Below are 288,358 nucleotides of genomic sequence, written 5' to 3'. Positions count from 1 at the left end.
AGGGTACCAAAAAAATGAACTGCGGTGAGATCTCACAATGGAATATTAGATGATAGTGAAAATAAATAACATCTCCACGATTCCACACAGATACCTCTCAAAAAGAGTGAGTAAGACAAACAAGCAGCCTAGGGATACATACAGTATGATGCCATTTATGCAATATTTTAAAACACGTAACAATACTCCATAATATTGGTCAATGCATGTATACAAAGTAAAAGCATAAACATGGGACAATGAAGACACAGATCAATGTTAGGAAAGTGAGAGGAGATGGGGAACTAGGGCTGGCTGCCCGGGTGTGTCACCTGTACAGTAGCATTGAGATCTGTACTCGGAAGGGCTCTATGCTTGGTTTAATGCTCTGCTGTTGCTGTCTTTAAATTCATAATGATTTTTGAATAATGCATTTTCATTTTGCACTGGGCCCTGAAAATTATATAGTCCATCCTGGGGTGGACTTAAGTACATCATGCAGAAGAAAGCTCCAACTGTACCTGTAAATATATCTTTATTTTTTTTAAGAGACAGGGTCTCGCTATGTTGCCCAGAATGGAAAGTCATAGCTATTCACAGATGCCATTCCTCAACTAATCAGCATGGGAAGTTTGACCTGCTCCATTTCCAGCCCGGGCTGGTTCACCCCACATTAGACAACCTGGTGGTCCCTTGCTCCCAGGAGGTCATCATATTGATCCCAAACTTAGTGCAGATGCCTAACCAGCATAGCACACCACAGCCTAAAATTCCTGGGCTCAAGCGATCCTCCCACCTCAGCCTCCCAAGTGAGTAGCTGGAACTATAGGCACACACCACTATGCCAAGCTTAGAAATATTTTTTAAATATCAATATTTGTTAAATATGTGTGGTATATTGTTCCTTGAGATTTTCTGTATGATTAAAATATTTCATGATACAAAAACTATGAAGGTGTAGTGGTTTACTTACTTGACGAAATACTCTGCAGAAGGTAGAAAGCTATATAAAAGAAATGTGTAACATTGTCTTCTGAATTCAGCTCCTTAAAAATAAAAAAAAACATTGAGTGAAAAAAGATGATAAAATATATATAAAAAGGTTACAGCTGTATGCATAAATGTACACATAAAGTGTGTATGTTAGAATGACATTAAGCAATGTGAACAAATGAGACATGATTAGGGTGGCAGAAAGAATTTCTTTTATTAATAATATTTTCATTTGTGCTGTTACAATTTTGTTTTTATAATAAATAAAATATAACTTACTAGCTTCTTTCTAAATAAAAACCAACCCCTCTGATAACTATGTTGCAAATGTGTTATTTAAGTAACAGATATATATGGGAACAGGGACATTTTGGAGACCCAAGCAAGGGGTAACTACGATGGTGGAACTTCAGGACTCCGCACCAAAATGAGCTCTGAACTGGGAGTCAGGGTGGAGTTCCACTCTGGCTGGCACTGAACCCACAGTTGGATGGATCTTCTGTCCACTCTGAGGCTCACAATCCCACTCTGCACAGTGATGGACTTGAACTGGATCATTTGTCCCAAATCTCTTGCAGATGGGCATCTCCCCAGGGCCTCTGCTCTGACTATGAAAAGCTCTGATTCCCTCTCCCATTTGTGGAAGAAGTCACCTGGGCCATGTGTAGTTTGGCAGCAGAGGTGGTTGGGGTCAGGATGTTGAGAGGAGAATCCAGGTCAGTAGGCCACCCCGGGAGCATTTTACATGGGGTAGAATCTCCTTGGCTTCTAGAGCAGCCAGGAGGACTGCAGAATCCCAGGGAGTGGGCATGGCGTCACAGGCATGGAAAGGTACAGAGAGCATGACATGGCATCATGGGCACAGCATCATGGATGCAGCAGAGCATCATGGGCACAGATCTTAGGTATAGCAGAATATCACAGTCACAGCCCTGGTTTCCTCAGCTTCCCCAGGAATCCTGACAGACACCTGAGGGGGAAAAACATAAAAGGAATATTCTCCCTTCTGTCAGAGTTGTTTTATTATTTCATTTTAATATTAGAAATTATTTTAAATTACACAAGTAACACAACTATTTTATCCTTGTATAAAAATTGGAAACAACAGAGAAAGGACAAGGCTCTGTGACCATTCCCTTGCTAGAGGTACCCACTATGAGTGTTTCATGAGTGGACTTCTAGAACTTTTTATTGATTTACACTCATTTATGTTCATAGAGAAACTCAAGGTTTTGTTTGGGAGATTTTGTTTTTGTGAGAACAGCATCTTTTTTTTTTTTTTTTTTGAGATGGAGTTTCACTCTTGTTGCCCAGGCTGGAGTGCAATGGCATAATCTGGGCTCACTGCAACCTCTGCCTCCTGGGTTCAAGCCATTCTCCTGCCTCAGCCTCCCTAGTAGCTGGGATTACAGGCACCTGCCACCACACCCAACTAACTTTTTATATTTTTATAGAGATGGGGTTTCACTATGTTGGCCAGGCTGGTCTCGAACTCCTGACCTCAGGCGATCCACCCACCTCGGCCTCCCAAAGTGCTGGGATTACAGGCATGAGCCACCACGCTCAGCCGAGAACGGCATCTTCATGTGATTACTATTTTGTAATTTCCTTCTTAGAGTGTCTTGGAAGTCTTCCCATATCAGTACATATAGATCTACCTTCTTCCTTTACATTGCTGCGTGGTTTTCCCAGTGTGAGTGTGCCACAAACTTGATTTGTAGCTATTATTAGTCCATCGTGATTCTAGACTTGCATTCTCCATTTGGTTGTGTGGTCCTGATTGGATCGCTAAAGAATGTGCAAAGCTGGGGATAGTTTGTTAATCAAATGATGACAATGGATGAGTTCTTTCATTCATTTAAACAATAAAAGCCTATGGAATGCTTACTTTGAGTCTTCATCTTTTAATACACAATTGAGCCAGATCTACCTATATGAGTTCAGTGAATAACATTAATCATGTTGCTACATTGTTTGAAATTCATTCATCATTCCTTCATGGGCAACCTACTTTGGGGCAGGCATTCTGCCAAGCTTTCTGGGACTATACTAGTTGTGACTCCTTTGGTTGCAATGAACAGAAAACCCTACTCAAACCGGCTTTAACAGATAATATATGGGCTTACATAATTAACACACTAAAGGGAGGGATGTCGGAAAGATGTGGATGTTCATTTCTCAGCTCTGCTTTCCTCTGTGTTGGTTTGATTCTGAGTCAGGTTCTTTCCTGGTGACAGCAAGGTGACATGTTGCAGGCTAAACCCAAACCTCTTAGCAAGCCCTGCAGAAGAAATTCTCCCAGTTGTCCAGCAAAAGTCCTGGATTAATTCTGTTTTCTTTTTCTTTCTTTCTCTTTCTTTCTTTCTTTCTTTCTTTCTTTCTTTCTTTCTTTCTTTCTTTCTTCCTTCCTTCCTTCCTCCTTCCTTCCTTCCTTCCTTCCTTCCTTCCTTCCTTCCTTCCTCTTTCTTTCTTTCTTTCTTTCTTTCTTTTCTTTCTTTTTTCTTTTTTTTTTTTGAGATGGAATCTTGCTCTGTCGCCAGGCTGGAGTGCAGTGGCACGATGTTGGCTCACTGCAACCTCTGCCTCCTATGTTCAAGCGATTCTCCTGCCTCAGCCTACAAAGTAGCTGGGACTACAGGCTCATGCTACCATGCCCAGCTAATTTATGTGTTTTTAGTAGAGACAGGGTTTTACCACGTTGGCCAGGATGGTCTCAATCTCTTGACTTCGTGATTCTCCTGCCTTGGCCTCCCAAAGTGCTGGGATTAAAGGCGTGAGCCACCATGTCAGGCCCAATTCTGATTTCATCCGTTTGATTCAAAACTCTTATCCAATTCCTACTCTGATTGACCAGTATTGGGTTACATGGCTACCTCTGAATCCAGGAGTCAAGCAGTTTGATATAAACCCCCCAAACCAGGGCTTCTTAGTAAGGAACCATTAATTTGGGTGAGAGAGAAAAAAAAAATCTCTCTTTTCACTAATCTCTAACTGAAATTTAGCTTTTTTTTTTTTTTTTTTTTCCTGTTATAAATGTAGCCAACGAATCATGGTAGTATTAAAATTACCAGCCTGGCAACATAGTAAGACTTCATCTCTACAGAAAAAATAAATTAGCCAGGCATAGAAGTCCCAGCTACGCAGGAGGCTGTGGTGGGAGAATGGCTTGAGCCCAGGAGGTTGAGGCTCCAGTGAGCCACAATCACACCTGCACTCCAGCCTGGGCAACAGAGCAATAGTTTGTGTAAAAATAATTACCTATAACTTTATCACTAATAGGGATCACAGATATTTCATATCACATTATAATTGTCACAGGTATCTTAAAACATCACTTATGTTCAGCACTAGTTAGAAATTATTCTAGTTATTAGGCCAAGTAGTGCTTGTTTGTTATTGTGCTAATCAAGAAGTACAAATATCTCTATGTGAAAAATCTGTTTTCCTAATAATTTCATAACTATTTCAATATAATTGGCTTCCTTTATACCATATGTAGTATATGTCATACCATTTAAAAAATCAATCTGAAGCCGGGCATGGTGGCTCACACCTGTAATCCCAGCACTTTGGGAGGCCGAGGCAGGCAGATCACCTGAGGTCAGTAATTCAAGACCAGCCTGAGCAACATGGTGAAACCCTGTCTCTACTAAAAATACAAAACTTAGCTGGGCATGGTAGCGCACGCCTGTAGTCCCAGCTACTTGGGCGGCTGAGGCAGGAGAATCACTTGAACCTGGGAGATGGAGACTGCGGTGAGCCAAGATCACACCACTGCACTCCAGCCTAGGTGACAGAGTGAGACCCTGTCTCAAAAAAAATTAAAATAAAATAAAATAAAAATAAGATATCAATCTGAGGAGGGATCCATGGTCTTCTGTGGGCTGCCAGAGGGGTCCCTGGCACAAAAAAAGTTTGAATAGAAGGTGAGGAATGGATGTCTCCCCAAAGGGAAAGCAGGTGCCTTACCAAAGGGAAAGGAGAGTGCTGAGCAGGCAGAAACAACAGATGTCCAATCCAAAGGGACACAGAGATGAGTCTGACATGAGCCTGTCCCCCAAGCTAGTTTGACTAGGAGACCCCTGGAGATGCTGTGGTCAGCCTCTTCATTTTACAGACAGACAACAACTAAGACTCAAGAGAGGCAGGGACTCACCAGAGGTCACCTACTGAGTGGCAGTGTCAGGACCAGGCCAAGGCTTTCTGACTCTAGGCCTGATTATTTTACTCCAGCCTCTTCAGGGTGAGTGGGGAGGGGACAATGAGACCCTATAGTCCAAAAGTTAAACATTAGTATACATGACAGAGGGAAATTTAGAATGTTAAATGCCTATATTAAAAAAGAAGAAAGATCTAGAATCAGTAATCTAACCCTCTACCCAGACACTGGAAAAAGCAAGCAGAAAAGAAGAAATAATAAAAATTTGAACAAAAACCAACAAAATAGAGACTAGAAAAACAATAGAGAAAAATCAACAAAACCAATAATCGGTCCTTTGAAAGATCAACAAAATAAATTAAGAGAACTTTAGTTAGATTGCCCAAGAAAAAAAGAGAGATGACGCATATTACTAAAATAAGAAATAACGCCGGGCGTGGTGGCTCATGCCTGTAATCCTAACACTTTGGGAGGCTGATGCAGGCCGATCACCTGACGTCAGGAGTTTGAGACCAGCCTGACCAACATGGTAAAACCCCGTCTCTACCAAAAATACAAAAATTAGCTCGGTGTGGTGGTGGACGCCTGTAGTCCCAGCTACTCAGGAGGCTGGGCCAGGAGAATTGCTTGAACCCAGGAGGCAGAGGTTGCAGTGAGCTGAGATTGTGCCACTGCACTCCAGCCTGGGTGACAGAGCAAGACTACACCTCCAAAAAAAAAAAAAAAGAAAGAAATAAAAAAATAAAAGAGGGGTCACTTACAGAAATAAAAAGGATTGTGAGAGAAACTATGAACAACTGAATGGCAATAAATTAGAAAACACAAATAAAACGAACAAACTCCTAGAAAGGTGCAAACTATTAAAACTGATTCAAGAAGAAATAGAAGTAAAGAGATCAAATTAGAAATAAAAAATTATCCACAAAGAAAAGACCAGACCCAGATGTCTCCACTGGTGAATTCTATCAAATATTTGAAGAAGGACTAACACAATTCTTACAACATCTTCCAAAAAAACAGAAGAGGAGGGAACACTTCCCACCTTGGTCTGTGAGGCCAGTACTACTTTGATACTAAAACCAGACAAAGTCATCACAAGAAAGCTACAGATCAGTATCTTTTATGAATATAGATGCCAAAGCAGTACACATGATTACTTAACTACCAAATTAAATATCACAATGGGAAGATGTGCCTAAAGATATCTCTGATTTCTGAAAGATTCCTATCATCAAAAGCAATAAAAAATCATGGAGATACATCCGATTAAATCTAAGCATGGAAATATAGTGGGTCCATTTTGGAAAAATATGCAAAGATAACTCATGAGGATTTTTTGTTCTGTAAAGCAGGATTAATAATACATCTTTGGCCAGGCGCAGTGGCTCACGCCTGTAATCCCAGCACTTTGGGAGGCTGAGGCAGGCAGATCACTACGTCAGGAGTTCGAGACCAGCCTAACCAACATGGTAAATCCTTGTCTCTACTAAAAATATGAAAATTAGCTGGGCATGGTGGCATGCACCTGTAACCCCAGCTACTTGGGAGGCTGAGGCAGGAGAATCGCTTGAACCTGGGAGGTGGAGGTTCAGCGTGAGATCTCGCCACTGCACTCCAGCCTGGGAGACAGAGTGAGACTCATTCTCAAAAAATAATAACAATAATAATAATAATACATCTTTGAGTCAGGCACTGTGGCTCATGCATGTAATTCCAGCACTTAAGGAGGCTGAGGAAAGAGGATAGCTTGAGCTTAGGAATTCAAGACTAGCCTGGGCAACACAGCAAAACCTCATCTCTAATTAGAATTTTAAAATTAAAATTAGGCTGGGTGCAGTGGTTCACACCTGTAATCCCAGCACTTTGGGAGGCCGAGGCAGGTGGATCACCTGAGGTCAGGAGTTCTAGACCAGTCTGACCAACATGGTGAAACCCCGTCTCTACTAAGAATACAAAAATTAGCCAGGCGTGGCCGGGTGTCGTGGCTCAAGCCTGTAATCTCAGCACTTTGGGAGGCTGAGGTGGGTGGATCACCTGAGGTCAGGAGTTCAAGACCAGCCTGGCCAACATAGTGAAATCCCATCTTCACTAAAAATACAAAAAATTAGCTGGGCATGGTGGCAGGTGCCTGCAATCCCAGCTACTAGGGAGGCTGAGGCAGGAGAATCGCTTGAACTCAGGAGGCAGAGGTTGCAGTGAGCCGAGATTGTGCCACTGCACTCCAGCCTGGTGACAGAGTGAGGCTCCATCTCAAACAACAAAAAAATTAGTTGGGTGTGGTGGCACACACCTGTGGTGCCAGCTACTCAGGGGGCTGAGGCTCAAGAATTGCTTGAACCTGGGAGGCAGAGGTTGCAGTGAGCAGAGATTGTGCCACTGCACTCCAGCCTGGGCAACAGAGCAAGACTCCGTCTAAAAAAAAAAAAAAAAAAAAAAAAAAAAAAAAAAAAAAATTAAAATTAAAAGGAAAAAAAAAACTCTGCCCTGCCTTTTCGGAGTTATTTTGAGGATCATTTCAGATAAAGGATGGGAGAGTATTTTAAAATCCTCTAGGAGGAAAATAACTGCTGGGGCTCTTCGCAGTTTATAGAACACGACCTGCACCTGAGCTCCATTCTGTTCCCTTTGGCCAATTATCTCTTTCCCCGTGGCCTTTGCACTGCTGTTCCCTTAACTGGCATGTTCTTCCCTCAGCTCTCTTTGTGGCCCACTCTCATTCCTCATCCCTTATCTCAAATTCCACCTCCTCAGAGAGGCCCTTCCTGACTTCCTAATATAAATCAAATTTCTGAAATTATCTTGCTTATTTACTAGGAGAGCAGGAACCTCATTTTGTCATCCCCTGGATCCTCCAGAGTCCAAGAGAGTTTCTGCCACATGGAAGGATGCTATTAAGTGAAAAGTGATCCACATTTCTATGAAATAGGTAGCCAGGCCCACTGTACAGATGAGGAAACTGAGACTCAGGGAGGAGAAATGTCTTGCCCCAGCTCCTGCGGCAGGTAGTGTGATCATATAATCTATTGTCCAAATTGGAAAACTTTTGCCCTGAACAAATACTGAACTGGACAGGACACGTGACAACAGGCGTAAACTGAGACAGCAAACAAAGACGCACACGGTTACTCTTCAGAAGGAGAGCTAAACTCGGGCAAGTCTAAGCCATGTTCTTTTCATGACATCCCAAGTTCTGTGAAAAGTCAAGGTCAGCCAGTGAGTTTCCCTGCATGCCCCGATCCACAGGGAACACCATCCTGCATGGCTCAGGAGCAGGCGAATGTCATGGCTGTTTGCTGACTTTGTTGTTGCCTGGAAGTCCTGAGGAGCGTCTCCATAGCAGGAAACAAGATTTCCTCCGTCAAAGTAGGTGAAACAATAGAATGAACAAAATTAAACCTGGATCTCCTTTGTGAAGAAAAAGGAGGTGGGGGAAAAAAGTTTTTAGTCACATTCTTAACGAGAAGCTCATGAGATGACTTTGTTATGCAAATGTTGATTTATCTCAGCATAGAGCTCAACATTGTCTGCCCTTTGACCAAATCTCCCTGTCCTTGGGAATTTACCCTAAAAATGAGTGAAAGGAAGAGAAAAAGCTAGCCGGCCAAAAACATTCACTGAAGGGGTTTGGGGGCGGGAGCTGAGTTTGGAGCCTGGAGGAAGACAGGCCTGTGTTTGAAGCCCTGCTCTGTCACTGTAAAGATGATGGCTAACGGTCCAGCCCATCCCCATGTACACTATGCCTCCAAGCATGAAGGGTAGGGTCTGTTTCCCTCTCGTTGACTTTGGGCTGGCCTTGTGACTTGTTTTGACCAAGAGAATGTAACAGAAATGACACTGTGCCATTTCTGGGGCTAGTTCTTAAGACACCTGGGAGCTTCTGTTTTTGCCCCCTTGGAAGCCAGCCATCATGGAAAGAAGCCCAGCTAATCTGCTGGACAGACCACGTGGAGAGAAAGAAAGAGGCCCTGGAAGATGAGAGACCACAAAGGGAGAGAAACCCAACCAGCCCCCAGCCATTTCAGCCTCCTCAGCTGAGACACCAGGCGCCTGAATGAACTCATCTTGGATCCTCCAGTCCCATTGAAACCACTCTCGCCAGTACCACATGGACCAAAGATGAACCAGCCCCACCAAGCCCTGCCCAAATTGCAGAATTAAGAACAAATAAATGGATGTTGTTGCTTTAAGCCACTACATCTTGAGGCAATTTGTTATAGGAACACTAGACATTAGCTGCATGAATTTTAGCAACTTATTAAAATAACCTGAGCCTCAGTTTCCTAATCTGTAAAATGGAATTGGTTAGTGCTTACAGGATTGTGACGATGCTCAAAGGCTACATAGTAAACATTTAGTGATTTTGTGGAATATATAAGATGACGTGATAATATAACATAATTTCCTGCAAGAGTTGAGTTTCCATGTTACTGGCTAGATTCTACTGAGTAGAATTATAAGGAACCATAAGAAATCATAAGCATAAGGTTTACATATGAACTTAATTCATTAAATAATCTGAAATAAAATTAAATAAAGAAAAAAGTTTTTTAAAGAATGACAATGAGAACCATTCTGATTCCAACAATATAAAAGAAACTCTGGATAAATGTTGGAAAGAAATGTGGACAATTAAAACTGTTAGTACATTTGAGTGGTGGACTTAATATAAAAATTTGCTCTTGGGCTTTCCTTAATGTTGGTGTCAGATTCTTAATAATAAATCATTTTGCTTCAATTCCCAAATGGGGATAAAGTTTTGAAAAAATCTGGAGAGATAAAAACAGTGTCTTTGAATTTAGATTTGAGTAAAAATGTTCTCTATTCAAATTTCCTTTAATTTGATCTTCATAAAAAATAATTTTAGTGCAATTATTAAATAGAAAAGCTGGTCATTGTGTAATTTATCGAGTGCTATTATAGGCCCAGCAGGGAGCTAAGTGTTTGCATTCCTTTACCTATTCAAAATCCAGAGCTCAAGGGGAGGGCTTCCTGCGCATTTCTTCTTTGATACCTTCCAGCAGCTTTAAGATGTCAGTGCTGTTATTAGCCCCATTTCACAGGCCAGGAAGCTGAGACTCAGAAAAGTTAAGCTGAGGCTGGATGTGGTGGCTCATGCCTGTAATCCTAGCACTTTGGGAGGCTGAAGCGGACAGATACTTGAACCCAGGAGTTCGAGACCACCATCCTGGGCAATATGACGAAACTCCATCTCTACAAAAAAATACAAAAATTAGCCCGGTGTGGTGGCATGTGCCTGTGGCACTAGCTATTTGACAGGCTGAGATGGGAGGATTGCTCTAGCCTCGAAGGTGGAGGTTGCAGTGAGCTGAGATTGCACCACTGCACTCCAGCCTGGGCAACACAGTGAGACCCGGTGAAAAAAAAGAAAGAGAGAAAGAAAGAAAGAAAGAAGAAAGAAAGAAAGAAAGAAAGAAAGAAAGAGAAAGGAAGAAAGGAAGGAAGGAAGGAAGGAAGGAAGGAAGGGAGGGAGGGAGGGAGGGAGGGAGGGAAAGAGAGAAAGAGAGAGAGAAAGAAAGGAAAGAAAAAAAGTTAAGTTACTTGCCCAATCATTCAGCTTAAGACCAGCAGAGCTGAGATTTGAACCCGGGTCTATGTAGTCTCTCTTCCCACCGTTCCTCACTTTTTTGCCTACAGCGGCACATCTGCTCCAAATGCCTGTGGACTAAATAAACAGGAGTGATCATGCAAATTAGCACTGAGAGGTAGCACTCTCACAAGGCAACAGCATGAAGTCAGGAGGCCTGGACTTGGATTGTGACTCTATGTGGCTATTCCCACTGGACCCCCGTATCCTCATAGGCTAAATGGGGGATTTGGATAGATATTTGGAAAGTAACACAAACCATAATCCCTTGGACCTTAATTTTAATTAGTAATTTTACAGTTAGTACTTGAGTCCTCAAATTGTACTAAAAATATGCCAACGGTACAGATATTATTCAAAGTAGCATTTGAACTTAAAGTCCCAAGATTTCACTTCAAAGACTGGTTCTACTTTTGAGTGACTTTGGGCCAGTATTTTTAGCTCTCTGACTCTCAGTTTCAGACAGTAGCAATCCTAACCTCTCTCGTTGATCATGTAGACCCAGTGAGATAACCCACGTGAAGGAGCTGAGCACCGAATAAATACCTATGTCTTAAATAAAAGACATTACAATGAATCATCCCTGTAAAATTATCTAACATACAATTAGCATAAATCTGTTTTTGTGTTTTCTAATCACTTAGCAATTCTTTGATAGGTAGTGTATATATATATATATGGATGGATATGTATGTGCATATATACATATATGTATATATGTAAATATATATTATATATTATATATATGTAGTTAGATAAGTAGTTTTTTTTAATATAAGTTTCCACAAGGAAAGGAAATGAACTTTTGTTCTCACTTGGTAAGATCCTTGAGACAGGGACAATGTCTGTCTGGTTTATAGCCATCCTCCCCAGGCCAGCACAGCATCTGGTCCACGTTAGGTGCTCACTGAGTATGTGATGAATGAATGACAACATGTCTGTACCTCTGTGATGCCACAGTTCAGAGCCAGGGTGGACGTTCCCATGAACATTCCTCACACCCTACCACCTGCCAGCACCGTTGACTAGGTAGAGTACTCTTCCTCATTTTTTCCCTGTATCCTGGGCTTACCTCTATGAATATACTAACACCTTTAAAGAGAAATGTTTCTCTTTTAAGTATGTTTCCCCCCATGAGACTCTAAATAAATCAAGATCAAGGATGGATCTTAATCGTCTTGGGCTCATCAGACCTCATAGTAAATGACATAGAGTAAGTCATCTGTAAATATTTGTTAAACTGAATTGAATCAATAGACAGAGTTTGGAGATTTCTAACAGCAGAAAGTATGGCCTTGAAGTTACACCTATTTTATAGGAATAGCAAATAAGCACATGGAAAATGCTCTATATCATTAGTCCTTGAGGGAATATATGAGAAAATCACAATATGAAAGCACTACACGTTCCCTATGGTGACTAAAATGTTAAAAATGACAATACCAAGTGTTTGCGATGTTGTGGAACAACTGGAACTCTCATACCATATTGCCAGGAATGCAAACTGGTATAACCACTTTGGAAAATAGTTGGGCAGTTTTTTCTTAATAAAATTAAACATATATCTTCCGTATTAACCAGAAATCCCATTCTAGGTATTTATATAAGATAAATGAAAAAAAAATATGTCCACTCAAGGATGTATATGTGAATTTTCACAGTAGCTCAGTTAACAATAGCCAAAACTGGAAACCACACAAATGTCCTTCAACTGGTGAATGAATAAGCAAATTGTGATATGTCCATTTATTGGAATACTACTCAGCAATAAAAAGGAATAAACTACTGATACAACAGCGTAGATGAATCTCAAATACATTATACTAAGTAAACTATTCCCAATTCAAGACCACATAGTACATGATTCCATTCAAATGAAGTTTTAGAAAATGCAAAATTACAAGGACGGAAAGTAGAGACCAGGAGTCGGGAGAAGAGACAAACTGCAAGGGAATACAAACAAACTTTGTGGCAAAATGGAAATGTTAGACAGGGTCTTGCTCTGTTGCCCAGGCTGGAGGGCAGTGACACAATCATAGCTCACTGTAGCCTCTGACTCCTGGGTCCAAGCAGTCCTCAGCCTCCTGAGTAGCTGAGATTACAGGTGCAAACTATCATGCTCAGCTCTATGATGGAAATACGCTAAAATGGCATAGTGGTGGTAGTTACAGGACTGTATATGTTTGTCAAACTCATTGAACTTTATAGTTAAATGAGTGTATGTAAGTTATACTTCAATAAAGCTGATTTTAAAAATATATGTTTACTCTTTTGTTTAAATGACTTTTTGAGGTAGTGAATATTCTGTCCCTGGAGAATTTCGAAGACAAGCTGAACGGGTTTCTATCAAGCATGTTGTAGAGGGCATTCCTGAGTTGGGCGCAAGACCAGAATAGATGGCCTTTAGAGGTTATGGAATTTAGAGTTTTGGAATTTAGGCTTAAAATCAGTATTATGCACAGTAGAAAGAACAATAGTCCAGGAGTCAAGAGTCATTCATTCATTTACTTGTTCATTGTTTACTAAACCCCTACCGTGTGCCTGACATGGCTCAATGATGTTGAGTTAAGTTGATTTGAGATGGGTTTCTTTTTTCTTTTCTTTTTTTTTTTTTTTGAGACGGAGTCTTGAGCTGTCGCCCAGGCTGTAGTGCAGTGGCGATCTCAGCTCACTGCAAGCTCCGCCTCCCAGGTTTACGCCATTCTCCTGCCTCAGCCTCCCGACTAGCTGGGACTACAGGCACCTGCCACCTCGCCTGGCTAGTTTTTTTTTTTTTTGTATTTTTTAGTAGAGACGGGGTTTCACTGTGTTAGCCAGGATGGTCTTGATCTCCTGACCTCGTGATCCGCCCGTCTCGGCCTCCCAAAGAGCTGGGATTACAGGCTTGAGCCACCACGCCTGGCCGAGATGGGTTTCTATGCAATCACATCTAAAAAATCCTAACCAATATAAGCCCAGAACTAGGTATTAAATTGCGGGATACTGACTATAAGCACCTAAAGAGGAGGTCGATGAGAGGCTTGAGGAGTCGGGGAGACTACCCACTTACCTCCACTGCCACAGTCTTGGTCCAGGCTGTCGCCTCCTCTCACCTGGACAGTTACAGCAGCCTTCTCACTGCTCTCCCTGAGTCTACTTAACTGCCTTGGGTGCATTCTATACACAGAAACCAGAGAATTTCAGTAGCCACCTGAAATCCAGATATGACCCCATTGCCTTCCTGCCTAAAAATTCTTCCATGGTGTCTCACTGCTCCAGATTTAAGTCCAGATTCCTCAACATAGGTGAAAGAACCTTTAGTGACATAGCTCTGGATTGAAAGGAGATCAGCTAGGGAAGTGCTGTGGCATCCCTGCAGGCCAGAGTGGGGAGAAGGAGTGGGAAAGGATGAAATGGAGAGATGTTTAGGAAGTAAAACCATCTCATTCTGGCCCTGGCTGTACAACCCAAGCCTGTTTCCCAGATCATCCAGTCACGAGTTAGGTGATGTCAAAGGTCTCTTTCAGTTCCACGTTATACATTTATGCTTTTTGATATGTTACCTGGGCTGCCCCTCTGTCTCTTGTCTCTCTGTGTGTTCCCATCACTCAACAAACACCTTTAAGAAAATTACTATCTGCAGATATGAGTCACAGATTATAACTGGCTTAATTTGCAGGAGGCTTCACAGCCCATCCTGCTAACATGATCCTCTGCCCAGAGGATCCCAAGGGTCATGTTACTGACCTGACATACAAAAGAGAACCTAGTGAGTGTCCTTTGAAATGGAGAAGAGGGAATATACTTATAACCATTGATAGTCTTCTGGACAATGATCGTCCTCTGGAATCTAGCAAAATGGAGGCAGCGGAAGAAGGAATGGCTCAGTCTTTCAGATCTTTCAGATGCTGGGGGTCCAAGGCACTGAAAACACTACTTGTTACCTTCTAATCAAGTAGAAAGGTCACTGAACTGGCCATACATTGATGGGCCACTCAGTCTTGGCTTGACCTTGACAATGCCACTTGACCTCTAGCTCAATTTATTTACCAATCAGTCAAATGCAATAAGGACAGCTCAAGCTCATTCAACAGTTCACATTATTTTCAAGTTCACAAGTGGTACATATTGATTAAAGAAAAGTATAAAGCGTGAATACACAAAAAGGAAAAAATATTTCTTCATCTCACCATCCAGACATGAGCAGATGTTTTTCTATTTTAACCAAAATGGGATGCAATTACACATCCCCTTCTGTACCCAATTATTTTCTTTAACAATATATTGTGAGCATCTTTCCACGTCATTAAACTTTCTTCTACATTATCATACTCAGATGTGACTGGATGCCCATGGTATTCTCCAATTGAGGCCAGTCTTCTGTATTTCATTTCACCCCCTGAAACACACATGCAATTCCAAAAACACTGCCAGACACTGTATATTTTACTGAAGACTTTGTGGGCCATGGAGGAGAGAGTCATATGGCCCAGCACCCAACAAACACCCTCAAACGTCCTACTTGACAGCTCTTGATAGTTTAACTTTCTTGCTCTCTCATTAGTCTCTCAACCCTAGCTCTTCTAGTCTGCTTTTCTACCCCATGCACCAAAACAACAGCCAGGTGGATGCCTCTTGGTGGTTGATTTTTCTTTGCTCATTCATTTGTTTCTTTGATAAATACTGAGCACCTACCATATGATGAGCATTGTTTTGGGTGCTGAGGGGTTCATCATTCAACAAAAGGAGAAAACCTTGGCTTTCATGGACCTAATTCTTCACTGCTTGTGATTCCATTGAAGGAAGTTTCATAATTTATTTAATAGTCTCCTGTTTTGGGATGTCTATCGATATTTTTTCCATTTCCCTACATCTCCATGATAAACAATACTGAGGTGAACATCTTTGTGGCTTAGGCTTGCAAGTTACAATTTTCAAATATATTTTCCCTTGACAGATCTTGCTTTTTATTGTTTTTGAGACTGAGTCTCACTCTGTTGCCCAGGCTGGAGTACAGTGGTGCAATCTCGACTCACTGTAACCTCTGCCTCCCGGGTTCAAGCAATCCTCGTGCCTCAGACTCCCAAGTAACTGGGACTACAGGTGTGGGACATCACGCCCAGCTAATTTTTGTATTTTTAGTAGAGATGGGGTTTCACCATGTTGGCCAGGCTGGTCTAGACCTCCTGACCTCAGGTGATCCACCTGCCTTGGCCTCCCAAAGTGCTGGGATTACAGGCATGAGCCACCGTGCCCAGCCAGAGCTTGCTTTTCTCATGATGATCTTGAGAGATTTTACTGGAAAAAAAAAAAAAAAAGGCAAGGGCTGAGAAAAAACAAGTAATTTCCCCAAGATTACATATTTGGTAGCAGATAAAAAGCACCTTTTCAGGAGGAAAACATGAATCCATACCACCTGGAGCCAGATGACCTTTGAGCTCCTTTCTCATGAACAGTGGCAGCTGGCATTGACAGAGCATTCACCGTGTGCCACCAACCCCAACCTGTACCATCCCATTTAATCCTCTTATACTGTCATCCCCATTCCACAGATGAGCACATGGACAGCAAGTGACAGCAGGGCTTGGAGTCAGGTGGGTCTAATACCAAAACCCACACTCTGAAGTACTCCTCTACCCTGCCTCACTACTCTCTGAATGTCTAATTCCACCCACAGCACATTTGTCTTACAGTCTTAAAAACTGCATAGGAATTTGTTAATGCTTCTAACAAATACCTTTTCTTTTTTTTTTTTTTTTTGAGACAGAGTCTCACTCTGTCACCCAAGCTGGAGTGCACTGGCCAGATCTCAGCTCACTGCAAGCTCTGCCTCCCGGGTTCACACCATTCTCCTGCCTCAGCCTCCCGAGTAGCTGGGACTACAGGCGCCCGCCACCTCGCCCGGCTAGTTTTTTGTATTTTTTAGTAGAGACGGGGTTTCACCGTGTTAGCCAGGATGGTCTCGATCTCCTGACCTTGTGATCCACCCGCCTCGGCCTCCCAAAGTGCTGGGATTACAGGCTTGAGCCACCGCGCCCGGCCATAACAAATACCTTTTCTATGCCGGCCAGTTGTTATTACTTTAAGTGGTTTTTAACATAAGTCTCAACAATAAATGTCACTCCCTCTCTGTGACATTTTTACATTTTATAATCTCATGTGCTATTACATTTGATTCTCACATAAATGCTCATACTTCAAGGCTCAACCAAACACCTATTTCTGCAAGAAAACCTCTCCAACTGCCCCCTGGAAGTTCCTATTCCTCAGCCTTAGAGGCCGTCATACTGCAGTTTTTCCAGGCTGTACTGTTATTCTCTGTCCCTGGGAGTAGCAACTAGACCTTACTCATTCCCAATGCGAGGAATTCTGTCTGGCTCACAACAGGTATTTTATCAAAGTTTGCCAGTGAAGCAGCACCATTAGGCACTTTGTAGATTCCTGGAAGGAAAATGAGAACTAGAAATCAGGGGCCTTCACCCCAGCACCACCACCACATCTACTTTGAGCTCAGCTATTTCAGGTAGCTTGAGTCCTGTCTGGTGCTTTATTGCTAAAAATGGATGGATGACTGGATAGATGGGAGGAAGGGAGGGGGAGTGGAAAGAAATGAAGGAAGGCAGTGAGAGAAGAGAGGAGATAAGGGAAGGTGAACAGATAGACGGAAGTAAAGAAGGACAGATAGATGAAAGGATGGAGAACAGGATGAATAATTGAATTAAAAAAGGAAGGAGGAAAAGAAGGAAGGAAGAAGGGAAGAAAGGAAAGAAGGAAGGAAGAAGGAAAGCACAGTTGAATGGATATGAAGGAAGAAAAGTATAAATAAATGATTGGATGGAAAAAAGATAGTAAAAGTATGGGAAGGAGGGAAGAAGAGAGAAGAAAGAAGGAGGAAACAAGGAGAAATGGAGAGAAGGAAGAAAACATCAGCTTGGTTGAACAGGAGATTCAGGGCTGATTTATCTAGAACCACACTTCGAGAATCACGTGCTCCTAAGAGGATCAGGTAAGAAAATCCTTCTTCACCAAGATTTTACATTCCAAGCTTTAACCAATATTTCATATGTTAGATTCATCCAGAGCTCAGAAAAGTACAGAGTTTGTTCTTACAAGAAGGATTAAATTTGTCTAGATAGTCAAACTTGATAGTTAGGACTCCAAAACTAAACCTCTAAGGAACAAGAAAATTAATCTGTAAAGATACATTGGCTGGGCACAGTGGCTCACACTTGTAATCCCAGCATTTGGGGAGGCCCAGAGAGGTGGATCACTTTGAGCCCAGGCATTTGAGACCAGCCTGGGCAACATAGTGATACCCCCCAATTTTTATAAAAATAAATAAACAAACAAGAAAGGAGCATTTGTTTTCTAATGCATTGAAGAGACAAAATTATGAGGCACAGAAGTTCAACAAGGAAACAGAAGTTCTGAACACCACTATAAACCTGCTAGACCTCAAAAACATCTACAGACCACTTCAATCAACAAAAGTATAGTATACATTCTCATTTAATGTACATGAAACATTCTCTAGGATAGACCATATACCAGGTCATAAAACAAATTTGAATAAATTTAAAAGGATTGAAATCATATATAGTATGTTCTCTGATAACAATGGTGTGAAATTAGAGATCAATGACAGAATTAAATTTGGGAAATTCACAAATATATGGAAATTTAAAAACACACTCCTAAAAAACCATTGCATTAAAAAAATTCCAAGGCAAATTAGGAAAATCTTTTCAATAATAAAAATGAAGACAAAATATATCAAAATACTTGGGATACAGCCAAATCAGTGCTTAGAGGGAAATTCACACCTACACTACAAAAAAAAAAAAAGAAAGATATCTAATCAATAATCTTAAGACTAGAAAAAAAGCAGAGTAACCTAAACCTAGAGCAAGCAGAAGAAATGAAATAATAAAATTTAGAGCCAAAATTAATGAAATAGATGATAGAAAAATATCAAGGAAATCAAGGAAATTAAAAGTTGGTTCTTCAACAAGATTAACAAAATTGACAAACCTTAATCTAGATGGATCAAGAAAAAAAGAGAAAAGATTCAAATTGTTAAAATCAGGAATGAAAAGAGGGGCATTATTACAGATCATATATAAATAAAATGGATTATAAAGGATTACTATGAACAACTGTATGCCAACAAGTTAGATAATTTACATGAAATGGACAAATTCCTGGAAAGCCTTAAAATAGCAAAACTGTTTCAGGAAGAAATAGAACATCTGACTAGACTTGAAACAAGTAAAAAGATGGAATTACTAATCAAAAAACTACCCACAGAGAAAAGCCCAGGACCAGAATTCACTAGTACATTCTACCAAATTTTGGAAGAATTCTTCACAAACTTCCAAAAAATAGAAGAGGAAGAAACACTTCCCACCTCATCCTATGAAAGCCAGTATTACTATGATACAAAAATCAGACCAAAACATCACACAAAAACCATAGACCAATATCGTTTATGAATGTAGACAGAAAAATCTCAACAAAATACTAGTAAGCAGAACACAGCAATTTATCAGAAGAATTAGACACCATGACCAACTGGTAAATGTCCCAGGAATGCAAGATTAACATCTGAAATGTCAATTAATGTAATACCTTTGTCAATACAATAAAGGACAAAAACCACGTGATCATTTCAATAGATGCAGAAAAAGCATTTGACAAAATTCAACACTTCTTCATAATAATAATAAAAAAAAACCTCAACAAAATAGGAATAGAAGGGAATATCCTTAACTTAATAGAGGGCATCTATAAAAAACCCACAGCTAAATCACACTCAGTGGTGAAAGACCAACTGCTTCCCCCAAGACCAGGAACAAGATGAGGATACCTATTCCCCCTACTTATATTCAACATTGTACTTGAGGTTCCTGCCAGGGCAATTAGGCAAGAAAACAAAATAAAAGGCACCCAGAATGGAAAGGAAGAGATAAAGCTATCTCTACTTAATTCACGTTTCTGACCAATATCTCCTTGTCATGGTGGACACGAATTAATTCATTACAGCACACTTACTAATTGCCTTAAGAGATGTCAAGTTTTGCACTGCGGACATAGAGATGAACCAACCAGTTGTGTGGCCTGCCCTTAAGCAGCTTCTAGACAGCTTGGGGAGATGAGACCAGCCAACATCTATAAAATAAGGTGGAAAGTGACCAGAGTTACATGCGGGCACAGATGAAGAGAGTCTATTGGAGCTCAGAGGAAAGTTGAGGGGGTCACTTCTAGCTGGGGCTAGATCAAGGGAGCCTTCTAGAGTTGGAGCATCAGGGCTGGGCTTTAAATGTTGGAGAGGATTTCATTAAGTTAACAGCATAATAAGAGCAAGGTTGCTCTTCCTAAAGGCCTACAGCATATTCAAGCACCAGGAACCCCAGAGTAGCTGCAGTGGGTAGTGAGTGAGGGAGAGCTAGGAGATGGTCTGTACAAGTGAACTGAAACCTAGAATACCACACTAAGAGCTGAGGCTTCAGGCTGAACTGAGGAAGCTTTGGATGGTGTTTGAGCACAGAGGAGACCTGGGCAGACACCATTGGGATAGGCAGAGTCCTATGCTTCCTTCAAAAACTTGCTAGACGATAACATCTTCTGGAAAGCTTGATAAAATGGAGATCCCAGGCTCGGGTACAGGAAATGTCGATTGAGTCATTCTGGGAAGTGGTGTTGAGTGGCTGGGTGATGATAGCAGAGGGACAAGTCTGGTTTTGATCTGTGTTTCTCATATCAGGGCTGACCAAGCCTCACCTCATTCAGTCTAAGTCCTCTGTCTACTATGCATGAAAACTTACGTCCTTCTGCTGTGTCAGGGGAGGGGTGGGAGATAAACAGAGCACGGGGATATTTCTGTGGTGTGATGCATGGGAGGGTCAATGGGGAAATGGCTCCTACCCTTGGTGACCCTAACCCCAGTGAACCCAGCCCAACACTCATGAGACTGTGGCCATTCCCTCTCTCCCTCAAGCCTTGTGGGTGCTGGAAAGAGGTGGCCTGGCCAACTGGGATGAACTTTGGCTTAGTGTTATCACTTATCCTGAGAAACCCAAAGTGGCCAAGTAATTCAAAGGTCTTTTATGACCAGGAGAACAAAAGTCAGTCCCAGCCATTAGCTATTGATTACTTTTTGCCACACCTTGAGCAAGATCTTTGACCAGATTTTACAGAGAGTGAAACTGAGGTCTCGGGGTTATTCCAACAGGCAGCTGTATGATGCCAAGATGTCTTATCAAACTTTTAGGTGGGTGTGTTCTGAGAGAGAAGCCATCAGAATTCACATCCACTAAAGTTGTGTGTGCTGGAGTCAGGGAGAGAGACTCAGTATCCTGTACTCAGAAGACAGAGTTACACTTAACACCAGGAGTCTTCCTCTCCTGGCAGAAGTGTCGATGACAATCTATATCAAGAACTTTAGAAAGGCCTGGGACCAGTAACATGGCTCTCACCTGTAATCCCAGCACTTTGGGAGGGCAAGGTGTGGGGACCACTAGAGACCACCCTGGAGAGCTTAGTGAGACCATCTGTCTACAAAAAAAAAATAAAAATAAAAAAGGCCGGGCGTGGTGGCTCATGCCTATAATCCCAGCACTTTGTGGGGCTGAGGTAGGCAGATCACTTGAGGTCAGGAGTTCAGGACCAGCCTGGCCAACATGGTGAAACCCCACCTCTACTAAAAATACAAAATCAGCTGGGTGCAGTGGCAGGTGCCTGTAGTCCCAGCTACTCAGGAGGCTGAGGCAGGAGAATCACTTGAACCCAGGAAGCGGAGGCTGTAGTGAGCCGGATCGCACCATTGCACTCTAGCCTAGGTGACAAAGGAAGACTGTCTTAGAAAAAAAAGAAAGAAAGAAAGAAAGAAAGAAAGAAAGAAAGAAAGAAAGAAGAAAGAAAGAAAGAAAAAGAAAAAAAGATCTATACCCTTTAGTTCGGCAACTCCATGTCCAGGAATCTCTGAAAAGAAAGTAATCCTCTCTGTGGATGAGGTTCTAGATACAGAGGTGTTCAATGTAAGATTATTCACCCCAGCTGAAAAGCAAAATTCAACTTCGTCCACGCTAGCAATAGATGAATTGCTAATATTTGTTGAATCTGGCTGTTGGCAAAGCATTTTCCCTGCACTATCTCATTAAATCCTTACAGGAGCTCAGTAGGATAGATACTGGTATTGTCCTCATTTTGCAGATAAGAAAACTGGGGCACAGAGAGATTAACACACCCCAAATTACAGAGCTAGTAGCACATCAGAGCCAGCACTTAATAGCAGCATTAAAAAAAAAAAAGCTTATAGTTGGGCATGGTGGCTCACACCTGTAATCCCAGCACTTTGGGAGGCAGAAGTGGGCAGATCACTTGAGGTCAGGAGTTCGAGACCAGCCTGAGCAACATGGCAAAACCCTGTCTCTACAAAAAAGTACAAAAATTCTGAGTGTGGTGGCATGCACCTGTGGTCCCAGCTACTCAGGAGGCTGAGGTGGGAGGATCACCTGAGCCTGGGAGGAAGAGGTTGCAGTGAGCAGAAATCGTGCAATCCAGCCTGGGCAATGGAAGTAAAATCCTGTCTCAGAAAAAAAAAAAAAAAAAAGCTTCTGTTGATGATATTAAGCAATAATAACAAAAATGACTCTGATATTTATTTTTAAAGACTTCAAAGAAATACTCCAAACTACTAGAGACCCTCTCAAGGTACGGGGTGTATGAGTGTTTTGTGACATTTTTGGTGGCAGAGAAGGAGGGTTTGTTTCTACTTTTTGCTACTTTTCACAGTGATACATTTTCATAATTTAGGGGAGAAAATGAACTTATGGTGTTTATAAAAACACAAATTAAAAATAAGATGGTTCTTAAATGGTTATATTTCAGGTAATAGGGTAGCTATTGGGGACAGTAAGAACCTTGGTGGAACTGTCCCCGCAGACCTTGGAAATGTTTCTGACTGGCCCACTTTAATCGGACTTAGCATCACCTCAGACGTGTGCGGGGACAGCAGAGTAGAGAAGCCAGGACAGGGAAAGGCTCAGAAAATGAGCCCCAGGAGAAAAGCTCCAAACCCTTAGTCCTACATCATGTGAGTGGCCCCGGGGGGGAGGGGGGTTTCCAATGGCATATCTGGGCCCAAGGCAGATGGGAGAGCCTGTGTCTCCCTCTTTCCTCTGCAGAGCGGAGATGGGCAGATGAACATCAATGTCCCTCCAATGATGGCCACACCAGTGGGGACAGGGAGAGTAGTCCAGGGGCTGGCCCACTTCTCAATTTCCATGAGGTTCCCCGAGCACCTGCTCCTCACTTCTTGAAAATGGACAAGTAATGTTTGTTCAATCTAATGTAAAAGCATGAAGAAAAAATTCTTTTAAAACTTTATTTGTCTACCATATGCTATCAAAGTTTGCTTATAGGGCACACATAGCTTCAAAACAGCCCCCATGCCCCTCCTGGAAAAATATCCAGAAACATCCTGCCCCCCGTCCCGTCCTAGCTCTCCACAGGGAGTCCTGTGGGTTGGTGGCTTGGCAGGCTGTGCAGGCCACGTGAGGACAGCAGGACTGGCAGGGCCTAGGGTCTGGGCCAAGGAGGCTGCAGAGATCAGGGCCAGAGGCGAAGGGTCCAGGGCTCTACGGAGGTCAAGGTCAGGCCAACACTGCTTCACCAGCTGCCTAAAACCCATGGCTTTATGTTTAAAGACTCAGCTAATTACAGACCTTTTCCAACATGAAATAATAGCATTGTAGACAATTTAGGGGAAAGGAAACCAACGGAAAAGTTTTTCTAAAAAAAGATCATTTTTCTAATACCTTTATTTCATTTAAAAATACATTTAATTATAAATGTATTTTCCTTTTGAAAGCAAACTGGAAGGGGAATGTTCTGTTTTTGCTTTAAACATTTCTGTCTTACTTAAATGTGTTAAGTAATATCTGCCTTTTATACCATATTAAATTATGTCTGTTGTTATAAAAATTTGGTAAATACAAAAATAGGGCAGAAACCAAAAAAAGTATTATATTTTACCTAAATATCTTTATGTTTTGGAAATTTTGTTTTTGTGACGTAAAGAAAGTGCTCAGGGGCAAAAAATGTCTGTCTTTGAAAGTATATACATACAACTGGGCACAGCGGCTCACGCCTGTAATACCAGCACTTTGGGAGGCTGAGGTGGGCAGATTGCTTGAGCTCAGGAGTTAGAGACCAGCCTGGGCAACATGGTGAAACTCCATCTTCACTAAAAATACAAAAATTAGCCTGGTGTGGTGGCATGCACCTGTAATCCCATCTACTCTGGAGGCTGAGGCAGGAGATTTGCTTGAACCTGGGAGGTAGAGGTTGCAGTGAGCCAAGATTGTGCCACTGCGCTCCAGCCTGGGCAACAGAGGGGACTCCATCTTAAAAAAAAAAAAGTATATACATACTACCAAATACAAAAGATACAGAGATTGGGTATATACAGTGAAATGTCTGTTTCCTTCCCTTTCTCTCCTGTCTAATCACCCAGTTGCCCTCCCTGGGGAAAACCATTCTTGCTATTTTTCAGCCATTTTGGTAGAGGGTATCTTTACATTTGCAAATGTATATGCATACACACTTTTTGGGAGGGAGAGACAGGATCCTGTTCTATCACCCAGGCTGGAGTGCAGTGGCGTGATCATGGCTTACTGCAGCCTAGACCTCCTGGGTTCAAATGATCCTCCTGCCTCTTCCCCGCAAGCAGCTAGGACTACAGGTATGCACCACCACAGTCTGCTAGTTTTATATTTTTATTTTTTGTAGAGGCAGAGTCTTGCTATGTAGCCCAGGTTAGTTTAGAACTCCTAGCCTCAAGCAATCCTCTTTCCTTGACCTCTCAAAGTGGTAAGATTACAGGCGTGAGCCACCAAGCCTGGCCAGCATGCACTCTTTAGTAATTATGACTGTATGTGCAGGAGCATGTGTGTGTGAATGTGTTTGAGTGTATCATTACACTAATTGTCACACTCTGTCCTAAATCTTGCTCTTTATACAATATATCTTAGGGATCTTCCCATAGGATATGTAAAGAGTTCTGTTGGTTGCTGACCTCGATCCTATTAACCTAAAAGGTCCTTCTTGGTGTCTAACCAGAAACCCATACAACCCCCAGCCTGACACTAGCAAGGCCTGCACCTCCAAAGTAATGAGAGAGATGAGGGAGTTGGGGGGATGGGTTCAAGGACTCCCTGTTTTTCTTCCTTCTGCTCCCTCCTTCCCTCCCCTTCCTTCCCTCCCCTTCCTTCCTTCCCCTCCCTCCCTCCCTCCCTCTTTCCTTCCTTTCTTCCTTCTTTCCTTCCTTCCTTCCGTCTTTTCTTCCTCCCTTCCTTCTTGCTTCTTGCCTTCTAAAATGAAAACAGTTCACTATGGTTTTTATTCACTCTGATTACTAATGCAAAACATGCTTCTCATAAAGTATTCAAATAGTATAAAAAGAAAAATAGGAGAGTGAAAGTCACTCCTACTGTTACCCAGAAATAATCACTGTTGACATTTTATTGTTCATCCTTCCAATTGTTTTTCTGGAATACCCACACCAATTTTTCACCATTTTAACCATTCTGAAGTATACAGTTCAGTGGCGTTTAGTGCATTCTGAATGCTGAACATCTATCAGCACTATATAATTTCAGAATAATTTCATCACCCCAGAAGGAAATCCTATCTCCACGGAAGAGTCACTCTCCATTCCCCTCTCCCGACAGCCCCTGGCAACCATGAACCTGCTTTCTAGCTCCATGGATCTGCGTATGCTGGATATTTCACATCAGTGGAACCATACAATATGTGATCTTTTGTGTCTCACTTCTCTCACTCAGCATAATTTTTTTTTGTTTTTTGTTTTTTTATGGAGACAGAGTCTCGCTCTGTTGCCCAGGCTGGAGTGCAGTGGTGTGATCTAGGCTCACTGCAACCCCCGCCTCCCGGGTTCAAATGAATTCTCCTGCCTCAGCCTCCTGAGTAGCTGGGACTACAGGCATGTGCCACTAAGCCCGGCTAATTTTCGTATTTTTAGTAGAGGTGGGGTTTCACCATGTCGGCGAGGCTGGTCTCCAGCTCCTGGCTTCAAGCGATCCTCCCACCTTGGCCTCCCAAAGTGCTGGGATTATAGCATAGCCAGTGTGCTCAGCCAGGCATAATGTTTTCAAGGTTTTTAAAAATGTTTTTTCTTTTTCTCTTTTTTATTTTAGAGACAGGGTCTCTCTTTGTCACTCAGGCTGGAGTACAGTGAAATGATCATACATCACTGCAGCCTCAACCTCTTTGGCTTAGGTGATCCTCCCACCTCAGCCTCCAAAATATCTGGGACTACAGGTATAAACTCACCTAATTAAAAAAAATTGTAAAGACAGAGTCTCACTATGTTGCCCAGGTTGGTCTTGAACTCTTGGCCTCAAGTGATTCACCCCCTCAGCCTCCCAAAGTGTTGGGATTATAGGTGTGAGCCACCAGGTCCAGTCTGTTTTCAAGGTTCATCCATGCTGTAGCATGCATCAGTACTTCATTCCTTTTCATAGCCAAGTAACATTCCATTGCATGGATGTGCTATATATTGTTTATCTATTCACCAGCTGAGGGACATTTGGGCTATTTCCACCTTTGTCTGTTGTGAATAGTGCTTCTATGAACATGTAAGTTTTTATTTGAATACCTGTTTTCAGTTCTTTTGACTATATACTTGAGAGTGGGACTACTACATCAAAGGGTCATTCTATCTTTAACTTATTGAAGAAATACCAAAGCGATTTCCACAGTGGCTACATTTCCACCAGCAATGTATGAGGGTTCCAATTTCTCTACATTCATACCCAAACCTGTCATTTTCCTTCTGTTTGTTTTGTTTTGTTTTATTATAACCAACCTAGTGGGTATGAAATGCTATCTCACACCTACATTTTTGTGGTTTTGAATTGCATTTCCCTAATGACTAATGATGTTAAACATCTTTTCACGTGCTTGTTGACCATTTGTATATCTTCCTTGGAGAGATATCTTTTCAAGGCCTTTGCCTTTTTTTTTTTTTTTTTACACTTAGGGGGTACATGTGCAGATTTGTTACATGGGTATATTGTGTGATGCTGAAGTTTGGGTTTCTATTGATCCCATCAACCAAATAGTGAACACAGTACCCAATAGGTAGTTTTTTAACCCTTGCCCTCCCACCCCTCCTCCCCGCTTTTGGAGCCCCCAATGTCTATTGTTCCTATATTTGTGTCCGTGCGTACCCCATGTTTAGCTCCCACTTACAAGCGAGAACATGCGACATTTGGTTTTCTGTTTCTGTGTTAATTTACTTAGGATAATGGCCTTCAGCTGCATCCATGTTGCTGCAAAGGACATGATTTTGTTCTTTTTTATGTCTTTGTCCATTTTAAAAATTGAGTAGTTTGTGTTTTTCTTGTTGAGTTGTACAAGTTCCTTCTATATTCTGGATATAAGATTCTTATCAGATATGTGATTTGCACATTTCTTCCATTCCGTGGGTTTTCTTTTGCATTCCTGGTAACGTTCTTTCATGCACAAAAGTTTTTTATTTTGATGAAGTCCAACTTATCTATTTTTCATTTGTTCCTTTTGTTTTTGGTCTAAGAAACTGTTGCCAAACCCAAGGTTATAAAGCTGTTCTTTTCTTAGACTTTTATAGCTTTAGCTCTTATATATAGGATTTTATTCATTTTGAGTTAATTTTTGTACATGGTGTGTGGTAAGGTCCAACTTCATTCTTTTGCATGTGGATATTCAGTTGGCCTAGCACCATTTGTTGAAGAAACCCTTCTTTTCCCTCATTGAATGGTCTTGGCACCCTTGTTGAAAATCAATTGACCATAGTTACATAGGTTTATTTATTAACTATGTGACCATAGTTACATAGTTACATAGGATTGTCAATTCTATTCCATTGATCTATACGCATGACTATCCTTATGCCGGTAGCACATGATTTTGATTACTGTAGCTTTGTAGTAAGTTTTGAAATTGGAAAATGTGAGTCTTAACACCTTGTTCTTCTTTTTGCAAGATTGTTTTGACTATTTGGGATCCCTTGCAATTCTATATACATTTCAGAGTCAGTTTTTCTACTTCAGCAAAATGGAATTTGTGGGATTTGGGGACTTTGATAGGGATTGCATTGAATCTGCATATTGCTTTGGGGAATATTGTTGTCTTAACAAAATCAAGACTCTACTTTCAGGGCTCATTTCTATCATTCAATACTATAGAAGTTTCTCTGAATGTTTAGAGCACTGGAAACCAAACGGAGGAGGCAGGCATTCTTTCCTGAGCATGTAGCCAGCTCATAGGGTTGTTTTGTTGCTGCTGCCACTTGCCATTGATGATCCTTCTTCTCTTCCTTAAGGGGAGTAAGAAGGAGAGGATGCAGTCTTAGTGGTTCCCATAAAAATAAATACATTAATCACAGAAATTAAAATTGAATTTAAAAAGTGAGTCTTCTAACCCATAAGCAAAGAATGTCTGTATATTTAGGTCTTCTTTCATCTCTTTTAGCAGTGTTTTAAAGTTTCCGTAAACAAGTCTTGCTCCTTCTTTGGTAAATTTATTCTTACATACTCTGCTTTTTTTGGTACTGTCCCACACAATTTGTTGAACCAATTTTTTTTAACTTATCATATCATGAACATCTTTCTAGGTTAATGGTATAAAAGGCAAAAATTATTTTATGGCACTTTATAGATATACTGCAATTTTTTATTTTTTATTTGAGACAGGGTCTTACTATGTTGCCCAGGCTGAACTCCAATTCCTGGGCTCAAGGGATCTTTCTGCCATATCCGGGACTATAGACATGTGCTACCAGTCCAGCTAAATTACAATTTGCTTCAACAATCCCTTATTATTGACTATCTTGGTTATTTCAAATTTTTAATTGTTATAAATAAGGATTCAGTGAGTTTCTTTACAATGTACGTCTTTGTACACTTATCCAATTATTTCCTTTGGATAAGCTCCCAGAAATGAACGTATTAGGTCAAAGGAGAGGAATACTTGCAAAGCTTTGATGAATGTTGCCAAATTTTCCTCCAAAAATATCAGACCAACACCCACTCTGAATAGCAGTGGATGGGGCTCTCTTCCTCACTCAGGATCCAAGTTGCTTTTACCCAATGTCACTTCCAGAAGGAGAAAACAGGAGCCCTGACATGCTCCTTCACTGGGCAGAAACTTTGAACAAGACGGTGACCATCCCAATCAATAGAGATGTCTTCCTCTTAGGCCTAAAAGGGCCCTTTATTGGAATTTTTATTGCAAAGACAACTTGTCCGGATTTTTTTTTTTTTGTCTTTATTTGTCTTTTTCTCCCTCTAGTCTGCAAGCTGCATTTGGCCAAAGACTATATCTGGCTTGTTCACTGTGTATGTCGAATGTCTTGTAAGTGCCTGGCATAAGAAAGTTCTCAGAAGATGTAAGTTATCTTTAAGCTGAGGCACAAGACAGCTTACAAGCTAAAATTCCATGAGGGAAGAAATAGCATCTATCCTTCCCTTTTGTGTCTCCAGTGCTAGGACAGTCTCTGGCACACAATAGACTCAGTAAGTATTCGTTGAATGAATAAATGAAAGTGACTGACTCCAGAAAGTCAATGGTGGTAGCAGATCTGAAGACTCCTAGTTCAGTGCTCTTTCTGCCTGCTGCACACTCTTTCTCATTTTTATTCTAATGTTTGCACTGCATTTCTGTGCTTATGGTCCCTTGGTTTCTCTGCTTCAGCAAAACAGCCATATATATGCGGCCAAACAGAGACACACAGGAGATTACCTGGCAGCAGCTCCAAGACCCGGCTAACACCCTCAAGCGATTTTCCAATGGCAAGGACCAGGAGGGGAATTTCCCCATGCATGCCCAGCTCTGGTGCATCTGTGCCCCCTTGACTTGGATGCTATTTTGTGGGCTGGAGTCAGCATGAAAGCTATTTTTGACTAAGTGGCTACCTAATCTTACATAACCCTGAGCGATTCAGGCCAAGGTCATTCAGCTTAGTGCATGAAAGACACTTCCGAGACCAGTGATTCCCCTTCCCCAGAGTCCCTCCAGAGAAGCAGAGCTGGGAAAGTTGTTTCCATGATCATGGCTCTGGGCCTCCACAGCAAAGCCCAGCTAGGACTTTGTGAGCACGGCCCTGCCTCTGCAACTTCTAAAAGAATTCCCCAAGTGTCTCATTCCCCAATATCCCTGAAACACGGGTAGAATATGAACCCAGGAAGCAGAGAGTGTGGATACCTACCTCTGCCACACACACACACCCAGTCCTGCTTCCTTCTTTAACGTGGAGATGCAGGAGCTGAAGATACTTAAGAGGGCCCATGTATGAAGAAGACAGGTGTCTCTCCTATGAAAGAAGTGGTAAGCCCACATTTTCATCTCAATTTTGTTTTATTGGAAAGGAGATAGAATAGCATTCAAGGCCCTCTGGACTCTAATCTCAAATGCCCTTCCTATTTCATCAGCAGGCCCTTAGTCAAAAGCCTGACATATGCTAGATGTTCACTACCTGCTCAGTGAAAGAAATTCATTGCCTGCTCCCTCATAACTCCTACTACACCTCACCACCAACTCCAGGTCCTACTGGTGAGCTCTCTGCACTTTTGCATGTGCTGTCTTCCCCATCTGATAAGCCTTCACAGCATGCTGTACATTTGCAGCCCAACTCAAAGTCCAATGCCCCAAGACCACCTTTACAGATCCGTCTAAACAGAACCAGTTGTCCTCTGGTCTATATTTCTCTAGCACATTGCTCACACTTCTGTTTTGAGCTTCTTGTAACGTAACTGGTTATGTACTCATCACAATCTATGTTCCACCAGACTGTGAGCTCCTTGGAGGCAGGGTCTAGCCCTTAGTGGTCATTGTATCTCCAGCACATTTTGCTGCCTGGCACTTACTGGGGCCCCTGTCAACTTCCATTTGTTGGATGGATGGATGCCTGGAGACACTAATGAGATCTGCAGTTCACAAAATCACTTGCATTTCAAATCCAGCGTGGGCTGGCTGAAGGAGACAGATATGAGGAGAACCACTTGAGTGGTTGTTCCACATACTCATGGAGTCAATATAGCTTTTCTCTCTTAACAGATTTTTGGGCCAGGCATGGTGGCTCATGCCTGCAATCCTAGCACTTTGGGAGGCCAAGGCGGCTGAATCACCTGAGGTCAGGACCAGCCTGACCAATGTGGCAAAACCCCATCTCTACTAAAAATACAAAAATTAGCTGGGTGTGGTAGCGGGCACCTGTAATCCCAGCTACTAGGGAGGATGAGGCAGGAGAATCACTTGAACCGGAGGCAGAGGTTGCAGTGAGCCGAGATCGCACCATTGAACTCCAGCCTGGGCAACAAGAGCTAAAATCCGTCTCAAAAAAAAAAAATTGTTTTGATCTCACAAATAGTTGGTGTTCATTGTAGAAACACAGCACAGCTGCAAGAAAACAACTCTGAACATTTTAGAATGTCTTTTCAGACTTTATTTCCACTATGCACTGCCCTTCCTCCATTTCTTTACAGAAATGAGAGCTCACCTCGGATGAGTAGGGTGGGGCTCAGCCTGTTCAGGGAATGCAGAAGCCCTCCTGAGCTGAGGCTTGAAGGATGCATAATGGTAAGTACAATGAAGAGTGAACAATATTTCAGTAACAAAACTGGAATGTCATTTTGTTAACCATCTCACTCAAAAATAGGTAGAGGATAACCCAGATTATCCGCCCTGTACCCTTTCCCAGAATTGCTCTTCCCTCCTTCTCTATTTAGTTCAAGAACTCCCACGTTAGGTCAAAGAGACCCCGCCCCCTGGTCTTAATTGTTTGGTCCAGAGGCAGGTCTTGATTCAAACTGGGCCAATCACAGTGTGTGGCTACCCTGTCTACAGTTGACAGGTTCAGATTTGGGTAATTGAACTAAGGTGGCCAATCTATTCCTTGCTTGGGAGTTCTGGATTGAGGGCTAAAGACAGCTTCAGGTGTATGCTTTCTTTCATATGTCTCAAAACTTATTCCCCACTATCTGGTCTGCAATGAGAAAATGAGGCTGACACACAGGGAGAGGCAAACACAGCAGGTGGAGAGAAGGTCCTGGAGCTGCCTGAGCCCCAGACCCCAGGTGTTCTTTGGGCCTGGCCACACTGTGGTCCTTCCGAACTGTGTTGTCCAACTCTCCTCTAGATTACATGAGCTAACAACAAATCCTCCCTTGTGCTTTTCCCATTTTGAGGTGGATTTCTATCACTTGCCACTGAACAGCTTCTGACCCACACACACCATGTGTCATGGGGGTGACTCTATGTTGATAAAATACACACACAACATCACGTTTAATGGCAGCAGGATGTTTTCTGTGTCTCCCCTTTTAAACAGTCTCCTATTGTTGCGTATCTCGGTTTTTCCAATGTTTCGCTGTGATGAGCAATGCTGTGGGAAACAGCCTCATAAATTCATCCTTGCTCCCATGCATTATTTTATCAGAGTGAATTCCTAGAGGTGAAATTGCTGCAGCAAAGGATGTTCATATTTTTAAGGTCTGTGACATGGTTTTTAACGATGCCCTGTGGCTGTTCTTTTTTCGGTGTCACTGCCCACACAGTCACTGGACACCTTCATGGGATTAGGTTATTTCAGACTGAATTGGCCTTGGTGAGTTGACCCTCACTGGTCCTTTGGTGGGAGGAGGGGTGTCCAGGTTTTTTTTTTTTTTTTTTTTTTGAGACAGAGTCTCACTGTCTTGCCCAGGCTGGAGCACAGTGGTATGATATTGGCTCACTGCAACCTCCACCTCCCAGATTCAAGCAACTTTCATTCCTTAGCCTCCTGAGTAACTGGGATTACAGGCGCCTGCCACCACATCTGGCTGGCTAATTTTTGTGTTTTTTAGTAGAGACAGAGGTTTCACCATGTTGGCTAAGCTGGTCTTGAACTCCTGACCTCAGGTGATTCGCCCTCCTTGGCCTCCCAAAGTGCTGGGATTACAGGGGTGGGCCACAGCACCCAGCCCCAGGTTTTGGTTCTAATCTGCCTAAAAACTGTGCCCAAGTATTCTGTTGAAAAAGTAGGTGTGGGCCGGGCGCGGTGGCTCAAGCCTGTAATCCCAGCACTTTGGGAGGCCGAGACGGGCGGATCACGAGGTCAGGAGATCGAGACCATCCTGGCTAACACGGTGAAACCCCGTCTCTACTAAAAAATACAAAAAAAAAACTAGCCGGGCGACGTGGCGGCGCTGTAGTCCCAGCTACTCGGGAGGCTGAGGCAGGAGAATGGCGTGAACCCGGGAGGCGGAGCTTGCAGTGAGCTGAGATCCGGCCACTGCACTCCAGCCCGGGCGACAGAGCGAGACTTCGTCTCAAAAAAAAAAAAAAAAAAAGAAAAAGTAGGTGTGGAGTCAGTTATGGTCATGAGCATTTTCAGGGGATTTTGCAAATCCACACACAAGCCCCTGAGTGCACAGTGAACGCTGAGTCTCACTGGGGCCTGGGGATGTGGACAAAGGGATGCCCAGATTCAAGGTTATCAGTTTAGCCCAGAGGGCAAGAAAAGCACATGGCTGTGAGGACATGTTTAGTACCCGATGCTAGGGAGTAGGAGACAGGCTGACTGTGACAAGGCAGACACAGTACCCTCTGCCCTGGAGCTCGCAGTCTGGTGGGGAAGACAGATGCTGAAAGAGGAGTAGGGCTCAGATCAAGGGCAGTGCTGGATGACCTGAGTGAGTAGGGCAGGGCTCAGGCTGTTTAGGGAATGCAGAAGCCTTCCTGAAGAAAATGGTTTTGACCTGAGACTTGAAGGATGCATACAGGTAAGTACAAAGACGAGTGACCAAGTATCCCAGGCACAGAAAAAAGCCTACAAGAAGACCTGGAGATTAGGAAGAATGCAGCACGTTCAACAGACAGAAAGAAAGCCCTGCATGGCTTGAACAGAAAGAACCCATAAAATGAGTAAAATATGAGGCTGCAGAGATGCAAAGCCTCCTCGTGGCCAGAACTGAGGATTCTTTCCTGGGAACAATGGGAAGCCTTGGAAGAGGTAAGCAGGGGAGAAGTGTGATCCGTATTCTTCAGGGGAAGGCAGGGATAGGGACTGAATCTCCAGCAATTGTGCCTTGTCCCCAGGGTCCCAAGGCTGTCTAAAAGCATCTCTGCCCACTACATTTGGGTCTTAGACCACTTGGCTCAGCCCCACTGCAGTGAAAGCCAAACTCCCAGAGCCCCAATCAGCCTTCTCATCACGGCTGATGCCCTCCACGGGTTAGCTCAGGCTCCCATCCCAGGCCTGCTCTCTTTTAATGGATAAATATAGCATGTTCCAGTAACAGCACACACATGAATATCTCTCTAATTTCTACATAAAGACATCACATTCCCCTCACCCCACCCACACCTCAAAGACAAGAATCTTTGTCATGAAATTAAATAGAATGAGATAATGGAATTGAAAGTGCTTTGTAAAAGACAAAACTGCCAGAATGGTGGCAACTTTTTTCAAACTTTATTTTTCTCTTAAGCAGCAGAATCTTTTTTTGTTTTTTAAAATGAAATCTCACCAGACACCTATCTGTTCCCATGATGTCATCTTTTGGAGACATTTCAAATTTTACATGTCCAAAATGAAGGTCTTGGGTTCTGTTATCCTCTTCAAAACTGCTCCTCCTTCACCTTCTCCATCTTAGTTCTGACACCTCCCAGGTGCTCATGCCAGAAGTGGAGAGGCAGTGCTGATACCCTCACCAGCTTTTCTCCAACACGTGTCCCTGCTCTGTCCTCAGGTCTCCCTGGCCCCCACCATCCCTCTAGCCAGCCATCATTCACCTGAATTCTTCAACAGCCCCTACCTCATCTCCCCAAGGCTGCATGAGCCCCCTTTCTAGTTCAACACTCACATACTGGCCAGAAAGGAACATACGGAGAGACTCGTGCACAGATCATAAATATTCAACTTGATGGGTTCGTCTAAATGGAACACACCCACGTAACCAGCACCCAAATGAAGAATAGAGTATTACCAGAAGCCCACCCCATGCCTCTTCCTTGTCACTTCCGTGTCTCTCCCCGGGCTACCATTATCCTGACTTCTAACACTGTAGATTAGTTTCAGCTCTATTTTTGAACTTTATATACATGGATTCATATCATGTATACTGTTTGATGTCTGCCTTAACTCATTTACCTTTGCGAGATCCATCTATACCATTATGTGGCTATAATTTATTCATTTTCATTGCTGTGTGGTGTTTCATTGTGTGACTATATAATCCTTTATTCAGTCAAGCACTGAGAGGCATTTGAGTGGCTTGTGGTTTGGGGTTATTACAAAGAGGGCAGTTGTTAAAATTCTGGTCTTTGGTGCACATAGTGTGCATTTTTGTTGGGTACCTACCTGCCTGGGAGTAGAATTGCTGTAACGTATGAACATGTTCACAAAGTGATATTTTTAAAGTACAGCCAGATTCCAGCATTCTCTTTCTAAAACCCTCCATGGCTTCCTGCTGCATTTATAATAAAGTTCAAACTTTCACCTACGCCCACAAGGGGCTTGTATGCCCTGGCATCTACTGCCCTCACATATACTGCTTGCCCGCCATATTGACCTTCTTTCCATTCTTGGAGACTGCCAAGCTCTTTCTCCGCCAGAGAGCCACCCATTTGATATGCTGCGGTTTCGAATTGGCCTTCCCTACTCATCCTTTATGTCTCAGCTCAAACAGAATTCTGTTAGAAAGGCCTCTCCTGATTCCCCAGCTTGAAATCACAATTGGTATGATTATCTCTCATTACACAGTGCACAATGACACCCACAATTTGCAATTGTCTAATTGTCGATCACTGCCTCACCCACTAGACCGTAAGCATCAAGAAAAGGAGACTGTCAGATTCTCTGCTGTCTCCTCAGCACCTAGCACTGGACTGGAGCATAGTAGGTGCTCAAGGAATATCAATGTGGTAAGGAGAGAGGACGAAAAAACAACCAAGGTCTTAAAGGCGTACAGAAACCAGGGTGTAAATCTTGGCTTCATCACTTACTACCTTTGTCCCCTTAGGTAAGTTACCTAGGCTTTCTGGGCCTAAGTTTCCTCCTCTGTAAAATAAGAATAATCCTACTGGCCTCTCAGGCAGATAGGGAGCTGTGAGGAATGACTGACTGAGAATATATGTATGTATATTGCCTAGCACAGTGTTGGGCACAAGGTAAGTGAAGAGGTGGCTTTCCATGGGTCAACTCACTGAAGCCTCACCACAATTCTAGGGGCAGGCACTATTCTAAACCCCCAGTTTATAGACTGAGAAACTAAAAAACTAAGCCTAGAAAGGTTAGGTGCCTTGCCCAAGAATTCTGGCTCCGGAGCCCAGGCTCTCCTCCACTATAGCATTAGCGGTAGCATGTAAAGGATCAATAAAAAACAGAGGAAGGGGAAATGGTGAGTTCCTGACAGCCAGCAGCTCCATTCACCCCCACCCTCTTGACATCCATTCATCCCCACGGAACCCTAAGGTTAGGAAACACAGTATGAAAACCACTGGGTTACACAAACATCCGTGGTTATTAATAGCCGTAAAGAAAAAAATAGAGAGATCTGATTGCATAAAAATTTTAAACTTCTGTATAACAGAAGACACCACAAACAAGGTCAAGAGATAAATGAGAGTCCAGGATAAAACATTTAAACTTCGTATGACAAAGGCTTACTGTCCCCGGCATGAACACATTCCTACAAGTTAACTGGGGGGAAAAATGAATAACCCTATGGAAAACTTGGCAAATAATGTGAACAGTATACAGAAGAGGAAATGAAAATGGCCAATAAGCATATGTATAAGTAGGGAAATAAAAATTAAATAGTGAGTTCCCATATGTCTCCTAATATTGGCAGAAACAAAAAGATTGGTAACGTTTATAGCTGATGGCAGAGTAAGAAAACCAACTCAATCATACCCATTGTTGGTTGTAAAAAATTACAGTCTTGTAGGAAAATTTTTCCAAAATATTATGACAAAAAATACGAGACAACTTTCAGAAATGAAAGTAATAACACATAAACTCCCTAGCTAGCTAGATACAAGAATATTCATTGCAACATCTTTGTAACAACAAGAAACTTGAAATAGCTTGCTCCCATCAATACAATTGCATATTATGTAACTCCTTTTTTTTTTTTTTGAGATGGAGTCTGGCTCTGTCGCCCAGGCTGGAATGCAGTGGCGCTATCTCTGCTCACTGCAAGCTCCGCCTCCCAGGTTCACGCCATTCTCCTGCCTCAGCCTCCCGAGTAGCTGGGACTACAGGTGCTGGGACTACAGGCGCCCCCACCACACCTGGCTAATTTTTTGTATTTTTAATAGAGATGGGGTTTCACCATGTTAGCCAGGATGGTCTTGATCTCCTGACCTTGTGATCCACCCGCCTCAGCCTCCCAAAGTGCTGGGATTACAGGTGTGAGCCACTGTGCCCGGCCATTATGTAACTCTTAAAACAAATGAAGTAGCTCCATGTGTATCAACTTAAAATTATCTCCAAAATGTGGAGTGAAAAAAGATGTTAAAGAATAGTGTTGGCTAGGTGCAGTGGCTCACACCTGTAATCCCAGCATTTTGGGAGGCCAGCCAGGGAGGATCCCTTGAGTCCAGGAGTTCGAGACAAGCCTGGGCAACAAAGTTCTCACTTTGCTGCCTCTGGGAAAAAAAAAAAAAAAAAAAATCAATCATTTAAATTAGAAAAAATTAGCTGGTCATGGTGGTGGCGTGCATTTGTAGTCTCAGCTACCTGGGAGGCTGAAGTGAGGCTCACTTGAGCCCAGGAGATAGAGGCTGCAGGGAGTTATGATTGTGCCATTGCACTCCAGCCTGGACAACAGAGAGAGGTCTTGTCTCAAAAAACAGAAAACAAAAAAGAATAATGTTTATGGTTTGGTACCATTTTTATAGAAAACAAACAATAAATATACCCAAATGACACGGAATACTTTATCAAATAAAAGTAGGAAAATCAAATTTCTGATTACAGTATGTCAAAAGAGTTGGATTGGAAGGTGTTAGTTTTGCTTCAGATACATCTTTAAGTTTGAATTGTTGCAGTGAGCATGTATTATATTCCAAATATTAATAAGCATTGCTCATTAGTAATGACTTAATAAATGTTGCCTGTCCATTTAGCCTTGCAAAACCTTTTCTGCATTAAGATTGACCTTGCCTCAGTTCCTACAAAGAAGCTGCTGGTTGGAGAGGTGTTAATTATCTTCTAAACAACTTCCTCTGATTAACCTCTTGGCTTGTTCTGATGCCAGCCTCCCAGGGAGAGAAATCTTATATCATTATTATTGTTAAAAGAAATATAAGCTCTGAATATGCAACACATGCCCAGGGTAGCAAGATGAATAGAAGGTTACATAGTGAAAAGTGAGTCTCATTCTCATCCTAATATTGTAGCCAATATCTTAGTCCATCTCTACCCCAAGAAGGCAGTCAGCACACCAGCTTCTTTTGTATCCTTCCAGAGATAGACTATGCATATATTAGAATAGACATGTATTACAATATTCTATTTTTTAAACACAAATGTCGTACATAATGTTTATATACACAAATATGTTCATATGGAAGATGCCTTTCCATTCTTTCCAGCTAGGACCTGATTAATTCCAAGGCGGCAGCTTCTTCCTGCTCAAGCAGCCAGGTTTCCCCAACTGAGGCAACTTATCCATCCATTCATCTATTCAATTATCCATCCACTAACAGTGCTAGCAAATATTTGCTGAGCATTCACTCTGTGCCAGGCACAGAAGCTGGAGATGAGGAGGTGAAAGATAAGGTCCTTGCTCTCACTCAGCTGACCTTAAGTGGGGAAGGAAGAAATTATGTAGAAGAAAACAAGTTGTAGAATAAAACTAGCAAATTGTAGGTAATGAAAAGTGCCAAAGGCCAGGCGCGGTGGCACAAGACTGTAATCCCAGCATTTTGGGAGGCCGAGATGGGCAGATCACGAGGTCAGGAGATCGAGACCATCCTGGCTAACACGGTGAAACCCTGTCTCTACTAAAAAATGCAAAAAACTAGCCGGGCGAGGTGGCGGGTGCCTGTAGTCCCAGCTACTCGGGAGGCTGAGGCAGGAGAATGGCGTGAACCCGGGAGGCGGAGCTTACAGTGAGCTGAGATCCGGCCACTGCACTCCAGCCTGGGCGACAGAGCAAGACTCCGTCTCAAAAAAAAAAAGAAAAGAAAAGAAAAGAAAAGTGCCATGGAGAGACTCATGCTCAATTAAGAAGGGAAAGAAAGGGGGAAAGAGAGGGCGAGGTGAAAACGGAGGGGAGGGGAAGAGAGGGCCTATTTTAGATGGGGTAGCTAGGGACGCTCTCCCTGTGGAGGTGACGTTTAAGCTAAGACCCAAATGACAAGATGCAGCAAATGTTCCTTGCCCTGCTGGCTTTCCAGTAAGGGTTTCTATGGGCAGCGTGTCAACCTGATCCTAGTGGTGACAAGGCTGGGCCCTGACGTCTTGGAGCATGCGATTGAACCCCAGCTCTGCCAGTGAATGTTGTGTGAGTCCTAGGAAAATTATTAAGCTCTCTGTGCCTCAGTTTCCTCATCTGTATTATGAGGTTATATAAGAATAGTACTAACAATATAGGATTGTAGTGAAGATTAAATGATTATGCAGTGTGGGCTGGCACAAAGAAAGTGATCAGAAATGATAATATGAGGCGAAGAGTTCTTACATGTGACACCAAAAGTATGATCTATGAAATTTAAAAATTGATTAAAATTTTCTTCATCAAAACTAGAAATGTTTGCTCTATGACAAAGACCACTGAGAATAGGAACAGACAAGTTGTAGTCTGGGGGAAAAATATTTGCAAATCACATATGTCACAAAAGACTAGTATCCAGAATATAAGAAGAACCCTCAAAACTCAATGTAAGAAAAGAAACTGAGCAATGGCCCAAAGACTTGATCAGAGAGCTCACCAGAGAGGATACAAATAAGTACATGATAAGATATTCCACAGCATTGGCCGGGCGCCGTGGCTCAAGCCTGTAATCCCAGCACTTTTGGAGACCGAGACGGGCGGATCACGAGGTCAGGAGATCGAGACCATCCTGGCTAACACGGTGAAACCCCGTCTCTACTAAAAATACAAAAAACTAGCCGGGCGAGGTGGCGCGGGCGCCTGTAGTCCCAGCTACTCAGGAGGCTGAGGCAGGAGAATGGCGTAAACCCTGGAGGCGGAGCTTGCAGTGAGCTGAGATCTGGCCACTGCACTCCAGCCCGGGCGACAGAGCAAGACTCCGTCTCAAAAAAAAAAAAAAAAAAAAAAAAGATATTCCACAACATTAGCCATTAGGGAAATGTAAAACAAAACCTGATGAGATACCACCGCATACCTATCAGAATGGCTTAAAAAAGAAACAAAAAAACCCCCAAAACTCTGACAACAAATGCTGGCAGGATGAAGATTGACAACCCTCATACATTGCTAGTAGGATTGCAGAATGCTGCAGCCTCCCTGAAAACAGTTTGGCAGTTTCTTATAAAGTGAAACTTTTATTTAACATATAATTCAGCCATTCCATTCCTAGGTAATTTCCCTAGAGGAATGAAAACTTACAGGCACACAAAAACCTGTACACAAATGTTGATAGCAACTCTATTCACAATCACTAAAAACTAGAAGCAACTCAAATGTTGCTCAACGGGTAAATAAACTGTGGTTTGCCTACTAGTCCACCACTAGAAACCTACTCAGCAGTAAAATGGTACGCACCACTGATGCACGCAACAAATGAGTGAAAGAAGCCAGTCTCAAAAGGTTATGTGTTATATGATTCCATTTACACAGCATTCTTGAAAGACAAAGCTAGGGTGATGGAGAGCAGATCAGTGGTTGCCAGGAGTCAGGGCTGGGAGAAGGGTGTGACTACCAATGGCAACTCAAGCTAGTTTTTTGGACTGATGGAACTGATTTATATCCTAATTGCAATGGTGGTTACACAAATCTACGTATATGTTAACATTTGTAGAACTGTCTGGGCACAGCAACTCATACCTCTAATACCAGCACTTTGTGAGGCCAAGGTGGGTGGATCACTTGAGCCCAGGAGTTTGAAACTAGCCTGGACAACATAGTGAGACCCTATCTCTATAAAATGTGCAAAAATTACCTGGGCATGGTGGTGATCACCTGGAATCTCAGCTACTCGAGAGGCTGAGGTGGGAGGATCGCTTGAGCCCAGGAGGCAAAGCTTGCACTGAGCTAAGATGGCACCACTGCAGCAAGGCTCTTAAAAAAAAAAAAAATTGTAGCACACACACAAGACAATTTTACTGCATGTTAATTGTCAAAATAAGAAAAACAAGTCATCAGTGGTATTGTCATTCTGACTTAGCCACTCACTCCCAGCCTCTCTTTCCTCCCTTTTCCTCATTTTCTGCAACCAGAAATTCCTTAAAGAATAGGCACTTCTACCCCCCAAATATTTGAAGACATCCTAATAACTTGACTTGGCTACTTTTTTTTTTTGAGACAGAGTCTCACTCTGTTGCCCAGGCTGGAGTGCAGTGGCACAATGCACGATCTCAGCTCACTGCAAGCTCCAATTTCAAGTGATTCTCCTGACTCAGCCTCCTGCGTAGCTGCGATTACAGGCATGCACCACCATGCCCGGTTAATTTTTGTATTTTTAGTAGAGACAGGGTTTCACCATGGTCAGGCTGGTCTCGAACTCCTGACCTCGTGATCTGCCCACCCCGGCCTCCCAAAAGTGCTGGGATTACAGGCGTGAGCCACCACGCCTGGCCGGTTTTGTTACTCTTAATACAAAGATAATATATGTTTGTTGGGAAGAAATAAAGGGAGCGAGAAATCATTACAGAAATCTGTGATTAGAAAGCGAACACCCTCAGGAATCCCAGCCCCAGAATGAGCTGCTTTGGAACAGCTTCCACCATGACCATTTCAAAGCGATTTTATGCAGCTCTTTCCTCACAAGGTTTAGAACTCACAGGGTAGGATTTACTCCGATAGATTCTTCAGGTAAACGTTCTTCAGGTAAACGAGGAGGGCCTGGGGGACCATGACCTAAAGGGTTGACATCTGGGACGCCAGCCCATCCTCACATCAAGGCACAGTGTTTCAAAGTTGGATGGAGTCTTAGGGTGATCTAGTTCATCACAGGCCACCCAGTTCCTTCCTCTATCTCTCCGTCACCGCCCCCGGGGAGGCACTGTCTCTCATGGTAGCATCTTCCCCACAGCCTCCATCCTGCTCTGCGCAACGGCTGCTACATCCCATCAGCCAAATGCATTTGAGATTACTGGTTCAATCATTTAGTCAATCTTTGACCAATCATTCATTCACTCATTTGTTCCTTCCTTCCTTCGTTCAAAAGTACTTACTGAACACTTACTATGTGCCAGGCACTGGGCTAAGTTGCAGGAATACCTCCATGAACAAGATAGACACGGTTCCTGCTTACATTCCCTTCAGAGATAAATACCACAAATTCTAACACACATTTCCATAACAACTGTGCTAGAGCCTGTAAGACAGAATGGCATGGCATGGTGGGACTGAATCTGGCCAAGTCAGGCTTCTCTGAGGAAAGAGCTGTTAAGCTGGGCAGGAGTTGGCCGAGTTCAGAGCAGAGGGAAGGGCATTTGAGGCAGATGGAACTGCATATGCAAGGGCCTGAGAGGTCAGGGTGGCTCGACCTCTGACCGAGCCGTTGCTACTGGGATTGCAGAATGCAATTGTGGGGACACAGCAGTGGACAGGGCGCAGTGAAAGCTCTCCAGGGAAATGTTCTGGGAACTCTTGCCACTGGCCTTGTAGCCTTTCTTTCCCGTTCCCTGGTGGGTCCTTCATCGGAAACAGAACATTTTCTATAGAGGCTCCGAGTACAGGATCTGGAGTCAGGCGGATGTAAACCATCTCACCTGGGCTCCATCACTATGTGTGTGCAAATGGCAGCAACTTAATCTCCCTGGGTCTCATTTTTCCTACCTATAAAATGGGTATGAAACGATAACATGGGTTGTTGTGAGGATTAAGGGAGATAATCCACATAAAGTCATGACCACAATGCCTGGTACATCAGCCGTGCTCCGTGCATTATAGCTAGTGTTGTTATTATTGTTCTTATTAATATTTTCAGAGGCATCAGGGTCCCTGTCCCTGGAGGTGCAGTCTCTTTATGGCTAAATATGGAGTTAACACAGAGCCAGGGAGGGTCTCCCAGGCCCTGGATTCCTAGAGACAAAAGTCTGGGCAATGACTCAGTTGGAATATTCCATGAATCCATCAAGTAAGTTTTGGAAGTGGACTTGTGTTTGTCAGTGACACAGACAGAAGAATGGGACAGCTAAGACCCAACAAGGTTTCTTAGATGACAGATGTGTGCTGCTAGTTGACATCGGCCCCCACTCCCCACCCTGCCTTCCACCCCAAAAATTGGACTCTCTTCCAAAGGATTCCAGTGATGCTTTCGGTAAGGAGAACCCCACTAAGTCCTCTCTGGGCTGAGGAGTCACGGGTTCTGCCTTCCCAGAAAGGCACCTTTGCTCCACTGGGAGAATGCCTTTGGACTGATAAAGACTCTCTGAGTCCAGTTATGGGTAGGAATACTGCAAGGAGGTGAAGCTATTTTTTGCCACATGCTCTATCTCTCCAGCAGGCACAGTGACATTGCCCAGGATCCAAATAGCCCCAGCTGTAGAAGGTCATGGAGCTGAAGGCTAGAAGGCTTGGCTCTTCCAGAGCCAGGGTGGGGGACAGGGGTACTATTTGCATCACAACTTGAGGGGGTCCTAAGACCTTTAGCTGTCCCCTTGCCCCAGCCCCAACCCACAGTCCGCAATACTCCTGTGGAACCCATTCCCCTCTGGGCCCAGAGTCTGGTGGCAACTGTTTATTTTTAGCCTTTGATTCCCAGAGAATGCAAGAGTGGGTGCTTGTGGAGCAGGGGAGGGAGGAGGGAGGAGGAAGAGGAACTTCAGGGCTTGGACGGCCAAGGAGGACACAGCCCAGCCCAAGCCCAATTTCAGCCCTGTGACAGCCTGTGGCGGGGTCAGGGCCAAGTCGTCTCCCTTCTTGGCCCACTCAGCTCAGGACCAGGTTGGGCTCATGCCCCCCTGTTCCCCGTCTCTTCTTCCCTGAAAGCCCTAGAGATTCATGGGCTTTCCGTTCCTCTTTCGAGCCACCCCCAAGCTCTCAGTCCTTTGGTGTTCTCATTCTCAGACACAATGGGTGCATCACAGGACTCCTCCACACCTCTCTTCCTCCTGCCTCTGAAAAGACATCCTCCCAGCCCATCTCCTTGTGCCTGCCTGGCACTGTAATAGGTACTTAATACATACAGGCAGACAGAGGCTGTGTTTCACTGCTTCTTCCTATAGGCAGAAGGCCTGAATAATGGAAGAACCAATAAGAGGAAGTCACAAAGGTTTAGAAACTCTTACCAAACCCTTAAGTCTTTGTCCCTGATTGCCTGTTTCCTGAGAAGTTCCCTGGCACCCCCAGGGCTCATCTTTGCCTGGGTGATCCTGAGGGAGATGCATTTATTCTTCCTTCCTCTTCCATTCTACCTTCAGCCTTTCCTTGACCCTTCTCTCCAGGATACCTAGGCCCTCCCCACAGCCTGCATGAGAGTCTGCCAAAAGGGAAATGGGCAGGTTGTGCTGGCTGAAATCCTGGCTCCAAGACACACGAGTTGCGTGACCTAGGGCAAGCTGTCCTGGCCCCTGCAAGAGATCATACAGCTCTCTTGGGGGTTGCTGTGAGGTCTTGCAAGAATGTGTGTAAAACGGCCGGCAAACAGTAGGTGCACAATAAGTGGTTGTTGTTATTATCATATAATAAAGAGTGCAGAAAAATAAGCCTTCTTTTTTAACATCTACTTTCACTCTATATCTGATCATTCTTCATATTGGTATCGTGCCTTAATATTTTACAAAGCACTTTCTCCTCCATTAGCTCAGCTGATCTCCACACAACCCCTTGAGAAGGGCCAAGTCATTATTGTGGGATTTTTGTCCCCACTATACAGATAAAGATATTCAGGCTCCAGGGAGATGTAGAACTGTCTTGCTCATCATCGTGTCGACAGCACCTAATGCAGCGCCTGGTCCACAGAAGGTGCTCAAAACAGAACCAAGCAAAATCCTGTTGAAGAAATGGCCTATATGATGTCACCCTACAGCCACCCACCCTTTCCTCATCAGTAAAATGGGAATTAACACTGCAGGACATACAAAGCAAGTTACGATTCTAGAATTCAACTACATGTTAACAGGTGGCAGGGAATGAGGCATGCGTATCCATACCCTTTCCCCTTCTTCCCAGAAGGGAGACTGCCTGGGTCTTTCAGGAGAATAATTGGGAAATGCCTTTGACAGGAAGATGGATGTAGCTTATTCCCTGAAGATCCCGAGAACAGATCATCCCTGTCCTTGCATACTGGGACTTTGGTTTCTCGAGCTGGGAGCTGAACTTAAGAGAGAGGAGAGGGACCTAAGTGTGTGCAGCCATGGGAAGCAAATTCCAAGGAAGAGGGAAGGGTTCCAGAGTAGAAATTATGATTCCCTCTAATATTGACACCTTGAGGAAAAAGATTCTGTTGCATTTGGAAGAGATGGGGTGGGGTGAATGAAAATTTCAGGGAAAGTTAAACTATGTGCAATCCCTTTTTAGGTCAAAAATAATTTCAGTAATTTAGGGACATAAAAATCCATTATGTATAAGTTGATTTTCTCTGCAAATTATCACAATCAGTATATTACATTTCAAAGTATAATATTTCAGGCAATAATTATAAATCTGTGGTTTACTGTTAATTTGGTGATAAAAAAAACAAATGGAGCTATAGCTATTAAATTTTAGGGAGTCTTTTCAGTTTGCCTGTTGATTAAAAACAGAGGTCACCCACACTTGACTTCAGTAAAACCTCTAACATTTTGAGTGCTTGGGGTTTATAAACAGAGATCACACATCTTTAGGAAAGTTGCTGAAACTGTAGGAGGGAAAACCCCCAACTCACTGATAACATTTGTCTCTTGGAATTTACATCATCCTTCCAAATGTACACTTTATTTGTTAGAGACTGTAAATCATATTTTCCCTTAAACTAATTTGCAATGCTTTTATATTCTTGGAATTGGTCTCATTATATTAGAGAAAGAGAAAATGGAAGAAATAATGATTAAAGCTGATATTTTTTGAGCACCTACTATGGACAGGATACTGTTTTAAGGACTTTACATGCATGCATTTATTTAATTCTTAAAACAGTTCCCCAGCTCCTCATAACATAGGAACCATGATTATCCCCATTAGAGGAAGTGATGTGACTTGCCTAATGTCCTATGGCTACTAAGGGAAGAATCAGGATTTGAGTTCCCATTGAAAGCAAAGTGGTGGTGAGCTGGGGTGAGCATTAGGCACTGGTCAGCCCTACTCATTTAGTCACGTTACCTCTCCAGAGTGAACTGGGGCAAACCACCCTCCTGCTGCCTCGCTGTCCCATGAAACCACCTGGAACCCTCTTGTTCCCTGGATCCAGCCCCAAAGGGAACATTTTTGTGACTTAGGCAACTAATGAAAGCATACCAGTGCGCCTTAAATATTGCTTCAGATTTTTGAACTCAGAGCAATTTTAAATGCCGTAAACTCTCATTTTAAAAGGATTCAGTCCTTAATACTTTTTTTAGATTGAGAGGTCACAGGGGCAAGAAAAAGCCAATTTCCAATTCACTCCCAATTCTGTATTTCGCAGTCATGCTCTAAGGAGTCTGTCCGGAGCCTTGTGAGGAAGCTGAACATTAAGATTACATTTTGGTCCTTCCCATTGATTTGCTTCTTCAACCATCCTTATTAAGCGCAAGACATTGCAAAAGGTATTAGGAACACCAGTGAGAACAAGGCTCTGTCCTCATTCAGCTTACCTTCCAGGAGTAGGTGACGACTGACAGTAAGAAGTAAACAAACAGAGGGATTCAGCTGTGGTGACTGCAGAAATGCTGAAGGAAATCCCCTGTTTCACAGTCTGCCAGTGCCCATGCTGGTCAAGCTCGCCACCACTGGGGCCTGGGGAGTGAAGTGGGCAGGAACACACCCACTAACATCAAGATGGAAAGTTTGTAAGAGGAAGCCCCCAGGATCGGGAGCACCGAGTTCTCAGTCTTGCAACAATAGCAACTCCCTGGGCCACAGAGAGGTCACTTCCCCTTGGTGACCAATGCCAGACTGCCCTGCTCCTGGTGCTCAGGAACTGTACTGAGTACCAAACTGACACCAACAACAGCCTCATGTTCTAAACCTTCCTGTGGCTTGAGTTTTAGACACCACTTCAGGAGAGCAAAGTATACCTAACAGTGTTTGGACAACTTATGTTTTCTTATGTTTGTTTGGTTGGTTGGTTGGTTGGTTTTTTTTTTTTTTTGGAGACAGAGTCTCGCTGTGTCACCCAGGCTGGAGTGCAGTGGCACAATTTCAGCTCACTGCAACCTCCGCCTCCCGGGTTCAAGTGATTCTCCTGCCTCAGCCTCCCAAGTAGCTGGGACTACAGGTGCCCGCCACCACACCCAGCTAATTTTTGTATTTTTAATAGAGATGGGGTTTCACCATGTTGGTCAGGCTGGTCTTGAACTATTGACCTCAGGCAATCCACCCACCTCGGCCTCTCAAAGTGCTGGGATTATAGCCATGAGCCACCGTGCCCAGCCTTGAATATTTTATCTTTGGGGAGATTTGCTTTTCGGGCTTAATTTCTTTGATGAACCAAAAAAGTTACTAGAATGAAGTGGACACTAACCTTACTCCCACACTGCTAACTCCCACCTTCACGCCCAGGACCCAGTGGGAGGATCAGGGTGGAGACTGCCTCCTATTGTTATCCTGACAATAAGGAATGTCCCAAGAGGCCTCAGGGTTCCTGGAGCCCTTTCCCATCCATGATGTCAACGAGTCCCCACGGCGACTGGGAGGAGGAGGACAGTGCTTACACACAGTTTCAGGACACCAGACCCAGTGCCCTTTTTACTATCCAAGTTTTTCCCAACCTTCTGTCATCTGAGTCCTCCCCTCCTGTTTTTTGCCATAGCTCTAGACCACCCGTACCATTATTTACTTGATATATCTTTAAAGGTGGCCTATTTTCCCCCTTAGCTTAAATGCCTTTATGAGAAATGAAACTTGATATCACTGCCATGATTGGAAACTTGATATGACTGACCATAAATGGAAGGCAGTCATACAAATACATGCAACGAAATGTTATCAAATCCCAGCTAGACACTGTTGCCTCCTGAAGGCTCTGAGACTGAGACTTGCTCTCTCTTTATAGAAAAGGGAGGTTAGTAAATGTCAGAGAGGTATTGAAGAGTCTAGCACCCATTCAGGCTTTCTCCTTGAAGAACTGAAGGGGAATTGAGAAAGGGATGAACTTTTCTGCCAGGTGAGTCAACGCTGTCATGCCCATCTTGGATACTGCCCACCAGTAGCCCTTGTCTCGTCCTTGGGACAACCTATGGTGCCGCACTCCTTGGAGAGCAGAGGATTCATCCTTGGTGACTCAGGTTTCATCCAGTTGGTTCCCCCAAGCAGGAGCCCTGTAACCACCCTGACCTGTCTCAGAGGCTGCCCTTTTGCAAGTCCTCTCGTCTCTGCCTTCTCCTCTGTGAGGTCCCAGGTTCCATCCCTGCCTACTCTTGTTTTTGCACCGGTCTCTCCTCTAATCCACAACCTGTAAGGTGTCAGAGTTCTGCTGCACCACTGCAATCCCCTCCCAAAATGGGCCCTCTGCTTTCCATTTTTCTCCATTCAGCATATTCTCCAGGCCCAGCCCAGGTGCCTTTTGAAAGCCCAGTTCTGATTATGTAGCTTCGCTGCTAAAAAAAAAAAAAACCCCTCAGCCTCTCCTGCTCTCAGGATTACATGGCTTCCTCCTTCTGGGGCCTCCGAGGCCCCACCTGCCGTGCACACACCCGCCCTGCATATACCTGCCCTGCACACACCTGCCCTGCACCTGCCCCTCCCAGCCTCATTCCTCACTTCACTCCTCCAGCTCTTGCATCTCACAAGGTCGGACTTCCTCCATGTCCTCATCAAGCTCCCTCGACTTGGGAATTTCGTAAACAATGCTGCCTCTGCTTGAAGCACAGCTTCTCACCATCACCCACACATTCTTCCTGTCTTGGCTGAAATGTCACTCTCTCCTGGCAGCCTCTCTCAGTCTCCTTGAAGCAGCACCTCTCTCCCCATGAACTGTGTTTCTCCCATGCCTCCCCTCTATTGGAACTGCCTGTGTCCATTTGCCAGTCTCTAGCACAGTGCCTAGCCCGTGGCCAAGATTGCGTGGAGCCGCAGCAATGCTTGTTGATTGAATGGAAGGTTTTCATTCCCTGCACCTACCAGTCTATACTCCTACTTTCTACCTGCCCTGCTCTTTTTCTTGACTGAACTAAATTCTACCCCTTCCCTCCCATGATTTTCCAACTCAATTCCCACCCCTCCCACGAAGCCACCTTGGATCACTCCAGCCCACAGGCTCTACCTTCCACTGAGTTCCATAGCATCTGTTTGTTTATTGAATGAATGAATGGGATGGTGCACATAACAAATGGGGCAAAGTCAGAAAATAATGTCATTTCAAACTCAAACTCACTGCAACAGCTTCTGCTTTCTAAGAGGGAAGGCATAATTCCAATAGGTGGAAAAACAAATCTCCATACTATCTCCTTCTTTGAAGAGGCTGATAGGAGAAGGAGATAAAATGGATTAAAATTACAAAGGATTTTTGTTTTTTCTTTCCAGTAAAAGGTGAGATCCTAAGAAGAAAGTCTCTTTCAGAAAAGTATTTGGCTCTTTGAGAATAAATAATAGCTGCACATGGTACAAAATTCAAAAGGCAGATGGCCCTTCCTTAGCACATCACGTTAATGAGTCTTGGAATGTGCAAGGATTTCTTTGGAAATGGGAATGGAAAATCCATTGCTCCAAATGATACCTTGAGGGAAACTGCATTCCTGGGGATGGACCTCGAACATGGACTCTAAGGGCCAGGAGACCAGGCTGGATCCAAATGGAGAGGTAGGGGCCAGGTATGGTGGCCCACACCTGTAATCCCGGCACTTTGGGAGGTTGAGGCGGGAGGATCTTTTGAGCCCAGGAGGTCGAGGCTTCAGTGATCTATGATCGTATGATCACTCCACTGCACTCCTTCACGGGCGACGGAGTGAAACTCTGTCTCTATAAACAAAACCAAAACCAAACAAAAACAAATGGAGAGCTGAGGTCTGTGAAGAGAGGTGGCCAGAGGACTTGGTGGCATAAGGGCCTCCAGGCCCAGGGCTGCCCAGGATTCAGGTTATCAGTGCTTGCGTTATTGACCACACCAGACCACTGGCAGAGCTGGCTACACACAAAACCTCTGGAGGGAGAGTTTTAGAGGAAAACAAGGAAAGACAGTTCCCATTACCCTGGAATTGAAACAGCCTCATGGAAGGAAGGAACCCAAGGTCTGGGGACATGGGAAAGAGAGAGGCCCCTAGGAACATGCAGAAACCTTTGGAGGGCATTAGACCGCCCACATGAGGAGGAATAGGGCACTAGCCAATTATTTTTAATCTCTGAGGACATGTGACTTGAGCTAACACTGGAGTTACAAGGAGCCTTGCTTCCTACCAGTGTCCTCTTGGTTGATTTTCACTCTGCGTTCCTAACAAGACCAGAGGCTAAGACCAGAGGCTAAGGCCAGGGACTGGGTCTCATTTCTTCTTGTTCCATCCTGTCAACACCACCTACCCACCCACCCACCCAATAACAGTGGGCTCAACACTGAATCCATTTGTTAGAACTTTTTTTATTTTGTAAAATACACATAACATAAAAATTATAGTCATAACCATTTTTAACTGTACAGTCCAATGGTGATAAACACGTTCATAATATCCATCACCACCATCTCCATGGACTCTTCCCATCCTATAAAACCGAAGATCGGTGCCCAGTGAACAATATCCTCCCTAATTCTCCCCTACTCCTAGCCCTTGGCAACCGCCTTTCTATCTTTTTTTTCTTTTGGTGGGGGGGACAGGGTCTTGCTCTGTCGCCCAGGCTGGAGTGCAGTGGCGTAATCACTGCTCACTGCAGCATCAACCTCCTGGGCTCAAGCAAGCCTCCCATGTCAACCCCGAGAAGCTGGGATTACAAGCATGTGCCACCATGCCCGGCTGATTTTTAAAATTTTTTGTAGAGATGAGGTCTCACTATGTTGCCCTGGCTGGTCTCCAACTCCTGGACTCAAGTGACCCATCCTCCTCGACCTCCCAAAGTGCTGGGGTTACAGACGTGAGCCACCTCGCCTAGCCCATTCTACTTTCTGACTTAAAGATTTTGGCTACTCTGAGTACCTCACATAAGTGGAATCATACAGTGTTTGTCTTTTTTTTTTTTTTATTTTTTTCCCCTGAGATGGAATCTTGCTTTGTCACCCAGGCTGGAGTGCAGTGGTGCGATCTAGGCTTACTGCAAATTCTGCCCCCTTGGTTCAAGCGATTCTCCTGCCTCAACCTCCGGAGTAGCTGGGACTACAAGCGCACCACCACGCCCAGCTAATTTTTGTATTAGCTACCAAAAAAGTAGAGACGGGGTTTCACCATGTTGGCCAGGCTGGTCTTGAACTCCTGACCTCGTAATCTGCCCTCCTTGGCCTCCCAAAGTGCTGGGATTACAGGCATAAGCCACTGTGCCCGGCCCAGTGTTTGTCTTTTTGTGACTGGCTCAGCATGATGTCCTCAAGGTACATCTATATTACAGCATGTGTTAGAACATCCTTCCTTTTTAAGGCTGAAAACTATTCCATTGTATGTACATGCCACATGAATGGCATGGTGTGTACATGCCATTCATCCATCAGTGGGTACTTGGGTTCCTTCCATGTTTTCACTATTGTGAATACTGCTACTAGAAACCTGGGTGTACAAGTGTCTCTTTGAGACTGCTTTTTACTCTTTTGAGTATACACCCATAAGTGGAACTGCTGGATCCTATGGCAATTTTATTTTTAACTTTTTGAGGAACTTCCATATTGTTCCACAGGAGCTACACCATTCTATTTTCCTATCAACAGTGTACAAGGGGTTCTAATTTCTCCACATCCTTGACAACACTATTTTATGGAGGTTTTGTTTCTCTGTTTTATAGTAGCCATACTAATGGGTGCGAGGTGTATCTTATTGTGGTTTTGATTTGCATTGCCCTAATGATTAGTGATGTTGAGCTTCTTCTCATGTGTTTATTGGCAATGGGTGTATCTTTTTTGGAAAAATGTCTATTTAGACCCCTTGCACACTTTTTTTTTTTTTTGAGACTGAGTCTCACTCTGTTGCCCAGGCTGGAGTGCACTTGCATGATCTTGGCTCACTGCAGCCTCCGCCTCCCAGGTTCAAGTGATTCTCCTGCCTCAGTCTCCCAAGCAGCTGGGACTACAGGTACACACCACCACACCCAGCTAATTTTTTTGTATTTTTAGTAGAGATGGGATTTCTTCATGTTGGCCAGGCTGGTCTCAAACTCCTGGCCTCAAGTGATCCACCCGCCTCGGTCTCCCAACGTTCTAGGATTACAGGTGTGAGTCACTGCGCCTGGCTCCTTTGCTCATTTTTAAATTGGGCTGTTTTTTTCTTCCTTGTTAAGTTTTAGGAGTTCTCTATATACTCTAGATAATAATCCCTTATCAAATAGGTGATTTACAAATATTTTCTCCTAATCTGTGGGTTGCCTTCTTATCTGCTGATAGTGTCTTTTGGTGCACAAAATTTAAAGATTTTCATGTAGTCCGATTTGTATATTTTTTCTTTTGTTACAGAGCCTTTAGTGTCATATCCAAGAAATCACTGCCAAATCTAGTGTCATGAAGCTTAGTACTGAACCCATTTTGGTGGCCATCCACAACATCCTTGTTGAGAGAAGGACTTTGGCTGAATGACTAATAACTACTCCCTCTATCCAACACACATACACACACACACAGCTCTTGGAAATAGCCTACAGGAGGGAGAGTGTACTATCTGGGTTGCCAAGAGCCCTGGGTGCTAACCTGTCCCCCATGACCAGTGTACCACTTTGGGCAACCTTGGGGCAAAGCCCTTGACTAATCCAATTTCTGTTTCCCTCCACACCCTTCAATCAACAGCTCAAGGAACGACAAAGCAATCTTTATGGCTGTCATATTGGCTGGATTGTAGGACTACAAATAAGGCCGTTTCTAAATAATTCCCAAACTGTTCAGATATGAAGGCTGTAATGGGCAGAGACTGGCATTGGCTGGGGAGCCGGACAAAGCAAGATTGCCTGAGGCCTTTGTAACTGCCTATGGTGGCTATACGGACCTGGAACCAGTGCCAAGTCAAATATATGTACAAAGAGGAGGCTCAAATTCCCCTTCTCAGGCCAGCCCTGGCAGGCTTGCTGCCTCCACTGGAGAGATAGAAAGCAAAGGCACAGAGAGGTTAATGTAGCCACGTGAGCATCTATAGGGTAATCAAGAATTAACCCCATTAGGGCAACACCTAATTCCTAACTTCTTACAGGCTCCAAGTTACTGAATTTCTGCCAAATTGAGGTTTTTATTACTTTCCACAGAAAAATAATTCTCCAAATGATATCATTATTATAATAATAGTGTGGGACTGTTGGGGCTTCTAGGAAACTAGCTAGCCATCAGCTTGCTACCTTAGATTCTTGGCATTGTTCAATTGAAGTGTTTGGTTTTAATTATTTGTGAGCAAACCAGAATGTTCATGGCATATATTAGTCATTTCGCTGGGTCCAGATTTAAATCATGGCACTGGGAAGCTGGTGTGCCGGGAAGAATAACACCAGTCTGTAAGCCTAGCCTGCTGCCCAGCAGGTACAGGTCAACACTTGTCACCTATCCTGACATTCTCCAGGGATAACTAAAAAAAAAAAAAAAAAAAAAAAAAAAAATTGGCTTTTATAAGATGAGTTCGTTGAAAAATAAGCCAACTTGTGTTGGTGATAAAAGGGAAGAGGAAGACAAGTCTAAGTGTGTGTTAGTTCTTAAGCCAAAAAACAGAAGTTTCAGATCAACTGAAGAGTGGAAGATTGGACTCACTGGTGGCTCAGATCCTAAAAGTGACAGACTCCACCTAATTCCTAAAGGGTAATAAGAAAAAGCAGTCTATAAAACCATTTCAAGCAATCAACAGCAACACCAATAACAGAAAACATCTCTTTGGTAAGCGAGAGAAGAAACTTCAGAGACATCAAAAAGTGTTTAATGTGTAGCATGAAGACGTAACCCTTAATGGAAATGGGGTTCTGGGGTAAGGCAATTACCTGAACAAAGATTTCCACACATACAAATTTAAGGATCACAAAGGTCTCCAGCTGTCAGTCTGGAGAAGATCAGAGGCCCACCGGCCTCCTTCCATCAACCTGCTAATCAATTTCACGCCCCTCTCCCAGCCCATCTCAATTGGGACGTCATAGTCGTGTGCCATCTAGTGGTCAATGTGATTACTGCATGTAACTGCCTGGGGCTTTCTGTTTTGGTTTTACTAAGCTTTCATTCACTCATTGTTGTAATGTATCTGGTGCTGAGAATATAATAGAGAACACGACAGACATGGTTCTTCCTTTAGGAACCTCACCGTATAGCAGGGTGAATTAAACACATAAAATACAATATAAGAGGTACAATCAAGACATATTAAGGGAGGTAAGGGAGCCCTGAGGAAGGATATCTAATCTAGATTTGGTGATTGGAGGAGGCTTCCCAGAGGGAGTGCCATTAATGCTGGCACCTTAAGGATAAGCGGAAGTTTGTTAAGTATGCCTAAAAGCCAGGTGTCAAGAGAGCACAACCAGCTCATGTTGGGTGCAAAGCTTTGTTAAGAACTTTGAACTTGGCAGGGTGCGGTGGCTCATGCCTGTAATCCCAGCATGTTGGGAGGCTGAGGCAGGTGGATCACCTCAGGTCAGGAGTTTTAGACCAGCCTGGCCAACGTGGTGAAACCCTGTCTCTACTAAAAAAAAAAAAAAAAGCTAGATGTGGTGGCAGGTGCCTGTAGTCCCAGCTACTTGGGAGGATGAGGCAGGAGAATTGCTTGAACCTGGGAGGCAGAGGTTGCAGTGAGCTGAGATTGCACCATTGCACTCCAGCCTGAGCGACAGAGTGAGACTCTGTCTAAAAAAATAATAATAATAACTTTGAACTTCATTCTTGGGACCGTGAGAGCCATTTCTTTTCAGGGACAAATGAAGAAAGCCTATAGAATTTGAATTTCTCCCGGGCCCTGGCTTACACCTCTTACCTCTTAGAGTCCAGACCCTCACAACCCACCCCCTGAAGAGTGGAATGATGTTATTCTTTAATTTTTTGTTTTCTTCCCAGGCATGAGTTGCTTATCCACATGCCCTTGATCTCTCCTTTCCCTGTGTCAGCAAAGAAGATTGTCTAGTGTTGTCATCATTTCTAACCTAGGGCAGAGCTTCAGCTTCTGCAAGAATAGATCTGGCAATGCCAAGCTCCTTTCTAGGGCCAAAGTCCTTAATGGGGGAGATAGTGGCTGCTGTCTGTGTAAGGTCCTGGGGACCCATGCTTCAGTATCCCCTGGGGCATTTAATGAAGCAGCTTCCCAGACCTTCCCATCCTCACTCAGAGGAGGTGGGTCCCTGGAATGGGCTCCTGTGCCCCAGTGATCCTGGGGCTCGCTCGGGTTAGAAGCGCTGGTGCGGTGGTTGGAGCACAGGCCCTGGGGTCAGTTCCCTCTTACAACTCTGTCTAGCCCTGCCTCCCACTGTGTGTGACTCAGCTGTTTGGTCTCAGGCCAGTTACTTAATCTCCCTAAGCCACTGGTTTCTATTCTTGAACAGGGAAATAATAATCATAAAACCTACCCAACAGTATTATTGAGAAGATTCGATGAGATTGTGCATGTAATGAGGCTGGCACAGAGTCTGGCAAATAGGAAGTACTCATCAAAGCTCAAAGAACATCAACAGTTGTGTCTGGGACACATTTCAGTCATAAAGAGAATGGGGGTTAACACCAGGCCATGGGCCTGGATCCTCAGGGGCTGGAATTCAGAGGAGTAGGTTGCCAAGGGGAGGAGAGAAGACCTAGGGGATCGGACATCTCACTCAGAGAGGAGTTGAGAGCCAGCAAGCCAGAGAGGCAGACTGCCCCTGGACAGCTGGGAGCAGAGGGTTGTAAGTGCACAGCAGAGTGGGTGGAAATGAAATCTTCATGAAATGCTCAGAGAATCTGACAGGAAGCTTCCCTCTGCTAACATTGCTTTTCAGTGACTCTTATCGACACAAACCAGCCAAAGCAAAAGAGGGAATTTTGAGTTTGTTTAACTGAAAAGGCCAAGGGTAGATATGAATCTGGTGTAAACATTGCCATCAGGAACCAGTCTCCAATTCTCAGCTCTACTTCTGCCCATCTTAGCTTTGTTCTCAGGCTGGCCTTGCTCTATGTATTGACAAAAGTCAACCATCAGCTCTAAGTGTAGTGCTGCAGGTAACAAGCCCAGCCCAGAGACAGCACCTCTCTCCTGATAGCATCAGCAAAAATCCTGAGGCTGACGTTCATTGGCTTAACTTTGGATCACATGCCCATCTCTGAACCAATCACTGTGACCAGAAAAATAGAATTTTCTGATTGGCCAGGTCTGTTTCTTGTGTTCAATCTTGTATCCAGGGTTGGTTCAGCCCCACCCAAATTACATGGAGTGAGCATGAAGAGTTCCCCAAATAAAAATAAGGGTCCTGTTTCTGCGAGAAGAGATGGAGGACAAACCAAACAAAACTGAGGCATCCTCAATTTGCCCATGTGTGAGACACCCTCTTGCCATTGGTCCCTGGAGTTAAGCTGTTCTTGGGCGCCTGAACATCCGTGTTCAGTTTTGCTGCAGCCCCCACAGGCTTGCCCCTTGGGAAGGGGATTCTTCCAGCACTGGGTAGCAGGCAGGAGTCGTCTCCCCCACAGACAGCAGTGACACCACAGATGGTGCTTGCTGAAAAGGCAGTTCTAGGGAGTAGCAGGCACAGGTGGTGCTGCACAAGCCCCTAGCTAGATTCCCCTAATGCCCTTCAGGAGAGGCTGTAAAAGGAGAAAAAATCAGAGACTTTATGAGAGTAGGGGAATGAGGACAGGCTAAAAGACTAGGACTCCTCAACCATGGCGGCTGCCGACCCAGGGGAGCTGATGGCCCTGGGCTAGGAGGCGTTGGGGATTATGTCCCTGCTCTGCCACTCTGGCCCTCCCTTTACCCCAGGCCATGCCACTGCACCCCAGCCCAGTCTGAACTGTGCATTCCTGTGAGGGCACTCCCTCACTCCCTCACTCTTGACACACACACTCTTGACACACACCCGGCCCTCGCACTCATTCAACCAGCTTAGGGTCTACAGAGGGCCATGCTCCATGCCAGGAGCTACCGTGGGTCCCCAGGAAGAGCCTACCTCATGGAACCTCACAGAACACACAACTCAAGAAAGTGCCATGAGGGCCATGTTTTATGAATGCACTCTATTTTTATTGCATTAAGTCATACATTAAGTGATTCTCCTTGTAAACTATTCCAATCATACATTTACTACTGAAGCTACTTAACTCCCCTCTCCCCAGCCAGGCCCCTCCCTCAAAGTAAGTAACCTGTTATCCATTTGATGGATAGCTGTTGAAATATTTGTCTACATATTTACATCCTAATATGTTCACATGCAGGAATATATAGCTTTAGTTTTGTTGACATCTTTTGAATAGGTCTGAAAGGGTACCCAGTGAAAAGTCTCCCTCTTACCTCATCCCTCAGCTGTCCCTTCCTCTCCCAGAGCAGCTGGCCAGGTCACCAGTTTCCAGTGTTTCCTTCCAGCTACGCTAGGCCAGGAGTCAGCAAACTTTGTCTGTAAAGGGCCAGGTCGTAAATACTTTAGGCTTTGCAGGCTTATGGTCTCTGCCCCAACTGCTTAACTCTGCCATTGTATTGCAAAGGCAGCCATAGACAATATATAAATGAATGAATGGGGCTGTGTGCCAATAAAACTTTATTCATAGACACAGAAATTTGAACATCATATCATTTTCAAGTGTCAGGAAATCTTCTTCTTTAGTTTTCCAACTACTTAAAAATCTAAGCACCATTCTTACCTCCCTGCTGTACCAAGACAGGTGGCAGACTGGATTTGACATGTGAACTGGAGCTTGCCAACCCCGGGTCTGTGCATATGAAAATCAAGTATGGATGGATGTTCTTTCCTCTCTTTTTCACATGAGGGGAACATGCTATGCTAAAGTGCTTTTCTCACTTTGCAATATATCTCAGAGATCATGCCGCATGAGTTCGTACAAAAGGTCGTCGTTTTTGCCTCTGGCATAACATTACATTATATTCCACACTAGTATATTTTACTATAATTTCCTTAGCCAATCACTTATTTATGGGTGTTAGGCTATTTCCTTCTGCTACTTAAAACAATGTTTCATTGAAAGCATTGTACATATTTGTACTTTTTTTGTTGAGACATAGTTAATGTACCACGTATTCACACCTTTTGAGTGTACATGTCAATGGTTTTTAGTGTATTTAGAGAGTTGTACAACCAATTTCACAATAAATTTTAAAACATTTTTTTTTTTTTTTTTTTTTTGAGACGGATCTCGCTCTGTCGCCCAGGCTGGAGTGCAGTGGCCGATCTCAGCTCACTGCAAGCTCCGCCTCCGGGTTCCCGCCATTCTCCTCCTCAGCCTCCCGAGTAGCTGGACTACAGGCGCCCGCCACCTCGCCCGGCTAGTTTTTTTGTATTTTTAGTAGAGACGGGGTTTCACCATGTTAGCCAGGATGGTCTCGATCTCCTGACCTCGTGATCCGCCCGTCTCGGCTCCCAAAGTGCTGGATTACAGGCTTGAGCCACCGCGCCCGGCCAATAAATTTTAAAACATTTTAATTACTTCAGAAAGAAATTCCACACCCCTTAGCTCTCATCTTTCAGTCCCGTCCACACTTCCAGCTCAAGACAACCACTATTTTCTGTCTCTATGGATTTGCTTATTTTAGACATTCATATAAATGGAATCATACAATCCATGGTATTTTGTGAATGGCTTCGTTGATTTTGCATAAACTTGTTCAGACTTACCCATGTTGTAGCATGTGACAGTACTTCATTCCTTTTGATTGCAGAATAATGTTCCATTGGACGGCTATACAGTATTTTATTTATCCATGCACCAGTTCTTGGGTTGTCATTATAATAATGCTGCTATGAACATTCATGTATGAATTTTTGTATGAAAACGTGTTTTTATTTCTGTTGGTTACATACCTAGGAGTGGAATTGCTGGATCACATGATCATTCTATGTGAGGAACTGTCAGATTATTTTCCAAGTGGTTGCACCATCTTACATTCCCGTTTGCAGCATATGAAGGTTCCAATTTCTCCACATCCTCACCAACATTTGTCTTTACATTTTGTTTTGGTTTTTTTAGACAGAGTCTTGCTCTGTCACGCAGGCTGGAATGCAGAGATGCGATCACAGCTCACTGCAGCTTTGATCGCCCAGGCTCAAGAGATCCTCCTGCTTCAGCCTGCCTAGTAGCTGGGACTACAGGTGTGTGCCTTATGTTGCCCAGGCTGGTCTCAACCTCCTGAGCTCAAGTGATCCTCCCACCTTGGCCTCCCAAAGTGTTGGGATTACAGGTGTGGGCCACTGAGCCTGGCCTCTTTTTTTAAAAAAATTATTATTATACGTATTCCAATGGGTAAGAAGCAGTATTTCATAGTGGTATGGGGAGGATGTGGTGGGGTTGGGTGGGTAGGGGTGTGTGTGTGTGGTTTAACCAAATATATTCTTTTTTGTTTTCTTTTTTTGAGGTGGAGTTTCATTCTCGTTGCCCCGGTTGGAGTGCAATGGCATGATCTTGGCTCACTGTAACCTCTACTTCCCGGGTTTAAGCAATTCTCCTGCCTCAGCCTCCCAAGTAGCTGAGATCACAGGCATGCACCACACGCCCGGGTAATTTTGTATTTTTAGTAGACACAGGGTTTCTCCATGTTGGTCAGGCTGGTCTTGAACTCCTGACCTCAGGTGATCTGCCTGCCTCAGCCTCCCAAAATTCTGGGATTACAGGCATGAGTCACCGTGCCAGGTGTTTTTTTTTTTTTTGACAGAGTCTCACTCTGTCACCCAGGTTGGAGTGCAGTGGTGTGATCCTCGGCTCACTGCAACCTCCGCCTCCCAGGTTCAAGTGATTCTCATGCCTCAGCCTCCTGAGTAGCTGGGATTACAGGCACACACCACCACGCCTGGCTAATTTTTTTGTATTTTTTTTTTAGTAGAGACGGGGTTTCACCATGTTGCCCAGGCTGGTCTCAAACTCCTGAGCTCAGACAATCTGCCTGCCTTGGTCTCCCAAAGTGCTAGGATTACAAGTGTGAGTCACCGTGCCTGACCTAACCAAATATATTCTAAGAGTTGCTTTTTAAAATGTATATATCTTGGAAATTTGTTTGTGTCATTATCTGGGGATCTTCTTTGTGCTTGTTAAATGCTGCAAAGTGCCGGAGCATGAATATAGCCCAGTTTAGCCATTCCCTAATGAATGCTATCTTGGCTATCTCCAAAAAATACATACAACACACAACACAGCAATGGACATTCTTATTTTGCCTTCTTGTGCATAGAGCAAGCATTTCTTGAAGACAGTCTTAGAAGCGGAATTGCTGGATTAAAGGGTTATGTACTTAAAATTTTTGGAGATATTATAATCTATCCTCTGAAAAAGCTGTGCCAGTTTACACTCTACCAGTAGTATACGAAAACGCTCACTTCACTACATCTTCGCCAGCCCTGGATATTAACCCTTTCATTGGTGGCAAAAAGCATTTTGTCTTAATTTGCATTTCCCTGATCAATGTGAGGCTGAGTATAGGGCCATGCCCCGACCCATGGCACTCCTTCTTGGCGCTGGGGTGCTGCCCCTTCACCTGCCCCTTCACTTCTGTGTCTTCCATGGTCCCCAGCACAAAGCTGAATGTAGTAGGCACTGATCAATATTGATGGAGTCGGGGCACTGTGATTTTTGCATCCTATCTGATGAAAATATGGTCTGAGACTCTACAAAATTCTGCAGTGTCTTGTTAGTCTTCCAAGATTTAATTGCAACTGTTAGACCTTCTGTCTGAGCTGTATTGTCTTCTAAGCCTTGAAAAAAAAAAATTACGAACCCGCAACTGGTCTAAGGAGTAGTTCTTTAGTAATCAGTAGACTGATTATGACACCTGGTCAGGATGGACCATGGGAGCATTTCAAAATAGGTCCTAGGATCCCAGAAAGCAGAACTGCTGGAAACTTCCTGATAACGTTATTCAGATGGATGATCCCGAAGTGAAAAAGACCTTAGGGGGTCACTTAAAGCCATCCCATTGTACAGAAAGGAAGACTGAGGCCCCAGCTAGAGAAATGACTTGCTCCAGGTCATGTAGCTAAGCAGGAGTAGGGCTGGGAGTGCAGCCCAGGTTCTGATCTCAGGCTGGTGCTCTTTCTTCAAAATGTGTGGAATCGGAGGAGTCACCTCTGAACTCCTCCTCAAGCCCCTCAGCTCCTTACTAGAGAGCATGACTTTTCCCAGAAGGCAACACAGAGCAGGAATAAAGGTTTTCAAAACAGCCCAGGATTCAAATCCTAGCTCAGCCACCAGGGTCTAGTTACTGTACCCTCTGATCCTCGGTGTCTTCCTCTTTCATATTTAATATTACCTACTTCACAGGATTATATTCCTATTTAAGATTACCTACCTTCCAGGGTCATGTTGGTGTAAATGAGATAAATACATTGTCTGACATACACTTGTAGTAAGCACTCAGTTGTGGCTATTATTTTTTTCCTCTAGTTCTGTTCTTGGCTGAATCAGCTGTGTGGGTATGAAGATTAATTTGTCATAGGGTAGGAAATTCCAGGTTCAAATTCCACAAAGTTCAGCGGATTACATGTCCCTGGCTTTGTCTTTTCATTTGACTTGGCTTAAGTTGCTATCTTCCAAGTCGTTCCTTTAGTAAACCGTCATTCTCAGCAGAAGGACCATCCACTTCCTTGTTTATCGCCACTTCATAAGTTAGAAATAGTTGAGAACAAGAGTTTGGTTGAGCTCAGTTGTTCTTTCAAGCTGGGCTTCCATCAGAATCACTGGGGCAACATTTTTAAAAGCATCAGGTCAGCGTGATGGCTCACGCCTGTAATCTCGGTGCCTTAGGAGGCCAGGGCAGGAGGATTGCTTGAAGCAGGGGTTTGAGACTAGCCCAGGTGGTCTACAAAAAAAAAAAAAAAAATTAGCCTGGCTTGGTGGCATGTACCTGTGGTCCCAGCTGCTCAGGAGGCTGAGGTGGGAGGATCACTTGAGCCCAGGAGTTTGAGCTATCATTGCTCGACTGCACTCCAGCCTGGGCGATAGAGTGAGACTGTCTCAAAAAACAAAACAAAACAAAACAAAACAAAACAACACTAATGACTGGACCTGGTCCCCTCCCTTTTCCTGATAAAATTCGTTGAGTGAGGCCCACTCTCTACCCAGGTGTTCTGATGGAAACAGGGGCAAGATGCACTGGTTTCCCCCAGTGTTTTTCAAACTTGAGCATGATCAGAATTGCCTGTTGGGCTGAACCTGTGAATTTGCATTTCTAACAAGCTCCCACATGATGATAGTGATGAGGCTGCTGCCAATCTGAGGAACACACTTCGCTGACACAGATGGACATGAGTGGACTTCTATGGGCTCTTTCCTTCCCAACATCCTGTCCCCAGCTGGTAGCAGCTCCTGACATGCCTTTGGAGAACTGTCCCTCCTTAACCCTTAGACCAAAACATGTAAGTGACACTCACCCACCTCCCAACTTCAGAGGCAGGCACAGGGGCTAGGTCTGGCCTATCAATAAAATCTATACCCCAGCTCCACCGAGTGATCAGGTCAGCGATGGGCATGTCACTTAATACAGTCCAGCGAGAGTCAACACTGGGACTTCCGCTGGAGCCCTGGGGAAGAGGTGTTAATTTGGCAAGGTGTGAACCTGACGCTGCTGGTGGCCACATTGCCTTTGTCCAGGAAGAGCCTGCCTGAAGAGGAAACAGTCAAAGGAAAACAGAAGAGACTAAGAGAGACCGAGTCTGGATGACAGCCTTTAATTCCCAGGGTCCAGCCAAGCCTGAGTCTAGATCTAAATTTTTCAGGTACATGAGCGAATAGATTCCTTTTTTACTTAAGCCAGTTTAAGGTGGGTTTTTGTCATATGCAGCTCAGAGAGCGCTGACAATGTGGACATCTCCAGTGCCTTTTCACCCAGAGATGTGATTCCAGCTTCTCCCCTGGATGCTGCTTCCATCGGGCAGTGACCTTCAACAAGGCCCCAGAACTGAGCAGCAGAACTCTGAAAGGTCACTTAATCCCATTCCCTCCTTGTTTATATGGGAAGACCCGGGGCCCAAGAGAGGCAAGAACTTGCCTGGAGTCATGCATGCAAAAAAGCCAACCGTGATATCAGCCCTGGCTCTGTCAATAAATACACCCATACCAGAGGGGTGATAACAGCAGAGGCCGTACCAGAATGCCAGTCAAGTCTCCTTCTCAAGGACAGTCCCTGCAGGGACAGGGCCTCACTTCTTTAGCATGAAAAAGGGTCTTATTGACCTTTTCTCAATATCTCTGTTTCTCTAATTACAATTAAAGAAACACACTTGTAAATGTTGTTACTCTTAATCATAAACAGAGTGTATAGACATGGCAAAAAAAAAAAAAAGTTCAGGGGACACAGATGAGCAAGAAGGGAAAATAAAACCTCCAATAATCTCAGCATCCTGGCTAACACTGCTAACATTTTGGAATTTTGCATACTCTCTCTCTCTCTCTCTGTGTGTGTGTGTGTGTGTGTGTGTGTGTGTGTGTGTAGATTTGCCTTGGGGGAAGGACCCAAACTATCCTCCCGAAGAATGAATTGGGGCACATCGTTTTTTATTTTTTGAGACAGAGTCTCTCTGTCACCCAGGCTGGAGTGCAGTGGCACTCCACTCACTGCAACCTCCTCCTCCTGGGTTCAAGCCATTCTCCTGCCTCAGCCTCCTGAGTAGCTGGGATTACAGGCATGCGCCACCATGCCCAGCTAATCTTTTATATTTTTAGTAGAGATGGGTTTCACCATGTTGGCCAGGCTGCTCTTGAACTCCTGACCTCAAGTAATCCACCTGCCTCAGTGTCTCAAAGTGCTGGGATTACAGGCATGAGCCACCAAGACCAGCCCAAAAGGTACATCTTGAAGGTGAGAAAGGGAGAGACCTCTTTGATTCTCTGGGGTTTGTCAGACAGGTTCTGCAAGCACCAGAAACTAAAGGGAAGGGATGTTGTTTTTGTTTGAAGACCAATGGAAATTTACAAAATTGATGAAAGACTAGAAGAGCAGATGTAGGTTAGCAGAAATTAAGGAAACTCTGAAGGGCCAAGAAGCAGGAAGCAGGAAAAGCAGTCACTGCCTTGAACAGGGACATAGGTCAGGATGCTGTAAATGGCCCCTCCACAAATGCTATTGCTACAAAGACAATGGCCAGAAACCATTCCCCTCTCCTTGCAGAGTCAGAGTCCTGGGAAATAGCATTTTAAATAATGCATTTCCCACTGATTTGCCCAGGAGGTGAGGAGAGGAAGGATCTGACTCCTTTGCCTTCAATTGGAGGAGGCTAGCGGTGGGAGGCAGGAGCCAAGAATGACCCCTTTCCCAAGGCCGTGGAGAGAGGAGACACTTTCCGTTAATGGAACTGGGGTGTTTACTGGAGAAGGAACGGGTGCTGTACAGCACCAAACCAAGAACTGCCCACTAGTGCAGCCTAGAAAGAACAAGAGCTTGGGAGGCTGCTGCTTCTAGGAAGCGTTTGTAACTGAGCCTGGAAACTGGTCCCAACCTAGCTACCCTAGCACACTGTTGGTAAATGCATAAACAATTGTATTTGAGCGTCTATATAAATAAACAAAGAGCTGTAACACTAGATGTTCAGTGTGTAACGGAGTGACCATAGCTATGTGGGAGATGTCTTTTCCCTTTCCCAAAGCCCCGGGAGTAACAAATGCAGAGCCAGCCAAATGGAACATGCCTGGATCAATAAAGTGGTTTCTATAGCGGGTACAGGCTGCACCTGGGCCTGGGCCTGCAGGTGCTAGCTTCCAGGCTCCTGCAGATGTGGTCGCAGAGGACTGCCTCTAGGCAACAGAGTGGCTTCTTTTCAACAGTGCCCTCATGTGGCAGTGCCAGAAACTGCAGGGTGCCTAATGAGGCTTCCTAGGTTTTTGTCCTTCAGGATATGGGAACTAGCAGTGCCCCTTTGGACTAAGTAACTACCCTAGACTTATCCTAAGAGGGAGTGTCCCAACTAGGGTAGAGAGTCGTTTTCAGAAAAGGTGGGCCGGATATGGCGGGTCAAGCCTGTAATCCCACCAACTCAGGAGGCTGTGCTGGGAGGGAGGCTGAGGCGGGAGGATCACTTGAGACCAGGAGTTCAAGACCAGCCTGGGCAACATAGTAAGTCTCTCATCTCCAATAAATAAATAATAATAATTAAAGTAAAGAAGAGGTGGGAGAGAAGCTCAAGTCATTAAATTTTAGTAATAAAAAATCATGGGGCAAAGCAACCTTCCATGTGAAAACCAATTCACCAAAATCATCTGGGTGCCAATCTTCTACTGACGGCCCTTGAATCCACCTCACAGTTTTCCATCATGCTTGACCATGGGCATATCATGCACCTGCTTGTCCACTGCCTTGCTCAAGTTCAAATATACTAGGTCACTGTTACTTGCTTGTTAAAGAGGAGTTTAGGGACTCAGTAACTGAAGGGAAGAGGGTGAACAAAACCCCTGCCCTTCAGCATCCACTTTGATCCTGGACATGATTTGTAGGAGACTCCCACTGCACTGGAAGTCCGGAGTCTCGATCCTTGGTCCCAACTCGGCCATTAACCTGCTGTGCAATCTTGAGCAAGTTGCTGCAGCTCTCTGAGCTCCTCATCCCTCCTCATGCAAAGAACCTCTGCATTGCCTGCACCAGGGGCCTGCTTTGAATGAAGTTAAGGCTGTAAAAACCTAGAAAAGACAAAATAGATAAATATTAACAATAAATAATGTGGGGAGATATTTTTACTGCAATAATGGCTTTTCTGTGTCTGCAGAGTTGGAGAATGAAATACAGTTCCGGGTCAGAAAAAAACAGCTCTTAAAGGATCTCTTGGCTGGGCGCGGTGGCTCAAGCCTGTAATCCCAGCACTTTGGGAGGCCAAGACGGGCGGATCACGAGGTCAGGAGATCGAGACCATTCTGGCTAACGCGGTGAAACCCCGTCTCTACTAAAAAATATCAAAAAAACAAAAAACAAAAAAAAGGATCTCTTTCTGTGTGTGTGGTGTGCATGGTGTGTGTGTGGTGTGTGGTATGTGTGGTGTGTGTGTGTGTGTGATATGTGTGGTGTGTGTGTGTGTGGTGTGTGTGTGGTGTGTGGTATGTGTGTGGTGTGTGTGTGTGGTGTCTGTGTGCGGTGTGTGTGGTGTGTGTGTGTTATGTGTGTGGTGTGTGGTGTGTGTGTGTGGTGCGCATGGTGTGTGTGTGGTGTGTGGTGTGTGTGGTGTGTGGTGTGGTGTGTGTGTGTGTGATGTGTGTGTGCGGTGTGTGTGTTGTGTGTTGTGTGTGGTGTGTGGGGTGTGTGCGGTGTGGTGTGTGTGTGTGGCGTAGGTGTGTGGTGTGTGTGGTTTGTGTGTGTGTGTGCATGGTGTGTGGTGTGTGTGTGGTGTGTGGTGTGTGTGGTGTGTGTGGTGTGTGTTGTGTGTGTGGCGTGTGTGTGGCGTGCATGTGTGGTGTGTGTGGTGCAGTGTGTGTGGTGTGTATGGTATGTGTGGTGTGGTGTGTGTGTGGTGTGTGGTGTGGTGTGTGTGTGTGGTGTGGTGTGTGTGTGTGGTGTGTGGTGTGTGTGTGGTGAGTGGTGGGTGTGTGTGGTGTGTGTGTGGTGTGTGTGGTGTGTGTGTGGTGGGTGGTGTGGTGTGTGTGTGGTGTGTGGTGTTGTGTGGTGGTGTGGTGTGTGTGTGGTGTGTGTGTGGTGTGTGGTGTGTGTGGTGTGTGTGTGGTGTGTGTATGGTGTTGTGTGTGGGGGTGTGTGTGTGTGGTGTGTGTGCGCTCAAGTGTGTCTACATCTCTCTCCCTCCACGCTTCCGTCTCTCTGTCACTGTCTCTTCTGCTTGTTCTCTCTCTTTTCTCTCTCCCCTTCTGTTTCTCTGTCTCTTCCCCGCCCTCACTTTTCCCAACCTTTTCCCAGTCTTGGCCTAACCAGAGTTGAAGTGTTTTCACCGGTGGCAGCTCAGAGCCCTTTTAAACCAGGTCTTCCCTTCCTTAATGACTGTGGCTGGCAAGAATGGACCAAGTCAAGATGGCCTCTGGGTTTTTCTGGGGCTCTGGTTCCTTGCTTGGAAAGCAGAGCGTTTCAGCTGCTTGCAAATCCCAGGAGGATGTGAAAATCGGACCACAGTGGCGGAACAGAGCAGAGAGGCCCTGGGTTACTGCACTCAGTTCTCGGGGTTGCAGGGGGCAGGGGGAGGAGAGCGGAAGGGAGGGGAGGTTCTTTCCCATGCTGTTCTTGTGATAGTGAGTAAGTCTCACGAGATCTGACTGTTTTAAAAACGGTAGTTTTTCTGCTCTCTTTTGCCTGCCGCCATCCACGTAAGATGTGGCTTGCTCCTCCTTGCCTTCCGCCATGATTGTGAGGCCTCCCCAGCCATGTGGAACTGTAAGTCCAATTAAACCTCTTTCTTTTGTAAATTGCCCAGTCTCAGGTATGTCATTATCAGCAGCGTGAAAATGGACTAATACAGTGCCCTTGAACACATTCATTCTTCTTGCTAAGCCTCAGTTTCTCCATCTGTAAAATGGGAAGAATAACCTGCACTTCGTCAGGCTGCTGTGAGGATTGAGTCCATGTGTATTAGTCTGTTCTGGTATTGCCATAAAGAAATACTTGAGTCTGGGTTGTTTATTTATTTATGTATTTATTTATTTGTTTATTTTATTTAGTTTTTGAGACTGAGTCTCACTCTGTCACGGCTGGAGTCCAGTGGCATGATCTCAGCTCACTGCAACCTCCGCCTTCCGGGTTCACACCATTCTCCCGCCTCAGCCTCCCAAGTAGCTGGGACTACAGGCACCTGCCACCACACCCAGCTGATTTTTATATTTTTAGTGGAGATGGGATTTCACCATGTTAGCCAAAATGGTCTCGATCTCCTGACCTCATGATCCGCCCACCTCAGCCTCCCAAAGTACTGGAATTAAAGATGTGAGCCACTGCTTCCGGCCAAGACCGGGTAATTTACAAAGAAACGAGGTTTAATTGGCTCATGGTTCTGCAGACTGTACAAGAAGCATAGCGACTTCTGCTTCTGGGGAGGCCTCAGGAAACTTGCAATTATGGCAGAAGGCAAAGGAGAAGCAGGCACATTTTACAGGGTTGGAGCCGGGGGAAGAGAGCAAGGAGGGAGGTACTATGTACTTTTAAACAAACAGATCTCACAAGAACTCACTCACTGTCATAAGGACAGCATCAGGGGATGGTGCTAAGCCATTCATGAGAAACCACCCCAATGATCCAGTCGCCTCCCAGCAGGTCCCACCTCCAGCACTGGAGATTACAATTCAACATGAGATTTGGGCAGAGACGCAGATTCAAACCATATCACTGTGTGTAGGGCATCTGACCTGCAATTACAGTATCATAATGGCCATTTACAGAAGGATCACTTTTATCATAATGACCATTTACAGAAGGATCACTTTTATCTGTGCTTCATTAGACCAGGATCTCAGTGATGCCCAAACAATGCTGATGAAGGGGTGAAACTTCATCAGCATTTTCTGAGAAACTTTTTGAGAAATATAGATTCTCAGATCCATCCATGGAGATCACAATTAAATAGATCTGAGAAAGGTTCTGTGTATTAGCCAGGACTCTTACAGTGGCAAGTAGCAGAAACACCCGTCAGGTAAAACTGGGTGAAGCAAAAAACAAAACAAAAATCAATTTATTGGCTCATGTACCTGAATAAACTAGGGGTATACACTTCAGGCATGGCTGAATCCAGGTGCTCATAACGTGACACCAGATGTGTCTGTCTGCCTCTGTCTTTTTTAGCCTCTCTCTCTCTCTCTTTCTCGATCTCTCTCTCTCGATCTCTCCCTCCCCCCTCTCATCTTTTGTCATGGTTTGCCTCTTTGTTGGCTTCATTCTTAGCCACCAGTTCCAAGATGACAGCCACCGGCCAAAAGCCTAAAGTCTCTGAGAAAAGAGAACCTCTCTTCCTTTACAGCGTTGACAAAATTCTGGGGGCTGCCACTCCAGCCTCTGGACTGATCACTCTGTCTGTGACTGGTCAGGCCTAGGGAAATGCTTGTGCCTGGAGTTTGAAGGGACCAAGCAGGGTCTTCACTCACACCACATGGTTGATGTGTGGAAGCTATCCTTGGGGGAAGAGGAAATAGGTTCTAAGCAGACAAAAATACTACGGGGCTCAGCATCGGCATTCCTCACCAAGTCATGCAGTTAATCCTGATTCCCAGGCAAGGTTGGGAATGACTGCTGGATAGAGCGCTGGTTTTAGGCCTCACTGGGGCTGTAGACTCTCCTTCCTCCTAGGAAATCTTAAACTAGGGAATAAACAAAACAGACTAAAAAAAGGCCCTGTCCTGGTAGAAACAGGGCCTTGGGGGCCTCCTATCATCTCCCAAGTAGCCCTTAAGACACCTCAGGGTCTCCCTGAGCTACCTTTGCAAAGCTCCGACTCTCTGATTGCATTGCTTTCTCAAACCCCTTTGGCTCTGATTCTTCAGCCCTGCTTTTGGTACAACGGGCCAGGGTGAGGCTCAAAGAGCTCACCCAATGCTGTCACCCACTGCAGCCCCCACCAACATCTCAGAAGTCGGTGAGCCAGTGCCAGAGGAGTAAATAGGAACAAAAAGAGCCAGTGGCTGGCTTAGAAGGTGCGTCAGACATGCCACGTCGGATGCTTCTGGCTTTGAAAGCCTATATTGGCCTGAGGCCAAATGACTTCCTGGGCTCTGCAGAGTCACTAGGCCCTGGGGCTGCGTGGGTGGTAATGACCCGTCCGCCTGCCAGTGACGGAGGGGATGGCGACAGTGCTGCATCAGTTGTAGCAGAGGGAGATGCTACAGGGATATGCTGGCTAGGGAGATGTGGCAGAGGATAAAGTCAATTTCACACTTTATTAGTCAGTTCAAGGCCAATTGAGGCCATCCAGAAACTGGGCTGAGGCCCCAACTCTCCCTCCTCCCTTCACCAGCAAGCAAAACCTCTTTCGCCTGAAATTCTTCTTGTCAAAGGAGGAGTATTTCTTTCTACTCAAAACCCCACAGCATTCAAACAAGGAGTTGCAATCCCTTTTATTCTGCAAGAGATGCTGTACTTGAGAGAGGCCTGCAAGCTAGGAATTGGGCAAATGGTGGTGGCGTGTGGAGGTTGAACCATGTTTTTAATTCATTTCTTCATTCCTCCATCATCCATTCAGCATATGTGTCTGGGAGCCTACTACATGCCAGCAAACTGAGCTTGATGCTGAATGTGAATAATTAATAATAATAATGGAATCCTCATTTCTGTACTTGTTCATTTATTCAACAGCTTTTCACTGAGTGCCAACCACGTAGTAGACGTGGTGCCAGGCTCTGGGGATGAAGTGTGAACAAGACAGACATGGACCCTACCCTCATGAAGCTGACTCAGTGGGAGAGACCCTCAAGTGAAACAGTAAAACAGCAACCTCAACAGAGAGGGAGAAGGACCTGAGTAGAAGGCTATACAGAAAGAGCACCTAAACCAAGCAAGGAGGACTTCCTGGAGGAAGTGACATGTCACTGAGATTTGAAGGATAGTTTAGCAGGGGTGAAGGAGAGTGGGGAATATGAAAGAGCACGTGCCAGAGAGAGCAATAGAGAAACTTCAGCTCAGCCAGGGCAGAGAGTTCAAGTGGGGGTTGGAGGAGACTAATAAAGAGAGGTTGGACCATAAAGCCTTGGAAGGAGTGACACAGTGAAATCTGTGCTTCTGAAAGCTGGCCCTGGTGGTGACCTTTCGAACAGGGGAGGCAGGAGGAACTGGCTGGAGATGCATTGAGAGGCTATTGTAGGATAGGAGATGCACACTCATGGACCCCGATGTGGGGCATTCGTTGTCTGTGGGGATGATGAAAAGTGGGTGCTTTGGGGAGGTCTGAGGGATGTCATGCTCTGCTGGGGCTCCCTGTAGTTCAAACAGTTGGGTACAGTGGACAGAGACTAGACAGTCAGATGAAGCTGAGTTCAGAACCTGCTCTGTTCTTAATTCCTGTGTTGCCCTCGGCAAGTCCCTGGGCCTTTGGGCCTCCGTCATAGGATGGGACTCGTTATACCCATCTAGTGAGATGGCAGTGCATTCAAAAGTGTGCACACAAGGCATCTGGAAGGGACATGAAGAGAATGGTAAGCAGTTAAAACTCAGCCTAGGCGGGCAGTAGTGGCTCATGCCTATAATCCCAGCAGAGGCGGGGGCATCTTTTGAGGCCAGAAGTTTGAGACCAGCCTGGGCAGCAAAGTGAGGCTCCTTCTCTACAAAAAATAAAAAATTAGCTGGGTGTGGTGGTGCACCTGTTGTCCTAGCTACTTGGGATGCTGAAGCAGGAGGATCCCTGAGCCCAGGAGTTCGAGGTTGCAGTGAGCTAAGATCATCCCACTGTACTCCAGCCTGGGCAACAGAGTGAAACTCTATCTCACACACACACACACACACACATACACACACACACACGAAGAAAGAAAAAAAGAGAAAACCTCAACCCATGGGAAAACATCTCAGTGCAATCCATCCACTTCTCCACTGCATTAAAGCAAACATAGTCACTGAGCTGGTGTCCTTTCCTTAGGGACTGGGGTTGAGATCTTAGCTCTGGATTTCTCTCTGTGGCCTTTCTGGTCAATTGATGTCATGGGACTTCAGTTTTCTCATCTGTAGAATGGGGATAACAATAACTACATTGACAGGGCTGTTGCAGAGATTGACAAAAATGCCTGTAAGGTGCTTAGCACAATGCCTGGTATGTAGTAGCTATTGAATAAATGATCGTCAGGATTCTCATTAATATTCTCCAGTCTCATCATCACCCATCAAGGTAACCTAAGCACTGGCTTTATGCCAGATCCTGTGCTGGGTGTCAGAGATGAACAGAAGATCATGAAAATACCTGTATTTTTAAATGTTTACTTGATGTAACTGCTGTGGTGTCTCAGTCAGTCTTAGCCTACATATCAATCAACCCTAGGGCATAGCTACTGTTGATATCAGCTCCATTTTATAGAATAGGAAGTTGAGGCTCCAAGAAGTAAAGAACTTTCTCAACATCATGCCAATCTGCCTCTCGAGGGTCTGGGGTCGGCATCCCAATGTCAGCCAGCCTCTCTGCTGAATCGGCTCTACCCAACTGCCACTCAGGACCTCCTTAGTTGCAACTGACAACGATCCCATGTGGCGGTCAAATGCTCTGGCAACTCACTGCGTGGGTTTGAATCCAAGCTCTGCTGCCTAGCATCTCTGTAACCTTGGGCATGTTATTTCAAGAACTGTTCCTCAGTTCTTTCTCTGCAGAGGGAATCACACGGGATCGTTGTGAGGGGACAGCATAAAGGAGGCAGTCATCCGAAGCACCTGGCCCCAGCCTGGCATGCACAAAAGTTCAAGAGATGTTGGCTATTACTCTTAAGCAAAAGGGGAGTCTATCGGTGCCTGTAAACAAACTACAGAAAAAGCAGCGGGGAGTTGAGCTTGGGTCACTGAACTATGGGACTTGCACACTACCAGAAGGGTCTGTTGGTGTCTCTGTGCCTCTCTCTCTTGGTCTTTCTCTGCCTCTCACAATTTCTCTCTCTGTCTCTCTGACCCTGTCTTATTCTATTACTCTTTCTTGTTTTTCTCTGTTTCTGTCCCTCATTCTCTCTCAGCATCAGTTTTACTCAATCCCGCTCATTCTCTATGCTGTCTCCTTCTCTCTCTCTCTGACACTCTGTCTTCCTTGTGTCCTCTCTGTCTCTCTCCACTAAGGTATTTTCTCTCTTCTCTCCTCTTCACATGCCAGCTTCATTGTCTTGGGCCCATGTCCCCAAGATGTGAGACCGCGGGCCTCAAGTAGAGTTGCCAGATAAAATGCCGGGCAACTAGTAAAATGTGAATTTCAGACAAACAGTGAATAATTTTTTAGTATAAGTATGGTCCCAAAATGTTGCATTGACTAAGAAGGATACAGACCCTGCCTTTGAGGAGCTTATTTTCTCGTGAGTGAGTCAGACAATAAACAAATACACAAACAAGAAAACAAGGAGTGATCTGTTCTGTAACGAAAACAAGGATCATGCACGGTGGCTCACACCTATAATCCCAGCACTTTGGGAGGCCAAGGTGAGCAGACTGCTTGAGCCCAGGAGCTTGAGACCAGCTTGGCCAATACGATGAAACCCCATCTCTACAAAAAATACAAAAATTAGCTGGGCATGGTGGTACAGCTGTTTGGGAGGCTGAGGTGGGAGAATCACTTAAGCCCAGAAGGCAGAGGTTGCAGTGAACTGAAATTGCACCACTGCACTCCAGCCTGGGTGAGAGAGCGAAGCCCTGTCTCAAAAAAAAAGAAAGGTTTTATTTTAATAAAAAAAGAAAGTAAGACAGTGTGATGCAACAGTGAGTGGTGAGGAGTGAAATGGGGAGGGCTGGAGGCCACTAGATTGAGTGGTCAGCAAAGGTGTCACGCAGGAGCTGACATTGACGCTGAGACCTTCATGGCAAGGAAAACTGGCCACGGGCAGATCTAGCGGAAGAGCATTCCAGGGAAGGGAATAGGCAGAGGCAGTGCAGTGCAAAGGCCCAGAGTCAGGGATAAGCTTAGTTAAGAATCACTGAGAAATAGCAAGTGTGGCCCTCATATGGTGACCAAGGGGAGGGTTGTGCAAGGTGAGTGGGACAGTTAGGGCCTCTTAGTTCAGAGTAAGGAGTTAGGGTTTTGGTACAGTTTTCAGCAGAGAACTGACATTCTCCAATTTCCTGTTTTGAAGAATCACTTTGCTACTCTATGGAGAGTGGGTTGTGGGTAAAGGCCGAAGTGGGAGCAGAGACCGTCAGGAGTCCAGACTAGAGATGATAGGTGAAGTGGTGGAGAGGGTGGAGGTGGAGCAGAAGTGGACCAATTTCAGATAGGGTTAGGAGGGAAAATGAAAGGATTGAATGTAAAGGGCTGAGAGGAAGAGAGGAATCAGGGATGAGGCCCATGTTTCTGGCGGGAACAATTGTGTGTGACCCCAAAGCCTCTCTTCCCATAGTCTTTCCCTCTAAGTAAATTGTAGGTTAGGTGTTTGCAAGCTGCAAGTTGCAGGGCAGGTGTTTGTTGTTGATGTCGTACCTTACAGGGGGCTAAAGAAATGTGACTGAAATTTGGGGGAGGATTATATAATTTAAACTTCATATCCAGTTTTATTAAAAATAATGTATTACATGCATATTGTTATCCATTAAGAAAAACAAAAAAGAAAAATCATACCCACAGCATAAACCACAGAAAGTAAGTCTGGACAAAGTGCTTTTGGCTGGTAGCTGTGATTCTCAAGGTGGAGGTGGGGGCACATTGCTCCTAAGGGGAATTCCACACCCTGGAATCTCTGGTGTGGGAGGTGGGATAGAGGGGTGTAAAAAGAAGGGGATGAATGTTGAGATTTTTCCAATTGTGTGTGTGTGTGTGTGTGTGTGTGCGCATGAATGTGTTTGTATTTTTTTTCTCACTCTGTCACCCAAACTGGAGTGCAGTGGTGAGATCTGAGCTCACTGCAGCCTCAGCAGGCTCAAGTGATTCTCCCGCCTCAGCCTCCCGAGTAACTGTTACCACAGGCATGCACCACCATGCCCAGCTAATTTTTGTATTTTTTTGTAGAGACGGGGTTTCACCATGTTGCCCAGGCTGGTCTCGAACTCCTGGACTCAAGCAATCCTCCTGCCTCGGCCTCTCAAAGTGCTGAGACTTTAGGTCTGAACCATCACACCTGGTCTGTGTTTGTATTTTTATTTTATGGTTGCTCTTCTGACTCATGACATTTTTTGGGAGCAGGGAGGATAAAAAATGGAAATAAAAGCATTTAGAAAGTTGATTTAAAAATTACAAAACAAAAAAGTAGGGGGAAGTCGCACTCTCACACGCCGGCCAATCAAGTAGGTCGGCTGCAACGGCACCATGGCAGACCAGGGAGGCGCCAGGAGACTGCAGTAACTCAAGATGGCCGACCGGTCGCCAGAGAGCATTTGAGGACACGGTCACAGTTACGTTCCCAGGGGAACAACCTTTGGCCTCTTAAGACATCTACTTGCTTTCAGTTTTGAAAGAACTCACGCAGCCATGGGGTATTTTTCAGAATTCCCGACGGTGAAGGGTCAGAGCCATGGGCATGAGGGAGAAAGCTGAAGGCACAGCGGGTGTGAGCGTGGGGCTGCTGCCTGCAACACTTGGAAGAAATACCGGGAAGGGGGTGGGAGGGATCAAAACTGGCTTGTGTGGCCAAGGATCAATTTGTTATTAAGCACTTTTATGTGCCAGATAGAGTGCCAAAGTCTCCCATGATATATCCTGTGTCAACATCCCTACAACTCTGTAGCAGGACTCTTTCCTGATTTGCCCACATGGAGGAAAGTGAGGTTTCAGAGAGATTAAGCAACTCGTTTGAAAGAGGCCACACAGCTGGTAAATGTGCGGACAGGATTTGAACGAGAGCATTTTGCATGGGAAGTCTGGCCTTCTGTATACTACCACCACCTCTTCATCCTGAGACCCTCTCCCAAGTCTGGCCCCACATGGCTCCCTAAGACCATCCTGTCTTTAAATGAGAGAGTTTTAAGCAGCTCTAGAGCAGCCACCAGAGCCCAGTACGAAGTCCCCTGCACTGACAGTCATCCTCTAACCCTGTGCCCAGTTCTCAATGCTGCCTCCTGCTGTGATCTCTGTATCTTTCATCGGCCTGATCTGTCCTTCCCCAGAGCTTAGTGGTTGAACCTCAACCAAAGATTGAAACCCTGCTGCCCGCAGTCTGACCTGGCTCTGACCTCTGACCTGCCTGGACACTAGGAGATGCCCATTCCCAAGTGTCCCACAACGGCTCCAACTGCCTGCTGGACACCTGCTGCCTCCCCTGCATCTCTGGGGAGTGTGTCCCAGGATCACCATGCCCTCCCAACTCCTGGGATCCTTCACCTGACTCGGCCCTCTTCTAGCTGGATCTGTGTCCCCAGCTCCAGCCCTGCCCCAGGGGAGAGGCCTGGGACTCCATCCGGACCACGAGTCTCATGACAGCCCAACAGCGTGAGGCCCATGGCAGCTGGCTGCTGTTGAGATTAGTGTTTGGTCTTTCAGCTTGCAGCTCTTGAGAGCTTCCCATGTGCCAGGCATTGAATTAGTCCTGTCAAGTGGATTCCCTCGTTTAACCTCAAACAGCACTGTGAGTAGTGAATAGAGGCTGCAGTTACTGCTATTAATGTGCTGCTCTATTCCCACGCCAGAGGCTCTACTGATGTGCCCAGGAGCCCTGAGACCCCAAGACCAGCCGGCCTCTGCCCTGGCCAGAAGCCCCATCCCACTTCCCATCTCCCAAACCTGGGGCTCACTGCCCCTTCTGAGTTGAGGCCAGACACATGCTGCTGAGGCATCATGACTGGAAAACTGTGTTTCCTCCTCCCCTCCCCCAGGGCTGTAGGGCCTGGCCCTTCCCCAAAGCCTGGCTCTGCACTGACACAGTGCCTTTGGATTTCCTCTGTGTTTGTCTGCTCTGGGCTTGGCAGTAATGGTCTCAGCCAGCCAAGACTGGGGAAGCTCAGCAGACTACCACAGCCACTGATCCTGGAGCATGACCAGCTCAGCTCTTCTGGGACCGAAGACATTCCAAGAGCTCCATGTAGGAAGGTCTGACAGCCCCCTGAACCAGGGAAGGTGCAGACAGACCTAGAGATGGCTGCCATTGTTCCCCAAGGGCTGGGCTGCCTGAGGGACCAGGTGCCAGGGAGGTACCAGGGATCCCATAGCCCCAAGACTCAGCCCTTCCCTAAAGCCCTGGTTCCTGAGTGGTATTTTGCTGTCCAGTCAGAAAGCAGAAACCACTCTATGCATTGGAACAGAAGGAATTTGGGCTGAGTGCGGTGGCTAACACCTGTAATCCTAGCACTTTGGGAGGCCTAGGTGGTTGGATCACCTGAGGTCAGGAATTCGAGACCAACCTGGCCAACATGGCAAAACTCTGTCTCTACTGAAAATAAAAAAATTAGCCTGGAGTGGCAGTGGGCGCCTGTAATCCCAGCTACTCAGGAGGCTGAGGCAGGAGAATTGCTCGAACCTAGGAGCTGGAGGTTGCAGTAAGCCAAGATCAAGCCACTGCACTCCAGCCTGGGTGATAGAGCGAGACTCCATCTAAAAAATTTTAAAAAAGAACAAAAGGAATTCATTATAGGGAGTAGGTTACACAGGTGAAAGATCTGAAAAGCACTCCAGAGATGAACAGTAGCAAAAAGATATTACAACCCCTCCACTGGAGGGATGCAGGAAAGATCCTAGTGTCTAGGATCTGGTGTCACCAGACAGAAACTGGAAGCACAGCCAGGCCTGTCTGATGGGACCTGGGACTACGAGGGAGGGGCTGTCCAGTGGGAGCTGGGACCACGGAAGAGACCGGCCACTGGCAGAGATGCTACCTGAAGCAGAGAGGGGGGAAACTGCGGCATTTCTCCCACCTGCCAGTGCCTCCCATGGGCCAAACCTACCAGGCAGCCAGAGGGGAGGGGAGCCGGGGAAATGGAGTTCCCTGAAGCACAGAGCAGAGCAAGGCAGGGAACAAACATGATGGTAAGCAAGCCAACAACCCACCTCTGGAGACAGGAGCTGCTCAGGATGGGAGGGCACCACTCCTGGGTTTCCCCCGGCCCAGCCTGCCTAAGGGTCAGGGCTGTCCCAAACTGGCAGCCACTGCTTACAACTCAGTTTCCACTCACAGGCCCTGAGGATATCCAGACCCTGGAGGACCAATGACAGGCAGACAGGCCCAAGATGGGGAACCCAGAAGCACCCTGAGATGTCCTGCCTGAGACCTCCAGGATTAACTGAACACCAGCAGCTAGTGCTCCTAAGCCCAGCCATAAGTGACAGTCTATGAGGACAAACCAGGGACAAACCTGGTCCCCACTTCTTTTCAACTGGAGCCTCCAGCAGACTCTTGCTGGAGTCTGCCTCAAAGCTGCTGCATCCCCTGGAAACACCTGAAAGGATGCTCCTGGCTGCAAAGTGCCCTGAGCCTACGACCAGAGGAAGTGCTCCATCAGTATCCCGTGTGCCTGCTTAATGCCTGATTACCTGCCCGGCTTGTCCTTGTGCAGACGCAGTGGATGCCAGAATACCCTATGGCTGGAGAGAGGCGGGGACACCCTGGGGTGCTTGTGCCCACGAGCACTACCCCAGCCTGGCAGCACCAGGGATGGCAGAGGAAGGAAAGCCCCAGGAATGCCTGTGGGGTGTGACGGCAGCCTCTGAGTGAAGAGCTGTGCTCAACCCCAGCTAAGCCCTCAGGACCCAGGATAAGGGGCCTTCTTCTACATAGGTGAGTGGGCTCATCAGCATCCCACATAGAGGGAGGCAGACAAGCCCTGCAAATCTTCCTCTAAACTTCATGCATCTCCTCGGAAGTCCCTATAATAATGACAAGTAAGTTTATTGAGCACTAATGAGCTGGGTGCTTGGCTAAGGGGTTTATGTCAGCATCTCATTTAATTCTCCAAAGAACCTTGTATGCTAAGTATTATGGGGAGCCTGTCTAGTGGGTCAGAAACTATGACCAACAATAAAACTTTGAAGACAATAACAACGATAATAACATTAACAAAGGAAATGATGTTTCCTGGAAATCTAAGGAAGGGAAATTAATGTCTGATGAAGGGATGATTAAAGTGAGGACACAGAAAGGGATTTCAAAGGAAATACAAAGATGTGAAAGTCATTCTTCAGAGAAGATCTCCACCAAGAACACTCAACCCACATTCAGGCAGAATATGCAAGGAGGCAAACTGTTGTGGACCACATGATCTCCACATGGAAGATGTCACATGAAAAAATAAAAACAGGCCGAGCGCAGTGGCTCACGCCTGTATTCCCAGCACTTTGTGAGGCCGAAGCGAGTGGATCACCTGAGGTCAGGAGTTTGAGACCAGCCTGGCTAACATGATGAAACCCCATCTCTGCTAAAAATACAAAATTAGCCAGGTGTGGTGGCACACGTCTGCAATCCCAGCTACTCGGGAGGCTGAGACAGGAGAATTGCTTGAACTGGGAGATGGAGGCTGCAGTGAGCCAAGATCGTGCCACTGCACTGCAGCCTGAATAAGACAGAGTGAGACTCTGTCTCTAATAATAATAATAATAATAATAATAATAATAACAAACAAACAAACAAAAACTCTGGTTCCTGGCGGCTTCTCTTGAAATATCAGAATGGTACCACAGCGCCCTCCTTGTGATGTGGGAACAGTTGGTTGGAGCCAAGAAGCTATAGCTCTTTAGACCGAGTGTGGATGCTCTGGTCAACACAGCCCCTATCATCCCCTAATACCTTTTACTTGGCCCTTCCTCTCATCTCCACTAACTGCCTGGCACCATGGGCATTTCAGATTGGTCCCAAAGGCGCTTCCCAGCCGTCCCTTAGCTGATCAGAAAAGCCCTGCTGCCACCTGGTGGTCCTAGTTTTCTCTTGTGTCATCGATGCATGTCGGTGATATTCCTCATATATCTACCACCAGACACACTGATTGTCTCTCATTTAATCCTTTTACCAACCCTGAGACAACAGGAATTATTGTATCCATTTTACAGATGAGAAAACAGAAAAGGTAAGTTGGGAAATTATAGGTAAGAAAAAAACAAATGAGCAAGGTTAAGTGAATAAATCGTTCAGGATCCCAGCTTCCATGATATTGCCAGGAGCGGAATCCGGCTCTTTCCTTCGCCCCAGCCCGGGGTATTTTAGGCTCTTTTCTGCCACAAGAGGCCTTAAAATGACTCTTTCATGTTAGAAGTTAAGTCCTGGTGGAGGGGGCCAGGGATCCCTTGAGACGGGCCAGAACTCTGCAGTGAGTACTTTTGAGTCTGAGTGGAGAGGACAGAGCAGCCTGGGAGCCATTAGCAGATGTCTTCATACATAGAAACCACTGTCCATCCATAGTCAAGGCATTTGCTGCTTGCCTATGGCCAAGTAGGTCTTGGACTTGGACTAAGATTTTTTTCTTTTTCTTACTTTTTTTTTTTTTTTTTTTTGAGACAGAGTCTCGCTCTGTCCCCCAGGCTGGAGTGCAGTGGCACGATCTTGGCTCACTGCAAGCTCCGCTTCCAGGGTTCATGCCTCAGCCTCCTGAGTAGCTGGGACTACAGGTGCCCGCCACCACGCCCGGCTAATTTTTTGTGTTTTTAGTAGAGACAGGGTTTCACCGTGTTAGCCAGGATGGTCTCAATCTCTTGACCTTGTGATCCACCCGCCTCGGCCTCCCAAAGTGCTGGGATTACAGCCTCAAGGAGCATGCAGTTGCCTGTGGGCACAAAGGCACACAGCCAGAGCTTAGTGATCTTCCCAAAGTACAACCTAAGCACATCACTCCTCTGCTTCAAACCCTTTCATGCCTCCCCTACTGCCCCCAGAATAAAATCCAAGGCTCCTTGCCATGTTTGCTGCGCCTCTGGGCCTCCAAATGTGCTCTGTCTGCCATCTTCACCTAACCACCCACTGGGCCTCAGCTTGGATTTCACCTCTTCCAGGAAGCCTTCCTTGGCCGCCAAGTCTGAGTCAGAGGCAGGCCCCTTCCCTGGCTTGTGTGGCACCTGCCATTACTTCATCCTGACACTTACACAGCGTTTAATTGATGGTTGCCTCATCTGCCTCCCTTAGAGACTGGGATCTGGAAGACAGGACCTCATCTGTCTAATTTATTTCTGTATCCCCCAGCAGCTCAGGCCAGCTCCCTGAGGCATGAAGGGTGTCCATTAAATGGATACTTGAGCAAACAAGATGTCATTTTTATATACAGCAAGTGTCTAGCAAACAAATGGCACAGCAGGGTATCTGGCTACCCAGTGGTTAGAGTCACACAAATTCCAGAGACTTTCCATCTTTGAAGTCCTTTATTCCCGGCAGTTCACATCAGTTACTCGTTGAGCTGGTGCTCGTCATATTAACCAAGCATTCATTCATCTTTCTTTTGATATTGTAATCTTGTCCTCATGTCCACAACTGAATTGGGGCCTGAGGGGTTTAAGAGTTCTCACTCCATCATGGGAGGCAAGGGGTACCCTTGTGAATCAGACTTCAACTCCTGGAAGTCTTGTTCAGTTCATAGGCAAATATCTTTGCAAGTTTAGTATGTGACAGCCCAGCAGTGAAATAAATAAGACACAGTGCCGTGGTTCTAGGCATTTGGAGAGGGAAAAGGCATATTACACAGATTCCCCTGGAGAAAATACAGGCCATTCTCATCTTCTCAATATGCATTTTCCCACTCTTCAGTGACTTTTAATCTTATCCCCTGGTCTATGAGAAACCATAACCCACATGCTACTGAATGCATTTTTATTTTCCCTTCATGACATAGACTTGGTTGCAAGTATATTTTATTTTCCTCCCTTTTGCCTACAAGACATCCAATTTTGTTCAGGTCCCTTTTAATGGCACTTAATAAATATACATTCTGAGACCTGACAGAACAGGCTGTCCCCTTTCATACTGCCTTTAAAGCGCCTGTTTGAACTAGCTAGTGCAGAGCTCAGTTGGGGCACATCCTAGCTTACAGCTCATGGCCATCTCTGGTCCCAGGTCTATCTGTCCAATACTTTGTGTCTAGGGTAGAGGTCCTTAAGCCTGGCTGCACATTAGAAGCACCTGGGAAGTTTTCTGAATTCCTGAGGCCCAACCACACCCTAAAACCAATTTCATCAGAACCTCTGGGTGGGAGGGAGCATGGATTCTGCCAGTTGAAACCTGCCATGGTAACTTCAGTGAGCAGCTACATTGAGAACCTCTGAGCTACAATTCTAGCACACAGTAGGCCCTTGGTAGGTAGCTCTGGAACCCACGAGTGGGTTTCCTATTGCATTATCTGTTCCCCTATGCTTTTTATTTTTATCAGAAATCTGAGCAGGAAAGAACAGGGAGAATGAGTCAAGAGCATCCTCTAAAGTGAATTCGCTGTTGAGAAAGGAACTGTAGGGGCTGCATTTCTCTTGTATCATGCAGTCTTCATGCTTTAACAGGTCCAGAGGAGGCAAGTTATAGACTGTCTGACACAGACATGTATATATTTCTTAAAAGCCCTTCAAAAACCAGAGCTCACTGCTTAGGCACTATGGTTATAACATAGACACGTTCTTGGAAATATATCTAAACTACCTCCTGTTTGACACACATTCTATCTTGGGTTGGTTACAAACTTTGTCAGTTGTATAAGATCACACTTGGTCACCTTTTCCCATCTCTGTGAATCTTGCAGTTTATCTTTGCCCAGAGCAATAGCCTAGATATGACAACCCCAAGCAGTGACTGCACTGTAGCCAACATTGCCCCAGCGGGTCAGTCCTCCTTGAACAGGAACTGTTTTTGAGAAGCTCCAATTTCCAGGTTCTAGAATGGAGTGGCTCACTTACCAAGTTGAAGAGGCTGGCTACGTAGAATGCAGTACTGAGAAGGCCCCCAAGCTAGATCCCGGGTTATAGGAAAGAAAGCCATACTGATGAACAAGGTTTGCTGCCACGGGCATGGGCATGAGGGAGGGCTGCCAGGTGGGGGCCACCCTGAGATCACTGCTGCCATTTACATTTGTATCACACTTCACAGTTTACAGGGAGCTCTGCATGCTTAGTCTCATGTCATTCTCAGCACAACCCTGTGAGTTAGGTCTTTCTGGATGGAACACTGAAGTTGTGTCCTACATCTAAGGTCCCACAGGCAATTGCATCACATCCACGGCTGCCTCCAGGACTTCCGGGGCCACCCAAAACCACCGGGGGTTCCCCCTGGCTCCCCTGCTATCCAGAAACAGGAAAGCAAGCCATTCCCTAACCTCCCCATGCACCAGGACTTATCACCACCTTCCCAGAGTTTCCTCTACGATTTGCATACTCCTTTGTTCCCTAGTCCAGAGAACACAGCAGCAGCTGTTCACCTGCTGCCAACAGCCTCACACACCCCACCTAACACAGCGTCAAAATCCCCTCTTCCCTGGAACAGCCTCTGAATTTGCCTACACACATTCCAGAACTGTGACTTCATCAGACCCACTCCCAGGACCAGTCAAGAGTCTTGGGAACCTCTCTGCCACACCGATGAATCCACGGCTTCCCCACTTGAGAGGGCTCCCAGTGGGTCACTGCCCAAGATCAACTCAGCTTCCAGCATAGAGAAATAAAAGCTGACTCGTTGGTTATGATGTCTCCTGATACCATGTGTAGGAAATGAACTGTCTGACCAGGCAGTTCTGGACTCCTCCAGAACCCGCTTCCTGCAACCACACAGCACGCAGGTAACATTCTCCTGTGTGGCCCATGCCCACAGGCAGGCCTGGATGGAGGCACAGCTAAGACAGGCCATAAGCTATGGAGAGTCCTGGCCAATCAGCTGTGACCTGCTGTCCAAGTGCATTGTGACCCCAGGTCGGAATGAATTCTTTATGCAGACATAATGAGCAGTCCTGGCTGGAGCCTCCTGTGCCCCCGCCACACCAAGCACTCTGCGAGGCCCGCCCACGTCTTCTGGTTGCCTCCTGAGTGTGCTTCCCCCACCCTGGCCTGGTCTTCCCTTCCACCTCCACCTTTCCTTTGCTTCTTTTCCCTCCAGAGTCAGAGCCTCTAAGCCTCTCCCATCACTTGGCAAGGTGGGCTCCTCGGAGGGTACCCTAAGAGGGCAGACTCCAGCCCCACAAAACTGGGCTTGGGGCCCTGGCCAGGAAGCCAGAAGGCACATAACCCCTCTGTTCATTCACTTCCACCAGGCTCCACTCTGGGTTCCCCTTCTTGTCCTGGGCCTCCAGGATGGTCACGGGCTGGCCTGCCTGCAGACTCACTTCATGGCTGCTTCTGGCCACAAAAGGGTACACGGCTATGACCTGAAACACATGGGGAGTGACACAGAAATGGTCAGGGTGAGAAGGTGGACACACTCAATCCAGACAGGCTGCTTATCCTGTTCCCAGCCACCTGGCTCTCATCCCCATTGCTGGATGCTCATCACCTCCCAAGTACATCTTTTGTGCTAAAGGCAATGACTGCATCTGCTAGTACCACAGCCCATACTATGTGACTGGCACTGTCCTGGCACTCTATTGGGCTTGGGTTTTCACGATAATTCTATCATTCTATTTGCTCCATTTTTCAGATAAGAAAAATGAGGATCAGAGAAGTCAAGGAACTTACTCAAAATTGCCCAGCAGTGAATCTAGGCCTATCTGACCTCCAAACAGATTTTTGATCCACTGTTGCCACATCACTGAGCAGACTCAGCACCCTCTCCCTCTCCAGATCTAACGGTTTGAGCTGCCCAGGCCAGTTTGCCAGCTGAAAGTGGAGACAAGGATTTGGATAACTTGTTTACTTTTTACAGAAAAGTATAGAACTGGGCCAAGTGCGGTGGCTCACGTCTGTAATCCCAGCACTTTGGGAGTCAGAGGGGGGCGGATGACCTGAGATCAGGAGTTTGAGACCAACCTGGCCAACATGGTGAAACCCTGTCTCTACTACAAATACAAAAATCAGCCGGGCATGGTGGCACACACCTGTAATCCCAGCTACTCAGGAGGCTGAGGTGGGAGGATTGCTTGAACCCGGGAAGTTGAGGCTGCAGTAAGCCCAGATCATGCCACTGTACTCCAGCCCGGGCCACAGAGCCAGACCCTAACTCAAAAAAATTTAAAAAAAGGAAGAAGAAGAAGAAAGAGAAAAAGAAAGAAAGAAAGAAAGAAAGAAGAAAGAGAAAGAAAGAAAGAAAGAAAGAAAGAAGAAAGAAAGAGAAAGAGAGAGAAAGAGAGAAATTGAACTAGAGAAAACAGCTGGCGAGGATGGCATTTATTAGGCTAATATTTAACCTCTCTGAGCCTGTTTTACCATCTGCAAAATGGAGGGAATGGTCCCATCCCCTTCAGGTAATTGAGAGAATTTCATGAAGGAATATATGTATAGGGCTTTATGCAGGCTGCTTCGGTTTTTTTTTGTTTGTTTGTTTTTTGTTTTCACAATTATTGTTATTACTGATGGTCAGGCCTCAGGAACATTAAGCACCATGGAAGGGCTGGGATGATAAGTCCCATAAAATCCCAGAGGAAGCAGTTGATATGCTTGTGTAGATAGACAGCTGAGCTCACCCAAATGAGCCCCTGGATGGGGATTCCCTGAGACACCACCCACATTGACTGGAGCTGGGCGGCAGGGGCAACCTCATTCCTTTCCCCAGAGTCACTGGGGCAGAAGCTGAGCTGGGTAGTCAGGCCCTCCAGTGGGGCTCTGGTGGGTCCTTTGTAGCCCCTGGTGCTTTACTTCTGGCTACTGCTGGAGGATGCTGGTCTGACAGCCTTCCCGGTGTGTGGCACAAGCTCTAGAGCAGAGGGTCCCCAGACACCAATGCAGCACTCACAGCCTGCTGCAGGCTCCTCCAGCCACCCTGGCCCAAGGCATCCGAGTCTGTCCAGACCCTTTCTGTAGCTCCTGCTTCCTCTGCGGTGCACCCCCCACCACCCTCAACTGCCAATCACTGTGAGAGCAGCCACCATTGAGGGAGGTTCACAATACACGCAGCCCAGCTTTACTGTCTCATCCCATCCTTCCAACATCCCACTGAACTTCTTCCCCGCTCATGGACTCCATCCCTGCAAAGCCAAATCGTTTAATGGCTTCCAAACACTTTATTTTTCAGATATAATTCGCATTCTATAATACCCTTTTAAAGTGTACAATTCAGAGGTGTTTAGTATATTTACAGATACATGCAACTATCCCCACTATCTAATTTCAGAACATTTTCATCACCCCCAAAAAGAAATCTCACACCAGTTAGCAGTCCCCGTTCCCCACCTCCCACCCCCAGCTCCTGCCAAACATTCATTCAGCTTCTATCTCTATGGATTTGCCCATTCTGGACAACCACATAATGGAATCCTATGTGGCCTTTTGCATCTGACTTTGTTCACTTGGCAGCATGTGTTCAAGGCTTGTCTGTGCTGCAGCACGTACTGGTGCTTCATTCCTCTCTATGGCTGAATAATATTCCATTGTACAAAGAGCTCGCGTTGTGTTTATCCACTGATGTTGATGGGCCTGTGGGTTGTTTCTACTTTTTGGCTGCAATGAATAATGCCACCATGAACATGCATACACATGCTGCCCATTGCTCTTCAGAGAAAGACTGAGACTGACACCCTCGCCAAGGCCACAAGGCCCTGCTGGCCTGTCCCTGCCCACCTCTCCAGCAGGATGACATCCCAGTCTGTCCCCTTTCTTCTCCGGCCCCACGGGCTTCATTTGGTTCCTCATGCACCTCCTACCCTCTCCTGTCACCGGGCCTTTTCTGCTGAGCTCTCTCCGTCTGCACCCCAGTACACCCTCTTTATCCAATTAATTCCCTTTCTCCCTTCCTGTTTGAGAAAAAGCACCATTCTTCTTAGCAAAACCTTTCCTGGACCTCTTTACACCTAGGGCTCTGGTACTTCTCTCTACTATTAACTTTAACTTCAGTTAGTCATGCAATTATTTTATTAATCACTGTTTCCCCTACTCTCAGATTAGAAGTTTGAGGGAAGCATAGACCATGATTTCATCTTGCTCCTCATTGTATCTCTCATCTAGTACAGTGCCTGGCAAATATTGAATGCAGGAATGAATGAATGAATGAATCTCACTTGCCCTGCTAATGGGGAATGAGGAGTTAGTTCTCTGTGGTTGCTGTGGTAGGGGCTGGAGGCCCCTTTCTTCAGGTCCCACTCCTGGCTGGGACACTGGTATGGCCACTGATCAAGGCCTTGGTCTCACAGAGTGGCAGCTCCACCAGATAGGAGGGGCATAGACTTTGAGAGAGAAGGAAAATCCAAGCCACAGTCCAGATGGCCAAGGGGAGAGAAGCCCCTAGCCCTCTCCCATACTCACCTGGTTCACCGTGGGAATAGAGGGCGCTGGAGCTGGGCTGGGCTCCGGTGTTAGACATCGGGGATCTTTGTTCAGCCCCACCTGCCTTCTGAGCTCCTCTGCACTGGGGACCACATGGTACAGTTGCAGTTTCCCAGCTGGCACATACCCACGATGTCCTAGGGAGCATGCAGAAGGTTAGCGGACTGCAGGCCACCTTCCCATCTCTTTAATGGGGAAGAAAATCAATGGATGTAAATGTCTCCAACACAGCTTCTCAACACCCAAGAGAACCTGAAAAGGTCATCTAGGAACCCTGAACCCCCCTGCCCCACACTCACTGTTTCTGGTTTCTGCTTACACACCCCAGTGATGGGGGGCTCGTTCCCTACTGGACAGCCCACTCCATTTGATCAACTATGATAAAGATTAAAATTTTGTCCCTGGACTGGCATGAAAACTGCTCTCCTGATGAGCCGCCAGCTCCCATGCGCCTCTGGTGTCTGCCCAGAGCAAGAGCTGCTTCCTCTCCCCAGGACTGCCTTTCCCAGGAGGCAGACTGCCTTTCTTCTCTCCATGTGACCTCAGTTCCTTCGTGTGTAGCAACTAGTCCAGTGCTGTTCTGATTGATGTCGTTATGAATGGCTATCACTTCCTGAGGGCGTGCCAAACTACAGAGCCAGCATTTGATTACATAGTCTTCACATCAACTCTTTTGAGAGCAGCCAGTAATATCATCTCCATTTTACATTGAACCAGGCAAGCTCAGACAGGCTGCACGACTTCCCTGAGATCACACGGTCAGCAAAGTGGTGGAGCTGGAATCCAAATCCAGTCCTCTTGGCCTCGGGGGCCTTGCTTAATACCCGTTCTATTGTTCCCACCTTAAGTCATGGAAGTGCTGTTTCATGATTTCTGTCTGATTTGTACTTCTTTCTTAATTTTTTAATTGATTCGCTTTTTAAAACTTCATCTTGTACTATATAATAATATGATTATAATCATAGAATTATGGACTACTTATCTTTTTTCTAATACACATTAAAATGCTTCAGTAACAATTTTAATACACTGTCTGAAGGGGAAAAAACTGTCTGTGGATCCCCTGACAATAATCTCATGCACCCCTCATCTTGCGGGTCACACACCCCTCTTCGGAAGATGCTCTCCTGGGCCCTCTCACCTGGATTCATGGTGCCACTTCCCTCCAGCCCAGTTCCCAGTTGCAGTGGGGCACCCAGACCTCAGCAGCACTCCCCGAGGCCATGACCAGTACTGAGTGCGCAGGATGACCGCTCCCCTCATTCTGCACATCAGACTTCCGGCAGTGCAGCCAGGGTCCGAGCATTCTACCTCTGTGCCCATTTCCATCTTTCAGGGTGGTCCTGGAGTTCTCTCCATATAGCCCTGTTGACCCCAGTTGTCTGCAAGGTCCTCCAGGCAGGGCCTTGTCTCATAAGCTCAGCACCCAGCACACCATAGGTGCTTCATGATAGACTCTGCAATGAATGCCTGAATTTCTCTTGTTGGCTTTTCATGCCCCACGGAGTCACTCGAAGCTAACTGTGCCCTGAGCCCTGTGTGTATCACTTGTGCCTACTCCCATCCTGGAATGCACAGCCAGACTTTGGCCCACAAGAGTGCCCGAGTCTCTGCACTGGCTTCTGTGGGGTGGTTTTCCCAGAAGGAGAAGAAAGGCTCACAAAGGCCCACGTACCCCCGGTGTCCACCAGCCAGCGGCTGCTGTTGCCTTTGGTGTCCTTGTTTTGAAGGAGGGCCACAATTTGGCCCCGAGGCAGAGTCAGGTCCAGAGTCCCAGTCCCACTGATGTTGCTTGTCACCTGGTACAGCTTCCCGGGGCCATACCTGCTCAGGAGAGCCTGCACCTGGCGTTCAGACCCTGGAAGGAGCGGCTGGGAGAGGAGGAGCAGAGACAGACACAAGTTCTTGAATAAACCTGTCAAAGCTGGCACCAACATTTGCTCACATTTTGAGAGCCAGGAGTACTGGGCCTGATCCTAACTCTGCCACTGAAGGGCCCACGCTGAGTAGGGCAACAGGGCCCTCACTAGCAGATGGCTGGCTCTTAGCTGCCAATGGCATGTTGAAAGAAACTTTTAATTTCTGGGATTCTCTAAAATTCTAATTCAAGTTCTGAAATCTCTCAGTTACTGAACTCCTAGGATTGGGCCCTAAATTCTGCCCATACCATCAGGCTAAGTTATCCCACGGCAAAATGCCTTGGACAGGTCTTTCAATTCCATCAGAATGTGAGTTTCGTGTGGGCACCAGACCTTATTCATCTGGTTTCTTAAATAGCCAGCCAGGGCCAGCACATGGCGGATTTCACATACACACGAATGAGGGCATGTAACCTTTATTCCATGGGTTTTCAGTCCACAGGCATTTATGGAGCACCTGCCATTTACAGGGCACTGTGGAAAACTTGGTGAATGGTGTAGTAGAAACACGGGAGAGAGTTTTACCTAGATGAAAATTGCCATCTAGCTGAAAAGAATGATTCATTGGCACTTCCAGTTTATCCAAAAATCTCCTGGCATTTTCTGTTTTTCCATTCCATGATACTGCTTCCAGAAGAGTATCAACAAGGAGAGACTCAGGGATGCTTGTCCCCTTTTTGTAAAATCAATAAGAAACTAAATATGCTAAATACATATTTACTTTCTGTCTTAAGAGAGGTGTGTGTGTGTGTGTGTGTGTCTGTGTGTGTGTGTGTGTGTTCACCATGCTCTATGTGGTTACTTCTTGGGAGGTGTTGGGTGTGGGGAGGCAGGCAGAGATGCCCTTCAGGAACATTTGGCCACAGACTCTGCCACATCCTTGCCCCAAAGGGGATGCTGTCGCAGGATTTAGAACCAGGAGGTCCCAGTGTTTCTATAACAGGTCCTTAAACAGGAGTGTAGAGACGAGGTAGTTTTCTTTGAGAACAGTGGTGTTGTGGTCATTTCTTTTAGAACAGTGGTATGCATGTGAGTATAAGAGCCAGTGGTGTCACAAACGCTGGGCTTCTTTCTCAAGGCTGACCGGCCTTCCCCACGCAGAGAACAGCGTCACCCCCAAGGGTGGGAGGGCCCCCAAGGAGGGCTTGCAAAGATCCCATGAGGGCTGCTCCTGTCCGGGGAGACCACGTCACTTGCGCTGGATTCTATACCTTCAGTCAGATACATCAGGAATGTGCAGGAGGTTTGTGTGTGTGTGTGTGTGTGTGTGTGTGTGTAGAGGTGGGAGGGTGGGAAGGAGTGACTCCTCCTACCAATGTGCAACACATACTGGGATTCTGGATGTTTCCATTTGTTTCTTGTTTGTTTGTTTTTCTGTGTCTTTTAACTTTTCCACAATAAGTATGGATTGCTTTCCCAATAAGAAACATGTCATTGTAATTTGTTTTGAGTAAAAAGAGAGAAGAGGTTCCCATGACACGTTCAAGTGGCTACTTTGCTGTTTATCCTCTGCACCCATGCTCTCTCCCCAAGTCTCGGGGCCCACAGCACGCCCCTAGTCAGTGAGGCCTCTGCTGGGCAAAGCTCTCCATGTAGGGTAGGCGGAGGGACAGGTGGGGCCAACGAGGAGTCAACCTACAGCCTCGTGGTGGACATCAGGCTGTGATGGTCTCTCTGCTTGCGGCCAGGTGTGGGCCACTTTTATCTGTCCTGTTCTGCTGGGCTCCTGTTCTTGTTTCTCTGTGTTCCTGGGGCCCCATTCTCCCCCTGGGGAATCTCAGGGCTGTCTCCTGACTCTTCAGTTCACATGATGCATGTGAAGGGACAGTTTGAGTTTCTCAGATCCAGGTCTTGCCACAGTCTGAGGAGACCCTTCTCCCTACAGCTACTTCAGTTACTTTTAAAACACGGACCGCCTGGGTACACTTTTCAAGTGACTAGAACAGATAACCTCTCCTTATATTTTAAAGGAAAATACATTTGTTAAAAAAGCATTTGGGGCCAGCCGTGGTGGTTCACACCTGTAATCTCAGTACTTTGGGAGGCCGAGGTGGGCGGATCACTTGAGGTCAGAGGGCAGGAGTTCGAGACCAGCCTGGCCAACATGGTGAAATCCTGTCTCTACTAAAAATACAAAAATTAGCCAGGCGTAGTGGTGGGCGCCTGTAATCTCAGCTACTCGGGAGGCTGAGGCAGGAGAACTGCTTGAACCTGAGAGGTGGAGGTTGCAATAAGCTAAGATCACACCACTGTAATCTACCCTGGGCGACAGTGTGAAACTCCATCTCAAAAAAACAAAAACAGAAACAAAAGCATTTGGTCAGCCAAAGCTTTGTAAACCATCGTGCAGCTGAAATACTGTTCTTTACAGTAAAAAATACCACAGCAATAGGAAATTTAAATGACATATCCAAAATTTTTATTTATGTTGAATGCTCATGTTGAAGCTGGCGTAAGAAGGCAGGGAAGCAAAAGAACACCTTTGCTCGGCTCACTGCAACCTCCGCCTCCCAGGCTCAAGCAATTCTTCTGCCTCAGCCTCCCAAGTAGCTGGAATTACAGGTGCACACCACCACACTCAGCTAATTTTTGTATTTTTAATAGAGACAGAGTTTTCCCATGTTGGCCAGGCTGGTCTTGAACTCTTGGCCTCAAGTGATCCACCCACCTCAGCCTCCCAAAGTGCTGGGATTACAGGTGTGAGCTACCATGCCCAGACAAGGATACCTTTTGATGACAATCTGAAGAAGTTCTAGGTTTTTGGATGTCAATGCCAGTTGCCCATCATTATGTCTAACTTCACTTAATACTAAAATGTTTGGGTTTTCTTTTTCTTGACTCAGAAGTTCTGTGCTGTTCTTCTACTTCTTGGATGTAAAGAGTATGTATGTATCTGGGTGTGCCCCCGACCCCCAGCTCAAAGAGAAAGGAGAGAGAACATATTTTCATGGATAACAAGAAACGTTGGGGGACAAAAAAGGAAAGGAAAGAGGGGATGGATGGAGCCTCACCCTACAGGCCAGTGAAGAACTGGACAGTCTTTGGGGTGGAGGAAGGATGCTTACCTGTGTGGTGGGAGGTGGCAGCACTTTCTCAAAGGTCTCTTGAAAGGAGCGAAGCTGGTTATTCGTCCGGCCCAGTGCGTCCTCCACCAGCTTCCTGAAGGCAGGCTCTGGGACGTGGTGGTGGGGCAGCTAAGTGGGGACAGACACTGTCAACAGAGCTGGACAAGAGGGGACAAGGAGATCCCTGGCTTGGTTTGGGTTTATGTTACTTTCAACCCACGGAGTTCTGAGTGATACTCTGTCCTGAGACCTTGACCCTGTGCAGGATCACTTGCATTTTCATCAGACAACCTAGGAGTGAGTGAGACCCCACAGCTTGTCACCAAACTCACAGCTTGTCACCAAACTCACTGCTCTCAGTGCTGACCTAGAGCCTTCCTCCCACCAGGATGCAGAGAGATTGAGGTTTCTGGCTGCAGCCTTTCCCAGGCTCCACATGGACAGGCCAGGTGCATGGACCACAGGACACAGATAAGGCAGGCTGGCAGCTGTCACCAGCAGACTCTGACAGGCCAATCAGGAAGCACCCTTACTTTCTGCTTTTATAAATATGACCACCTCTCTACTGGCATCCCCAAACACTCCTCAGCTCTGCACATCCCAGCTTTAATGCAAGGGGCTGGGGCAGCTCAGGAGAGAAAACCTCTAGGCTACAGGACAAGGAAAAGATCACCTCATCAGATTTGCTCTTCTGCCCTCAAGGAAGAGAAACACTTCTTTTACTGATGGTTCAGGCCTAATTCAATTTGCAGAGTGTCTGGGACAGAACTCTGTGAGGTCCAAAAAGAGGAAAAGCTTGCAGTCCCAGTACCCCTGCTTGAGGAGAAACACATTCATGGATCCCTGCAGCAAAAGGCAGGCTCTGGAAAGTACTGGGCACAGTTCCATCCACAAGGCTGCTGGAGTACAGAGAATAAGGAGATGACTTCTCCCTCCCAGGAGATGGGGAGCTCTGAGAGCTTCATGGAGAGACTCATTCATCTGCTACCGTTTGGGGAGCTCCTACTCTATGCCAGACAGTGAAAGTGCTGAGGGACAATGGAGAGCAGCATTCTAAGCTGAGGCAGGCATCTGTGCAGAGTGGCCACATTCAGCACCTGTGTGCTGGAGGGGAGGGCTGTGGGCTGGAAAGGAGACGGGGTGGGGAAGGCAAATCTTAGTAGAATTTTCATGCAAAGAATTGAACGGGGAAAGCTGAGCTGGAAATCGTGACACATAGGAAACAGCGTGTGATAGGAGGAGTATTGAAATTGCTCCCTGGCCAGGCGTGGTGCCTCATGCCTGTAATCCCAGCACTTTGGGAGGCCAAGGCGGGCGAATCATGAGGTCAGGAGACTGAGGCCATCCTGGCTAATGCAGTGAAACCCCGTCTCTACTAAAAATACAAAAAATTTGCTGGGCGTAGTGGCGGGCACCTGTAGTCCCAGCTACTTGGGAGGCTGAGGCAGGAGAATGGTGTGAACCCGGGAGGTGGAGCTTGCAGTGAGCCGAGATTGTGCCACTGCACCCCAGTCTGGGCGACAGAGCAAGACTCTGTCTCAAAAAAAAAAAAAAAAAGAAAAGAAATTGCTGCCAAGGTTGGACCCAACAGCAATTCAGCTCTGATGTTGACATCTTAGAGCAAGATCCGGAAACAGTTGGGTATTCCTTCCTATATCAACTCCAGTCTTCCAAATTCTAAAATCAAAGTGTGCATTTGGAGGTTTATCCAAACCTCTGTGGAACCTATTTATGCTTTCAGCCGGTAGCTCCTTTTACAGGCTCTTAAATGTTGTGGTTGAGCGTCCAGGCCCTGGAGCTGAACTATCAGAGTTCAAAGCTTGCTATTAGCCATGTGGACCTAGACAAGCTACTTAACCTCTCTGTGCCTTGGCTTCTTTATTTTTAAGATGAGGATCATTATTCCTCCTCTGTAGGGCTGTTGTGAGGATTGGATGAGATCACGCATGGAGAGTGCTCCAAACAGGTACATCCTAAGTACTCATGAGAAGATGGCTGCTAGAAGTCATAATAATAACACTGGCTTCAGACATTTACTCCTTACTGTGTAGAAATGACCTTCTGTCTCTGTCATCAACTTCTAGTACACTCCAGAGATCAATCCCAAGATCTGCTATTGTACCAGCAAAGCTTATTCTGCTTCTGAGTCGTAGGACTTGGGAATGGTCTGGAATCTCAGTCCTATCCTTGCTTTCATGGTCTGACTTCACTAATAGAGGGAGACTGGGCATGAGAGAGATCTGGAAGGTTCCCACCACTTCCTCCTACGTGCCTGATGCCCTGTTTTCAGGCCCATCCTCCCTCCATCCTAGCCCCTACACACAGCTGGCTGATGGGGCTACAGGGCCTTGCCTGGCTACTTCCCACAGGTGTCCCAGTCCCAGAGGCCTCACCTGGGCCATGCTGCCCTCTGCCCTCTGCAGCACTTGCTTTGCAAGGTCCCTCTGGAGGGTCATGAATGTGCGCAGGATCTGGCCCAGCCACTGCACGACCAGCTGGTTAAACTGTGGGAGCTCAGCCACTAGGAGGGAGTTGAGTGCCTGGTACGTGTGCCGGGCGGCCTCCTCCTGGTAGGTCACGCTGCCCACCTCCAGCAGTTTCTCTTCCAGCCGCTCAAAGTCCAGTAGCTTGTCCAGACGCTTCTTGATCAGGTTCTGAGGGCCAAGCAGGGCTTTGGCCAGGCTGCACAGTGGCTGCCACACCAGGCCTTCTAGCCGTTGCTTCTGTGGGGAGAGGTGAGCGTGGGAGTCAGGAAAGGAAGTGGCAAAGGGCAGGGGCTGTGAGAAGGGACTTTGGAAGCTTGCAGGCCCGGGTTCCAGTCTAATCCCCACTGATTAGCTGGGACCTTTAGCATGTTATCTAACTTCTCTGGGCCTCAATCTGCCCATCTGAAAAATGGGGACGATGCATGTAATGAGCTTAACAGAGTGCCTAGCACAGAGTAGGCATTCAATCTTATATAGCTTTTATAATAATGACTTTGAGTCATTATTATGCAAAGATCTTGAAAAACATTTTTTTTTTTTTTTGAGACAGGGTCTCACTCTGTCTCCCAGGCTGCAGTGCAGCGACGCAATCACAGTTCACTGCAGCCTACCTGTCAGGCTCAAGCGATCCTCCCACCTTAGCACATGCCACCACACCCAGCTAATTTTATGATTATTATTTTTTGTAGAGACAGGGTCTATGTTGCCCATGCTGGTCTCAAACAACTGGGCTCAAGCAATCTTCCTGCCTTGGCCTCCCAAAGTGCTGGGATTATAGGCATAAGCCACCTTGCCCAGCCTTAGAAAAGATTTTGTATAGAGTGGTGGTCAAGAGTCTTTGGGGCTCAGATCCCAGCTACCACTGACCATCTGTATAAATGACCCAGGAGGTCACCCCCTCTGAGCCTCAAGGTCTCATCTGCAGAATGGGGCTATTCATAGTAGCCACTCCGAAAACCATATGGTGAGGATTAAATGATGTAAGGAATATAAAGGGCTTAGCACAGAGCCTCGCAGATAGTGAATGAGGCTCAGTAAATGCTAGTGGGGGCTATTTTTATCAGTAAAGGGCACTAATAATAATCACTATGCTGCTGCCACTCATGAAGATTACAGATGTGGCAATTGTGTGAAGTGCCTGATTTCTTTTTTTTTTCCTTTCCTTTTTTTGAGATGGAGTCTCACTCTGTCTCCAGGCTGGAGTGCAGTGGCATGATCTTGGCTCACTGCAACCTCCACCTCCCGAGTTCAAGCAATTCTCCTGCCTCAGCCTCCCGAGTAGTTGGGACTACAGGCGCACGCTGCCACGCCCGGCTAATTTTTTATATTTTTAGTAGAGACGAGGTTTCACCGTGTTGCCCAGGCTGGTCTTGAACTCCTGACCTCAGGTGATCCACCTGCCTCGGCCTCCCAAAGTGCTGGGATTACAGGCGTGAGCCACCGCGCCTGGCCAAAGTGCCTGGTTTCTAAATAGTATTCTTGTAAGCTCTACCACCTGCCTAACAAAGAAAGGAGAAAGGAAACGTTCCACTCACAAACGTCAGGAAGGCCTCGAGCTGAAGGTCTCTTGCCAAATTGCAATACTGCACTGCAGGCCCCTCGGGGATGTCCAGACTGTATTCGTGCGTCCTGAAGTGGAGGAAAGTCTGGACCCAGTACCAAGGAGAAACATTGAATCATGGCCGGTCGTGGCCATCGTACGCTGGAATCCCCTTCCACCACACCTCCTTGAAGAGGTTTTCCAGGCTCTCTACACACCCGCAGTGAGAGGGACAGACAGAGCTGATCCTGTCCTCACACAGCTTAAGCGATCAGAAAGTTCTGCCTTAGACTGAGCCAATATCTTTCTCCTCATTCCAGTGCTTCTTGAATTTCACACATTTACAAGCCACTTTTGTGGGGTCTTTTCTTTTCTTTTTTCTTTTTTTTTTTTTTGAGACACGGTCTTACTCTGTCACCTAGGCTGGTGTGCAGTGGCACGATCTTGGCTCACTGCAATCTCCACCTCCCAGGTTCAAGCGATTCTCCCGCCTCAGTCTCCTGAGTAGCTGGGACTACAGGCACGTGACACCATGCCCGGCTAAATTTTTCCGTATTTTTAGTAGAGATGAGGTTTCACCATATTGGCCAGGCTGGTCTCGAACTCCTGACCTTAAGTGATCTGCCCACCTCAGCCTCCCAAAGTACTGGGATTACAGGTGTAAGCCACTGCACCCAGTCCATATTCCACATGTTCTATTAATATTTTTCTCTAAATCAGCTAACTTTTCCTATTTACATCAATGCAGTAAAAATAAACATGCCTTCATGGCATTTAAATCTTCGTTTAATTAGTTGCTCACATTGACACATCAGGAGATGTCATCAAAAATCTGAAAAATACCTGAATTTCCAGGTATGTTTCTCTTAAAGTCAGAAGAACTGGGCCCATATTCTCACCCAGCAACAATCCCACAGAGCTGAGAAATAGCTGCTCCTTTAGATTTGATTCATGTATTCATTCATTCGGCCCTTCAAATTCCAAATATTATTTTATATTTAAGTCCACTGAAAAGCCTCATAAACAGCCTGTTAGACACTAGGCTCCTATTGCATTGGATTGCCTATTACCTGCACACTTCACTCAGTAGCATTACCTGCCTGGCCCCTTTAGGCACCTGCGTTTGTCTCCCCTGTTCTAGGTGCTGGTCTGGCAGGGTTGCTCTGGAGGGCTCTGGTTCCAGTGAATTTTGGCCCTATGTGGTAGGAACTCCAATGGGCTCAGAGCTGCCCCCAGTATAATGACCTGGGGCTGAGGAGTGCTGGCCAGCATTCTTCTGGAGGCAGCCAGAGACAGGATGACCTCATCTGGTTGGTTTCTGAGGCTGGTGCCTTTCCCAGCTTGCAGGCTGGGCCCTGCAAGCCTCCTGCCAGGGGAACCCAGCCCAGACTCGCCCCTTATGAACCCTGCAAGGTCCTCACCTGCAGATTGTCCAGGTAAGCAGCCACGTTGTTCTTCAGCTCAGTCACACACAGAGACACCCACTGGAACCTCTCTTCTAAATCATCAAATTCCTTGTCTTCTGTCTGAAAGTAATGTGTGTGAGGGCTGAGAATATCCACATGGGGGCAGTGTACACCTGCTCCAGTGTCCCAAGTCCTCCCTGGGACAACCTTTCCACAGACTCGCCCACCAGAGCCAGTTCTCGCAACCCCAAAGCTGAGTGGGCAGTGTAGCTCAGTGGCTTTACATTCAAAGCATGGAATCGGATACACAAGCATGAACCCCAGTTCATTGGCTTCCTAGCCGTGTGACCCTGGACAGGTGTTTTACCCTCTCTGAGCTTCTGTTTTCTCGTGGGGATAGTGGGAACACCTATTTCATTGTGTGAGCATGCTTGGTTCAGAGCAGGCACAGCACCAACCTGCTGAGCTGCTAGAAGCAGCTATTTAGGGCTGGTTCTTTGCCCAAACCCAGAGACCAGCTCTCCTATCTGTGTAAACAGGCCCCAAAGAGAGTGGCCCAAGACACTGGAGAAACCCCTCCACTGGCTCTTTGGAATCAAGTGGGGTGCCACCTCTGCCTCTTCCCAGCACCTCACTCTCTCAGCCTCCGTGTCCTCAGTTCTGAAAGGAGCCTAAGCCCCCTGTCTACCACTGTGCAGGGCCTGGCCTTGGGAGTGGCTGGGTGTGACTCTTCCTCCCAGGCCCACGCTCACCCTGGGGATCAGCCCCGCCTCCTGCTTCAGCATCTGGCTCAGCCGGGTGGTCTTCTTGGAGAGGGTGTGCGTGTTGATGCGGGCCAGCCGCTCCAGGAGGGTCAGCTGCTCTACCTTGGTGTACTTGGAGGCTGCAATGACACAGAAGGGGGGAAGCACGGTGATCAAGCCGACTCAGGAAAGCAAGTGTCATGGACATGCCTGGCTGGGCACCTGCTTGGGCCCTCTGCTCCATCAGGGTCACATTCATCAGGTTGACGAGTTACGCAGGAAAAGCACAGGGTCCTGTATCCGAGGTGTGAGCCCTAGCTGTAGAGCTTCCTGCCTGCTTGACTTTGGAAAGTCACCACTCCTTGGGGCCTCAGTTTCCTCATCTGTAAAATGGGACCAGCCACCTTGCAGGATTGCTGGGAGAGTCACCTAAGACAGAGGGTCTGAATGAACTTTCTAAAGAAGAACCCAGGGAGAAGAGATTTGCCTGGGGTCCCTCAGCCACTTTGAGCCAGGCCATCTGGGAGCCACGCTTCCCGGTCCTGACTCAGTGCTTCCTACTGATCTGTCGTAGGATGGAGAAGCAGGTGGGGAGGAAATCCAAAGCTGCTAAATATAGTGTAGCATGGCGGTGAAGACTCCAGGCCTGAGTGTGAAACCTGGTTCTGTCCCTTACCAGTTCGGTGATAGAGCAAGTGATGTATGCTCTCAAAGACCAAATGTGATGTTGAAGGAAAAAGCACGGCACAGCCAGCCCTTAGTAAATATTAGCTGAATTGCCATTTGTATATTGTCTCAGGCACGTAATTGAGTTTCTCTTCACTTGGGACACTGCTTCATTTTCCAAACCTTTCTGTTTTAATAACCTGAGGGGCAGGGGTTCCTCTCTCCCCAGATATATGCACAGCTCTTTACCTCCCCAGTATTGGTTTCTCCTCCACAGTGTGGCAGTCATGTGGTTTGGATGAGATTGATCTCACTTTAGCTCAAGGGGTGGGTTGCTGACTGACACAAGCCAATTTATATAATTCCAACCCCCTGGCAACAGTGATCGATTCAAAGAAGGGCACATATCCTAGGCCTAAGTCAATCAGTTCACAACGCCCTAACTATGATGATTAGTTCAGGGTAAGTACATGACCCAGGTGGGTCCTAATCAAAGAGAAGCTTTGATTTAATTTTTGTGGCTAAGGGGGAAAAATCCTGCCTTACCCTGGTAAGTATGGTGTGCAGCTGTGAGTCTTGGAACAGCCACAACTTACTATTATGAGGCAAGCCAGCCTGAAGATGAAGCTGATACAGAGTAAAGAGCAGAGACAAGGGAGTTACAGGGAAATGGAGCTAGCACCCTGATCGAACCCTACCTAAAGCTTGCCTTACCTCTGGATTTATAGTCACATAAGCCACTACATTCTCTTTATGGGTGAAGCCGATTTTAGATAAATTTTCTGTAACTGGAAGCATTCCCACTAATATGTCCTCTTAAATGCCCAAGTCCTTACCCACTTCCTTGCGCATCTTGTACTCATTGATATTGGTGTTCACGTCCTGGAGGGCAGAGACAGCTCTCTGAAGGACAGGGTAGGCACTGGCATCAGGGACTGTGTTCTCCAGGATTTTCTGCAGCAGCAATGGGTACCTGGTGATCCTCTGCAGAGGAATTACCAGCAAGAAACTAAGGCCTGAAGATCCAGCTTGCGGCCTGAAGGAGAAGGCTGGTATTAGGCAGGTAAAGCCCACCCTTTGGAGGACCAGGGGGCCTGGGCTCTAGTCCTCACTCTACCATTTAGCTCACTGTGTGATCTCAGGCAAGTCACCCTCCCTCTGTGGTCCTCCAGTTCCTCACCTGTAACTTGTGAGTTCTAGATGTTAGGCAGGCAGTGACAGTTCTGGGCCTTGGTTTCCCATCTGTCCCAAATCGAGCGTTCAAGCTCTCTGCCCTCAGCTTGCTCGGCCTCTCCACAGCAGACACGACTGACACCCTTGCTCTTGAAACACTTTCTTCTTCTGGCCCCAGAGACACCCTCTGTCCTGCTTCTCCTCATACTCTGCAGGCAGCTCTCTCAGCCTCCTTTGTTGGTCTCTCTCCAATGCCGGAGTGTCCTGGGTGTCTTCTCCTCCCTCTCTCCACTTTTTCTTAGTGACCTCATTTGGTCCTATGGCTTTAAACACATCCCAAGCCCAGATCTCCACCTCCAATTTCTGTTCCAGAGCTCCAGACTGACACATACAACTGGATCCTTGACATCTCTGCTCAGATATGTCCCGAGGCCAACTCAACTGTGTTGGGTATCCACATGATAACTTATTTAATAGAATCGTCTGCTGCCTTAAAGAAATGTTCTTGTTTTTGTTTGTTTGTTTTTGTTTTGTTTTTTGAGATGGAGTCTCACTCTGTCACCAGGCTGGAATGTAGTGGTGCGATCTCAGTTCACTGCAACCTCCGCCTCCCGGGTTCAAGTGGTTCTCCTGCCTCAGCCTCCTGAGTAGCTGGGATTACAGGTGCACACCACCATGCCCAGCTAATTTTTTTTGTATTTTTAGTAGAGACAGGGTTTCACCATGTTGGCCAGGATGGTTTCAATCTCTTGACCTCATGATTTGCCCGCCTTGGCCTCCCAAAGTGCTGGGATTACAGGCATGAGCCACCGTACCCGGCCAAAAAAAGTTCTTAAAAATCACAGGAACTTAATTTTTAGAGATGTATTTAAAGTATTTAGGGGTAAAAAGTCATAATATCTACAATTTCCTTCAAATTGGCATAAAAATAGATAAAGCAAACAGCAAAATGTTAACACTTGTTAACACTTGTTAATTTTAGGTGGTGGGTATGTATCTATTACATTATACTATTTTCTATAGTTTGAAACTTTTTATGAAAAAAAGTTAAAAAAAATGATTGCTTGAGGCCAGGAGTTCAAGACCAGCCTGGGCAACATAGCATGACCTCTGTCTCAAAAAAAAAAAAGAAAAAGAAATTCACCAGGCATGGTGGCTACTCAGGAGGTTAACACAGGAGGATTGCCTAAGCCCAGGAGTATGAGAATACACTGACCTGTGATCATGCTACTGTACTCCAGCCTGGGCAACAAAGCAAGACCTCATCTTGAAAAAAAAAAAAAAAAAAAAAACAGTGAAAACAAAACAAAACTCTGGAACTAATGGTGCCAAGGTCCCTTCCAGATACACCATTGATGCATGGATGACTAGTTATAGTCTCCTTCTTAAGGATGTCTGGAATTTCATCAAGAGTCCCCAAGTGAATGGCATCTGGAAAGGGGCTCCACAGTCTTTTTTTTTTTTTTTTTTTTTTTTTTTTTGAGGCAGAGTCTCGCTCTGTCGCCCAGACTGGAGTGCAGTGGCGCAATCTCGGCTCACTGCAAGCTCCACCTCCCGGGTTCACGCCATTCTCCTGCCTCAGCCTCCCGAGTAGCTGGGACTACAGGCGCCCGCCACCTCGCCCGGCTAGTTTTTTGTATTTTTAGTAGAGACGGGGTTTCACCATGTTAGCCAGGATGGTCTCGATCTCCTGACCTCGTGATCCGCCCGTCTCGGCCTCCCAAAGTGCTGGGATTACAGGCTTGAGCCACCGCGCCCGGCCCCCACAGTCTTTTTGTGATCATGACCAGTAGCCCCTAGGCCCAGCTTGGAGAAAATCATGAAGGTTTCAAACATCAGCCATCTAAGTGTACCTTCTCCTTGAAGACTCAACCAGTGCTGCTCAGGACCTTTCTCTGGGCCCTCCCTGATAATACTTGTGCCTCTGGCTCTCCCTCCTTAGGAAAATCTCCAGACCAAATGTCCAGGAAAGATCAGCCATGAAGCTAAGAACAGGCAGAGCAGGTGGGAGCCCCTCAGAAGCTGCAGGGGGCGGGATTACCCATCAGGAGACGCCTACGCTGGCCATCTGCTCTCACCAAGGGTGTCCAGGGGCTTGGCTGACTGTGGGCAGGGAGGGTGGAAACCACTGCCAGGTATTTGCAAAACTCCATCCTCTGGGCTTCCTTTCCATGGGAAAGAGCCAACTGTCTCCCAGGGACAACTGTCAACTCACAAATTAGAGTGCAAGCCGTCCTGAAAGAGATGATCGCGTATTTTCCTCACAACCATGAAGGGATTACCAAAGAATGAGAGCATCCGCTCACATTTACAGACTTTCTAAGGTAATTTGGACAATACTTTTTTATGCAGCTTTTCAGATAGGCAACAGAAATTGAAAGATGATACACAGAGCTGGGTGAGGGTGGAAAAACAGGCCTTCATACATTCTCTTGGTGGGAGTAGCAACTGGCAAGATCTTGGAGAGGCAGAGGAGTTTGGCAATTTGTAAAGGGTACAAATCCTTTCTTTTTTTTTTTTTTTTTTTTGAGACGGAGTCTCGCTCTGTCGCCCAGGCTGGAGTGCAGTGGCCGGATCTCAGCTCACTGCAAGCTCCGCCTCCCGGGTTCACGCCATTCTCCTGCCTCAGCCTCCTGAGTAGCTGGGACTACAGGCGCCCACCACCTCGCCCGGCTAGTTTTTTGTATTTTTTAGTAGTGACGGGGTTTCACAGTATTAGCCAAGATGGTCTCGATCTCCTGACCTCGTGATCCACCCGTCTCGGCCTCCCAAAGTGCTGGAATTACAGGCTTGAGCCACCGCGCCCGGCCCACAAACCCTTTCTTCCATCAATCCCATCCTAGAAATAGACCCACAGAAATCCAAACTCAAGTGAGCAAAGATAAAGGTACAAGTTGTTCAGCGACTCTATTTGAGTTAGTGAATAATTGGAAACAACCCAAATATCCTTCAATAGAGGAATGGCCAAATAAGCCATAGTTTAAGAGCAATCCAGGAAAGAAACTCTGCAGCCATTAAAAAAACACTGTGCTGGGCACAGTGGCTCATGCCTATAATCCTAGCACTTTGGGAAGCCAAGGTGGGCAGATTGCTTGAGTCCAAGAGTTTGAGACCAGCCTGGGCAACACAGTGAAACTCCGTCTCTACAAAAATGAGTCAGGTGTGATGGCACACACCTGTAGTCCAAATTATTCAGGAGATTGAGGTAGGAGGATCACCTGAGCCTAGGAGGTCAACGCTCCAGTGAGCTGAGATCACTGTTCTCCAGCCTGGGTGTACAGCCACTGTACTCCAGCCTGGGTGACAGAGTGAGACCGTCTCAAAAAAAAGAAAAAAAGAAAGAAAGAAAAGAACACTGTAGAAATATCCATGCTATCCTGAAAAGATATTCATTACTATGGTTAAACATAAATGTAAGTTCTAGAACAGCATGTATAGAAGAAGCCTCATAAAAATTCTATCTGTCAGATGGGAGCTGTGGCTCACGCCTGTAATCCCAGCACTTTGGGAGGTCAAGAATGGCAGATCACGAGGTCAAGAAATCGAGACAATCCTGGCTGACATGGTGAAACCCTGTCTCCACTAAAAATACAAAAATTAGCCAGGCGTGGTGGTGCACTCCTATAGTCCCAGCTACTTGGGAGGCTGAGGCAGGAGAACCGCTTGAACCCGGGAGACAGAGGTTGCAGTGAGCTTAGATTGCACCACTGCACTCCAGCCTGGGAGACAGAGCAAAACTCTGTCTCAAAAAAAAAAAAAAAAAATTACATCTATCTATCTAATCATCTATCTGTCTGTTCATCTATCTCTCTCTCTATCTATAAATATACAGTAGAAAATTTGGATGGAAAACATTGCTAGGGGAATGGACTTTTATGTTTTTACTTTATATACTTGTGTGTTGTTGGAACTTTCCTTTTGTTCAATAAGCATATGTTGCTTTTATATTTAAAACAAACACATCTAGCTGATAAAAGAAAGCAAAGAAGATTATTTGCCTTCTCCAAACTCTGCTGTCTCAGCCATCATTCTGGAACTGCAGTGCTTTGCGCTGGACAGGTCCATCTCTGCAAGGCTGCCTTTTCCACCCTGACAGCTCTACCATTAGGGCAGTCCTACCTAGGGCAGAGCTTCCTGCCCACTGCCAAGGCGAGTTTTTTATTCCCTTGGCTCTTGGATGGGAAGAGTTGCCTTAAAAGACAGAATGAATATCCCACCCAAATAAAGGGTGGGGTCAGCGTGCATTTTGGAATCCCAAGGAATCTAATAACCTGGTGCCATCCTAGCAGACTGAGAAAGAACTAGTTACGGCTGGCGTGGCGATTCTTATTGGCCAGGCTCTGGAAAGTAACGTCTGGCATTTAATGGGCAGGGACCAGGTCCACTGGATGTCTTGCAAGGACAGTCCTGAACTACAGAGAATTGTTCCATGTCTCACATGTCCCCCTGAACATTCAGAGGCTGAACAAAGGCCCTGCAATGTGCTACACTTCTTTTTTTTTTTTGAGACGGAGTCTCACTCTGTCGCCCGGGCTGGAGTGCAGTGGCCGGATCTCAGCTCACTGCAAGCTCCGCCTCCCAGGTTCACACCATTCTTCTGCCTCAGCCTCCCGAGTAGCTGGGACTACAGGTGCCCGCCACCTCGCCCGGCTAGTTTTTTCTATATTTTAGTAGAGACGGGGTTTCACCGTGTTAGCCAGGATGGTCTCGATCTCCTGACCTCGTGATCCGCCCGTCTCGGCGTCCCAAAGTGCTGGGATTACAGGCTTGAGCCACCGCGCCCGGCCAATGTGCTACACTTCTAAAAACCTAAATATGTTTATCACTCTTGGACTCTATCCAGTCATATATCATAACACTGGGAATTACTATGACACTACCTTTTATAAATCCCATTTCAACGATATTATTTCATTCTTTCTCTTATCATAAACAAGGAAGTCAGGTTTATTGTCACTGTCATTCTATGCTCTTTCTTTTTTTGTACTTTTGTACAGAACAGCTTCAGATATCTCTTTCTTTAAATCCAGACTTATTTATTATAAGTAGCTGCAAGCATCTGATGGCTTCCTTATATCTTTTAGTAGTGGTGTCCAAGGATATGCACACTGAACTATATAGTATTTTATTGGAATGATTTTCCTTTTATTTCTCCTTTATATTGAAGTCATTATATTGATTTTTTTCAGTTACATATATAGGTAGGAGAGATTTATTTATACATATATTTCAGGATATGTCTCAGGATAGTAAATTTATGTAATATTTGTTATAACAAGGGAACATGGCGCTGATAAAATTGAGAACGACAGGGTGGTCTCAGAGAAAATAGAATCCCTGCCTAGCCGAGATAACTATAATACGTGGGATTCATTGAGTGTCACTTATGTGCAATAAATCAATGCCCCATGCAGGGCTGTTATTCCTCCCACCCTACACATAAGGAAACTAGGTCTTGAGACATAAATGGCTCTCTCATGTCCAGGGGCCAAGCCACATCCACCACCATGTAGCCCGGCTCCAGAGCCCATGGGCAAAACCCAGCTGGCCTGGCTAGAAAAGACCAAAGCGCAGAGGATGTAGTAAACAGCAGCTTCTGAGCAACCAGGGCTCCCACACACCATGTTTATTACATGTCTGAGCTAGATGCCAGCGCTGAACTCTTGAGAGATGTCACATCTCAGTATCTGGCGTCTCTCAAAAAATCAGAGGCTCTGGCCACAATAGACCCTCATTTCTATATGGCAACTGCATTCTACATGCAAAAAAATCACTGCAACTATTCCTCTCCTAATCTCTACAAGCTTTTGTCACTTTGAAGCTCCTGCTACCAAGAAATGGAGTTTATTTCCCCACCCCTTAAGTATGGGCTGGCCTTAGGACTTCATTTGAATGACGATGTGCCAGTTCCCAGCTAAGACCTCTAGATGCCAAGCCCTCCCCACTGCCCTTAGAACCTTAGACCACGATGTGAATAAGCTAGCCTGCAGGAAGAGGAGAGACCATGCAACCACTGGTGAGGCAGCTCTTGTGTCCCAGATACATGAAGAAACCCAGCCAGGATCAGCAAAGCTGACCTGCAGGTGACTGCAGATATTTGAGGGTGCTAATGATTCCAGGAGAATCATTTACTGAGTACACCTACATTGCTAATATGCAGAAGTGTGAGCTAAATCAATGTTTATTTTAAGCCACTACATTTTGGGGGTGGTTTGTTATCTAGCAAAAGCCACTTGATAGAGCAACAATCAGCTAAGCTGTGCTGCAGCTGCACGCTACCTGGGGTCTGTTGCCTCTAGTTTGCGCAGCCTCCACTTCTCCCTTTTGTCTCATCTCTGGCACCTGCTTCCCTTTATATCTGTAAACTATAGAAATATATTTAGTGACCTTTGCAGAAGTCTGTTTGTAAGACCCATGAAGGATGCATAAAAGGGGGAAATAAGTACAGTTTTTTTGGAAGCAGAGAGGGACTAGGACATGGGTTCTTGAAAAGGAGACTTTAGGCGTGAGCCACCACGCCCAGCCAGATATTTTTTACTGTAAAAATGTTGATGTTTTAAAGTTTTTGAATCATGTAATCATGTTACCCATTCAAAAATTTTAATTTGAAGACACACTCTCTACATTTTTCTACCTGGGGCTTCTACCCACTGGTGTTAATTCTAGGTTATGAGTCCACCAGGGACTGGTGATTCTGTCCCTTTTCCATGTGGTAGGATGTCAGTCACTGGTAGAGAGGGATCCTCAGGTGACACACACCTGCTTCTCATCACTATGGGAACACATGGGACCCTCATCTCACTGCCCTTTCCTGTGCTAGTTATGAGCACTGCTCCCAAATGTTTCCGCTTCTCCAACTCTGGACATGTGGTAGGATGGCATGCCCTGCCTCCTGGTTGTTGAATGAAGCTATGATGAGTCCTGGCCAATGAATTACAAGAAGTGATTAATATTATTTCTGGCCCAGAGCATTCAATTGCCAGCGTTAGACTCTCCAGAGCTCTTTTTTCTTAAGCCACAGTTACTGGCAACATTCCAGACAGTGGCTGCTGTGAGTGTGGGTCCCGAAGTGAGGATGACAAAGAGCAGAACCCCAAGTCAGCCTTCAATGGAGCAAAAGGAAGACATAAACCTTTGTTGTTTGAAACCACTGAGATGTGGGAGCTGTTTGTCTCTGCAGCACAGCCTGCCCTATCCTGACTAACACAGGTGCTGACAGAGCAACACTCCTGAAGCAGCATGAATGGCATGAAAAAGGGATGAGACTGTAGCTACCCCTGACCTGGGTCAGTGGGGCAGGAACGAGTGCTCACTGGCTGTTCTACTCACACCACCGCCTCAATGATGCCCTGGATGTGCCGCTGTAGCTCCGGCTCCTTCCTGTACGTGTCCACCAGTAGCAAGGCCTGGTCATAGCTGGCACAGTAGACCTTATAGACTTGCTCCAACTCCTCTTGGAATTCCAGAAATAAGTTACCTGAGGGTGAAGACAAGGAATCATCAAGGGCATGTCTGTGTGTTCCCTAGCTTGGAACATGGAGGCAGTAAGTAAACCCCTCCAGCTCTCCAGTGAGATTGCTGGGTTTATCAGCGTGTTACCATGGGTAAATGACCTCATCTTCCTGACTTTCTGGTTTTTTTCATCTTTTCACAAGGTTGTTCTGAGGATTGAGTGACAGAATGATATACATCTTAGGCTGGGACCCTGTGAGCACTTACTAAATGGTAGCTATAGACATACCAGGAATATTAATAATGCTCACATTTGGACAGTGCTTTATAGTACAGAAAGCACACTCATAACCATTAGCTCTTTTTTTTTTTTTTTTTTTTGAGACGGAGTCTTGCTCTTGTCGCCCAGGTTGGAGTGCAGTGGCGCAATCTTGACTCACAGCAACCTCCGCCTCCTGGGTTCAAGCAATTCTCCTGCCTCAGCCTCCTGAGTAGCTGGGGTTACAGGCGTATGTTACCATGCCCGGCTAAGTTTTGTATTTTTAGTGGAGACGGGGTTTTACCATGTTGACCAGGCTGGTCTTGAATTCCTGACCTCAGGTGATCCACTTCCCTTGGCCTGCCAAAGTGCTGGGATTACAGGTGTGAGCCACTACGCCCGGCCGCTCATTTTATATTTACAATTAAAGACAAAATGTGTGACAAGCACAACGATAAATCCCCAATTTACAAAGACATGCTGCAGCATAACACAACTGGTTACGGTGTGGGCTTGGATTCGAGGGAACTAGGGCCAGATCTCCAGCAACCCTTTCCCAGTTGTGTAACCTGAGGCAAGTGTTTCACTCCGTGGCTCTCTATTTTCTCATCTATGGAATGCAAATAGAAACAGTACTTATGGCCGGGTGTGGTGGGTCACGCCTACAATTCCAGCACTTTGGGAGGTCAAGACGGGTGGATCACGAGGTCAGGAGTTCCAGACCAGCCTGGCCCACATGGTAAAACCCTGTCTCTACTGAAAATACAAAAATTAGCCAGGTATGATGGTGTGTTCCTGTAGTCCCAGCTACTCTTGGGAGGCTGAGGGAGGAGAATTGCTTGAACCTGGGAAGCGGAGGTTGCAGTAAGCCGAGATCACGCCACTGCACTCCAGCCTGCACAACAGAGCAAGATTCCATCTCAAAACAAAACAAAACAAAATTGTTTGCGTATTTGTTATTTTTAATCCCCATCCTCATATGTCATATTACATATGTAATATATTTATTATATACATATGATAAGTGCCATGAATTAAAACGAAGCCAAATAAAGAGTTAGAAAATGGTGGGGGATGTACTTGGGGAAGGCCTCTCACAAGATGTAAATGTCTGCCAGAGAGGCAGAGGTAACCAGCCCTGGGAACAAGCAAGGGAAGAGCAGCACCCAGTATTAGGGAAGGACACCTGCAGAGGCCCTGAGGCAGGCAAGTGCTGGCCACAAGCGCAACAGCAACAAGGCAAGTGTGGCTGGAGTGGGTGAACAAGGGCATAAAGTAGAGGAAATTAATCTCCAGGTGGATAGTGTCAAAAAATAAAATAGGTTGGGTGCTGTGGCTCGCGCCTGAAATCCCAGCATTCTGGGAAGCCAAGGCGGGTGGATCACTCGAGGCCAGGAGTTTGAGACCAGCCTGGCCAACATAGCAAAACCCCGTCTCTACTAAAAAAAACACAAAAGTTAGCCAGGCGTGGTGGCAGGCGCCTTTAATCCCAGCTACTCAGGAGACTGAGGCAGGAGAACTGCTTGAACTCTGGAGGTGGAGGTTGCAGTGAGCTGAGATTGTGCCACTGCACTCCAGCCTGGGTGACAGAGCAAGATTGTCTCAAAAAATAAATTAATTAATTTTAAAAAATAAAAATAAAGTAGAGGAAATAAGCAGGCAACAGAAGCCAGATCATGCAGGGTCTCAAAGTAAGTGAAGTGCAGTAAGGGATTCAGGTTTTATTCTAATGGTGGCAGGAAGCAACGGGAGGGCTTTGAGCAGCGGTGACGGGATCTGATTTCTGCTTAAAAGGATCACGCTGGTGCTCAATTTCAGCATCATATACACTAAAATTGGACCAATATAGAGATTAGCATGGCGCCTCTGCAAAAATGACATGCAAATTTGCGAAGCATTCCATATTTTCAAAACAGAAACTGATGAGAGATTAGTGACCTAGAGAAGGTGGACGGACTTGAGAGGAAGTGGTGAGGGTGAAGAAAAATATATTAACCACAAGAAGGCAGGTGGGGAACCAGGGACCACAGGAAGCCCAGCTGACCCTACTGCCTGCCAAAGCCATGGGCTAGACCTGTGACCTAGACAAGGTCTGTGTTGGGACACATCAGTTGGTGGCCAGAGGTGCAAGTTCTCACCAAAGATCCCCATGGGGACATCGCCGTCCCTGGGCCTACCCTTTCCCAGTGTCGGTTCAGCTGATGCCTAGCAAGAACTCCCAGGAGAAGCCCCTAGAGCCGGACAGAACATGACCACCTGAAACTGCAGCCAGGAAGAAGCTGTGTGAGAGAGAGATCAGCCAACTGCAGAGACGGCCCTGCTAGGAGATAGCTTGGGTGTGGCCCAAGTTCCCACACTCTCCTCAACATGGGTGTGTCCTCAGGAATGAGACAGACATGCCAAGGAAACTGTCATACCAGTGTGGCCAGGGGCAAGGGTGTTTCAGTAACTAAAGGACGGAGGAAAGTGAACTCCCAGAGAACAGAGTGGTCCAAAGAGGCAAGAATGCCAATTACACCAAAGGAAAGGCTTGTTTCCTCTCTGCTTGTCCTTCTTCAGTCACAGATTAGCAAACAATTTATTCCTAGCGTCAAAGGGGGCACTTTATCTCTAGCTGGGATTAGTTGGAAAGGAGAGAAAGGGAAGCAGCATGGTCAAGACCTAGGGCTCTAGAAGAGCTGGGTTCAAATACTAACTGCCTGGTCAAGCTGTGTGACCTTGGGAAAGTTACTTAGCCTCTCTGAGCCTCAGAGATGTCTTTGGTAAAATGGAGGTTATTAATAATAATCAACAAGTAATGATGTTATGAGAATTCAGAGAGCTTCAGGTTAAGTACTTGGCATCATTTTTGGCACAGAGATGGATACTGTTTTCAAGCTCATTTTAAGGTGGCAGTAACTGGGACTTAGAAAGGAAAGAGCTTGTGGGTGGCAGGACCTTGTTAGTCAGATTCCAAAGCTTCTGCTATAACCACTAGACCTGCAGTGCTCAAATACAGTAGTCACCAGCCACACGTGGCTATTGGGCACTTGAAATATGGTGAACCCCAAATGCGATGTGCTGTCAGTGTAAAAGATACTGGATTTCAAAGACTTCATATAAAACAAAAGTAATGAATTTTGAATGTTTATACTGATTACATGTTGAAATATTATTTTGGATCTATTGAGTTAAATAAAAGATATCATTAAAATTAATTTCAGTTGTTTCTTTAATTTTCTTAATGTAGCTACTTGAAAATTTTAAATATTTGTAGCTAACATTATATTTCTCTCTTTTTTTTTTTTTGAGATGCAGTCTTGCTCTGTTGCCCAGGCTGGAGTGCAGTGGCACAATCTCGGCTCACTGCAACCTCCACCTCCTGGATTCAAGCAATTCTCCTGCCACAGCCTCCCAAGTAGCTGGGATTACAGGTGCCCACCAACATGCCCAACTAATTTTTGTATTTTTAGTAGAGATGGGGTATCACTGTGTTGGCCAGGCTGGTCTCGAACTCCTGACCTCAGGTGATTTATCTGCCTCAGTCTCCCAAAGTGCTGGGATTGTAGGCGTGAACCACCATGCCCAGCCTCCCAAAAATCTTTCAAAATGCTGTTGCTAGGCCAAGAGTTTGCAACCAGGCTGACCAACATGGCGAAACCCAGTCTCTACTGAAAATACAAAAATTAGCTGGGCGTGGTGGCACACGCCTGTAATCCCAGCTACCTGGTAGGCTGAGACATGAGAATCGCTTGAACCCGGAAAGCAGAGGTTGCAACGAGCCAAGATCACGCCACTGTACTTTAGGCTGGGCGACAGAGAGAGACTCTGTCTCAAAAAAAAAAAAAAAAAAAAATGCTGTTGCTGCCCTACTGGGGAAAGGGCTCTCCTTGCATAGCAAGGCCTAGGGGCTAGAGGGGGAATAGAGAGACAGTGGGTAGGAACCAGAGCGGCCTGACCTGGCACAGAGTTGCACTGAGGAGAAGAAAAACCATGTGGGTTATTTGGGTGTCTTTTTGGCAACCACAAGAGACAAGGGATGAGAAGGGTATTTTCTGCAGACTCTGTGAAGGCCAGGGAAGAGGACTGCCAAATTTGCAGGGGAGAGAGGAATACAGGATGCTCTGTTAAATTTGAATGTTAGATAAACAATGAATAATTTTTTAGCATAAGCATGTCCCATATTTTAACTGGAAACCCTACAGTGAAGCAGTGAGGACAGCTCATGGACATGTCACCAGGTGTGATCAGGAGACAAGTAGCCTTTTGGCTCTGTGGGTCCAGCAGGAAGGCAGACTGAGAAATGAAGGCCTTTACAAGGAACCTCACCAAATCTCAAACATGTAGCTATAGAAGAGCCTGAGCTCAAAGTCCTTAGACCTTAGAATGTTTTCAGCCTGGGGCTGTATCAATTTCCATTCAAATAAGTGTTCATTAGTAACAGAAATAATGATCAAATGATAAAAGAGAAAGTACCTATAAGAACATCTATAGGTACTTTTTAAATTTTTTTATTTTTGAGACAGAGTCTCACTCTGTCACCCAGGCTGGAGTGCACTGGCAGGATCTCAGCTCCCTGCAACCTCCGCCTCCCGGGTTCAAGCAATTCTTGTGCCTCAGCCTCTCACGTAGCTGGGATTACCAGTGTGTGCCACCACACCTGGCTAATTTTTGTATTTTTAGTAGAGATGGGGTTTCACCATGTTGGCCAGGGTGGTCTCGAACTCTTGACCTCAGGTGATTCATCCGCCTTAGCTTCCCAAAGTGCTGGGATTATAGGTATGAGTTACCATGCCTAGCCTACAGATACTTTTAAAAATCTCGTTCTTTAATTTTGCATTTCTTTATCATTTATAGGGAATAGTAACTCACTCACATTGCTATTTTAGTAAAGAACTATATTTTCAAAGGAATGATAAACACACAATACACAGGCTTTAGTCTCACCTTCTACCATGCAGAAGCAATTCAGTGTAGCAGTTGAGGGCTCTGACTCTCAGGGCCAACTACCTGCATTCAAATTCTGGCTCTGCCCCTAGCTGCGTGACTAAGCAGGTTATTGCCTCTCTCTGTGCCAAAGATTCCTCAACTGTAAAATGAGATAATGGTATCTACATTTCAGGGTTATTTTGAGATGAAGTGAATTAATATATGTACATAAGAACAGTGCTTAGCATTTTGTAAACACTCAGAAAGTAGGTTTTTAAGATTTGTTTGTGTGTTTAGGCCAGGCACGGTGGCTCACGCCTGTAATCCCAGCACTTTGGGAGGTCAAGGCGGGCAGATCACCTGAGGTCAGGAGCTCGAGACTAGTCTGGCCAACATGGTGAAACCCCATCTCTACTAAAAATACAAAAATTAACCGAGTGTGGTGGTGCGCGCCTGTAATCCCAGCTACTCAGGAGGCTGAGGCAGGAGAATCGCTTGAACCTGGGAGGCAGAGGTTGCAGTAAGCCGAGATCATGCCATTGCACTCCAGCCTGGGTGACAGAGCGAGACTCCATCTCAAAAAAAACAAACAAAAAACAACAAAAAAACCCCACAAAGCTTTTTTTGCATGTTTGTTGTTTTTAATCCCCATCCTCATTATTCATGTTCGGGAAAGGTTAGAAGATTGGTGGTATAAAAGCCAGGGGCACTTGGGTGGCCACAGCACTGGGTACCTTTATCTCCTCCTCCTTTCTGCCACTCTAGTGAATCTGGCACCCACCCATTCCCCTATATCTCCTGACTCCACTAGGAAACCCCTCACCATGGGAATCCTGGCAGCAGATGGGATGAGACAGAAGGAGACAGTATGAGGTTTGCGCCCACTCCTCCTTTCTTTCTGCCGTGGTCATCCTAATCATTTCAGAATAAGAAGACCATCCTCCTCAGGAGGCTGAGGCAGGAGGATCCTTGAGGCTGGAAGGTGGAGGCTGTAAGTGAGTCATGATTGCTCCATTGCACTCTAGCCTAGGCAATAGAGTGAGATCCCATCTCAAAAAAAAAAAAAAATTAAACCAAAGGAGACTATCCTCATTTCTCATCTGGGCCACAACTGATCTCACTGCTTCCACTCTCACCACCCCCTCATAATCCATTGTCCACAACAGCCAAAGAGATCTTTGAAAAACATAAATCAGCCGGGTGTGGTGGCTCATGCCCGTAATCCCGGCACTTTGGGAGGCCAAGGCAGGCAGATCAAGAGGTCAGGAGTTCAAGACCAGCCTGACCAATATGGTGAAACCCTGTCTCTACTAACAATACAAAAAGTAGCCAGGCATGGTGGCAGGCACCTGTAGTCCCAGCTACTTGCGAGGCTGAGGCAGGAGAATCGCTTCAACCCAGGAGGCAGAGGTTGCAGTGAGCCAAGATTGCGCCACTGCACTCCAGCCTGGGCGACAGAGCAAGACTCTGTTTCAAAAAAAAAGGAAAAGAAAAACATAAATCAAACCATGTCACTTCCCCACTCAAAACTGTCCAATGGCTCCCCATCACAGTTAGAATAAACTCCAAACTCCTTGCCATGACCTATAACACTGTGCATGATCTGGTCCTTGTGTGCCTCTTCTATCTTATCCCCTGACAGTCTCCCCTCACTAATTTCCCTGGAGCCACATCAACCTTCCATCTGTCCTTTAAACGTTATGGACTCATCCTTGCCTCAGGGCCTTTGCACAACTATACTCTCTACTCTCCCTTCAGATATTCTCAAGGCCAGCTCCTTCCTGACACTCAGATCTCAGTTCATATGTTCCCTCCTCCAGAGGCCTTCCCTCACACCCAGAAGTTACCACAACTATTTATTGCCTTCAAATTACAAATTATCACCTACAATTCTGTTGTTTGTCTGTTTATCTTCTGTCTCTGTCACTAACTTGTCAACTCCATGAGAATAGAAGCTCAGACTCTCTTGTTGATGCTTTGCCTGCACACTGCAGATGCTCAGTAAATAACTGTTGGATGAATGAATATGAAAGAGACACAGACTAAACATTTAGCTGCATCACTAACAATTCTGTGACTGTGAGGATGTTCCTCTCTGTCTCTGGGGCTCAGTCTCTGTAAAGCAATGGGACTGGACTAGTTGTTATTTGAGGACCCTGCTGGCTCTGATAGGTTGTGTTTTGGAGATCCCCAAAACAGACTGCCATTCAGCTACATTTCCCTGGAACTCTGGAGACAGTTAAGCAGTGACCACTCGCTGAGAACAACTGCACAAGAATCTAAGGTTTTTTGCTTACCAACTAGCTGCACTTGTTCCTCTTTCTTGGAGACTGTCTCCTGTAGATCATGAAGGAATCTGCTGTTCACCTTGATGATATCATCAATGTTTGAGAACAGGACATCCAGATCTCCCTGTGGCAACTGGAAGGAACAAAGAAGCCATGGGAGGTGGTTAAGAGTTCCATAGAGTGTATTTGCAGACTTTCGAGGTTAGGACAGAACACTCACACCATTCCCATCACTCTTGAGAAGACTGGCTGCCCCAGTGAAATTCTGCAAGGATTCTGAAACGTTAAAAATTGAGTATTTTCATTACTTTACAAGAAGAGAGGAACAGATGGAGTACTCAGTGTGGAAGGAAAGCTGAACCGGGGTTTTCGCCTAGGTCTGCTGCCAGCTGTCTTCTCTCAGTTTCCCCATCTGTCATCGAAGGGTGAGAAGTTAGACTTCTTTCCAGCTCTGACATACTTGGCACCTACCACCATCACCTCAAGATGCATTCTCTGGACCCTATTAACCAAGCTATACCGCTGTTTAAAAAGATGCAGGACATCTATACAAATGCACAAGCAGTGAAGGATGTGCTGGACACACACTCAAGTGGGAAAGCTAACTGCGGAACAATATCTAGAGTCTGCTCTTGTTTTTGTTAAAATAAATAACAGTCATGCACTGCATAATAACATTTTAATCAAAGATGGATTGTATATACCAGGGTGATCTCATATAATTATAATATCATATTTTTACTGTACCTTTTCTGTGTTTAGATACATAAATACTATTGTCTTGAAGTTGCCTGTAGTATTCAGGACAGTGACATGCTGAACAGATTTATAGCCTAGGAACAACAGGCCATACCGTCCAGTCTATGTGTGTAGCAGGCTATCCCATCTAGGTTTGTATAAGTGCATTCTATGGTGTTCGCACATGATGAAATTGCCTAACTATGCATTTCTCAAAACATATCCCTGGTGTTAAGTGACACATGACTGTATTTGCTTGTTTAACGTCTACAGAGAAAAATCCTAATTTCTGGAGGGTAAAATAAAAGAAGCACTTCACTTTCTACATTATCTACTTTGGTATTTCATTCAATGAAGAAAGACTATTTTTAAGTTCAGTATTTATGTGTCAAGACTGGGATATACTCAACTAAACAAAATCTTTGCCCTTATGGACCTCAAATGCGAGGGGATGCTTGAAATGTAGCAAGCAAGAGCCTGCATTATTTCTGAAACCAGAAAAAGAAAATGTAAAAAATAAGCACTATAATAGTAACTCTCACAGTGATAATTTCTCCACGTCACCACCCTGCAAATGAGACAGTTAGAATGTAGGTCATGACTGGGTGTGGTGGCACGAGCTTGTAATCCTAGCTAATCAGGAGGCTGACTTGGGAGGGTGAGATGGGAAGATCACTTGAGCCTGGGAGTTTGAGACCAGTCTGGGCAATGTAGTGAGACCCTGTCTCTTAAAAAAAAAAAAAAAAAGTTTGCCTTGGACTTTCCTGGGTGATCCGAGCCCGAGTCTTGCTCTGGCCTTTTGGGTTCCCCTGCCTGAGGGCCTGCAGGGGCTGTGGTTGGAGACCTGAGGAGGGGACAGAGCCCAGCCCCTCTCCTGTGGCTGAGCAGACCTTTGTGTCCATGACACCTGCCTTCAGGGGACCTGGGGGCTGTGGGTAGGAGTCAGTCCCCTAGAGGCCTATTAGGGAATCCTTTTGTATCTACACTTTGGGTTTTAGCTTCAAAGCTCCATCAGGTACAGTTCGCATTTCAGGATGGGTGGAAAGCTTGAGTGAGGGCTCCCCTGGTTTATCATAGCTCCACCCTCCTTAGAGGGAGAGGGCTGTTGCAGACCCCCATCCATGCCGCACCAGCTCAGCACTGCCCATCTCAAGGTGATTCCCAAGATTGTTGGTGCCTCCTGGCCTTCCTGCACCAGGCCAAGAGGTACCTCAGAGGTACGCTGGATTCTTTGCCTCTTCTTGGTTGAAGGATCTCTCTATATATGAATGTGTATATATAAATATAAATATAAATATAAATGAGAGATCTATTGTCTTCCGGAATTCTGTTAGAGAAGTAAAGAAAAAGCAAATGCTATTGATTTATCTCAGGGTGCCCAAAGAGGCTGTAGTCAATTTTTGGTACTAGGAAAGGCACTAAATGCATTTCCTGACTTTTAAGCATTTCCTTGTTGGAAGCCATAGAGGGCCAGGCCAAGTTGCTGACAGTGACTTTGCAGATCGAATAAAGAGACCCTTGAAGGGGAAGCAGGAAAAAAAAAAAAAGAAGAAGAAGAAGAATATAGGTCAGTTTAAGCAATCTATTCCAAACTTGAAAAGGGCTTGTTCATTAGCTCCCATAGTTCTCCAGGTGATTATTCCGCTCCCCAGTTAGCCAAGGAATACACTAAGATTCTAAGCCATGCAAGACCTTGCTGAAGGTTGCACGGCCAATAAATGGAAGCACTGGGGCTTACATCCAGGTCTGTCAGAATTCACATCCACCATGCTTCCTTTCTATCAAGCTTGCCCCAGGAATGGATGGGAAATCTCAGAAGCTGGGACCCACATTTGCCCCCACAAAGACAGGTTGTACGTGACCCCACCCAAGTACCTGCTGGAGGCGGCTCCTGATGTCAGAGGCACAGAGCTGGAGCATGTGCAAGTAGGAGACCTCAGTGTCGATGAGCTCCTGGACAGCCAACCTCTGATGAAGCAGCGATCTGTCCTCGGAGTTCCTACCTTCCCCATCCAGACTCCCTGACCTGCAGGACGGCTCGTCGGCTCCATGCTTGGCCATGTCAGCAGGTTCTGGGAAAAGCAAAACCATCCCCACTCACTTTTGGGAAGAACTATTGGGACATGCTGTCTCTAATTCAATGACAATTTCTCATTAAGAGGCCTAAAAACATCTTAAGCTGCAAACAGAGTCCAGATGAACTGTTTATTAGCATTTGTAGGCAGTACCTGCACAATATTGAAAGGTAGGTAACAGCTCTGATAATTCTTGACATTTTAGGCGGTGGCTCACACCCGTCATCCCAGCACTTTGGGAGGCCAAGGCGGGCAGATCACCTGAGGTCAGGAGTTCAAGACCAGCCAGGCCAACATGGTGAAAGCCCGTCCCTATTAAAAATATAAAACTTAACCAGGTGTGGTGGCAGGCGTGCCTGTAGTCCCAGCTACTCAGATACGCTGAGGCAGGAGAATCACTTGAACCTGGGAGGCAGAGGTTGCAGTGAGCCGAGATCATACCACTGCACTCTAGCCTGGGCAACAAGGCAAAACTCTGTTTCAAAAAAAAAGTTTCAAAATAGATAATTCTTGACATTTTAAATTCATTTCCCAGGACTCAGACAATGTGCTTGCCTGGCTTTTCTTCTATTTCCAATTCAGCTCTTGACCTAGATTTCTTTATCGGGTGCAGTTGAATCTCTTTCACTCTCTCCCAGTGGTCCCGCCACACCCCATCCTACCGGCTACCCCATTCAGGCCTTACTACCCATCGCCTGGGCTATTTCTACAGTCCCCAGAGTCATCCTTCCTAATCCACACTCCCCTCCTGCCACCACCACACCCATTCTTTCTGGACATGCTTCCAGGTTAAACTCCCTGAAACAACGCGTGTGAACATGGTGTGCCCTGCTGTAAGACTTTAGTAGCTTCCTGCTTGCTGCTCAGTGGTCTGATTCCAACCTCATTTCCCCTTCACAGACTGCACTCCAGGCTCTAACTATATTTCCTCTTCACAGGTGGTACTGCAGTGGAAAGACAGTTGAGCGCTCTTCTCCATACTTGCATTGGCATTTCCTGCTTTTGTACCTGCCATGCTCCCTCCTGTGTTCCTATCCCCCAATATTTACTTCTCTAAAGCCACTCTTGATCCTCCCCTCATTTCTCACTCCCACCAGCTGCACTTTTCTTCTCTGAAACTCCTACGGTCCTTTATCTCTAACTTTTAAAGTATCAAGGGCCAAGGTGCAGTGGCTCATGCCTGTAATCCCAGCACTTTGGGAGGCCAACGTGGGCAAATCACCTGAGGTTGGGAGTTCGAGACCAGCTGGGCCAACATGGTAAAAATGCATCTCTACTCAAAATACAAAAATTAGCCGGGTGTGGTGGTGCACACCTGTAATCCCAGCTACTTGGGAGGCTGAGGCAAGAGAATCACTTGAACCCAGGAGGTGGAGGTTGCAGTGAGCCGAGATTGCACCACTGCACTCCAGCCTGGGTGACAGAGCAAGGACTCCATCTCAAAATAATAATAATAATAATAATAAAGTGTTAAGGGTAATACCATGGACAAGATGATCTGAAAAACTTTCCTACCACAAAACACTTAGGAATGCTAGATCAGCTATAATAAACTTTTTTTTTTTTTTTTTTTTTTTTTTTTTTGGAGACAGAGTCTAGCTCTGTCGCCCAGGCTGGAGTGCAGTGGCCGGATCTCAGCTCACTGCAAGCTCTGCCTCCCAGGTTCACGCCATTCTCCTGCCTCAGCCTCCCGAATAGCTGGGACTACAGACACCCACCACCTCGCCTGGCTAGTTTTTTGTATTTTTTTAGTAGAGACGGAGTTTCACCGGGTTTGCCAGGATGGTCTCGATCTCCTGACCTCGTGATCCGCCCGCCTTGGCCTCCCAAAGTGCTGGGATTACAGGCTTGAGCCACCGCGCCCGGCCTAAACTTTTAAATAAACTTTTTAACTGCATGACAGATCATGTAAGAGAGGAAAAGAAATCACTAGGGCCCTCAAACAGGGAGCTGAAAACCAGGATGGGGAGCAGCTGACCTGATGCAGCTGTGGCCCAAAGTAGAGGGGTGGGTAGGGAAGACACCATTTGAAACCCAGTGAACCAGAGACTTGGGCATTAGTGCCAGGTAGGAACAAGAGACAAGCTCCTTCACAGAACTGAGACCCCCTACCACAAGGACTTCTGTGAAATGGTGGAGCAGGAAAAAAAAAAAAAAAAAGAAACATGCAGCCATCCACACAGAAGATGACAAAGATAGTTCATCCCAGTTCTGGGTGAGGAATTGGATTCTGGGTGAGGAGAAAAAGTCTCCATAACATAAATTCATAACAACACACCTGCCTTCACTGGGTTTAAGTCCAAATCAATGGTATACGTGTGGTCCAGGTGGCCCAAAGCTAAGAAATTTATACAAAAAGAAATCCTGGATTCTGAGTGGCCATAACAAAATAAAATGTTTCCAGAAGGACACGTCTTTAACCTAGGCCACAGCTAACCATGTCCTGAAGATGAGTTTACAATAAAAAATTGTAAGAATGCCCCTGTGACTGAGAACCAGCAGAAAGAACAGGAGCAGGAGTAGACCCCAAGAGTGTCAAATAACCAACCAGTCAGACACAGGCCAAAACAGAAATGGGGAAAGAGGAAAGACACTAGGACAAAAAATAGAGACCTGTATAATGTTTTACCAGTACCAAATATGCCTGGGTACAGTGGCTCATGTCTGTAATCCCAGAACTTTGGGAGGCCAAGGCGAGAGGCTTATTTGAGCCCAGGAGTTCAAGACCAGTCTGGGCAACATAGTGAGACTTCATCTAACAAAAAAAAAAATTTTTTTTTCATTAGGCAGGCATGGTGGTACATGTCTGTGGTCCCAGCTACTCAGGAGGCCGAGGTAACAGGATTGCTTGAGCCCAGGAGGTGGAAGTTGCAGTGAGCCAAGATTGCCCCACTGCCCTCTAGCTTGGGTGACAGAGCGAGACCCTGTCTCAAAAAAACAAAAAACAAAAAACTGTGGATACAGTAAGATACACAATTGTTACACAACGTCCCTCATGTTGCCTTTTCACCTAATTCGCTCCAGTCCCCATCGAATCCTCACCCTTGGCAACCACGAATCTGTTCTCCATTTCTATAATTGTGTCCTTTCCCGAAATGCATGTAAATGGAATCACACAATATGTAATCTTTTAGGATTGGCTTTATTCAATCAGCATAATTCCCTGGAGATTCACATATATTTGTGGGTATCAATAGTTGTAGTTCCTTTTTATTGCTGAGTAGCTGAGATACTTTATTTGTTTAAAAAAAAAGTACAAAGGAAACATGGCAAAAATGTTAAAGCTAGGAGGTAAGTACGTGGGTATTTGTTGTTTTGTGCTTTGTTATTTTCTGGATGGTTAAAATACTTCATAATATTTAAAATGGCACAGATCCTGTGTAACCTTGTATTCAGGGTGCTCATTTTCCCGGCTAGACACTAAGCTCTTGGAGGCAAGATGAGCACCTATTCATCTTGTATTCTCCTCTGTGCCTCACCAGGCCAATGATTAACACTATTTGCTACATAAAAGTTTCCTGTGGCTGTATTAGTAGTTGTCAAAGTTTCTGTCTTAGGCCGAAAGCATTGTCCCATGGATCGGAGAGTACATAAATGAGTGTTTGGGGAGGGTAGGGATGTGCAGAGAGCAAAAGCCCAGAAAGATCCTGGAACAAATCTGTCTGACGCACAGCTCTATTCTAGCTCCTGAACACACCCCGTGATCTGCTGATTTGTCCCTGGCCTGAACTGCAACATTCACTACCTGTGCAGCTTCTCTAGAAAGATCCCCATAGAATTTCAGGAAAGCTATTCAGGTGCCACAACTCAAAACTGTTGCTAAATAAATAAAATCATGAGAAATACTTTACAGAGAACTACTAAAGACTTAAAATAGCATTAATTTGCACTTAGGTTAATTGTAATCTAGACCTCCTAGCAGGCCTGGCAAAACCTCTCTGTAGCAGCATGTGTTATCCCTTAGATTATAGCTTGTGTAATGGAAAAAACCACATTGTTATTTCTTTAAAAACATCATACCCTTATTTGATCATTACACATTGTATACAGGTATCAAAATATCACGTATACTCCCCAACTATTATATATCCATTTAAAATAGCATGAAAAATAAATTAATAATTGTTTAAAGGAAAAATATCTATATTATTCAGCAATAAAAGAAATGAAGTACAATCGACCCTTGAACAGCATGGGTTTGACCGCATGGATCCACTTATACACAGAATTTCTCCTGCCTCTGCCAACCCTGAGACAGCAAGGCCCACCCCTTCTCCTCCTCAGCCTACTCAACACAAAGCCCACAAGGATGAAAACCTTTATGATGATGCGCTTCCACTCAGTGAATAGTAAACATATTTTCTCTTCTCCATGATTTTTTAAATAACATTTTCTTTTCTCTAGCTTACTTTAAGAATATAGTAAATAGGCCGGGCGCGGTGGCTCAAGCCTGTAATCCCAGCACTTTGGGAGGCCGAGACGGGCGGATCATGAGGTCAGGAGATCGAGACCATCCTGGCTAACACGGTGAAACCCCGTCTCTACTAAAAAAACACACAAAAAAAAAAACTAGCCGGGCGAGGTGGCGGGCGCCTGTAGTCCCAGCTACTCGGGAGGCTGAGGCAGGAGAATGGCGTGAACCCGGGAGGCGGAGCTTGCAGTGAGCTGAGATCCGGCCACAGCACTCCAGCCTGGGCGACAGAGCAAGACCGCGTCTCAAAAAAAAAAAAAAAGAATATAGTAAATAATACATATAACATATAAAATATGTGTTAATCAACTGTTTGTATTATCAGTAAGGCTTCCAGTGAACAGTGGGCCATCAGTGGTTAAGTTTTTGGTGAGTCAGAAGTTATAGGTGGATTTTCCACTGCACAGGTTGGTGCCCCAACGCCCATGTTGCTCAAGGATCAACTGTATTTATATGTCCTACAACATAAATGAATCTTAAAAACATTATGGTTAGTGAAAAAAGGCAATCACAAAGGGCCAAGTATTTTATTATTGCATTTATATGAAATGACCAGAATAAGCAAATCTATAGAAACAGATAGAAAGATTGGCAATTGCCTAAGGCTGAGGGGATGGAGAATTGGGAGTTTGGAGCTGAAGGGTGCAAGGTTTTCTGGGGAAATGATGAAAATGTTCTAAACTGATTGTGGTGATGGTTGCACAAGTCTGTGAATATACTAGAAACCACTGATTTGTACACTTGATTTAAATGGGCAAACCATATGATATGAATTATAGCTCAGTAAAGCTGTTACCAAAACAATTTTATAGAATATCAAATGCTGGCAAGAATGTGGAGAAATTGGACCTCTTATACACTGCTGGTGAAAATATAAAATGCCTGGGTACAGTGGCTCATGCCTGTAATCCGAGCACTTTGGAAGGCTGAGGTGGGTGGATCCCTTGAGGTCAGCAGTTTGAGACCAGCCTGACCAACATGGCAAAACCCCGTCTCTACTAAAAACATAAAAATTAGCCAGGCTTGGTGGTAGGCACCTGTAATCCCAGCTACTCAGGAGGCTGAGACAGGAGAATTGCTTGAACCCGGGAGGCAGAGGTTGTGGTAAGCTGAGATTGTGCCACTACACTCCAGCCTGGATGACAGAGCGAGACTCCATCTCAAAAAAACAAAAAGAAAAACAAACAAACAAAAAAACCAAGAAAATGTAAAATGGTACAGCCACTCTGGAAAACAGTTTGTCAGTTTCTTCAAAAATAAAACACACTTTCTGTACAACTCAGCAATTGCACGTCTGGACAGCTAACCCACAGCAAGAGAACTTATGTACAAAAACCTGTATATAAGTGTTCACAGAAACTTTATTTGTAATTTCCAAAAACTGGAAACAACCAAAATTTCATTTAATAGATGATGGTTAAACAAAGAGTGGTACATGCAGGCCACTGAATACTCAGAAATGAAAAGGAACGAACTGCTGATACAGCAACAACTTGGATGGCTCTAGAGGGCATGACACTACGTGAAAAAAAGCCAATCTTCAAAGGTCACATACTGTGTGATTCTATTTAGTAACAAAGAAAATTGTACAGATAGAGAACAGATTCGTGGCTGTCTGGTTAGAGAAGCTGACGGACAGCAGGTGGGTGTGAGTATAAAAGAATAGCAACAGAGAGAACTTTGTGGTGACAGTGCTATTGCCTACAGCAGAATATTCTGTAATTTAATTTGAGGTGGTGACTACACAAATCTACACATGATAAAATGGAATAGAACAATCAAACACAAACACACATATTTTACCAATGCCCATTTCCTGGTTTTGATGTTGTGCTATATTTAAATAAGATGTAACCATTGAGGAAACATGGGTGAACAGTATGAACAGTACAGAGGACCTCCCTGTGCTATTGTTGCAACCTCACCTTGATCTATAATTATTTCAAAATAAAAATTTAAAAGCAAAATATTATACAGATGCTCTTCAACTTACAATGAGGTTATGTCCTGATAAACCCATTATAAGTTGAAAATTGTATAAGTAAAAAATGCATATAATATACCTGATGCCTAGTGAACATCATAGCTTAGCCTAGATTACTTCAAACGTGCTTAGAACACTTACATTAGCCTACAGTTGCCCAAAATCATCTAACACAAAAATCTGTTTTATAACAAAGTGTTCAATATCTAGAGTAATTAATTGAATACAGTATTGAAAGTGAAAAATAGAATAGTTGCATGGGTACTCAAAGTACGGTTTCTATTGAATGTGTATCACTTTTGCACCATTTTACAGTCAAAAATTCATAAAGTTGAATCATCATAAGTCAGGGACTGCCTGTATAGCTTAAGTTATCCACTATCTTAGAAATACTCTCAGGACAAATGCAGCTTAAAAGCCTGGGAGAAGCCAGGCAAATGGTCTCACAACTATCACCCCAGCTACTCAGGAAGCTGAGGAGGGAGGATCACTTGAGTCCAGGAGTTCAAGGCTGCAATGAGCTATGAAGGCACTAATGCACTCCAGCCTGGGCAAGAGAGAGAGACCCCATCTCTTAAAAAAAAGACAAAGGCCGGCCGAGCACGGTGGCTCACGCCTGTAATGCTCACACTTTGGGATGCCAAGGTGGGCGGACTGACTGAGCTCAGGAGTTTGAGACCCCTGGGCAGAAGCAGTAGCTTGCTGCAGAAGTATTAACTCTAGAACATTCAACTTTTTTTTTTTTTTTTTTTTTGACATGGAGTACAAAGGTCCTAGCTCCTCAGGAGGCTGAGGCAAGAGGATTGTTTTGAGCCCAGGAGGATGAGGCCACTGAAAGCCATGCATGGCATGGCCATGATTGTGCCACTGCAGCCTGGGCATCAGAGAGAGACACTGTCTCAAAAAAGAAAAAAAGAACTAAAAGAGGTCTTCTGTACTATTCACCCATGTTTCCCTAGTGGTTATATCTTATTTAAATATAGCACAACATCAAAACCAGGAAATGGGCATTGGTATAACACACGTTTGTATTTGATTGTTCTATTCCATTTTATTACGAGTAGATTTGTGTAGCCACCACCTCAATTAAATTACAGAACACAACTATAATCCCAGAACTTTGTGAGGATGAGGCGGGAGGATCACTTTAGCTCAGAAGTTTGAGACCATACTGGGTAACATGGAGAAACCCCACCTCTACAAAAAATACAAAAAAAAAAATTAGCCGGGTGGGGTGGTATACATCTGTAGTCCCAGCTACTCTGGAGTCTGAGGTGGGAGCCATTCTCCACCTGGGAGGTAGAGGCTGCAGTAAGCCAAGAGCCAAGATAACACCACTGCACTCCAACCTGGGCAACAAGAATAAAATAGCCAGGCCAGACGTGGTGGCTTACACGGGTAATCCCAACACTTTGGGAGGCCAAGGTGGGCGGATCATGAGGTCAGGAGTTCGAGACCAGCCTGACCAACATGGTGAAACCCCATGTCTACTAAAAACACAAAAATTAGCCAAGCATGGTGCTATAATCCCAGCTACTCAGGAGGCTGAGGTAGGATAATTACTTGAACCTGGGAGGTGGAGGTTGCTGTGAGTGAAGATTGTGTCACTGCACTCCAGCCTGGGCGACAGAGTGAGACTCCATCTCAAAAAAAAAAAAAAAAAGTTGAATGATCTGCAGTTAATACTTCTGCAGCAAGCTGCTGCTTCTGACTCTAGAATAGAATAAAACTGAGTTAATTCTCTTCTCTCTCTTCTCTTCTGTTCACACTGGCACAGAGGGATTTGAGCATTCACACATTCATTCAACAAGTATTTGGAGCAGCTACTACATGACAAGCATTTTGCAGGATTCCAGAAATACAAAGATCAGGAAAAAGTGAGTCTACAATTAGGATACAGTATTTAAAATATCTGGTTATTTGTTCCAGGTTTCACTCCACTAAAAGCAGAGGAACTATTTAAATTAAAACATGATGTAGGTTGGGCACAGTGGATCACACCTGTAATCCCAACAGTTTGTGAGGCTAAGGTGGGAGGACTGCTTGAGCTCAGGAGGTAGAGACCAGCCTGGGAAACACAGTGAGACCCCATCTCCACTAAAAAAAAAAAAAAATTAAACTAGCCAGGCGGCCGGGCGTGGTGGCTCACACCTGTAATCCCAGCACTTTGGGAGGCCAAGATGGGAGCATCACCCAAGGTCAGGAGTTTGAGACCAGCCTGGCCAACATGGTGAAACTCCATCTCTACTAAAAATACAAAAATTAGTCGGGCGTGATGGTGGGTTCCTGTAATCCCAGCTACTTGGGAGGCTGAAGTAGGAGAATCACTTGAACCTGGGAGGTAGAGGTTGCAGCGAGCTGAGATCTCGCCACTGCACTCCAGCCTGGGCAGCAAGAGGGAAACTCTGTCTCAAAAAAAAAAAAAAAAGAAAACGAAAAAGAAAAGTAGCCAGGCATGGTGGTGCATGCCTGTAGTCCCAGCTACTTGGGATGCTGAGGTGGGAAGATCGCTTGAACTCCAGAAGTTGAGGCTATGGTGAGCAGTAATCGTACCACTGCGTCGTTCCAGCCTGGACAAGAGAGCGAAACCCTGTCTTATAAATTAATTAATTAATTAATAAAACATTATATGTCAATTAAAAACATAATAAAACTTTAAAAAAATGATATGGACATCCTGATTATTTAATCCCTTTCTTTTTTTTTTTTTTTTTTTTGAGACGGAGTCTTGCTCTGCCACCCAGGCTGGAGTGCAGTGGCCAGATCTCAGCTCACTGCAAGCTCCGCCTCCCGGGTTCACGCCATTCTCCTGCCTCAGCCTCCCGAGTAGCTGGGACTACAGGCACCAGCCACCTCGCCCGGCTAGTTTTTTGTATTTTTAGTAGAGACGGGGTTTCACCGTGTTAGCCAGGATGGTCTCGATCTCCTGACCTCGTGATCCGCCCATCTCAGCCTCCCAAAGTGCTGGGATTACAGGCTTGAGCCACCGCGCCCGGCCTTAATCCCTTTCAAGAGAGAAGAAGTAACAAGAGGAAACGATACTCCAAACCTTTTTTTTAAGAGACAGGATCTCACTCTGTCACCCAGGGCTGGAGTACAGTGATGCAATTCTGGGCTCAAGCAATCCTCCCAGGTAGCTGGGACTACAGACACGTGCCACCATGCCCAGCTAATTTTCTAATTTCTTGTAGAGACAGGGTCTCACTTGTTTCTAAGGCTGGTCTCTTCCTAGACTCAAGTGATCCTCTCATCTTGGCCTCCCAATGCACTAGGATAACAGGCACTAGCCACTGAGCCTGACCTAGTTTTGACCAATTGGAGGAACTGAATGGAAAAATGGAACATAGCAGATCGCTGGGGAAAGTGAAACTATCATTTGAAAGTTCTTTCAGAAGATAAAATGTCAGGGCAGGGAAAGTTGAGGATCCATCAGCTGTCTACCCAAGGCTTTAAAGGGGAGCCATTTTATATTTAAAAAAATTTTTTTTGGCCGGGCACGGGGGCTCACGCCTGTAATCCCAGCACTTTGGGAGGCCGAGACGGGCGGATCACGAGGTCAGGAGATCGAGACCATCCTGGCTAACACGGTGAAACCCCGTCTCTACTAAAAAATACAAAAAACTAGCCTAGCCGGGCGAGGTGGCGGGCCCCTGTAGTTCCAGCTACTCGGGAGGCTGAGGCAGGAGAATGGCGTAAATCTGGGAGGCGGAGCTTGCAGTGAGCTGAGATCCGGCCACTGCACTCCAGCCTGGGCGACAGAGCTAGACTCCGTATCCAAAAAAAAAAAAAAATTTTTTTTCTTTCCCTCTCTTACACCTGGGAGGAGCCAATTTAAACATTTAAGGAAGGAGGAAAAAAGGAAAACCATCTGGTCTCAGACTCCAGAAATGATTCATAGAAAGCTGTCAAAGGTGAAGTTCAGACATCAGGAGAGCAAAGGACCTTGTTGAAGAATAAAGGGGCCAGGCATGGTGGCTCATGCCCATAATCCCAGCACTTTGGAAGGTCAGGTGGGCAGATCACATGAGGCCAGGAGTTCAAGACCAGCCTGGCCAACATGGCAAAACCCCATCTCTACTAAAAAATACAAAAACTTAGCCAGGCGTGGTAGTACACACCTGTAATCTCAGCTACTTGGGTGGCTGAGACACAAGAATTGCTTGAAGTTTGGTCGCAGAGGTTGCTGTGAGCTGAGATCATGCCATTGCACTCCGGTCTGGGTGACAGAGCAAGACTCTGTCTCAAAAAACAAAGAACAACTGCAAACAACAACAACAACAAAAAAAAAAAAAAAAAAAAAAACAGGCCGGGCGTGGTGGCTCATGCCTGTAATACCAGCACTTTGGGAAGCCAAGGCGGGTGGATCATGGGGTCAGGAGTTCGAGACCAGCCTGACCAACATGGTGAAACCCTGTCTCTACTAACAATACAAAAAAATTAGCCGGGCATGGTGGCACACGCCTGTAATCCCAGCTACTCAGGAGGCTGAGGCAGGAGAATCGCTTGAACCCAGGAGGCGGAGGTTGCAGTCAGCTGAGATCATGTCACTGCATTCCAGCCTGGGCGACAGAGTGAGACTTTGTCTCCAAAAAAATAAATAAATAAATAAAGGGAGGGAACACCTACAGAAACAAGAATGTGCACATAGGGACCCTGGCTACTGAGCGTGGTTTATAAAGATAGAAACCATAGTCAGAAGGGAGGATCCTGTACAAAGAGCTTCCAGAACTCTAAAACCCCCGAAAGAGCTGGAATCAACAAAATTAGAAGGATAACTTCCAAAGTCCCATCCCTACTATCACTGCCAAGCATATTTTAAGACTGATGTTCAGAAGAAGAGAGAGGCACACTATATGGTGTGCAGTGTTTTCCTCTCCTTAGTCCTAAAGATTGATTGTGAGAGGTACGGTGAAGGTTAGGAGCCCAGGCCCTGGAGCCAGAAAAACCTCATTTCAAATGCTGATTCTGCAATTCATTAGCTGGCTTTCCTAGGATATTTACATAACCTTTCTTACTGAGTTGTTATAAGATTTCTTAAGATAATCCAAGTAAAATATTTAATAGAGTGCCTGATACATGGTAAACTCTCAATTATAGCAGCCATGGTTTTGTGCTTCTATTACTGTTAAATTGGAAAGGGTAGCATTACCATTGATCAGATCTATGAAGTTGTCTAAAGAACGTGGCTGATCTAGATGCATAATATTTAAGCAGGTGCCATGAACAGCTAATCGTCATAATAAGAACTATATATCAGAGCCTTACTGAGAATAAGGCTAATACCATAGAAATAGAACTGAGAGACTGAGAGAGAGACTGAAATGATGGCATGATTCATTTCAGCCATGATAGAGACAGATTCCCTTTTTCATATGAGCAAATACATTTTTATTCCTCATCCTCCTTTTGCCTAAGCCACTCTGAGTAGATTTCTGCCACTTGATTAAAACAAACAGTTCATTAGCCCTTAGAAAGGGAAACAGAGATCACTTGGAGTCAGCATAGGTTAATTTAATAAACACTGGTCATGCCAGAGTTTCCTCATTCTCTTACTGACAGTCAACTAGATCAGTAGATCAAAGGAATGCTGTAGTCCAGTGTATCTGATCCAGGAAGGTATTGTCAGTCTCTTGTGACATACTTATACATATGGAGTAAGAGGCAGTGGTGGAGGCTGACGTAGAGGGCAGAGACAGGACAGTAATAAGGACTAAAAACTGATAAAACTACTAAATTCAAAGAGTGTTGATCAGTGTCCACCTCTGGACTCTGTTTTGTTTTATTAAAGTATCTACTAATTTGTTCTTTCCATCTCTGAGGCCATCTGGGTCTAAACCTCCACCACCTTTCTCCTGGACTGGTACAACAGCTTCCTGACTGGATACACAGCATCAGAGTGGAGTGGTCTTTTAAAAACATAAAATTGGGCCGGGCATGGTGGATCACACCTGTAATCCCGGCACTTTGGGAGGCTGAGGTGGGCAGATCACCTGAGGTCTGGAGTTTGAGACCAGCCTGGCCAACACTGGCGAAAACCCATCTCTACTGAAGATTAAAGAAAAAAAATTAGCCAGGCATGGTGGTGCATGCCTATAGTCCCAGTTTGGGAGGCTGAGGCAGGAGAATCACTTGAACCTGGGAGGCGGAAGTCACAGTGAGCTGAGATAGTGCCACTGCACAGCCTGAGCAACAGAGCAAGACTCCATTTCAAAAACAAAAACAAAAAACAAAAAAACATAAAATTGGTCACTTTACTTCTCTGCTTGAAACCCAGACAAGTCTACCCCTGACTTCCATCATCCTTCAAAGAACCACTCCTTTCCTGTGATAATTGTTTTATTTATTCTATTTGTTTTATTACTCAAAGTTTCATCCAATATAATGTAAACTCCGTGAGGGCAGGGATCATGTGTCTATTATTCATCAGTGCATTACCTAGCGTGCACTGTAGATCTAGCATATAGTTGGTGCTCAATTAATTGAATTAATGAATGAATGACATGGGCAAACACTGGCAGAATAAAGATCAAATTGTCAATGACATTGTTGCAACTGGAGTTAGACTGATATGATCATACATGACTCTTGGCTCTTCTTGCAAGCCATCAAAAAGTTTGAGGTCAGGTATGGAATATCAACTCCCTTTGAATTTTATATGAAATGAAAAATACAAGCCAGGCACAGTGGCTCACACTTGTAATTCCAGCACTTTGGAAGGCCAAGGCAAGCGGATCACTTGAGGTCAGGAGTTCGAGACCAGCCAGGTTAACATGGTGAAACCCTGTCTCTACTAAAAATACAAAAATTAGCTGGGCATAGTGGCACACACCTGTAACCCCAGCTACTTGGGAGGCTGAGGCAAGACACTCGCTAGAACCCATGGGGCGGAGGTTGTAGTGAGCCGAGATCACGCCACTGCACTCCAGCCTGGGCAACAGAGCAAGACTCCATCTCTAAATAAATAAATAAATAATACAGTATGCACTATGTGGTAGTATACAACTGTGGTGTTTTTTGCCTGGGGCTTCTTTCTCTCAGAAAAATTATTTTGAGAACCATTCATATGGAAGCATGTATCAATACACCATTACTTTCCATTGCTTAGCAAAATTCTGTTATATGGATAAACCACAATTTGTCTCTTCATACACTGAATAAACAACTGTTTGTTTCCTGTTTCACTACTATAATAAAGCTGGACCTAGGAGTGAAGTTTCTGGATAACATGATAAGTGTATATTTAACTTTATAAGTTAAGCGTGTATTTAAGATCTTTTTAAAAGTGGTTGTACCATTTTACATTGCAACCAGTGGTATATAAGAGTTCCAGTTCCTCTACCTTCTGGTCAACATTTGGTAGAGCCAATCTTTTCATTTTTGCCATCCTAATAGTTATGAAGTGATATTTCACTGTGGTTTTAACATGCATTTCCCTAATGAGTAATGATCTTGAGTATCTTTTCAAGTGGTTATTTGCCACCCGTATATATTCTTTGGACAACATTTTTAAAAAATTGTTTAAATCATGAAAGAGGCTCTTGCTCATTATATATCTAGGTAAACAATATAGAAACATATAAAGAAGACCAGGCATGGTGGCTCATGCCTGTAATCCCAGCACTTTGGGAGGCCAAGGCAGGCAGATCACCTGAGATCAGGAGTTCAAGACCAGCCTGGCCAACATGATGAAATCCTGTCTCTACTAAAAATACAAAAATTAGCCAGATGCGGTGGCACATGCCTGTAATCCCAGCTACAATCCCAGCTACTCAGGAGGCTGAGGCAGGAGAATCACTTGAACCCAGGAGGTGGAGGTTATTATGAGCAGAGATCATGCCATTGTACTCTAGTCTGTGCAACAGAGCAAGACTCCATCTCAAAAAAAAAGAAAAAGAAAAAGAAAAATAAACATATAAAGAAGAGTTCATAGTCAAATTAGAAAAAACATTCTAATATTTTAGAAACTACTGTGAAACAAAATAGAGCCACAGAGCCAAGAAGGGAAGGAATTTTCCAAGTCACTGTGCTTACAGAAAAGGACTTCTCTGTGTTGAGAAATAAATGATTGGAATTGAGGCAGAAAGAGAGCAACAGACATCCTCTTGCCCCATACACAGATAGACATACACATTCTCTCTCTCTTTCCTGGAGGAAAAACTCCCCTTTATAAATACATGGAGAGGACATGTGTCTTAACTCAAATCAAATAGCAACTATTTGTCCTTAGCCTTATTTCCCCAGCTCTATTTGGAAGGCTTAAAAAGTTCTTCCAAAAGAGGAAGGAGACAACACAGTATCTTTTTTAAAGCAGTTATTTTTATAGATAAGTGGGCCTGCCCAGGCTGTGTCATCACAAGTTTGGATCCATAGATTTAAAGTTCTCAAGCCTTCCAGTATTAGGGAATTAAGAAAATAATAACAATTATTAGAATTATAAAATTCTCTGGGCGCAGTGGCTCGCACCTGTAATCCCAGCACTTTGGAGGCTGAGGTGGGAGGATCACTGGCATCCAGGAATTCATGACCAGTGTGGGCAATATAGCAGGACCCTGTGTCTACAAAATGTAAAAAATTAGCCAGGTATGGTGGCATATGCCTGTAGTCCCAGCTACTCAGAAAGCTGAGGCAGGAGGATTGCTTGAACCTGGGCGGTTGAGGCTGCAGTGAGCTGTGACTGCACCACTGCACTCAGCCTGGGTGACAGAGCAAGGAGACCCTGTCTCGAAATAAACAAATAAATAAACAAATTATTTAGCCTACCAATAAACAAGCAATAGGCTTTGGACCGTCAAGCTCTACAAAGGCCATTTTGCTTCTGTTACAGCACACAAAAACACATTCCCTACCTCATTAGTTAAATAAAAAGCCATTTATTTGATCTAGGGCAGAATCAACCAAGGAGCTATTTACCACAGTAATCTGCTGATCCAAGAGGGATGTAAGCCAACTGCCAGCAACTCCTATTCCCTGGCAGAAATTCAGCTGAGGCTCTATTGCTGGGCAAGGGTGGGTGCTGCTCAGGTCCCAGTTTATGTCCTCTTTCCTCTGATTTAAAAACAAACTCTATAGGCCAGGCACTGTGGCTCACGCTTGTAATCCCAGCACTTTGGGAGGCCAAGGTGGGTGGATTGCCTGAGCTCAGGAGTTTGCAACCAGCCAGGGCAACACGGTGAAATCTTGTCTCCACTAAAATACAAAAAATTAACCAGGCATAGTGGCATGTGCCTGTAGTCCCAGCTACTTGGGAGGCTGAGGCAGGAGAACTGCTTGAACCTGGGAGGTGGAGTTTGCAGTGAGCCAAGATCATGCCATTGCACTCCAGCCTGGGAGACAGAGCGAGACTCTGTCTAAAAAAACAAAAAACAAAAAAACTCTATAGGTGTTGACCCCATTTTGAAAGAGGTAAGTGAAGCCCAATAAACACTCCTTGTTACAGTATCTGGTAGTTTCTACTTTCAGCTTTTGACTTGGAGTCAAATATTGAGGGTAGTGTCTTGCCGCACCCTTATTTAGGATACCATCACGAAGGTATGTGGTGTGGTCTATAAGTCACAATAGGGCTGACTTTATTTTTTCATGTTTATACTTTTTTTAATTGTATTTTATTTCAGATACAACCCAATTTCTTCCAGGTCATCACCCTTTCCTAACTAGCACAGTTTTGATTCACTGGGTTTTGTGTGTCATCACTTTTTAAAAAATTAATGCATAATAATAATTAATAACAGATGTACATAGTTTCAGGGTACCTGTGATACTTTAATATATTTATAAAGATCAAATCAGTGTACTTGGGATAGCCATCACTTTAAATATTTGTCTTTTCTTTATGCTAGAACCATTCAAATTATTCTCTTCTAGCTATTTTGAAATATACAATAGATTATTGTAAACTATAGTCACCCCATAATCTTCAGCACTTTTATTGAGCATATATTATGTCAGGCACTGGCCTTTACGTTCATTCTTAAGTCTGACAATAACCTGGAGGATGAAGCAGATACTCTTATCCCCAGTCTACACATAAAACTGTGCCTTGAAGAGGTTAAACTTTGCTTTCCGGATCACACAGCTAGCTGTCTGGAGGCACGGCAAGTACTCCTCCACCAGCTGCCTCCCTTCAAAGGAGCAAAGAAAGTGCTCTGAAACCACCCTGCCTGAGTGCCAGCCTGCAGGAATTCATGTCAAATCTCAAACTGCGTACAAGGCTTTCTGTGAACCCTTCTACGGGGAGTGGACATAGATCTCTAAGGGGTCAGGGACCCCCAGAAGGTTAAGAACCAGTGCCTGGGCAGGCTGTCCGCTTCCCCACTGTAAGTTTCTGGCGTTCAGAAGCCGGACGTTCTGACTTCTAGTCCCAGCTTTGGCACCACTTTTCTGAGGGACCTTAGCCAAGTCACCTCACCTATGGATCACGGATTTCTGTTCTCTTTTTTCCTGGCCTTGACTGTCTATTCATAATTATATTTTGCTTGGCAAGGATTCTTTACCATTGTTTGCATTTTTCCATTGTTACAATGTATGCATTCTTACTGAAAGCTGTCTCAAATCCTGCACGGAAGAAGGCAGAGAGAAACAGGAACAAAGAATAATAATGTTTTTCCTGGCCCGCTTACCTCCCTGGGCCTCAGTTTCCCACCTGTAAAACGACTAAGGTAGGCCACATGGACCAGGTGGTTTACATTCCCATAAGGCTCAAGACACAAAGGTAGTTACCAAGCAAGTTGAGACCCAGGAGGTCGTCGCATCCTGCCTTTCTCTGACCCACCTCCCTTTTCTGATCCTACCAGCAGCTGTTTCCTGCACCCCTCCCCGGCCCCATCCTGCTTGACCAGGCCCCAGTCGCCCGGCGGACTCACCCGCGCGCGCAAGGTGCCTGCCGGCGCTCACGCACGGAGCTTGGCCGCCCGGGAGACAGCGCAGCTGGGGCGGGAGGAGTGCGTCGCCCAGCTGCCCGCAACCACGCCGCTCCGCGCGGCTGTGCCCACCGAGGGCGCTGGCGGGCGCAGCTATGCCCACGCTGCTGCCTGCGTGCGTACGCCGCGAGGGGGTGGCTGGTCCCCAGCCTTTGTTAATTGTCTTTCTGGAGCCAGGTTGTTTTCTGTTCGCCGCTCCCGGAGTCAGTCCCGGCCGGCTCGGAACCGTGCCCTGGCTGGCAGCCAACATGAAGCATTGCAGGCGGAGTTTAGCTACGTGCCAGCACCCAACCTCCCGCGGCCTCTCATTAAGCCACCTTCTCCGCTGGCTCGTCATCCCGAAAACAGGAGCCGGCATTTAGGCCACCCGGTGGGAATGCTGACCCGGATATTATTGGATACCTGTGCTCCTGCCCGAATCACCGAACTTTAGGGCTGGGCCTCGATTTAATTCTGAGTGTTGGCTGCCGAGGAGCCCTTGGTTCGTGCCCCAGCTCTCCTGGGAGCCCTGCACAACCTTAGCCAAGTCGGCCAGTCTCTTCCATGACATGACGGTGTTGGTCCATTCTTTCACTCTACTGGGAGCAAGACACTGTTCTGGGCACAGAGAACTCAACAGTTAACACGATAGACAAAGTCCTGGCCTTCTTGGGCTTCTGTCCTAGACACTAAACCCACCATTGAAAGTGATAGTTGCTATGAAACGCATGTAAAGTTTCATATCGGGGCAACCAAACCTTGTTTGTAGCGTCAGGAATGGACTAGATTAGCTTTTCTCATTCTGCCAGTTCTTTTATTCTTAGTTTCATTTTTAAGGCTTAATTTAGGGCTTATTATTTATTATTACTGCTGGTAGCAGTCGTATTGCTTACTAAGGGCCAGGCACTATACTAAATGTTTTACTTGTACTGTCTCAATTATCTCATTCACAATTTCTCCAAGAGATGGGTATCATTATTATCCTCATTTTCAAGAGAGAGAAACTTGAGCTACAGAGGTGAAAATAACTTGCCCACGACACACAACCACTAAGTGACAGGGCCAGTATTCGAATTCAGACTACCTGAGGGTTCAGGGTGCTTAACCACCACTCTACACCCATAAAAACATGAAAACCAGAATAATGTCTTCTCTTGAATGTGACAGATGAGGGCAACTGAAGGGGAGAGGGGTTGTTTAGCTTGCAGAAGAGAAAAACCAAGGGTGCCGGGCGCGGTGACTCACGGCTGTAATCCCAGGACTTTGAGAAGCTGAGGCGGGCAGATCACGAGGTCAAGAGATCGAGACCATCCTGGCCAACATAGTGAAATCACATCTCTACTAAAAATACAAAAATTAGCTGGGCGTGGTGGTGCATACCTGTAATCCCAGCTACTTGGGAGGCTGAGGCAGGAGACTCGCTTGAACCCTGGAGGCAGAGGTTACAGTGAGCCAAGATCGCGCCACTGGACTCCAGCCTGGCAACAGAGCAAGACTCCGTCAAAAAAAAAAAAAAAAAAAGAAAAGAAAAGAAAAAAAAAAAAAAGAAAAGCAAGGGAAGGGGAAGTTGAGGACTTTTCAAAAAAGTAGACCTATGGATTAGACCTAACGTACATGACCTTAGAGGCTTCCAGGATGCAGAAAACTATAAGGAAATGCATTGCAATTTAATATGTAAGGAAAAACTTTTCTAACAATTAGAGTATTTCAAAAATAACATCAGTTGGTGGGGCACGGTGGTTCACGCCTGTAATCCCAGCACTTTGGGAGGCCAAAGAAGGTAGATCACTTGAGGTCAGGAGTTCGAGGCCAACCTGGCCAACATGTTGAAACCCCGTCACTACTAAAAATACAAAAATTAGCTGGGCATGGTGGTGGGCACCTGTAATCCCAGCTACTTGGGAGGCTGAGACAGAAGAATCGCTTGAACACTGGAGGCGGAGTGCAAGCTTCACTTGCAGTGAGCCAAGATTGCACCACTGCACTCCAGCCTAGGCGACAGAGCGAGACTCTGTCCCAAAAATCATAATAATAATAACATTAGTTGCCTGCAGAGTATATCCTGTCACTAAAAGTAAACATTCAAGCAGAGGAGCTTGTTAGGGATGCTTCAAAGAAAAGTCAGGTGCAAATTAAAAACTGATTGAGGTGATCTCTAAAGTTCCCTTCAATGCTGATATTTTGTCTATTCTAACCTACTGATAAAGAAACTAACTGAGTCCTAGAGTGGCTAAGTGGCTTGTCCAAAGTCAGCTGGGAAGTGAAGAGCTGACCCCAAAGCTGAGTCTGATTCCTAGATCAGACTTCCTGATTGTTTCCAGGTGAGGGTCTTGTGAGTGCTCAATGCCTCAGTTCACACTCCTGTAAAGTGTGTATGTGCCTGACCAGTTTTTCCTGAATGTATGAAATAATCTGCTTTACATGTTTTACTTGGCATTTTTTTTTCAGAAGTATGTGATGGAATACTTTGCACTTCTAATGTGTGCCCATCTTCCTTGCTTGTGTTGAGTATTCTGTGGTTTTAGATGTGTCAACACTCCCCGGGGCAACTGCTGTATTATAGGATCCCAAGTATTTATTTGGCAATTTAAGGAGACCAAAATAAGCTGGATGATATTTTTCATTTGAAACTGATGTTTATTTGATTCTATTTTAGGACTCAGTTATTTTGAGTGGCATTTCTAATGCGCTGCCACTAACTCCACCATCTTTCATCCTAGTGACACGGATCTTGAGCAGCAATCTACTTGTTGATTTTAGAAGGGGCATTATTTTCTCAATCCTCTGGAGAGCTGTTGGTTTGCTTTTGACTGGAAACCTCTAACAAAGGAATCTATGTGATTTCTAGAACATTTACAAAGAAATGAACATCACCTTGCCCTCAGTGACACAAATCAAAGATAAAAGGGTTCCCTTTCACTTCTACTTTCGATAGAGCGATCCATTTTTAAATTTTATGTATTTTGAAAAGAAAATACATTTGCCAGTTCAAAATTCAAAAGTATACTGTCAGGGTTAGCTTATTGATCTTTAGATTCCCCTTATTGCCTGGCATAATGCCTTGTGCATAGTAGGTGCTGAATAAGTGTTTGTTGAATGGGTGGATGAGTGAGTGTGAAGACGTTGTAGGAGGCAAAGAAAGAGGTGGATAAGGGTGGGGCAGCAGATATTTGAGAGTCAAGAGACAACAGCCCCTTTCCCTGGTATTTCTTCTTTTGCCTGAGGTGTATGGGCCTTAAAGTGAGCCCTCACAGAACTCCTAGACCAGTTGCAAATTTGACCATGACTTTATTAAGGGATTTTTACTCAAATAAGCAGCATTGGAGTCTTTCGGGTTGCACATTACCTAAAGACTAGCTACTAGCCAGAGTCCATGGTTGCAAACAACAAAAGCTGATTCTGGTTAACCAAAGCAGAAAAGGAATTTCTTGAAAGAGTATTGAGGAGCTGAAAGAATCAGTAGAAAGGTTAGAGAACTGGGTTAGTAATATAGACAGGCACCATGGGAGGCCAGGTGGCCAGACCCACAGAGGAGACCATGCCAGAGGAAGGATGCTTCTGCTGGACACTGGCAATGCCACTGGCCCTGCCATTCAGGCTCTGGTCCTGGGGACTGGATGCCATAGATGACCTAGCTGCCGTTATTGGTACTGAATATTGAATGTCACCACCACTGAAATTCACTAAAATTTACTGAATGAACTTTACACATTGCCTGCTTCTCTTCACTCTTCTTTCCAGAATCATAATCAGCGAACACCGATACCAAGTTCTTTTGGCTTCCATGAATGAGATCCAGGGCCCTGCTTTACACAATGTCCTGTTTCCCAAATGCATCATGGTAACATGGAGGCTGGGCAACCAGGAAAATGACAAATGTCCACATAGCAATCATCTTCTAATAATGTGTAGGCCCCAAACTAAAACGATTGAAGAATATAATCTGTATAATGTGCTTAATACAGCAACTGAGCTGAACTCTCAAAACCTGGAGAAGTGGGTGCTACGTTTGTTTCTCAACCTTTTACAATTTTAGCTAATCAGAGAACTTCTTTATAGCACTAATACTTTCTTCCCATACCATTTTTTTTTAATCATTAGGATCACTTGCAGTTCCAGAGGTAAGCAAAGGAAGGTGGAGAAGAAAGAAGTAAGTTGTGCCAAATGTGTACTTAGCACCACAATACAGGCAATGCTATGAGTCAAGTAAATATATTTTTCTGATAAATTTTTTTAAAGCTGTCTACCTCTTTTAGAGTCTCAGTCTTGGGATCATATCTATTTTTTTATTCTACTTTGTAAAATCTAGCATTCTTTCCATAGTAATAATGAAAATAGGTGCTACTTATTGAGTGCCTAATACATGTCAGTAATGTTTCATAGATTGGTTCTAATCCTGACAATCATCCTATATGACAGATATTATTCACATCTTACAGATGATGAAATTGAGGCCCAGAAAGATTAAGTAACTTGTCCAAGATGACATAGCTCATAGGTGACTGGGATTTGAAGCCAAGTCTACTACTATACCACAGTGTCTCTCATGTGGTTGCTTTCTGCAAAGATCTCTATAACCATGTGAAAAGTGTATTCTACTAAGTCTAGAACATAAGTTTTGAGAATTATTTCTTCTGTCTCCTGAGATACCAATTTTTTTTTTTTTTTTTTGGAGACAGAGTCTCTCACTCTATTGCCCAGTCTGGAGTGCAGTGGCACGATCTCGGCTCACTGCAACCTCTGCCTCCCAGGTTCAAGCGATTCTCCTGCCTTGGCCTCCCTAGTAGCTGGGATTATAGGCATGCACCACCACACCCGGCTAATTTTTGTATTTTAATAGAGATGGGTTTTCCACCATGTTGTCCAGGCTGGTCTCAAACTCCTGACCTCAGGTGATCCACCTGCCTCACCTCCCAAAGTGCTGGGATTACAGGTGTGAGCCACCATGCCCAGTTCCGCGATATCAATCTGTAAGAAATACAAGTCAAGAAATTATTGGTTGGCCAGGCATGATGGCTCACGCCTGTAATCCCAGCACTTTGGGAGGCAAGGTCAAGAGATTGAGACCATCCTGGCCAACATGGTGAAACCCCGTCTCTACTAAAAATACAAAAATTAGTTGGTCATGGTGGTGCACACCTGTAGTCCCAGCTACTCAGGAGGCTGAGGTAGGAGAATTTCTTGAACCCGGGAGGTGGAGGTTGCAGTGAGCCGAGATTGCGCCAGTGCACTCCAGTCTGGTGACAGAGTGAGATTCCATCTAAAAAAATTAATAATAAAAAGAAAAGAAATTATTGGTTGCCGTGTCTTTAGCAGAATTAAACATTTATCACATAAATTTAGCAGCCTCATTACTAATGTACAATAATTTTTATACCAAGAGTGTCTGCTTTATTGAGCCTATAAGCCAGGCATTGTGCTAGATGATTCTAAAAGGTAAGTATTACCATCTTCTTTTTACAAATGAGAAACCTGAAAATTTGAGAGATTCAGAAGCTCACACAGGCCTCGCTACTAGGAAATGGCAGAACTGGGGCTGAAACCTCAGTAGTATGACTTCAAAGCCTGCATTTCTTCCAGCATCTCCTACCCTCTCTGGCCCTATTTTACAATTTGGTTGTTTGCTTGCTTGCTTTTGAGACAGAGTCTCGCTTTGTCACTCAGGGTGGAGTGCAATGGCATGATGCTAGCTCACTGCAACTTCTGCCTCCTGAGCTCAGGAGATTCTCATGCCTAGGCCTCCAGAGCAGCTGGGATTTCAGGCATGTGCCACCATGCCCAGCTAATTTTGTATTTTCAGTAGAGATGGGATTTCACCATGTTGGCGAGGCTGGTCTCGAACTCCTGACTTCAGGTGATCTGCCCACCTTGGCCTCCCAAAGTGCTGGGATTAAAGGCATGAGCCTCCTCATCTGGCCTGTTTTACATTTTGTATTGAAAACCACCACTTGGCCAGGTGCCAACACGCCCAGCTAATTTTTTGTATTTTTTTGTTGAGGGAGGGGGAGCAGGAGTTCACCTTGTTGCCCAGGCTAGTCTCGAATTCCCTCAGCTCAAGCAATCTGCCCAGCTACTTAGGATGCTGAGGCAGGAGAATTGCTTGAACCCGAGAGGCAGAGGTTGCAGTGAGCTGAGATTGCATCACTGCACTCCAGCCTGGGCGACAGAGCAAGAGCCTGTCTCAAAAAAAAAAAAAAAAAATACTCCTTTGGTTGCAGTGACGGAAATCCAACTTATCCCAAAACTACAATGTCCAGTAGAGGAAAGGACCATCTCTACCTTGTGTCTCTTCAAGAGAGGACGCCCCTTGAAGAAGCTCTCCAGCAGACCCTTCCTCATGTCTCATTGCTTAGAATAGTATCCCGTGTGCATACCTAAACCAATCACAGGCCTAGGTGGATGAAGACCCAAGATTGGGTCAGTCCCCTGAGCATGGAGTCATGTAGTCTTAACAAAATTGGGATCTTGTTGGGTAAGAGGAAAGAAAAAGGGGAATGCTCTTAGGTAGGCAGCCAACGGTGTCTGCTACAACAGGGAGTTGGCAATTCTACAGTGAAATTAAGGAGCCAAAGATAAGGTGACCTTGCCTACCGAGTCTGTAAAGAAACATTTCTTACCAGGAAAATGAAAAGTTGTATTGGACAGAAAGTACAGACAAGGCATAACAATATGAAACTAGCTTGTGTTTTCCAGAAACTGCAGGCACTTCATTATAAGTGGATTGAATGATCTGCATGGATTGTTCAGTGACAGACAAGACTGGAGGCATAAGCAGACACCAGATCGTGGAGGGCATGGGCGCCATACTCAAGAATTTAAATGCAATCTGTAGGTAATGGGGGAGCCATTGAAGAATGAGGACAGAATAATATTATTTAATTCTAGAAAGATCGGCCAGGCGCGGTGGCTCAAGCCTATAATCCCAGCACTTTGGGAGGCCGAGACGGGCGGATCACGAGGTCAGGAGATCGAGACCATCCTAGCTAACACGGTGAAACCCCGTCTCTACTAAAAAATACAAAAAACTAGCCGGGCGAGGTGGTGGGCGCCTGTAGTCCCAGCTACTCGGGAGGCTGAGGCAGGAGAATGGCGTGAACCCGGGAGGCGGAGCTTGCAGTGAGCTGAGATCTGGCCACTGCACTCCAGCCTGGGCGACAGAGCGAGACTCCGTCTCAAAAAAAAAATTCTAGAAAGATCATCTGTCCAGAGAGTGGAAAATGGATCCCAGAAGACATAAGGCTGACATGATAAATCATTTAGGAAGTTGTAGTATTCAGCCAAGGGAGAGACAAAGCCTAGGATTAAGGCTGCAGAGATAGTAAGGTAGAAGGGGAGAAAGTAACAGTAAAACTTTGATGGAGTATCTATAGAATTTGGTGACCTATGGGATGTAAGGGGATGAGTACCTGGGCTGACTCTGGGATTTCTGTCTTGGATAGTCAGATGGATGATGGATAAGATAAATTTTGGGCTAGCTGATGCCTGTGCTATGCAAGTGAAGGTGTCAACGGGAAGATGGACGTAAGGTACTGAGAGAGGGAAGTTTGGATTGGCAACATAGACTAGGAGGTCACTGGCATATCCATTGTACATGAAGCCATAAGATGAATGAGATCACCCTAGGAAAGCAGTAAATGCATGAAAAGAAGAGGGCTAAGGCCAAAGAACTGATGAACACAACCAAGGGGCAGGCAAAGAAAGGGGAGCCAGCAAATAATGAGATGGAGCAGTCAGATAGACCTGTGAGGAGACCCCGCCTTTTAGTGAACTTCCGGATAGACAATATCCTCCAACTTCTGTGTTTCAGTCTGGTCCCATACCATCAAGATAAAATTATAGTTGAAATTCTGGATCAATACCCTTCCAAGTATTGTCTGAATGATTGTAATATTGAATTTTTATTTATTGGTTTCTAGATGAAAGTCTCCTCTGTTAGTGCACCTCTGCTAGAAACTGCATGAGAAAAAAGTCTAGTGAAAAAGAAACTCCCTCTCTTGAAACATGCATTCAGTTCCTTGGAATACAGTCTTAAGGTCTTGTCGCTACAGATTTAATGATCTGCCATTGTGTGGATTGTGTGGGCAAGGATAGAAATAATTTATAAGGATGCAAGTTGATACGACCATTTTCACTCAGATATTTCATTTCTATTAATTTATCCTATCACACAAAGCGTGTAAAGATATTTTTATAAGGACGTTTATTATGACTTAAAAAACATCCAAGTGAAAAGTTAAAAATAGTCCATATAACTATCAACAGGATACTGGTTAATAAATCCCTATGTTCATTCACACAATGGAACACTATGCAGCCAATAAGAACAAGGTTAATCTATGAGTATTGACACGTAACGATATCTATGCTATAGATATGATACACTGTGAACTTTACAAAACAGGTTGTAGGCCATATATTTATATATATGTATAAATATATATGGTGCATGTATAATCTACTGAATCATTCAACAGATATTATTGAAGCAGGCACTGTTTTGGGGATACATTAGTAAACAGGACAGAAAAACTTCCTGTCTCATTGAGCTAATGTTCTAGTGAAGGAGGTAAAGTCAATAAAAGAGTAAACACACACACACACAAAATTTTAGATACTAATACATGCCATGAAGGAAAATAAAGCAAGGTAAGAAATTGAAGGGTAACTGGGTATTGAGTGGGTATGGGTAAGCGGATATTTTAAAAATTTGGTCAAGAAAAGTGCTCCTATGGAGAGAACATTTTAGCAGTGACTGGAATGAAGTAAGGGAATGTATTAGGGTTCTCCAGAGAAAAAGAACTAACAGGGTGTATATAATAAACAGAGAGGTTTATTTTGGGGGATTGGCTAATGTGATTATGAGACTTGGAATGCTATGGTTTGGATACAGTTTGTTTGTCCCTACCAAAACTCATGTTGAAATGTGTTCCCCATGTGGTGGTGTTGGGAGGTGGGGCCTAATGAGAAGTGTGTGGAATATGGAGGCTTTACCCTCATGGGTGTCTTGGTACCATCCTCAAGGTAGTGAGTAAATTCTTACTCTGGTGGGACTGGATTAGTTCTTGCAGGAATGGATACGTTCCTGTGAGAGTAAGTTGTTATAAAGCCAGGATGCCCTTTGGGTTTTCTCTCTTTGCATGTGTCTACTTCCGCTTTGACCTTTTCTGCCAGATTATGACACAGCACAGAAGTCCTTGCCAGAAGCCAGGGCCATGCCTTTGAACTTCCGAGCCTACAGAATTGTGAGCTAAATAATTTTTTTTTTTAAAATAAATTACCTAGCCTTAGGTGTTCTTTCATAGCAACACAAAATGGACTAAGATACTTGGTAAGTCCAAAATCTGCAGTGTAGGCCGGCAGGCTGGAGATTCAGGGAAGAGTTGTAGTTTCAGCCCAAACACAGTTTGGCAGAATTCCTTTTTGCTTGGAAGAGGTCAGTCTTTGTTCTCTTAAGGCCTTTAACTGAGTAGATAAGGCCTACGCACATTATGGAGGACTTTTTACTCAAGGTCCACTGATGTAAAGGTTAATCTCATCCAAAAACACTTTCACAGAAATATCCAGAATAATGTTTGACCAAATATCTGGACACTGAGGCCCAGCCAAGTTGATATCTTAACCCTCATAAGTCCATCACTTGTCAGCTTGGTACCCATATGCATCTTCGTAAACCATAATCCCAGATAAAGACAATAACAAGTTCATACTTCCACCTGATACTACACACCGTTCTGCATACAACTGAAAATGCACCAACCCTTTCCCCAGAAGAGAATGCAAAGTCCTTGGGTAATGTTTACTTGTCTCCTTGATAGCCTGTAACTTAAATACTACCATGTAAAGTTAACAATATTTACATACTATGATATCAAGTCAATACACCCTATGTTACGTAAGAGGATAAAAGGAAGAAGAAACAAACTATATATTTACTCCATATAGATAACCAGTTTTCCCACCATCACTGGTTGAAAAGACTTTCTTTTCCTCCATTGAATTGCTTTGATACTTTGCTTGCAAATCAATTGGCCATATAAGGGTGGTTCTATTTCTGGACTCTCTATTCAGTTCAATGTATCAATTTATCTATTCCTATTCCAGTATTACACTATCTTGATTACAGTAGCTTTATATAATAGGAAGTCTTGAAGCCAGGTATTGTAAGACCTCCAAGTTTGTTCTTATTTTTCAGAGTTGTTTTGGCTATGCTAGGTCTTTTGTACTTTCATATAATTTTAAAAATCAGCTTGTCGACATTTTTTAATTTTCACTTTCATATAATTTTAAAAATTAGCTTGTCAACTTTTTTTTTATTTTTGAGACAGGGTCTCACTCCGTCACCCAGGTTGAGTGCAGTGGAGAGATTATAGCTCACTGCAGCCTCGACCTTTTGGGCTCAAGCAGTCCTCCCACCTCAGCCTCCTAAGTAGCACGCACCACCATAACCAGCTAACTTTTTATTTTTTATAAAGACAGGGTCTTGCTATGTTGCCCAAGCTGGTTTCAAACTCCTGAGCTCAAGTAGTGCTCCTGATTCGGTCTCCCAAAGTGTTGGGATTACAGGCGTACACCACCGTGCCTGACCCAGGTTGTCAATTTCTATTTTTAAATAGCCTGCTGTGATTTTGATTAAGATTGAATTTAATCTGTGGATCAATTTGGTGATAAGTGACACTTTAACACTTTTTGAGTCTTCCAATCGATAAACATGCACTGTATCCCCATTTATGTAGGTCTTCTTTAATTTCTCTCAGCAAAGTTTTGTAGTTTTCAGTGTAGAGGTCATATTCAACTTTTGTTGATTCCATAAAATTTTATTTTTGTCTGTAATCCAGCTACTCAGGAGGCTGAGGCACAAGAATTGCTTGAACCTAGGAGGCAGAGGTTGCAGTGAGCTGAGGTTGTGCCACTGCATGCCAGCCTGGGTGAGAGAGAGAGAGAGACTCTGTCTCAAAACAAAACAAAACAAAACTTGGCCAGTCATGGTGGCTCATGCCTGTAATCCCAGCACTTTGGGATGCTAAGGTGGGTGGATCACCTGAGATCAGGAGTTCCAGAGCAGCCTGAACAACATGGTGAAACCCCATTTCTATTAATTACAAAAAATTAGCTGGGCATGGTGGCGCATGCCTGTAATCCCAGCTACTTGGGAGGCTGAGGCAGGAGAATCACTTGAACCTGAGAGGCAGAGGTTGCAGTGAGCCAAGATTATGCCACTGCACTCCAGCCTAGGCAGCAAGAGTGAAACTCCATCTCAAAAAAAACAAAAACAAAAACAAAACAAAATCTAGCCAATTAAACATCTTTATTTTTGTGTACAATGTAAGTTAAACTTTTTTTTTTTTTTGAGATGGAGTCTCGCTCTGTCGCCCAGACTGGAGTGCACTGGTGTGATCTCGGCTCACTGCAACCTCCGCCTCCTGGGTTCAAGCAATTCTTCTGCCTCAGCCTCCTGAGTAGCTGGGACTGAAGGTGTGTACCACTGCGCCTGGCTAAGTTTTGTAATTTTAGTAGAGATGGAATTTCACCATATTGGCCAGGGTGGTCTTGAACTCCTGACCTCGTGATCCACTCGCCTCTGCCTCCCTTGAACTCTTGACCTCGTGATCTGCCTGCCTCTGCCTCCCAAAGTACTGGGATTAGAGGTGTGAGCCACCATACCTGGCCAAACTGTTTTTTTTTTTTTTGAGACGGAGTTTCGCACTTGTTGTCCAGGCTTGAGTGCAATGGCAGGATCTCAGCTCACTGCAACCTCCACCTCCCAGGTTCAAGCGATTCTCCTGCCTCAGCCTCCCAGCAGCCCACCACAATGCCCAGCTAATTTTGTATTTTTTTTTTTTTAGTAGAGATGAAGTTTCGCCATGTTTGTCAGCCTGGTCTCAAACTCCTGACCTCAGATGATCTACCCGCCTCGGCCTCCCAAAGTGCTGGGATTACAGGTGTGAGCCACTGCGCCCGGTAATATAAGTTAAACTTTAATTTTAATTTTCCAACTGTTTGTTGCTAGCATAGAGACATATAACTAATTTAGATATATTGACCTTGTACCTGGAAACCTTGCTAAATTCATTTATTAGTTTTAGTAGGTGTTTTAAAAATTCATGATTTCCTATGTACAAAACCATATCATCTGTGATTAGAGAAAATTTTATTTCATTCTGTCTAATTCTTATGCTTTGTATATCTTTTCTTGCATTATTGTACTGGATGGGAATTACTACTGCATACACATTAGAATGAATAAACATTAAAAATACTAAAAGCATCCAATATAATACAGTACTCCTACTTGGGAAAAAAAGTTTGGCAGTTCTAATAAAGTTAAACATATGGTCAGGCGCGGTGGCTCATACCTGTAATCCCAGCACTTTGGGAGGTTAAGGTGGGCAGATCATCTGAGGTCAGGAGTTGGAGCCAGCCTAGCAAACATGATGAAACCCCTGCTCCATGAAAAACACAAAAATTAGCTGGGCATGGTGGTGCGCACCTGTAATCCCAGCTACTTGGGCAGGAAGCTGAAACTGGAGAATCGCTTGAACTTGGGAGGCAGAGGTTGTAGTAAGCTGAGACCGAGCCACTGCACTCCAGCCGGGGTGACAGAGCAAGACTCTGTCTCAAAATAAATAAATAAGGCTGGGCGTGGTGGCTCACGCCTGTAATCCCAGCACTTTGGGAGGCCGAGGTGGGTAGATCACCTGAGGTCAGGAGTTCAAGACCAGTTTGGCCAACATAGTGAAACCCCGTCTCTACTAAAAATACAAAAATTAGCCAGGCATGGTGGCAGGTGCCTGTAGTCCCAGCTACTCCAGAGGCTGAGGCAGGAGAATCGCTTGAACTTGGGAGGCAGAGGTTGCAGTGAGCAGATCGCACTGCTGCATTCCAGCCTGGGGCGACAGAGTAAGACTCCATCTCAAAAATAAATAGATAAAAATAAATAAACAAAAATAAACAGAAGTTTCTCTTATTAGGACCCAGCAATTCAACTAGTAGGTATTTGACCAAAATAAATGAAAACATGTGCCCACAGAAAGTCATGTACAAAAATGTATATACCTTCTTTATTTATAATAGCCAAAATTTTAAAACCTATATATCCACTTATAGTATAAAGGATAAACTGTGTCACATCCAAAAAACAAAGTACTACTTTACAACAAAAAGAAACAAACTACTAATGTATACAACAACATGAATGCATCTCACATATATTAGGCTGAGCAAAAGAAGCTGGACACAAAGAGCACATACTATATGACTTCATATACATAAATATACATACACAAATGTTTTAGAACAGGGAAAACAAATCTATGATAAAAAAAATCAGAACAGTTGTTATCTCTGAATGGGGAAGTGACTGACTAGGAAAAGACTTATAGGAACTTACTAGAGTGATGGTAATGTATTGTACCTTTTTTTTTTTTTTTTTTTTTTTGAGATGGAGTCTCGCTCTGTTGCCCAGAGTGGAGTGTAATGGCACAATCTCAGTTCACTGCAACCTCTGCCTCCCAGGTTCCAGCAATTCTCCCTGCCTCAGCCTCCCAAGTAACTGGGATTACAGGTGCACGCCACCATGCCCAGCTAATTTTTGTATTTTTAGTAGAGACGGGGGTTTCACCATGTTGGCCAAGCTGGTCTCAAACTCCTGACCTCAGGCGATCTGCCCACCTTGGCCCACCAAAATGCTGGGATTACAGGCATAAGTCACCGCACCTGGCCAATGTACTGTATCTTGATAGGAGTGTGGGATACAAGGTATATGCATTTGTTAAAGCTCAGAGAATTGCACACCTAACATTGTATATTTCTCAGTATGTAAATTTTACCTCAAAACATTGTATAAATAAATACTGAATTTTAATAGGTTTGCTTTCTCAGAGGTACAGGTTAGCAATTCTGAATCTATCTTCTGTACATTTTAGGCTTAAATAAGTGTATTGGCCAGGCTCGGTGGCTCATGCCTATGATCACAGCACTTTGGGAGGCCAAGGCAGGAGTACTCTTTGAGCACGGGAATTCAAGACCAGCCTAGGCGATATGGTGAAACCCTGTCTCTACAAAATAAACAAATAAAAAAATTACCCAAGCGTGGTGGTGCACACCTGTAGTCCCAGCTACTCAGGAGCCTGAGGTGGGAGGATAACTTGAACCAGAGATAGATAGATAGCTAGATAGATAGATAGATAGATAGATAGATAGATAGAGATAATGAGAATCAGGTTTCTGACTGTTGAGGGAAAAAAGTATGTGTGCAAAAGAAGAACACTAGAATGTACCTTGTGAAGTTGGACTGGAATTAGATGCAATATAAACTGATGAGAGAGAGAAAAAGAGGAAGAGATATCTGTTTGCTAAGAGGTCCTAGAAGTAATGACAAACCAATAGAGATAAACACATTTGGCACCCAGATCTTAGTTTCTAAAATACTACCATTCTCCAAGAGGAACCAGGGATCCTCAAAGAAATGGCTGATTCCATGGCTAAGGGAGAGAAAGTACAAGAAGGGTCTGAAACAATTTATGCCAAAAAGAAAGTGTCAAAGAATCAAGGAGACATGTTAAAATAACATAGGAGCCCAAAGGATCAGGAGTCAGCTTGAAGGGGCTTTCACTGACCAAATCTGACATAATTTAGCCATCAAAATAAACATTAACAGGTTATAATCCATTAAGTAAAATAATAATCCATAAGTTCATACTGATATAAATAACTGGATGTATAAAGAAAGAAATGAAGAAGAATATAAAATTCAACTAATAAACATAGAAGGAGTGGTATATTTAGAAAAACCTTAACGGATGCCACAGTGAAAGTTTAGTGTGGAACAGTATATTTATGTAGTCTCAAAATACCTTGCCACACATTACTTATTAACAAACAAAAGGGAAATGGTAGTGGAATAACTTTGTGGACACCACCTTAACCAAAAGATAAAAGCTAATGTTATCAATACTGAGATATGCTGGGCTGGCATAATATAATTTTTGATGTGATCCAAAGGAAAGGACACAATGTTATTTCAGAGGTATTCCTGCCAAAAAGCATAACCTGAATCTCATCATGTACAAACAAACGAAATGCAAATTAAAGGACGTTGTACAGAAAAACTGGTTTGTAGTTTTTAAAAATGTCAAGGTGAAGAAACATAAAAGCTGAAAATTCCAGATTGAAGGAAATTAAGACAACAAGAAATAATACAATGTTTGATCCTGAATTGAATCTTGGACTGGTAAAAAATATAAATCATTATTCAGACAATCAATGAAATCTGAATATGGACTATGGATTAGACAATAGTATTGTATCAATATTAAATTCCTTGAATTTGATAAATTACTACAGTTATAAAGAAAATGTAGTCTTGTTATTAGGAAACATACACTGAAGTATTTAATGAGTAAGTGACATGATTATATATATAATTAGAAGAGATATATATACACACATATATACATATAAAATTGAAAGTGGGGAGTAGAACGACATGTAGTTCTCAGTGAGATAACGGTTCTACTGGATTGACAGAGAAAGCTATAACCATTAACAAGTGAATAAACTGGTCCTTGTCACACACTGGAAGGACAGTGTACTTGAAATTTCATGTCTTGGCTCCTCCACTTACTATCTTTTGTAACTTTGGGCAAGTTAACTAGCCTGTCTTATACTTAGTTTCCTCATTTGTGTGAGCTAGGTATAAAAATCTGGGGTGATAGTAATACCCACAACATAGGGGTTTTTTTGTTGCTGTTGTTGTTTGGTTGGTTTTTGTCGGCGGGGTGGGTGTTGAGACAGAGTCTTGCTCTGTCACCCAGGCTGGAGTGCAGTGGCACAATCTTAGCTCACTGCAACTTCTGCCTCCCAGGTTCAAGTGAATTCTCCTGCCTCAGCCTCCCGAGTAGCTGGGATTACAGGTGCCTGCCACCATGACCAACTAATTTTTGTATTTTTAGAGACAGGGTTTCACCATGTTGGCCAGGCTGGTCTCGAACACTTGACCTCAGGTGATCCACCCACCTCAGCCTCCCAAAGTGCTGGGATTACAGGTGTGAGCCACCGTGCCTAGCCCACATAGGGTTTTTGAAGCTACAGATAAAATACAGTTTCTGGGTCGGGTGCGGTGGTGCAGGCCTGTAATCCCAGCACTTTGGGAGACCAAGGCGGGTGGATCACCTGAGGTCAGGAGTTCGTGATGAGCCCAACTAACATGATGAAACCCTGTCTCTACTAAATATAAAAAAACTGGCCAGGCATGGTGGCACCATGTAATCCAAGCTACTTGGGAGGCTGAGACAGATGAATTGCTTGTACCTGGGAGGTGGAGGTTGCAGTGAGCAGAGATCGCACCATCGCACTCTAGCCTGGGCAACAAGAGGGAAACTCTGTCTCAAAAAAAAAAAAAAAAAAAAAAAATTAGAGTTTCTGACGTTACAAAGCCAAGACCAGATCATGGAATCAGATGTCCTCACCAAGTCACGATGACCATGAAAGGCCCTGTCTGATCAGTAGTATAGTCTAGATCTAGGCTGTAAACCTCATAAGGGCTGGGGCTATCTTTTTTGTTCTTCATTGCAGTCCCAGCACTTAGTACAGTGACTGGTCCAAAGTGGTATTCAATAAATAAGCCCAGTGCTTACAGCCTTAGAGACATGACTAATGGCTGTTATTGCTGGTGGCCACCTAAAAGGCTAGGTATATTTCAATGTCTCTTGGTAGCCAGTATGCTTTTGCCATTCATAAATATTTGTTGTATAGTAGATAGTAGCACTGACCTGGGAATCTGGAAAACTTGACTCTGCCATTATTTTGACTTTGTCCCCTGCTGCCTATGCCTGTCACCCATTAAGCCACAAAATATTTACTAAATACTTATTACCCAGTGTGCTAATGCTGGGGACACAGTGCAGATATAACTGTAACAGGACTTATTCTCTGCTGTCATGGCTCATTGGTCCACATAGCAATTATAATACAGTGAGACGGCACACTACTAGAAGGAAGAACAGGGTGCTTTGGGAATAAATAAAAGGCCCCGTTCTTCTTATCCTGCATACATGAATTGATGTGCCCTAATTTGATCCTTTTCATTTACCTTGTTCTGAAAGCACCATAGGTTTGCTCAATCCCCTAATACTTACCTAGCTCCTCCAATGTTATTTTGGCCTCCTTGACTGTAGCTCCTTCCTGGGTATTTAACATCTGACTGTCCAGATTCAGCTTTCTGGCTGTGCGTGGTGCTAGGCCACAGTAGGCTGGCTAGAATAACAACTACTGATCATATCCTCAAGATGGCAGTATTGTATAACCATTAAGATCATGATGTGGCATGGGTTCATTAACATACCTTGCTGTGCCATACCATGGGATCTATTAAGAGGATGTCTGGGGTTTTGTTTTGTTTTCTGAGACAGTTTCACTCTTGTTGCCCAGGCTGGAGTGCAATGGTGCGACCTCGGTTCACGGCAACCTCCGCCTCCTGAGTTCAGGCAATTCTCCTGCCTCAGCCTCTTGAGTAGCTGGGATTACAGGCATGCACCACCACGCCTAGCAAAGTTTGTATTTTTAGTAGAGACGGGATTTCTCCATGTTGGTCAGGCTAGTCTTGAACTCCTGGCCTCAGGTGATCCACCCGCCTTGGCCTCCTAAAGTGCTGGGATTACAGGTGGAAGCCACCGCGCCCAGCAGAAGACGTCTGTTTTTATATCTTCCCTTAATCTTGAAAGAGATGAGCAGTTTCCTTCTCAGGGTGTTTTGTAGTCCTGAGATGCATAAACTGGAGAAATGAAAAAGCAGGTTCTTTGGAGTAAGAAAAATTTTGAGTTCAAGTACAACATGCATCCTTGACTCTTTTTGTGCACCTGGGCAAGTTAAGTAAGATATCTGGGCTTAAGTTGCCCTATCTGAAATTTAAAACAATGAAATTATTTTCCCAATGAAATTTTTTTATGACATAAGATAACATAGGTAAGACTAATATTGTATAAAGCACTGCATAAATATTAAAGTACTTTGGGAGGCTGAGCAGATGGATTGCTTGAGGACAGGAGTTCGAGACCAGCCTTGTCAACACAGCGAAACCCTGTCCATCTCTACTAAAAATACAAAAATTAGCCAGGCGTGTTGGTGCATGTTTACAATTTCAGCAACTCAGGAGGCTGAGGCATAAGAATTGCTTGAATCCAGGAGGTAGAGGCTACAGTGAGCTGAGATCGTGCCACTGCACTCCAGACTGGCCGACAGAGTGAGACTCTGTTTCAAAAAAAAAAAAAAATTAAACTAATTATTACCTATGCATGGGAAAATCAATCAGGGTAGATGAAAACTCAAACTCAGTATCTTCACATTGATTAGAAGAAAGGTTCTAAAATCTTTAGAATAATCTAGAAATTTTTATCTCTGTTTCCTATGACACATCTGAAAGTCTACAGTGATGACCTTGTCAAAAGGAATCTTCTACAGGAAGATATCAGAAGTGGTAATGTCATAGTTGTTACACTTTCTTATTTTTGGCTTTGGACAGTAATTGTGAAGTTTCTATTTCAGCTGAAAGCTTGTCTCCCTCCCCCAGGAAGGTTAGAGAAAGTCACCTTTGGCTTGAATTGCCTAATAATAACAGCAGCAGGGTTTATTTCTAAGAGGTTTATGGCCTAAACAAAGTGTTCTCACATATCCTATATCAACTAGGGCAGAAGCTATGGCAATCAATGATACAGTGTAGGACAAAAAAAATACAGGCCAAGAAGAATGACACAACTTGAAATTCTAAGCAACAAATTATCAAAACATGGCTTCCATATAGGTTAGAGGGGGCTAGAAGGTAAGTAGAAAGAGTCTTAAGTCTATCATTTGCCTGGCCTACAGAACACACACAGGGAAGCAAGATTTAGGAGTTCAGATCAGGTTCCGAGTCTGACACGAAGCAAGAAGGGTGTAGAAAGGCTGGTGGGTAGCTAAGGTTTAAATAGGTCAATTGGCTTTAGAATCTGACAGGGAGAGGCAGAAGAAATGAACACTGATGAGGTAGGAATAAGCAGCATTGTCTAGGAAGGATGGCTAGTGGGTACAGGAAGACAGAGGTGAATAACCGGGATCAGATAGCTGGATCAAGGAACCGGAGAGCACACCAGGAACTACTGGGTTTGAGATTCAGATACGATGAAGATGGGTGCTGACTCTCAAAACTGTGGGAGTTCAAGCACAGCTGGAAGTCAAACCCTGACAGAACACCAAGCGGCAGAACTGAGATTCATTGAGTTGCAGATGAATTGTGTAAACGAGCCACGTCGGGAGGGGGATGATTTAAGTCAAATGTAGGCCTACTTACGTAGTCTCTGCTACTTTACTCCCCATTCAGATCTAGAACAGGCAGTAAGCTCTGGACAGGACATATTCCCTGTAAAAGTAAACATACATACATCATAGAAGAGTGGTGTGGAATGTAAGGAATCCTTCTCAACTGGTGTTCTTGAGTAAGCTCCCGCTTCCTCACACATACGATGGATACAATAGCTGCGGTTACCTAGCTCGTATACTGGCCAGGAAAAGCACAAGTTAGTGAATCACAAAATATGAACTATACAGTGCCATATAAATACAAACTGACTTTGTATGCTTTGTAGATTAGGGCCCTAAAACCCAGAGTTCTTTTTTTGCCCAAAGTTCTTTTTTTCCCTACTCAGGGTCCTGGCTCTGTTCACTGCAGAAACTCTTTTTGCAGTGGTGTTGGGCTTAGCAGGATGAAATGGGAGCAGTTAGTTAGTTCATTTTCTGTGATAAGCATCAGTGCTTCCTGGCATTAGCATGGAGAGTTAAGAGTTAACAGGATGTGTTCTTAGGACCAGCTCTCCTCAGGAATGGCAACTCAAGCATCTTCCAAATTTAGTCTCACAAAGAAGAGTTAGATTACTATAGTGAGTAATAATGAGTCACGAGGAGCAGTTTCATGCCCTTGCTAATGAACAATGCAGAGGAAGAGAATAGGGGCTGAGAAAAGAAAGGGACATAGAAATTGCAGAAACTCCAAAACACTATAAAATTCTTCCAAATAAAAAGAGCTAACACAAATATTCCAAAATGTCACATATGACAGCACATTTCCAGGAATTAATGGTTGTTGTGATTAAAATAGAAAATTTAATACAATTTGATTATCTAAATATTGCCGGGACAGACTGATCAGAATAAGGTAATGGGAGTGGGATAGGAAACGCAGGCGAAATGCAGCATTTAGTCTTTTTTTGTGCTTCTCAAGTCCTGGCCTCATCAGTAATGTTTTCAATGAGTAGACGGAACATTGATGACTTGAATTTCCTCCCTGTCAGGACGTATCTCTGGCATTGTATATATTACACTGCAGAGTGTTCATTGCAGATAAACGAGTTAAAGCCTCAGGCATTATTTCACAGTAACTCTTTGCCAAGAATAAGACTATGTTGAAGAGCAAAAGTCATTTTGTGTTTTCCCTTTATGAAAATCTATGGAAGGACTTTTCAGACTAAAAGAGATTTACAGAGGTCACTTAAGTAATGCCTCTCCCCTACCCCCAGGGAAAGCGATACTGAAAACTAAGGTATAATTATTGCGTTTTTTTTTTTTTTTGATATGGAGTCTTGCTCTGTCACCCAGGCTGGAGCGCAGTGGTGCAATCTCGGCTTACTGCAAGCTCTGCCTCCCGGGTTCACGCCATTCTCCAGCTTCAGTCTCCTGAGGAGCTGGGACTACAGGCGCCTTCCACCACGCCCAGCTAATTTTTTGTATTTTTAGTAGAGATGGGATTTCACCGTGTTAGCCAGGATGGTCTTGATCTCCTGACCTTGTGATCCGCCTGCCTCAGCCTCCCAAAGTGCTGGGATTAGAGGCATAAGCCACTGCACCAGGCTTTTTTTTTTTTTTTTTTTTGATATGGAGTCTTGCCCTGTTGCCCAGGCTGGAGTGTAGTGGTGTGATCTCGGCTCACTGCAACCTCCGCCTCCCGGGTTCAAGTGATGCTCCTGCCTCAGCCTCCCGAGTAGCTGGGACTACAGGTGCTTGCCACCACGCCCAGCTAATTTTTGTATTTTTAGTAGAGAAGGGGTTTCACCATGTTGGCCAGTCTGGTCTCAAACTCCTGACTTTGTGATCCGCCTGCCTCGGCCTCCCAAAGTGCTGGGATTACAGGCGTGAGCCACCATGCCCAGCCAAATTATTGCCTTTTTAAAATACTTTAGAAAGAAAGCTACTTTTGTCTCTTTCTTTTTTTTAAATAGATACAGGGTCTCATGAAGTTTTCCAGGCCCATCTTGAACTCCTGAGCTCTAGCAATCCTCCTACCTTGACCTATGAGTGTTAAGGATTACAGGCGTGAGCCACTGCGCCCACCCTCTAATCTCTTCTAATTTGGGAATATCTTCTAATTTCTTTTTCCTTTTCTTTTTTTTGAGATGGAGTCTCGCTCTGTCACCTAGACTAGAGTGCAGCGGCAAGATCTTGGCTCACTGCAACCTCTGCCTCCCAGGTTCAAGCAATTCTCCTGTCTCAGGCTCCCAAGTAGCTGGGATTACAGGTGCCTGCCACCACGCCTGGCTATTTTTGTATTTTTAGTAGAGATGGGGTTTCACTTTGTTGGTCAGGCTGGTCTCAAACTCCTGACCTCAGGTGATCCATCTGCCTCAGCCTCCCAAAGTGCTGGGATTACAGGCGTGAGCCACCGCGCCTGGCCAGTATCTTCTAATTTCTAACTACCTATTTATTGCTATGATTCGTGGTTAGAGAATCTGATTTTCCTAACATTTAAGTGTTAAGGAGCACAAGTCAAGATCTGCCTGTCAGAGTTTTACATTTTATCTGAATTTTAAGAAGCTGTAAAAGACAAAGAGTATGTTAGTTTCTTCCTTCTACTTCAAAATATAGGAGTCATCATCAGTAATAGCACAATTTTTTTTTTCTTTGAAAGTACAAACAGGGTTTTACCATATTGCCCAGGCTGGTCTCAAACTCCTGAGCTCAAGTCATCTGCCCCCCTCGCCCTCCCAAAGTGTTGGGATTACAGGCATGAGCCACTGCACCCAGCCAATATCACAATATTTTTAAAGTAATCTTAAAATCTGACTTATCTTTTAAAAGATTACAACATTGAAGCCCAGGAAAATATTTAAGGTAGGGTCACAATTAAATTTAGATTTCCTGACCAAGGTCAGGGTAACATTTTCTGACATAATTTAATCTGTCCTTAAATACTCAACTAAAGGGATAATTTGGTTTCTCTTCCCCCACCCCAAAATAATTTTTAAGAATAAAATAGGCCAGGAGTGGTGGCTTACACCTATAATCCCAGCACTTTGGGAGGCCAAGGCAGGCGGATCACCTGAGGTCGGGAGTTCAAGACCAGCTTGACCATCATGGAGAACCCCGTCTCTACTGAAAATACAAAATTAGCCTAGCCGGGCATGGTGGCGCATGCCTATAATCCCAACTACTTGGGAGGCTGAGGCAGGAGAATCATTTGAACCCGGGAGGCAGAAGTTGTGGTAAGCCAAGATCATGCCATTGCACTCCAGCCTGGGCAACAAGCATGAAACAAAAGACATGAGATTACTTTTTCTTATACTCGGTTCACTGTAGTTTTGATTTTGAAGACATCTGTTCTCTTTTCCAGGAAACTCATTCTCCTCACCCCTGCCCCCTGCCGCTTGCTTTCACCGAATCTAAGTATCTGTAGAACTCAATTGCTTCACTAACGGGCAACAAATGTGTCTTGTTAGCTATGTCATGAAACAGACACTTTTAATAGCATCAGCACATCCTTGCAAACAACAGACTTGCAAAATTCTTGAGATTTTGAAATTGGGGGGAGAGAGAGAATAGGGGAATTGCACAATTAAATTTATTGAGTTTTAGAGCACTATGCTGGTCAGAAAAGAAAACCTAACAATCTCTTTTAAGTCTGTAAAGATAAATGAAAAGATTAAATAGTCCATGAATACAGGTTTAATCACCACAAACTATATCAAAACACAATTGGAAATTGTTGTTTATTATACAAGGAACTTTAAGAAGAGTAGCATTTCTAGAAATATACCCTAAGCAATTAATTTTAGATGCCAGCAAAGATTTAGCTACAGGAATATTCATTACAGCATTACTTTGTTTATATTAGCAAAAGTTTGGAAACAACCAGAATACTCAACTAGGATTGGTTAGATGTCGTTCCATCAATATGATTCATATCTAACATACGGACATTAAAAATGATATTTCAGAAAATTAGTTGTATGGAAACAGGTCTCCGACAAATCATTACATGAAAAACACAGATCTCAAAACAAAATGTACACCATAATCAGTTTTTGCAAATTTTTTTTGCCCCTCCACTGGGACGGAGTCTTGTTCTGTTGCCCAGGCTGGAGTGCAGTGGTGCGATCTTGGCTCACTTGCAACCTCTGCCTCCTGGGTTCAAGCTATTCTCTTGCCTCAGCCTCCTGGGTAGCTGGGACTACAGATACGTGCCACCATGCCTGGCTAATTTTTGTGTTCTTAGTAGAGACAGGGTTTCACCATGTTGGCCAGGTTGGTCTTGAACTCTTGACCTCGTGATCTGCCCACCTCGGCCTCCCAAAGTCCTGTGATTACAGGCGTAAGCCACCGCGCCTGGCTAGTTTTTGCAAATTTTAAGAAATGAAAAATAAAATACGTACTTACATTTTTTGGGACAGGGTCTTGCTCTGTTGCCCAGGGTACAATGCAGTAGTGTGATATGCAGATATAGTGATACACATACACATATATACATATGCATAGAAAAATGCTGGAATTTTATACAGCAAAATGTTAACATTTGGTGATTATCTCTAAGAGATGTTTTTTTCTGATTTATCTAAATTTTCTAGATTTTTCAAATGTCACATTTATAAGAAAAAGAACAGTAAATATTTTATACATATATAAATATATATACACACATATATACATTTTTTTTAAAGATCATTAGGTTGTCTGGTTGAGTGCAGTGGCTCACACCTGTAATCCCAGCACTTTAGGAGGCCGAGGCGGGAGAATCACTTGAGCCCAGGTATTCAAGACCAGTCTGAACAATATGGTGAGATCCCCGTCTGTATTTCTTTTTCTTTTTTTTTTTTTTTTTGAGACCAAGTCTTGCTCTGTCACCCAGGCTGGAGTGCAGTGGCGCGATCTCAGCTCACTACAACACTACAACTTTTGCCTCCTGGGTTCAAGCCATTTGCCTGTCTCAGCCTCCTGAGTAGCTGGGATTATAGGTGCAAGCCACCATGCCCAGCTAATTTTTGTATTTTTAGTAGAAACAGGATTTCACCGTGTTGGTCAGGCTGGTCTCGAACTCCTGACCTTGTGATCCGCCCAACTCAGCCTCCCAAGGTGCTGGGATTATAGGCGTGAGCCATGGTGCCTGGCCAGTCCCCGTCTCTATTTCTAAAAAAGTTAAAAAAAAAAACAAAAAAAAACGGCCAGGCACAGTGGCTTATGCCTGTAATCCCAGCACCTCGGGAGGCCAAGGTGGGTGGATCATCTGAGGTCAGGAGTTTGAGACCAGCCTGGCTAACATGGCAAAATCCCATCTCTGCCCATTTCTACTAAAAATACAATAATTAGCCGGGCATGGTGGCAGGCATCTGTAATCCCAGCTACTTGGGAGGCAGAGGCAGGAGAATTGCTTGAACCCAGGAGACGGAGGTTGCAGTAAGCCAAGATCGTGCCATTGCACTCCAGCCTGGGAGACAGAGTGAGACTGTCTCAAAAAAAAAAAAAAAAAAAAAAATCATTGGGTAGTAAACATATGGAACTTACCAATCTTTAGAATCTAGAAGCTATATGAATCAAAAGAATACATAGATTCAAAAAATAACATTAATTGAAATACATTTATGGTTAATGAGGCCATAAAAAGTAAGAAATATATGCAGAATGTCTCAAATGTGTTTGAAGTTGCTAACTGTGGAAGCTAAAGCAACTTCTCCTGGATGAGGCGCTAAAGCAACTCCATGTTAGGCCAGGTGCAGTGGCACATGCCTGTGGTCCCATCTACTCGGGAGGTTAAGGCAGAGGCTTGCCTGGGAGATTAAGGCTGCAGTGAGCCATGATTATACCACTGCACTCCAGCAAGGGCAACAGAGCGAGACCCTGTCCCAAATAAATAAATAAATAAAGCAGCTCTTTCCCTAAGTGACCTGAGGTAATCTGTGAAAATGGTTCACTATTCACTTGACCCGGAGAACCCCACGAAATCATGCACATCAAGAGGTTCCAATCTTCATGTTCACTTTAAGAACACTCTTGAAACTGCCCAGGCCATCAAGGGTATGCATATATGAAAAGCCACGAAGTATCTGAAAGATATCACTTTACAGAAACAGTATGTACCATTCCGAAGATACAATGGTGGAGCTGGCAGGTGTGCCCAGGTCAAGCAGTGGGGCCGGCCACAAGGTCGGTGGCCGAAAAAGAGTGCTGAATTTTTGTTGCACATGCTTAAAAACACAGAGAGTAATGCTGAACATAAGAGTTTACATGCAGATTCTCTGGTCATTGAGCATATCCAAGTGAAGAAAGCACCTAAGATGCGCCGCTGGACCTACAGAGCTCATGGTCAGATTAACCCATACATGAGCTCTCCCTGCCACATTGAGATGATCCTTGCTGAAAACGAACAGATTGTTCTGAAACCAGAAGAGGAGGTTTTTGTTTCCAGAAGAAAAAGATATCCCACCATCCTGGCTAACACTGTGAAACCCCGTCTCTACTAAAAAATAGAAAAAACTAGCCGGGCGAGGTGGCGGGCGCCTGTAGTCCCAGCTACTCGGGAGGCTGAGGCAGGAGAATGGCGGTAAACCCGGGAGGCGGAGCTTGCAGTGAGCTGAGATCCGGCCACTGCACTCCAGCCCGGGGAGACTCCGTCTCAAAAAAAAAAAAAAAAAAAAGATATCCCAGAAGAAACAAAAACTTATGGCATGGGAGTAAATTCAGCATTAAAATAAATGTAATTAAAAGAATAAATAAACAAACAAACAAACAAAGCAACTCCATCTTGGAAACTAAACTACCATTTTGGTTTAACTGCAGTTCCAGGAAGTCCTTGAAAATTCCCAGTTTATCTGTTGTTCCTTGTGTAACAGCAGATATTTACTGTGAATCCTACTCTTAGGTCAAACAACTTTGATGTTATCCACTTCAATGGTCCTACAGCTCATATCTGAACCACTCCTTTCCCTGTGGTATATAAGCCCCAGGTCTAGTGGGTAATGGCATGGGGATCTACCATCTTGGCGTCTGTTCCTTGAACTCAATTGCTTCTGTTCATAATTTCCTATTAAATGTTTCTTTCTAAAATATTGTATTTGTCAGCTTCTTTCTTCAGCATCCCAACTTCCTCAGACTTTGGGGTACTTTTGCACAGACCTGCCCACCGCAAAACACTGTCATAGATACAGCAATCCACTTTCACAAAACCCCATGGACAATGCAGAGGGGGAGAACAGGGACTGATTAAAGAAAGGGACAGAAATGGCATCACTATCCAAGACTGAAAAACAGGCTGAATGCATTATCGCTCTGACACAACTGCGTATTTCTAATGTCTTCATGTTTTCAATCACTCCGTGAATTCCCTTATGCTGATTATGCACAGGACTATGTAAGACTTAACACCTGACGCTGGTGGCTCACACCTGTAATCCCAGCATTTTGGGAGGCTGAGGCAGGCGGATAATCTGAGGTCAGGAGTTTGAGACTAGCCTGGCCAACATGGAGAAACCCCATCCCTACTAAAAATACAAAATTACAGCCGGGCACAGTGGCTCATGACTGTAATCCCAGCACTGTGGGAGGCTGAGGCGGGTGGATCACCTGAGGTCAGAGGTTTGAAACCAGCCTGGTCAACATGGTGAAACCCCATCTCTACTAAAAATACAAAATTAGCTGGGTGTGGTGGTGCATGCCTGTAATCCCAGCTACTTGGGAGGCTGAGGCAGAATTGCTTGAACCTGGGAGGCAGAGGTTGCAGTGAGGCAAAATCGCGCCATTGCACTCCAGGCTGGACAACAAGAGCGAGACTCCATCTCAAAAAAAAAATAAAAAGAAAGAAATACAAAAATTAGCTGGGCATGGTCGCACATGCCTGTAATCCCAGCTACTCAAGAGGTTGAGGCAGGAGAATCACTTGTACCCAGGAGGCAGAGGTTGCAGTGAGCTGAGATTGTGCCACTGCACTCCAGCCTGGGCGACAGAGTGAGACTCCATCTCAAAAAAATAAATAAATAAATAAAATAAACAACACTTGGGACACGGACATTTCTGAGGCATTCCATTTTTCTACTTACTTACACTAAACAATTCTAGAGATTGGCAGGCTACCCTTCTGTTTTTAGCATCCATCTAGACTTCTTGTGCTTGTCTCTATCATTTTACTCGAAGCATGTACTGGCTACCAGTGACCGTTCCTTGAGTAAACACTGTGGCTTAAAAAAACAGTTTTTGTTTTTATTATTTAAAAACACTTTTGTAGAGATGGGGTCTATGTTGCTCAGGCTGGTTTTGAACTCCTGGTCTCACAAGATCCTCCTATCTCAGCCTCCCAAAGTGCAGGGATTACAGGCATGAGTCACCACATCCAGCCAAGAAAAAAAAGTTAATAAAATTCATCTCGAATTCCCTGCGAACACAGAAGTAATCCCTGGGACAAGATTGTTCAAATTTGTGTTCTACTCTTTCCCTTTCCTCTTTCTTTTGGTAGTAGTTGTGGCTCTAGTCCTGTCATTGCCACTAAGATATCTATGATTTTGGGCAAGTAACTTTGTCTTACTGGGGCACAAATGACACGTGTGAAAGTACTCTAAATTGCAGGCTGGGTACAGTGGTTCATGCCTGTAATCCTAGCAGTTTGGGAGGATGAGGCATGAGGATCACTTGAGTCCAGCAGTTCAAGACCAGCCTGGGCAACAAGGCAAGACACTATTTCTACAAAAAGTTAAAAAAAAAAAAAAAAAAAAGACATTAGCCAGGCATGGTGGTGCCTGCCTATAGTCCTAGCTACTGGGGAAGCTTGAAGCAGGGGGATTGCTTGAGCCCAGGAGGTCCAGACTACAGTGAGCTATGGTGGTGCCATTGTACTCCAGCCTGGGTGACAGAGTGAGACTTTGACACATAAGTAAATTGCAAAGCATTAAAAAAATACAATTATTATTATTGAACTAGGTGATCTCTATATTTCCCTCAAGGTCTACAATTTTTATTCTACACTTTTGATATTTTTAGTGAATGCATCTGATCTAGGAGCCAGAAATTGCTCTTTGGTACATTTAGAAGACTCCTTTCTTTTTTTTTTTTTTTGAGACAGAGTCTCACTCTGTAGCCCAGGCTGGAGTGCAGTGGCACGATCTCAGTCACTGCAACTTTCACCTCTCCGGTTCAAGCGATTCTCCTGCCTCAGCCTCCCGAGTAGCTGGGACTACAGGCGCCCGCCACCACGCCCGGCTAATTTTTGTATTTTTTAGTAGAGACAGGGTTTCACCATATTGGCCAAGCTGTTCTTGAACTCCTGACCTTGTGATCCGCCTGCCTCGGCCTCCCAAAGTGCTAGGATTACAGGTGTGAGCCACCTCACCCGGGCTCAACTTTTAACCAAGCAAGAATATTCAAAAAACCAAAACCACCTACCATCGGCACCATTTCATAAAAGAGCATTTTAATGACACATATGTGAAAAGACTAAATCTCAGAATGAAATATAATGTGAAATCAGATAAATATATGAAAAATGTATTGCTTACTTTTCTCACATCCTCATGGAAAACTCTGTTAGCGACTTGCACCTGTCCATACACACACCTTTGGGAATCACTAATTTAGATCACTCCATGCCCACCCTCACTCCGCCCCCGGCTTCATTGAGCATTTTTATCACAACACCAAAATATGATTCTAAACGTATACCTCATCCCCTTATGGAGAACTCCTCAAGCTGAGGAATCCATTAAACGTTGGATGTGTGTGAGAAAATTAGCAGAATAGGAGTGATCTCTGGAAAATTCAAGATGCTTAAACTTGGCTTTTTCTTGTTGTTGTTGAGACGGAGTCTCGCTCTGTCGCCCAGGCTGGAGTGCAGTGGCCAGATCTCAGCTCACTGCAAGCTCCGCCTCCCGGGTTTACACCATTCTCCTGCCTCAGCCTCCCGAGTAGCTGGGACTACAGGCGCCCGCCACCTCGCCCGGCTAGTTTTTTTTTTTTTTTAGTAGAGACGGGGTTTCACCGTGTTAGCCAGGATGGTCTCGATCTCCTGACCTCGTGATCCGCCCGTCTCGGCCTCCCAAAGTGCTGGGATTACAGGCTTGAGCCACCGCGCCCGGCCTTTTTTTTTTTTTTTAAAGACCAGAATTAATTAATTAATTTTTAGATGGAGTTTCGCTCTGTCTCCAGGCTGGAGTGCAGGGGCACCATCTCGGCTCACTGCAATCTCCGTCTCCCGGGTTCAAGCGATTCTCCTGCCTCAGCCTCCTGAGTAGCTGGGACTACAGGCACACGCCACCACGCGCAGCTAGTTTTTGTATTTTTAGTAGAGATGGGGTTTCACCATGCTGCCCAGAATGGTCTCCAACTCCTGACCTCAGGTGATCCACTCGCCTCTGGCCTCCCAAAGTGCTGGGATTACAGGTGTGAGCCACCGCACCCGGCTGCGTTTTAGACCAGAATTTAACAGCAGATTAACTAGGTGATCTCTATATTTCCCTCAAGGTCTACAATTTTTATTCTACACTTTTGATATTTTTAGTGAATGCATCTGATCTAGGAGCCAGAAATTGCTCTTTGGTACATTTAGAAGACTCCTTTCTTAGTCAAAACATGCTTTAGAAGACTCCTAACTTAGTCAAAACATGCTTTAGAGTCACCAAAGGAGAATGATGTCTAATAGTGGTGATTTGGGAGTTGGGCACCCTGGGTGTTGGTTGTACCTTAAAACTTCATGCTAAACTTTAGGGGAAGTCTCTTCCCCTCTCTCTTCAGTTATCTTCCGAGATGAAACCTATTACTAACCTTAATTACTTGATCACCTTTCAAAGTTGCAGTTAAAATTCTTCACATTTTTCTTCCATTTCTATTTAATTAATTATTTTCTTGAGAGAGGGTCTCTCTGTTGCCCAGGCTGGAGTGCAGTAGCGTGACGTAGTCTCACCGCAACCTCCGCTTCCGAGTAGCTGGGGTTACAAGTGTACGTCATCACACCAGGCTAATTTTTGTATGTTTAGTAGATAAGGGTTTCACCATGTTGGCCAGGCTGGTCTCGAACAAACTGACCTCAAGTGATCTGCCCGCCCCGGCCTCCCAAAGTGGTGGGATTACAAGCGTGAGCCACTGCGCCCGGCCCTCATTTCTATTTTAATTAAATTTTATTTTGGATAGGCTTTGCTTAAATTTTTACGACTGAGGTCTGACTTAAGATGATAGCATAAACCATGGAGCTTTCTTTTGTGAACATTGTTATTATTCAACCCAATTTTCCCCCAGGTCAAATTTTGTAATATAAAACATGGTCAAGATTTGATTCTCTGATCGATTTTTAGTAAAAAAGAAAAAAATTTCCGTGCAGTTTTAAATGTTGTCAATCAAATTTTGTAATAGTTACCTCTACTCTGTTCAGGTTAATACTGCGGTTTTCAACATGACCAACATACGATTCTTTGTTGTTGTTTTGGTGGGGTTCGGGGGCATAACAGTTTTTTCACTCTTGTTAAATTAATTTTCTGTTGATTCCATCTATCCCTAATCTTCACTATGAACAAGACACGGGGTTTTCTTCTGAAGATCAAAAGTGGTAGTGAGGCAATAATGCAAAGACGTAGGACGGCAGGGGGATTCCGGCTTCTTTCTTTTTTCCCCTCCTGTGGAAAGAGGGTCTATAACACTCCGTAGTAGAGAAGAAAATTCTAATTATGAAGGGTAATTAGCTAGGCTTTGCTACAACCGAGAGCCCTGAACGATTCCTCAACGCGGGCTGCTTTTCTCTTCCTCTCCACCAGAGGCGATAGCCTCTTTCCAAACAGAAACTGGGTTGGAATAGGCCGGTCCGGGGGAGCGGCCAGAAGAAAGATCAAAGGTTAAAAACCTCCTCAAAGAGTAAAGGTCAATACCCAACTCCTAAGGAGGCCTGAAGCTTTCATCTGACACGAAACATGAAGGTGACTCCTGCCAACATCGAGGCCTGGGGCCACTCAGCCTTCCAGAGACCCGGCGGGTCCGAGGCGAGTAACAGGTAACACCGGCTGAGCCGCCGCCGACCGGAAGTGGAAGAAAACCCGGGGCGGGGTGAGGCAGGACGCGGCACGCCTGCGCAGTCAGCAGGAGTTGCAGCGCTCATGCGCTACTGGGCGGTGACAGGGTGACGCTCGGAGCGTGGGCCGCGACTCTCACGGATCCGGTTCCGCCCTCTCGCTGCCCATCCTTCGGAGCGAGCGCCCCAGATCCCTTTCCCAGAGTGCTCTGCGCCGTGAAGAAGCGGCTCCCGGGGACTGGGGGCATTTTGTGTTGGCTGGAGCTGGAGTAACAAGATGGCGGCGTCGGCGGAGTGACAGGGGTCCCTCTGGGCCGGAGCCGGCGGCAGTGGTAGTAGCGGTATCGCCGCCCTAGCTCACCGCGCCCCTTTTCCAGCCCGCGACGTCGCCGCGCAAGCGAGGCAGCGGCGGCCGCCGAGAAACAAGTGGCCCAGCCTGGTAACCGCGAGAAGCCTTTCACAAACTGCGGCCTGGCAAAAAGAAACCTGACTGAGCGGCGGTGATCAGGTTCCCCTCGGCTGATTCTGGGCCCCGAACGCCGGTAAAGGCCTCCGTGTTCTGTTTCCTGCCGCCTTCCTCCTTAGCCTTGCCCAGTGTAGGAGCCCCAGAGGCCTCCGTTGTCTTCCCAGAGGTGTCGGGGCTTGGCCCCAGCCTCCATCTTCGTCTCTCAGGATGGCGAGTAGCAGCGGCTCTAAGGCCGAATTCATTGTCGGAGGGAAATATAAACTGGTACGGAAGATCGGGTCTGGCTCCTTTGGGGACATCTATCTGGCGATCAACATCACCAACGGCGAGGTAATCACCTGGGGTGGGGTTCACGATAACGCTGCACTTTTCTTCATTCCCCCCACCACCACCGCGCACCCCCAAAGTGCTCGGGCCTCTCCTCACCGCACGCACTCGCCACGGAGTCCAGGGAGCTAGTTTTCCTGGCTTAACGATCCTCGCCCGCTCTCCCTATAAGGGTCAAGAACCCGATAGGAAAGGTTGGGGGAACTAGTTTCCCAGCTTGTTAAACACATCCCATAAATGTCCCTTCATCGAGCTTTTTTTTTAAACCGACTTTTAAGGTGGAAACGGCAAAATCCTCTTTCTGTGATTCCCATGCTTTTCTTTTCTTTTTTTAAATTTTTAATCCTACTGGGCCTCTTGTTCCAATTAGAACAGTTTCCGATCGCCTAGTTCCTTAAAAACCTCTCACTACGTTCAGAGGTTGCCTCTTTTTTCTGGATGAATCATTTTCCTGCACTTTAGAGGACGTACGGATTTCGTCACTACCCCCTGAAGAGGCCTTTGAGGCTAGTTGCCTCGTTTTATAATTACAGAGAGCTTTCTCTTTCCAGCTTTTCACTTCTTCCTTGTAGTCGCGACTTGGAGTTTTGCTAATGTCTCTCTCCTTTCCTAAGTGACATTGAATCCGTAGGGATGTTGATGCCATCATCCCCTCTTTCCCCTGCAGGAAGTGGCAGTGAAGCTAGAATCTCAGAAGGCCAGGCATCCCCAGTTGCTGTACGAGAGCAAGCTCTATAAGATTCTTCAAGGTGGGGTTGGCATCCCCCACATACGGTAAGAACCCCGTGCATGTAGGCGATCCGCTGAGGGAAGCACGGAATGAGGAAGTGGGTAGAAGCAGGTAATGAGACCAGCTGAATCCGGGTCTTGTTTTAGTTACCTGGGTTCTCTGTAGCTGGTGGTTTCCTGTAAGTCATCAGAATCACTGAGTAAATTTCAGTTTGCCACCTTATTTCATTGTATTACACTGCTCCATTTCGCTTCCGTCATTCTCTTGCCGAAGCTTTCGTTTGCAGTTATGCGTGCGGGTCATCTTTGATCCCTACGCGGAAGGGTTAGCTGCTGCCTTTTTTACGGCGGCACGTCTGATGTTCTTAGGTTTGTCCAGTGAAGTGGATTTGAAGGTGCTGAAGCGACCCGGCAGTGTCAGTTCGAGTTGCTATTGGAGCTGGCTTGGGAAATGGCTGCTCTTTTGTTGTGTTTTTGTTCCAACATGTCTTCCTCCTCCGCTTAGAAAATGGCGGAACGACGTGACTCAACCCCATATTCCTGCCCTTTTCTCAGCTTGGGTTCACAAATTATGCTTCCTTGATTCCTCCTTTAGCAGCCCCGAGTGGATTAAACCTTTGAAAAGCCAAGAATAAAGCTGCAGGAGGCGGTGTGGGGGTTCGAGGAAGGAGATGGCATAGTGACAATGTTTGTGATCTCTGCAGCAGATGTGACACGAAATTGTTGAATTATACTATGTAAAATCCTTTGTGGTTCTTTTAAAAGTGTTAATTACTCTTTCCTTTCGTGAATGGTCATGTTTGGCACATTTCAGTCGGGACTAAATTTGTATAGGTAGTGGCAAAGGCAGTTTGAGCAGCACCAACTATGTTAAAATTTACTCAAATCAATTGTATTAAAAGAAATCTTAATCACGTAGCCACACTTTGATAAGTAATTTTAACCTGTTGAGTTTGTCAGTAAATCTTAATATCAGAGAAATTGCGGCCTTTGTTGGTGTGGCATATTGGTGAGTGCAAATAGCAGTAACGAGTATAAAAGATGACGAGATAGAAAGACATTGTTCTGTCAGATGGTTAGCTTTACTTTGGAGGGTTTTAGAGTAATGTTTTAACTTTTGGGATTAAAGAGCCTCTTCATGGAATGGAGACTAAAATATAGTTTAAAACCAAGCTGCTTTCCAGCAATAATCTAAAATAACATTTGCAAAAATATTCAGAATAGCTGAGAATGGTATTTACTGTTTACTGGAGACTTTTTTTTTTTTTTTGAGACTGAGTTTTCGCTCTTGTCGATCAGGCTGGAGTGCAGTGAATGGCACGATCTTGGCTCACTGCAACCTCTGCCTCCTGGGTTCAAGCGATTCTAGTGCCTCAGCCTCCTGAGTAGCTGGGATTACAGGCGCCCGCCACCACACCCAGCTAATTTTTGTATTTTAGTTTCACCATGTTGGCCAGGCTGTACTCGAACCCCTGACCTCAGGTGATCCACCTGCCTCGGCCTCCCAAAGTGCTGGGATTACAGGCATGAGCCACCGTGCCCGGCTTTTTTTTCTTTTGAAACGAAGTCTTACTCTGTTGCCCAGGCTGGAGTGCAGTGGCGCAACCTTGGCTAACTGCAGCCTCTGCCTCCCAGGTTCAAGTGATCCTCCTGCCTCAGCCTCCCAAGTAGCTGGAATTATAGGCTTGCACTACTATGCCAGGCTAATTTTTGAGTTTTAGTAGAGACAAGGTTTTGCCATGTTGGCCATGCTGGTCTCCAACTCCTGACTTCAGTTGGTCCACCTGCCTCGGCCTCCCAAAGTGCTGGGATTATAGGCGTGAGCCACTAGGCCCGGCCTGTAGCCCCTTTTTCTATTCCAGTTTGTATTTTTTGTATCTTGAGTTAAGGACTGGGTTGCATAGTCTTTACATGGAACCAACCCAAATAAAACTGTCCTTAAAAAAAGTTCCAGTGGGGCATGATGGCTCATGCCTGTAATCCAAGCACTTTAGGAGGCCAAGGCAGGTGGGTCACTTGAAGTCAGGAGTTCAACACCAGCCTGGCCAACATGGTGAAACCCCATCTCTACTAAAGATACAAAAATTAGCTGGGCATGCTGGCATGTGCCTGTAATCCCAGCTACTCGGGAGGCTGAAGCAGGAGAATAGCTTGAACCTGGGAGTTGGAGGTTGCCATGAGCCGAGATGGCGCCACCGCACTCCAGCCTGGCGACAAAGCGAGACTCCATCAAAAAAAACACACACACATACAAAAAGAAACAAAGTTCCAATGCTGATTTACAGTTTGAATGGAGAATTGAATGCTAAAATGTGCTATTGGTTGTAAATGAGCAAGTAAATCTTTTGGAAGAAAATTCCAAATTTCTTTTATGAGGTGAATATTAATGTGAAATCTGAGAGGATATAGATTTGAGGTTTTTAAATCATTCTTGCCTTTAAAAAAAAACCTCCTATGTGGGAAATTAAGGCCCCTCACTCCTGATTTGCTTTCCATCGCTATAGTTTTTCCTAGAATTTCATATAAATGGAATCATACAAAAAGAGGTCATTTGTGTCTGGCACTTTTCATTTAACATAATGTTTTTGAGATTCGTCCATGTTGGGAGATTTTATAAATTTCACAAATCAGGTTAAATTTAATGTATTTGAAATCATTTTCAAAAAGCATTAAGCATTGTCATTTTCAGTGCTAAACCCAAGTACAGTACATGTCCTTTTATCTGGTAGCTTTTATTTAAGACCTGATACAGACCCATAAGGGCAATGAGTAATGTACTGAATAAGCACATGAATAAATTAACTTCTGAGCAGAATTATGGTAATAGGTGCCTATTATAAGGTGGTGAGTGCAGAGAGAGTTATGGTAGTTTTAAGCTGCCTGTGGGTGGGGCTAAACAGATTAACCTGGCTTTCAAGTTAAGGCTTCCTGAGAGAGGAGATGGGATTTCAGGATCTGGCTCTAAGGAAGAAAGCTTGGTGAACTGGTTTGGTAAGGCATCCAAGAACAGAGTGTGGCTTCTGGGTGTAGTCTCTAAGGCAGAACACAGTAATTAGATGAGAGTATGGAAAGGGTAAATTTGCTTTAGGAGTGATAGGGTCAGGTATATGGAAACAAAAGTGGTTCATTGGTTTTAAAGTGAAATGTAAAAAAAAAAACAACAGAAAAAACTGTTTCCATTGAATCGAAAAGGATAAAGATTTACGTAAACGTTCTTTATTTGGATAGCAACATCTTCCCATCCCCCTCAGTTTGTTCCCCACTATTTCCGTATCACCTATGCATGGTGTGTATTTAATAAATATTTACTTGGTAAGTATTGAATTAAGTTGACTATTTAGTGTTAGCTAGATAAAAGTTATGTGTTATCTATTGTTTTAGAAGTGTTGTCACTAATTTTAAAAAATTAAATTTTGCTGCCTTTATCCTTCATATACAAATTTGTTCAATGTTACAGAACTCCCTGTAGGATTTGCTTTTTTTTGACATGGAGTCTCACTCTGTCACCACGCTGGAGTGCAGTGGTACAGTCTCGGCTCACTGCAACCTCCACCTCCTGGGTTCAAGCGATTCTCCTGCCTCAGCCTCCTGAGTAGTTGGGACTACAGGCACATGCTACCACGCCCAGCTAATTTTTGTATTATTAATAGAGACAGGGCTTTACCATGTTGGCCAGGATGGTCTCTATCCCTTGACCTCATGATCTGCTCGCCTTGGCCTCCCAAAGTGCTGGGATTACAAGCATGAGCCACCGCACCCAGCCAGGATTTGCTTTAAAGATACTTTGGTATATCTTACAACAGAGACTGAAAATTACCTGGCCTGCATAGATGACCTGCTTAATCAGGTCCTTCCTGTGTAATTTGAGAGACCTATTGTTAAGAAGCATAGCATCCACAGTGAAGAGCAAGGATAAACTGGGCGCTATGGCTCACGCCTGTAATCTTAGCACCTTGGAGGCCGAGGTGGGCAGATTGCCTGAGCTCAGGAGTTCGAGACCAGCCTGGGCAGTAGAGACAGGTGAAACCCTGTCCCTACTAAAATACAAAAAAAAAAAATTAGCCTGGTGTGGCGGCGTGCGCCATTAGTGCCAGCTACTCAGGAGGCTGAGGCAGGAGAATTGCTTGAACATGGGAGGTGGAGGTTGCAGTGAGCCAGGATCATGCCATTGCACTCCAGCCTGGGCTACAGAATGTGACTCCGTATCAAAAAAAAAAAGCAAGGGTGAGAGAATGGTATCCATTTTCTTGATATTTTAAGAAAAGAAACTTCCGGTTCTAGGCACTTTGGGAGCCACGGCTTAAGGTACAGACATGGCCAAGTCCAAGAACCACACCACACACGAGCAGTCCCAAAAATGGCATAGAAATGGTGGACCCCAGGTTCCTGAAGAACATGCACTTTGTTTGCCAAGAAGCACAAGAAGGGCCTAAAGAAGATATAGGCCAACAATGCCAAGGCCATAAGTGCATGTGCTGAGGCTAACAAGACCCTCGTAAAGCCCAAGGAGATTAAGCCCAAGATAAAGGGTGTCAGCTGCAAACTCAATTGACTTGCCTACATTGCCCACCCAAGCTTGGGAAGCGTGCTTGTGTCCATATTGCCAAGGGGCTCAGGCTATGCCAGCCAAGGCCAAGGATCAACCAAGGCCCAGTCTGCAGCTCCAGCTTCAGTTCCAGCTCAGGCTCCCAAAGGCTCCCAGGCCCCTACAAAGGCTTCAGAGTAGATATCTCTGTCTGCCAATGTGAGGACAGAAGGACTGGTGCGAGCCCAGGGCTGCCGTCTTCATGGGACTGGGGTCCTCCTGTGCTATTTGTACAAATAAACCTGAGGCAGGAGAAAAAAAAAAAAAGAAAATCCTTGGACTTTGTGAATTAATATGTGAGAGCTCACTTAAAATTACAGTTGACTCTTGAACAATGCTAGGGTTAGGGGCACTGAACCCCAACCCACTCCCACTATGCCCTGCAGTCAGGAATCCAAGTATAACTTTTTTTTTTTTTTTTTTTTGAGATGGAATCTTGCTCTGTCCCGAGGCTGGAGTGCAATGGTGTGATCTTGACTCACTGCAACCTCTGCCTCCCAGGTTCATGGGATTACAGGCACGCCGCCACACTCAGCTAAGTTTTGTATTTTTAGTGAAGACGGGGTTTCACTGTGATGGCCAGGCTAGTCTCAAACTTCTGACCTCAGATGATCCACCCACCTTGGCCTGCCAGAGTGCTGGGATTACAGGCATGGACCACTTTTGACTCCCCAAAAACTTAATTACTAGTAGCTTACTGTTCACTGGTAGCTTTACCAATAACATGAATGGTCAATAACTATATATATATATGTATATATATATATATGTATACATACACACACACACACATATATATATATTTTGGGCTGAGGAGGAAGAAGAGGGGTTGATCTTGTTTGGGTAGCAGAGGCAGAAAAAAACCTGTGTATAAGTGGACCTGTGCATTTCAAGCCCCTTTTGTTCAAGGGTCAGCTGTATTGAGTTTCTGTTAAAACCTTTTTTTGTGTGTTCCATTCTCGATTGAATTAATAAGTTCTCCAAATGAACAATTTAAAAAATTTATTATTATTTTCATATAGATGGGCTCTTGCTATATTGCCCAGGCTGGTCTTGTACTCCTGAGCTCAAGTGCTCCTCCTGCCTCGGCCCCCCAAAGCGCTGGGATTATAGGCATCAGCAACTGTGCAGCAACCCAATAAATAATTATGACATACCGAAAAATTCTTATCTAGATAGGTTTTGGAGGTTTGAGCTGTAGATCTGCCATGTGGTATTGACTGGGTGATCTACAGTCAGTCAGTTCCTTAATCTGTGTGAGCCCATCTGTTTCCTCATTTAGAAATAAAAAAAGGATTGTTCTAAATGAAAAGGAGGGTGCTGAACAGAAAGATTTAGGGCTTCTTTTGCCAGCTAAATACTCATTTCCATTTGCCTTTGCATACTGAGCTTTTGGGTGGGGTTTTGTTTGAACAAGGGTTCCCTACTTAAAAGTGTCACTGGCCTCATTGATCCTAAGGCCTTTTAGTCCTGGAATTTTAAGACCTATTTTCAAAGGATAGTAGCTAGAAAGAAAGCATTCCAGCAGTTTGATATTGTGTCTACTACTGCCTTCCTTTCTTGTTTTTCCTATTTTTCTTTCATCTTTTATTATTTTTATTTTTAGCGGCAGGTTCTTGCTCTGTCACCCAGGCAGAGGTAGTGGCTATTCAGAAGCATGATAATAGCACACTACAGCCTCAAACTCCTGGACTCAAATGATCCTCCTGCCCCTCAGCCTCCTGAGTAGCTGGGACTGCAGATGAATGCCTCCTCTCCCAGCTGCCTAGTGTTTTTTAATCACTATTTTTGCCCTCTGTGTCTGAAGGTCAAATGTTTTAGAATGTATTTATAAAGCACTAGTTAATCCTTACTCTTCACTTTTAAAAGCAGCTTAATCTTATCTTTGGCACTGAGCATATATCCTGTGAATAACATAATGGCTGTTACCAGAGAACAGATGATGCTGCTTTGGGTATGTCTTCATTAAGATATATTACAGTATCCATGCTTAGCTTGGACTTAAAAAAAAAAAAAACAGGAAAACATACATCACAGATCATGAGAAATGTGCTTTTTAACTCGAAGGAAAACTGAATTCATGGAGCTGCTTTATACTGGCTTATGAGATAATGTAATAATGCTAGGTAGCATTTTAAGCTGGACAAAATGTTAAGATGTATATAGCCCTATTCCTACTAATACAAATTAGACTGTTGAATCTCAGGGGAGTTACTAGAGTGTCCTAACTTCCAGTTCTCCTGAGAATCATTATCGCCTTTATGTCAAGCCCAAATCATGCCTGTTCACACCTTCCATATTGTTCCATTTGATGCTGGAGAGCCATCCTGTACTTCTTCACTTGTTGGCATTTTGCCTCATAGAGAAGCTGAAGAGCTCTTATGTAAATAGAAGTAACCTATTTGTATTTAATTAGATGCTTATGATTCAGGGAGTTCTTACTCTCCCTTTTGAATCTGTGGATTGCAGGATAAAATCTTGTTAGAAATTATTAATTTGTGGCAAAGCATGGTCGTTCCCACCTGTAATCCCAGCACTTTGGGAGGCTGAGACAGGTGGATCACCTGAGATCAGGAGTTCGAAACCAGGCTGGTCCACATGGTGAAACCCTAGCTCTACTGAAATATAAAAATTAGCCAAGCATGGTGGTGTGCACCTGTAGTCCCGGCTACTTGGGAGGCTGAGTCAGGAGAACTGCTTGAGCCCGGGAGGAGGAGGTTGCAGTGAGCTGAGATCACGCCACTTCACTCCAGCCTGGGTGACAGAGCAAGACTCTGTCTCAAAAAAAAAAAAAAATGTGTGTGTGTGTATATATATATATATATATATTTGTATCTCATTTTGGAGTAAATACTGGAACCCATGTAAAGTATGTGGGTTATTCCTTGGCTTTAGTCAGTGGTCCCCAGCCTTTTTGGCACCAGGGACAGGTTTTGTGGAAGACAGTTTTTCCACAGACCAGAACTAGTAGGGCGTGGGGTGGGGGTGGGAATGATTTTGAGAGGATTCAAGTGCATTACATTTATTGTGCACTTGATTAATATTATTATTATATTGTAACATATAATGAAATAATTATACAACTCACCTTAATGTAGAATCAGTGGGAGCCCTGGGCTTGCTTTCCTGCAACTAAATGCTTCCATCTGGGAGTCATGGGAGACAGTAACAGATCATCAGGCATTAGATTCTCATAAGGAATGTACAGCCTAGATCCCTGCAGTTCACAGCAGGGTTTGCACTCCTATGAGAATCTAATTCTGCTGTTGATCTGACAGGAGGCGGAGCTCAGGCGGTAATGCCAGCATTGGGGAGTGGCTGGAAATACAGATGAAGTTTCACTTTGCTTCTATACTGGATACCGATCAGTGTCCCAGGGATCAAGTACCCTTGGCTTTAGTCATTTCTGGAGCTAGATCTTTTATTTTTTTGAGACCGAGTCTCACTCCGTTGCCCAGACTGGAGTGCAATGGTGTGATCTTGGCTTACTACAACCTCCACTTCCCGGGTTCAAGTGATTCTTCTGCCTCAGCCTCCTGAGTAGCTAGGACTACAGGCATATACCACCATGCCTGACTAATTTTTTTTGTATTTTTAGTAGAGATGAAGTTTCACCGTATTGGCCAGGCTGGTCTCGAACTCCTGACCTCAAGTGATCCACCTGCCTCGGCCTCCCAAAGTGCAGGGATTACAGGTGTGAGCCACCGCACCGGGCTGGATCATTTTGTTTTAAAGTATATTTAAGTTGTACCTAAAATATCATTAAGTCTTGGTTTTCTCATGATCTGTCACTGTTTACCAGGGATTTTTGCTGTCAAGAATTCTGTAAAGTGAAAAGTTAGAATTTGGAACAAATGTTACAAAGTTAGTCCTTGAGTTTAACATAAGTTTTTCTGAGCTTATATGAGTGTCTTCATAACTTTCATCATTTAACTTGGTGTTCAGTGTATGAACACAGGTAAAATGATGCTTTATTTTGTTACTGTTTTTGCTTCTAATTTCAATCTCAGGTGGCCTTAAAATTTTGGTTGACTGGCCAGGTGTGGTAGCTCACGCCACACCTGTAATCCCAGCACTTTGGGAGGCCAAGGCGGGTGGATCACTTTAAGTCAGGAGTTCGACACCAGCCTGGCCAACATGGTGAAATCCCATCTCTACTAAAAATACAAAAATTAGCTGGCCATGGTGGCAGGTGCCTGTAATCCCAGCTACCTGGGAGGCTGAGGCAGGAGAACCACTTGATCCCAGGAGATGGAGGCTTCTGTGAGCCAAGATCACGCCACCGCGCTCTAGCCTGGGTGACAGACGGAGACTCCATCTCAAAAAAAAAAAAAGAAGAAGAAAGAAAATCGGTTGACCAGTACTAACATAGCATAAACTAATGCATGTTTTAGTGGGATTTTTATTTTTTGAGATGGAGTCTTGCTCTGTTGCCCAGGTTGGAGTGCAGTGGCGCAATCTCTGCTCCCTGCAAACTCCGCCTCCTGGGTTCAAGTGATTCTCCTGGCTCAGCCTCTGGAGTAGCTGGGACTACAGGTGCCCGCCATACCCGGCTAATTTTTTTCTATTTTTGTAGAAATGGGGTTTCACCATATTGGCCAGGCTGGTCTTGAACTCCTGACTTTGTGATCCGCCCACCTTGACCTATCAAAGTGCTAGGATTGACAGGCGTGAGCCACCATACCCTGCCAGATCAGTTTTGACAAATGCATATGTTGGTGTAACCTACATCCTTATTGAGATAAGGACTATTTGATTTTTTCTTTGTATGCACACACTGCTCGTCCTTGGTAAGTTCTAATCTGTGACAGTGTTAGTTTTATTTTATTTACTTATTTTTTAAGTCTGTCTTTTGGATTACAGCTAAGCATTATTTTTCTCCCCAGTCCCCAGTTAAGCATTATTTTGATGTTGGTTTTACTATAGATTAATAGTCTGTTTATCACCATGAGGTACACTGTAGGATTTATCTGACAAAATTATCAGATGGTGGTTGTGTTGCAGGTGATTGTGGTGAGTATGGTATTCAGTGATCATTGATATCTTTACCTTGCTGTCCTTCGAAGAACTAGAATACTGCCTTTTTCTTGTCAGTGTGAGCAGTGGGGCATGTTACGGCCTTTTTTTTTTTTTTTTTTTGAGACAGAGTCTGGCTCTGTCGCCCAGGCTGGAGTGCAGTGGCCGGATCTCAGCTCACTGCAAGCTCCGCCTCCCGGGTTTACGCCATTCTCCTGCCTCCGCCTCCCAAGTAGCTGGGACTACAGGCGCCCGCCTTGTCGTCTGGCTAGTTTTTTGTATTCTTTAGTAGAGACGGGGTTTCACCGTATTAGCCAGGGTGGTCTCGATTTCCTGACCTTGTGATCCGCCCGTCTCGGCCTCCCAAAGTGCTGGGATTACAGGCTTGAGCCACCGCGCCCGGCCATGTTACGGCCTTCTAATGGGGATTTTGGAAGTGCTGTACAAAAAGGTTAAGCTGAAGAGAGTACATTTCGATCCTCAACATAAACGGAAATGGAAAGAGCATTGTATTATGAGTCAGGGTTCTGCCTGTGATGCCGTCTAGCTTTGAACCTATTAATAGGATGAATTATATAATTTGTAAAGTCAGGTTTTACTTATAAAAGGGTTTTTGAGGCCGGGCGCGGTGGCTCAAGCCTGTAATCCCAGCACTTTGGGAGGCCGAGACGGGCGGATCACGAGGTCAGGAGATCGAGACCATCCTGGCTAACACAGTGAAACCCCGTCTCTACTAAAAATACAAAAAACTAGCCGGGCGAGGTGGCGGGCGCCTGTAGTCCCAGCTACTCCAGAAGCTGAGGCAGGAGAATGGCGTAAACCCGGGAGGCGGAGCTTGCAGTGAGCTGAGATCCGGCCACTGCACTCCAGTCCGGGCGACAGAGCGAGACTCCGCCTCAAAAAAAAAAAAAGGGGGGGGGGTTTTGAAAGCCCAACAAGGCCTTAAGAGTTTTTTAATGCATAACATAAGGAATCAGTAGGACAAAAGATGCCTCTTGTTCTCTGATATAATGATTTGTTCTAACTTTAAGGTATAATTGCCTTTTAGTTATTCGTAATGTTGATAAGTACTTTTGAAATAAGGGAATAATTGGTTGAATTCAGTGTGGCTAAACATTCTTTTTTCCCTCTGCATGCAACAAAAAGAGTCCAATATTATCCAGGCATTGCATATGGTCTCATTTAATCATTACACCAATCTTGTAAGTTGATGTTTCATATAAAGTATGTGAGTCAAAGTGGTTAATTTGCCTAAAGTCACGCAGCTAATGTGTGATTTGTTACAGGTCCTGCTGCATCTTTCAACTCTACCAGTGGTTCTCAAATTTTGCTGCAAATGGAATCAAATGGCAAACTTAAAAAAAAAAAAAAAAAGACACCTAATCCCTAACCACAAGTATTTTGATTTAATTAAATTGGGATATGATGTAGGTGTCATGATTTTTAAAAATTCCCCAGGTGATTTTGATATGTAACAATAATTGTTATTAATCCCCAAAGTATAATAATTAATAACAATAATTTTTACTTTGTTACTCACGCCCATCAACTCCCATCTTTTCCTAGAACTACAACCTAATAAGGCTGTACTCTTTTCTCTTTTTTTTTTTTTTCAAAGAGTTGGGTTCTTGCTAGGCCACCTAGGCCTGGAGTACAGTGGCTCAATCATAGTTTACTGCAGCATTGAGCTCCTGGGCTCCAGTGATCATCCTATCTCAGCCTTCTAAGTAGCTGAGACTACAGGCATACACCACTACACTTGGCTAATTTTTATTTTTATTTTTTAGAAATAGAGTCTCATTGTGTTGCCCAGGCTGTAAGGCTGTGTTCTTAACTTATATACTTCCTCCTAGAATTAGGAGGTTAATTCAGGAAATCCTGTAATAGGCATCATGATACTGGAAAGTACACTATAATCCCATGTAATCAAATGGTTTGATTTCTGGAAAGTATCTAAAATCGATGTGTGAAACCATTTACCTCTTCACATGTTTCAGATGCATTCCTACAAGAATACATTCTAGAAACTCCTTGAGGGAGAGAACTGTCTTACTCATAGAGGTATCTTGTGTTTCTTATTGTGCTGAGTACAATAATGAAATTCTATTTTTATTATATAACTATATACATTTAATTTTTTTTTTTTTTTTTGAGACGGAGTTTTGCTCTTGTTGTCCAGGCTGGAGTGCAATGGCACAGTCTCGGCTCATTGCAACATCTGCCTCCTGGGTTCAAGTGATTCTCCTGCCTCAGCCTCCTGAGTAGCTGGGATTACGGGCATGCGCCACCACACCCGGCTAATTTCGTATTTTTAGTTGAGATGGGGTTTCTCCATGTTGGTCAGGCTGGTCTTGAACTCCTGGTCTCAAGTGATCCAGCTGCTTTGGCCTCCCAAAGTGCTAGGATTACAGGTGTGAGCCACTGTGCCCAGCCATTCACTGTTTATTTAGGTTGAGTTTGGTTTTGTGTTTGGCTGTTTGCCCTTGATTGAATTATTACCACCAAGCTCTGCTTAACAGAAATCCGAGTGTTCCCATTTTTGAACCTCCATAATATTATTTTTTATTTCTCTTAGAGAAGGGAGTGTTGTTAGCTTCTACTCTTCATATGAGAGCTCTGATAGTTTGAGGCTGTCTTGGTGAATTTAACATACAACACCTTGTAGAGAACAAACATTTCTTTCATTCAGTTGACATTCACATGAGGGTACCTACCCTGTGCCAGACACAGTGTAAGAAACTGGGCAGCCGGGCACGGTGGCTCATGCCTGTAACCCCAGCACTTTGGGAGGCCAAGGCGGGCGGATCACCTGAGGTGGGGAGTTCAAGACCAGCCTGACCAACATGGAGAAACCCCATCTCTACTAAAAATACAAAATTAGCTGAGCGTGGTGGCACGTGCCTGTAATGCCAGCTACTAGGGAGGCTGAGGTGGGAGAATCGCCCGAACCTGGGAGGCAGAGGTTGCGGTGAGCCGGGATTGCGCCATTGCACTCCAGCCTGGGCTATAAGAGTGAAACTCCGTCTCAAAAAAAAAAAAAAAAACTGAGCACACTTCATTGAACAGACAATGATTTTGTGAGGCTTGCATTCTTTTTGAGCATTTGCTGTGAGCCTGGCATATAATTGTGAATTTGTCTCCTCCTAAAAATTAGGAGGAAAGGTGTCTAAATCTCAAACTATGTGAGGACATGAATGTTTACTTAAAAGGGTAGCATATTGAGATGAGCCTCAAACAGTACTCTGAAACATTTGGAGATTGCCTTGGTTAGTTGCAACAGTAGGACCATTAAGACTCTGTTTGTGTGAATCCTGATAAGTCAGCATTTTTCCAACCTCAGCTGTGTATAAATAATTACCACCTATAGAGTTTGTAAAAAATGCAGGTTACACTGCACTACCAACAGATTTTTGTTTGACCAATTCTGGAGTGGAGACCAAGAGTTGTTTTTTTTGTTTCTTTGTTTTTTATTTGTTTTTATTTTTGTTTTTATATAATTACCACAAGGAATTTCTACTAAAGACCAGAGAACCACACTGAGAAATTCTGTGCTGAGATTTTTGGCACTTCATTGTATCAAGCTGTTGAGGGTATTTAGTGAATTTTGCTGAGTGCTGTGGCTGTTGTAGGAAATGGTGTTGTCTTGGTTGCTGGCCAACTGTTTTTTGTTTGTTTTTCCCTAGAGACGGAGTCTTGCTCTGTTCCTCAGGCTTGGAGTGCAGTGGCATGATCTCGGCTCACTGCAGCCTCTGCCTCCTGGGTTCAAGGGATTCTCCTGCCTCAGCTCCCTGAGTAGCTGGAATTACAGGTGCCCGCCACTGCACCCGGCTAATTTTTGTACCTTGAATAAAGATGGCATTTCACCATGTTGGCCAGGCTGGTCTCAAACTCCCGACCTCAAGTGATCCACCTGCCTCAGCCTTCCAAAGTTCTGAGATTACAGGCGTGAGCCACTGCGCCTGGCTGGGCAACTGCTTTTTGTAGTAAGAATAATAATCCCTTCTTCTCCATTTTCATTTTCCCCTTTGCTGTGTGTTATGTTTCCAGCCCAGACCTTGTGTTGTTTCTTTTGTATTTGCTACTTAAAAGAAACATTATATCAAACTTTGGAATATTCATTGTTTTCTTTTTGTATTCATTTTCTCCACTAATGTAGATAATTTAGTTTTGCCTTTTTGTATAGTTTTCATCTACAGTTTCTTATCTAAAATACTTAGCTCTATCCATTTAAAGAGGATTTGCTAAGCAAATTAATTAATGAAAAGTAGGGGGAAGTGTTCCCTTCATTCAGTTATTTGTTCTCTTAGTATCTTCATACAGAAAACACTATCTGTAATACAAGTGCTAACTTACAGTGCAAAAATTACCCTAAAGAAAACCATTTGAGGCTGGACGTGGTGGCTCACTACTGTAATCCCAGCACTTTGGGAGGCCGAGGCGGGCGGATCACCTGAGGTTGGTTGTTCGAGACCAGTCTGACCAACGTGGAAAAACCCCATATCTACTAAAAATACAAAATCAATCGGGTGTGGTGGTGCATGCCTGTAATACCAGCTAGTTGGGAGGCTGAGGCAGGAGAATCACTTGAACCCAGGAGGCAGAGGTTGTGGTGAGCCGAGATCACACCATTGTATTCCAGTCTGGGCAATGAGAGCAAAACTCCGTCTCAAAAAACAAACAAACAAAAAAAACCATTTGGTGGCTGGGCATGGTGGCTCACCCCTGTAATCTCAGCACTTTGGGAGGCTGAGGCAGGTAGATCACTTGAAGTCAGGAGTTCAAGACCAGCCCACCCAACATGGCAAAACCCTATCTCTACTCAAAACACACAGAAAAATTAGCTGAGTGTGGCGGCATGTGCCTGCAATCCCAGCTACTCAGGAGGCTGAGGCGGGAGAATCACCTGAACCTCGGAGGCAGAGGTTGCAGTGAGCCGAGATTATGCCAGTGCATTCCAGTCTGGGCAACAGAGTTACACTCCATTTCAAAGCAAAAACAAAGAAACAAAAAGAAAGCCATTTGGTCTCTTAACAGTGTATTAGGGAATATTTTGTAGGAGTATGTTTGATTTCTTTTTTTTTCTGAAACTTTTTAATGTACATGTTACCCCTTTTTGAGGAGTGGAGGTAAGTCACTTGAGCCTTAAGAATTTGAGGTTTGAATTAGGGAGTTAGGAAGGGGTGCCAATTTTAATATTTTACAAGTATGGTGGATGATAATGGCTTTGGACATGTTGAAATTAAGGTGAATGGCATATCCTGTGTTTTACTCCTGTGTAGTTAAGTTAGCAGCAAATACAGAACTGAGCCTAGGCCAGGGAATTGGGACTGGGGTTAGATCTAAGCAAGATCAGCATATAAGTGATAGTGGAGAAAGTAAATTGAGAGGTGAGGACTCAGGAGAAGAAATTTGGAATTAATACAGCAGGAGGAGAGTCAGGATAATGGGCTGTTGAAGTTAAAGAAAGTAAGTTTTTAGATAATTTGTATCCAAGAAGTAGGAAAGAAATGAGACTTAAAGGATTTGGGATTTGGCTGTGTTAGAGCTCTGTACACAACAGGTGCTCAGTAAAGTAACTTGTCTCAATGGTAGGGTCTGAGGATAATCTGAAGAGGGAGTAAGTATATAGAATTGAAAGGATAAGCAGAGGCCATATTTAGGAATTTTTTAATGTATGAAACTCTTGCTTTTTTTGTAGGTAAAGGGCCTTTTTTTTGGGGCGGGGGGAGACATGGTCTCACTGTCACCCAGGATGGAGTGCAGTGGCTAGCCGTAACCTCCTAGGCTCAAGTGATCCTCCTGCCTCAGCCTCCTGGGGACTACAGGCACACGCCACCACCCCTGGCTAAATTTTTGTTTTTTATAGAGAGACCGGGGTCTGTCTTTGTTGGCCTAGGCTAATCTCCAGGCTCCTGAGCTCCAGTGATCCGCCCACCTTGACCTCCCAAAGTGTTGGGATTACATGTGTGAGCTATCGCATGGCTCCTTTAGTTTTTATAACAGAGCAATGACACAGTAAAACCGTAGAGGGGTAACTGGAACTAGGAGAATATTTAATAAGCTAATACAATAATACAGACATCTTTCAAAATTTAGCCCCGGTGCTAACATTTCTAGGAAGCCACCTTCTTTTTTTTTTTTTTTTTTTTTTTTTTTTTTTTGAGTCAGAGTCTCGCTGTCTGGCCAGGCTGGAGTGCAATGGCACCATCTCAGCTCACTGCAACCCCCACCTCCCAGGTTAAAGTAATTCTCCTGCCTCAGCCTCCAGAGAGTAGCTGGGACTACAGGCGCATGCCACCATGCCCAGCTAATTTTTGTATTTTTAGCAGAGAGAGGATTTCACCGTGTTGGCCAGGATGGTCTCAATCTCTTGACCTTGTGATCTGCCTGCCTTGGCCTCCCAAAGTGCTGGGATTACAGGCCTGAGCCACCATGCCCGACCAGAAGCCTTCTTTTTTTATCTTGTAAATAAATTGCTTCTTCCTGTATTTTGTATTTATGGTCACCTTTATATTGCACTTGTCATTTACCAGTTCTTCAACAGCTTTATTGATATAATTTACCCACATAAAGGTTAACCTAGCCGGATGCGGTGGCTCAAGCCTGTAATCCCAGCACTTTGGGAGGCCGAGACAGGCGGATCACGAGGTCAGGAGATCGAGATCTGGCTCGATCCTGGCTAACCCGGTGAAACCCCGTCTCTACTAAAAAAATACAAAAAACTAGCTGGGCGAGGTGGCGGGCACCTATAGTCCCAGCTACTCGGGAGGCTGAGGCAGGAGAATGGCGGGAACCCGAAAGGCGGAGCTTGCAGTAAGCTGAGATCCGGCCACTGCACTCCAGTTTGGGCGACAGAGCGAGACTCCGTCTCAAAAAAAAAAAAAAAAAAAAATTAACCTATTTAGGGTGTACAGTTTGTTTCTTAGTATATGTACAAAGTTGTACAACCACTACTATAATTCAAATTAGAATATTTTCCTCATCCCAAAAAGAAATCTTGAACCCATTGTCAGTCACTCCATTTCCCGTCAGCCCTAGGCAACTACTAATCTACTTTTATATATTTGCCTATTAGAAAACTTTTGATCAAGCTTTTATAATTTGTATTATGAAGACTATAAGTACATTTTCCACTTCCCGGTGAAAAAGTGTATTTTAACATTGGTACCTCCCTGGACCTTCCAGTTCTCCACATGCTGGCCCTCAATACCATCACTATCAATGTTGGAGCAGTGATGACAAGAGCTGACAAAAGTTAGGTCATTTGTGAATTTTTTTTTTTTTTTGCAACTACATCCTAGCTCAGTTATTTGTGATCTTTGAAATAACACTTTGGGTATTATGGGGAAAATAACTATGTTAATGGGAACCAAGAAAAAATGAGAGTAAGATGCAAATATAAACCAGGTTTTCAAAAAATTACCTGAAGAAGAAAATAAGGTCATCTTACACACTGTACCAACCTAAAATGTCACTTAGTTTTTTGTGAGCACCAGACTTCAGCCTGATGCCAATCCTCCCCTTTACCTGGCTCTCTTCCATCTATCCTTTAAGAATCAACCTTCCTTCTTCAGAGAAACTTTCCCTGATGCCTCCCTTAAAAAAATAGATTGGATCCCCATAATTTGTGCCCCCACAATAGCACTCTTCTCTCCTTCATCACGGTATTTATCCCCCTTCCCCACTATAAGCCACGAAAGCAGCAATTATTTAGTTTTGTCTAGTTAGCTACTCTAAATATTGAATGGATAAGTGAATAGTAGCTTTGATACTGAACAGTGATAAAGTTTTTTGTTTTGTGTTTTTATAATTTTTGGAGTTAAGGAACATCTACATAACTTTGAAGGCAAAGGGCAAGGAACAAAGGTGGAGAATATGAAAATGTACCATAATTCAAGCATCTTAGGGGTAATGTAAGCAAAGGATTAGTAGTAACAAGGCGGCAAGAAGAGAGAAAACAAATCTTCTTAGTTGCCTGCGTTATTGCTGAGCAAAACATACATGATTTTCAAATATTAGATCTTATTCTACGGGCTATTTATCTCAAAAGTTGGTTTGGAACAGGGGCTCTTAACCTGGTTCATAACCATATCCACCCCCCATGAGATCTATGTATTTAGACAGGTAAGGAAATTTACATTTTTATTTTCATGAGCCTCTCACTCAAATCTAGTATTTCTTTTTGATTTTAAGTGTAAGTAGGAAACCTCATGAGTTTTAGCAGAACCTTTGACTTTGTCACCAATATAAATCACTGATTTTGGGGTGGGGGTGGACGGAGTTTTGCTCTTATCGCCCAGGCTGGAGTGCAATGGCATGATCTTGGCTCGCTGCAACTCCCACCTCCCAGGTTCAAGTGATTCTCCTTAGCCTCCCAAGTAGCTGGGATTATAGGTGCCCACCGCCATGCCCGGCTAATATTTACATTTTTAATAGAGATGGGGTTTCACCATGTTGGCCAGGCTGGTCTCAAACTCCTGACCTCAGGTGATCCATCTGCCTCAGCCTCCCAAAGTGCTGCAATTACAGGTGTGAGCCACTGCATCCAGCTAGAAATCGCAGATTTTTTTTTTTTTTTTAAGACTGTCTCACTCTGTCGTCCATGCTGGAGTGCAATGGCATGATCTCAGCGTGAGCCACCGTGCCCGGCTGAAATCACAGATATTTTTATATCACATTATTGTTGCAGGTATCTTAAAATATGGTTTACATTCATTACTACATCAAAATTAGAGCATTTGTTATACCTGCTCCTATATTTAATGCATTAATAAGGAGAGTGTGGGGCTGGGCACCGTGGCTAACACCAGTAATTCCAGCATTTTAGGAGGCCAAGGTGGGCAGATCACATGAGACCAGTAGTTCGAGATTAGCCTGGCCAACATGGTGAAACCCTGTCTCTACTAAAAATACAAAAATCAGCCAGGAGTGGTGGCATATGCCTGTAATCCCAGCAGGTGGATGCGGCATGAGAATCTCTTGAACCTGGGAGGCAGAGATTGTAGTGAACCAAGATCACACCATTGTACTCCAGCCTGGGTGACACAGCGAGATCCTGTCTCAAAAAATAATAATAATGAGAGCGTGTATATTACCAAATCCCAAATTGCTTTTTTTTGGTTTTTTGAGATGGGGTCTTGCTATGTCGCCCAAACTGGAGTGCAGTGGTGCAAGTTCGGCTCACTGCAATCTGCAATCTCTGCCTCCTGAGTAGCTGGGATTACAGGCCCCTGCCAGCATGTGCGGCTAATTTATTTATTTATTTATTTATTTATTTTAGTAGAGACAGGGTTTTGCCATGTTGGCTAGGCTGGTCTTGTCCTGACCTCAAGTGATCCTCCCACCTTGGCCTCCCAGAGTGCTGGGATTATAGGCTTGAGCCACTGAACCTGGCTCAAAATTGATTTTCTTTTTCTTTTCTGTTTTTTTTTTTTTTTTTTTTTTTGAGACAGAGTTTTGTTCTTGTTGCCCAGGCTGGAGTGCAATGGTGTGATCTTGGCTCACTGCAGCCTCCGCCTCCCGGGTTCAAGCGATTCTCCTGCCTCAGCCTTCCAAGTTGCTGGATTACAGGAATGCTAATTTTGTATTTTTATTAGAGATAGGATTTCTCCATGTTTGTCAGGCTGGTCTCGAATTCCCGACCTCAGGTGATCCACCCGCCTTGGCCTCCTAAAGTGCTGGGATTACAGGCATGAGCCACCGTGCCTGGCCCCAAAATTGATTTTTTAGAAGTAATTTTATGCTAGTTCAATTTCGCTATAATTTATTTTCTTTATAATGCCTTGTATTTTATGCATTTAAAACATTATTCTGAGAAGAGATGTATGGTGAGAAGAAGTATCTGTGGTTTTGAGAATATATCTGTATATAATGAATGGCAAATAGCTGTTAAGAATGGCATACACAAATATGAGTGTATAGGAAAAATAAAAGGATTTTAGAGAAAAGGGAACAGAGTAGCTGGAACTGTTTTTTTTTTTTTTTTTGGTTTGTTTGTTTTTTCTTTTTTTAAAACGGAGTCTTGCTTTGTCATCCAGGCTGGAGTGCAATGGTGAGATCTCAGTTCATGGCAACCTCTGCTGCCTGGGTTCAAGCAATTCTCCTGTCTCAGTCTCCTGAGTAGCTGGTACTATAGGTGCCCATCACCATGCCCGGTTAATTTTTGTATTTTTAGTAGAAACCGGGTTTCACCATATTGGTCAGACTGGTCACGAACTCCTGACCTCATGATCCGCCGGCCTCAGCTTCACAAAGTGCTAGGATTACAGGCATGAGCCACCACCCTCGGCCTGAGTAGCTGGAACTGTTAGCAATAGTATCCTAAAGAGACAATTTGAGCTAGTTCTTACAGTTCAGCAAGATCTTGCTAGGCCAAATTCCTTTTCTGCTCCCATAAAAAGGAGCATAAAGGTTGGATGATGATGGGTTGGCAAGCGACTAAGTTTGAGAGACAGTATCTTCAGGATATCTTGTAGGTGCTATTAAAATTGGATATATTATAGCTCTGATTCAGTGTTGATACTTTTTAATTGTTCACTGAAGACTCTGACATTAATAACCGAAAGATTGGAAAATGACTTTTTACTTCTATAATTGGCTTATTTGAATTAGGGATAAATAGATGCTTCCTGATGACTTCACTTTGAGTGCAGGGAGTGTTTCTGCATTTCTTGTTTTGTTTTCCTTATCTGCCAAATCAGGCATTGCCTAGACTGTTACAGCTTCTAATATGAGTTTTCATTATTTTACTCAGCAAATGTTTTGAGCATTTCTTGTGTATGCTGGGAATACAGGATTGTGAACAAGACAGATATAATGACTACCCCTAATTAAGTTGATAGTCTGAAGGGGAAGATTAAATTTTTTTTTACTGTTATTTTTGTCCTAGTCATGGTGATGGAACTAACATACATTTGGGTACTTTAAAGTGCATATTACAATAATCACACTAATTTATTCTGGAATATTCTAGGTTTCATAGTAATACTTAAATATTTTTATATGAAAAATATGTATTTTTTTTCCTCAAATACTCCCATTTTCATGAAGAGATTTTTCAGAAGAAGTAAACCCCCAGCTTGAAATCTCCGGCTGTAGTATAACACTTCCTAACTGGTAACCATGTCATTGTCATTCCTTCCCCTACTCCTCCATTTCCATATTGTATACTGATGCCAAGGCTAATAAATACTGATTTTTAATTACATCTCAGCCACAAACTGTAGTAATAGTTCTCCCAGTTATTTACAGCATGTAAAGCTCATAAGCCTTGCACTGAAGAACCTATACTACAGCTCCTATGTATCTGCCACCTTGACTCTTCCCTTTATGACAGCCCATGCTCCAAAATGATTTGCCCCTGCCTGGTAAGCCCTCTTCTGCCTTGTTTATCAAAACACTGTTAATCCTTCAGGATCTGACTGGTAGCAGACTATTTTCCTAATACATCTTTAGACAGATTTAGTTCTCATTGATCTTTTGTGTGAATTGTGTTAGCATTTTTTGTCAGCCTCATTGACTTTTGCATGTATTGTCTTACATTTGTGCTTTTTGTGTATGTCTTAATTTTTAAATTGGATTTAATTTGGATATGCATTTAGAGGAAAGGACATAAGAGCAGAGAGATAGACCTTGTCTTCTCTTGGCATCATCTTCAGACCTTAGATACTTTTATTATGCTGTAAGTAAGTCATGATGGTTGTATAAATTATGAACTCATTCTTCAGCCTACTTTTAGGTAACACTGAAGTCTAAAGGTATAGATTTGAAACAAATGGAAAATGAGATCGCTGAACATTTTGTCTTTTTAAAATTATTATTTTTTTTACTTTCACCCATTAAATTACTTGATTTTTAAAAAAATGTTTTGTGACTATTAGGAAGAATAAAGTCCAAATCAATTGGAGTACTTTTTTTAGTCTCATAAATACCTGAGTACCTGCAATATGCACATAACTTTACCACTGTACATTTAGTAGCAACACATCTTGTACTTAAAAATGTCTAAAGGTAAGACCTGTGGTTTCTAGTTTGAAGGCCTAGAAAGTAGAGAATAAGAGTAAGGTTTTTGTGTTGGTGTTTGAGACTATAAACTTAAAAGGCCTCAGAGAATCAGGTTAGTGCTTTTTCATTACTCAGGTTCTGTGAAAAGACTATTCAAATAAAAATAAAGCTGTAAGCTCTATCCTACCAGGTATGGAGACAAACACCAAAGTAACAGTAGATGAATATTGTCAAGGGGTTAAGACTGTGGATACAAGCAATAGTTAATGGCTTTGGGAATTCTAGGAAATAGGAGACCAATGTGGGATTGTGACATAAGGAAGGTTTCTTTGGCATCTGGGTTTTAAGGTTGGGATTGAAGGTAGAGAAAAGCTCTCAGAATAGACGTAGGAAGCATGGAGGTGAAGGTAGAAACTAAGAATAAGTAAGATTGGAATACGCAGAACACTTGTTATTCTGAATCTGTGTGTGATAATGTCTGAATGAGTTAGTCCAGATGGAAAAGCACAGATGGAGGGTGTGACGTGCTAGCTTTAGAGAATTAAGTTATATATTCCTTGAGACCAAAGGAAGTGTGAAAGATGCAAACACCTGTCTCTTAGCTTTAAGGAGTTATAGTACCAGTCCATAGAAAAGAAAGTCCTAGTTGTTTTAGAACTGCATGGTTGCTCCACAAGGAAAAATGCCTTTGAAATGCTTATTTTTTTTTAGCTATTTTCAATGAAGTATTTAATCCTCCTGACTTTGAGAATAGTGAATATGTCTTGTGTTCATAAATTTAAGCAAGGGTTAAGAGTGCGCAATAATGTGTGTGTGTTTTAAGTGTGCTTCTCAATTCATCTAATTCTTCCCAGTTTCTAATTATTAAGGGAGTTAGAGGCTTACATGCAGGTGATTTTGTTAGAGGCTTACTTTGCAGATGATTTTTTTATGAAGTCATGTTAATTGCATGAAAATATAAAGTCTGAATTTGTGCCTTTTACATTACAGGTTTGTGTTTGGGCTTAGATGGATGGTTATAACATTTGCTTATTTTTTGTAGTTTTACCTCTGAGCCATCAGTGGAAACCTGTCTAGAGCTGAGACGTGGTCTTATAAATAAGAGTTGATTTATGCCTTCCCTTTTGCCAGTTTGACTTTTTGTGCCTTTTTACTTCCTTAGCTCTTTCTGGATTTGGTGTTCTCTTTTTCTTAAAAGCCTAGATAAATTTAGATTTATATTAAACAAGTGTTGAATGTTTATAATGGTAGGTCTGTGACAGCTCTCTAGTCCAGATTTGCCTATCACATAAAAAGGAAGAGGGAAAATAACAGAAGAAAATAAAATGAGGAAAAGAGAAAGGAGAACACAGCTTATTTGCTTTATCACTTACCTTTTAATACTGTTACTTATGTGTTACCCAGAGCATCACTGTGAGCTTCTTTCAAGTAAATGTTTTCAGCAAATGTGAAAGGTGTTGAATTCCCATAGGGAGAATAAAGAGTGGAAGAGGGAAAATAACAGCAGCCTTAGGACACTGTTTTAAGCAATATGGACAAAACTGTCTCTTCTGGCTGGGTGCAGTGGCTCACACCTGTAATCCCAGCACTTTGGGAGGCCGAGAGGTGGATCACCTGGGGTCAGGAGTTCAAGACCAGCCTGGCCAACAATGTGAAACCCTGTCTCTACTAAAAATACAAAAAATAGCTGGGTGTGGTGGCAGGTGCCTATAATCCCAGCTGCTTGGGAGGCAGAGGTTGCAGTGAGCCAAGATCGCACCACTGCACTCCAGCCTGGGGGACAGAGCGAGAGACTCTCAAAAAAAAAAAAAAAACTGGCTCTTTTGCTATCACGTTGACACATTTGTTTCCTAGCTAGTGGGCAAGACCTCTAGAAGGTTAAGCAGACACTCTTCCCTTACTGGATTATCTTTTTCTGCAAAGAGGATGTGGAAATGGATTTGATTTTTGTGTGCTTGACAGTTATCCACGTGTCAGGTTTGGGAAGTAGTTCTCAAGAACAACTGAAACAAAAGTCGTAGGAAGGAACTGAACTTTTTGGCTTATAATCCTCTTAGGATCTCTTACTCTCAACATAAGATTCCAGGGAGCATATTTATTATACCTGACTATGAGACCTATCTGAATAGGTCTGAAATTAAAGCTATCTGATTTGAAGCTTCCCCTCTGCCCTTTCTCAGGTGCTAAGCCTGAAATTTCTGTAGTTTTGGTAGATGCCATCAAGGGTTAATGGGTGCCCAGGACCACTAGTTAGAATAGACTATTTTCTTAAAGAAGAAACACAAGAGTAGCACATCTGTATAGTTATCATTGCATTTTCTAGAAAAATATTATTAAAAGATTAAATCCTCATACTCTAGTTATAATATTGATTTTCTTGAATCATTGGCATTTATCAGCAAAGCAAGAAATGGCACTAAACAGTTTCCTACTTGACTGATACTTGTTATAATTTTGACACAGATTTTAGTTTATTTAAAAAGCTGGTGAGGTACAGTGGTTCAACCTGTAATAACAGTGCTTTGGGAGGCTGAGGCGGGAGGATCTCTTGAGCCCAGAAGTTAGAGACTAGCCTGGGCAACATAGGGAGACTCTGCCTTTACATGAAATTTAAAAGACCCTGCCTCTACCAAAAACGTTTTAAAAATTTAGCTGGGCATGATGGCACGTCTATCGTCCCAGCTACTTGGGAAGCTGAAATAGGAGGATTGCTTGAGATCAGAAGGTCAAAGGCTGCAGTGAGTTGTGATTGCGCCACTGCACCCCAGCCTGGCAACAGAGCGAGACCCTGTCTAAAAATAAATGAATAAATAAATAAATAGATAAATAAGGAGGAAGGAAGGAAAAGAAAGAAAAGCCTGTTCTCCCCTTTTGAATATTTTTAAAACATAAGCTTTCCAGATATGGTAAATTTTGGTGTTGGTTCTTTTCAGAGTTAACAAAAAAATGATTCCAGTTTAAGCTTTAAAATAACTTTTTAAACAAAATTTTAAGTATTACCCAATTTTCCTAGCAGAATTTGATATCTAGAAAAGTTTGAAAGAAAAATGATAGTGCTTCTTTTTTTCTTCTTCTTCTTTTTCTTTTTTTTTTTTTTGAGACGGAGTCTCGCTCTGTTGCCCAGGCTGGAGTGCAGTGGCCGGATCTCAGCTCAGGGCAAGCTCCGCCTCCGGGTTCACGCCATTCTCCTGCCTCAGCCTCCCGAGTAGCTGGGACTAACAGGCGCCCGCCACCTCGCCCGGCTAGTTTTTTTTTGTATTTTTTAGTAGAGACGGGGTTTCCCCATGTTAGCCAGGATGGTCTCTATCTCCTGACCTCGTGATCCGCCCGTCTCGGCCTCCCAAAGTGCTGGGATTACAGGCTTGAGCCACCGCGCCCGGCCGATAGTGCTTCTTTTAAGGAAAGTACTCTTACCAGAATCATGGGTATCAAAATTTGAAATAATTTATTGCAGTGATTTTCAGTCCTTGGGATAAAATGAAATTGGCAATTGATACTTCTTGAGTTATTAGGGACACATTGTATACAGTAATACAGCCCAGGATAATTAAAACATGATTCCAGTTAAAAGCAAATAAATGTCATTACTTTGTTATACAGGTTATTTTCTGTGATCTGAAACTAAGCAAAAATATGACTCCCTTTTTAATAAGGACAAGTAGTTATTGATTAAATGCAGTTTGGTAGGAACTGGGATTGGAGTTCAGATAAAAGGAATCTTTGCTTTCTGAAACATTTTGGAATGACTGATAGAGTCATCTTCATTTCTTCTGTTACAAAGTAAATTCAGGTGAGATTAAGGAATTTGCTAAAGGCCACAGGAATCAGTGGCCAGTGGGTATAAAATCCAGCTGCCCTGGTAACAGGAAATTTTAAGGCTACTATGCATGTCATATCTATATAGGAGAAGAGTTGCATGACAGGGAAAAAAAAGTCTCATTACCCTTGTTTTGTCTTGGGCCTTGTAGTTAATTAGTGAGTTCGTCTCCCGAGTAGGGGAACAGTCGCCTTAAATAATACCTAGTCAGAGAAAGAAAACTATCTTATTCTTAGGGTTGATGATATTAAGTGATAACTTTTTGTAATACCCTCTCTTCTCCTTTTGTTTCGTTAGGTGGTATGGTCAGGAAAAAGACTACAATGTACTAGTCATGGATCTTCTGGGACCTAGCCTCGAAGACCTCTTCAATTTCTGTTCAAGAAGGTTCACAATGAAAACTGTACTTATGTTAGCTGACCAGGTATGTGAAATTTTGATTAGAATATAAACTGAGAATAGTACTGTTGACTGGAATTTCATTATATATAAATCAGAGTATTAAAATCTTGTGCATCACTATTTAACCTTAGCATAGGCAGAAAAAAAAAATAATGTAATTTGTAGATATTTTCCTATGGGAATAAGACAAAAACTGGAATTATCTTGGTTTCTTACTCATCTATAGTCTAGTAGTTTTCAATCTGCTCCTTCAGATGAAGTTTTAGTGTCAAATATAGCAGGTTATTGTAAGATTTTGTTTGGAGAAAGAGTTTAGAGTGTATGTATGCATGTAATTGTAGATAAATGTATATTGACATTTTGGTTAAATTAAGCAAAATTGAATATTATGTATTATGTGTGGGACTCTTAGAAAAGCTATATTTTTGAGGATAAAAAGGTCCTGAAGTAATTTAAGAAATAATTTTTTAACCAAGTAGATGCTGCTTGTTGTAATGGATTCTCAACCATTTGTATTACTTAAGACCTAGGAAATTTTGAAGATGTCATGAATTAGATTGATGCATTGGCTGTAGGTTAGATTAAATGGTTTTTACAGCCAAAGTTTGGATATTTCGATCTTAAGAAATGAGAAAGATAGAGTAAGGAACAAACTTTAAGGGAAAAGATAATACATTAAGATAATAATTGGTAAATATCAAGAAATGTATAATTTTTTATTTTGATCAATATTTGTTGCCTTTAAGGGCAGGAAAATGTTGGAAATGCTTCAAGTTAAACTCGGTGTGCTTATAGAAATACTATGAAGAGAATGACATTTAAAAATATAGATTGGATGTCATAAAGTATAATGAGATAAACAGAATTGGTATTTGAAGTGGAATTTTAGTAAGTTTGTAAATTCAGAAGGATGAAGAGAAGTAGGTTAATGGGCACAAAAATACAGTTAGGAGGAATAAGATCTAGTATTACATAGTATAGTAGGGAACTTATAGTTAACAATAGCTTATCGTTTATTTTAAAAATAGGTAGAAGAGTAGAATTGTAATGTTCCCAACACAAAATATAAATGTTTGAAGTAATGAATATTCCAACTACCCTGATTTGATCATTACACATTGTATACATGTATCAAAATATCACACACACCCCATAAATGTATACAACTAGTATAGATCAATGACAAATAATTCAAAGGATTAGAACGTAGTACCCATTTTATGTAATCAGCACCTGATACTCCCCAAGCTTCTTAACCTTAAAAGTAGTGGCTCAAGCAAATGTGAGCAAATTGTGATATTTGTGGCACAAAACAAACTCAAGCATTAAAAGGTTAAAAGTGGCCCGGCATACTGGCTCTCGCCTGTAATCTGGCACTTTGGGAGACTGAGACAGGAGGATCTCTTGAGCCCAGGTGTTCCAGGCTACAGTGATCTGTAGTAATGCCACTGCACTCCAGCCTGAGCGATAGAGCCAAGACCCTATCTCTTTTAAGTTAACAGCCTTTAGTATCGGCCGGGCTTGGTGGCTCACGCCTATAGTCCCAGCACTTTGAGAGGCCAAGACCAGTAGATCACCTGAGGTCAGGAGTTCAAGACCAGCCTGGCCAACATGGTGAAACCCATCTCTACTAAAAGTACAAAAATTAGCTGAGCATGGTGGCTCACGCCTGTAATCCCAGCTACGCGGGTGGCTGAGGCATGAGAATCGCATGAACCCAGGAGGTGGAGATTGCAGTGAGCCAGGATCGTGCCACTACACTCCAGCCTGGAGGATAGAACGAGACTCTGTCTCCAAGGGAAAAAAAAAAAAGCCTTTAATTTTTTTGTTGTTGTTGTTGTTGAGATGGAGTCTCGCTCTGTCGTCCAGGCTGGAGTGCAGTGGCGTGATCTCTGCTCACTGCAAGCTCCTCCGCCTCCCGGGTTCACGCCATTCTCCTGCCTCAGCCTCCCTAGAAGCTGGGACTACAGGCGCCCGCCACCACGCCCGGCTAATTTTTTTGTATTTTTAGTAGAGACGGGGTTTCACCGTGTTCGCCAGGATGGTGTCGATCTCCTGACCTCATGATCCGCCCGCCTCGGCCTCCCAAAGTGCTGGGATTATAGGCGTGAGCCACCGTGCCCAGCCTAATATGTTTTAACTAGCATATATGAGTGAATCCTAATAAGAGTTATGGCTTATATTTTGTTTGTTCAGTAACACGTAAGCGTCCATACATTGAACATGTATTGAGATCCTACCACTGTACTTAGTGCTGGGGGTTGGGGTGGCAAAAATAAGAATTAGTCTCTTCCCTCTAGAAAGAAACTTAGAGTCTAACAAAGAAAGATAGAAAAATAAGATGTTCCATCCTTGTTGTATAGTTGTAGAAGTCTCTGTTGGGTACACGGGTGACAAATGTGAAAAAATGTAATTCTGAGGAAGGGAGATACAAGAAAGCTTTCATTTGAGGTAGTTAACACCTAAGTCTTGCTCTGTAGGTGATAGGTAACAGGTGTAAGTTGTTTAAGCCAGAGATTACTGGTTTGGCTTCAGAAGACATTCGTCAAGGTAGAAGAGTACAATTTAGAATCTGTGTATTCATGATAATAAAAGCTCTGGGGAAAATGGGGACAAATAAAAAATAGAATCCTAACACATACTACTGGGAAGAGCAAGAACATATGGACAAAAAGATAATGTTGGCAGTCTTTGGATACAGAATCTATTTAAAAATACAACTTCTAAGTAAGTGTCTTATAGAAAAGATAGAGGTTGGGTGTGGTGGCTCATGCCAGCAATCCCAGCACGTTGGGAGGCTGAAGTGGGAGGATCACTTGAGCTCAGGAGTTCAAGACCAGCCTAGGCAACATAACGATACCCTACTTTCCACAAAAAATACAAAAAGTAGCTGGGCATGGTAACATGCACATTTGTAGTCCCAGCTTCTCAGGGGGCTGAGCTGAAACGATCACTTGAGCCCCGGAGGTTGAGGCTGCTGTGAGCCATGATCTTGCCACTGTACCACAGCTTGGGTGACAAAGTGAGACTCTGTCTCAAAAAAAAAAAAAAAAAAAAACTTCTATTGTATACAAGAAATGCCATAAACAGTCAAAATAAAAAATAACTTAATTTAAATCTGTTTACATAATGACAGATAAAACATTGTTTGTTGTATGATGAGAACTCCTAAAAGCTAACAAGAAGACAATAGGCCGGAAGAAAAATAGGCAAAGAGTGGAGCTTGACAGTACATAGAAGAATAAATCCTTATAGAAGGGCCAGGCGCAGTGGCGCACGCCTGTAATCCCAGCTGTTTGGGAGGCCGAGACAGGTAGATCATTTTAGGCCAGGAGCTCAAAACCAACATGGCAAAACTCCATCTCTACTAAAAATACAAAAAAGTACCCAGGCGTGTGGCTTGTGCCTATAATCCCAACTACTCTGGAGGCTGAGGCGGGAGAATTGCTTGAACCCAGAAGGCGGAAGTTGCAGTGAGCTGAGATTGCACCACTGCACTCCAGCCTGGGCAGCAGAGTGAGTGAGACTCGTCTCAAAAAAAAAATCCTCATGGAAGGATTTACTCCTAAATCGAGGCCAGGCATGGTAGTTCACGCCTGTAATCCTAACCACATTGGGAGGTTGAGGCAGGAGGATCTCCTGAACCTAGGAGTTCAAGAGCATTTGGGCAGCATAACGATATCCTGTCTCTACCAAAAATTAAAAATTAGCTGACGCAAAAAAATTAGCCAGGTGTGGTGGCATGCACCTTACAGTTTCAGCTACTCCAGAGGGTGAAGCGTGGGGATCACTGGAGCCTGGAAGGTTGAAGCAGCAGTGAGTTATGGTCACTTCACTGCACTTCAGCCTAGGTGACAGAGCGAGACCCTGTCTCAAAAAAAAAACAGAAGAGTAAATCCAAATTGTTACAGCCTGTTGTGAAAGGCAGTGTGATATTATCTATCAAAATGAAAAATACACCCTTCAACCCAGCAACTCCCCATAATTATATGGGGTTTGAAGCCCATAGAAATAAAAGCACTAGTGGGTAAAGATACATGTCTATTAATGGTATTATTTATAGGAGGAGAAAGTGGAAAACAATCCGAGAATACTGTGAGTTGGGGAAGACATAACATCTCTACCACAGAATATCTGTAGCCATTAAAAAGGATATTTGAGCTATAATGTTTGACTTTGCATAATTTCCAAGAAATTGATTAAAGAAAGCTTTTAAGAATGGCATGTTTGGCCGGGCGGGGTGGCTCAAGCCTGTAATCCCAGCACTTTGGGAGGCCGAGATGGGCGGATCACGAGGTCAGGAGATCGAGACCATCCTGGCTAACATGGTGAAACCCCGTCTCTACTAATAATACAAGAAAATCTAGCCGGGCGTGGTGGCGGGCGCCTGTAGTCCCAGCTACCCGGGAGGCTGAGGCAGGAGAATGGCGTGAACCCGGGAGGCGGAGCTTGCAGTGAGCTGAGATCCGGCCACTGCACTCCAGCCCGGACGACTGAGCAAGACTCCGTCTCAAAAAAAAAAAAAAAGAATGGCATGTTTAATATTTAACTTTTGAAATGAGATTATATGAGAATTTTAACAACTGCTTATAGCTTTATCTGCCAATCTGTCAACATTCCCCACTCCCAAATATATGTGTGTCTGTGTGCATGTGTATATCTTGTAGCATGGAATTAGGTCTGGGTAATACCAGGCCATTTTAACAGGTTACTTTAGAAGGCCTAGGATTGAGTGTGGAAAGTGTTTATTTTATTTTCTTTTATCGTAGCAACTGAAACAATTCTAAAGGTATTCCTTTTATTATTTGAAAATCACAAACACCAAGTCTTCCTATGGGATTAGACCCTGCCATGGTTTTAATCATTAATACTAGAAGGTGAAGCCAAAGGACACAGCAGGTGTATGCTTAGATACCCATTAACTTAGAAATAAATGGAGAACTTAGTTGTCCTTTCCATTTCATTTTTTCTAACACTGTCTTTGTGAACTCTAAATAATTGAGATACTGAAATACTTAAGAAATAATATGTTGTTTTTCATTTACTGCTTAACTCAATTATCTCTCCCTTCCTTTTTTTCCAGATGATCAGTAGAATTGAATATGTGCATACAAAGAATTTTATACACAGAGACATTAAACCAGATAACTTCCTAATGGGTATTGGGCGTCACTGTAATAAGGTTAGTCAAATGCTCTTTGCATGAAAGAACAAAGAGTAAAGTTTCGACAAGAGTTGCTTTGGTAAACTTTTCAATCTTTTAAAAAGCCATAGTAAGTTGAATTTGCTGTTGACAGTTGCTTTAAAAGATTGTGCTATAAGGATAATCAGCTAACTCCATTAACTTAGTAACTTGAAATAAATTCTCTTCAACTTACCCAACTGAGGTTAGTTACCTATATGGAAATATAAAATTCTAAGGGCTGTATAATGAACTGTAGTTGTCTAAGTTATTTAACTGTTGAACAGTTGTATCTATTTTTCATTTACAAAAATAGCAAAAACCCCCATATTCTTTTCTTCCTGAATGCTTAAAACCAGATTTTAACCTTTGGCTCTGAAGTGTGGGTTTTTATAATATATGTGCTTGTGCCAGTGTGGGAACACTGACTTATCTGTCACCATGGTGTTAACATTTGCTGACTGAGCATGGTTGATAATGAGAATTCTTTAGTCCTTGAATTTGTGTATTTAAAAGGATAACTTTTGGGCCTGCTTCAAAAGTAGTTGACAGTTTTTTACTTGGGTGCCAAATTGGGTGAGTTCTCCACCCCTTCCTCTCCCTTTAAAGGAAAATGTAGACAAGTGAAATGAACATTCATACAACAAAACTAGTGTTCATTTGGGGTCTGTGAGAGTGGTTCAATTTATGGGGTGATTGGGTTTTAGCTAGTGGCGCATGATTGCAGTTAGAAACTAATTGTGTTGACATTTTTTTCTGTAATGATTAGTCTTACTGAGTGAATTGCTTTCTTTATCGATACTATGTTGAGCTCGGGCAGACAGGCAGCATTGGCAATGCACTAAGCATGTTGTGATCTGATGATCTATCTGATAGAAATTCTCAACTTCAGGACAACTTGGGGGCTTTTTTGTTTTTTGTGGCTTTTTTGTTTTGTTTTTGGAAGGAAGATGCCCATTTGTTTTGCTAAACTATTAGGAAATGTTTGGTGTTTTTAGGTCTAGCTATAAATGTTTACCTTTGTTTGCCTGTATGAATGCCAACTGGGAGCCATTACCATTAGAAATGGTGTTATTTGTTAATGTGAGATACTGATGTTGGTCTGATCAGGTTTTAGGAAATTAAATATTTTTGTTCAGCTTTAAATAATGAAAGGTGTTTAAGTATACACATATCTTGTCATTCCCAAGTTGCATTAGAAAATATTTTGTAACTTTTCTCTGAAGTATCCAGGTTTTTATTACTGTAAAGCCTGGTAATTCAATTGAAAAAAAAAAATTACTGTTCTTAAATTTTGGGGCAGTTTTGTCCATTTGACTCCAATCTTCTTGGCCATTTCCCAGCCCTCTCCTTCCCGTTTTCTTATCCCCTAAAAACCCATTATCACCATGTGATTCCTATTCTGCATCATTGACTTTGCAGTACATGGTTTTTGCCTTAAATTTAAATGATGACCTAGATATCACTTTGCCTTCCCCCCACAACCCCCTTAAGAATAGCTTGTTAGTAGTGTAAGTTACCTAGTGGTGAAAACCTTTTTAGGAGGTTTAGGTCTCCTTTTCTCCTTGCAGATATTAAAAATAATTTTGTGGAGCTGCTTGCTGTTTAACATTGTTTTAGAGAGGCCCTGGGGTAGAAGCAAAGTGTTTTACTCAACTAAGATTCAAATGCTAAATGTTGGTCTTGAACATTTTAGATTAGTGTTTTGTTTATGTAGTTGATTTTTAGTGTTTTCTGTATTGTAGCTTGAAGAATGCCAGTTGTATGAGACTGGATTCTTTGGTCAGCTTGTTCCAGTAGTTTTCTATTCATGGGGAAAAAAAGGTTTTGGGGGACTTTTGAGGACAATTTTTAAAGTTAAATTTTCTTATTTGGAAAATTGTTCTGAATTTGATATTTAGGAGTGGCCACTCCAATCTTAGTGAATTTGCTCATCTCTTCCAGTAATCAGCCCTGCATGCTTACAAAAATAAATTTTAAGGTGACTAAATGCCTTCTACCTCTTCCTTACTGAAGATTTTTTCCCCCGTACAACCTTTTTTTTGGGGGGGAAGGGCAGATTGTGGTACCAAAGATTGCAGATCTAAATTCCCCATTTTTGATTAAAAAAATTAAAGAGCCAAATGTCACCATTGCTATCCCTGTTTCAGGCAGTGACACAAAATAGTGGCATTAAAAACCTGAGTAATTTCCAGAATTCAAATGTTCTTGAGCTTGTGATTCTTATTTGGAAAACTGAGAAGCTACAGTGCTTGGTGGAAGAAGGATGGCATTTGGCTACCCTGTTCTTTCTCTAATGCCTCGGTGTTGCCTGTCTGCGCCGGCCATTGTTGCAATGTAAGCAATACTGTTTGATGCACTGCCACCCTCTATTGTCTGTTTAGTGTTTAGAATCTCCAGTGGGGAAGAGGAAAAGAAGCATGACTGTTAGTACTTCTCAGGACCCATCTTTCTCAGGATTAAACCAGGTCTGAAACTGTCTCCTATTCCAACCTCAATCCCAAATTCATGTGCTTTTCTTTTTTATTGTTTTATTTTGATGATTTTTGTTTTGTTTTAATTCTGGAGAATGTAGATCTTGCTCAAGCACCTCTTACGTTGGCATTATTCAGACATACTTGGCAAACATAACATTACTAAGATATTTCTTTGTGGCTTTTGCTTAAAACTTATAAAGTTTAGAAAAAAGGTAAATGAAAATAGGATATTATGCTTAGATTTGTAACATACATATGAGGAAATGATGTTGGTCTAGTATTGAAATTGTTTACCTAATAGTAAACTTGAGATAGATTGTTAGTTTTTAAAAATCTATTTGGAGTTACACAACTTAATGCACGAAATATATTTAAATTCAGTTCTTCAGTGCTGTATAATGAATATATTCTACCTCACCTCTCTTCCCCTTCCCTAAGGAACTTCAGGTAAGTGTAGATCAGATTTCAGATCTAGTGTTCCTAGAACTTATTTCCTCAGTCTGTATTCTCAACTTCTAGCAAATGGATATTTACAGAGCATTATATGCTCTGGAACTAGAAGATACTGCATTCTTAACAATATAACAATAACATAGCTTAAGCACTTATCAAGCTATATGGTAAATTACCATTAGTAATACATCGAAATATATTAAATTTAGTTTTTGACAGGCTGGATAAAACACCCTACTAATTTTCTAAATTTGTAAGTAGAACTCTTCATATTTTCTTATACTTTTGTTGAAGTTAAATAGCTTTTTTCCTCACAAAATTTAAGTTCATAAATGTTCATGCTTCTGAGCAAATGAATCTTAATCATTCAGTTTAGTATACAGTGAAGAGGAAGTATTGGCATGAGTAATCAAAAAGCAAAAAACATACTTTGTAATACCTTAATTATCCACATGTATCATCTGGATAATCATTTAATCCTTTTCCACACTGCCCAACTTTATTCCAGGAACCACCTCCAGCTATTAAAAAAGGTTTCAGAAATTCAGTTATTTTTATTCAGACAAAGAAGTACCAAGTATTGTGACTAGTTAGATAAGGGGTGGGAGGAAGACAGTAGATGGTGGATCATTAGGCATATTATAAGAATAAAACTCTAGTTTTATAGTGCCTCAGTTTTACTTACCCATTCACATATTTTGCTTACATTTCGTAGCATCATTTAATAATTTACATAGAAAGTTGTATTAAATTGTTTAGATTTTGTACATACAGGTTAGCTAGGTTTTTAGTAAAGTGACTTTGTGAATAGTTTAGAAGGGCAGGGGAAATTATGACCCTTGGTTAGGAAAAAAAAAATGCTGCAAGTACTAAACGCTAAAATTAGCAACAGTGATTTTGAAGAAAATGTGCCTCTAGTGAATGGAATTACGGAATTATCCCCCCGCTTTTTTTGGTTTTTGGTTTTGTTTTGTTTTTTGTTTTTGGTGTTTTGTTTTGTTTTGTTTTGTTTGTTTTGTTTTGAGACGGAGTTTCACTCTGTTGCCCAGGCTAGAATGTAGAGTGCAATGGCGTGGTCTCGGCCCACTGCAACTTCCACCTCCCAGGTTCAAGCAGTTCTGCCACAGCCTCCTGAATAGCTGGGTTTACAGGTGCACACCACCATGCCCAGCTAATTTTTGTATTTTTAGTGGAGACGGGGTTTTACCATGTTGGCCAGGCTCGTCTTGAACTCCTGACCTCAAGTGATCCACCTGCCTTGGTCTCCCAAAGTGCTGGGATTGTAGGCATGAGCCACTGTGCCCGGTCAAATTATCCCCTATTTATCAACTCAGTTCCCTGTGCCTTTGAAGAATAGGCTGCATTGTTTAAAATGGACGCACATTTTACTTATAACATGTAGTCATTAAAAACCCACAGAAAAGGAGCTTGACCCATTGAAGGAAGTGCCTGTGTCTTTGCACATAAAAGCCTATAATAAAAATGCATTATCTTATGCTTATTTGGTACTGACTTTTCCTCATTTGGTTCTGCCTTTCCATATTTACAGCTTTTTGGTTGTATCTTTGGCATCATGTGGTTTCATGTAAACACTTCCATTATATGTTTATATTTATTAGTTTTAAACAGCAAAGCATACAGAGAGCTACTAAAGAAGCTTGATAGGTACCTGAAGGTAATGAACCACCAAGAGTTTTATTTCCTTTTTTAATTTCAAGTAGTTTTCCTTTCAGTTGTTTACTGAGAATAGGCTATCTTTGTTCAGTAGTAACATTTTTTTCCTGACGTATTTTCAGTTTTTATAAGAGAAGAACATTTAAAATTATTTGCTCTTTAGATTTTTGTTTTTAGATTGAGATGTTTAAGAAGATCGTGTTTACATATTTGTAGTTTTCTTGATAAATAAGGTTTCCTCCTTTAGCGTTGTGGGAGGAAAGAACTCTCCAGTGAACACTGAATTTTTATAAAGCAGTCTTTTGGTTGTGAGAAAGTATCTGGTTATTGAGTCACAAATGGAGCTATTGAATGTAGAGTTAGACAAGAATAAACTGTTAGACATACTCATGTCAGAGCTCTTCCCTTTTGTCCTTCATTTTAAAGTACCAAAGGAAACAATCCTAGAAAATGTGAACTGGAGGAAATTCTGTGTACTAATCACTCTTCATTCAATGTCTACGTATTTCTTAGAGATATTTTTAAATACCATGAAGCTGAATGTCCTTTTGTGTTTATTTTCCCCATGTTTTCTTTTCATTATGAATCTGCAGAACTTAATCATCATTTTTGTTTGCTTAACAAATGTATTTTGCTCATTTTAATATTTGTGTACTGATCTGGTTTTCATATCAAGAGAAACGTAAAGTATGAGCTTTATTTCTTAATGTTTTACAATACAAATTTTCCTGTAATGACTTGATTGCTTAGGGAGTTTAATCTTTTTACTTAAGAGAGTCTTCATCCAGTTAACATTTACTAATAATTTAATCTTCATTCTTTTATAGTAGACTAAGTAAAAATCAGTATCTCGTTGTTGACATGGTGACTGAAGCTCAACTGTCAGTGTCTTTACTGTCCAAAGTATAATCGAGAATAGGTTATAATGCTTGGCTGAAATAGATGTTACTCATCCTCCTAAGAGAGGTACTTAGTCAGATCTTTATAACCTAAATCACTACCTTGCTTTATTTATTGACATGAAATCTACAGGTTAGGTGATCGAGTTTGCCAGCACATCACAAATTATAAACTGTCAAAAGGGACCCAATAGCCTAATGGAGAAAATTTAGGACTAACTAGGAGCACAGTAGACTAGGGCTATATAGTGTAAGGGCATATAGACCTGCCTAGCTTAATATCTGTAGATTAACTTTTATTAAAACATAGCAAATAGGTGATTTTATGACAAAAGCCAAAATTTTAAGTAAAGATTATTTCTTTTCATATGGGAGGTAAATATGAATATGTTTTGGGTTTCTTTTTCATAAAAATAGTTATTTGCTTTTAAAAGGCTTAAGTTCTGGAGTGTAAACTTGAATTACGTACAACAATTAGCTACATTATAAATGAATACCTTATTCCCTGAGTACCATATAGACATGATAACACTAAACGTTATTTTGTTCTAAACACTAATTTTGTTTTTAGTTAGCTCACTTAAACTGCTAATTGTAAGCCACCTTGATTTAAATGCTAAGTGCTTTTCGGGGGGATTTTTATATCAACTTGTCAAATTTTCTAGAAGTTTAACCTGACCCATGTGTATAATATCAGTGCTAAGTCGTGGTTTTTATTAATAAAAAGTCCTGGTTTCATTGGCAATGTCAGACTCTTAGGGTAGATAGCAAGCATTCTGTTGGCACATTTAAGAGTGGCCTTTGTAGGAGGGAAGAGTTCAGACAGCTATCTGGATTTTTTTTTTTTTTTTTTTTCTTTTTTTAAGACAGTTTTGCTCTTTGATCAGGCTGGAGTGCAGTGACGTGATCTTGGCTCACTGCAGCCTCTGCGTCCCGGGTTCAAGCAATTCTCCTGCCTCAGCGTCTTGCGTAGATGGGACTACAGGCATGTGCCACCATGCCTGGCTATTTTTGTATTTTTTGTAGAGACAGGACTTTGCCATGTTTGGCCAGGCTGGTCTCAAACTCCTGACCTCAAGTTATCCGCCCGCCTCAGCCACCCAATGTGCTAGGATTATAGGCGTGAGCTACTGCACTCGGCCATTATATCTAGATTTTGAAACCTCATGTTTGTTTACCAATAGTAACAGGTATATAGACTATCAGGTGTCATGACAAATAGCACACTTGTTGCTTCTGCTGTCAGGCATGTATATGTTTCTTACTTTATAAAGACAGGCTCCTGAGTATGTAATGAAATGGGCCTGCAAAATCTGCAGATGACAAGGATAAACTACTAGACTTTTTTTTTTTAACTTGATTTATTGATGAAGACTAGTAAAAGCTTATGGGGGTGTTAAGTCTGTTGATTATCTGTTCTAATAATACTTAGGATACTTTCTTTTGATGTATTCGAATGCGTAGAATAGATACTGTTTAATGAATAAGAAGCAGTTTAATTGAACAAGGTTGGAAACCTAATGTTTCTGTATTTCTCTTTTAAAGTTATTCCTTATTGATTTTGGTTTGGCCAAAAAGTACAGAGACAACAGGACAAGGCAACACATACCATACAGAGAAGATAAAAACCTCACTGGCACTGCCCGATATGCTAGCATCAATGCACATCTTGGTATTGAGCAGAGGTAAGTTCAAAAATGGAATGTGCTTATCGTAGCCACAGCAGAAGCCATCAATGGGTTTTTGAAATATTTTAGTTTCTTACAATGTCTGAGGATGTTTCTTGGCTGAGAATTTGAAGGATGCTTATTAATCATTTTACCTGCTGCTTTAGACAGTGTAGAGAAGACCGTTAAATGAGATCTTTTGAATTTTTTGTTGTTATTGAAGGTTGTCTCTTGGGGGGAAAATACTGCGTGATATAAAGTTAGAAGCATAAGTGCAATGTTGACGTTTCTTTTTGCAGCTGAAGATAGTACATATATTTTTGAAGCTATTTGGGGCTTTTTATACTTTAGTAATTCACGTTGATTTTGGGAAGAATGCATTATTTATTTTTGAAAGGAAAATGTTATCAGTATCCTAATAAACCAAAAGTGGGTTGATGGATCATCTCCTGTTATACTTCACTCAAATATGTAAATTAATAGGATCTAGTTTCAAGTAAAAAAATGTCACAGTCTCTGCTCTCTTCCTGTTTCTTCACGTGAGTTCTAGAGTTTCAAGTTCCTTTTCATCTTTTATAGTCACTTTTCGCTCCTTAAAACAAGCATAGAAGTGATAAGTGGGAAAAAACAATGATATGCCTCCAGGTTAAACAACCTCATACCAAGAATTTCAGGCTTAAGAAATATCCATGAATATCTGAATACTCTAGGTTAAACGGTAATGTCACTTTTTCCGTATGCCAAGGCATTACCTACACCTACCCTTAAATATATATATCTCTAAATATATATTTGTATGTATGTGTATATAGATACGTATGCATGAATACATGCATATAGATGTTGAATTAGTTTTAAGTTGTAACTCTTTTTCAATGCTCCTGAAGTTTTTTAAATGAGTTTCTGCAAAACATAGAAATGTCATCCTGCTTGGTTCATTAAGCTCATTTAGAGGGTTGTTTAGCCAAATCCGTTTTCTTCTTTTAAAATTAAATTGTAAGATAGTTGTTTGTCTTATTTTGGATTCTATGGGAAAAGTTTTGTTTAGAGGTAGGTAGCACACGAACTTTTTAAAATCACCTTAAATAAATAGCTTCTTGTGTAAGACACCAAATAGTATTCCCTCCTCATTTGGGAACATTTCTCCTGGGTACTTGGCTTTCTTTCATATGTTTTTCATAATAATATTTCCAGTTTATAAAATTACGTTCTCTTTTCTAGTCGCCGAGATGACATGGAATCATTAGGATATGTTTTGATGTATTTTAATAGAACCAGCCTGCCATGGCAAGGGCTAAAGGTAAACCAGACTCACATTATCAGATTTTTCTCTCTCTTTTTTAGAATAAAAATATATATTGGAGAAGATAAGATTTAAGGTCCTTTCTAAGTCTGAGATTTTTCTGAGATAATAATTAACCTTAATTTACTTTTTACCTTTTATTTGGGAAAATTAAACCAGATCATTTTAGTAAGAACTTAGTTCAGCTGAAGAACAGTGTCCTCTGAGAGACAGTAAGCTGGTACCCACTGGTAGCCACTAGCTCTATCCAGATGGAAGTGGACATGGACTAAGAAAGGTGGAGACTTTCTCATGTTAATATGTTGCCATTATGTTGAAAATGTATGTTTTTATGTACAGCAAAACCTGTTTATCCAGCAATACATGTCCTAACATTTTGTTTCTATTAGCTAGGCATTTACCATTACTTTTATGAGTGTGTGTTAATGATAAATCACCGTGTCCTAATTTTGGGTGGGGGTGGGGGCACGGGGAATGGTCTTGCTCTGTGGCCCAGGCCGGAGTGCAGTGGCACAGTGTGGCTCACTGCAGCCTCAACCTCCTGGGCTTAAGCAATCCTCCTACCTCTCAGCCTTCTACCTGTAGCTGGGACTACAGGAACATGCCACCATGCTCAGCTAATTTTTAAATTTTTTTTGTAGAAACAGTGCCTCACTGTGTTGCCTAGACTGGTCTCAAACTCTTGGGCTCAAACAAGTCTCCCACTTCAGCATCCTAAAGTACTAGGATTACAGGTGTGAGTCACCACTGTTGGTGTGTCCTAAATTTTAATGGCTATTTTTGTACCTTACCTGTTCTTTAAAGAAATACCTGTATTTATTGAGTGACTGTGAGCTAGTGTTCAGTCCTTGGGTAGGTGGCTTTATTTAATATGAGTATTTTCACTTTAGAAAAATATTGTGACTTATACAGTTAACTCCATTTATTAATGTCACTAATTGATGAACAAACTTTTTTTGTATTAATCTGATGCCTTTGCCCTTGTGTTGAACATGGGTTAAGAAAATGCTTTTCAGGCTAAGCATAGTGGCTCATGCCTGTAATCTTCAACACTTTGGGAGGCCCAGCCGGGTGGATCACTTGAGCCCTGGAGTTCAAGACCAGCCTGGTCAATATGGCAAGACCTCACTTCTACTTTAAAAAAAAAATAGCAGGATGTAGTGTCACATGCCCATAGCCCCAGTTACTCAGGAGGCTGAGCTGGGAGGATTGCTTTGAGCCTAGGAGTTCAAGGCTACAGTAAGCTGCACTCCAGCCTGGGCAACCGAGGGAGACCTTGTCTCAAAAAAAAAAAGAAAGAAAAGGAAAAAGGAAAGAAAATGCTTTTCAGCTGGGTATGATGATGCACACCTGTAGTCCCAGCTACTTGAGAGGCTGAGTCAGGAGGATTGCTTGAGGCCAGGAGTTGGAGGCCACAGAGAATTACTGCTGAGCCTGTGAATGGCTACTGCACTCCAGCCTGGGCAACGTAGTGAGACCCCATCTTCTTAAAAATATATAGAAAGAAAGAAAATGCTTCTCAATTTTGGCCCCAGCCATTTTTACTTAAATCTAATGTCCATATATTCCTATTAGACTCACCCTTTCCCTATAGCTAAAATTATGTTCTTAGAGAAGAAACTTATATCAGAAGTTAACAGTTTGGGAAAAAAATTTTTTAGATGTATTATCCTTCGATTTTTTAAATTCTGGGTTAAAATTTCTCTTGAATCTCACAGGTATATGTTTATATGTCTAGTGCATTAAACTACTAAGGTTCTTCTCAGTAGCACTGAGTATATCTTTTTGATTTTATTCTTTTCCACAGGCTGCAACAAAGAAACAAAAATATGAAAAGATTAGTGAAAAGAAGATGTCCACGCCTGTTGAAGTTTTATGTAAGGTAAGTATGCATGATGAATATTATAAAAACATAAATGAAGCCAGGCATAATGGCTCACGCCTGTAATCCCAGCACTTTGGGAGGCCAAGGCAGTAGGTCACTTGAGCCCAGGAGTTCAAGACCAGCCTGGGCAACATAGGGAAACCCCATTTCTACCTTAATAGATAAATGATCCAGCTGGGCACAGTGGCTCACGCCTGCAATCCCAGCACTTTAGAAGGCCAAGGTGGGTGGATGGCTTGAGCCCAGAAGTTCCACAAGACCAACCTGGGCAACATGGTCAAATCCCTTATCTACCAAAAATACAAAAATTAGCTGGGTGCGGTGATGCATGTCTGTGGTCCCAGCCACTCAGGAGCCTGAGGCAGGAGGATCACTTGAGCCCGGGAGACACCAATTGCAGTGGTGCAATCTTGGCTCTCTGGCAAGGATCTGAGATTTCGCCCCTGCACTCCGGCCTGGGTGACAGAGTAAGACTGTGTCTTGAATGAGTGAATAAATGAATGAATGATCCAAGAAGAAAAATGAACATTTTATTTGCCAGCTCTGGAACTTGTAACATTGAGTTACGTAGCTATTCACCATTTTAAATGTACATTTTTATTATTCTAAATATCTTTAACAAGGGCTTTTAACATAGGGGTCCTTTTAAATAAGTGTTTTTGCTAGACACAGTGGCTCACAGCCGTAGTCACTTTGGTAGGCCGAGGTGGGTGGATCGCTTGAGCCCAGGAGTTCAAGAGCAGTCTAGGCAACATGGTGAAACCCCATCACTACAAAAAATAACAAAAATTAGCCTGGCATGGTGATACATGCCTGTAATCCCAGCTTCTTGGGGATGCTGGGGCAGGATGCTTGAGTCCAGGAGGTCGAGGCTGCAGTGAGCCAAGATTACACCACTGCAGTCCAATGTGGGTGACAGAGTCTCAACAACAACAAAAATAAGTAAAATAATAAAAAGTAAGTTAAATAAACATTTTAAGTAAGTAAAATAAGTGTTTTATAAGTTTCTGGTTTGTTAGGGCTCTCTGTTGAAAATTGGGGGAAAATAAGCAAGGTAGGTGAACGTTTTCAATAGAACCTCATTAATCTATAAGAAAAAGTAAGAAATATTCTCCTTACCCTAAACTAGTGCTGGAAGAGAAAAGTTATCAACAATTAGTACATTAAGGAACAGGGAAACATGCAGACAGATTGGAGCAATCCAAAATAGCAACTCTCCAACAATACAGGAATACAGAAGACAGTTTGAATCACACTCATTTTTTCTGAAATTTTCAACTTCATAGAAAGGCAATTGAGTTTAGAATAGAGAGGTATTTGTGTCATGATGAATAACCATGATCTCTTCCATAAAAAGAAGGCCATATGGTCTTTCAGACAAGAAAGAATTATATACCTGAAATTAAGTACAAAGCAGTATACAAATAAATAGTTGAGGGAAGAAATCAATGAGAGTTAAAATAGTAATTATAAAGTGGTGAGATTGTTTTCAGTCTCATTGTCATGCTATTTCCCATTAACACAGGCCATAAATGTATATAAATGTTGAGTTTTAGAAAGATGTATAATATGTATTATTTTACATCTTTTAACATGTATATGTTTCAAGTGGTCACCCAGTTTATATCAGTGCAATCAATAAAAAATGTTGCAAGCATTTCCATTCTATCCGTCCTAACTCCAGGACATGAGAAATTTCTCAAAATCATAACATAGAAAGAGACTGCCTCCTTTAACTTTACCACTCTCCACACTGGCATTTACTCTAGGACAGGAGATATAGAGGTTTGTGCTCTTTTAATATTTTGTATTTCCACATTGCTGATTGGGGAATACTTTTGGTGACTAATACCTAGAGCCTTCAAAATGTTTATACATTGTTGAGAATCTTTCCTAAGCAGCTAAGTGGAAAAATTCTATACCCATAGATGTACTTAGCAGTATTATTAATAATAGAGAAAAATTAGAATACATCTAAATGTTCAATTATAAAGAACAAGTTAATGATGTATATACTAGGTAGAATATCATGCAACCATTTCAAAGCTTCTGAAGACTGGGCACGGTGGCTCACACCTGTAATCCCAGCACTGTGGGAGACCGAGGAGGCCAAGAGTAGCAGATCTCTTGAGCTTGGGAATTTGAGACCATCGTTGGCAATATGACGAAACCCTGTCTCTACTAAAATATACAAAGAATTAACTGGGCATGGTGACTCGTGCCTGTGGTCATAGCTACTCAAGAAGCTGAGGTTGGAGGATTGCTTGAAGCCTGGGAAGTGGAGGTTGTAGTAAGCTGAGATTACACCACTGCACTCCAGCCTGGGAGACAGATTGAGACCCTGTCTTTTAAAAAAAAAAAAAAAAGTTTATGAAGAGGTGGGACTTTGATGAAATGACAAATTTTAACAAGTGGGCTATGTAAGTTATTTAAGAACATAGTACTGTATAGGACAAGCACATATGGGAAAAGCATATGTATTTCTTCTACTAATATTGTACACAATAGGGTAGGTAGAGTCATGAAATTTTATTTAAATTTATGAGGAGACCATGCCATCATTTTAGCTCTCATATCTTCCTGTGAAATGGTAAAATATCCCACCCAAAAATATCTTTTTGCTTGTACTTAAATGCATTTATTTTTCTATCTTTAAATGTTTGTTTTTAACTTTGTTTTAACCCTTGAACTTATAGGGGTTTCCTGCAGAATTTGCCATGTACTTAAACTATTGTCGTGGGCTACGCTTTGAGGAAGCCCCAGATTACATGTATCTGAGGCAGCTATTCCGCATTCTTTTCAGGTCAGTTTTTAAGGTATTTTAAGATTATAAACTCTGTGAGGGAAATTGGTTAAATTTACCTAACAAATTCATTCTGATAAATACTAAAGTAAAGCAGATCTAACTAACATGAATAAAAGATTTAAGAAACTGATTTATTTGGGACTAATTTGGCATTTTTCTATTTGCAGTGTAAATAGTGATTTTAGTTTGGAGTGGATAGAGAGTTGAATCATACTCAAAGTAGAATGTAACTTTTCCAGAATAGTTATAATTCATGTTAGATATAAGTGGCTGTCAGTGCCTTCTGGAACTCTCCAACTTTGTTAACAGTGCCAAATAGAAAAGCAGTTAAAATATCACATAGTCATGGAGTCTGATCAAGTGGTAGCAGTCCTAAACTAGGGTAGGGTTCCTTAGGCACAACCCAGAACTGGTCTTGAAAACGTGGGAGGAAATAGATTACACGTGGCTCAAACTCTTAGTTGGAAGAGAATAAGAATTCAGGTAATCCAGCCAGGTACGGTGGCTCATGCCTGTAATCCCAACACTTTGGGAAGCCAAGGCGGGCAGATCACTTGAGGTCAGGAGTTCGAGACCAGCCTGCCCAACATGGTGAAGCCCCATCTTTACTAAAAATACAAAAATTAGCCAGGTGAGGTGGTGGTCGCCTTTAATCCCAGCGACTCGAGAGGCTGAGGCAGGAGAATCTCTTGAATATGGGAAGTGGAGGTTGCATTCAGTCGAGATCCCGCCAATGCACTCCGACCTGGGTGGCAGTGAGGCTCTGTCTCAAAAAAAAAAAAAAGAAAGAAAAAGAAAAAGAAAGTAATCTGCCGGACACAATGGCTCACACCTATAATCCCAGCACTTTGGGAGGCTGATGGGGGTGGATCATCTGAGGCCAGGAGCTCGAGACCAGCCTGGCCAACACGGTGAAACCCCGTCTCTGCTACAAATACAAAAATTAGCCAGGTGTGGTGGCAGGCACCTGTAATCCCACCTACTCAGGAGGCTGAGGCAGTAGAATTGCTTGAACCTGGGAGACGGAGGTTGCAGTGAGCCGAGATTGCACCACTGCACTCCAGCCTGGGCAATAAGAGCAAAACTTTGTCTCAAAAAAAAAAAAAAAAAGAAAGAAAGAAAGAAAAAGAGAGAGAGAATTGAGGTAATCCTTTAACCCCAGAAAAGTGTCTTCCCAAGGCACCAGTCAGACATCTTATAACCAAACTTTCAGTTGAATATTTACTCTTACTTGTTTTTAGGAAGTACCTCCTCTTATGAGTATTCCCGTAGATAACTGACAGCTTGACTTGATGTTTCAGTTTTGATGCTGCCTTTTTTATCTATAAGAGAAATATATTAGAAGCTGCCACACTTGAGGAAATATTCGTTGTGTAAAGAAATGCTCTCACTGTCTTAAAAAGTTAGTAGGTTATAAAGCCGGGCGCGGTGGCTCACGCCTGTAATCCCAACACTTCGGGAGGCGGAGACAGATGGATCATAAGTTTAGGAGATCAAGACCATCCTGGCTAACATGGTGAAACCCCGTCTCTACTAAAAATACAAAAAAAAATTAGCCGGGCATGGTGGCGGGGCCCTGTGGTCCCAGCTACTCTGGAGGCTGAGGCAGGAGAATGGCGTGAACCTGGGAGGCGGAGCTTGCTGTGAGCCGAGATCGCGCCACTGCACTCCAGCCTGGGGGACAGAGCAAGACTCTGTCTCAAAAAAAAAAAAAAAGTTAGTAGGTTATATGACTGGACTCTGTTATTAAAGGATTAACATAAAATATTTTATGTTTTCCAGGACCCTGAACCATCAATATGACTACACATTTGATTGGACAATGTTAAAGCAGAAAGCAGCACAGCAGGCAGCCTCTTCCAGTGGGCAGGGTCAGCAGGCCCAAACCCCCACAGGCAAGCAAACTGACAAAACCAAGAGTAACATGAAAGGTTAGTAGCCAAGAACCAAGTGACGTTACAGGGAAAAAATTGAATACAAAATTGGGTAATTCATTCATTTCTAACAGTGTTAGATCAAGGAGGTGGTTTTAAAATACATAAAATTTGGCTCTGTGTTAAAAAAAAAAAAAAGACGTCCTTGGAAAATTTGACTACTAACTTTAAACCCAAATGTCCTTGTTCATATATATGTATATGTATTTCTATATACATATATGTGTGTATATTTATATCATTTCTCTTGGGATTTTGGGTCATTTTTTAACAACTGCATCCTTTTTACTCATTCATTAACCCCCTTTCCAAAAATTTGGTGTTGGGAATATACTATAATCAATCAATCCAAAATCCTAGACCTAACACTTGTTGATTCCTAATAATGAATTTGGTTAGCCGTATTTTGACTTTATTTCAGACTAACAATGTTAAGATTTTTTTATTTTGCATGTTAATGCTTTAGCATTTAAAATGGAAAATTGTGAACATGACGTAATTTCAAGAGGTGAGTCTGGCATGACCCCCGAAGTGTCTATCTTCTCAGTTGCAGAGCATCTCATTTTCCAGTGCTCAAATAAACGCAAAGCTCAGCACATCTTTTCTAGTCACAAAAATAATTCTTTCATTTGCAGTTTAACTACATATGATCTGAATTTCAAAACGATTCCTTTGTTTTTGGCTTGATTTTTTTACAGTGTTGCAAATATCAGGCTCCCAGGGTTTAATGTGGAATTGAAGTCTGCAGTCAGGCCTTGCAAATTGAACATAACTGGGGCAAATGCCTTTGAAACTGCTAGTCTATTTCCTTTCTTCCTTTCTCTGGCACTCTTACTGCCTGTAAGGAGTAGAACTGTTAGGGCACACTGTTGCTATACAGTTTGACTCCCATTTTCATGTTTTGTTTTGTTTTTTTCCATTTCTGGGGCTTACCTCCTGATACCTGCCTACTTTCTGGAAGTAGTGGGCAAGTAAGATTTGGCTCTTGGTTTCTGATTTTTAAATTTCTGAATGACTGCTCTAGTCTGAACTTGGCCTTTATAGATTAATGTTTGCTTCACATTTTTAGTGTTGTATTTAAACTATTTTATAATTTAAAAATAGATTCTAATCTGTAGATACTTTTCAAGAAATATTATTAACTGATGTCATCCTCATCCCAGCAGCTCATCTGTTAGGAATGAAGTTGAGATACTTCTATTCCATGTTTTTGTATTTGAGAAGGATTCAAAGTTGAAGGTTTATTGTCGTTGGGTTTTTCAGATGGTGACATTTAAACTCAGGGTAGCAAACACTAATGTTCACACAGTGCTCTGCCTCTGCATCTCAGTTGGGATAATTGCCCCTTTTGAGTGTTTTAATCATTGTGTAACTAATCATAATGCCAAGAAGCTCATAATGTGTTATGTAGCTAGTGTCACTGAAAAGCAGTCCTACCATTTAGGTAAGACCAAGTAGAGTCTCTAACCCAAGGACTTGTTACACCTGACAACCTATAGTGTATTTGCTTTTCCTCACAAAATGAAACCAATTTTGCCTAAAGCTAGCTGGGATAATAGGATCATCACAAGTTGCAGTTTCTGTAACTAAAATTAGATTGAGGTCTCATCTGACCTAAAACATTTTACTTCAGGCATTCAGCAGACTTCAGAAAGAATTACCTTATTTTGAATTAGTTTATTTGTTAGTTTACTGTATGTCTCTTATTCAGTAAACAATCAGAATTTTTGTCCTGCCCTATCCAGGTCTTAAAGATGAGAAGTTGGATCCAATGTTTCCTTGCGGGGGGCCAAGGGGGAACTGTAATTAAACTTGTTTAATCCTTATTTTGTATTGTAGCTATTTTTTTTTAAAGCAATTTAAAATCTTATAAAAATTTTATAGCATCATTAGAGACAATGGTCATACAAACTATCACATAAACATTGACTTTAAAAATTAGGCTTTTCATAAAACACATCACATGTCATTGACTGCTTTTCAGAAATACACTTCCAAGGCAGTAAATCTGTATTGCTACTGAAAAGTGCCCCTTCACAGAACACAGACTTCTTTTTGCTCTTTGACATCTTGAAAACATCTTTCTTTTTTAATACAGAATCTTGTGCTCAAGACAAATCTTACATGAAACCCTCATAAACCATGAAAATGTAGCTGGCCTTAGGGCCTTAAGCATGAAATAAGCATGAGGAACATATTCCCCTAACTTCTAACCCCCAGCCCAGCAGGTTATCCTTTAAGAAATCTCCTAGGAATTCTGGAGTTTAAAAACAATTGCTCTATGTTATTCTTGCTTCCAGTCTCTAAGTAACAAGGGCATTTAAAAGCATAGGTTCTTAAGGTCCACTATAGCGGTTTTTTTATTTAAGAAATAACTCAGCTGGGCGCAGTGGCTCACGCCTGTTATCCCAGCACTTTGGGAGGCTGAGGCAAGCAGATCGCTTGAGACCAGGAGTTTGAGAGTCTGGCCAACATGGTGAAAACCCATCTCTACAAAAAATACAAAAATTAGCCAGATGTGGTGATATGCACCTGTGGTCCCAGCTACTTGGGAGGCTGAGGCAGGAGAATTGCTTGAACCTGGGAGGTGGAGGTTGCAGTGAGTCAGGATTGCACCACTGCACTCCAGCCTGGGTGATAGAGTGAGACTGTGTCTCAAAAAAAAAGAAAGGAACTCATACAGCTCAATGATTCATTGATCCCAATAAATCCTTTTAATAATAATGAAAACATCCTACTAGGTTTTTCTAGTTAAAAACTTCAGGACAGGCTCAGTGGCTCATGCCTATAATTCCAACACATTCGGGAGGCTGAGGTGGGAGGATTGCTTGACCCTAGGAGTTCTAGACTTGCCTGGGCCACATAGTAAGACCCTGTACCAGCTCCCTCCAACATCCCACCCACAACCCTCCCCCTACCCCCCCCCCAAAAAAAGCCAGGCACAGTGGTGAGTGCCTGTGATCCCACCTGTGTTGGGAGGCTGACTTAGTATCACCTGAGCCCTGGAGGTTGAGGCTGCAGTGAGCTGTGATCATGCCACTGCACTCCAGCCTGGGCAACAGATGAGACCCTGTGTCACAACAAGGAATTTTTAGAAGGTGCTTTTAAAATACATTTTATTACTCTTAACTTTCAGAGGATTTAGTATTACTGAACTAAGTTTCATAAGTGTATTTTAAGCAAGTAAATCTGTAATGTAGGAAAATCCCCCAAATGGTAGCATTTACTAATGTTTTATATGGTTATCTTTGAAAAATATGTCTGATATTTCTTCAGTAAAAGGTGTTGTTTTAATAACTTACTAAGAATGTTTAAAGATTCTTTAAGTCTAGCTTAACTAGCTAATGTGGGCCTATTAAATAATAGACAGACTTCTGTCTTCCTTATATTCTTTAGATCTTTTCAAATACTCCATTCCAATACTCATCCAAAGACTTTTCTCGGCCGGGCGCAGTGGCTCACGCCTGTAATCCCAGCACTTTGGGAGGCCAAGGCGGGCGGATCACAAGGTCAAGAGATCAAGACAATCCTGGCCAACATGGTGAAACCCCGTCTTTACTGAAAATACAAAAATTAGCTGGGCGTGGTAGCGTGCGTCCATAGTCCCAGCTACTCAGGAGGCTGAGGCAAGAGAATCACTTGAACCTGGGAGGCAGAGGTTGCAGTGAGCTGAGATCGCGCCACTGCACTCCAGCCTGGTGACAGAGCGAGACTCAGTCTCAAAAAAAAAAAGTTTCTCTTTATGCCAATTATTATCTGTACTAGTTTTTAATGTTCAATTACTACAAGATTATAATTATTGTTTTTATTCATGTTCAGAAGAAAAATACATAAGATTCACGCCCAACACACTTCGAAATTTATTTAACTCCCTTTGACTATATGTGATTATCAAAAAAGTATTTTTCAAGATATTAAAAATAAGTAAAGGAAAATGAAATATTTTTAGGACATTCAAAAAAGTTCAGTGTTTCTTTAATTGAGGGCAGAGTTGGGGGATAATTTCAGAAGGTAGTGAACCCAAAGGTGGATTCTTGCATAATTCTACTATTCTGTACTCTCATCATCTTAACCTATTTGTTTACTACCCTAACCATAGTTACTAAGCGGAGTTTTATCATAATAATATAGATAGCTATTAAAGTGTTGACATTCAGAGGAGATTACAAATATTATTTTCTATCACATTGTCCTACCATGTGGACAAGGAAGTCCACAGTCTTCATTGAATTACTTTCCAGTTTTACTGGGCTGCACCTACCATTTATGTCTAGTTTGACTTTTTCTGACTTCACCAATTGCTGCTAGGAATGTGCTGGTCACTCAGCAGCACACCCAAATCACAGGGAAGATCTTGAAATACCTGGACAGTCTGAACACACGGCTCTGAATACACTCAATTCTAAGAAGTACCAGGGAACTGCATCTTCTTGCTGAAATCTTGAATTTTTGTCAGCTTTTTTTTTACTGTGGACAGTAAAGTTGGAAAGATCTAAATAACCCAACAGGAAATGCTGATGAAAGTGCAAGAGTTAATTTGTGGTCATCTGGAGTCCACGTCTCCAAGACTGCAGGACCTTTAAATTCTGCAACTTGTTAGATCATCTGGATGATAGCACAACTGTTAGAAGACCTAGAAGAATACAGCGTTGCTGTGACTCAGTGGTGTTGAATGCAGACCATCTACCAGCTGGGGAAATAATCAATTACAACAGGTATTTTAAAACTCCAGAACATCAGAAATGTGTAGCAGAATGAATTCTGTTATAAGGAAGACAAAAGAATTCAGTCTGTTTTTTAATGCAGTTTAGGAATAATGTATACCTCCTATACTTAACATTGTCATTTATCTTTCCCAACTTTAAATACTCTTAGTTTCTGTAGGGAAAGAAGAGTTATTAGAGGTTTTTGTTTTTGTTTTTTTAAAATTATTATTCTTTACCTTTAGGTACTGCCAGTCTGATATAAAATTCTCCAAGCTTAATTCTGTGCAACCAACAGAACCACATAAGCAGCCAGGCACTGTGGCTCACTCCTATAATCCCAGCATTTTTGAGGCTAGATGGGAAGATCACTTGAGCTCAGGATTTTGAGAACCATCCGGACATCATAGGGAGAATTCATCTCTATTTTAAATTTTTTAAAAAGAAAAAGGCCAGTGTGGTGGCTCAATCCTGTAATCCCAGCACTTTGGGAGGCTGAGGCGGGCGGATCATGAGGTCAGGAGATGGAGACCATCCTGGCTAACCCTGTGAAACCCCGTCTCTACTGAAAATAAAAAAAATTAGCCTGGCATGGTGGTGGGCGCCTGTAGTCCCAGCTGCTTGGGCGGCTGAGGCAGGAGAATGGCGTAAACCCGGGAGGCGGAGCTTGCAGTAAGCTGAGATCCAGCCACTGCACCCCAGCCTGGGTGACAGAGCGAGACTCCGTCTCAAAAAAAAAAGGCAGAAAGAAAAAAAAAAACCACAACCATGTTATAGGAAAAGTATATTCAAAATAACTTTTAAAAAGTTGTAGTGTGAAGGGATCCTAAAATTCAGAACCCCGTCACAAACTTACAAGCCTTACTACTACGTAAATATCCCTTTGAACTAGTTTCTGGTTCTATTTAAAAAGTCAGAAACATTTGAAATTAATTTACAAATAAGAACAGATACACACTGTGTGGGGAGGCTAAGGTGGTAGTATCTCCTGAGCCCAGGAGTTTTAAGTCCAGCCTGGGCAACATAACAGCAAGACCCCATCTCAAAAAAAAAAAAAGCATACCTTTATTTTTTTTTTTTACAAAGTTTCACTATGTTGCCCAGGTTTATTTGGAACTCCTAGCTTTAAGTGATCTTCCTGCCTCAGCCTCCCAAAGTGTTAGCATTACAGATGTGAGCCGCCTCGTCTGCACTAGAACATATATTTTAGATTTCAGATTGGGTGGCGGGCAGGGATAGAATCTCCTTGTTAGTTATATAAAAATAAACTTTTGGCCGGGCGGGGTGGCTCAAGCCTGTAATCCCAGCACTTTGGGAGGCCGAGGCGGGCGGATCACGAGGTCAGGAGATCGAGACCCTCCTGGCTAACACGGTGAAACCCCGTCTCTACTAAAAATACAAAAAACTAGCCGGGCGGGCGCGGTGGCGGGCGCCTGTAGTCCCAGCTACTCGGAGGCGGGAGAATGGCGGGAACCCGGGAGGCGGAGCTTGCAGTGAGCCGAGATCGCGCCACTGCACTCCAGCCTGGGCGACACAGTGAGACTCCGTCTCAAAAAAACAAATAAAATAAAATAAAAATAAAAATAAACTTTTTTTTTCCTTTTTGCAGATTTGAAATTTAATTAAGCTATTAACTTCTTAATCATCACATTAATCCTCCAACTCTGTTTTAACTCCCCCCTCCTATTTTTTTTTTTTTCTAGGAATAAAGGGAATCATTCCTCATTTTAACTGATGTTACAGTGAAGATGGGTTCTTGAACTCTTGGAAGCCTGGATAAGCCACCTAATCTGCAAGATAAAAACCAAAGACTAATGCATATTGGGGAAAAAGAATGCTTAGTACTTGAAGACTGAATGTTGAATACCTATTGAATATTCCTATTGAGGTTTTTCCCTAAACATACTTCAGTAACATCTCAGGACAATTCACTGGAGAAATGTTGATCCCTGGCTGGAATATCATACCATTGACCCATCTGAAGAGTTAAAGCTGGATTTGACTGCTCTATTCTAACAGGAATATTGTTAGGCTGTCCTTTCACCAGTTTCTAAACAATTGTAATCGTTTATTGACTCAGCAATTCCTCAGATACCAGGTCAAAAGATGTACAGATATATTCTAAAGTTTTCTTATTATTAAAGGCACAAGAGTTTCCTTGTATTTTGACTGACAGTGTAACATGTTACCATTTTAGTTTGTTAGTGATGGTGGTTTTTCCCTTTGAAAGCCGTTTGGTATATTCATAACAATTAGTTTAATATGATTGCATAAGAAAACTGATAAAACCCAGCAATTTTAGTAGTTGTGAAAATATGTTTTTTAATTCATGTTTAAGAATAATTGCAGGACTTGAAACCAAGTCCTGATGGGGGAAGGGCCATTTCTGTTTAATCCTTAGTTTCTTAACCTGCGTAGTTTATCCTGTATTATAATTTTTTTCTTTTTTAAACTCCCAAACAAGAAGCTTGAAACTTTTCCTGAATTTTAAAATTGAAATTAGGTCACAGGGTTTAGTCAGATTTTTTTAAATTAAGGTTTGGCTTGACAGTCTTTAAAAGAAAGGTTTACCTCGCTAATACTTCTTAATAACATACATCAAATAATATTCCCTGTGGTGATGTATATTCTCAAAGTTTTGTTATCTTCCATTTTTGGCATTTGCTGCTTATGGACTTAGTACCCAGGCAACAAAGATCTATTATGCACCTACTCTGTTGTATGTTTGCTGTTATTTCCCAAAAAAAAAACAGGCATATATGCATGAGAAATAAATAGTAGAATTACTTTGTTTCTCCCACAAAAATCATGGGAGATGGCCCAACAAATGTTTAAAAAGTAAAAGAGGCCAGGCAAGGTGGCTCATACCTGTAACCCCTGCACTTTAGGAGGCCGTGCTGGGGCGGATCACGAGGTTGGGAGTTTGAGACCAGCCTGACAAACACAGTGAAACCGTGTCTCTACTATAAATACAAAAATTAGCCAGGCATGGTGGCAGGTGCCTGTAGTCCCAACTACTCTGGGGGCTGAGGCAGGAGAATCGCTTGAACCCAGGAGGCAGAGGTTACAGTGAGCCAAGATCTTGCCACTGCCCTCCAGCCTGGGTGGAGACAAGACTGTGTCTCCAAAAAAAAGAAAAAAGAACTAAAAGAAAAGGAGCAGTTTATGACTGAAGAAAATGTGGCCTGGGCTGAAAAAGTGAGGATTGATTGGAGTAGGCTAGAACGAGCTATATGTAGTTTCTAGCTCATTTGTAAGGAGGTAGACAGAGGGGCATTGGTGCCTCAGAGTGGGTGTCTGGTGAGAGGAAAAATGGTGCTTGCGAGATTTTCAGGCTATGTGGGATAGGCATATTTTCTCCCTTTGCCTTTAGCTGTAGATAAAGTGTGGTTATGACCTGAGGCTTCTTGTATTCAAACTTGTCCTGGGGCCTATGTAGAGGCCCTAGGGTCTACTTGTGATGGAGGAGGAAAGTATGTATAAAATGTGTAGGCTTGAGTAGTAAATAAAGCCAAAAAAGCATCACTTGCTTACATTTTTAAATGAGTCACAAAACAATCTAATGCGGCTGGTAAAGAAGTTTTAAAGGTCTGTCTACAGAAATTACATGCTTCTCAGATCTTTGTTTAGTAAAATAATACAGATAATTATGCCTTGAATGCATTTATTATTAATGCTAACCGTTTTAATTTGTGTCAGAAATAATGTGCACAAGTTTGTGCTCATGGTAGGATTAAAATTGTATTCTTTACTTAAAGCAAAGCAATCTGTTTTTCATTGATTTGATAAATATTTGAATGCCTAATACGTTCTGGGTGCTAAAAATGCAGAAACATGATCGTTTGAATTACTAATAATTATTTTAGTATGCTGAGAGGCTTTGAATTCCCTGCACCGCTCCTTCCTAGAGTCATTCAAAACAGAAAAAATTAGTTTTAAGTATAGCTTCATGTTTTTCTGTTTTAAAAAGTTGAGTTAATACTTTTCACAGGAGATGAAATAACATGAGCCACTATACTTATTGGCTCAGTTCCACCCAATTTCCATATTTTGGGTGTAATTTAAAATTTTTAACTTGGAATCTTAACTTTTTTTTTGTTTTGATTTTTTACCAGGTTTCTAAGCATGAATTGAGGAACAGAAGAAGCAGAGCAGATGATCGGAGCAGCATTTGTTTCTCCCCAAATCTAGAAATTTTAGTTCATATGTACACTAGCCAGTGGTTGTGGACAACCATTTACTTGGTGTAAAGAACTTAATTTCAGTATAAACTGACTCTGGGCAGCATTGGTGATGCTGTATCCTGAGTTGTAGCCGCTGTAATTGTGAATATTAACTGAGATAGTGAAACATGGTGTCCGGTTTTCTATTGCATTTTTTCAAGTGGAAAAGTTAACTAAATGGTTGACACACACAAATTGGTGGAGAAATTGTGCATATGCCAATTTTTTGTTAAAACCTTTTGTTTTGAACTATACTGCTTTGAGATCTCATTTCAGAAGAACGGCATGAACAGTCTTCAGCCACAGTTGTGATGGTTGTAAATGCTCACAATTGTGCATTCTTAGGGTTTTTCCATCCCTGGGGTTTGCAAGTTGTTCACTTAAAACATTCTTAAAATGGTTGGCTTCTTGTCTGCAAGCCAGCTGATATGGTAGCAACCAAAGATTCAGTGTTTGAGCATTGAAAGACTCTGCCTGCTTAATTGTGCTAGAAATAACAGCATCTAAAGTGAAGACTTAAGAAAAACTTAGTGACTACTAGATTATCTTTAGGACTCTGCATTAACTCTATAATGTTCTTGGTATTAAAAAGAAAAAGCATATTTGTCACAGAAATTTAGTTAACATCTTACAACTGAACATGTATGTATGTTGCTTAGATAAATGTAATCACTGTAAACATCTATATGATCTGGGATTTTGTTTTTATTTTGAAATGGGAGCTTTTTTGTTTACAAGTTCATTAAAAACTAAAAACTGTTTCTGTAAGGAAATGAGATTTTTTTTAAACAACAAAAAATGCCTTGCTGACTCACTATTAAATAAAAATCTCCCCAATTTTTTGATAGACTACTTCAAGCCATTTGTTACATGGTATTCCTTTGCAAGTCAATTTAGGTTTCGTGTTATAACTTTTCCTCTTTTTTAAAAAAAATAAAACAAAAAACGTAATTCTTTTGTCTGAAGGGGAAAGGCATTCTTTCATTTTTTCTTTTTTTTTTTTTTTATGACTTGCAGGCACAATATCTAGTACTGCAACTGCCAGAACTTGGTATTGTAGCTGCTGCCCGCTGACTAGCAGCTGGACTGATTTTGAATAAAAATGAAAGCATTAAAGGGTTTCCCTACAAAACATTTTTCTTTAAAATACTTGTGAAGTGGCTATAAGCAGTTGACTTTCACCCTTGGAGAGCATCACACTGTGTGAGGTTCAGTGATTGTTGACCCTCCCCAGCCCCTCCTGCTTCTTTAAGTTATCTGTGTGCGTGCGCTTCCTCTCAATCTTCTTTGCACGCTCATTTCTTTTTCTCTGACCCATGAGAAAGGAAAACTTACTGATGATAATTTTTAAGTAATGTAATTTATTCATTTATAGCATGTCAGGATAAATTAAAAGAACATTTGTCTGGAAATGCTGCCGGGAGCCTATTGTGTAAATGTTAGGTATTTTGTAAAATAACCTTGAAATTGTAAATTGACACGTGTTTGGTCAGATTGTGTCAAGTTTAATTTGTTTTGTTTTCTTTTTTCTTTTTTTATTTGAAAACTACTTTAGCAATAATTAATTCCATGATTATCACATTCTGCCATTAAGGGATATTAGTACCGTAATACTGAAGAAATCTTATTAAGTCTGAACTTTTGGGGTAGGCAGCTTCTTTGTTTCTTTTCTATCCACCCTTGTCGGTTGAGGTATTTGTTTCTTGACTAATAAACCCTTTGATACTTTTAGCCAGAAATCGGTCTCATAAAGCTATTTTTGAGTATAGTTTGTGTAAAATAAAAATGTTTAGCTTTGGTAATAACTTTTCCAAGCTGAACTCCCTCTAGCAAGATATTTTTCAGTGCTTTTATTTACTATGCACTTAGACTATGCACTTTTTCTGAAATATTTTTGTAACACTTTTTTGTATTTTTGCCATTTGAAAAGGTTGTGGTGTAGTTGGTCTGTGATTAAGTTGCAGATTTAAAACTGCTGTTAGCTTTGTAAATCAAAATATAGGTGTTTTTTGTCCTGGTATATCGTCATTCCATCTGCAGCTGGAGCTGGAATCCCATTGATCTTCTAGCTACCATTCATTTTCTTCACTGTTCACAAAAGAAGAATGTGAAATTCAGTGAATGCTGTTACTAATCCTGTCGCGAGATGAATCTCATTTCACCAAAATTAAATTATGTTTTTCCGCTAAAATGATGATACAAGTTGAAGACACATCACTCTGAAATGGGAAGACCTCACCACTTAAGGCTCCACAGTGGCTTACTCAGCTGAACTCTAGGCTACTACTCTTTACTTTGTTCACCCATTGGGGGGTGCAGTTTTTTAAAAATGTTGGGAGATGGCCATTCTAACTACTGTTGAATGTCTCTGTTTTGGGAAGGTATAACAAGAAATAAAAAAGAATATATATGAAGGGAGAGACTGGTTATCTCCTCCCATATGGTTGTGCTTATCCTCTTATGGCTTACAAATGGATATTTGGAGGTTTGCTTTCACAGTGATTTCCCATCAACAAATATTTTTATTAAGACTTTTCTTGTTTCTGTTAGTCCTTGCAGTACTCATAAATGTTTTACGCTGAGCATACTGTACTAGTCATAAGTTTAATTTCATTATAATAAAAATATCAAACAAAAGGACTTTAGAACCCAAGACAATGAGCTAGTTTTCCCTGAAGTTTGCTGAACTACTAAGGAATATGTCTTATAACTCTGGACTAGAATGAGTCATGGGAATTTTAAGAAGGGATGGCCTAGACATTTTTAGCTCAGTTAAATTCAGCAGCATTTAATTCAGGTGAATTCCTGGGTCGTTTTCCAGCTAGTCTGGAACAGTTTGGTTCTGACTCAAACTGGTATAAAGCATTATTTTAGGTTTTCTTTTTGCCAGTTTTTAAGCAGTTACAACCATTTAATCAAGATGTGAGGACATCTATGAAGTATAGTAGTGTTGTCCCAGGTGTGCGCTCTCTTAGTGAGACTTTGTGATACTATACTTTAAATGCATTACCATTGCTTACATTTTGGGGGGAGGGGTTCCTCCTCAAAACTTTCACGTCTATTGTAATATTCTTAATGACAATCTTTTTTTTTTTTTTTTAGCAGTGTATGTTTGAAACAGCCAAAGATTGCAATGAACTGAGTGTAAATTGATCTAAGCAGCCCATGCAGTTTGTGTTGAATCATCAAACAGTATATTGTTGAAGTGAAATTATTTGTTTTCTGAAATGACTTGTTAGACCAGTTTTGAGGACACACTCAAAAGTAGAGTAATAATGACTCCTGGGATGGAGAAATATGAGATGAACCTGGAACATTCTATTATGGTGCCACAAAGAAAATCTCAAAAAAAAAAAAAAAAAAGGATGGCCAGGCACAGTGGCTCACATCTGTAATTCCAGCACTTTGGGAGGCCGAAATGGGCAGGAGTTCAAGACCAGCCTGGCCAACATGGTGAAACCCCATCTCTACTAAAAATACAAAAATTAGCTGGGCATGGTCGCAGGTGCCTGTAATCCCAGCTTATCGGGAGGCTGAGGGAGAAGAATCGCTTGAACCCAGGAGACAAAGGTTGCAGTGAGCTGAGATCGTGCCGCTGCACTCCAGCCTGGGTGTCGCAGCGAGACTCCGTCTCAACAACAACAAAAAGGTTGATACATGTCAAAAGGGCACAGGAGCCACTTGAAGGATTTATACTTGCTAAATCTGTGTCAGTTATCAAAAACTGGTAGCAAGATTACAACTCACTGAATAAGATACCATGATTCCATGTTGACATTAAAAAGGAGAGAAGAGAAAACTCTTAACTTGAAGTAGAATGTCAGCTCATTTAAGGTGAAAGGATTTATGTGTTAGAAAAATCACCATTTTGCAAACTATAGTTTTCAGAATCCTTAACATAGGTCATCTGTTTGATTCCTCATGACAGTAATAAGGAACAGTTAAAGAACTGTTTCAGAAAAGAGTGGGGCTGCCCAAGGCAAGGCATCTTGGTAATAGGTAAGCTTTATAGAGCCAAGACTTAAACCTGGTTTTCTTTGCTTTCATGCAGTTAAGCCATGGTGCTTCTCTTGTTATATCACCCTTTTAAACCCAAAGATTGATAATATGAGCCATCATTTACTGAGTGACATGCACTATTCTAAGTGTTCTACATGCATTTGCCTAATCCTTGTCGTCCTGTTAAGTACATCTGTCTCCATCTGGTATCTGAGGATACCAGAGCACAAAGTTGGAGGGAAGATAGTTATATTCCCTTATTTTGTTGATTTGTTTTTTTGACACAGGGTCTCGCACTGTCGCCCAGGCTTGAGTGCTGCAAGACCTTAACTTTCCCCTTTCAAAGTAGTTTAATAGTGTCTAAATATCTTACATCAAAGTATACATCAAATAGGATGGCAGCCTGGAAAGATTTAAAATCCAGAATGACTAGAAGGTTGGGCAACGAAGAGTTTTTTAATTGCAGCTGTTTTCACCTTAGATGTATAGTCTTTTGGGTTTCAAAATTAAATTGACTGTAAATAGAGTGTGCTTAATTCAGATATAAAATTTTTGGAGTTAGAAAATTGTGTGCTTGGCTGAGTGCTGTGGCTCACCACGCCTGTAATTCCAGCACTTTGGTAAGCTGAGGTGGGCGAATCACTTGAGGTCAGGAGTTCGAGACCATCCTGCTCAACATGGTGAAACCCCATCTCTACTAAAAATGCAAAAATTAGCTGGGCATGGTATTGCACCCCTGTAGTCCCAGCTACTTGGGAGACTGAGGCAGAATTGCTTGAATCCAGGAGGCAGAGGCCACAGTGAGCCGAGACCAAGCCACTGCACTCCAGCCTAGGTGACAGATTGAGACCCCATCTCAAAAAAGAAAAAAAAGAACTGTGTGCTTATATTGCCTCTCTTAGCCCCTCAAACTTGGGCAGGGCAGAGCCCATCTGTAATAAGCAAATGGATAGTTTCTGCATCGGTCCTTGACTTTACACAAACAGTGAAGTATTTTCATTCTTGGAGCATTTTTGAACTAAGATCCAGGCACTTTAAAAGACAGTAGCTTCCCTGTATCCACACCCAGTAAGTTAAAAAGCAGCCTTAAAGAGCCTTAAGTAAAATGTTTTCAGTAACTTGGTTCTTTCTTTGTAGCATTTTCTGACATACTAGTTGACATATATCTGATTAGAGAATATAGATGTACTTAATTGCTTAGGGTGTTAGAGAAAGTAGAAGTGACAAGATGCGTCCACTGGTATAACAGTGGGATAAGGGTATCTTTGAAGTGCTTAGGCATATGTAAATCTCAGTAGATTGCAGAGTTTTTGTGTTTTAGTTTTTTTTTTTTTTTTAGTATTTTTTAATTTACATGAAAATCTGGGAAATTTTAATAGTAATTTTCCAGTCTAGTCATGAATTTTTCATTACATCCACCAGATGGGAGCTGATTCTACCATAAGCAAAAGGCTGCTATGTGATAGTGCTGGGGATTGGGGTGGCGGGGGATGTGAACAGGCAGAATGGAGTAAGGATCTTTAGTGGAAGTATGAGGGAATGACTGTAAGAGGCAGGACAATACTTTGTGTGTGTTTTGAAAGTAATTGTGGGCCTGGCGTGGTAGCTCAGGCCTGTAAGTCCCAGCACTTTGGGAGGCCGAGGCAGGTGGATCACGATCACGAGGTCAGGAGCTTGAGACCAGCCTGACCAACATGGTGAAATCCCGTCTCTACTAAAAAATATATACATATATTCAAAAATTAGCTGGGCGTGGTGGTGTGCACCTGTAATCCCAGCTACTCAGGAGGCTGAGGCAGGAGAATCTCGAACCCAGGAGGCAGAGGTTGCAGTGAGCCACTGCACTCCAGCCTGGGCGACAGAGCGAGACTCCGTCTCAAAAAATAATAATTGTGTATGTCCTACAAGGCTGCGCTGGTGTCTTGATCCTTTGGGCTTCAAATAGCAAAGGTTTGCCATTCCTCAGGAGTAGTTAAACTCCTTCACCCCTCATCTATCCACTAAAATATAGGAGCACTCCACAAAATATGCAGGTCCAGGAGAGAAAGGGGCAGATCATCAGTCTTTAATCAGTCTTTTTACTAATTTATCCACTGACATGTTTGGTCATTTTGTGGCTCATTAGTAGAATCCATATTTAGAGCCAAATGCTAGAGCTCATTTTCTTTTGTCTCTTAGAGACCAATTAACGAATATGAAGCCCCAAAAGATGTGCAGATGTGGTCAAGCTCCCCAAGCAAGACCAGAACCCAGGCCAAATAGTACTACTCACATTTAGAGGTAATGTATGTTTTCTAGGGGCACATTTAAGCCAGAGCAATTTTTTAATATTATGCATTTATTAGCCAACCCTTACCTAGTTATCATCAATACTTCATCTATGTGTTGATAGCAAAAAAAAAAAAAAAAAAAAAAGCCAGTCTTGTTGCTTCATAGTCTTATTAAAAATTGATTTTTTTTTCCTAAAAATCACCTTAAAACTTGACTAAAACTGTATCTGGACTTAAGATACATTATATCTACAAGAGTGGAATACATTAATTAGATTTGCTACATATGTCTGCTACATAAAACCAAACTTGACCAAGTTATTTTTGCTTGAAGTTGTGAATACTTTTACACTTTTAGAGCATTTCCATGCACCTAAGTTTATATAGATTGTTCTAATATACCAGTGTATTCACTGGCAGGGTGTTCTTTCTCATAGTTTGTAGTACTTTTATAGCCTGTCATTTATGGAACAGAATGTCTTGGGTAAAAAAATGTAGCCTTTTCTCGTCATTACCATATTAAGTCTTCAATGCTGCTAATTCAGAGAAGCAAAATAGTTTGAATAACTGTTGGAAACAATTCCTGTGGATTTCAGGCAGCCTGCTATTGGTTCTGTATGCCAATGAACAGCGGCACAAATCTTGGTGAGAAAGTACTGCATTGATATTTAGAATCAGAAGAAAGGGTGGAGGTGGATATTTTTAGAAACTGCTTTTAACAGTTGCTAAGTAAATATTTTTTATTAATTGCAAAACTGGTTTGTACTGTGCTAACGTATGTAATTCCATTAACAGCATAATATTTTAGTCTACATTTAAGACAGTAAAACCGATAAAATAGCTTCTAGTGTTTCTTGTGCCACCAAAAAAAGTGAAACTATTTGAGATAGTTTTTAAAATCATTGACCATCCTGTACCCTGCAAAATTATGAAGCATACATTTTTGAGTTTTCTATAATGGCATGCATGATTTTTTTTAGCCTATGACAAAGTGCAATTCCTATACAAACAATAATAGGAATTGAGTTTTTAAATGCCAGGCACTGTGCTAGTCCCTGGGAATTCAGGGGTGACAATTCAAACGGACCTATATGCAATATAGGGTGTTACAGATACAGTACTCATGGGGCAGATGGAGACCAGAGAAAATGCTCTATGAATTGCATCTGAAAGGATGAGTAGGCCGCGTGTGGTGCCTCAGGCCTGTAATCCTAGCACTTTGGGAGGCCCAGGTGGGCGGATCACCTGAGGTCGGGAGTTTGAAACCAGCCTGACAAACATGGAGAAACCCCATCTCTACTAAAATTACTAAATTAGCTGGGCATGGTGGCGCATGACTAATTCCAGCTACTCAGAAGGCTGAGGCAGCAGAATCGCTTGAACTCAGGAGGTGGAGGTTGCGGTGAGCCAAGATCGCGCCATTGCACTTCAGCCTGGGCAACAAGAGCGAAACTCTGTCTTAAAAAAAAAAAAAAAAAAGATGAGTAAGGTTTTGCCAGATGGTGAAGACCCCTCGCCTTGAGGAAATTAATCTTGGAGGAATGGTAGCAAAACATATGTTCAGCCAATAGAGAGTACCCATTCCTTAGCATAGAGCCAAATGAGTGGCTAGAAAGTGTTGAAAGTTCACGTGGGCTTGATAATGAGAGTGCCCTCAGTCACAAACATTTTAACCAAAATTTGAAATAATGAAGTATTTAGAGTAAAGAAACGTTCAATCCAGCCGTGACCCTATCCAATGACAATTTTATTGGTCTGCAAATCCCTGCAGTGGCACCAAGGAGGAGATTGAACAAAAGTGAGATCATAAATGATACTAAATGTTAGAGGCAGAAGATGATAAGTAAAAGCATTTAAGCAGCAAGCATAAACCCAACTTTAGGGAAATAGGATGGTTTTTAGGGCAGGTAGCAGTCCTGAGAGTAGAATTTTTTTTTTTGTTTTGTTTGAGACAAAGTCTTGCTCTGTCACCCAGGCTGGAGTGTGGTGGCACAATCTTGGCTCACTGTAATCTCCACCTCCGGGTTCAAGCGATTCTTGTGCCTCAGCCTCCCAAGTAGCTGGGATTCCAGGCACCCACCACCCCAGTCAGCTAATTTTTTGTATTTTTAGTGAAGATAGGATTTTGCCGTGTTGCCCAGGCTGGCCTCAAACTCCTGTGCTCAGGCAATGCGCCCACCTTGGCCTCCCAAAGTGCTGGGATTACACGTATGAGCCACTGCGCCCGGCCTCAATTTTCTGATCAGTGGTAGGAAGTCAGAAAACAAGTTCTTCATGCTGTCGTCGCACCAAGTCTAACCCTCTAAAAAGTCTTGTTCCTAATGCTAACAGTTGCTTCAATAACAACCTCATAAATTGGTGGTAAGGACTCACTGGTTTCCATTACATATTGAAAGTTTGGATTTTAAGGCTGATAATCTGCTCCTATGGGATCAATCTATCTTGTCTTTTTTTTTTTGGAGACTGTCTCACTTTGTTGCCCAGTTTGGAGTGCGGTGGCACGATCATGGCTCATAGCAGCCTCCACCTCCTGGGCTCAAGCATTCCTCTGCCTCAGCCTTCCAAGTAGCTGGGACTAAAAGTGTGCACCACCTTACCCAGCTATTTATTTTTTTAGAGACAGGATCTCTCTGTTGCCTGGGCTGATCTCAAACTCCTGGGCTCAGGCCATCCTCCTGCCTCAGCCTCCCACAGTGTTGGGATTACAGATGTGAGCCACTGCACCCAGTCTTAATGTATTTTTAAATGACCCTATCTGCAATTTCTGTCCTTAGAAGAAAATGTTCTATATTTATAACTGGACATCAGGAAGGGAAACACTGTACATTAATTTTACTCTGAATGATTGCCTGTGCCTTTTAGGTCACATTCAAATGTGCATTGTCACCCAGGAGAATATCAAGCCTAATAGGAGGACTTTGCTGCTTGCAAAATCTGGAGATCCATTACTCTGCTTTTTTGTCCCTGGATACTATGTTTGGAGTGGTGACAAGCTAAGAGAGAGAAATGAGAAGAAAGCAGTGATGCATGGAAAGTAAACAGTGAGAGATGGTCAACTCTCGAAGCTCTGGGCTTCTTTTGGAAAAATACCCCATTCAAGGTCACAGAGCTTTTTAGTGGCAGGGCTAGGAAAGAACCCAACTGATGCCCTTTTGGCCACTGAATTGCTACTCTAGGCACGGGGCAGTGATTTTAAGTATGATCCCAGAACCAGCAGCACCAGCATGGTCTGGGTATTTGTTAGAAATGCACATTCTTATGCCCTGCCACAGACCCACTGAATGGAGCTTGGGATGGAGTCTAGTAATCTGTGTTTTAAGAAGAAACCCTCCATCCCAGCCATCCCCAGGTGATTCTGGTGCACAATAAAGTTTGAAGAGCCACTGGCAAACAAGAATGAGACCGAATGGGTGGCAGAATGAACTGGGAAGGGATCTGGTGCAAGACCTATTATTTGTCTCAGTATCCTCATCTATAAAGGGGGAGTAATCACCAGGCTATCAATCTGTTGCTAGTCATGAGTATGGAATGAAGTCAAATACCGTAGGGCTTGTTCCAGACAGTGGAGAGCTGAAGGCATGTCTTAGCTTATAAAAACTGCTCATTTCTTCCCAATTGTACATTTGGTGACACGGTAGCTTGAAATTAGCTGTGGTGAGAAATTGGAAAACCCTACCATCAGGACCTGCCTCTCAACCCCAGCTGGATTAAGAGAAAATGTAAAATTAGGATAGAAATCTGTTTTATGTATCTTAGTAGGACTTCATTTTCTATCAAAATCACATATCGTGAATCTATGAAGCCACACATTCCCAGGCGTGGGGTCAGAAGAGAAGTACCTAAAGCCAGACATGCAGGTTTGAGAGTTCTTATTCCAGGGGTGATAGGTGAAGTTGCAGAGCTATGTGAATTCTTTCAGCCTGAGGGTATTGATGTGGGAGTGAGGGCTGGACACAGAACTCTGAGGGATATGAAGCTAAAGAATGATTAAATACTGGAGAAGAATGGGAGTAGTCACAAAGGAGGACATCCAGAAAGTTAGTCATGTCTTATGAAGAAGTTGAGGAGAAAGCTGTATTGTTTATTAGTCATGGTACTTAATGACAAACGCTTGAATAATGGCTTTATGCAAAACATCCCTAATGTGAGCCAAGTAACCTGCCTTCGATCTTCTGACAACACCATCTGGAACTTGAGGCCTTCCAGATTGACGCAGCAGAGAGGCACACCAGCAATGAACTGGCTGAGGTGGGAACTGACACACACACATACCACTTTTACATCGTTTATTGGCCAGAACTACTCAGCCCCCATCTATTTGCAAAGGAAGCTTAAAGATGTGGGGAAGAGGAGAGGTGTGTAGTTCCTTCTAATGTTCTTGCTCACAAATTGTATGTACTATTTTAGAGAAAGTTGGGTGTGTCACAGAAGCAGTCTCTGGCTGTTTGTACCCTCAGGTATCCAGGCTAGATCTTCCAGGAAGGCAGAACCTCAGGCTGTAAACTCAGATGACTCTCCATTGGCTCCTTGCCTGGCTTTCAGGGCTTGTCACATAGGAAAACAAGCCATGCAGTCCCCCGTTGCTAGGAAATGCATAAACATAGCAAGAAATAACCTGCCCATCTGCTGAGGGTTTAGCATTGCAACTTTCCCATAAATGACCAACAGCTGTTTGACTTTTAGGGGGCAATATCTCTGTGTCGGCGGCGTAGGAATAAGTAAGAGAAGAGAGGACCAGGTGTGATGACTCACGCCTGTAACCCCAGCCCTTTGGGAGACTGAGGTGGGCAGATTGCTTGAGCTTAGGAGTTCAAAACTAGCCTGGGCAATATGGCAAAACCCCATCTCTACAAAAAATACAGAAATTAGCCTGGCATGGTGGTGTGTGCCTGTAGTCCCAGCTACTCAAGAGGCTGAGATGGTAGGATCACTTGAGCCCGGGAGGCTGAGGCTGCAGTGACCCATGATTGTGCCACTGCACCCCAGGCTGGGCAACAGAGTGAGACCCTGTCTCGAAAAATAAGGAGCAAAGAGTAAGTTTTTTTTTTTTTTTTTTAAGGCAAAGGCCATATCTCCTTTTCCCCTTGTACTCATAGAGTCTAGCATAAAAAAGTGACCAGTAAAGCTGCTGTTGAATATTAATGTACATCAAGATAGTATTCGCTTTCTTTCAGCAGTTTTGACCCCGATTTGTGGTCAGTTAAAACCCTACTATCGGCCAGGCACAGTGGCTCACGCCTGTAATCCCAGCACTTTGGGAGGCCAAGGTAGGTGGATTGCTTGAGGCCAGGAGTTTGAGACCAGCCTGGCCAACATGGTGAAACCCATGTCTACTAAAAATGCAAAAATTAGCCAGGTATGGTGGTGGCCATCTGTAATCCCAGCTACTCAGAAGGTGGAGGGAGCCAGGAGAATCATTTGAACCCAGGAGGCAGAGGTTGCAGTGAACCAAGATGGTGCCACTGCACTCCAGCCTGGGCAACGAAGCGGCGAGACTCCATTTCAAAAAAAACAAACAAAAAAACCCCTGCTATCTCTTATTCAAAATCTGTTTTCAGGTCACATCTATCTTGAACCTATGCAAAAAAAAAAAAAAAAAAAATTGTTTTGTTTTACCCACATGCCAATTGTAGATTCAGAACTTTTTATTTTATTTTATTTTTGAAATGGAGTCTTGCTCTGTCGCCCAGGCTGGAGTGCAGTGGCGCGATCTCAGTTCACTGCAACCTCCGCCTCCAGGGTTCAAGCGATTCTCCTGCCTCAGCCTCAGTGGCTGTGATTACAGTCGTGTGCCACCATACCCGGCTAATTTTTTTTTGTATTTTTAGTAGAGACGGAGTTTCACTGTGTTAGCCAGGGTGGTCTCGATCTCCTGACCTCATGATCCACCCGCCTTGGCCTCCCAAAGTGCTGGGATTACAGGCGTGAGCCACCGTGCCCGGCTATAGATTCAGAGCTTTAAAGTGGCCTCACTATTAACCAGTATAATCCCAAAAGGAATCAGCAAAAGACCCCCAGATTCACTTTCTTGAAAACAGAACTGTAATCCTCATCTTGACTATAAAAGGAATTTTATTAATACTTGGTCCAGGGCTTTTTTATTTTTTTTTCTTTTTTTGAGACGGAGTTTCGCTCTTCTTGCCCAGGCTGGAGTGCAATGGCATGATCTCGGCTCACAACCTCCGCCTCCCGGGTTCAAGCGATTCTCCTGCCTCAGCCTCCTGAGTAGCTGGGATTACAGACATGCACCACGACGCTCAGCTAATTTTTTATTTTTAGTAGAGATGGGGTTTCACCGTGTTGGTCAGGCTGGTCTCGAACTCCTGACCTCAGGTGATCCACCTGCCTCAGCCTCCCAGAGTGCTGGGATTACAAGCGTGAGCCACCATTCCCGGCCTTTTTTTTTTTTTTTTAAAGAGATGGGGTCTCACTATATTGCCCAGACTGGAGTGCAGTGGGTGTTCACAGGTGTGATCATAACAATACACTGAAGCCTGCAACTCCTGGCCTCAAGTGATCCTCCTGCCTCAGCATCCCAAGTAGCTGTGACTGCAGGCACACACCACCGAATGCAGTTCTTATTTTGTTTTAAAAGTATGTTTTCAAAAACCCAGTGTTGTAGGCCTAAATCTAACAACTTTAATTCTTTTTGGAGGTGGGGTCTTGCTCTATCACCCATGCTGGAGTGCAGTAGCACCATCAGAGCTCCCTGCAGTCTCTAACCCCTGGCCTCAACCAATCCTGCCTCAGGTACGCAACACCATGCCTGGGTGATTTTTTCTTCTTCTTTTTTTTTTTTTTAAAGATGGTCTTGCCATGTTACCCAGGCTGGTCTTGAACTGCTGGCCTCCCAAAGCACTGGGGTTCCAGACTTGAGCCACCATGCCCAGCCCAACTTTCTTTTTTTCTCTAATTGTTGCTGACCTTCATGCAGACTTTATTATTATTATTATTATTATTATTATTATTTGAGGCAGAGTTTCACTCTTGTTGCCCAGGCAGGAGTGCAATGGTGCTATCTAGGCTCACCGTAGTCTCTGCCTCCCCGGTTCAAGCGATTCTCCTGCCTCAGCCTCCCAAGTAGCTGGGATTACAGGTGTCTGCCACCACACCCAGCTAATTTTTTTGTGTATTTTTAGTAGAGACGGGGTTTTGCCATGTTGGTGGGGCTGGTCTCAAACTCCTGGCCTCAGGTGATCCGCCTACCTCGGCTTCCCAAAATGCTGGGATTTCAGGCGTGAGCCACTGCTCCCTACTCGTGCAGACTTTAGAACTGAAGTGCTTTCTCAGGCTTGTCTGTTGCTCAAGGACTTGCCATCCCTTCTGCTTCGCAAAAGAACGTGGAAGATGACTCAAGAACTTATTTGGGTGTGTTTAACAGCTGGCTGTAGAATAAAGCCCACCCTTAAGGTGGCTTGTCACTTTGGTTACACTGTGTGCTCTAGTTATTTGCCATATAAACTTTCACTTCAGGCTCTTGTGCAACTTGAATTCCAAATCCATGCTTTGAAAGGGCTAGCTAATTATCCCAGTTGACTCACTATGTCTACAAATGAATCTACTATCTTGCCTCTCTATTTTTTGTTTGTTTGTTTGTTTTTTGTTTTTTTTGTTTTTTTGTTTTTTTTTTTTTTGAGACGGAGTCTCGCTCTGTCGCCCAGGCTGGAGTGCAGTGGCCGGATCTCAGCTCACTGCAAGCTCCGCCTCCCGGGTTTACGCCATTCTCCTGCCTCAGCCTCCCGAGTAGCTGGGACTACAGGCGCCCGCCACCTCGCCCGGCTAGTTTTTTGTATTTTTTTAGTAGAGACGGGGTTTCACCGTATTAGCCAGGATGGTCTCGATCTCCTGACCTCATGATCCGCCCGTCTCGGCCTCCCAAAGTGCTGGGATTACAGGCTTGAGCCACCGCGCCCGGCCTATCTTGCCTCTCTAAACCTGCCCTTCCTTCTATGCATGGACAAGCAGGACACCTGGGAGCCACCCTTGACTCTTCTATCAAGTCCATCTCACTGTTTCCTTGAATGTGCCCTTTACTATCGCTTGCCTGAACTCTTTTTTGTTTGTTTGTTTGAAACAGAGTCTCACTCATCACCCAGGCTGGAGTGCAGTGGCATCATGTCGGCTCACTGCAACTTCTGCCTCCCGGATTCAAGCGATTCTCCTGCCTCAGTCTCCCGAGTAGCTGGGATTACAGGTGTCCACCACCATGCCTGGCTAATTTTTACATTTTTAGTAGAGATGGGGTTTTGCCATGTTGCCCAGGCTGGTCTTGAATGCCTGACCTCAGGTGATCTGGTCATCTTGGCCTCCCAAAGTGCTGGGATTACAGGCGTGAGCCACTGCACCCGGCTGCCTGAACACTGGAAGTAGCTCTTATCTAAGCTTCATTCTCCATATGATTCTTTTTGAACGTGCCCCTTCCCACCCCCACTGCTTTCAGGATAATGACCAAATTCCGTGATCTGTTCCCTGCTTACCAAGCTATCCAAATTTATCTCTTGGCTTCTATTCCCAGCCCCAATTTCCATCCCACACTGTACACTCCAGATACACTCGCAATTCCCAGGATTCATTGTGCCATCTTGCCTTCATATGTTTCTCTGTGCTAGAAATGTCTTCCACTTTCTCCAATCTGCCTCTTTGTTCAAAAGCCAATTCAAATGTCTCTGGGAAGTTTCCCACACCACGAGAAAAGCTGGCCCGTGCCTCCTCTCTGCCTTCACTGCCGTGCTTTCCTCGCCAGATTCTGCAATTGTGTTTCTGCAATTACTCAAACATGCATTTCCTTCTGACCAAAGTTCCCCAAGGCCGGACTTCATTCATCTTTACTCCTAATGCTTGAGGAAGGGCACATGAGTTGCAGAGGCTTAGTGACTATTTTTTTAGTGATAGACTCATGGGGGAAGGCAGCTCAGCTATAGCTAAGACAGCCTTGGGGTGTGGAGGTGGGGCCAGTGAGGTGACTTCCAACCAGAAAAGAACTTGTAAATTTATAGACATGGGTCATAAACTGAGCATGTGTTTCACCCAAAGATGTGTTCATTTCTCTCCAGGGGGACATAGCTGGGGGTGAGAGAAGCGTGAAGAACACAAGATTCTGGTATTGAAAAATAGCAAAGAGTCTAAAAATGTTATTGCTGGAAGGGACATTCAAGATCATGAACCTTTAGGACAAGACTGCACCTTTTAAATATACATTTTAAAATATGCTTCAACACTCTGCAGTTGAGGAAACTGGCCCAGAAAGGCAGAACTGACTGCATTAAGGCCATAAAACGATTGAGCGGTTTCTTCACCCTAAGAGACAGGGTCTTACTTTGTTGCCCAGGCTGGAGTGCAGTAGCACAATCACAGCTCACTGCAGCCTTGACGTCCTAGGCTCAAGTTAATCTTCCCACCTCAGCCTCCCAAGTAGCTGGGACTACAGGCGTGCACCCCCATGCCTGGCTGGTTTTTTAAATTTTTATTATTTTTTTTTTTAATGTAGAGACGGAGGTCTCCCTATATTGCCCCGGCTGATCTCAAACACCTGGGCTCAGCCATACTCCCCTGCCTCGGCCTCCCAATATGCTGGGATTTCAGGTGTCAGCTGCTGTGCCCTCTGGATTTCTTCACTCTTAACCCTATTGTCTTCATATTTCTCATGTTAATTGGGATTTAGATCAGAAAGCAGAGAGAAAATGGTTTTCAGTTCTCCCAAGACAAAGGGTTGGAAATTAAGAGTCTTTTGAGAAAAATGAAATGTGAATGGTCATCTTGTTGGCTGTCACTGCTGGTTTAGACTTTTCAAACACTTTTGTTCACATGTCCCTAAAAGAAATCTGAAAATAGTGTATCTCTTTGCACACTTTTAAGTTGACATCTAGTTTTTTATTATTCATTTTAATTATTTTTAGTTTTTGAGATGGAGTGTCACTCTGTCAGCCAGGCCAGAGTGCAGTGGCATGATCTTGGCTCACTACAACCTCTGCCTCCCAGGTTCAAGCAATTCTCCTGCCTCAGCCTCCCTAGTAGCTGGGATTACAGGCATGTGCCACCATGCCTGGCTAATTTTTGACATCTAGGGATTTTTTTTTTTTTTGAGATGGAGTCTCACTCTGTCACCCAGGCTGGAGTGTAGTGGCACGATCTCGGCTCACTGCAAGCTTCACCTCCCAGGTTCATGCCATTCTCCTGCCTCAGCCTCCCAAGTAGTTGGGACTACAGGCACCTGCCACCATGCCCAACTAATTTTGTTTTCGTATTTTTTAGTAGAGACGGGATTTTACCGTGTTAGCCAGGATGGTCTTGATCTCCTGACCTCATGATCTGCCTGCCTCAGCCTCCCAAAGTGCTGGGATTACAGGCATGAGCCACTGAGCCCGACATCTAGTTTTTTAAATCGTAACTTTAAGTAGTTGCAAAACTTGTGGTCGGAGGGTTTCTCTAGGGGGTTGTACTTTTTTGAGCACCATTAGAACTCAGATTTGAAATTTCTGTTTTTAATTATATCCCAGGACAGGTCAGTGAAAGATATCCATAGTGTTAACTCCTTCCTTCCTTTCTTTCTTTCTTTCCTTCCTTTCTTTCTTTCTTTCTTTTTCTTTCTTTCTTTCTTTTTCTTTTTCTTTCTTTCTTTCTTTCTCTTTCTTTCTTTCTTTTTCTTTCCTTCCTTCCTTCCTTCCTTCCTTCCTTCCTTTCTTTCTTTCTTTTCCTTTCTTTCTTTCTTTCTTTCTTTCTTTCTTTCTTTCTATTTATTAGAGACAGAATCTCACTCTGTTGCCTAGGCTGGCGTGCAGTGGTGCAGTCACAGCTCACTGCCATCTTAACCTCCCAGGCTCAAACAATCCTCCTGCCTCAGTCTCCCGAGTAGCTGGGACCACAGGCACATGCCACCACGCCTGGCTAAGGTTTTTTTTTTTTTTTAAAGAGATAGGGTTTCACCATATTGCCCAGGCTAGCCTTGAACCCCTGGGCTCAGGCAATCTCCCTATCTCAGGCTCCCAAAGTGCTGAGATTACAGGCATGAGCCACTGCGCACAGCCATGGCCTCCTTTCTTTTTTTCCTTTTGTCTTTTATGTTTTTCCTTTTTTCTTTTCTTTTTTTGATACAGAGTCTCGCTCTGTCGCCCAGGCTGGAGTGCAGTGATGGGATCTCAGGTCACTGCAACCTGTCCTGCCTCAGCCTCTTGAGTAGCAGAGACTACAGGTGCCCGTCACCATACCCAGCTAAATTTTTGTATTTTTAGTAGAGACAGGGTTTTACCACGTTGGCCAGGCTGTTTTCGAACTCCTGACTTCAAGTGATCCTCCTGCCTGAGCCTCTCAAAGTGCTGGGATTACAGGTGTGAGCCACCATGTGCGGCCCATGGCCTCCTTTCAAGTGTGATTATCTTGGGCTGGTGACACTTATTGAGGAACTGGAGTCACACCCTTCTGGGGCAGCTCTACTTAGTATCATCCTTGGAAAACACATGGACAAATTTCAGTCAGAAACTTCACATTGTTCTTTTTTCTTCTTGAACTCCTATTTCCATTTCACTTTTCCCACAGTATTAAGTCATATATGCCATTCATTTCCATGCTATCCTCTCTTTTAATGATTGCCATATAGCATTTCTTTGTAACAGACGTAGGCACTTGAATTCCAATTTTAATTTTTAATTTCTTGTGACCATAAACCTTGAAGTGTTACTTCTTCTGGCTAGAATTGCCATTAGAGTTATTAGACCTAACTGATTGAAACCACATAAGTACAATACAAATTTGATAACAGTTTGCATATGGAGAGTTACATCTTATTTATTGAGATGGATTTTTAAAAGGTATGTTCATGTATACAGTGATAAATATTATTGATTCCTAGATTGGAACAGGAGTCACTATCAACACTATCCTTATTGTTTTATTTTAATCCATATGAGTTTAGAAGCCCTTTTCACAAAATTATGTGGAACTGGAAAGAGTTTTGTTATTACAGTGTCACTCAATTCTTTGGATTCTTTCCAAGATACTTGGCAAAAATCACTTGGAGCTGTTTTATTGAAAATCAGCGAACGACTCCATCAGTTCCTCCTTCAGCATTGTAGCATGGCAACGCCTTTTCTCTAAGGCTGTTCCCCTGAAGGAGCTTTGCTGTGATTTGAATGTGTGCCCCAAAGCTCATATGTTGGAAACTTAATATCCAATGCAACTGTTTTTGAGAGATGGGACCTAGGCAGGCATGGTGGCTCACATCTGTAATCCCAGAACTTTGGGAAGTTGAGTTGGGAGGGTCACTTGAGCCCAGGAGTTCAAGACCAGACTGGGTAACAACATAGTGAGACCCTGTCTCTACAAACAAAAACAGAAAACTAAATGAACTGAGCATGGTAGCACGTGCCTGTAGTCCCAGCTTTCCTTTAGGCTGACGTGGGAGGGTTGCTTCAGCCGGTGTGGGTAAGGCCATAGTGAGCTGTGATTGTCCCACTACACACCAAGCTGGGTGACAGAGTGAGACCCTGTCTTAAAAAAATAAAAGAGAGTTAGGACCTTTAAGGGGTAGTTAAGTCATGAGGACTCTTCCCTCACAAATGGATGAATTCCCTTATCATGGAAGTGGGTTTGTTATAAAAGTGAATTTGGAGGCAGGAGAATTGCTTGAGCCTGGGAGGTCAAGGCTGCAGTGAGCTGTAATCCTATCACTCCACACCAGCCTGGGCTGGGTGACAGAGCTAGAGCTTGTCTGGTTTTTTTTTTCTGAGACGGAGTCTTGCTGTGTCGCCCAGGCTGGAGTGCAGTGACTCGATCTCGGCTTACTGCAACCTCTGCCTCCCGGGTTCAAGCAATTCTCTGCCTCAGTTCCTCAAGTAGCTGGGACTACAGGTGCCCACCACCATGCCCAGCTAATTTTTGTATTTTTAGTAGTAATGGGGTTTCATTATCTTGCTGGTCTTGAACTGACCTCGTGATCCACTTGCCTCGGCCTCCCAAAGTGCTGGGATTACAGGCAAGAGCCACCGCACCCAGCCTAGACCTTGTCTCTTAAAAAAAAAAAAAAAAGTGAGTTTGGCTCCCTCTTGCTCTCCTGTGCACAGCCCCTTGCCATGTGATGCCTTCTACCATGTTATGATGCAACAGGAAGGCTCTCACCCAATGTAGTCCCTTGATCTTGGACTTGCCAGTCACCAGAACCATGAGCTAATAAATTTCTGTTCTTTATAAATTACCCATTGTGTCAGGTATTGTGTTTTAGCAGCACTAAAATGGAAATGGATCAAGACAAGGTTCTTCTTCTTCTTCTTTCTTTCTTTTTTTTTTTTTGAGACAGAGCTTCACTCTGTCACTCAGGCTGGAGTGCAGTGGCATGATCATGGCTCACTGTAATGTCTGCCTCCTGGGCTCAAATGATCCTCCTACCTCAGCCCTACAAGTAGCTGGGATTACAGGTATGAGCCACCACACCTGGCTAATTTTTTATTTTTTATTTTATTTTATTTTTTTGAGATGGAATCTCACTCTGTCACTCAGGCTGGAATGCAGTGGTGCAATCTCGGCTCATTACAACCTCTGCCTCCCAAGTTCAAGCAATTCCCCTGCCTCAGCCTCCAGAGTAGCTGGGATTACAGGCACCCATCACTAAGCCCAGCTAATTTTGTTTGTGTTTCTAGTAGAGATGGGATTTCACCATGTTGGCCAGGCTGGTCTCAAACTCCTGACCTCAGGCAATCTGCCTGCCTTGGCCTCCCAAAGTGGTGGGATTACAGGCATGAGCCACTGTGCCCGGCCTTATTTTATTTTATTTTTTATATTTTATTTTATTTTATTTATTTTATTTTATTGAGATGGAGTCTTGCTGTGTCGCCAGGCTGGAGTGCAGTGGCACAATCTCAGCTCACTGCAACCTCCACCTCCTGAGTTCAAGCAATTATCCTGCCTCAGCCTCCCTAGTAGCTGGGATTTGACAGGTGTGTGCCACTACACCCAGCTAATTTGGGTATTTTTAATAGAGATGAGGTTTCACCATGTCGGCCAGGATCTTTTTTTTTTTTGAGACGGAGTCTCGCTCTGTCGCCCAGGCTGGAGTGCAGTGGCGCGATCTCGGCTCACTGCGACCTCTGCCTCCCAGGTTCACGCCATTCTCCTGCTTCAGCCTCCCGAGTAGCTGGGGCTACAGGCGCCCGCCACCATGCCCAGCTAATTTTTTTAAATATGTTTAGTAGAGATGGGGTTTCACCGTGTTAGCCAGGATGGTCTCGATCTCCTGACCTCGTGATCCACCCACCTCCGCCTCCCAAAGTGCTGGGATTACAGGCTTGAGCCACCGTGCCAGGCCAAGTTTTTATTTTTAAATGTCGTAGAGGTGGGGTCCTCACTATGTTGCCCAGGCTGGTTTAGAATTCCTGCACTCAAGCTATCCTCTCACCTTAGCCTCTCAAAGTGCTGGGGTTATAGGCATGAGCCATTGTGCCCAGCCAGGACAAGCTTCTAGAATAAGGTAGATCGGTTTTACAATATGCCCACTGGTTGAGGGACCATGAGAGCAGGACCTTCTTTTTTTTTAGACAGGGTCTCACTTTGTCACCCAGGCTGGAGTGCAATGGCACAATCACAGCTCACTACAGCCTTGACCTCCCAGGCTCAAGTGATGCTCCCACCTCAGCCTCTGGAGAAGCTGGAACTACAGGCGCATGCCACCATGCCCTAATAACTTTTGTATTTTTTGTAGAGATGAGGTTTTGCCATGTTGCCCAGGCTGGTCTGAAGCTCGTGGGCTCAAGCAATCCACCCATCTTGGCCTCCCAAAGTGTTGGGGTTACAAGTATGAACCACTGCGTCCGGCCCAAGAGTAGGAGCTTTTCGAACCAGGCTGCCCACAGGCCCAGGACCCTAAGCAAGGCGTCTCAATAGTTTTCTTCCAGCTCTCATTCTTATTCCTTTTCTTCTCCAGGTCTGAATCTCTGAATCTGATTCCTGAAACTCCTTTGAGCTGAAAGTTAGCTCCCACTGTTATAATCCCTCCCCGTGAGTTGAGTATCTCTTTCAAAGACTTACCCTGTATAATTAGCAAATCAATCCATGATCTAAAATGCTGCTTTAAAAAACAACGTAATAAAGAAAAAAACAAACAAAAAACAACGTAATCAACAGAGGTGGCCTGGGAAAGCTGGCCTACCACATTTACCTCCAGCTTCAAAAAGACAAGTTTGCTGAAAGCTTTCAGTGTCAGCTGTTTGAGCCATTTACAGTCAGCTCTTACACAATACAGAGAACTAGCAGCCTCTACTCAATTCGCTAAAGCACTCTGGAAAATTGTGTGGGGGTGCTGGCCCCTAACTCGCCTCTGTTAGCATTTTAGTTCAGGCCATTAACTTTGCTTTTGTATCTGGATCTAATGGATTCTTGCCTCTTTCTGACCACATTAATTATCTCAGGTTTCACTGGGACCTTTTCCTTGGCTTGTTCCCATTTCTATTAAAGGTGAAGTCACAACATCAAAGCTGCATACATTGCTAACTTTCTTTTCCATTAACTCTTGCTCTAAAACAGAAGCGGCATCCTCCTTCCTCCTGGAAGGCAACTTGATGCCTTGGAAATAACACTGAAGCTAGGGGAGGTAGAAGACCAAGTTACTAGATTTCACTCTGACACTGACAATGACCCAAGTTAACTTTCTTCTCTACCCTGAGATTCACGTCTTGATCTAGACAATTGGATAAAAATTTTCCTCCTGTCTTATCCTCCCACCATCAGGTATCAAGGCTAAAGCTCTGTTGAGTATAACACTTTTTTGAGACAGAGTCTCACTCTGTTTCCCAGGCTGGAGTGCAGTGGCCTGATCTAGGCTCACTGCAATCTCCACCTCCTGGATTCAAAGGATTCTCCTACCTCAGCCTCCTTAGTAGCTGAGATTACAGGCGTCCGTCACCACACCCAGCTAATGTTTGCATTTTTAGTAGAGATGGAGTTTCACCATGTTGCCCAAGCTGGTCTTGAACTCCTGACCTCAGGTGATCCACCTACCTTGGCCTCCCAAAGTGTTGGGATTACAGGTGTGAGCCACCGCGCCTGGCCTTTTGAGTTTAGAATAGTGCCAAGCACAGCCAGGTACAGTGGCTCTTGCCTGTAATTCCAGCACTTTGGGACACCAAGGCAGGCGGATCACTTGAGGCCAGGAGTATGAGACTAGCCTGGCCAACATGGTGAAACCCTGTCTCTACTAAAAGCACACAAAAAATTAGCTGAGTGTGCTGACATGCTCCTATAATCCCAGGTACTTGGGAGGCTAAGGCAGGAGAACCTCTTGAACCCAGGAGGCAGAGGTTGCAGTGAGTGATCACACCACTGCACTCCAGCCCAGGTGACAGAGTGAGATTCTGTCTCAAAAAAAAAAAAAAAAAAGAATAGGGCCAAGCACGTAGCTGTTGATGAATGTGAACAGCCAGTATTCATATCCGAGTGGAAGTTATTCCCAGAATTTGAGGCCGAGTTCACAAAGAACTCTTTCTCACGATCTCAGGGAACATGGTTGGATTAGGTGGGTTTTGGTGTAGGAAGACACACCTCTGACTGGTGGGCAGACCTAGAGGGTTAAAGCATTATCTCCTTGAGTTCATTGTCCAAGTGGAAAAAGCAAGGGCCACATTGCTGGGGCCTGGGCTCCTAGAAGAAGTGGGTGGATGGGCTGATTTGTCAGTTTGGACCCACCTAGCTGGTTTCTACAGCTCTGCTCAGGGGACAGGCGGGCCATGCCCAGGCTGTGGATGAGTCATAGTAGCTGCATATCTGCACAGCAGCTCGCCCTACCTGCCTCATGGAGGGAATGCTGGAGCCACCTGGGAAAGCCAGACCTGTCCCAGGGTGGTTGCCAGAAGAGCCTGTTCTCCCCAAGCCTGAGAGGGATGATGGCCAAAGTCCAGGGGAGCAGGAGAAACAGCATGTGCTGGACATCACTGGCCCACACTGAGGAGGCCGGGGAGGCTCAGGTCCTACCCTCAGACAATTGTGGTCCATCCAGAGAAGAGGCCCCACATCTACTCAGGAGCTGGGAGAGGAACTGTGAGGGGCGGAGAGCTCAGCACTGAAGCCTAAGGAGTGAATTCTGGCCCCTCTGTTCACCAGCTGTGTGACCTTAGACAAATCTCTCAACTTAGCTCTAAAGGAGGACATCTGTCCCACAAGGATTTTATGAGAATTCAGCAATATTTTATAAAATACGGGTAAATATAAAGGACTATGTAAACATCTAGCTGGTGGAGTTGTAGGAAGAGGGCTTTGTAGGCAAAGCACGTCAAAGGCCTGAGGCTGAGAAGTGATGTCCTTATGAGGACTGAGGAGGTTACAGAGTCCAAAGGGCTGGAGCGTGGGGTGTGAAAAGGGAGCAGAAGGGAAGTAGAATTCCTAGACTATGGACATCATGAATGCCAGGCACAGAGACAGGCTTCGATTCTGTAGGCCATTGGGAGCCTATGAATGTGCCTGTGAGGGGGTAGGAGATGACTTCAGGGCTCTGTATTTTCAGACGAGATTGGGCGCGTTCAGGGTGGTATGGCCATAGAATGTGTTTTCTTTTCTTTCTTTTTTATGTTTTTTTGAGACAGAGTCTTGCTCTGTTGCCCAGGCTGGAGTACGGTGGCACGATCTTGGCTCACTGCGACCTCTGCCTCCTGGGTTCAAGCGATTCTCCTGCCTCAGCCTCCTGAGTAGTTGGGACTACAGGTGCCCACCACCATGCCTGGCTAATTTTTGTATTTTTGGTAGAGATGGGGTTTCACCATGTTGGCCAAGCTGGTCTTGAACTCTTGACCTCGTGATCCACCTGCCTCTGCCTCCCAAAGTGCTGGGATTACAGGCATGAGCCACAGCACCCGGCCTGTAGACTGTATTTTCTTTTTCTTTTTTTTTTTTTGAGACAGAGTTTAGCTCTTGTTGCCCAGGCTGGAGTACAATGGCGTGATCTCAGCTCACTGCAATCTCCGCCTCCTGGGTTCAAGCAATTCTCCTGCCTCAGCCTCCCTAGTAGCTGGGATTACAGATGCCCACCACCACACCCAGCTAATTTTTTTGTATTTTTAGTAGAGATGGGGTTTCACCATATTAGACAGGCTGGCCTCGAACTCCTGACCTCAGGCGATCCACCCGCCTCAGCCTCCCAAAGTGTTGGGATTACAGATATGAGCCACCATGCCCAGCTTGACTGTATTTTCAAATGTAAGGCCTGGCATGTTTCCATGGGGAGGTGACATTGACAATGAGGACAAGGGAGGAAACATTAGCTCACTTGGGATGCGCCCATAAGCGGGTAATAGACTTGCGCTTCACTCCTTTTAGAGATAAGAAGCCAGTAGAGTACCCATAGGCTTGGCCCTAGGAGCCCCCTGGACTGAGCTCCTTGAGGCCAAGGCCCCCAGTGTGGAGACCAGGCACACAGTGGGCTCTCTGGATACAGTTATAGAATGAAAGAAAAGGCAAGGACCTGGCGTGGGTGGCTCATGCCTGTCTGTAATTCAGCACTTTGGGAGGCTGAGGTGAGTGGATCACTTGAGGTCAGGAATTTGAGACCAGCCTGGCCAACATAGCGAAAACCCATCTCTACTAAATATATAAAACATTAGCCAGGCGGTGTGGTGGGGCACACCTATAACCCCAGCTACTTGGGAGGCTGAGGCAGGAGAATTGCTTGAACCTGGGAGGCAGAGGTTGCAGTGAGCCAAGATTGCGCCAATGCACACTCCAGCCTGGGTGACAAAGTGAGTGAGACTCTGTCTCAAAAATAAATGAATAAATAAAAATAAAAAAGAAGCCTCTAGCTCAGCTCCCTGCTTTACAGGAGGGAGAACAGCCCTGAGCAGGATTTTGATGTGCAGGAGCCACACAGCAGGTGCTGAGAAAGCGAGGCCACAGGCACAGGGACTCCCTCCCCTCCAGCCTTCCCCCTGTGAATGAACATGACCCGGGCCAGCACCCCCGAGAAAGTGCCACGCTGCAGGTAAAGACTGCTTTGTCCTGCCAGAGCATGGTTCCCGGAACTTGCCGCAGTCCCAGTAACCCTCCCCCCACAGTGATCGGCTCCCTCCTGGATTCCTGGGTGCGGGAAGGAGGTGAGGTCAGCAGTTCCAGCAGCCAGGAGAGGAGGGTGCCGCCCTGCCTGAGATGACTTCACTGTCTCCACCTCATCTTTCCCACTCTGCCTACAGTCAGGAGCTTCTTGTGAACCTTGCTGGGCAACTTTTGCTTCCTTGGAAAACCTCCAGAAGAAATACAGGGACACAGGGTCCATTCCACATGCTGCTCTCAGCAAAGATTTCTTACTCTGTGTAAGAGAAGCTTGGGCTGCTGTTTGTTTCCAGCCTCTGCCAGTGCCTCCACAGTGCAGGACATAGGCCCTCCCTCCTTTTCTCTCCAGTGCCCTGGCGGGTCGAGGTTCATGCTACTCACTGGATGGGAAAAGCAAAGGTGGAGAGCCAGCCACAGTAGAGCCAGTGAGCCTGGAAACTCTCCTCTCCCTTCCATCATAGCCCTCTCGTGGTCTCTGCCTAGCACGCAGCGGTGGCAGGTGATCGTTTGCAATATTTCCCAGATCATGGTAGCTGATTGTGAAAACCCCATCTCAGTTGAGTAAGGCCCCGATTGGAACAAGGCCTTGTACCCTCTAGTCCTCCGTCACTCCCCACACCCCATTCCTTTGGCTCTCCCTCCACCACCCTCTCCAGTCACCCTGACCTTCTGCCTGCCTCCCTCGCAGAGACTGAGGCTGGCCCCAGAGCATTTGCACTTGCAGTCAGCCTAGACTCTCCTTTCCAGCTTTTCTGAAATACCACCTTCTCCGTGAGCCCTTGCTAGGCCACCTCAAATGTAAACATGCAACCTCTCCTTCACGCCTCATTCCTTTCCGTGTTTTATTTTTCTCCAACTCACATATTGTATACTTGACTGCTTATTTTAGAGTAGCAATAATCTCAGCCCCCACTAGGATGACGGCAACACCAGAACAGATGTGTTTTTGGTCTGTTTGCTCTACACAATGCCTGGCACACAGCAGGCTCTCTACAAACGTCTTTGAATATTGAAAGAATAGATGAGTGAACGCATAAATAAGAGAGTGATGAAAGCTATTTTGCCCTCCCGAGCAAGGGAAATTCCCTCTCAGCTATGGAAATCCTGAAAAGTGCAACAGATGGACTCTTGTAGGAGAGAATGGGCCAAACCACGGGTCAGGATCTTGGATGTTCAAACTACCAAGGATGGCCAGGCACAGTGGCTCATGCCTGTAATCCCAGCACTTTGGGAGGCCAAAGTGGGTAGATTGTTTGAGGCCAGGAGTTCAAGTCCAGCCTGACCAACGTGGTGAAACCCTGTCTCTACTAAAAACACAAAATTAGCCGGGTGTGGTGGCACATGCATGTAATCCCAGGTACTCAGAAGGCTGAGGCAGGAGAATCACTTGAACCCAGGAGGCAGAAGTTGCAATGAGCCGAGATCATGCCACTGCACTCCAGCCTGTGTGACAGAGCAAAAGAATCTGTATCAAAAAAAACCCAAAAACAAAATAAAACAAACAAACAAAAACTACCAGGGATGAGCACCACCTCCACTCCTTTCCCCAAACATACTTTAATTTTTAATATTTATTATTATTATTTTTGAGACAAAGTCTTGCTCTTTTCCCCCAGGCTGGAGTACAATGTTGCGATCTCAGCTCACTGCAACCTCCACCTCCCAGGTTCAAGCGATTCTCCTGCCTCAGCCTCCTGAGTAGCTGGGATTACAGGCACCTGCCACCACGCCTGGCTAATTTTCTTGTTTTTAGTAGAGATGGGATTTCACCATATTGGCCAGGGTGGTCTCGAACTCGTGACCTCAGGTGATCCGCCCGCCTCAATCTCCCAAAGTGCTAGGATTACAGGCATGAGCCACCGCGCTTGGCCTTATTATTATTATTTTGAGGCAGGTTCTCATCCTGTCACCCAGGCTGGAGTGCAACGGTGCCATCGTGGCTCACTGAAGCCTCAACCTCTTGGGCTCACTTGATCCTCCCACCCCAGCCTCTCAAGTAGCTAGGACTATGTGCCACCACACCCAGCTAAATTTTTATTTTTTAAACAAACCTCAGCCTAATTCTTTCTTTTTTTTTTTTTGTTTTGTTTTTGAGATATAGTCCTGCTCTGTTGCCCAGGCTGGAGTGCAGTGGTGAGATCTTGGCTCACTGCAATCTCCCCCTCCCGGGTCCAAGCAATTCTCCTGCCTCAGCCTCCTGAGTAGCTGGGATTACAGGCGTGCACCACCACACCCGGCTAATTTTTGTATTTTTAGTAGAGATGGGGTTTCACCATGTTGGTCAGGCTGATCTCGAACTCCTGACCTTAGGTGATCCATCCACCTTGGCCTCCCAAAGTGCTGGGATTACAGTTGGGAGCCACCACGCCAGGCCATTTTTTTGTATTTTCAGTAGAGACAGGGTTTCACCATATTGGTCAGGCTGGTCTCAAACTCCTGACCTCAAGTGATCCACCCGCCTTGGCCTCCCAAAGTGCTGGGATTATAGGCATGAGCCACTGTACCTGGCCCCCTCTTCACACCTTTTTAATGTAAGGTATAAGTTATATATGATAAAGGGCACACATCTGAAGTAAACACCTTGATGAATTCTTACATGTTTGTCCACTTGGCTATCCACCACCCAGTTCAAGATGTGAGCCATTTCTATCACCCAAGGAGGCTCCCCAGAAGGCAACTGTCATCTTGGCTTTATCATGGTAGGATTGGCTTTGCCTGTTTTAGAACTTCACCTGAACAGACCCAAACAGCGTGTGCTCGTTTGCGTCCAGCTTTTTTTTTTTTTTTTTTTTTGAGGCCAGTTTCCACTTTGTCATCCAGCCTGGAGTGCAGTAGCACAAACATGGCTCACCGTAGCCTAAACCTCCTGGCCTCAAGCAATTCTCCTGCCTCAGCCCCCCAAGTAGTTGGGACTACAGACACACACTACCACACTTGGCTAAGTTTTTTTTTTTTTGTTTGTTTGTTTGGTTTTTTTTTTTGAGACAGAGTCTCACTCTGTTGCTTAGACTGGAGTGCAATGGCCCGATCTTGGCTCACTGCAACATCCGCCTCCCGGTTCAAGCAATTCTCCTGCCTCAGACTTCTGAGTAGCTGGGATTACAGGCGCCTGCTACCACATTTGGCTAATTTTTGTATTTTTAGTAGAGGGTTTAATTGAGGGTTTAGTTTAGGGTTTCGCCATGTTGGCCAGGCTGGTCTCGAACTCCTGACCTCAGGTGATCTGCGCCCCTTGGCCTCCCAAAGTGCTGGGAGAGGCGTGAGCTACCGCTCTCGGCCATGCCACAACCCAGCCCACACCTGGCTAATTTTTTTTACTTTTTGTAGAGACGGGGTTTTACCATCTTGCCCAGTCTGGTCTCAAACTCCTCAGCTCAAGCCATTCTCCTGCCTTAGCATCCCAAAGTGCTGGGATTACAGGCATGTAAACCTCCCAGTGTCGAGTCTGGTTTTCTTTTGCCTAACATTGTGTCTGTGAGGTTTACCCACATTGTTGTGTATCGCAATCGTTTGCTCTTTTATTGCTGTGTAGTATTCCTCTTTGCTTTTTTTTTTTTTTTTTTTGAGACAGAGTCTTGCTCTGTACCCCAGGCGAGAGTGCAGTGGTGCGATCTCAGCTCTCTGCAACCTCCGCCTACTGGGTTCAAGCGATTCTCCTGCTTTAGTCTCCTGAGTAGCTGGAATTACAGGCGTGAACCACCACACCCAGCTAATTTTTTTGTATTTTTGTTAGAGATAGGGTTTCACCATGTTGGCTAGGCTGGTCTCGAACTCCTGAACTCAAATGACCTACCTGCCTCGGCCTCCTCTTCACATCTTGAGTGTACAGTTGTATGATCTGGACCAGTTCTTTCATCTGGCGTAACAGAGGACATGGTGAACTCTGCCTCTCTACTTGCTCTTAAGTCTCTTGCTTTACTTACATAGACACACAAGCTAGAGAGACACTTGGTTGCTCTGCTTCAGCCTTAGGCTCCTCATAACAGCCCACAGAAGACTGGCATCAGGGACAAGTGCTTTGGCCCTAGAATCAGGCCTGTGTTCAAATTGTTCACCTGCCACTTCTTTGCTTGGTGACCTTCAGCAAGTCACTAAGCCTTCATTTCTTTTCTTCATCTATAAAATGCAGATGTAATTATACTACTGACCACATGGCATTGATGCAAAGATTTAATAAAATGAGCCATGTCCAGCCTGGGCAACATAGTGAGATCCTGTGTCTAAAAATACAAAAATTAGCAAGACGGGTTCGTACACACCTGTAGTCCCAGCTGCTCAGGAGGCTGAAGTGAGGATAGCTTGAGCACAGGAATAATTTGACACTGTAGTGAGCTATGATCACACCACTGCCTTCCAGCCTGGGTGACAGAGCAAGACCCTGTCTTAAAAAAAAAAAAAAAGAGCCATAAGTCTGGTATTCAGGCCCAGATGATGCTTTGAGAAGTTAATTATTATTATGGCTTGGACCACCAGACACTCCTCCAAAACTGAAGTTCCAGGATCTTTGCCCAACAGGCTGGTCCACAGCTATGTCTGGGCCACCTCCCCCCATGCCTCTTCCAGGCTTCCTGCTCAAGCCTTCATTTTTGCAACTTTCAAAACTCATTTATTTTTCATTTGTATTTATTTATTTTTTGGATACAGAATGTCACTCTTGTTGCCCAGGCTGGAGTGCAATGGCACAATCTCTGCTCACAGCAACCTCCGCCTCCCGGGTTCAAGCAATTCTCCTGTCTCAGCCCCCCGAGTAGCTGGGATTACAGGCATGCATCACCACACCTGGCTAATTTTGCATTTTTAGTACACACGGGGTTTCTCCATGTTGGTCAGGCTGGTCTCGAACCCCCGACCTCAGGTGATCTGCCCATCTCAGCCTCCCAAAGTGTTGGGATTACAGGCGTGAGCCACCGCGCCCGGCCTCAAAACACTTTTATAAAAGGGCACAGGGAACAACTGAAACCCAGAAGAAATGCAAGGAAGCACACATACATCAGGATTGTTTTACAAGCTCCATAATTGAAGCTTTGTATCATCGTCAGGTCAGATTCATGATCAAGGCTTTCATTCAGGACTTTGAACTTCAGCTTCACAAAGTGCTGAGTGAGGAAGCAGTTGAAGTGCGGAAGGCAGGCAGTACTTTGAGATTCAATCTGGTCTCCCAGAGGAGAAGCCTGCGCCACCTCACTCTCAGGCATGGAGGTCTGTTGCCTCCCAGCTAGAGAGCTGCCGCCCCCACCCACGCGACCACTCACAAGACACAGCCCCGCCGAGGGGAGCATCCCAACATCACCCCGTGACTCAGCCTCCTGGGACTACCAGCCTAGCATGGTGACGTGGTGCATGAAGTGCCTGGATCAAGGAGAGCCTTGGGAGCACATCAGTCACCTGACTCACCACCAGCAATGACTGTCACTTCCCCTACAAGCTTCACTAAGGATTTACAACAGCAGCGATAGGATCTGACACAGGTGGACAGCTGCGCAGTTTCGCAGTCACGCATCGAGTGGGACTCAGAGCATCTCCAGGAAGCACTGCTGTCTTTGTCATGTGACATGAGAGCTTAGTTCCATCAGTGAGCGTGCTGAGCCCCTTCCAATCTGATCTCCCTCCCACTCCCCCAAGTTCCTCCTTACTGTGAAATTCTGGAGCCACTGCTGGTCACATTTCAGGGATTTGTGGGACTCTTGCACTACCCTGGGATGACCACCCCATAGGACCCAGTGCAGCACACTGGCAGCCACTGTGCAGAGAAATAATAACAAAATGATAATAAAGAACATTCACTGAGTGATGACTCTGTGTCTGGCACAGCATGCATTAGCTCATTTCATCCATTTGACAATTCTGTGAGGCAGTGTTATTGCTTGAACATCTCCCTGCCTAAAAGATGTAGAAGTTGGCTGGGGGTGATGGCTCACGTCTGTAACCCCAGCACTTTGGGAGGCCGAGGCAGGTGGATCACGAGGTCAGGAGTTTAAGACCAGCCTGGCCAAGATGGTGAAACCCTGACTCTACTAAAAATACAAAAAATTAGTGGGCGTGGTGGTGGGCACCTGTAATACCAGCTACTCAGGGGGCTGAGGCAGAGAATTGCTTGAACCTGGGAGCGGAGGTTGCAGTGAGCCGAGATTGTGCCACTGCACTCCAGCCTGGGCGACAGAGCAAGACTCTGTCTCAAAAAAAAAAAAAAAAAAAAAAGAAGAGATGCAGAGGTCCTAACCCCCAGTACCTGTGATTGTAACTTTATTTTGGAAGTAGAGTCTTTGCAGGTAATCAAATTAAATTGAGGTCATTAGGGCCCTGATCCAGTATGACTGTTGTCCTTGCAAAAAGAGAAATTTGGACACAGAGGCACACAGACAGGTGAGAACCATGTGAACATGAAAGCAGAGGTCTGGGTAATACCCGTATAAGTCAATGAATGTCAAAGACTACGAGAAAAGCACCAGAAGCTAGGAGAGGTCTCGAAAAGAGACTTCCCTCACAGCCTTAGAAAGACTCAGCCCTACTAATACCTTGATCTGGGCCTGCCAGCCTCCAGAAATGAGAGGCAATATGTTTCTGTAGTTTAAGTCACCCAATTTGTGTTACTTTGCTATCTATGATAGCCCTAGAGAGCTACTACAGGCAGGTGTTATTATAACCCACAGTTTATAGGCAGGGAAGCTGAAGCTTGACTCTGTCCTGGCTGTAGAGAGAGTCCGATGATGGAGATACTGAAGGGGACAGGAAGTTCAGGAGGGGCTGTTTGTTCCACCAGCTCCTGCTTGGCTGTGGACATTTATTTTTCTTTTTATACAGACGCGGTCTCGCCGTGTTGCCCAGGCTGCTCCTAAACTCCTGGACTCAAGTGATCCTCCTGGGTTGGCCTGGCTGTGGGCTGTTACTCCTACTGCAGCAATAGGGAGTTTTGCAGTCTGAAGCTCAGGCTGGTGGCTTCTCCCTGCCCCCCTCCAGTCCTTGAAGGCCCAAAAAAGGAAGGGCTGAGTCAGTGGTTGGGGAAAGGAGCCATAAACAGACACAGGCCAAAGGCTGCCGAGCAGACTGCTGGGATGAAGGACAGGGCTGACTCCCAGGGGTGAGGGTCTGGCTGGAAGATGGTGGCAGCACCAGATCGGCCTGTGCTGGAAGGGCCTGCAAGTGGTGCCTTCCTTCTCTCTTGGGCTCTCTCAACCTCAGAGTCCTGAATGGGCCTTGGACGGAGGTGGGGACCCCGCCAGGGGCACAGAGAACGGCATGGGCACAGCCGGGGCAGGAAAGCATAGCCATCGGTGGAGGATGTGAAGATGGGTGGACAGAGAGCATGGGCTCTGGACTCGGGTACACCTGGGTTCAAACCCTGTTTTCTTTACTCACCAGCTTGCTGAATTTGGTTTGACCTCCCTTGGCCTCAGTCTTTCCGTATGTGCAATGTGTGGTACTGACATAAAAACAGACATGCAGCCTGGCACCATGGCTCACACCTATAATCCCAGCACTTTGGGAGGTTGAAGTGGGAGGATCTCTTGAGCCCAGAAGTTTGAGATCAGCCTAGGCAACATAGTGACAACTTGTCTGTACAAAAAATAATTAGCCAGGTATGCTGGTGTACACCAATGGTCCCAGCTACTTGGGAGGTTGAGGAGGGTAGATCACTTGAACTCAGGAGTTCAAGACCAGGATGGGCAACATGGCAAAACCCAGTCTCTACCAAAAATATAAAAAATAAAAAATAAAAAATTAGCCAGGTGTGGTGGCCTGCGCCTGTGACCCCAGCTACCCGGGAGGCTGAGGTGGGAGAATCACTTGACCCCAGGAGGTGGAGGTTGCAGTGAGCTGAGATCACACCACAGCATTTCAGCCTGGGTGACAGGAGTTGAGACCCCATCTCAAAAACAAAAGGCCGGGCATGGGGGCTCACTCCTGTAATCCCCGCACTTTGGGAGGCCGAGACGGGCAGATCATGAGGTCAGGAGTTCGAGACCATCCTGGCTAACACGGTGAAACCCCGTCTCTACTAAAAATACAAAAAATTAGCCGAGTGTGGTGGCGGGTGCCTATAGTCCCAGCTACTTGGAAGGCTGAGGCGGGAGAATGGCGTGAACCCGGAAGGCAGGGCTTGCAGTGAGCTGAGATCGTGCCACTGCACTCCAGCCTGGGCAACAGAGCAAGACTCTCTGTCTCAAAAAAAAAAAAAAAAAAAAAAGAGACGTGTAAGGCGGGACACAGTGGCTCACTCTTGTAATCCCAGCACTATGGGAGGCCAAGGTAGGTGGATCACTTGAGCCCGAGTTCGAGACCAGGCTGAGCAACATGGCCCTGTCACTACTGAAAATACAAAAAATTAGCCAGGTGTGGGGGTATATGCCTGTGGTCCCAGCTACTTGGGAGGCTGAGGAGGGAGGATTGCTTGAGCCTGGGAGGTAAAGGTTGCAGTGAGCAGAGATCACACCACTGTGCTCCAGGCTGGGTGACAGAGTGAGGCCCTGTTTCAAAAAGGGAAAGAAGGCCGGGCGCGGTGGTTCACGCCTGTAATCCCAGCACTTTGGGAGGCCGAGGTGGGCGGATCGTGAGGTCAGGAGATCGAGACCATCCTGGCTAACACGGTGAAACCCCGTCTCTACTAAAAATACAAAAAATTAGCCGGGCGAGGTGGCGGGCGCCTGTAGTCCCAGCTACTCAGGAGGCTGAGGCAGGAGAATGGCATAAACCCGGGAGGCGGAGCTTGCAGTGAGCCGAGATTGCACCACTGCACTCCAGCTTGGGTGACAGAGTGACACTCCCGACTCCAAAAAAAAAAAAAAAGGGAAAGAAAAAACCCCAAAACAACAACAAAAAACCAGACACATAGAGCAGTGGAATAGAATCCAGAAATAAATTCACACATTTACAGCCAATTCATTTTCCACAAAGGTACCAAGAACGTACATTGGGGAAGGGGCAGCCTATTCAACAAACGATGCTGGGAAAACTAGATATCCACACGCAGAAGACTGAAACTAGACCCCTCTCACTCACCATACACAAAAAATCACATCGAAATGGTTTAAAGACTTAAATGTAAGATCTGAAACTATGAAGCTACTGGTAGAAAGCATTGGGGAAATGCTTCAGGAGATTGATCTGAGCAAAGATGTTTTGAGTAAGACCTCAAATGCATGGACAACAAAAGTAAAAATAGACACATGGGATTATATCAAGCTAAACATTTTCTCACAGCAAAGGAAACAATCAACAAAGGGAAGTGACACCTGTGGAATAGGAGAAAATACTTGCAAACTGTGCATCCAACAAGGGGTTGATAAGCAGAATATATAAGGAGCTCAAACAACTTAATAGCATGAAAACATATAATCTGATGAAAAAATGGGCAAAACATCTGAAGAGACATTTCTCAAAAGAAGACATACAAATGACAAGCAGGTATATGAGAAAATGCTCAATAACACTAGGGAAATGCAAATCAAAACCACAATGAAATATTATCTCGCCACAGTTCAAATGGCTTTTATTAAAAAGAAAATAGCAGGCCGGGCGCAGAGGCTAACGCCTGTAATCCCAACACTTTGGGAGGCCGAGGCAGGTGGTTCACTTGAGCTCAGGAGTTTGAAACCAGCCTGGGCAACATGGTGAAACCTCGTCTCTATCAAAAATACAAAAAATTAGCTCATGCTTGTAATCCCAGCTACTCGGGAGGCTGAGGCAAGATAATTGCTTAGACCCAGGAGGCAGAGGTTGCAGTGAGCCAAGATTGCGCCATTGCACTCTAGCCTGGGCAACAAGAGCAAAACTCTGTCTCAAAAAAAGAAAGAAAGAAAGAAAGAAAATAACAAATCACGCCTGTAATCCCAGCATTTTGGGAGGCTAAGGTGGGTGGATCGCTTGAGCTCAAGAGTTTGAGACCAGCCTGGCCAACATGGTGAAACTCTGTCTCTACTAAGATACAAAAATTAGCCAGGTGTGATGGTGGGTGCCTGTAATCCCAGCGACTCAGGAGTCTGAGGCAGAAGAATCGCTTGAACCTGGGAGTTGGATGTTGCAGTGAGCCAAGATTGTGCCACTGCACTCTAGCCTGGGTGACAGAGCGAGACTCTGTCTAAAAAAAAAAAAAAAAAAAGAAAAGAAAAGAAAGAAAATAACAAAAGCTAACGTGGATGTGGAGAAAGGGGAAGTGCTTTTACACTGTTGGTGGTAAATTGTTATTATTTTGAGACAGAATCTCGCTCTGTTGCTCAGGCTGGAGTACAGTGGTATGATCTTGGTTCACTGCAACCTCCACCTCCTGGGTTCCAGAGATTCTCCTCCCTCAGCCTCCCAAGTAGCTGGGATTACAGGTATGCACCACAACACCTGGCTAATTTTTGTATTTTTAGTAGAGGGGGTTTCGCCATATTGGCCAGGCTGGTCTCGAACTCCTGACTTCAGGTGATCCGCCCACCTCCACCTCCCAAAGTGCTGGAATTGCAGGCGTGAGCCACCGCACCTGGCCAGGAATGTAAATTAATAAAAAGACTATGGAAAACAATATGGACAGTCCTCGAAAAACTAAAAATAGAACTATCACATGATCCAGCAGTTCCACTACTGGGTATTCAACCAAAAGAAAAGAAATCAGTATATTGAAGAGATACCTGCACTCTGGCATTAATTCTGTACTATTCACAATAGCCAAAATGTGGAATCAACTTTAGTGCCAATCAATGGATGAACAGATAAAGAAAATACGATATATACATATGATGGAATATTATTCAGCCATAAAAAATAAGAAAATCCTGTCATTTGCAGCAACATGGATGGCACTGGAGGACATTATGTTAAGGGAACAAAATGTCAGGCATAGAAAGACAAATATTGCCTGTTCTCACCCATAAGTGGGAACTAAAAAAATTGATCTCATGAAGGTAGAGAGTGGAATGGTGATTACTAGAGACACGGGGAAGGAAGAGTTGGAGGAAGAGGGAGATAAATAGAGGTTAGTTAATGGGTACGAAAATAAAATTAGATAGAAGGAGTAAGCTCTAGTGTTCGACAGCACAGTAGAGCCACTATAGTTAACAAGAGTTTGGCCAGGTGCGGTGGCTTACGCCTGCAATTCCAGCACTTTGGGAGGCCGAGGTGGGCAGATCACCTGAGGTCAGGAATTTTGAGACCAGCCTGGCCAACATGGTGAAACCTGTCTCTACTAAAAATACAAAAATTAGCTGGGCATGGTGGCTCATTCCTGTAATCCCAGCACTTTGGGAGGCTGAGGTGGGTGGATCACCTGAGGTCAAGAGTTTGAGACCAGCCTGGCCAACGTGGTGAAACCCTCTGTCTACTAAAAATACAAAAAATTAGACGGGTGTGGTGACAGGCACCTGTAATGCCAGCTACTTGGGAGGCTGAGGCAGGAGAATCACTTGAACCTGGGAGGCAGAGGTTGCAGTGAGCCAAGATTATGCCACCGCACTCCAGCCTGGGCAACAAGAATGAAACTCCGCCTCAAAAAAAAAAAATATATATATGTATGATTATAGGAAATTTTTTTTTTTTTTTTTTTGAGACGGAGTCTCACTCTGTCCCCCAGGCTGGAGTACAGTGGTGCAATCTTGACTCACTGCCACCTCCACCTCCTGGGTTCAAGCAATTCTCCTGCCTTAGCCTCCCGAGTAGCTGGGACTACAAGCGTGCCAGCTACTGGCCTGGCTAATTGTTGTATTTTTAGTAGAGATGGGGTTTCATCGTGTTGGCCAGGCTGGTCTCGAACTCCTGACCTCAGGTGATCCACCCCACTCGGCCACTCAAAGCGCTGGAATAATAGGCGTGAGCCACCGCGCCCGGCCCAGTGGCCGTCTTTCTTCATTTGGTCTTTTCTTTTCCTTTTCGTGTTAACAGCAGCAGAACACTTCGTATGAGAGGACTCTTGGGCAGTGGCTTCTATTCTGAGGCCCACTGGAAACCAGGACCGTCAGGCTTGCCTCATCTCTGTGGCAAGGTTGTGCTTTGATTTTTTTTTTTTTTTTTTTTTCCTCTCGCAATCTCATAGGAATTGCAGGACACCAAGAGAAAGTGACCCTTCAAAGAGTTTTACTTTTCCTTTATTCCTGTGATTCCTCCCTGTCCTGGGCACCTTGCTGGAAGCAACCTCAGGGAGCAATAAGGCAGCTAACATCCATCAGCTCTCAGAAGGCAACCGGAAAAGGGTGGTCCAGTTGATGGTCTATCTTGAGTTGTTTAAGGAGTTATTTTCTGCCCCAGAGTCACAAAGATAATCTCCATTTTACTCTTCTAGTTTTGCAACTTTGCCTTCCCACTCAGATCTTTTTTTTTTTTTTCTGAGATGGAGTCTTGCTCTGTCGCCCAGGCTGGAGTACAATGGCGCTATCTTGGGTCACTACAACTTCCACCTCTTGGGTTCAAGTGATTCTCCTGCCTCACCCTCCTGAGTAGCTGGGATTATAGGTGCATGCCACCATGCCTGGCTAATCTTTGTATTTTTAGTAGAGACAGGGTTTCACCATGTCGGCCAGTCTGGTATTGATCTCCTGACCTCAGGTGATCCACCTGCCTCGGCCTCCCAAAATGCTGGGGTTTTAGGCGTCCCACCGTCCCCGGCCAACAGTCACATTTCTAATAGGCAGAGTGTCTTCCTGTGGCCTGGTGGCTTTGGGCTTGTGTCTGGAATCTGCCCAGCAGCTCTCTAAGTCCCAGCCTCAATTTGTAGCTCTGAGAAACAGCCACATGGAGCAGAGAGATCATGGATGTGAATGAAACTGCTCTGTAAATCAGAAGAGGTGCGAGGAGGCTGTGGGCAGACGCTGATGAGGCCAAGCAGGCTCCTGGGAAACAGAGGCAGCACGCAGAGGGCAGAGGCAGCCTGGGAGCCCTGCCCTCCTCTCAGCTCCGTCCCTGCTCCCAGTGACCACCTTGGGAGGTGATACCTTATGTGTGGGAGGGCAGGGCCTCTGTCTCTTCTCAAAGGTGTAACCCAGTACCAGGGCTATGAGAATGCCCAGGGCTCTGAAGATCTCCTGAGCTGCCCACTGGATGTGGGGCAAAGCCCTTCTGGGTACCAGAAAGATGGGGGTTTCCAGGAGTCATTGTGCCTGTGTTTTGGCTTGTTCCTTAGATGGGGTGTGGTGGGAGAGGCTGGACTTGACAGAAGACCTGGGCCCTGCTCCTCGCTCATCCAGTACTCAAACCGGGACCCTTTGCCTCTCTAGGCCTCAGTCCCCGACGTATAAACTAAGATATTATTTCTGTCCTGTGGCAAAATTATGATTTCTCTTTCCCACCTCACATTACAAGAGGTATTTACTGAATGATTTCTGGGTTTGGTGGGGGGAAGCCTCCATATACTTTGTTTGTTTTCTGAGATGAGGGTCTGTTATGTTGCTCAGGCTGGATTTGAACTCCCGGGCTCAAGTGATCCTTTTGCCTCCACCTCCTAAATAGCTGGGACTACAGGTGCCTGCCACCACGCCAAACAACCACTATACACTTTTATCAATTTAATCCTTACACCTCTAAGAGGTAGCTACTATTGGCAAGTGACAAAGATGGAATTTATGCTTTTGTAGTTTTAAGAATGCATTAGCTGGGTGCAGTGGCTCACATTTGTAATCCCAGCACTTTGGGAGGCCAAGGCGGGTGGATCACAAGGTGAGGAGTTCGAGACCAGCCTGCCCAACATGGTGAAACCCCGTCTCTACTACAAATACAAAAATTAGCCAGGCGTGGTGGCACATGCCTGTAATCCTAGCTACTTAGCAGGCTGAGGCAGGAGAATTGCTTGAATCTGGGAGGCGGAGCTTGCAGTGAGCTGAGATCACACCACTGCACTCCAGCCTGGGTGACAGAGTGAGACTTTGTCTCAGAAAAAAAAAAAAAAAAAAAAAAAAAAAAAAACAGAATGCATTGCCCCAGCCCTGTGAGGCCTCCCAGGTCATGGGTCCCTGACAATTGGCACCTCTTCCACTCCACTGCCTGATGCCCTGTGCTTATCCGGCCAGTGTCTTCCACCTGCCACCAGGCCCTCCTGAGACCCTCTGATGTGCTCAGCTGTGGGCTTTACTGAAGGCCTGCCCAGCCTGGGGGACGTGTGTCTGGTGTCGGGACCCTAGCTCGCCAAGCCCTGCACTGGTCAGTCTCTAACGCAGGTTTCCCAGTCCACAGACATGCTTGTCAGCCTCTCGTGGCTGCTTGGCTTACATTCTGATTTATTGAAAATGCTAGGCTGGGTGTGGAGGCTCACCCCTGTAATCCCAGCACTTGGGGAGGCTGAGGCAGGTTGACTGCTTGAACCCAGAAGTCCCAGACCAGCCTGGACAGCATAGCAAGAGCCCATTTCTGCTAAAAATACACAAAAATTAGCCAGACGTGATGGCATGTGCCTGTGGTCACAGCTACCCAGGAGGCTGAAGTGGGAGGATCACTTGAGCCCTGGGAAGTTGAGGCCGCAGCCAGCTGTGATCACACCACTGCACTCCAGCCTGGATGACAGGGTGACAGAGCAAGATTCTGTCTCGAAACAAAAAAAAAAAAAAAGAAGAAGAAGAAGAAAAAGAAAAATAGAAAAATCTGGCAGTACCAGGCCTGTGTTTGCTCATGGAAAAATTCAGTGGGAACTGCAGGCCCTTGGCCTGACTTAGCCCTGTGCTCCTTCTCAGAGTGCCTCTTACCTCTAGTCCCCTTCCTTCATCTCTGTCCTCATTTCTGTTATGTGCCCCCTTCCAGAGGTGGGTGAATTTTTTTACTCCTATGTAGTCTGTATGTCAAAATAAGTCAAACAATTGAAGGGAAGCTCTGCTTGCTATGTCCTGCTCTTGTTGATTGACAGACCACTTGAACACATCGAGGCTCCTTCCTCCCTCCCTCCGTCCCTTCTTTCTTTTCTTTCTTTCTTTCTTTCTTTCTTTCTTTCTTTCTTTCTTTCTTTCTTTCTTTCTTTCTTTCTTTCTTTCTTCTCTCTTTCCTTCTTTCTTTCTTTCTTTCTTTTCTTTTTTCTTTCTTTCTTTCTCTCTTCCTTTCTTTCTCTCTTCCTTCCTTTCTTTCCCCCTTCCTTCCTCTCTCCTTCTTTTTCTTTCTTTCTCTCTTTCTTTACTTCTTCTTTTCTTTCTCTCTTTCTTTCTTCCTTCATTCTTTTTCTCTCTCTCTTTCTTTCTCCTTCCTTCCTTTCACCTCTCACCCCCCAACTCTCTCTTTCTTTCTTAGATGGGGTCTTATTCTGTCACCCAGGCTGGAGTACAGTGGTGTGATAACAGCTTACTGGAGCCTTGAACTCCTGGGTGATCCTCCTGAGTTGGCCTCTCACCTCCTTCTCCTGAATAGCTGGGACTACTGGCACATGCCACCATGCCCAGCTCCCTGCTGTTTCTTAAAGCATGGTGGTCCCCACTCGATATAGTGGGTGCCTCCCCAGGGCTGATGCTTTGGTCCCCTCTCAAAGCACTGATCAGGTCTCAGTTAGGTGAGTGCGGAGTCCCTCTGTGATGTGGGGGAAGCTGCCTGTTTGACTCACAGAAGAGACAGAGATAAAAGGAGATCAAGTGACCAACTTCAAGCCCTAAGCCAATGAGACAGCGTTTAACCCCAAGCCTTGCCCTTGGCTCAGGCGTCCCCTCACCATATCCTGAGGGTTATAGGTAATTAGAACCTCTCCCTGAGGACACTGAACACTGGTTACAGGTCCTCCCTGGCTGCGTGTTCTGCTCAGGTAGGGAACGTTGACTCACACCCAGGCCATGCCAGTGGCCAAAACAACCTAGAGATCATTCCCTCCACCTAGGTCTTTCATGTCAGCTGGAGTAGCTTGGCAGCAGCTTCTGGAGTTCACTGTTGAGGGCAAGTCTGCATCTGTGCTCAGCGAAGGGGATGGAGTACTACTGTTGACTGGTGATACTTGCTGTGGGCTGGGAAACAAGCAGTGGGGGCTTGTGTCTCGAACTGACATCCTGGATCTAGCCTGTGGGTCAGAGGCCCCTCATGGGGTTGAGGGGAGCTCATGAGAGAGAACTGGGCTCTACAGTTTTTATAGAGGGAGCTGAAGCACAAAGGAGACAGTTGAAGGCATGACCCTCAGGCTACACACAGGCCAAGCCATCCTCAGCGTGCCTGCCCCTCCCACAGCCCCCTTCTCAAAGGCTGCCAGGCTGGTGCCACAGAGCCCACACCCCCCACCTCCAGCTACAGCTGATTGGACGTGGGTGGGAACCCCATCTAGAGGCTGATTCACCAGGCTTTGAGGCAGCCAGGTGGGAAATTAACTGGACAAGTAGATCCTCTTTGGGGGAATGTGAATTCAAGGCAAAGAGTGGAAGAGTTGGCAGCAAGAACTGAAGCTGTAAGACGAAAATGGAGAGAGTGAGGAGAGAGGCTGAGTGGGGGTAATGATACACCCTAGAGTGATGAGGCTCCCACCCCAGTTCCTGAAGCTGACATGACCAGCTCCCTGGAGTCACCTTGGGTGAGGGTGTGGGAGGCAAGAAATATAGGCTTGTTTACCAATAATTGGGTCCCAATTACCCATTGAATCGATCTCTTTTTGTAAAAAAAAAATTCTCATTTATTTATTTATTTACTTTTTTATGTTTATTATTATATTTTTTGAGACAGAGTTTCACTCTGTCATCCAGGCTGGTGTGCAATGGCATGATCTCTCACTGCAACCTCCACCTCCCGGGTTCAAGCAATTCTCTTGCCTCAGCCTCCCAAGTAGCTGGGATTACAGTTGCCCAACACCATGCCTGGCTAATTTTTGCATTTTTAGTAGAGATGGGCTTTCACCATGTTGGTCAGGCTGGTCTTGAGCCCCTGGCCTCAAGTGATCCACCCGCCTCGGCCTCCCAAAATGCTGGGATTACAGGCATGAACCACCGTGCCCAGCCTTATTTATTTATTTATTTATTTATTTATTTATTTATTTATTTATTTTTGAGACAGAGTCTTGCTCTGTCACTGAGGCTGGAGTGCAATGGCGCCATCTCGGCTCACTGCAACCTCTGCCTCCTGGGTTCAAGTGATTCTCCTGCCTCAGCCTCCCGAGTAGCTGGGACTACAGGCTCGTGCCACCACGCCTGACTAATTTTTTGTATTTTTAGTAGAGACAGGGTTTCACCATATTAGCCAGGAGGGTCTGGATCTTTGGACCTCACAATCTGCCCGCCTCAGTCTCTCAAAGAGCTGGGATTATAGGCGTGAACCATTGCACCCGGCCTTATTTACTTTTTTAAAGACAGTGTCTCACTATGTCGCCCAGGCTGGAGTACGGTGGTGAAATCACAGCTGATTACAGCCTTGAACTCCTGGGCTTAAGTGATCCTCCTGCCTCAGCCTCCCAAGTAGCCAGGACTACAGTCTTGTGCCACACCCCGCTAAATTCACTTATTGTAGAGACAGGGGTTTTGCTATTTTGCCTAGGCTGGTCTCAAACTCCGGGGCTCAAGGGATCCTCCTGACTCAGCCTCCCAAATAGCTGGGAATACAGGTTTGAGTCACAGCACCCAGACACTTGAATCTATTTCTGACCAAAGGGGTTTTTCCTGTGCTGAGGGCTGGGGCCTGCTGTCTAGACCAACTGGGCCTCAGCTTCCAGGTGCGGACGGCAAGTCCACACGGGCTCCCTGTGAGATCATGGAGTGGGGTTCCTCCTGTGACAGCTGACTTCAGTTAGAACTCATGGCCGGGCACAGTGACTCAAGCCTGTAATCCCAGCACTCTGGGAGACTGAGACGGGTGGATCACGAGGTCAGGAGATCGAGACCATCCTGGCTAACACGGTGAAACCTCGTCACTACTAAAAAAATACAAAAAAACTAGCCGGGTGATGTGGCGGGCGCCTGTAGTCCCAGTTACTCGGGAGGCTGAGGCAGGAGAATGGCGTAAACCCGGGAGGTGGAGCTTGCAGTGAGCTGAGATCTGGCCACTGCACTCTAGCCTGGGCGACAGAGCGAGACTCCGTCTCAAAAATATATATATAAATAAAAGAACTCATGCTGGGAGCATTTCCTGAGCCATGGAGGGCCGGGGACCAGCCACTGTGGGTAGAGCCTGGCATCTTCCCCATGACACCTGTCTTCAGGTGCCAGGTCTAGGAACAAGTCTTAGTCTTGGGGTGGTAATTTGACCTTAAGAAAACACGTACATTCCTCACAGCTGCAGTCTGGTTTGCCTTTTCATTACTTCAATAAATATTGACAGTGGATAGATAAAAGCCTGGGCTTGGGAGCCAGGCAACCTGGATTTGAATCCTAGCGGTGGTGTGGCCTTGGACAAGTTATATGAGCTCTCTGTGCCCCAGTTTCCTCAGACGTAAAATGGGGGTAGTAATGGCCCCTCAGGGGGTCACTGGGAGGGATAAATGTGAACACTTACAACAGTTTGAGGCACTTAGTTTGTTCTGCTAAGTGTGAAGCCTTGTGCCCTGTGCCTGCTGTTGAGGGTACAAAGTGGATCCGGCCCCTGCCCTCACAGAGCTTACAGTCTAGCATTCAGCAGTGGCTATGGGTCCTGCCACACCTTGTCTTTCACACTGTGGGGAAACTGCTCTTTTCTGGGCTTGGTCTCAGCCAGCCTTTGTGAGACCGCCATCTGCGCCACATGTCTAATCCCGCTGTCTGATTCCACAGCTGGTGTGTGCTGGCCAGTGACTGAGAGGAGGGAGGCGTTAGGGCTGTGAGTCAGGAAGACCAGTATGTCCCGGGGGAGGCAGGGATGGAGGACGGAGGGAAACAATAGCAACCCCAGGAGCAGCAGCAGCAGCTCCCTCTGTTGAGGTCCCACTGTGCCTGGTGCCAAGTCCTGTGCTTTATGGACACCCCTGTTTGTGTGTGTCGGCATTGCTGTAGCAATTCACCTCCTACTGGGTGGCTCAAGACAGAAACTTATATCTTTCACAATTCCAGAGGCCAGAAGTCCCACATCAAGGTGTCAGCTGGGACATGCTCCCCCGAGACGCTCTGGGGAGAATCCTTCCTGGCCTCTTCCAACTGCTGGTGGCTTCTGGCATTCCTTGGTTTGTGGCAGCAAGCTCCAATCTCTGCCTATCTCAATCTCAGTCTATCTTTACATGGAATTCTCTTTGTGCGTATTTGTGTTTTGTGTCTGTGTCCAAATTTCCCTCTGCTTTTATGGTTTTACTTTATTATTTTTTTTTTATTAAGATTAAGTCTCTCTATGTTGCTCAGGCTAGTCTTGAACTCCTGGGCTCAAGCCATCTCCTGGCCTTGGCTTCCGAAAGTATTGGGATTACAGGCATGAGCCACCACATCTGACCAAATTTCCCTCTTTTTGTAAGGACACCAGTCACGTTGGATTTAGGGCCCACCCTAATCCACTATGAACTAATCTTAATTGGATTACATCTGCAAAACTCCATTTCCAAATGAGGTCACATTCACAGGTTCTGATGGACGTGGAGTTTTTAGGCGACACTATTCCCTGCAAATCCCTTAGTCATCCCTTGATCAGAATGAATTCAGTGCTGTTAATTTACCCCGCTTTACAGATGAGAAAACTGAGGCACAGGCCAGCCCAACATCACACAGCAAGCTGACGTAAACCCAGCTCTCTGACCTACAAAGGGCCGCCTTGTCCCTAACCAGACACTGTGGCGCTGGAGGAGTACATAAGCCTCACTCAGGAGGAAGAAGGAGGCAGCAACAGGAAATTCCTTCACGGGGCAGCGTCCAAGGCTGCTTATCAGTGCAGGGACTGACCTTCAGCCTCTCGTCCTTTTTACCCTCTTTCTCTACAGACCCCAGTGCTTCCCTGAGGCAGGCAGGAAGTGGCTCAGCCTAGTGCTCTGCTGAGGCCTGTTTTCTGCTGACCTGGCCCATATTAGCCCGCAGAGGCAGCAGCAACTCAGGAGGAAAAGAACTGGCTGGAACAAGCTGGAAAGAATGTGTATCTGGGGTCAAGCAGAGGGGAGAGGGTGACAGCCTGCAGCCAGAGGCCCATTGCCAGGGAAGGGCCTTTATCTCCTCTCCGAGGCTGGGCTCTTTCACGTATCAGGGACGCTGAAGCTCAGAGTGGTGAGGCCTAGCCCTGTGGCCTGGCCAGAGGCCCTGCCTTAGCTCAGAGCTGCTGATTGGAATCGGAGGGGTGTATTCGTCAGGGCAGGGAGGGCCCTTAGAGACATTGCACAAATAATTGAACATCAGACTCCCTACCTCAGAATCCTCAGGACCAGGTGCAGGGATGCATGCCTGTCATCCCAGCACTTTAGGAGGTCAAGGCGGGAGGATCACTTGAGGCCCCGAGTTCAAGGTTACAGTGAGCTGTGATTGCACCATTGCACTCCAGCCCAGAGACGACAGAGTGAGAACCTGTCTCCAAAGCAATCAATCAATCAATAAGAGAATCCTCCTCAACACAGCTCTCCAGACAGCTACTATCAGTCAGTTGGAGCTGGCATAAGAGTTAAAAATGACCCTGTGGTTCTAATTCCAATTCCAGACCCAGAAGTCTGAGCCTTGGTGGCATCTCGCATTATACTGAAGCCTGGAGAGGTTCCGCGGCCAGACGAGAGGCAGGTTGGGACCAGGTCTCCCCATCCAGAGTCAGGCACCATTTCATGACACTGGGACTTCTTTTTTTTTTTTTTTTTTTGAGACAGAGTCTCTCTCTGTTACCCAGGCTGGAGTGCAGTGACACGACCTCGGCTCACTGCAACCTCTGCCTCCCGGGTTAGCAATTCTCTGCCTCAGCCTCCCGGGTAGCAGGGATTACAGGTGCCTGCCACCACGCCTGGCTAATTTTTGTATTTTTAATAGAGATGGGGTTTTACCATCTTGGCCAGGCTGGTCTTGAACTCCTGACCTCGTGATCCACCTGCCTCGGCCTCCTAAAGTGCTGGGATTACAGGCGTGAGCCACTGCACCCAGCAACACTGGGACTTTTTACACAGGGGTGACACCCAAACCTTCCTGCCTTCCCCCTCACTGTGAATCACTCCTGGCTGCTACCAACAGCGAGGTTTCGCAGCTGCTGCAATTGCAGCCTGGCACTGGGGTTCGAGGACAGCTGCTCCTGCTGCAGGACCCGCCCTGTCCCCGGGCAGTGTGGCCTCTTTAGTCGGGAAGCTCAAAATTGTTTTGAAGTACAAGTAGGAGTTTGCCTGGGTGAAAAAGTTCAAGGAGGGAATTCTGGTCAGAAGAATCAGCATCAGTGAGGACCAGACCAAGCAGAAGGAAGAGGGGTGGGAGAGGCCTGAAGGGGCTGGGAGCAGCAGAGACACACGAAGCCATTGCTCACAAGACCTGGCTCTAGTCTTGGTTTAGCTACGAGCTTGCTGGGATGCTCGGAGCAAGTCCCTGCTTTTCTGGGCCTCAGTTTCCCCATTGGTACAGTAGGGAGGCAGGGCTGGATGCTTTGTCAGGGTTCCCTAGTACCCTTCTCATCTCTTTCCTGGCCAGTGCAGGGGACCCAGATAGTGATCTTTGGAGAGGCCCAGCCTGGCCTGGAACTCCACATTTCCTGGACCTCTGCCTGGCCCATTCCAGGGTTGCAGGGAAGAGAGACACTGGTGTCCTTCTCTCCTCTCTGTGCCCTGGCAAAGGGTACGAGACACACAGTGCTCTGTGACCCTGGGAGAATCACATACACTCTCTCTGGGTCCTTTCCTCCACGGTACAGCTAGCCACTGGCTGGGACCCAAGGCTCTGACAGCTGGGAGGGTGGCTGGAGGCGGGGACGCCTGCATAGCCAAGGAATGTGTTTACTTCCCCCATGTACTGGAAGGAAACTGAGCAAGGCCCCTGCTGAATTCCTTCCCAGTCAGGCCTGCAGGCCTCCGCACCTCCTCCCCAAGCTGGCCCCATTGTTCTAGGCAACCCTTCTTACAAGCTACATTTCTGGGACCCTTTTGCCTCATTTTATATCCCTCCATGGATATAAACCCTGACACAGTTGGGGTAACCCATTGGCGTCAGGCTCTTGGCCTGGACCCAGGACCTGGGGCCCTCCCAGCCAACTCTGTATCTAACCACCGTGAGGCCCTGACAAGTCGCTTGCCTGCTCCAGCCTCAGTTTCCCCTTTCTATTATGAGGCCATAGGAAGAAGTGGGCTCTGAAGGCTCCTTCAGTCCCAGGAGTCAGCACCTCAGTGACGCCTCCTGGGAAGGCAGGGTCATCCGACAGTTGTGAGCACGGGCTGCCATTTGCCAGGAGGCTCCAGCACTTGGAGGTGCCAGGCTCCATTCCACGTGCTGCTGACACAGCAGCAAATGAGACAGGTGCAGTCCCGTCCTCAGCGAGAGGGGCCATGTTGAACAAATACTTCATTGTAAACTGGGTGCATGTTCCAGAGAAGACTCGTGATGAACCAGTTATGAGAGAGGGAAGAGCCTGCTCTAGATGGGGGTCAGGGAAGGGCTGACTGGGGAAGTGACATTTAGGTGAGATGTGGAGGAGAGATGATACCAGTGTCAAGAAATGGGTGGGGGAGAGTGCTTCAGGCTGAAGGCCGGTTTGTCCAGTGGAATGAGGAGCAAAGACTGAGTGGAGATCGTGGGGGTCAAGGAAATGGTCCCAACATTTACAGCCTGGGGGACCTGAGAAAGGGCCCTGAACCTCCCCAGTGTCATTTTCACCATCTGTAAATCAGTGATAGTATCCTAAGGATTTAATCATGTAGCTCCCCCTGCTTGCTTCAGGGCCTTAGGAAGAAGAAGCACTAAAATGGTAGCGAAGTAGCTAGTTGTGTTCTGTGCAGGTGTGATTTCTATTAGTCTGCTTATATTTTATAACCCACTTCCCTTTGCTTGTTCATTGTTTCTGGTCTCCGGAACTTGATTTAAGATCTCTGTTTTTTGATTCTTTTGCTCCTATTTTTTAATTTGTACTTTCATGTTACTTTTTATGCCTTCCTTTACACTTCTGTTAAGGTGACATTATTAGTATCATGATTACTGCTATTATTATTATTTTCCATGAGTCTGTCTTACAAGCGGAAAACAGAATTGTGGGAGAATGCTTCCAAGTGTGTAAGCTGCTGTGCAAATATGAGGAATTCTTATCACATACCCAAATTGTCTTGGAGCTGCATTGATATATAACATATTATATCACAGAATCAAAAACTCTATGTAAACCTGCAGCCTCATCCCTGTGCCAGGGAGAGGCCAACATGAGGCATTTTTCCCCATGTGGCTTTAGGGACTTGAGTGAAGAATGTCCCAAAAGGAGACAGGTCCTGTGGGAAAGGCTGAGGAAACTGAGAAGAGAAGCTCTGGGAGCCCAGAGCACTGTCTGCAAGACTGGGTGGCCCTCCTGAGGGAGAGAACTGGGTTCGTATGCAGAGTGAATGAATGAATATGAGGCAGACTTTTCTAACACTTTTCTAGCAAATCTATTCCAAAGACAAAGTGACCTGAGAGGTAGTAAGCACCCTGTCACTCTACCTGTGTGAACTGTACAGTTACTCTTTCTATTAATACAGTGCTTTGGAGAGGATTCAAACTTTGGGTGGAAGATGTGTGTATTGGGGGAGATGGGAGGGTAAAGACTATGGGAAAATAAGAGATAATGTGTCATCAATTAGGATTAGATTTGACTGCAGGAAACAGAAGCCCAAAACAGTAATGTCTTATACCACACGGATACTTTTCTTTCTTACTTACTTCTTTCTCCCATGAAAGTCTGAGGATGGGTAATCCGGGCTGGTGTGGTAGCTCTTCTCTGCCTAATTGCAGGGATAAGGGGGTGAGAGGGGGGTCATGCCTCCTCTCTTTCAAATCACATTCCCTATCATGTGGCCTTCATCCTCATGGTCCAAAATGGTGGCCAGCATATCCACATTCCCGGGAGCAAGATGAAAGAAGGGACAGTGTCAGAAGGATGAAGGGGCAAAGGTGGAAAGGGCAAAGGAAGATTCTCAGAAGCTGCCGGGGTGTTGATGCTCTCACCTCATTGGCTAGACTTAGTCACATGGCCATGGCCAGTGGCAAAGGAGGATGGGAAAAGTTGTCTTCATTCTGGGTGGCCATGGCTGCAGCTACCAAGTCCATCTTTGTGGAAGAGGAGAAAGGATGTTGAGGGACAATCAGCAGTCTCTTCCCTAGATAATATTCCTGATGTCTTTCCATTCTAAAAGTTGAGTCCATGTGTTTGTTGTTCTCAATTCTCTATCACTATAACCAAGGTCTGAATACTTGCCATTGGCCCAAAGCAGGGATCTGAGTGACATGGAATGGTGAGACAGGTGAGGGAAGGCAGGAGAGCTCAGAGAGATGCCAGATATTGGAGAAGGGCAGCCTCTCCATTCTTCTTGCTGACTAAGCACCTTCCCACTGTTTGGAAGTCTGTTCCTGGGAACATGTGAACTGAGCAACCTGAAAAATTGCCTTCCCTTGGGGCAATCAAGTGTTCTGTCTTTGGCTTTCAAAGCTGGGCAAGTTGTGAAATGGGTACTTGAAGGATGTTTCCATATTTGTACAAAAATGGAGGTGAAGCTATTGTTCACTGTGTCAGGAAGTGCCCTGGATTTAACTGCTTGTGTGAAGGGATTCATTCTGGAATTCAGAATCAGGAAAATGCTTATCTCCAGCTGAGCTCATATGACTTTCTTAGTCTGCCAGCACATCAGATAATGCAGTGGCCCTCTGTTGTGTTTGTTTCTTAGCATTATGCCTTTCTCCTCCTTTTGGTAACGTCAGCTGCTTTTCTTCTGTGCAACCCACCCCCTCCCCACCCCAGCTTTCAGTCCATGTGCTTCTTCTGATGAGGCTGAGTCCATCCTTTCTTCTCCTCCAGGGGGTTAGCACAATACACAGGCCTGTCTAATTGGAGTCATGGTGATGAACTTGGATTTGTTCATGGTCCAGTTTGGGCCATTAAGAGACAGCCCTGGGACTTCTGCTAACATAATTAGTGGAGTGGTGGGGAGGGGTGAGAGGAAACACATCTTTTCCAGTGTGGGTGCTAAGCTGAGAAGATGTAAATCTGGAGGTGCTGGTGGCTATCTTTGCACCTTATAGAAAGAATTTTCTTGGGAATGAGGGAATAGAATCAATACAGAGGACAGCAGAGCAGAGAAAGGAGAGTGTGACACATTGCCAATGACATTACCGGGCCCCTGGAACCAGCCATGCCTGAAGCTGTTATACCGCTGAATTTCTTTTTCTTTCTTTCTTTCTTTCTTTCTTTCTTTCTTTCTTTCCTTTTTTTTTTTTTTGAGATGGAGTTTCACTGTTGTTGCCCAGGCTGGAGTGCAATGGCATCATCTCGGCTCACCGCAACATCCGCCTCCCGGGTTCAAGTGATTCTCCTGCCTCAGCCTCCAGAGTAGCTGGGATTACAGGTGCATGCCACTATGCCCGGCTAATTTTGTATTTTTAATAGAGACAGGGTTTCTCCATGTTGGTCAGGCTGGTCTCTAACTCCCGACCTCAGGTGATCCACCCACCTCAGCCTCCCAAAGTGCTGGGATTACAGGCATGAGCCACCGTGCCCAGCCTACCTCTAAATTTCATAGTATATGAGTCAATGTTCTTTTTTGCGTAAGCCAGTTTGAACTGAGTTTCCATTACATGCAAATGAAATTATCCCCAATAATATATTAACTAAAACATAATTCTGCCAGGAAATGGAGATAAGAATTTTGTGATTAAGAATGCAAAGTCTGGCCGGGCACAGTGGCTCACGCCTGTAATGCTAGCACTTTCGGAGGCCAAGGCCAGTAGATTGTTTGAGGCTGGGAGTTCAAGACCAGTCTGGCCAACATGGTGAAACTCCTTCTCTAGCTAACAATATAAAAATTAGCTGGGCATGGTGTTGCTTGCCTTTAATCCCAGCTACTCAGGAGGCTGAGGCATGAGAATTGTTTGAACCTGTGAGGCAGAGGCTGCAGTGAGCCGAGATCCCACCACTGCACTCCAGCCTGGGCAACACAGCAAGACTGTGTCTCCAAAAAAAAAAAAAAAGGACTGAGTCATCTCAGCCTGATGATGTATCTGCTGTTCTGCTTCTTCTGTAGACAACATGTTGGGAGCCTAACGAGCTTGGACACTGTGGCAGAGTGTCTGTGAAATGGTTGCCACTGATTCAAACCTGTGCGTATGTGCTGCCTCCCAGTGGGAGGTGAAATCCATTCTCCCTCCCCTTAAATCATGACTCATAGCTTGTTCTGTGACTTGCTTTGACTAATAGAGTGTGGCTTATGTGATGGTGTGCTAGTTCCAGGCTGAGGCCTTACGAGACCTGGAGGCTTCTGCTTTGACTCCCTTAGAGTTCTGAGCTGCCATGTAAAGAAGTCTAGTTACCTTGTGGGAAAGATTATGAGGCCATGGGAGAGATGAGGCCTGGGCAGGCACCCGATGTTTCAACCCCCACAGTGGAGGCATAAGACATGTGAGGGAAGTTATCTCGAACACTGTAGCCCCAGCCAACACCATGCATAGCAGAAGAACCGCCCAGGTGAGCTCAGCCATCCCATGTGTGGGATATGATGAGGTTTCTCTTCAAATAATCTGATCAATCTTTTTTTTTTTTTTTTTTTGAGACGGAGTCTCGCTCTGTCACCCAGGCTGGAGTGCAGAGGCCGGATCTCAGCTCACTGCAAGCTCTGCCTCCCAGGTTCACGCCATTCTCCTGCCTCAGCCTCCCGAGTAGCTGGGACTACAGGCGCCCGCCACCTCGCCCGGCTAGTTTTTTTGTATTTTTTAGCAGAGACGGGGTTTCACCGTGTTAGCCAGGATGGTCTCGATCTCCTGACCTCGTGATCCGCCCGTCTCGGCCTCCACAAGTGCTGGGATTACAGGCTTGAGCCACCGCGCCCGGCCTGATCAATCTTTTATTCTTTAATTCATAGTACCCGCCCCGCCTTTTCTCCTTTTTCTCCTTTTTCCTTTTTGCCTTTGTTAGATGCCCAGGCACACCTCAGTACCAGGCGTTATCAGTACCAGCTCACATGCGTTTCCTTATTTGGAAAGAGGACTAACTTTCTAGCTCATTACAGACACCCCTTCCCCTTCCTCTTTACTTTCTTTTACGTGCCCACCCTGTCTAAAAAAAATCAACGTTTAGTCAACCAGGATTAGTTTAGATTGTACGACCTGATCCCGGCCAATGGGGAAAGGGTACAAAGGCAGGACTTGCGCCAAGAATAAAAGCTCTCGTGCCCTTTGTTCAAGTGTGGTCTCATGGCAACTAGCCAAGAAGGCACCCCTCTGCGCAGAAGTAAAATTGCTTTGCTAAGAATCCTTTGTTTGAGTGTTCAATTTCCTTAGGATTTTGAGCATTATTCGTAACACATGGAAATCATGAGAAATAATAAATTGATATTTTAAGCCAAGTCATTCCAGCACTTAGGGAGGCCAAGGTGAGAGGATCGCGTAAGCCCAGGAGTTTGAAGCCAGACTAGGCAACATAGTGAGACCTTGTCTCTACAAAATATAAATTAGCCAGGTATGGTGGTGCATGCCTGTGATTACAGCTACTTGGGAGGCTGAGGTGGGAGGATTGCTTGAGCCCAGGAGGTTGAGGCTGTAGTGAACTGTGACTATGCCACTGCACTCCAGCGTGGGTGACAGAGCAAGACCCTGTCTCAAAAAAAAAAAAGGCTATTTTAAGCCATGAGTTTTTGGGTTGGTTTGTGTTGCAGCAAACCAAATGTTACCGTTTAAGCTGACTGAAACACCCACTTGAGCAATTTTGGAATATCAGGATGTGTCACTGTATTAGTCGTTTCTTGCATAGCTGTAAAGAAAATACCTGAGACTGGGTAATTTATAAAGAAAAGAGGTTTAATTGGCTCACAGTTCTGCAAGCTATACAGGAAGCATGGTGCTGGCATCTGTTCAGCTTCTGGGGAGGCCTCAGGAAACTTACAATCATGGCAGAAGGGGAAGGGGAAGCCAGCACATCTTACATGGTAGGAACAGGAGCAAGAGAGAGAGGGCAGGTGCTGCACACTCTTAAACCAACCAGATCTCATGAGAACTCACTTACTATCATGAGAACAGCACCAAGGGGGATGGTGCTAAACCATGCATGAGAAATCTCCTTGCCCCCTCCTCGCCCCCACATGATCAAATCACCTCCCACCAGGTCCCACCTCTGACACTGGGGGGTTAGATTTGGGTGAGGACACAGACCCTAACCATGTCATCACTCACTGGGTGTCTTATCTGAATGAGGCCCTCACTGAGAAACCGTGGTGGGCTGTGTTGGGACTGAGGGTCAGATTGGTAGAGCATCAAGACTAGGATTCTGGAACAATGAGAGAAGGAACTCTGCTTCGGCACTGGAGGGTCCTGGGTTGCTGGGAGTTCACCTCGAGGAAAGAGAGAGGTAGAGCCAAGATATTTGCTTGGCAGCCTGACCGATGTCAGGGAACACCATTTGTGAGGCAGTCATTTGAACTGCCTTCAGCCCAGCCTCCTTTTGGGGAGCTGAAGGGAGGGAGAGCAGAGACAGGCTGCCCTAATCCCCCAGGCAGTGGTGGGCGTGGCGGCAGGGGAGAAGCCCTCTCACAGAGCGCCTTGGGACAAATAGGCCCACGAAGGCTGAAGTGTGGTGGACAGAAGGCCAGGAAAAGGTGGCCTGGGACAGGGACTCTGGAATCACAGACCACAGAGTCCTTATGGGCTTAGAAGACCCTGGGCCAGGAGAAATCAGAGTTAAGATTTAAACGTCTCTACCCTCCTCTGTTTTTCTTTTTCATCATCCTGCTTCATTTGGGATTTGCCTTTCTAAACCATCTGAAATCCTTTTCAGAAGCAGGTGGGAGGCACATCAAATGCCTGAGAGCTGGGATTATCCCCGGAACCCCAGCAGGAGGGAGTGGAGCCTGCAGTGCCCCCTCGGGCTGCACCTGACCCACCCTAGGAGGGCTTCGAGTGTGAGCGCATGAGTGTGTGTGTGAGTATATGGAGGGGTGTGTGTGTGACTGTGTGAACATATGTAAGCGTGTGTACGCGAGCACTTGTAAGAGCTGTGTGAAAAATGAATGTGTGTTAGTGTATGAGAGTATGAGTGTGTGAGTGTCGTGTATACGTAAGTGTGCATGAGAGTGTTTGCGAGTGTGCAAGCTGTGTGGAAATGGGTGAGCTCTGGTTTGTATGAGTGTGTTGGTGTGAAAGGGTATGACTGAATGTGTATATGTCTGTGTTAGCATGTGAGTTAGTGAGTGTATCTGAGTGTGTGAGTTTGGGGTGATTTGTGTGAAATGTGTTAGCGTGAGTGTGCGTGAGAGTGTGCATGTGTGAGAATGAGAACATGAACGTGTGTCTGAGTGTGAGTGCTAGTCTGTCCTCCCCATAGCACCACGGTGATCTTTAGAAAACATTCTGGTATCGTTCACTACCTAGTGGAAGGCGCTGCAGGGTGCCCACTGCTCCTAGGACCAGCACATGTCCCTGGTGGCGGGAACTTGCCCTGGCTAATAGGGCTTCTCCTCCCCAGCCTCAGTCCCCTCCTTCCATTCCCCAGACCGGCCACAGCTGGTTGAAGGTAGTCCCAGGACAGGTCTTCCTGGGGGGCAGTGCACAGGCCAGGGCGTCAGAGACGGATGCTTTGGGACGGGAGAGTGTGGGGATGTCGGCCGCCCAGGGGCCCAGGACAAAGAGAATGCTAATGTGGCAGAGGCACTCCTGAAACTTTGTCCTGACAACAGTGACGCTGAAAAATCCCCAGGCCTTGGCCTTCCGGGACTGCCAAGGTCACAGGCTTCCTTTCACTGGGATTCAGCCTGGGAGACTGGAGATGCGCTCTCTGCTGCCCTCTTCTGGGCACCTGCCGCCTTGCGGATGCAGAGGGAAGCCAAGCCCACTGGCCCTGCCCAGCAGCTTCTAGTTTTGTGCGTGGGCACAGGGCTGCAGACGAGCCAGTCTGGGTGCTTACCAAGGCTCAGGATAGGGGTTCACTGATGCTTGACGCTCATTGCAGGTCTGACACTTGGTAGATGCCCCCACAAAGGGAAAATGAACGCATGGATTGGTGAGGTCGTAATCAGAGGGGAAACTGAGCCCCAGAGAAGGGAACCTTGAGTTTGTTCCACAGGCAGGACTGGAACTAGGCCCACTGGGTCCCCAGGGCTTGCTTTGCTGTGGCGTCACTGGGGCGTGAGTCCTGGCCTTTTCCTGCTTGCTATGAGCAGACTTTCCCAGGTGACTGGGCTGCCCCAGGAGAAATAGGAGGCCCTCCTGCTGGGGCAACTGGGTCAGGCTGGGCAGCGAGGGGCTGGAACCCAGCCTCCCTCGGCCGGTGCCCAGGCTCCCCCTGCCAGATTGTGCTGAGTTGGCCCACGCCTGGGTGGAAGATGACACGGACGCAGACACGCCCAGGAGCCGGAGGGTGTGGGGGTGCCCCACATCCTCCTCTGGGTCTACCCCCTCTGCCACGGCATCATTACCTCCAACAGAGGAGGATGCCAAGGTTCAGAGAGGCTGGCGTTGCCTAAAGCCGCAGCCCCGGCATGTCCAAGCCTCTCTCTTTGGATCCCGAACTGGCCAGTGAGTCCTGCTTCCTTCCTCCAGCTGCACTGGAGCTCTTCCGTGCCCTGCGCTGAGATGGGACCCCTTGAGTCTCATCCCGGGGCTCCCAAACAATAGCTGGTCTCATCTATTCTGGTCACTCCATGAAGAAAAACGGAAGAAATAGACACGCAGAAAGAAAACAAAATCACCTGAGACGTCCCCACAGTGATCAGCCACACCCCCAGATAAGCTCCTTAGCCCTGCCCTTGGTTGAGTTTAAATGGATTCTTCCCCTCCTACTGCCTCCAGGACCGAATCCCCTCCCTAACCTCTCTGTGTGGCCTCACCGAGTCCATCTTCAACCCTGTCTGAGTCAAGACACCCCCACCCCGGCCTCACAGGCCCAGTGCCTGACCCTCTTAAGCTTCCCCTTCTCCTACCACACCGTCCTCAATGATGGCTCAGGAAGCCAGTGGGCTGCAGGGACTGAGATCCCACTTCTGTGTGAGATGACTTGGTCAGTGACCCCTGCTCTAAGACCTTCCATGGCTCCCAGGCCAACAGAAGAAGGTTCAGATAGCTTAGTCTGGCATTCAAGGCCTCGCCTCACATGGCCCCCTCCACCCTGGTGGCCTCCAGGAATGGTCAGCTTCTTTCTGGGTTGACCTCCCTTGATCACTTGGGAGCTGTGTAAGAGCAAAGCTCCATCTACTTTATCACAATATTCCCAGGGCTTACCCCAGGCCAGCACATAGTAGGTGCTCAGTAAATGTTCACTGAAACCAAAGGGAGCTGCTTTGGTCAGATCAATTCAGTCCTGTTAATAACAAGAAGCAGCACTTATTCAGCAGGCATTATGTCCAGGTATTGTACTAAATGTGCTCTAAGGATTCCTCACTGAGTCCTCAGAACTGCTCTATAAGGTGGTGCTACTGTAATGCCCATTTTCCAGATGAGGGAACTGAGGCCCACAGATACTAAGTGATTTGATCAAAGCCATATCCAGGATTCTGATCCAGCCCATACTCTACCCACCTTTTTTTTTTTTTTTTTTTTTAAGATGGAGTTTCACTCTTGTTGCCCAGGCTGGAGTGCAGTGGCGCAGTCTCGGCTCACTGTAACCTCTGTCTCTTGGGTTCAAGTGATTCTCTTGCCTCAGCCTCCCAAGTAGCTGGGAATACAGGTGATCGCCACCAAGGCTGGCTAATTTTTGTATTTTTAGTAGAGACAGGGTTTCACTATGTTAGCCAGGCTGGTCTCAAACTCCTGACCTCAGGTGATCCTCCCACCTCAGCCTCCCAAACTGCTGGGATTACAGGCATGAGCCACCTTGCCCAGCCCCTACTCACTTTCCTAGACTGTAGGGTTTGCCTGCCTGTGCCCGCTTGTGTGCACGTTAGGGGTCTGCGCTCTTTTTGTCTCTCTTTTACCCACCCTTCTCTGTCAGGGCCCAAAGGGCCCTTCCGTTCCTCTCTCTCAGGCTCAGCCCCAGAGCCAAGGCAGTGCAGGGAGGGGCTGAGTGCCTGAGGCTGCAGGGATGGGCTCTTCAGAGAATAGGAGCACATTTGCTGTTTCATGTGGCTAAACAAGATCCAACAGGCCGATTTTAGGCAGCAGATCTCAGGTTCCTGAAATGAGCTTGAAATGATGCAGCATTCAAGAAGCCTGGCCTGGGAATTTGGGCCCAGGCACAATCACAGACATGCTATGTGACCTTTGGCAGGGAGCTTAGCTTTGCTGAGCCTCAGTTTCCATGTCTGTACAATGGACATGAGAATAGCCACCTCGCAGCATCGTGGAGAGGATTAAACATGAGCTGGCACTGGAGGCATCCTGTAAACCACAAGCCACTAATAAAGGTGAGGGAGGGGATATTATTGCCCTGGGATTAGCAGTGGCCCAGTTCAACCACTAGGAAGAGAGAGGGGAAGGACAGATGCAGCCGGCAGGAACCCAGGTTTTTCCAGTTAGGGTGCGTGCAAGTGGGTGGGGAGAGGAGGAAAGGAGCACAGGAAGGAAGGTGGGCCTCTGTTGCCAGCTGCTGAGTCACCCTCCTCTTCATTCTTCCTTTTACGTTAAAAAAAAAGGTCTTAATTACTTTTTTCTGCTTACAAAAGCGGCACATGCTCATTGTATAAAGTTCAAACAACATCAAAATATACACTGTGGAAGGTAGCTCGTTTCCCAAGCTTATGCTCCCCAGATGGAACCGCAGTTAACATTTTGGTGTATGTTCTTGCAGATTTTTCTAATTAGAGAAGCAGATTCCTTGAAGATAATTTTATTTGTTTGTTTGTTTGTTTATTTATTTATTCTGAGATGGAGTCTCACTCTGTTGCCGAGACTGGAGTGCAGTGGCATGATCTCAGCTTACTGCAACCTCCATCTCCTGGGTTCAAGTGATTCTTCTGCCTCAGCCTCCTAAGTAGCTGGGATTACAGGCATGCGTTGCCACACCCAGCTGACTTTTGTATTTTTAGGAGAGAAGGGGTTTTGCCATGTTGGCCAGGCTGGTCTCGAACCCCTGACCTCAGGTGATCTACCCACCTCGGCCTCTCAAAGTGCTAGAATTACAGACCTGAGCCACTGTGCCCAGTCCTTTGAAGATAATTTAAAGCGAGGCAGAACTGTGTAATGGGTAGCCTCCCACCACCATCTCAGAACTAACCACTGTGAACAGCTTTGCAGGTATATGCTTGAACATTTTATACGCATTTGTATCTACAAGTGGGCGTAAAGGTGGGGGGAGGCGTTAATGATTGCAGACACAAAGGCTAAGACGCCAGGGTACAAATCCCAGGAGGTCACTAACTTGGGTGAGTGACCTCTCTGAGTTTCATTTTCTTCCTCGGAAGATGAGAATTCCACCTTCTTTGGAGCGTGGCTGAGAAAATGAAACGAGATAAAGTATGCTGAGCTCAGCATAATGTGTGGCTCAGCTAGGATTAGCTATTGTTACAGGCCCACACAAAGAGGCTTTTCCTCCTGCAAAAATGGGATCACACTATGCATACGCTCCTGCTTGGTTTGGAGGCAGAATTACGGGGAAAGATTAGTCACAGGGATCCTGAAATTTACATTGGAGATGAGAAGTCTTGCTTTTCGATTCACAGAACTGGTTGTGCAAATGTAGGCTGGGAAAAACCTGGATTTCACAAGCTGAATCATGGCCACCTCTGCCAGGCGACTGCATCACCAGACACTGAGCTCTCCAAGGAGGGAGGTGACGGAGCTTCTGTAGCCTGGGCTGCTCAGTCATCTGAGGCTTCCATTCCCCATCCCTTGCCATGCAGACTTCCAGCTACCCACATGGTGCTTTGAAACATTTTGAAACATCTAAAACTTTCCTCCCTTCCCAGTCCTCACCTCCTGCAAACCCGCTTTGTCCTCCAAGCTCCCCAGCCACAGCAAAGGCACCAAAACGTGCCATTTGCTTAAGTCAGACAGGGGAGGGGTGAGGAATGCTGTATTCTGACTTTTCCCTCCCACAGATCACTTTCTCTTGGCCTTTCCTCCCACACGTGCCCACTCCGCCTCCATCCCACCACCCTACAGTTCATTCCCCACCCCACAGCTAGAACAAATGTTTCAGTTTACTTTGGTCTTTTTGAGTAGGTAGCATGACAGGTTGAATGGTGGCTTCCCAAAAGATATGTCCAAAGCTGGATTCCCAGCATCTGTGGGACTGCGACCTTGGATCTTTGCAGATGTAATTAAGTTAAGGATCTTGAGATGAAGGGATCGTCCTGGATTATTTGAGTGGGCCCGAAACTCACTGACAAGTGTCCTAATCAGAGTCACATGGGGAAGATTTGACAGAGAAGGGGCCGGGTGTGGTGGCTCACGCCTGTAATCCCAACACTCTGGGGGACTTTGCTTGAGCCCAGGAGTTTGAGACCAGCCAAGGCAACATGGGAGGACTTTGTCTCTACAAAAAATATAAAAGTTAGTTGGGCATAGTGGTGTGCCTGTAATCCCAGCTACTCAGGTGGCTGAGGCATGAGAATTGCTTGAACCCAGGAGGCGAAGGTTGGAGTGATCTGAGATCGTACCACTGCACTCCAGCCTGGGTGATAGAGCCAGAACCTGTCTCAAAAAAAAAAAAAAAAAAGACACAGAGAAGGGGAGGAGGCCCTGTGATCACGCAGACAGAGATTGGAGCAATGTCCTCGATGTACCAAGGAATGCATGGAGCCCCAGAAGATGGAAGAGGCAGGGAACAGAAGCTCCCCACAGCCTTGGGAGGAAATGTGGCCCTGCCCACGCCTGGATTTGAACTTCTGGCCTGTGGAAATGTGAGAGAATAAATCGCTATTGTCTTAAGTCACCCAATTTGTAACAATTTGTTATGGCAGCCACAAGAAAGGAATACAGATGATATCCACATATGGTTAAGATGTCAAAATGATGCAAGAGTGGGTATTGAGAAGTTTGTTTTTATAGGTAACTACTTTTATTAGGTACTTTTGTATTTTTCCTGGGTTTCTTTATATAGATATAAAAAAGTATACAAGAGGAATACATTTGCTTTCCCTGCCCCATTTAGGAGTGATCTTTTAATTTTACTTTTTTTTTTTTTTTTGAGACAGAGTCTTGCTTTGTTGCCCAGGCTGGAGTGCAATGGAACAATCTTGGCTCACTACAACCTCCTGAGTAGCTGAAATTACAGGCATGTGCCACCCTGCCTGGCTAATTTTTTGTATTTTTAGTAGAGATGGGGTTTTCCTATGTTGGTCTTAAACTCCTGACCTCAAGTGATCCACCTGCTTCAGCCTCCCAGAGTGTTGGGATTATGGGTGTGAGCCACCGTGCCTGGCCAGGAGTGATCTTTTAAAATGTATATCTGACGCTGTCCGTCACACACTTAGATGAGATCCAAACTCCTCAAGTGGGCTACGGGGCTCCACTCAGCCTGGCCTCTGCGCCCATCTGACCCCATCCCACGGTCTCCTCTTATCCTCTAGGCTCCAGCCCCACTGTTCTCCTGCATGAAGATCCCACCCTTCTTCTTTTCTTTTTCTTTTTTCTTTTTGAGATGGTGGCTCACTTTGTCACCCAGGCTGGAGTGCAGTGGCATAATCTCGGCTCACTGCAACCTCCACCTCCCGGGTTCAAGCAATTCTCCTGCCTCAGCCTCCCAAGTAGCTGGGATTACAGGCACCCACCACCATGCCCTGCTAATTTTTGTATTTTTAGTAGAGATGGGGTTTCACCATGTTGGTCAGGCTGGTCTCAAACTCCTGACCTCAGGTGATCTACTTGCCTCAGCCTTCCAAAGTGCTGGAATTACAGGTGTGAGCCACTGCACCTGGCCAATCCCACCCTCCTTCTGCCAGGTCTTGGTGCCATCCTTGCTCCTGCCTGGACCCCCCAGACCCTTCAGTCCCCACTGTCTTCCTGTAATTTCTACTGAAATTTCATCTCCCCCGAGAAGCCCTCCCTGAACTCCCAATTTAAAATAGCTCCTTTGTTTTTGGCTCTTCTTATCATACCACCCTGTTTACAAAGTGGAAATTCCTGCATTTCACTGAATGTATGCCAATATAAAATTGTCTTGATGATATATTATCTTTTTTTTTCCCTTCTACCTAATACTATAAATATATCTGTCTCTTTGTTTGTTTCTGTTTCCCCTACCCTGCTCTAGACTGTAAATTCCTTGAACTGGAATCTGTTTTGTTCACCCGTCCATCCTGGGTGCTGGAAACAGTGCCTGGAACATAACAGGCCCTCCATTGTCAAATACATAAACGAATACTGAAGGCCAAGTACTTTCTAGAAACCGTGACATACACTAAAGAAAGAGTTCTTAGCGTTTCTCTAAAATAGCTCTAAAATAGCAGTCAGCATTTTGCGTGTCCATGCATTATTCAGGACCACAGCATCCTATTTCACCTCCTTTGTGTGGGTCATTGAGTCATACCCTGCAGTCATTTCAGGGTGCCCTTCCTGCTGTCCCCTTCTCAGAGAGGCAGCTCTCAGGGAGACTTGGGAAACTTACTTTCTGAAGTAGAAAAAACTCTCTCTCCTGCGCCAACTTCTTCAGGGCACAGAAGGAGGTGGAAGATGGTGCCTCCAGAGGGGCTGCTGGTTCCAAGGCCGATGGCATCTTGGGACACTTGTTGGGAACCCCGAGTCAATTCTGGTGGGTGAAATCTCCCACGGCCTTCTTCCTGGCCAGAGGCAGCTGGGGGATCTCCCATAAGCTGGAGGACCAGATTGAACGCTGCTCTCACCAAGCTGGTATGGAAGGTGGTACCCTGGGTTTGCTTCCTGATGTAGCTACTTACCAGTTAGGGGGCCCTGGGCATGTTTCCAACTCTCTGAACTTGTCCTCCATCTATAAGGACCGGAATATATACCTGTTCGTTGTTCTGTAAGAACCGGAATAGATACCTCACAGGTTGATATCACAAATGAGATAATATGTGTAAAATAAATTAACAGAGCTGGGCACAGAGTAAAGGGCCCAACAAATTATAGGTACTTTTGTTGTTATTATTATTATTATTTTTTGAGACATGGTCTCATTCTGCTGGCCAGGATGGAGTGCAGTAGTGTGATCACAGCTCACTGCAGCCTCCATCTCCCAGGCTCAAGCAGTCTTCCTGCCTCAGCCTCTAGAGTAGCTGGGACCGCAGGCGCACACCATCACACTCTGCTAATTTTTGCATTATTTTTGTACAGACAGGGTTTTGCCGTATTGCCCAAGCTGGTCTTGAACTCCTGGGCTCAAGTGATCACCGTCTTGGTCTCTCAAAGTGTTGGAATTACAGGTGTGAGCTGCCTCGCCTGGCCATTATTATCTCTTTTTTATTAATTTTTTTTTTTTTTTTTGAGACGGAGTCTCGCTCTGTCGCCCAGGCTGGAGTGCAGTGGCGCGATCTCGGCTCACTGCAAGCTCTGCCTCCCTGGTCCACACCATTCTCCTGCCTCAGCCTCCCGAGTAGCTGGGACTACAGACACCCGCCACCACGCCCGGCTAATTTTTTGTATTTTTAGTAGAGACGGGGTTTCACCGTGTTAGCCAGGATGGTCTCAATCTCCTGACCTTGTGATCTGCCCGCCTCAGCCTCCCAAAATGCTGGGATTGCAGGCATGAGCCTCCACACCTGGCCATTATCATCTTATTAACAAGTATTGTCTAACCTCTCTGGTTCTTGTAAAAGCATAATGACAATATGCATCTCATAGCAAGGATCAAATGAGGTCACGGGATGGAAAATGCATTTTGTGCTGGGTTTGGTGGCTCACACCTGCAATCCCAGCACTTTGGGAGGTCGAGGTGGGAGGATTGCTTGATTGCCCAGGAGTTTGAGACCAGCCTGTGCAACATAGTGAAACCCCATATCTACAAAATACTTTAAAAAGTAGCTGGGTGCAGTGGTGCCTGTAGTCCCAGCTACTTGGGAGGCTGAGGTGGAAGGATTGTTTAAGCCCAGGGTGTGGAGGCTGCAGGATTGTGTCACTGCACTCCAGCCTGGGTGACAGAGTGAGACCCTGTCTTAGACAAAAAATTAATGGAAAGTTCATTTTGAAATGCAAAATCCTACAGAAATGTGTTAGGTAATAGTCCCTGATAACATTAATCATGGAAAGTCCTTGTAAGCAAGGAAATGTGTCCTTTCAGGGAAGGCCACAAGAGGGCACCCCCTCCCCCTGCCAGGGCCATGCCTCCTCACCTACTCCTCCAGGAGGGCCTGGTCCACACCTCCCTGTAAGTAAAAGGAGGTACAGCCCCTCCATCTGGGAAGAGCCTGGGCCTGAGGCTCTGTCCTGGGGACTTTTCGCAGGACTCGTCATATGGGGTGCCTATTCCTTCTCTATAGAATGGAGGCCCATGGGATGGCATTGAGGGATGTGGTTGAAAGTGTTACTACTTATAGAGCTGTGCTCAGAAATGGTCTCAACCCTGCATTTCTCCAAGTGGGGTGCAGGATCTCATATTTACATGCAATGATGGAGTTTCTTCTCCAACACAGGAGTTCTTTGGCTGTTTTTTTCACAGCTGTCTCTCCAGCCTCAAGCACAGGTAGGCACGCAGTAAGTGCTTGAGTGGCACTGGATATTTGCCATTATTTGTGTCCACTCCCAACCCTGAGACCCCCAGGAATCTCAAACCACAGTGTGCTACCTGTCTGTGGGAGTCGAGAAGCCTCATCTGACCTGGTGATCCATTCCCCAGGCATGTGGAAAGGGAGTTCTAGAAGGAACCATGGCAAGGACAAGGACTGTGAGCTTTGAGAAAGCCCCAGTGTCTGGTTGGGTCCTGTTTGAAAGCTGAAAAAGGAAGAGGTGCAGCGGCCGGTGGATGGGACCTGGAGCACCCTGGTCTGTCCCTGTACTCCCTCCCTGGGCTCCTTCGTGGCCTGTGGCCTTGTGGAATCTCAGGTCCCTCAGTAGGGAAGTGCTGCTACCCAGGCCTCCTCTCAGCAACTTCTGGGATGCACAAGAGAGACACGGGGATGCCCTTTGCATCAGGTGAGAGGCAGTTGATATGGTTTGCCTCTGTGTCCCCACCCAAATCTCATCTTGAATTGTAATCCCCAGGTGTCAAGGGAGGGGTCTGTTGGGAGGTGATTGGATCATGGGGGCAGTTTCCTCCATGCTGTTCTCATGGTAGTGAGTGAGTTCTCATGAGAGCTGATGGTTTTAAAGTGTGGCACTTCCTCGCTCTCTCTCCCTTCTGCCGCCATGTGAGACGTGCCTTGCTTTCCCTTCCCCTACTGCCATGACTGTAAGTTTCCTGAGGCCTCCCCAGCCATGCAGAACTGTGAGTCAATTAAACCTCCTTTCTTTATAAATTAGCCAGTCTCAGGTGGTATTCTTTATAGCAGTGTGAAAACGGACTAACACAGTGGTTTTTCAGGTGGTGGTTTTTTTTAACCCTTCAAAATATGGCAGAGTTTGGAGGATCACGCCAAGGCGGATAACCATGTGAAAAGTGTCCTCATGTGCTGGTCCCACTGCCTATGGCACAGCTAATGTCCAGTGTTACTGCAGGGCCTGGCTAATGTCCAGAGGCCACTGTGAATCCAAACACCTGTGTGAGGTGTGAACTGGCCTCACATTTCACACTCTGTCTTTCCTTTTTGACCTAGTCAATCACACCATTGTGACTGACAGAGAGGGTTTGCCACATGGCTAGACCCCAAGTGCCCCTTAATCCTCACCAAGCTTCAAGGGACACTCTCCGTCCCCTAACCCTCCACACCAGGGAAGCATCCCCAGACATGGCTGCTTCCTGGGGCCTCCAGCTGCCAGGATGTGGGTCCTGATTGCTACCTGTGCGGCCTCTGAAAGTGTCTGGCAGTGTGGAGGCACTTGGGGATGCTTCAGCTGGGCCTGTCAGGTTCTTCCCCTGCCTTCTCCTCCTCCCGCCTTCCCCAAATTCCCAGAAAGAAACAGGACAGGAGCCAAGGGCCAGGACTTTATTATTGTCACAGAGCACAGGAGAGACCACTTGGGTCTCAGTGAAGGTTTGCTTTTCCTCTTCTTCAGGGGAAGCTACTGTGAGAAGGGCCACCAGCCAGGCTAGATCAAATGGGGTTGGGGCCACAACGTGATAGTTAAACCCATAAACACAGACTTGATTCGATCCCAGCTTCACAACTTCTTAGCTGTGTGACCTTAGGTAAGTCTGTTAACTTCTTTCAGCTTTGGCTTTGTGGAGTGGAGTGAATAGCAGGGCCTGCTTCACTGAGGTGTTATCAGGATGGAGGGGGACAAGGCCTATGAAAGTGTTTAGCACAGCGCCTGG

General features: G+C 44.5%; 2 protein-coding genes, 2 long non-coding RNA genes, 2 other non-coding genes and 2 pseudogenes across 18 annotated transcripts; 6 read left to right on the top strand and 2 right to left on the bottom strand.

Annotated features, from left to right (window-relative positions):
* Positions 1-10,701: 10,701 nt before the first annotated feature.
* LOC117064571 lies at positions 10,702-47,618 on the bottom strand. Its single transcript, XR_004429537.1, has 3 exons — positions 47,538-47,618; positions 46,669-46,810; positions 10,702-10,814 (listed from the first exon to the last, which is right to left on the bottom strand). It is a non-coding gene; the product is annotated as an uncharacterized LOC117064571 (long non-coding RNA).
* On the top strand, positions 27,921-28,135 carry LOC117066316. The gene has a single exon (XR_004430281.1). It is a non-coding gene; the product is annotated as a small nucleolar RNA U3 (small nucleolar RNA).
* A 19,895-nt stretch (positions 47,619-67,513) lies between the features above and the next one.
* Positions 67,514-78,821, top strand: LOC117065588. Its single transcript, XR_004429986.1, has 2 exons — positions 67,514-67,560; positions 77,874-78,821. It is a non-coding gene; the product is annotated as an uncharacterized LOC117065588 (long non-coding RNA).
* Positions 78,822-81,279: 2,458 nt separating this feature from the next.
* On the bottom strand, positions 81,280-166,364 carry ARHGEF37 (Rho guanine nucleotide exchange factor 37). 4 transcript variants are annotated; one of them, XM_033180537.1, is made up of 14 exons: positions 166,256-166,364; positions 165,746-166,001; positions 117,574-117,770; positions 114,970-115,093; positions 107,383-107,530; positions 99,717-99,916; positions 98,224-98,354; positions 97,487-97,591; positions 96,061-96,171; positions 94,433-94,762; positions 92,040-92,168; positions 88,731-88,926; positions 87,035-87,192; positions 83,329-84,009 (listed from the first exon to the last, which is right to left on the bottom strand). In XM_033180537.1, exons 3-14 carry the CDS (start codon positions 117,757-117,759, stop codon positions 83,800-83,802), a joined length of 2,028 nt encoding a protein of 675 aa, XP_033036428.1. In that variant the 5' UTR covers positions 117,760-117,770; positions 165,746-166,001; positions 166,256-166,364; the 3' UTR covers positions 83,329-83,799. The 4 variants fall into 4 exon arrangements, with proteins under 4 accessions (XP_033036426.1, XP_033036428.1, XP_033036427.1 ...); XM_033180535.1 differs by lacking the exons at positions 165,746-166,001; positions 166,256-166,364 and adding an exon at positions 135,088-135,366 and having other exon boundaries at positions 81,280-84,009; XM_033180536.1 differs by having other exon boundaries at positions 165,746-166,364.
* On the top strand, positions 109,569-109,673 carry LOC117066209. Its single transcript, XR_004430196.1, has one exon. It is a non-coding gene; the product is annotated as a U6 spliceosomal RNA (small nuclear RNA).
* Positions 160,265-161,779, top strand: LOC117066105 (annotated as a pseudogene).
* A 93-nt stretch (positions 166,365-166,457) lies between the features above and the next one.
* On the top strand, positions 166,458-225,574 carry CSNK1A1 (casein kinase 1 alpha 1). Of its 9 annotated transcripts, none has more exons than XM_033180545.1 (11): positions 166,458-167,186; positions 167,851-167,957; positions 193,631-193,757; positions 198,819-198,917; positions 201,302-201,385; positions 205,966-206,105; positions 207,309-207,387; positions 209,198-209,272; positions 211,972-212,078; positions 213,864-213,976; positions 222,834-225,574. In XM_033180545.1, the coding sequence occupies exons 1-11, from the start codon at positions 167,064-167,066 to the stop codon at positions 222,839-222,841; spliced, it is 1,062 nt and encodes a 353-aa protein (XP_033036436.1). In that variant the 5' UTR covers positions 166,458-167,063; the 3' UTR covers positions 222,842-225,574. The 9 variants fall into 9 exon arrangements, with proteins under 9 accessions (XP_033036436.1, XP_033036433.1, XP_033036431.1 ...); XM_033180542.1 differs by having other exon boundaries at positions 213,864-214,012; positions 222,834-225,523; XM_033180540.1 differs by lacking the exon at positions 222,834-225,574 and adding an exon at positions 220,422-221,478 and having other exon boundaries at positions 213,864-214,012.
* On the top strand, positions 223,507-225,581 carry LOC117066104 (annotated as a pseudogene). The gene has a single exon (XR_004430139.1). The product of XR_004430139.1 is annotated as an uncharacterized LOC117066104 (transcript).
* Positions 225,582-288,358: the final 62,777 nt, after the last annotated feature.

This window comes from Trachypithecus francoisi, unplaced genomic scaffold (assembly GCF_009764315.1).
Source record: "Trachypithecus francoisi isolate TF-2019V2 unplaced genomic scaffold, Tfra_2.0 Lachesis_group2, whole genome shotgun sequence".
NCBI classification, from domain to species: Eukaryota; Metazoa; Chordata; class Mammalia; order Primates; family Cercopithecidae; genus Trachypithecus; species Trachypithecus francoisi.
The sequence above is the reverse complement of the archived record's forward strand: the minus strand, read 5'-3'. Positions and strand labels throughout refer to the sequence as shown.

Excerpts from the sequence above, each read along its gene's own strand:
- CSNK1A1 (XM_033180539.1), top strand. The coding sequence starts at position 167,064 with ATGGCGAGTAGCAGCGGCTCTAAGGCCGAATTCATTGTCGGAGGGAAA. Across the intron at positions 209,273-211,971 it reads CTGTTGAAGTTTTATGTAAG|GGGTTTCCTGCAGAATTTGC; the intron begins GTAAGTATGCAT and ends TTGAACTTATAG. Across the intron at positions 212,079-213,863 it reads CTATTCCGCATTCTTTTCAG|GACCCTGAACCATCAATATG; the intron begins GTCAGTTTTTAA and ends TATGTTTTCCAG.
- ARHGEF37 (XM_033180536.1), bottom strand. The coding sequence starts at position 117,759 with ATGGCCAAGCATGGAGCCGACGAGCCGTCCTGCAGGTCAGGGAGTCTG. Across the intron at positions 99,917-107,382 it reads GGCATCATTGAGGCGGTGGT|GCCGCAAGCTGGATCTTCAG; the intron begins GTGAGTAGAACA and ends CTTCTCCTTCAG. Across the intron at positions 97,592-98,223 it reads AGGCGGGGCTGATCCCCAGG|ACAGAAGACAAGGAATTTGA; the intron begins GTGAGCGTGGGC and ends CATTACTTTCAG.